Here is a 245,988-nt window from a genome sequence, read left to right on the forward strand (position 1 = left end):
AGAACAGGAAGTAAGTACTTTGGACTAAATCCTCTGTCCAGCCCTGCATCAACCACACCATATAACTATAGAGTCACAGCTTTGCCAAAGACAAGGAAGAAAGGAAAGAAGGAAGGTAAATGTGAAAGAAACAAATAGACAAACACAAAAATGTGAAGAAATAGCATAAGTTAGTGAAATAATAAAAAATCTGTTGTGAAAAAACAGAGTAGCAAAAAAAAGACATGAGGCAAGAGACAAATACATAAAATTACAACTGTGAGAAATGTAGAGTAAGGAAGAGACAGAGAGACGGAGAGAGAGAGAGACAGAGACAGGGAGGGGAGAAAAACAGGAGAGACAACGTGGCAGGAGGTTTCATCCGATGCAGAGCTTGGATGAGATGCTAGGATTTTGGGTTCATCTGAGGATGAGCACTGGTAGAAAGCTGTATGTAACCCGTCATAAGTGCACTCTAACTAAACAGTCATTAACTTTCAAACCCATTTAACTGCTGTTTGCACTTAAGCTGATGGGTCTTTTAGCAGCATCCTATTTAGTTTTCACTATCTATTTGATACCACAACCCACTGCAAGGAATAAAGTCTTTCTAGGGCTTTTTTCAAATAACAGTAATACAATGTAGGCTAATACATAAACATTATACTGTAGAATAGTTTAACTAATGTTTTTTACTAATGTTTAAGTACAATCTCCATCCAGTCCACAATCCCTTTTCTCCTCGCTGATAGACGTTTTTGTAGTTAGGCCATTTAATTAAAATGTAACTTGTAACTGTTTACCCCAAGAAAATTTAATTTTTACTGCTAAATAAATTAGGAGCCTCTATAAGAACACTTGGAACTAAAGAAGATTGTCCAATAATCAAATCCCAGCAAAACCATGAGAACACTGTCTGACTCAAGCAGTTTAATCATGCTACCCTTTCCCCAGTTTTTTATCCACGCAGACAAGAAATTTACACTGATTTGTCAAGAAGACGAATAAGAATTCATTCATTTGAAATTGAAGCCAGAAATTTTAAGTGCTTTGTGGGGGAAGACTTGATAGCTTATAACATTGTTTTAACATATGCACATGGCATTTTACTTGCAATTGAACATAATGTTTTTCAGTATTTCAAACGTTTAAGTCTGACCCCATGTGAAGGTTTTCTACACTGAGGGACTCTAGGTTTACTGCTGCACAGACTGCAGGTAATTGAGGGTTTTACCACCCCTTTGCCCACCTTCCAATTTTGCACTTTTACACTATTGCTGTTGAAATGAGGGTTATTCTCTCAACATGCAATCACAAACCATGTGCCTGTACAGACAAGGTATGGCTCATGCACTGTTCACACATTTCACAGAGCCAAACATGGGATTAACAGGTGTGAGTGTGTGTTTGTGTGTGTGTGTGTGTGTGTGTGTGTGTGTGTGTGTGTGTGTGTGTGTGTGTGTGTGTGTGTGAGCGTACCCACATCAACATCTTGTTTATACAATTACACAGAAAATTATTTTTTCCCCTTCACTTCTTAACTTCTGTCCTGTTCACCAGTGTGAGAGGCAGATCTCATCTTTGTGTTGTTTTTGAGTTATTGTTATCATCCATCCATCCGTACTCTGTAACCACTTATGCTAGACAGAGTCACGGAGGGGCTAGAGCCTGTCCCAGCTGTCACTAGATCAGATGGGGGGATACCTGGAGGAAACCCACACAAGCATGGGAAGAACATGCAAACTCCACACAAAAAGGCAGATTCGAACCCGGGACCTTCTACAATAGCTGTGTGATGGCAGCACTAACCAGGAGTTTACACGGAGGTTCTGCTTTATGGGTCATAATTTTCAGACTAGAGAATCTTAAGTTATGTCACATCTCTGTAACCATGTGGGGGGGCGAGTGAAGTAGTCAAAACATGAAAGTAGTTTTAATGTTGTAGTGGACCAATCAACATGGGAATATTGTTATGTTGGTCATGATCCACAGGAAGAAACAATGTATTGCAGCTTGCTAGGAATGGGGCTGCAGGGCCACAGACTGGTCAGATCGCCCCTGCTGACCCCTGTCCACCACAATATAACCCATCCAGCCGGGGGGAGCAGTGGGTAGTCACAGGCAGCACCTAGGGAGCTAGCATTGAGTTTACTGGCTGGCATTTGAACCATCTATCACTGCTCCCAACATAGAAATAGTATTGTGCATAAGCCCCTGTGAAATCACAAGGTGTTTTCAAGCTCTGGATTTTGTAGCAATTAAACATACAAGTTTGGTAGTAAACGACTATAACTGGTAGTTGGTGAGCACTGGAGGTGCTGGTCGTCAAATTTGGTTACCTTTAGACAAAGCCAGGCTAGATGTTTCCTGGTACCTGACTTTAAGCTGCTAAATGTTGAACATACAACCACCATCATGGTTTCTTACATAACTCACAGCAAGAAAGTTATTAAGGACATTTCCCAAAATCTCAAATTATTCCTTTTTGTGCTAATACACAGTCCATGAGTGCATAAACAAGCAGACTATTAGACAGGATTCCAGCCAAAGAAATCCTTCCACCAATCACAAGGAAGAATCATCCTCCTAGGAAAGTTGCAAGAATGATATAGCAAAGAGGGAAGTCAGGGGTTAGGAAGAATGGAGTGTGTCTGCGTGGGACAGGGAGGATTGCTGAAGGGTGGGAATGTGCAGGAGAAGTGGAGGGGGGTTAGGGAGTGTTTCTTTAAATGCAGGTTTCTCTCTCTTCTTTTTTCCCCTCCCCATCAGTGAAAGTTATGCAGCCCATAAGAAAAGCGTTCCACCTCCTTTATCACCTTCATTCTGGAAGTGTAATTACCTCCTTGAGGGTGTCATTCAGAGGATCCACCCACCACCACCCATGGCAACACCTGAGCAGGCTAGTCTAAAATTTCCCCTTCTGACCACCGCAGCAGGACAGAACGATGGAGAGAAGATCCACCACAAACACAGACCCCTTGGTTACAGAGATTTCTCATTAGTTCCATTCCTTTCCTCGCATGTCTCCTTGTTCCACTGTTACTGACAATCACTGCAGGCTGAGACAGTCCAGCAGTAGGAGCTTTAGCACAAAGAAAGAAAGTAGGGAAAATAGGCGTGGGGGAGGGGAGAGTTGGACCTTTTAAGATGTCTGTGGAAAATGAATCATGGGGGCCTGTGCAGGGAGAGATCCAGAGAAGAAACACATCTGGTTAGAAAGAAAGTAAAGAGTAGTATTGGGAAAAGTGTAGAAACATTTCCAATGAGTTTAGGATTTGTATGAAAAGTGTCTCGACTGTGAGAAACACTGCCCAAAGTGTTATGTGCTATATCTTGACAATGAGAAATAAGGAAAAGGGAAGAACAAAAAACAGGAAAAAAAAACATGAGGTAAAATGGGGAAAATTGAGAGTGTGAATTGTCAGGTTGAGTTGAAAGCCATGTTATTCAAAGCTGGAGACATCGCTCCAACACTGCCAGCTCTCAATTCATTCTGGCTGCAAGGGCTTGTCATTATGCTTTTTCTTTTTTTTTCTGCTCTGTTTTAGAAATTGATTTGAGCCACGAGCAGCAGAGCCTGTCTGAGAAGCCCAACCCAGCCACATCATCTACAATTCTCTGTGAAGGGAAATGATCACAGTTTGATTTCATTTGAAAAAACTGGATATTTTCTTATTTTATTTGTGATTAACTGATCAGTCCCACATTAACACAAGCTGGTGTTTTGAGCCTGGGGTGGACAGTGGTTATCATTAGCAGAGTGACTGGTGTGCAGATATGTAGCCCCATACACAGCAAACTGCAATGCGCTGTGTGCTCTGATATTTGCCGATCATAACATGTTTCCCATGCTGAACCCTGCAACAATACACTACAGCAGGTATGTTTAATGTTGTGGCTGCTCTGTGTGTTTCCACAATGGGAGTGGTCAACACATGTACAACAGGACAGATGGAGGAAAAAGAAGAACAAGTAGAAGAAGAAAGGGGATAGAATTCCAGATATGCTGGAAGAAGACAAGGTCTGGAACATATACTAGATCTCAGACTAGGTATCTCTTTTAATTTCTCTTTTAGCATTTTAACTACTGTTAAATTCTCACAGCAATTCAAACATTCTAAAAGTTCCAACAATAGGTCACTTATATTAATGCACCTTTTACTTGTAGTAACTACCAACATTTTGAAACTGAGTCTTAAAAAAATTAGAACATGCCCTTATGGCACATTCTCTCTGTCTCTCACTTGCACACACTGATGAAGTACAGTCAGTAAATAATAATAAATAACGAAAGTAAAGATTTTCTGGGTGAGCACTGCCTCTGCTGACAAGAGTCTTGGCCACAGTGCTACATGTGTGTGTGTGTGCAAAGGATAGTGTGTGTGTTGACACTGCAGACCCCTGGGAGCAGTCAGAGGAAAAGCCTTGATTCCTGCTCAGTGGGGCCATCCCGTCTGACACAGGCTAGGAAAACACTGCAACATGCTCCCCTCACCAGCAGACACATGACTGTGTGTTTTAATACACTGTGTAATACATGTGTGTTTAAAATTGGCTGATTGATCAATAAACATTGAATTTAAAATATTTTACTTAGCTTAACAGCTGACTGTTGAAACTTATCTAAATGCCATTGGGAATTTTATAGAAAATCAATATAATGAACATTATGGTGTCTGTCTGATTTCTTTCAGGGCTTCAGGTTCTTTTTTAGAGCATTGTACAGAGTGAATGATGGAAAAACACAGAAAAACACAAACAGAGATGGAAACTAAAATACAAAAAGGACCAAAAAGAGACAAAATGACCACAAACCATTAAAAACTATTTCTAAAGAAACCCACAAATACTGTGACAACCTAGTTTTCTCTCAGTATGGGGGTCTGATAAAACAATAAAAGGGGGTCCTGTTACCTGTCTGTGTCCACAGGCCCAGTTTTTCCTAATCCATCCATGCTACAGTACTTTTAAACTACATGGCTGAGTGTCATGGATGTTTCTGACACAAAAAATATGTATCCACTGATTCAGCAGCTGTATGAATCTTTTGAAGCTGGGAACATTGGTGTAACTGGTGTTTTTTTCAGGAAGATATTGTCCTAATGCATCCAGACAAAATACACAGTAATGGATTGTCATGATTGTCATTATCCACTAAGAAAAAGACATTTTTGAAAATAAAGGAAAAATAAGTTATGTCAGTCAGGTTTGTCATGCTGTTTTTGCCATTTTTGTCTGTTCCTGAGGGAGAAAGGGGAAGGTCAAAGTTCAAAACAAGTCTCAGCACATGTCTAATCTTTACCTGGTTAAAACTGAGCAGCTGAGTAGCCAGTGTCAAGCACAATGTTGACCATAAACATGGAAGCCTGAAAAAAAAAATTTACTTGAGAGATGGTGGCAAAAGAATTAGAGGTCTTTAAACTAATTAAAAGTTTTAGTAAATATTTTACTAATCCCTTTATTTATTTCTTTATTTATTTTTTACAAATGTCTCTCCTCATTTAAAACTAGAAACTATTGCTCAGCCAGAGTCTGAACAAATATTATCCATAATCAAAAGTTAGATGTATTTTTTAATGAAAATTTACTCTTTTGCTTTTTTGCCAGAACATTGGACAAGTATTGAGGATCAAAGCCCATTGTCAGTCACAATGTCCTTAGTTCCTTATTTTGATTATAACACGGCACCACATCCCATGAAAGACACTTTCTCAACCCCCCGTCTTCAAAGTCCTTTCGCCCATCTTTTGATACAATACAAAGATGAGTTGAATTAGAGTGCAGATGTAATTCATGTCTACAGACAGGTATAAATATGTTTTATTTCAAAGATTGTTTCACGTGTCCTGAATAAAAGTTCCTACATTGCAAAATAACCAAAAGCTGTCGTGTGGTATGATAAAATGTTTAGAAAATTACCGCAGATGTAAGTGTTTACCCACACACCCTGCATTGCCATTGCCATGTAGAACACTTATTAAAAATCAGCCTTTCAAACCATGGATGTGGTGTTTGAATGTGATAGATAGTGAGAGAGGCAGCATACACACCTCTCCCCTTTCCTGTCTAACACCAGTCTGGGCCTGTCCTCTTCAGCCCCCTCTGTCTCTCTGTTCTCAACCCCCCAACCCCAGGTAGACCTCCTCCACTCTCTTTTCCTCCAATAGTCTGTGTTAGTTAGGTCACAAAAACACTACATTGTTGAAATTAGCATCAAGCAACATTCTGATGTTAATTTCAGAAAGTGACAAGGAAATGAGAGAGAAACAGAGGCTTAATGGACTCACTAGCCAGTCTAACTGCAGGACTGCAGTGTGCTGATATATTTCGACTGGGCAAAAAACATAATTATTTGTTTCTTGCTGTCATACATTTTCTTGCATTTGCATTACATCACTATCTAATCTAAAATATTTAGCAATATGCTCCTATAACAAAGGAGAGGGGAAAAAGAAGAAAATGAAAAAAAAACATGTTCTTGTTCTCCCCTCCTCCATGAAAATCTAGCAGTGGACACGTGGAAGAAGGTTTTTGGTCATCATGAAGTTTTGAGTTTGGCTGGAAGAAAACAGAAAGAGTCAAAAAAGGACTGGGTGGGAGGAAAAGAAAAGATTTTTTTTTTTTCAAATTCCGACTCTGCCCCAGCATTATGACTGGCTGCAGGAAATCATCAAACTCAGTGAAGAGTGGGAATGGAGACACGCCCTCAAGCTATGAAGTGTTTGTGTGTGTGTGTGTGTGTGTGTGTGTGTGTTTGTGTGCGTGTGCGAGTGTGTTCATACCACAGAAAAAAAGAAAGAAAGTAGAAAGGACAAAGAGAAAAAGAGGTGACACCTGGTTTGCAACACGTAAAACCACCCAAAAAAGACTTTCTATGACATGAACAAATTAGGCTCATACGTGTTTCACTACTTTGAGAATAAACAGTTTGGCGCACCACACTGGTTTAACAGATTGGCTTTTCTATACAGCTTTACTCTCATTAGAAATCCCGTGCTCAACTGACTGGCTAAATACCTCAATCCTTTGGTATAGGTGCAGAGTCCCATAGCTGCAAAACAATCAAAGTGCAAAATAAGACAAACCTGCAGTGGTGAGAATCTGAATGTCAATATTTCACCATATGGAAGCAGAAAGTGTGGAAAAACTTTTCCTTGTTGCAAGTCATGGATACGTTCATATTTTTATAGTAGATTTACAGTATCCACTGATCCACTGATTCATTGCAAAACTGCAATCACAATGTATTTGGGTTTAATTAGTTATGATTAACTTTTCCCGGTCACACTGCAAACACAAGTAGATGTTATGTGTTATGTTTTTTCAAGTAGTTGTATGGAGAGCAAGATACAGAACAAGGAAAACTCTAATGGTGAATGAAATATCAAAGTAAAAAGTGAGACTGTCCTGTAAAAAAAAAAACACCTCCTGTCATTTGTTGCAAAAAAATAACAAACATACACAAATTACTGACACGTACCGCCAAATATTACACAGTCCATCCATCCAATATCTGTAACCGCCTATCCTGCGTAGTGTTGTAGAGGGGCTGGAGTCTATTTCAGCCTTCATACTGCAACAGGCAGAGTCCTCCCTGGACAGGTCACCAGTCTACCATTTACTGTACACCTATGGGCAATTTAGACTCACCAATTGACTTATCATGCACGTCTTTGGACTGTGGGAGGAAACGGGTGTACCTGGTAGAAACCCACCCAAGCACAGGGAGAATATGCAAACTCCACACAGAGAGGCCACAGCCGGCTAGGGGTGCAAACTCAGGAACCTTCTGGCTGTGAGGTGGCAGCGCTAACCACTCCACCACTACATAACACAATCCTGTAGCATGAAGTAGAGGAGTTTCCCACAGGACACCAGACATCACATATCATGGGGGCTGAAGCAAAGTGCCAACATTTTAACACCATAACTTGTTCATTTAGTACGTAATTTAGCTTAACCCTGATGACTTTGTGCATAACCCTAGCCAAACCAGTGTGTTTACACAGTTTTAATCCACCATTTTTGAGTATTTATGGTAAAAACAATAGTGTGAATCTAGCCATCATTTTGGTGCCACTGTTAAAGACAGTATCTGTCATTTGCCTGTTGCCACATAAGGTGTAATTTTAACATAAGCCTGCCTTCCAACATGGGGGCCCTATTAACAGTTCAGTGGGTCGGGTGGATAAAGAAAAACAGGACGTGGAAATTAAAAACTATTTAATGTCCTCCAACACATGCTTTAATGTTCCACAGAGGTTGAATCAATGACTTTGGAGATGCTTCTGCCTTTACCTTACTGTCACCATGGGGTTGACCTTGTTGGTTTTATACGTTTCAACCATTGTCAGATGTATTGCTATAATGTACATTCATTATGAAACTATCTTGAAGTGGCTGCAGATTCAGTTTTAAAGCCATTTAAATTGTACAGTGTCAGTTGTCTTAGAAGTTATCTGAACATTCTGGGTTTAGCAATTGGAGAAATGTGGGAGCAAAAATGCTGATTGAAAAGAAAATGGCAACACGGTAACGTCTTCCCTCCAAACAACCTCTAATCTACATCAAGAAGGAAAATGTTCAAATGTCTCCTCCTCTTTCTCATTCCTTCTGTCTGTGTTTGTCTTTGGGGACAGAGGCAAGGGGGGAAAAGCAATCAGGCAACATAAAGGAGATGGCGAGAATAGATTAAGAGGGAATAAGATAACATAAAAATGAACCAAGGAAGGGATGAGATTAAATCGAAAAGGAAAAGTAAAGAAGAAACAGGAAAGCAGAGGGAGGAAAGCAGAGGCAGTAGATGTTAACCAGATGCAGAACTTTTCACAGTGGACGTCAGCCAGCAGGCATGTACTCATGCTTTAGCTATGTCATGGGCTGCCTGCTCTATCCTTAAACCTCCTCCCCTTCCTTTACTCCCCCCACTTCTTCCTCTATTTCTTTGAACCTCTCACTCCCTCACTTACCCCCTTTCTCTTCAACTCTATGTATCCCCCCGGCTAACTCTCTGTCTCCCGTCCTTTCAGCTTGCAGCCTGTGACTCATCCACACAATATATAAACAGATGTCTGACAAAAGTATGAACACAAAGTCATTGTCATGATAAATACTTATATATATATTTCCTCAGGTCTTGGTAATAAGTAGGATGGGACAGGACATTTTTAAAGGACATGGTTTTCAAGCACAACCACTGGCTCCAAGTAAACGTGTCAGACGTTTGCCCATGTGAGTTGGGAGAGATGTGCAGGCTAGAATTTGCAATGATGGTGATTTTCCATCAGGCAGTCATCAAGTGAGAGAGAGAGAAAGAGACAGAGAGAAAGAGCGAGGGAGGGAGGGACTAGACAAAAGAACCAAGGAAAAATACATCTGTAATTCGCAAATGGAATTTCTCCCATCATCAGCCAAATCTCCAAATGTAACCAGCAGAGGAGGTCAATGCACATATACTGCGCACACTCAATAAGTTGCTGGCCTACATACACTGCAGATTCATTTCTTAACCTTGTAAACAGCCTCAGATGACACCTTTGCTCGTAATCAAGAGTAGAAAAGCAGTTGAGGATATAATATGGTCCTAAAAAGGCAACAAAAGGTCACCTCAGCCAGTATGTGGTGATGCCATTGGGTCAGTCCAAACAGCCGGACTAGTGGGGGGTACTCATTTTACTAATGAGATGTAATGTGGGAAAGACAGCCCCTGCCAATTTAAGACTCATGTGCCCACCACATGGCTTCATAAAGATGTAATGTGTTCCAGCTGAAAGCAGAAATGCTTTTCACTGAGTTTGTCCTCACAAACATGAATTTACTCTCTCTCCCAGACACTTACATGTACATATAAGTAAAGCACATATATGTATGCGTTCTCACATGTTATTTTGCATAAAGGAAACTTGCTGATGAGGGTAGTTTGGTGTCCTGCTCCAAAACAAAAGCTTTGCATTTTTGATGACCTACACGCATACAATACACACACAACTAGTGCAAATACAGGCAATACCTATGCAAAGCAACATATTCAGGGGTTATGCAAAAAATGTTTGACATTTCTGAGCTAAGTGCTCTGAGCAATTTAATTTTAATAAAGTTTATTTTAAGAAAGACTCCCTTGATATTTGTGGTTCTCTTGCGTTTACATTATCTGTAGTCAGGGCACTATTTCCTCTCTAGGCCAACCTGTCTAGCTTTACCAATAGCACTGTGCTAATAGGGCTGCGAAATAATACTCACCTGCAAACAAACCACAAGCCACCATGATGCCAGGCTGTCTGTGAGCACTGTAATAAACATACTTGGTCAGCCACTCACTTCCAGACAAACTACCTGAGCTTACAGTGGCTCTGCAGGAACTCACCTAGGAGTTTCCTGATGCAAGCCTCATTTTCACCAATTAGTTACTCCACTGTCCTAAATTAAGTCTCCCTAATGTTGTAGATTTGTTGTCATAAATGGACTGTAACCTAAGAATGCACAGCTGATTTTGATTACTTTTGCTGTTTTAAAGCTAATAAATGTATGTATAAATTAGATTTACATATATCAGATATAAATGTGCATGTATTATTTGCATTCTCTATTTTAGTGTTAAGTTTATGTGAGTTTAAAAGCTGCTACTTGCAATACATTACTTGCAATAAGAAACGTTTACAATTACCTTCCTCCATCTCAGGGCCTCAGTGTGAGAGTTTGCACAAATTACCAATAGTCAAGTCAACCATTTTATCTAGCAGTACAGGGAAGGGTTATGAGTGCAACATTTGTTTTCAGTCACAGGCTAGTTTAACATTTAGCACAGCAACAGTAGATTGGCCCCCTCTCATGTCATTTAGGAGAAACATTATCTTAGAAAAATGCATTTAGACTAAGTAAAAGCCAGTTAAACGTTCCTTTTTTCTAGATTTAAATTAGTGTGACTCCATGTCAAATGCAAACAGCAGAGGTTCAAATGTATCACAGGACACAGAAAACTATTGCCTGTAGTAACTTTAGTTTCCTTTTTTTTTCCTTTTGTTTGGCTCACTGCAGTGTTTTCTCTGGACAGCAAACCCTAACATTTGGACTAGGATTCCAAACCATGGATCCAGACGAGCTGTGCTACAGGGAGTGGAGAAAAGAGAAGAGAGGAAGACTGAGGGCAAGAGACAGGAGGAGGGGGAGGAGGAGAAGTGATGATGTGGAGCTTGTAGAAGTAGAGCAGATTCAGAGTAAGGTGGATTATAAAAAAAGAGGAAAAAAGATGATCTAGGGATTAAGTACTGTATATATGTGTGTGTGTGTGTGCGTGTGTGTTTGTGTGTGTGTGTGTTTATTCATAGACTAAATGAATAAACAACATAAACTAAAAATTACCCAATAACGATACTTTTTAAATACCAGAAAGGAGTCGAGAGAATAATTTATTTGGAAATTAGTTTTGTTAACACATTCATTTAATACAACTAAATCTTAAATCTTGGAAAAGGGTTAACATTTCATCATGAAATCGAAAGCTACTGATACACAGCTTAGCTAAGACAGTTTAATTCAATCAAATGAAGTAAGAGCCATACATTACATTACATTAAAAAGCTTTGTCAGAGATGTCTTTTGTCATTTGTTTCATTATTTCTCTACATTGTTTTCCTTTAAAAGATTTCCTATACTTTAAGCTCTTCCCCACAGGACAGCATGGATGTGCTAAAGCAGAAGAAAATCATTGAAAAAAAAATATGGGTGGATGAAATGTCAGAAGCGACTGGAGCATCATATAGTCTCAAATATACTTTTGTCTCTTTGAAAGAGAATAAATAAAAAGCATTCCAAAAACTATTTAAAATTGCACATGCAATTATATAATACACAATCAGGAATTTCTGCTCACCACCTATGAGGTCTTAAAAATGGTTTTCAACAGTAGTTGGTTTTCCTGTTGCCAATAGGAGGTGTCTTCCACTCATGGCTCTAGCTTTCTGCTGCAGTGGCCCTCCTCCCACTGACTTAGCGGGTGGAAAAAATGACACAGCAACAGACTAAAATGCAAGAGGTAATGCTGCTCCCAGACAGTGATCAAATGGAGACAAAGAAGATCTTACAGCATGACTAAGATTTGCAGGATTTATTTGAAATACAATTCAAGAACAGGAGAGAAAGGTACTTTGTTTAAGAGTGTGTAGTTGCAATAATTACAAACAATAAAATATGGAGACATTCCCACTCCCCACCACTTTCCTCATGTTAGACAAATTCCCACTCCACACAATGGCCTCATAAAACCTTCCATTTTAGGTTTCAGTTTTGCAGTTTTAAAGTTCCAGGGTCGTTGGCACCACTTGCACAAAATGTTTACTTGAGAAATCCATTGTAAGCTGTTCATTTCAACATTTATTTATGTTGTTTGACATGTTCTGTCCATTTAAGTCAAAGAAATAAAAAAAGCCTTTAAAAAGTTGTATCAGGAATACAAACACAGAAGTGGATGAAAATGGATCAATTAATGTCATGAAGGAAAATCTTGATGCAAGTAGTTCAGAAAGGTTTCAAAGATCAATAGTGGTTGGCTTTTCCATTCAGGGGCCTAGTGGAATGTGTTCTGCTCTTCCTGCTGCTGCAGCCCTCCCATTTTATCCCGGCTTGGGTGGGGCCACACCTGGTGGGGTGGGATTCGATCCCACAGCCTTTTGCATCCCAACCTGATGCTCTACCCATTGAGCCACCAGGCCCCCATAGTTAAACAAGGTGTCCTTGACGAAAAAGAATCAGAAAACATAACTTTCCCAATCAAAACGATGATTTAAATCTAAAAGCAGAAACCAGGGTTTGTACTGTGACAGTATACTCCTATCTTTTTTTTCAGGCTGCATCTTTTCACCACAAGCCCACAGAAATTTAACAGGCTGATTTCCCCCCCAGCAAGAATCCACCAAGTAAAAACCATCTGGTTTATGTGACAGGTGACGGTTTGATTGGTAGCAGGTGGCCAACAGTTCAAGGCCTCATTTAAGCCCATAACCCAGCAAGGCAGGGCACTATTTATTTAAGTGGTTGACAACACCAACACAACCCTGCTGAGATGAGCAAATCCCTGGTAGAGAGATAAACTGGTCTCAGTTCTGTCATGTTGAACTTTATCTTCATTTATCCTCAGGGTGTTGTTTAATGTCTGGGACAGGAAGATGAAACAGGTATCAAAGGAGAAGAGGAGTAGAGAAACATAAATGGGGACGTACCTAACCATGCTACAGGTATGTTAGCAAGTGTGTTTGGAGAGCCACTTATTTGAGGGAGTATGCCGCTGGTTTGTATTGTTGATTAGTAAAATTGCATACATTCAGTCATAGCTAAAGTAGTTTTGTGTCATCTGAAGGTAAATTAACTATGTGTTGTTGTTGTTGTTGTTGTTGTTGTTGTTGTTGTTGTTGTTGTTTTATGGTAATTATTTAGACACATGCAGGTAGTTTGAGGCAGGTGTTCTGTAGCCAGTGTATAACTGAGTGAAAAGACAACATGAAATAGCAGTGTTTTCCGTTAAATATGGAGTTTATGCTGAAAAAACAACTATTAAAACAGTTTTTATACTGGATGCCCTTCCTGCTGCAACCCTCCCATTTTTCTCCAGACTCAGGACTGGCACTAAGATGTGGCCATTGTTGGATGCCTGGGGCCACACCTAGAGGGGTGGGATTCTCCATCCCATTCCAAGGCTCTACCACTGAGACACCAGGCCCCCTGCCCTTCCCCCGGTAGATACATTTTCCAAATCAGGTGCATGCTCGTAGAGAGTAGCCTAAATTCTTTTTATATTTTCAAAATGCATCCATTTTCTTAATTTAGATTTACGCAGTGAAAATATTAGCTAGTCCACAAATAACCAAAATAAGAAAATGTTGCTGAACTTAAAGATTTTTCTAATAGTATAACGGCGATAATTGAGCAGTATGGCAAGTCATCGTACAAACCCACACAAAAAGTATTGGTCTCTTGGAATTGGTCTCCACAACCAAAGCAGATTTTTTTTTTTTCTTCAGGCTTGTCATGGTGTGTATGAATATGGTGAGAAGTCTGGCAGATTTCCTGCATATCAGGTATATCAGTACTTTGCCTCACAACAGATTATATAAACTTTTAAATGTATTTTTATCTAAACACAGATTAATGAGAAAAACAAACAGAGATTAAGACAGTTTTTGAGTTTTATTCAAATCTCTATTCTTTGGAATGTAAGTCTATCTGATGAAAATGACTCCTTTTCATCAGGTGGACTTTAGATAAATATCAATGAATCTGACATATTGGACCTTGAGAGAGGTTCAAGATGCCATTACAAGCACACAGTGAGGCAACAGGCATTTGATGAGTTGATTGTTCTCTTTTAACCTGGAAGTGTTTTGGCTTTGGCCCAAATTTCAATTCATTGATAAAATGGTTAAACTCTGGCCCTCAAATTGACAGTTGACAAATGACATCAGAAGCATGGTGTTGCCATTACGTTTTTTTCACTGTCTCCTTGTATGTTTAATGGATGTGTTCAATAAACAGAAAGATCATGGTTGTTTGTGTTTTATCACGTTACAAATATTGTCTTTGTTAATGTTTATTACTTTGAGGAAGATCAGATCACATTAATTGATCAAATGATGCAGTAAATCAGGAATTTGCAAACTGTGCCATTAGCTTTTCTTGCAACTGTGTTTTATACTCTACAGTATGTTTCAGTACATTATGTTAATATTGTGTGAATAATATGTGGCTGTTATCTTTTTACATGTTAAGATTCTAATTTTGTACAAATACACAGTTTAAAATAATACTGACAATACTGACAATACAACATTACCTCATCTAAACCAACAACCTGTCTGCTAGACCCTATTCCAACTAAGCTGCTCAAGGAAGCTTTACCCTTAATAGATACGTTCATATTAGATATCATCAATCTATCTTTAGAAACAGGCTATGTACCACAGGCCTATAAGGTAGCTGTAATTAAACCATTACTTAAAAAACCCTGTCTTGACCCAGGTGTTTTAGCCAATTACAGACCAATATCTAATCTCCCCTTTATTTCTAAAATAATTGAAAAAGTAGTCGCAAAACAATTATGTGATCACCTTCATAGGAATAATTTGTATGAAGAGTTTCAGTCAGGATTTAGAGTTCATCATAGTACAGAAACAGCACTGGTAAAAGTCACCAACGATCTTCTCATGGCCTCAGATAATGGACTCATCTCTATACTTGTTCTGTTAGATCTTAGTGCCGCATTTGATACCATTGATCATAACATTTTATTACAGAGACTGGAACATGAAATTGGAATTACAGGAACTGCACTAGGTTGGTTTAAATCCTATCTGTCTGATAGATTTCAATTTGTTCATGTTAATGATGAATCCTCCATGCACACAAAGGTTAGCTATGGAGTTCCACAAGGCTCTGTGTTAGGACCAATACTTTTTACTTTATATATGTCTCCTTTAGGCAACATTATTAGAAAACACTCCATAAATTTCCACTGTTATGCTGATGATACCCAGCTATATTTATCTATGGAACCAGATGAAAATAATCAGTTAATAAAGCTTCAAGCATGCCTACAAGACATCAAGGCCTGGATGTCCCACAATTTTTTACTTTTAAACTCAGACAAAACTGAAGTCATAGTATTTGGGCCCAAAAATATCAGAGATATGATGTCCAACCATATTGTTACCCTAGATGGCATAAGTCTGGCCTCCAGTACTACTGCAAGGAACCTTGGAGTTATTTTTGATCAGGATCTGTCCTTTAAGTCACATATAAAACAAATCTCTAGAACAGCCTTCTTCCACCTACGGAACATTGCCAAAATTAGGAGCATACTGTCTCAAAGTGATGCCGAAAAACTGGTCCATGCATTTGTTACTTCTAGGTTGGACTACTGTAATTCCCTACTTTCAGGATGCCCCAGTAACTCCCTAAAGAGCCTGCAATTAATCCAAAATGCTGCAGCAAGAGTGCTGACTGGAACTAGCAAGAGAGATCATATTTCACCTTCACTAGCTTCTCTCCATTGGCTTCCCATTAAATTTAGAATAGAATTTAAAACCCTGCTTCTTACATATAAAGCTCTGAATGGTCAGGCTCCATCATATATAGAAGACCTCATAGCACCATATCATCCCAGTAGACCACTTCGCTCTCAGAATGCAGGCCTACTTGTGGTTCCCAGAATTTCCAAAAGTAGAATGGGAGGTAGAGCCTTTAGCTATCAAGCTCCTCTCTTGTGGAACCAGCTCCCAGTTCAGATTCGGGAAGCAGACACCCTCTCTACTTTTAAGTCTAAGCTTAAAACCTTCCTCTTTAATAAAGCATATAGTTAGTTATAGTTATGCTGCCATAGGCTTAGACTGCTGGGGGACCCACCCCCCAATGCACTGAGCTCCTTTCCTCCTCTTGACCATCTCTCCTCTCCTCTCACCCCGCAATTCTCACCACTGTATGTCATTAACTCTGTGTGTTCTCTCCCGTAGTTGTCTTTGTCCTCCTCTGTCCCCCTCTCTCTGTCCCTTTCTGCAGGTGTCCCCCGGCTTTGAAGCTGTGTCTTCCAGCGTGCAGCTACTGGTCCTACCAATCTGCCCGATGTTTTGTTGTTGCTTTTTGTTGCTCTGTTCTTTTCTCTCTCCCCTTTCCACTCACCCCAACCGGTCGAGGCAGATGGCCGTCCACCCTGAGCCTGGTTCTGCTGGAGGTTTCTTCCGTTAAAGGGAGTTTTTCCTCTCCACTGTTGCCTATGGCTTGCTCCAGGGGGAATTGTTGGGTTCTCTTTATATATCTTTATAATCTTGACTTTATTCTGTAAAGTGCCCTGAGATGACTTTGTTGTGAATTGGCGCTATATAAATAAAGTTGAATTGAAAATAAAGTTGAATTGAACATACTAAATGTAGAGACTTAAAAGATTTTTTAAATTATATATGCATTTTAAATTTGGTGACAGCAGTGCATCTCAAAAAAGTTATGACAGGGAGTCCAAAGGATAAAGTAAAAAACTATTGGGGTAAGTTAACTATTATGTTTGGGGATAAAATAACATCCCAGAGAAGCTGAGCCTTTCAAATGAGAGGATGTTGCAAGGTTCAGCACTGTTCAGTAACTTTAGACTAACATTTCTAGACATATAATTAAGAAGAATTTGGGATTTACACTATCTATTGTAGATAATACCATTTAAAGATTATGAGTGCCGACCTAAATTGAAAGTTTTTTTTTTTACTCTTTTTTTATTTATTGTATTTTTAAACATTGAATCATGCTCAGTTTAATTTGGCTTCTTTGTTCACAAAATTACAAAACAACTTTGTCATAATTTCAGAACATTAAAACGTTATTCAAGTTAAACCCAACAAGAAATGAAAGAAACAGGGTACAGAAATAAATCTATCTGCCTGGAGCAGGCCATCCTCAAAAGCATGTTCTTCACTATTCATATGTCTGGCAAAGAAAGTGACAAAGAACAGGTAAAATTTAATTGTTAATTTAGAGTTTTTCCATTAGTATTTGTTACACATTAAAGTTATGTGGGAGAAGACTCTATGGTCTGAGGAGACCAAAATTGAGCCTTCTGACCATCAGACTAGACAGTCTTGATGGTCCATTGTCCATGTCCCAACATATTTGGAAATTATTTTAATTATCTTTGAATTGTAAATATTCAAATATTGTCAATTTCAAACAAGCATCTCAAATATCTTAAGGAGGTGCAGTGCCCTTTTTAATTTTAACCAGATTATACTAAGGTTAAATATGAAGGTTTTTCCTAAGCTTTCCAGCTCTGCAGTATATTACAATCTCCATAAGCCTCCATCACCTTTGTCGCGCTTCTCCTGCATCAGAAGATTTACAAGAACCAACTGTTTCGAAGATCAATTCCTTCCTTCCCATCTGTGAAAATAGTTAAGTGCAGAGCAAGTCTGGGGGAGTCATTTTACTTCCTTGTTGTCACACAGACTGCAGGCGTGAAGCCAACAAGGCCAGGCAGTGGAGTCCTCCTGGACAACCATCTCATAGGCTTGAGAAAAGCTAAGTAACAACATTTTATCAACATAAATGTACAACACAACTCAAAGTAACTCATGAGTACTTGGGAATGACATCTTCTACCTTTCATAGGATATGGACAGTCTGAGGTCAGTCATGAAAGGGGCTAGCAGATGTGGGCCTTGAAGTGACCCATAGATGGCGTTTCTTTCTCTTTAACTTTGACCTCCTCTCACTGCAGGGAAATTCTGTGTCTGCTAGAAAACAGAAACAATGAAAGATGGAGTGAAAGAACAAGAGCTTTTTCTTGTATTCTGCAGCCATTTAGTAAACACAGAGTTATTGGGGGGCAGTTGAAGTCATAGTATTGTAGACCTGGGACCAAAGGGAAACAACAGTTTCCATACTGGAAAAAAAGAACAGTAGAAATTCCTCCCTTCTGAAAACCTGGCCAGGCAACAGCCATCATACCAAAATAAACGTGCAAGCACCAAAGTCATTTTAAGGAGGTGGAGTTTTTTTAGGAGGAGCAATGGGAGGAGTTCAAACTTTTAAGGTGTCAGGTTTCAATTACTGTTAATATTATTGTCACTATTGGTCATGTTCTGGGCTTTGCTGTTTTTTTTTTTCTTTTACAATGTGAAGGTGTCACATACCACCCTTTATATTTATATAATGTAATAATAGTTTACATAAACCCAAACTAAGTAGTTCCGTGAAACATCATGCAGTAATTAATAGTTTTTGTTCATTGAAGCTTTTTCAGTAGTTTAGCATCTTTTCCTATTTTCAAACTGTCCGTGCTTTACCGCAAAGGTTGGTTTTTTTGGTGTGTCACCCGGGACTCTGAGTGTATTTTCCCAGATGTGTAATAATATAAGGCTGTGTTAAGCTCACCCCTAAGAATCCGAAGAGAGAGACTCCAGACAGCTAAACTCATTTAAACATGTTCCTCATGTGTGCTGTAATATGGAAAAGATTTCAGTGTTCTCCCCTCCACTCACTATAACTGCGCTCATGTTAACTCTTCAACAGCCAATACACACTGGCTTCTTCAAATAGGATTGAGGCTGCTTGGTGCAGCCTATAGACACATATGCCAACCAATGTCAACCGATTTTAAATACTTGTTCTGTTAAAGAGTTAATGATATAAGTGTAGTACAAAAAATATTTTGTCTGCAGTAACTGTAGGCTGCTCAAACCCCAAGAGGTTTGTTTATCTATGTAGGATTAATTACGTGGTGGAAAACCTTCAATCATACCATGGATTTGATTCTCTTTTGTTAATACTTGTGGAGAAAATTCTTTACATAATATTGAAAATACAAAAAAAACTATAATAATAATAATAATAATAATAATAATAATAATAATAATAATAATAATACTTGACAAACATGGGATTTTGTGACTTGTCTAGGATTAAATGTCTATGGTGCAGTCTTCAAGCCCTGTATCCTCAATAACTGTCCACCCCTACAGCTATGAGCTACAGCTCATGGTATCCATCAAGTATTTGCTTATCCAGGCAACTGCACAGATTCCAAGACAATCTGACAGGTTTTCAGTATCACATGCATGTCAGGCCTAAAATTGTATTTATTCAGAAAAAAGAAGAAGTTCACCAATATTCTATGTTAGTTAATCACAAAAAACTTAATAAAATATATGGTACATGACTCCCTCAGCTCAGAGAAAGGAGTTTTTGACAGAGGTTCACCTTCTAACAAATTATGCATTTGCTTGATTCAAACATTCTCTTAAGTGCTGGGCAGAGCATGGTGGAGAGTAGTACAGTGTAGCAGAGCAGAGAGAGGGGTGGCTGGTTGGAGTAGAGTGAATTGACGTCCAGACTCCAGGTTAAATTGCATATTGTATCTATAAAAGTTAGGCACTGCATGCAACTGAGAATTATGAACAGGAATCTGCAATAGCTGACATGTTGGATCTAAGGATACAAGCTCCAAACTTTATCTATCAGGAACATTAGTTAGCCTAGGAGTGTCATGTTTAGCCATAACAATTCTGCTTCACTTACAGATTTGTCCACCATCTTGATTGAACCCAGTGTTCTTTAACTCAAACTTCATTTGCATATTTATCCAGCCTTTTAAAAGAGAAGAAAAAAAATACACATTAAAAGAAAAATGCATATGAGGGCAGCCTCTTGCTCTACGTTAGTGAGTTTCTTCCCTCTCTAAAACCACGACCCAGCTCTATCTAGCAATTAGCTGCCTGCCATGGACTCTGGTGACATTGTGTGGGGATATTTCTGTCACGTTTATTATGCGTTTGCTGACCAGACTGTGAGTCATGTGGACACACAGGCAAATCTAACCATGTGTTAGTCCCAGCCAAGGGAGGTTCCCTACTTTGATATTTATTCGCTTGCCTCTCTACTGCTGTGTGATTCTCACGTTCTTTCTCGTCAATTTAGCTCTTTCATTGATAGAAAGGCTGACTACAATTTTCATATATGCTCTGAAAACCCCCAGCTTTAGAAAAACTATTTTATACTTTGTCTTGATTGTTAAATGTATATCCAGTGAGAAGATCCTTCCCCATACTTGCTTGTGTTTCCTGACATATATTTATACTCTCTCTTACCCCTATCCCGCACTCCCTCCCTGCACCCACTCCCAAGCTGACAGTAGACTTTCTTCAATAACCCCGCCCCTCTAAAGTCTAAACACTCAGAAATGTATTCCAGTGGAAACAGCCTGCAGATGTGGTGTATACACCGAGGAGGAAGAGGCACATAGACGAAGAGATGGTGAAATCTAAGGGAGACACTGAAATGAACTGAGAAACGTGGGGGGGAGGGACAACAGGGAAATCAAGATTCCATACACACAGACACATCACTAAGTAAGTTGGCTGAGGTGTAATTTGAAGCCCTTTGAATAAATGAGTGCTCCATGAAAAGCCTGTCTTCTACCAGTTCTCCCCCAGTTCCTTCTTTCCTGGGTGCTGCAGAATCAGTGAGCAGGGTGGATAGAGTCAGTGACCTTTGCATGCTGATATGCGCTCAGGCCTGTCGGGCCAACAAGAAAGCAGAATTCTTTGACGTAGCTTGCCTTTTTGATCGCGCTTTAAGACTCGTGCCAGCAGCTTCAGGTTGTCTTCTAAAATACATGAGAGAAGTCCGTTTGGGCTAAAGGAACATTTTAATGCTAAGTGGTTAGCTTTCATGGCCTCTTCTGTCTAAAGGAAAAGTGATTCAATTCTTATGCAATTTAATGAAATAAAGAATGATTTACTCCCTGTAGCTGCTTCTCAAACTGCACGAACCCTCCAGATTTGGTTATTTATAGAACTTGAAAGATCTCATACCACTCCAGAAATACCAGTTATGTCAAGCTAAATTAAATTGAAATTTGCATAAAATGATGCATAATCCATCTAATAGAATGTTCCAGATTAAAATGTGGATTCATGCTGTAAAGAAACAGCTTAATATGGGAAGAGACAAAATCATTATATTACAACTGTTATAGTCTAGCACATTCTCATGACTAGTAAGTTATACCATGAAAATAAAACAGTCAACAGACATGCAGAAGATGAGCGCTTTCCACAATTATTGCCTCAGGAGAACATGCCTGTAAAAATTCACATGAAGAACTGTGCAAGCAAACAAAGAGCCAGAGACTTGGAAATCAATGTCACATCTGATGGTGTGGACATGGCCTCAGAATTGAACGGGAACGTACCCAATACTGGCTTAAGATGGTATGAGAAAAAGGTTTGACATGGGGTGAGGCCCAGCTCGGTGCTCAAGACAGGTCCAAATGGGAGCAAGTTGTTGATGTCTTACACATCATTAGGGGTTAGGGTCTAGATATTTTCCCTGGTTTCCAGTATTTGCATTTACATTACATTTAAGTTTAATCATTTAGCAGTATTTGTCCTTATAGCCAGCTGCTGTCATGACATTTCATACTGAAGCAGACCAAATCCAGAGTATCTAACTGGGCCACAGCCAATCAATATTTGGCGGCCTACACCTCTTAGAACACACACTTGCAGCTAGTGGTTTTCATTTTAAAAAACCTACACTTGAGATAAACAAAAAACTTTAGATCAGAGATAAGCTGAGTTTTATAGTTTTTCCTACTGTATTTCTGTGTGGCAAGTTCATTCCAAATGTTAGAGCAGAGAACGAGAAAATCTGCCTGAGATAGAGGCTGTAATTTCAAAACCTCAACCGCCTCTGCAAATGTCTACTGCTGATGTGTGTGAGTGTGTGTGTGTGTGTGTGTGTGTGTGTGTGTGTGTGTGTGCCCAGTTTAATTAGTGCCTATCTCTGTGCATGAGTGTCACAGAGGACAGCGTCTCTGAACCTTTTTTGCTCCTTTTGATCCCCTCTGTCTTCTCTTTCTTTGCTTCAGTCAGTGGAAAGATTACAGGTGTGCATCTCTGTGCATGTGCATGAGTGTGTGCTTATCCGTGTCCTCGCCCTCTTTATTATTAAATCTCTTTTTCTCTATGCATCCATCACTTAACTTCCTACACGGATCGCTGCCAGTGTCTGAGCGTGTGGGCTACATATCCTATCACTTTATTTTGCTTTAGAAACAAATCAAAAAAACTTTGGGGGGTTCTGCGCCATTTGGCTACTAGATGAGCACCACTTTTGTTCTGAGGTTTACATACAGAAAATATGAACAGTATGGCTCTAATACTCTAGCTTGTTAAGCAGTATGTCCTCAGCAATCACAAAAGAGAAAACTTGAATAAATAACAACCAATATAATCATAAACATTGATAAATATTAAACTGAAATGAACCGAATGGTTTGACAAGCATGATGTAAGTGTGAAACATATGCTCTGGCCTTTTCAGTCACCCACCTAAATATAAACCTATGTATTTGTTAAACACTGCTCCCTGTCATCAATCAAAACATCTGGGTAATCAGGGAATATACAGAAAAAAAGCAAAAGTTGAAAAAAATTTAAACAAGCTTTTTAATGTGCAACAATCTTGATTCAAATACTATGTTTGTGTGTTATTTAATTTGTATCACCCTCTATTGTTTTTTGTCTGAACTGTGACACTATGGACATTGTGCAAAAGTACAGTTTCATGTTTTATTACCCAGAGTTTATGTTACACACATATTAACATTTTGTGACATTTATCATGTCTCACATCGTGTCAGTTGATGTTTTAGCGTTTCATTGTCTCTGTGATTCAGAGTGACAGTATGGTATGATAACACTGGATATAATCTGGTATTTTCTGTCAAGGACATAAACATTTTACATTTCCATCCAAGATAACAGCAGTTGACCAAATCTTGTGTCTTTTTTAGTGAGGTCTGTGTTCCTACCAGCTGAATGACAGGTGGACAGCTGCCGCTGAGGAGAGGATCTGCTACATAATCTCTTACAATCTGTAGAATTTTCATTTGCCTCAGACTGGAAATATGAGCCCCAGTGACTGAGGCCAGTGAGGAAACCAATCAGAGCACCGCACATCTGGAGGAATCTGTCTGCAGGCCCAGCTGGCAGCGCTGTTGGTGATAGCAGAGGAGACGAGCAACATGTTAGATTCAACATGGCTGAAGGAGCTTTTACAAATCGTCATGTCAAGGGATGAATAAAAACATAATATGGCTACAATACACATTGTTACCTTTTCTATCACTATTTGCTCCTGACAACACGTTATTTTTAGAATAAAATCACAAAGAGTAAAATCACAAAGATAAAATACAAAGAGGAAAAGATTTCATTCATCTCTACATTTGATGCTGACTAAATGTGAACCACGACTTGTTTAATTTTATTTTTGCCCATTCCATCTGCAAATGTTACCTAGAAGTTCAGTGTAATGTGTCTAAACAGCTGAAGAGTTACAGTAGTTTCTGAGTTGCAAAAAATTCCAATTACAATTGAAACATTTTCAAATATTTACTGAAAAAAGTTTTGGAAATAAATAACATTTGGTGCCTTTAACCATTTTGGTGTTTTTTTTGTTTTTTGTTTTTTTTATTCAGTTGCATCCGCATGGTCTGTTTAGTCCTTTTACTTTTATAGTGAAACTCGATTTTCAAACTATTATCTTCTAAAAACATTTTAAAAAGCAATCCTGTCTTTGAATGTCTACAGAGCGCAAAAGCATAATTAGCTGTTTTATGTGGAATGTGGTGGAATCAAAAAATAAAAGTCTGATGATGTGGAGCTTTGCAGCCATCTTTGATTTCCTACGCTGCCTGTCTGGTCTCTCCAGTTACATCAAGGCTCCTCAGCAAACATGAGAATGTAACTTCGCAGTGAGTGGGAGCTCTGCCATCTTTAAAACACATTTCATCTTACTCAGCCCCTCCTCTTTTTTTTCTTTCTGTCTCTCTAGTTTGACTCAGGGACGAGTTGAGGTGAAATTGTTAGCAGTGTCCAACGATGAGCAAGAAAAGAGGAGCAACTACTTGGGGCAGATCAGTGAACTGTAAGACAAAGGAGCCAGAACTGCACCTCATATGACGTTTTTGTACTCATTCTGAGTGGCTTAGGCAGCACTAATAAACACGCTTTTACTGCAGTATGCTGCAAACAGAGCTTGGAATAGAGTTAATAGAACACAAAGTTTTAATCATCATTATTATTTCCCTACAAAACAGTATATGTAGTTATAACAGACAATGCAACGTATAAAAATAATAAATTCTTCATCTAAGTTCCCCAAAGGGAAGTGGCATTAATTTTCCATTCCACTTGTACCACTTTGCTTGGTGGTGTCTGAAATTTGATTTGCAATGTTTAATCACAAACATTGCAGGAGACCCCACCTTTAGGGAGCAAAATAGAAATAAACCAACCATTAACTTGCTGCACTGCTTTACTTCAGAAACAGAATTTCTCTATTAACTTTTTATGTTTATGCCTTATACATTGGACTGAACATTCGGTGTGTAATATGAAGCGGTATGAGGGCCACGCTGAGTGTTAGTAAAGTAGATGACATGTCTGGTCATGTGGGCAGGCAGGAGCTGCAGAGAGACAGAGAGAGAGAGAGAGAGAGAGAGAGAGAGAGAGAGAGAGAAAGAGAGAGAGGGAGAGAGAGAGAGAGCTGGGGGGACATTGAAACTAAATCTTTCTCTCACACCTGTCTTTTGTCAGACCGTAGCTCCAGCAGTATTCGAGCACTGTATGTGAAGCACCACATTCCACTGACAGGTTTTTGCTTGAGTTAAGACTTCTGCACTTTTTTTGGTTCAAAATCCATAATCTCTTAACATGTTAATATGTTCTGAATAGGCGGAGGAACGTCATTTTATTTTGCCACTTTCTAAAGTGGGGAAAAGAATAGTATGCTTTCCAGATAACAAATAATGCTGAGGTTTCATATTTCTTCAATAAATCCGCGCGTAAAACCGGTACACAATAAATCCATCCCAATGAAAACTCCAAAAGATCAACAGATGATCCTAAACTGTCACTTGAATTTATCTTTCCTTTATATTAAATCCAAAGCAGGAGAAAAGCCCCAAACCCAAATGATGCCCACTGAGGCGCACAAAGACCGGGAACGTTTAACGCACAAACTTAAAGTGTACTTAGGTTGGACCTCGGGCGTCTGTGTGTCAGTACTGACTCTCCGGATGCAACCTTTAAAAGAAGGGAAAATTGTAGGCCTTCTTCTCCCTTTTAAACCTCGACGCTGTCCACGTCCTCAAAAAGAATGGACCTAATTAAAACGTTGCACTCGTCATCATCGCCAAAGCTTTGCCAAACGGTTTCTGGTGGAGAGGAGGCTGGGAGATACAGGACCACATGACTGAGTCTGAGCTGCAGAGGGATGGGAGTCAGATTGGGTTTCTCTACTCTCATTGGCTGGTGGGCTGACTTTTGACACGCAGACCAGGGACCCTCCTGCCATATAAATAAGTCTGATCGAACTTTATTATTCTAGCATCACGGCAGCAGGTTTCTGCTCAGTTTGGAGTTACTCTCGTCACCACAACTGTATGCCTGCTTGAAGGTGGTTTAAAAAGAGGGGCTCAGCAGCACAAGGAGTCTGCATGTCTGTTTAGACATGCTCAGCTTTGTGGATACCCGGATTCTGTTGCTGCTTGCAGTAACTTCATACCTAGCATCATGTCAATGTAAGTTTGAATATCTGCTTTTTTTCTGTGATGGATATTTTTCGGGTCCCACTACTTGAGGATCTTGCGCTTGGCTTTTATTTTGGACTTACCTCAAGGTCAACTTGAAGAGAAGCTCAAAGCACTCCTGAATAAAGCTCATCGGATTGAGCTCATGCAGAGGATTCTTCACTTTTTTTTTCCAAGGATACAATTATTATTTAATTAGTTTCCGAGAGCGAGAAGTTGCACTGCTGAAAATTGTTAGGTAGCTTTGAAAGAGGCGTTTAGGTAGTGTGTCTTTTTGCACGTTTTAATTATTGTACGGCTATTAAAAAAGGGTCAGTTTGGATTTTCATCCAGACATAGGGTAAAAAACTTAGCGGGGCGTTGTACACATTGTTCTATCCAGACGTCCAAGCTATGAATCATTGTGATAGGAAACTGCAATGTCTCCCCCTGGAGGCCATGGGTGCAAACATCTGTTTGGCATCACTTCCATTTTCCCCCTCTCAGAGTTAAATGTGGACACCAAAGTAGAAATAGAAACGAAAAGTTTTAAAATATTTTAAACTAAGTAACCTTATTTTTTATTCTATTTACGGTAAATTATAATACAATTAAATGTATTTTAAATCACAGGACAGTTCATATTAAACAGTCTTTTAATTTAAAGGTTCTTGACATAATTGTTCATACTAAAGTGCAGAAAATAGGGAACTAAACATCCTCACATAACTGTTGAGTATCCAGTTGCGCCACCTTGTGGTTCATATTGGACAAGACGTGTTAGAGTTCATGGGGAGGTCCCAGCTGTGCCAAACCCACCCACTGCCAGCTGGTCCAGATTTAGATAGGATTGCTAATGTCCACCCGCAACATGGTGTAGGGGGAAAATACAAAGATTAGGCGCTAATGAAGCATAGCTATCTATCTGATGAAAATTAAACCTATTGAACAATTGTGAATAGTACATGTAGCACAGCTGGGCCATGATCTATTGTCACAGTCCCATCACAAAATGCATCTTATAATACTGTTGTAGCCTAAATAACAGATATCATACATTCGCCATTACAAATCTGTAGGTCTGATCTTGTTTGCAGTGGCAGCCCAACTATTTCTATCCCAGGGGCATGAACTACCTGTTCAGACCTGCAAGCTGACAGACCATCAGTATCTGGAATGCCACTATTCTCTGAGATTATCATTCATTGCAATTAGACAGTGCAAAGACATTTGGCTCAGTCATTAGCACACACGCAATGCTTCTTTAAGATATGAGAGAATTATTTGTTTAACATTTGCAGATGCGGATTATACAGTAAGAGCAGTTATGTTTGGACACAGTTGTTCTGTCCTGGATGAAGGGCGAAGCTTGCAGAACCAGCTTATCTGTCAAGTTAACACTGAACATCCTCTAAATTGCAGTTTTTCCTAACATGGGAATATAAACTTTTAACATGCTGATCATGCATGTTTATTCTACTCAAGGGTCTTGTTTCTACCAGTGCACAGTTACACACTTATATCAGATGCAACGGAACAAACGTTTTAGACTGACAGTGTATTGATGGATGGAAATGACATTGCATCTTTTTCAGGTGATTGTTTTGTTCTAAAAATGTTTGTGATGTTCTAACGAAGTATCCCCTCTTCTCTCCCCACCCTCCACTCTCTTCCTCTTCCTCGTCTCTCCACTGCAACAGCCTCGGTTAGTACACATGCACACAGCTATCAAAGCAACATGTCTTAAAATTAGCTTTACCTTGTCACTTTGCCTTTTGAATGCTGCGAAATCTTCCACAAAAGGGGAGACCTCTTCTTCCTGTCTTATCCTTGACCATTTGAGCAATCTCAGCGATGGCAGATCGTCGCATTTAGGAATTTCAACTGCTGAACCAAAGTTATTTCTTGCAGTTTTCTTCCTTCCTGTCCACGAATAGGTGAGGGTCCTATTGGCTAAAGTTTGTGTCAGTGAAAGCTAAAACCTTCATGCTGAGGCACCCTTGAGGCCTGGCACAAAGGATCCTTTCTGAGGACAGCAGAGAGGGGGCAGAGGGAGGTTTACCCCTAATAGCATCTGTAGCATTAGATGAGTTTGATCAGTTTGGAGTCTGAGTCTGGTCCTTAATTTGGATTTAATGAATTAAGGATGTGAAAGCTGGTCTCAAATCAGATTTGAAAAGTCAGACTAAATTATGATATTGATGAACTGTTGATTAAGACTTAGGCCACTCCAATAAAAAGTTGAAATAACTGTGCCCATCACTGAGATTGCTGAAATTTGGACATTGAATTTGGTGGAATATGCACATGTTAGATCTTTATCTGTCCCATGGACTAATATGCTCATATGTCTTAGAGATTGTTGATTTAGGAGACTTCATATGCTGATCTATTAAGCATCTCGGTGCACATGTTGATTATTTATTTCATCTGCACATTAGTCTGATGAGTCTGATGTGTTTCAAATTCTGTATGTGCAGGATCATGTTTTATGTATACGTGTGATCGCATCCCATCATATTTTGCATGATCATCTATATTTGTGGCCACTTATCCTTATGCTTATGCATAAGATAAGGAACCTGAATTTTTGATATAGCCTACATCTGAGAAAATCTGAAAAGAATGAATAAATACATCTTACATTTATTTAGCTTCTTTTCGGTTTAGGGAAAAGTCAGAGTGAGCACATAATGTTGTTCATATGTATCGTTGATCAATTAGACTGTAGCATATACGACCATAAAGTATTGTTTCGGATTGGATAAGATGTGCTGCCACAAAATGGCTTTTAACACGCTTATCGTCACAGTTGGTCAAGTTTGTTGATATTAACATGTAATTCAAATCTGGTTTGAATTGCATTTAGTGATATTTAGAGACACTGGCATGCTTTGCTAGAGGAAATAGTTTAAAGCTGACATGTTGTTAAAGCAATAAACTGAGCCATCTGCTATGTGTTTTCATCTGACTGAGTAATTTCTCTGCCGCAGGGTCCCAGAGGAGTCAAAGGACCTCGAGGTGACAGGGTAAGCTGAAATGAAACTTTGCTGCCTTTGACAATAGATGGAACTTAAATATCTGATTTGTTACATTTGTAAAGTATCTTTGGTTAGTTTTAGTCTCAGTTTTAGTTAGTCTCAGTTTTAGTTTTTGTTGTTGACATCATTTGGCCTTCTAACCTCAATTGGCCACACCCCTGTGTTTACATCAGCCATAGACCTAGTGTTCAGAGAAGATTGATAGGTACTATCTAATACATTGACCTCAGTTGTTTTTATTGACAATTGATTTTTTTCTACTATTTCTGAAATTATGTGTCTTTATCATTATAATCTTATTATTTTGTTTTATCTTCTCACAATATCACAGTTTGCTTTAACACTGGCTAAGCTTTGTCTGTTTATTTATGTGTTTATGTTTCTGTTACGTTATTTAATTACAACTGGCATCTTAACAGATACAATTTAAAGATTCACAAAAGTCACTTTGCTGCACCACTCTCTTTCAGACATAAACAGCTGTTTGCTTACTGTATGATCTGTGCTTTACAGGGTCCCCCTGGACCAAACGGAAAAGATGGCAAACCCGGACTTCCCGGCCCCGCTGGCCCCCCTGGTCCCCCTGGACTCGGAGGAGTAAGTCCACTGTTTTAACTTAGAAAATAACTAGCTAAGATTGACAGTGGTTACTACAAATGTGGTCCAAAAACTTTGATAATGCAAAGTTGGCTGTAACTTCAAGCATTTCTTATGATGCAAACTGTATCATAAATGTATTCGTGTGATGCAAAATTGGAAAAACATTTGGCACATTGAAGGCTGCAGGTTGTGGCAACACTAAGCCAACACAGGTGGGAGTCCCCATGTTGTTGCATCACGGACATCTCCCTACCTTATTAATAGGGCCATAACCTTGTGACCTTTGACCCTTTATCTTGGACACATGTGACCACAAGGCCAGTGTTATCACATAGATTAGATAACAGACAAAACATTTGTAATATACAGCTAATGATATTATTTAAATCCTTCTATTTGAGTCCTCCCCAAAAAAGTTAAATCATGTTTACAACTGCAAATGTACTATAGAAGATACTAATAGTAGTATTCCAAAGTGGTATTTTTTAATGGCTGTTAATTGTGTCACTGCTTTGGACCACTGGAACTACAATAACCACTCCTATCAATGTATATAAATTGGATAAATGATGCTTTGCTTTTCCTTCAGTCTCGATATCTTTATAAGACTGTAAATATGAATTAATCAAGGATATTAATATTTGGTTTATTTTTATTTTTCAATAGAACTTTGCTGCTCAGTATGATGGTGCAAAAGCTCCTGATGCTGGCCCTGGACCCATGGTGAGGACAGTCAACACACACACACACAAAACAAAATACACACAAGCATAAACATTTCTAGACAGCCTCATGTTTATCATTACTGTTATTTCTGTACATGCAATAAGTTTTATGAACAAAACATTTTATGATAACTTCACTTAGTGTTTATGATTCTATATTAACCTTTAATCATTTTCAGGGAATGATGGGACCTAGAGGCCCTCCTGGACCTCCTGGACCCCCTGTAAGTTCAAACTTCCACAGCAAGTTTACCCTATATTGTTATTCTAAATGAAGATGACAAATTATTCATACCTATAACCGCAGTGACCCCCCTCCCCCCTCTCTTATACATCATGATTAACTGTTAGGCCTCTTCTCATTCAACAGGGAGCTCAAGGACACACCGGACATGCTGGTGAGCCTGGAGAGCCTGGACAGACTGTAAGATTATCAACTGAAATATTCACAATTTTTCGGTTTTGTATATTGCACTGGGGTGATTTGGGTTAATGCTACTTGTCAGACTTTCTCGGGTGATGCCATTTTGGTAGTAGACGGATGGTAGATTGATCTTAAACTTGTGCTTTTCTTTCTCAAGGGCCCCGTTGGACCTCGTGGCCCCCCTGGACCCCCTGGCAAAGCTGGTGATGATGTATGTACACATTTGGGATTATTTGGAGCTGTTACTGTAGCTATTTGAGTCATAAATGTCTAATGATAAAGTCTATTATGTTGACTTTCAGGGTAACAATGGCAGACCTGGCAAGCCTGGAGACAGAGGTGCCCCCGGCCCTCAGGTAAGAGACTTTCCACCACAACATGAAGAATGAAACACAGACCACTAACAGATAAAACCAGACATTGTCTAAATTTGGAAAACATTTTAGTAATATTTCCTTTGTTTTGAACTACAGGGTGCCCGTGGATTCCCTGGAACCCCTGGACTTCCAGGAATGAAGGGACACAGAGTGAGTGTTGATCCTATCCTAAACTTTGAACTGAAACATTACCTGCTCATTTCTGCTTACCTGAGTCCAAGTGGCTTGACAGAACCTGTTCCAAAGCAGAAAAAAATAAAAAAAGAGAAGAACACTTGTGCTGCATAAAATGTGGACTTAAGGATTTAAGAGCGTTATCATACATACTGCACCAATGAGAGAGATGATGGACCAATATTTCTGGTCTTGTGATGAGCAAACGAACAAGCCTAATTTGCTGAAGGTTTTTATTCCCTTTTTGCTTTATTATGTAAAGCAAAAACATGGCTGGATTGACAGAAAGGAACAAGCTTGGTTGTTGGCATCTTGGTACCACTTTCATAGTACTTTCCCTATAACCAACTAGCAAGAGCCCCCCAACCCCCAGCCCCATCTGCAAACACTTTTCAGTATAGATAAACTTTTTTTGTTTGGCTTTGGCTTTGGAAGCCTTCTGACCTTTTTGAAGTTATCATATTAAGTTGTACAGTTGTACTAATCACTAAAATTATCTTTACTCTCTTCATCACTGAAGTAATAAACCTACATTTTTACTCAGTGGTCCTGTATATCACACACCTCTATAAAAACCTAAAAAAAGGTCACTTTCTTTCTGTGCTTCAGGGTTACAATGGTCTGGATGGACGCAAGGGAGAGCCCGGTGCCGCTGGCTCTAAGGTAAGAAGGGCATCTTCCTTATGACTTCAGCAACAAATGTTCCTGTAGAATTTTTTTTTTACACCATGAACAGTGTACCTTTTCCCTTTGTCATTTTGTGGCTGGTAAGCTTAAGAAACCATGGGTATATATTTGATAACCCTGTGATGAATCCCCTAAGACAGAAGATTATCTTTTAGCTTCTGTAAAGAAACATGAACTTAGGGTATGAAAATTCAGTTTTGCATTACCAGTAGTTGTCCTCTGCTACTAAGGTAACCTTTACTATTTGATCTATTGACCTATAACCTTGACCAACCTCACACTACAGGTACATCCTTACCTTAACCCACCTCCTGCTTCCTTCTCCTATAGGGCGAGCCTGGTGCTCATGGAGCTGCTGGAACCCCTGGACTAGCTGTAAGTTTTCAATCAAGCTCAGGGTTCACCATTTATACACACAGTATTACTAATGGTACCTTATCTGACTTATATTGTTTCCACAATCCATCAACTTCAACATCTTAAGGATGTCAGGATTGCAGTACACTATATAATCCTGCACATGTTTTAATTCACCAATAGTTACCTTTTATTATGACTAAGTTGTCACAACCATGTACAAACAAAATGGACTAATTGCTACTTGTATCTTGCACCAATGATAGAGCTCTTCTTTCTCTTCAGGGAGCTCGTGGTCTGCCCGGTGAGAGAGGTCGTGCTGGCCCTGCTGGCCCTGCTGGTGCTCGTGGTGCTGATGGCAATGTTGGACCTGCTGGCCCCACTGTGAGTACTGCCTTTTCAAAATCCTATGATAGTTAAATTAACCATTAGTTGACCAATTGGTCTATACTCAAGACTTAGGTATCGTCAGTCTTGGTATCTGAAAGGATAAAATTATATTATTGTAATGTAGTAGTGTAATATAATATCAAGCAACTTGACAAAGGAGTAGTTGTCCCATTAACAATTTTGTTTTTGTTTTTTATCTTAATGTGAACTTCCACTTGTATGCCATGTATTTGGATGTCATGTGTCATATGTCTTCCGCTACTCAGGGTCCCATTGGTGCTGCTGGTCCCCCAGGTTTCCCCGGTGGCCCCGGCCCCAAGGTGAGTGTGATGTCATTCTCTAGTGCACTCCAAAACCTTCCGAAGAGGTTTATGTGTCCGAGACAAACCTCATTAACATACGGCATTAGCATCTTAGGAAAGACATGTTTTCTCCACATCAGTAAATTTGTGTGTTCACAGTATCCCCAAGGGAATTTCTCATGCACATGTAACAGCTTCAGTAACTGTGAACTGAACTCTCTCATTAAAGTTCTGAAATTTGAAACCACTAACATTTGAAGTATGATTTCACTACTTAGATACATACTAATACAACAACAGTATACTAATATATTTTTTTAAATCCCAATGTTGCTATGATTTAATTCTGGATATATTTTGCTTTTTGACAGGGAGAAGTTGGACCTGCTGGAGCTACTGGCCCAGCTGGACCTCAGGGAGCTAGAGGAGAGCCTGGTACCAATGGTGTTGTTGGCCCTGTTGGTCCCCCTGTAAGTATTCAAACATGTTTCTACCTAAACTTCCAAGTTGCATTCCTGTCATGGTTTGATAATTAGGAAAACATAACCTATACTGTTGCCATCCATACATATGGCAGTAAAATATTTAAATATTGTATAGTCAATCCTTGGTACATTGGTACAATCAGATGTGTAGTATTGTCATATATTCAATATTAGAATGCTTTGAAGTTTTAAAAAGCTTTAACTAATCTGTGATTTATAAAATACCAGATGAGAAATGTTTTTCCATTAGCTGTTTAGGTTTAGTCTTACAAAAAGTAAAATATCAATGGATTTTCATTTTTATAAGAATCTGTTATTTCTTGTTTTCTCTCTAGGGTAACCCTGGTACTAATGGCCTCAATGGAGCCAAGGGAGCTGCTGTAAGTATTTCAATTGCACCAGAAGTCATCTAGGGTCTTACAGATATTATAACATCAGGCCTTAAAAGTTATACATAATTTATTGGTTGTTCCAACTCCAAATCATAATTTATTTCGACTTACTTTTGTTTTCTAGTGCACTTTAGCAATCTCTATTAATAAAAGCATATGATGATAATATGATGTTTCAAGTTCAGCTTCTACGTGATGCTCACCTCTTTGTCATGTCTACAATTTAGGGCCTCCCTGGTGTAGCTGGAGCTCCTGGCTTCCCCGGACCAAGAGGAGGACCTGGACCTCAGGGCCCTCAGGGTGCTGCTGGACCTAGAGGCTTGTCTGTGAGTATTCATGACATAGTCCTCCACAAAAAAAAAAAAAAATCCATATCCACTTCAAACCGTTAAGATGTGGGTATGCTGGGTATGCTCTAAGATACAGATACACAGAGACCCTTATGTACACTAATGATGCATTTTTCTTTTTTATCTAATTGTTTATCTGCACTATTTTAGGGAGATCCTGGTGCTCAGGGTGTAAAAGGAGACAGTGGTCCCAAAGGAGAGCCTGTAAGTTTACATAATGTTAATTTTAATAAATGAAAATTATCTAATTTAAACCAGTGACTTTGGCAACTACTGTATGACTGTTGATCTTCATCTTCTCTGTTTCTTTTTTCAGGGCAACTCTGGACCTCAGGGAGCTCCCGGACCTCAAGGTGAGGAGGGCAAGAGAGGAGCTACTGGTGAGCTTGGTGCCACTGGCCCTGCTGGCCTCCGTGGAGCTAGAGTGAGTAACAGATTTTCCCCATGGGGACTGTACTGAACCCCCACAGATCCACATCCACAGCCATGCTGCTTGGATAACATATTAATACCTTTGTGTCCCCTGTAGGGTACTCCTGGCAGCCGTGGTTTGCCTGGTGCTGAGGGAAGAACTGGTCCCGTTGTAAGTAGTCAACAAATAATGAAATGCATATATGATTTTTCTTTACTTCTGGATATGATCAATAGTCAACCATGTGGTAAAATTGTATCCTTAAATTTCTTGAAACAATTTGTGTCCTTGTAGGGCATGCCTGGTGCCCGTGGTGCCACTGGTTCAGGTGGACCTCGTGGACCTCCTGGAGATGCTGGTCGTGCTGGTGAGCCTGGCGCAGCTGGTGCAAGGGTGAGTCTTTTGCTCAGCTTTAACACTAAAAGGAACATCTAATCACTGTCTGAGCTTTGAGCGAAGTTTGAGACTACTATCTGATAACTTTTCCTTGAATGGGCAATTATCTAAGCAACTGCACAACAGAATAAAAATGAATTAAAATACATCTTAATGACTGAGAAATGTTTATTCTCCATAGGGTCTCCCAGGTAGCCCTGGAAGCTCTGGACCCCCAGGAAAGGAGGGACCTGCTGTAAGTAAACTTGAATTTTACAAGAAAAGATAATGATAGCATACCATTGGTAATATTTTATAATGTTTATGATATTTCCTCAAATAAATACAGTTCAAATCACTTTCCGTTTCCTCCTCCAGGGACCCTCTGGACAAGATGGCCGCACTGGACCTCCTGGCCCAACCGGACCTAGAGGCCAGCCCGGAAACATTGGCTTCCCCGGACCCAAAGGACCTTCTGTTAGTAGATATAAAGCCAAGACTAGAAATTTATAAGTTCTAATTTTTTGTCACTTATGTTTATCCTGTGTTTAACCTCTCTCAGGGTGAGCCTGGCAAGCCTGGTGATAAGGGAGCCACTGGCCCCACTGGACTGAGAGTAAGTAAAAAACAAATATGCATTCCATTGAATTTGCTATTGAAGAACTCAATTATCAGTTTTGCAAACGTATTTTTATGTTTGTATCTATGTTTTTAGGGAGCCCCTGGACCTGATGGCAACAACGGAGCCACTGGCCCTGCTGGATCTGCTGTAAGTATCAATATATAATATATACAGCAGCCACACTGCCCTCGGTTAATAATAGTTACATTTCAACAATTAAATGTTGTTGTTTCTATCATATTCTCTCTATAGGGTGGTCCTGGTGAGAAGGGAGAGCAGGGACCTGCTGGAGCTCCTGGCTTCCAGGTTTGGATCCCTCATGTGTCTCAATATAAATCAGCAATTTAAAGCAGTTTTACTGAGGGAAACAGTACATCTTTATAAAACCGTTCAGTCCAGTATTGTGACATCTTGCTGTCATTTACTGTCAGAACCTGAAATATGACAACAAACACAAAAGTGTAGTTTATGCAATGATCCTCTTTTTAAGAATCAAGTGAGCAGTCGGTACACTTCCTAGCATTTAGATAAATTTGCTGGATTTATTGGCAACCTAGTCTCAGTAGATTTTTTTTATTCTGTTCCCAATGGTGATGATTTACTTGGTGCGGATGTGGCTGAATATTTTCAGGGTCTGCCTGGTCCTGCTGGACCTGCTGGAGAGGCTGGCAAACCCGGAGAAAGAGTAAGGAATACACAAAATCATATTGTTTAATACAACTATAAATATAGCCAAAAGGAATTGTAGAATTAGTGGTAAATCTCTAACAAATGATTACTGTATCTATAGGGTATCCCAGGAGACCAGGGAGCTGCTGGACCTGCTGGTGGCAAGGTAGGTTTAATTGGTTTGTAAGTCAGTATTAAGTTCGATATTCACTATTCAAGCTTAAATACCTTGAAATAAGTAATAACTTAATGGTTAATTTTATGCCCCTAAACAAAATTTTCTTGCAACTGTCTCTTTGTGTTCCTCCAGGGAGAACGTGGTAACCCTGGTGCTGCTGGAGCTGCTGGTCCTCAGGGACCAATGGGAGTCAGAGGACCTGCTGGTGCAGCTGGACCTGATGGTGGCAAGGTAAGATGATGTAAAGTGTATACTAAATAAATCATTAGGACTGTGTTTTTCTAAAATGGAAATGTCAATGGCAAAGAAAAACCCATAGTTTGTTTCCAGGGAGAGCCTGGCATTGCTGGAGCTGCTGGTAGCCCTGGACCTCAGGGATCTAGTGGCATGCCTGGTGAGCGTGGAACCGCTGGTGCCCCTGGTGGCAAGGGAGAAAAGGCATGCTCTTAAAATCTACTACCTGCAAATTTACCAATGGTTTATCCTTCAAAATCAGTCAAGTTTGTAATTCTTCATTTCGATTGTCCATATTCAACCCTGTTTCACTCTCACTATAGGGAGAGCCTGGACACAAAGGCCCTGATGGCAATGCTGGAAGAGATGGTGCCCGTGTAAGTAAAATTCTTTGTTAGTCACCTGATATTGAAAAATTTAACTTTCCATTCCAGTATTTTGAGTGCAGCTTTCAGAGCCTTGTTCTTAGTGTTCGCTTCCTTTCTAGGGTCTCCCTGGACCTGCTGGACCTCCTGGACCCACTGGAGCCAACGGAGATAAGGTAAGCAGGTGATGTGTAGATATAGTTTTCCACAAAACAAAAAATGTAAATTACAACAGAAACCCTCAGAATGAATGTATTTTATAATGTACATTGTATCACAGTTGAATTCATGTGACAGAGTGTTGGTTTGAACTACACATCCGTGCCACCAATGTTATTCAATATGGCAGACAGATCCTGTGCCAGTGACCTAGAAAATAAATATAAAAATAAAAACCTGTGTTGTTAAGATCAAAACACTCATAAGCTCTTGTCTGACCAAGCTGCTTCCAAAAATTTGGACTCCTCATTCCTTTGTAGCAGTAATTGTAATTAATCCTGCGTATCACAGTATCCAAAGGTAGAACCTCAACACTGCCACCCCATGGCTGTTTTATAACATTACATCAATAGCTCTTCTACTTACTCTATAAGGCCAGTGATCATAATATTCTAAAATACAGCTAGGATTTTAAAACTTTAATATAATTAAAATGTTTCCTTTGCAGTCTTATGCAGTTTGAAGCCATTAAATTTACACTTCACACCGCAGTGATTTTACAGGAATAGTTCCTGACTTTTTATTGCCAATAGACAGACTGGTGCAGAAGTAACATACAACAATAAAACAGAAAAATAAATACGGACAGGGATTTTATTCACCATTTATTTAAGCTAACCAGGTTTTCAAGTTGGTTAGATAAGTGGCTTGATTAATCAATAGATAGAACAATGCTAAGCTGATTAAACACTTACCTTTGGCTACTGCAGGGTGAGAGTGGTGCCTTTGGACCTGCTGGCCCCGCTGGAGCCCGTGGACCCTCTGTAAGTAGCTATGCTTCATTGCTTTCATAATAATAAAATATCATTCATAGTAGCATATTCACGCAGTCACTGTTATTAGTTGGGGTACAGATCATATTTGCAGTCTAAACTGTTTATCTAACCAACTGCTTGTTGTCCACAGGGAGAGCGTGGAGAGGTTGGACCTGCTGGAGCTCCCGGATTTGCTGGACCCCCTGTAAGCTAGCAGTCAATCAACCTATCATACAAGAGGATTCCATGCTCAGCGTGCAAATACATAAACAAACAACTGCCCAGATGTTGACCCAGCCTTGTGCTCTTTCCCTACAGGGTGCTGATGGTCAACCTGGAGCCAGAGGAGAGCGTGGACCTTCTGGAGCAAAGGGAGAAGTTGGCCCCGCTGGTGCTGCTGGACCAGCTGGACAGTCTGGACCTCCTGTTAGTACCATTTATGCTGGATATATTAGCTTTGCATTCACATGGCACCTGTGGGATAACATTTATGACTATATTTAATCACTCATAATGAGATATGACTTTGGCAGACATGTAAAAGCATTTAATTGTTGTTATGTGTCTGTAGGGTGCTGCTGGCCCTGCTGGAGCTGCTGGACCTCGTGGAGACACTGGCCCTAATGTGAGTATTGATATCATTCCCCCTGATTACACCTATTCATCAACAAGCATACAGGATTTGTAAAATACAGCAAAACGCATAAATGCATATTTACTCACATCCACTCTCAATGACTCTCAAAGGCCTCATTAGCCTCTATTACTATAATAATATCTGTGCTTCATGGCCAAAAAACATTTCCCTCCCCCCCTCCAAACATATATACAAATATATACACACATTGAGCTCTGTACAGCATTTAATTTTGTGTGTGTTTCTGATGTCAGGGTCTGACTGGTTTCCCTGGTGCTGCTGGCAGAGTTGGTGCTGCTGGTCCCTCTGTGAGTAGTGATTTTATATTTACACATTATTAGCAAATAAACAAATGTACAACCACTTCATATGACATGATGGAGCCACAACCATTCTTGTTTCTCTAATTCTCATACATCCTACTTTCGCACCACACTGTACCATTAACCCTTGCTCCTTTGTCTCCCCTCTTAGGGTATTGTTGGGCCACCTGGCCCTACTGGTCCCGCTGGTAAGGATGGTCCTCGTGGTCTCCGTGGAGATCCCGGTCCTGCTGGTCCTTCTGGAGATCAGGGTATGGTTGGACCACATGGTCCACCTGGAGAGAAGGGACCCTCTGGAGAGCCTGGTCCTGCTGTAAGTTATGACTTTTTATTCCACAGTGAAAATTGAAATGTTTTGAGACTAGAGCAAAACCACCCACCTATTGTAACCCTTTAGACCTATAGATATATTTATACATCATATGTATGTTTAGGGTCCTCCTGGTACTCCTGGAACCTCTGGAGCTATTGGACTTCAAGGATTTGTTGGCCTGCCTGGTGCTAGAGGAGATCGTGGTACACCTGGTGGTGCTGGTGCTTTGGTAAGTATCATTTAAATGCCTTTTAGGAAAATCAAAAGATGACACAAATTAATGGCTTCTTATTTTTTATAGTGACGGTACTCAAGGGCTGATTTTAATGAAGGCAAAGGATTTACTAGGTCAAATCTGTACTGAACGTATACTGTATCACATGCAGTATGCAAGACTTTGATATATTCTCTCTGCATCCTATCACAGGGAGAGCCTGGTAGAGTTGGACCTCCTGGCCCCGCTGGAGCCCGTGGTCCCCCTGGCAACATTGGCCTGCCTGGTATGACTGGACCTCAGGGAGAGGCTGGACGTGAGGTAAGGATTTAAAATGTAACAAGTAAAAAGTGGCCTGTGATCAGTGACCATTGATCAAAAAGAGTGTAAAAATGTCCCATTTATGTAGATGCACTGGTAGCTGAGTCAGTATTATATACTGAAATCTATTCAATAACAACAGAAAAGCTTGATACAAGGCTGATGGTCATTATTAAATCATTATGTAAACCATAATATTCTTCCACCTACAGGGTAGTCCTGGTAACGATGGACCTCCTGGCCGTCCTGGTGCTCCTGGATTCAAGGTAATCTCGTGAAACTCACCTTAAACCATGATTTTTACACAAAAGAATTGTGTATACTATGATCTGAACTTCATGCACCCTTTTACACCATGATTAGGGAGACCGTGGTGAGCCTGGACCCGCTGGTTCTATGGGACTTGCTGGTGCCCCTGGACCTGCAGGTCCTACTGGAGCTGCTGGCAGACCTGGAAACCGTGGAGAGACTGTAAGTACTAACAGAAATGTTTTTGAAAGAAACTGAAAGCAAAAGATTTATTTGATTATTAGAATAACCTAATGTGCAATCACCTGTTTTCTCACACATTCTTTTTGTCTTTTGATTCCACTAGGGCCCTGGAGGTCCCGCTGGATCTGTTGGCCCCGCTGGAGCTAGAGGAGCCCCTGTAAGTACACTATACAAGGATAAATCCATAGAGTCAACCATTGTTTTATGTATATCCTCCACATTTATAGCACAAAACACATGGCAATAAAAGTTGTATTTTTTTGAAGTAATACAACATGGCTGTGTCCATGTTTGTGTGTGTATGTGTTATAGGGACCTGCTGGACCCCGTGGTGAGAAGGGTGTTGCTGGAGACAGGGGAGAGAGAGGCATGAAGGGTCTTCGTGGACATCCTGGTCTCCAGGGAATGCCTGGACCTGCTGTGAGTGAAAGCACATCAAAAATAAGCAACATACCCTGATATTTAAAACAGCAAGAGGTGAACTAAAAATAATAGGTTGGCAGGATTTATACCACCGTAATGTAAACACTGCACACACGAGGTCCTATTAACACTGTTACTGCATTGCCATTCAATGATGTAACTTTTCTTGTCTTAGGGAGCCTCCGGTGACAGTGGACCTGCTGGACCATCTGGACCTTCTGGACCAAGAGTGAGTTGAACTCTTAATTACACACCTTAACCCCCAGCCCATCACTTACATATGAGTTAGAAATTAGCTACATTTCAGGTCAGTAAAGCAGCTAACATGGCAAAGAAGGTATTTTATGTACCTGACAACATTTCTGGAGTCGACAAATTATTTATGCATCGCTGTATTTTCTTTGTAGTATTTTGTTCTCTCCATAATTAAAAAAGAAAAGTCAGTAATTTATAGCCATCATGCAGGATTACTCAAACAAGACAAAAGTTTGAGTGTGATGATCTCCTTTTTCAGGGACCTGCTGGACCCCATGGACCCGCCGGTAAGGATGGCAGAGCTGGTTCCCATGGTACTATTGGTGCTCCTGGTGCTCGTGGACCCCCTGGATACGTTGGACCTGCTGTAAGCATTTTTCTCATCAACTTAATCACAAAATTTCTCCTTTTAAACTGGATTTTAATTTGTCTTTACTGTAAATTAGGTAATTCTCTGCCAAGTTTTCCAGTTCTAGCTATGATCTGCATACAAATACACTCTCTTGTCCATCTCAGGGTCCTCCCGGACCTCCTGGTCTGCCCGGACCTCCTGGTGCAGCTGGTGGTGGATATGATGTCTCCGGATACGATGAGTACAAAGCTGATCAGCCCGCCCTGAGAGCCAAGGACTACGAGGTTGATGCTACCATTAAGTCACTCAACACACAGATTGAGAACTTGCTCACTCCTGAGGGATCCAGAAAGAACCCTGCCCGCACCTGCCGTGACATCAAGCTCAGCCACCCTGAATGGAGCAGCGGTAAGCTCAACATTATAATACCATTGAGTTAATAACCTTATGCTTAGTAAGGCTTAGATTTATTATGACTCTTTTATCTTGCTTTCTATGTTTTTTTTATCTTGCCAAGCCTTCAACCAGGACCAAAAAAACATATATGCTCTCTTATTTTGGACTGTGTTTTCCTTTTTTTTTGCAGGCTTTTATTGGATTGACCCCAACCAGGGATGCATCAATGATGCCATCAAGGTCTTCTGCGACTTCACCACCAAAGAGACCTGCATCTATGCCCACCCTGAAAGCATTGCCCAAAAGAACTGGTACAGAAGCACAGAGGCCAAGAAGCACGTCTGGTACGGAGAGACCATCAACGGTGGTACCGAGGTGAGATTACAGAGTGAAGGAATATGAATTAACAAAAATACAAAGTAATGTAAAAAAGTGCTCATATAATTATTTTAAAAGTAGACAGGGCAGCATATTGATCATTGGTCTTTATTTCCTACAGTTTACCTACAACGATGAGACCCTCAGCCCCCAGAGCATGGCCACCCAGCTCGCCTTCATGCGCCTGCTTTCCAACTACGCCAGCCAGAACATCACCTACCATTGCAAGAACAGTGTTGCCTACATGGATGATGAGAGCGGCAGCCTGAACAAGGCAGTGGTGCTCCAGGGCTCCAATGATGTGGAGCTGAGGGCCGAGGGCAACAGCCGTTTCACCTTCTCCGTGCTCGAGGACGGTTGCACTGTAAGTAGTTCTTACTGGATCATTTCCTCATTACCTGCTTCAGTTAAATTTTTAATAAACCATGAAATTAAGTTTTAGATCTTGTGTGATTTACACGTTACCCTATTCTAAAATCCTCTCTGTTGTTTCCTCCACCACTGCAGAGACACACTGGTGACTGGAGCAAGACAGTGATTGAGTACAGAACAAATAAACCATCTCGCCTGCCCATCCTCGACATTGCACCTTTGGACATTGGTGGAGCTGATCAGGAGTTTGGTTTGGACATTGGCCCAGTCTGTTTCAAATAAATAGACTCATGATAAATTAACACCAAAAAGAGAGAAAGAACGAAAAAACAAAATCTCTGCCCTTCTTTCTGTGTTGTTTTTTTTTTTTATACTGAATGCTGATTTCTCTCTGCACATCCACTTGCTTAAGATGGGCAACTATCGGAAAGGACTGAACGGACTGAATGGAGCGTTTGTGCAATGCAAATTAATACAGCAACCCAAAGGGACGCGGGAAAACACCTTGTTGTGGGACATCATGTCATCCTTTTGTAAAAAATAAAAGAAGTGTAATAAAAACGCTGAAAGTACGCATCACTTTGTGGTCTTTGTATATCTTCCAAAGAGGAGGTTTAAAACCACAATTTCCACGAAAAAAGGTTTAAACTACCTCATGCCTGTACCTAAAGAAAATACTATTGACAAAACCTGGGTCCACAACCGAGATGTTAAGACTTCTAATGCTTCAAGCTTTGTCCCGTATCGGAAGGTGCTCAGTTACTTGAAGCAGAGATCTATGGTGCTAATATGCAGCTGTGGAGCAAACCACTTTTTTACTGTATTACTTTGTATTGACATTTGAGGAGTCTTGCATTCATTTTCTGATACTTCCTCACTTTAAGCAGGTGGAATGTTCTAAACCTGATGTCTGGTTTTTGTTTTGTTTTAGGTTTTTTTTTTTTTTTTTGGTTTTGTCCAGAAGGTTTTTTGTTCGTTTGTTTTTGTGTTTTGTTAAGGCTTTTTTAACACTTCAAATCCCACAGCCAGTGTTCATACTGGAAGCACATATTTCATCCAATTCTGAAAGTTTTTTAGGCGGCCTCTCTCTCTCTCTCTCAAAAAATGACACCACAAAGTCTATTGTACCTATTTTGTATATGTGAGATGTTTAAATAAATTGTGAAAAGTTCTGAAATAAAGCATGTCCAATGTTCCAAAACACACTACTCAGTGACTTTAGTGCTTTCATGTTTTAATGACACTATTGAAGGTGTGTCACTGTATTTTGGTTTAGACTAGTAAATGATGATGTACTTATCATCATTAAACATCTTCCTATTGTGGAAGCACTGACATCGTCATTTACATCCCCCCTTTGTTTTGCTTTTCATCAGTGCATCCAATTTTAATGTACAGTGAATTTGTGTTTACACTGTCCATGCCAATGTATGATTACTAACGTGCATTGTTTCTTGTAAATATCCTTTCATGTTGCTTTTTTTTTTGCATAATACAGCTTTTGCATCCAAATAAATTTCTGTGATTTGGATCAAGGCTTGAATTGCAGTGATGCATAAATCCAGATATTAGTAAGATTCAATATTGAAATATTGCATTTTGCAGAAATGACCTGCAATGTTGAATTGTCAGAAATTTGAGGATCCGTGTGAGTTTAGTGTGTTAATGGAAATGGGATATGCAGCCTTTGTGAAAATTGTGACTTAATTTCACTCTCAAATGTAGTACCCATTCTGTCCAGGTTGGCATCTACACCTAAAAGTTCACCTGCAGGAGTTTCACCTACCACTCGAGGCGAGTGCTGTGTGTTTTATCACCATCTCTGCGTCTTATACACACAATAACTTTAATCGGTGAGCAGCAACACTTTAGATATGAGATAAATGTCTAATCTAAGGGTGTACAGTGTCATTTATACACAAAACTAATAATATTAAAACCTATACATTTGGACGTGCACTGGTACCGACATCAGGATTCAAACGCGGTTGGGTTTTTTACGTCACATCGTTTAAGTTAAACTGAAATCACATTTTGTTGTTGGTGATGATGCATGAACTTTCAAAAAAGCAGTGGTGGCAAGTACATTTCCTCAATTAATGTACTTAAGAAGAGTTGTGAGATAATTGCCACATCTCATGTTGCCTGATACTCTTACTTACTTACACTCTTACTCCTATTCTACTGCATTTCTCTGACAGATACAGTTACAAGTGATGTTGAATATCAAGAGTACATTATTGTAAGACAAAACGCCCCACAACATCATGACCATGTTAAGTGTCACTGGAGCAAAAATGGCTTCTTGTGTGCTCCTTCAAAGCACAAACCCAGAGTCAAGACAGTAATGTTTACTGGTACTGCCCGACTTCAGAGTTTCTGCACTGTAGGAGCCTGTAGGAGTGCTTCTTTGCTACATTGTAATGATCATTCTAACGCAGGACACAAAGTAGTTTCTATGGCCTTTGTCAGCCTCTGTTGGTAGGCAGAAGAAACTGCATCTAATCTATATTATGTTGACATTTTCAGGTCAAAAAAGTATCTAATGAATATACAAAATATTTGATCGACTTGCAGATTGTTGTTGTTGTTGTTGGTCTTATTCTTTGTCTTCTTTTTCTTCTTCTTCTTCTTCTACTTCTTAGGGTTACTGCTGTTGTTCCTGATGTTAATATTCAGATTGTCCCCAGTTTGCAAGCAATATGAGGTGCATTGCGGTGGGCATTGTAGACGCTGTTTTGCAAAAGCAAGAAATATTATTGCGCTATAATAAGACACTCATTTAAAGACATTTAAAGTCATTATATATTCATACATAAAAAACAATTTGTCAACTTGACAGAGGTACTGTTTTTTTATCCACAATACAACTCTGGACTGCTTGAACTTGATACGATTACCAGCAGGTGAAATTATATCTTCATAGATTAAGTATGAAATACATGAATTAGAGTAACTGAAAATACAGCATTGGCCATAAATTCATGAATTTTGTTTTCAGACATATTCCACTTTTTTGCAAAGGATATGTTTGGAAGGGGTTGATCAATAAAGTTTTGAGAATATATACACTATCTATCAAGAATAAATCCCATTGTCACAATAATTCCATGAGATGTGTATTTGTGAATACTATAGCACTGTACCATGATAATGGAGCCAAGGTTGCCCCCAATATTACCATTACTATCTACAGACCCTGTCTTGATGAGGGGCCTTCTTGTGTCAAATTATCAAACTCAATCAAATCATCAAACGCAATCAAATATTTAGTTTAAGCAAAGAATGCCTGTATATGCATGAAAATGTTGGATATGGTCAAGTCCATCATCTCATCTGCTTACCTGCCCGTGGTCTCAAATGTGCCTTGCAAAACACCCAGTCCTCTCACCTGCTGTAAACCACTTCAATTCTGGAAGGATACACAGCTGTTCAGTGGAAGAATACCAGCAACTCTACAGTGAAGTGGTTGATAATATACTGACGTATGTCAGCAATCTGTCAAATCACTCAGCATAACTAACCAAAGACACCGTAATATTTCACAGCACTGACAATGTTGCTACTAATCTAATCTAAGTTCTTCAGTACATTTCTTTTACATGTGTGATTATTATTTAATATTGGTTTCTTTTACTCTTTGAGTGACATCAGTATACAGTTTGGATTCTCTGAAGTTTCATATTTTGCAACTGAAAGAGCTCATTAAAAAAAATATAAAAAACACAAAGAGGGCATAACACTACACTATCCAGAGAGACACAAAATGACCAAAAACCTCAGACAAAACAAACACAAATCAACATCTTGTCTGGCTGTGGGATCAAAACAAAAAGGTGAGCAGGGGCGAGTTTTCTCACTATTCATCCATGAGAGGACTTATTACACAGTATGCTACCTTGCTTTTCCTTAGAGAACTACAACAGAAACACATATACCAGTCATATCTGTTTAACAGAGACGAAAGCGCAAAATACTGGCAGTACAATGCAGCAGCATAAAATATTGCCCTGGTCCAGCTCGTGTTGGGGGGCTTTTCAGCACACTTGACATTACATTCTGCACGCATTGAATGCAAATCGACTGGCTAACAAATGTGTCTTTGTGTACAGTGCGTACATCAAATAACCATAATTTCACTCTGGTTAAAAAAAACTCTATGCTCAAGTTACTTGCAGAGAACCAGATCAGCTTTGACAGCTTACCTGTGCACACAGAGGGCTATTTTATGATTATCACAACAGTACCCCCACTAACAATGAGATCACCCTACTTTTTGGAAGGTACTGAATTCTGGAACTATAAATAATTCTAAGTAATCGTTCTACGAAAATAGTCCGATGATTCAATTTGAACGTGAGTCGTCACGAATCTTATTTCTCTCCACCTGCTTAACTTTTGCAACAGCCGCGCTGGAGGAGGCGGTGTCGCATGGTGCGGACCGGGCAGGTGGTGCATCGGGCGGAGCGTCACGGCCGCTCAACTGCTGCACAGCTCCTTGTTGTCATGGAGGAGCAAAGATGGCGGCGCTGGCCTATAGCCTGGGCAAACGCGAAATAAATCAACATTTTACCATTAAAAATGCCAAATTAATATCGCTGGTGCTCGTCATTTTACTCATCGTGTTCCACACAACTTCGCGATATTATGGAGGTAGGTAGTCTCCCGTTTTTTCAGCTAATGGTGCAGCCAGGGAAATAGTGGGCACAGGCGACTGCTAACAGTAGCTAACGTTAGCTAGCTCGCTGTTTGTGTCTGTGCGTACTGTACGCTAGCTAACGCTATTATTGAGAGTTGCTTTTAAACGGTGGGACGAACATACTGCAAGCCATACACGCTTAAAGCAAAGAGACAATTGCATAGAATAAAATGACTAACGTTATCATCAGGAGTTTAAAATGGCTTCGCCACACAGGCTTTCTGGCAAAAAAAAACAAAAACCCGTAAACTAGCTGTGTTTACATGCTCCTGTCAGCACATGCTTGATTAGTGCTGGGGAAACTGATGCTGTTATAGTTGAGAGATGGATTTTAATATCAGGGAACTTGTCATTACTGAGTTTCTAAACACTTTATCACACAGCTTGTTGGAAGCATGGTATAGTATCCCAAATATCCAGTTGTAGGTATCATAAATACTTTAGTGATTTAGATGGCTGCTTTCCGTCTCAGGTTTTTCACATTTTTTGCATGAATTCGTTGGGCAAAGGGTTAGTTAGCAGCGCACAGAACAATACTTGGTGTTTTTCAAGTAAAAAGGTCTGTGTCTAATTTTGGTTGTTCCAAGGCTGCACAATAAATGAAATGTCACTAAGGCCACAGTTTCACTACAAAGAAACCCTTAGCATGTCAAGTGTCCACCGTCCAGCGGGGTTTCGCGAATGGACTTTGTTTCTGATAAGGGATGTGAGTCAGAGACCTCTGTGTGCGCAGACAGAGCAGCTGCTTTGGCTGGCGGTGACACTTGTATCTATCCAGCTTTCAGACCCTTCCTGTTTGCCTATTTCTGGGAATTGATTGAGTTGCAGATGGCTCTATTCATTTTCCACACAAATGAATAGCTGGGGAGTTTTATGGTTGAGCTAAATTGCTGATGGCTTTATTTAGAGCTATTGCCCCCGGCAGAGCCCTGTATTGTATGCTATTCCTTTGACAGCCCTGAATGAAAAGCCAGAGTACTATTGAGACCAGCAGTCATAGTCACAGAGAAATTAATGAGTGAATGCAAGCGCAGTGTTTTTGTTTGGTCTTACCAGACGTTTCTCTGTGCCTTGACATTAGGAGAAGACTCATGTGAATGGCTGCTATCCAGAGGACGGTACCTGGGGGAGAACGTATGGCAGCCTTATGGCTGTATGATGCACAAATACAAAACCCTGTGAGTCACACTAACTCTGCAAAGTTTGAGAAAAAGTTTCAAAAGTGTGGTAGTATTGAATCAGGTGTGTTTGTGTTAATCTTTATCTAAGGGGGGAAAGGGTAATTTGTGAGTCACACAACATGTTGATGAGATAACAATGGACAGATGATAATCTTTGTGCTATAGAATGCAATGTCCTGCAATCACCTAGCAGAAGCCAGATTGTCTTCTGTGCTTGTTACATAGTTTTTAGATTGCTCGCTTTTGTCTTCCAGTGAAGCCAAAACCTGCCTTGCTGAAAAGCGGGTGGCCTTTGTTGGTGATTCCAGAATCAGGCAGCTATTTTACTCCTTCATCAAAATAATTGACACTGAACAAAGGGAAGATGGAAACAAGGTAATTATGAGATGCGGCTCCACATGATCTGAGGAGTTTATCGAGGTTGTTCAGCAGAAGTAGCCAAGTTGTGACTAAGTTAAGATATGTTTACTCTTTTTTTTTTTTTTCATTCATCCTGTGCAGCCAGTAAACTAACAGGGTCTGATCAAAATGAGAAGATTTTTTTACACTTATTTACTATGTCATATTTATCGTAACTTGTCATATTGTCAGCCACTATGTTCTGGCAGATCCATTCAAGATTCTAGCTAAAAACATGTTAGGATTGACAATTTGTTTCATGTAATTGCAATGCTCAAATTATTTACCAGCATGGCAGCCTATGAAAGTAGGCCTGGCTAATCAGTGACTGCCACTCACAAACCTGAAATGAATGGACTACTTGTGATCAATTAATTGCTCTTTGCTATTCTTCAGACACTAAATCTGGATCTATGGCCTTAATTTATGAAATACTTATTTATTCTCTACTAAATACCCACATAGATATGATTTCATTAAAATATGTAAATATCTTGTGGCTAACAGATACTGTAAAAAATGTCCTTTGAGAAAATCCGCCCCATCAAAGATGTAATATCTATAGGAACAAAAACTCAAAACAAAAATGCAGCTTAAGAATGTGTGGCAATTACTAAGTAGTCTCACTATTTTCATCTTAAACGGAGAAAAAAGGAACACTATCTGCCTAACAGACTTTCGTTCTGTCTGTCCCAATGCATCCCTGAAGCATGAGGACATTTCCTTTCAAGAAGAGAGTTCCTCTGTTCGTGTGGTGAGCTATTCCTGTATCTGTTTTTATCTCCGATTCACACTCTCTAAAAACATAAAAAACTCTGATGAGAACTAAAATCACATTATTATGTATTTGTGATCAGGACTTTCTGTGGTATCCAGAGGCAAATAATTCAATGAAGGAGCGATTGATATCATGGACACATGTGAGTATACATTAGATGATAATGTCTATCATTAACAAGTGGGAACATTGTTAATTGCGGGGCTTTCACACGTTTGAAATTATTACGGTGGTTTGCTTCTGTCATGTGATGCAGGAAGCCTCAAAGCCAGATGTGGTGATCCTCGGAGCCGCCACAGTAAGTTGTACAAATGAATGGTTAGCAGCGCTTACATATTTCATGTTACACAGAGACAAGATGTTGATTTGGTAATGTGATTTCAAATAATCCATTTACCTTTTTACCACAGTGGTCCATCAAGCTGCATGGCGGCAGCAGGGAGACGCTGCAGCAGTACAAAATCAACTTGACAGCCATTGCTGTGCATCTGGAGAGGCTGGCTGACTATGGAGAGGTCTACTGGGTGCTGCAAGGTAAACTCATGCTTCTAGTAGAAAGCACAGCATACAAAGTTTTTATGATTGGTTATCTCAGTTGGGTTGGCGCAGCATTTCTGCTCTTTCCCATTTAAAAATTTCTCCTGATTACTGCATCTCTGATCTGTGCGATTACAATTAGAAGGACCTGATGGTTCAAAACTAATTTTATGTATTTTTTGGTTGTTGATAATTATTTACAGTATGTTTGTATTTATGACTTAAATGTAGTTATGATCAGTAAGTTCACACGCAATTGCAGAATTTAGTAAAAACTAATTCTAATTTATTCACCTTCTAAACTAATCTCTTTGTTCACTGCAGACCCAGTAAATGAGGAAGTGTTGAGTGAGAATAGGAAGATGATCACCAACCAACAGCTGGAGCTGTACAACGAAGCAGCGACAGATGTGCTCAACAGCAACGGCAGGTCTCGGGTCAAGCTGTTAGCTGCTTCTCGTCAGGCTGCACTGGAAACTATCACCCAGTCAGACGATGGCTTGCATCTACCTGAGAGCACCAGGAATGTGGTAGGTTGGATATCTGTTTCTTTTAACGTTGTTTGTAGGAAGTTTGAATGTAATATTACTATTATGTACTACAAGCTCCAGCTGTTACAGCTTAATGTTTTGGTTTTGGTTTTTTATACTGAAATCCTCTTAACCACCTCTATAATCACCTTGCCAGGGCGCCATGGTCCTAATGAATTCTTTGTGCAACAAGTTACTGCGGCCCATTGACGGCTCCTGCTGCCAAATATTACCGCCTCCCAACCTCCTCCAGAAACTGTCAGCGTGTTTCTTCCTGGGCTCGGCCTTGGTCTTCCTGGCCCTCCACGTCCTTGGTAACAACCGCTACCGCAGACCTGTGCCCCCTGATGTGGAGAGCCTAGAAGAGATGAAGCCAGCGACGGCAGCTGTCCCCCTGGGTCCAAAGGCACCCTTCCAAGCTCTCTGCAGGATGGGCATGATTATGGGCTATTTTTACCTTTGTGATAGAGCAGATGTGTTCATGAAGGAGCAGAAGTTCTACACACACTCCACATTCTTCATCCCTCTCACCTACATATTTGTCCTTGGAGTGTTTTATAACGAGAACAGCAAGGAGGTAAGATGAGTTTGCTATTCAGTGAAGTTTGTTATTGCAAAATAAAGTTATGACCAAAAGTGAAATAATTTGTGTAAATATGGTTTTTAGGGTGTGGTGACGTAGATGAAGTTAGTTGATTTCTAAATGTCTAATGTCTAGACTTGAGTTTTGTGTGTGCATTTTTTTTTATATTCAGCTCTGTACAAAAAAAACAAGAGCAAAAAGCTGCTAAATTCTGCTGTTTCTAATCATGTAATAGATTGAATTGCACTTGGTGAAATGATATCTGGTTGACAATTTAACTTCACAACTTTTCGGCACAGACCAAATTACTCAACCGAGAGCAAACAGATGAGTGGAAAGGCTGGATGCAGCTAGTCATCCTCATTTATCACATATCTGGTGCCAGTGCTGTGAGTCCTAAATATTCACAATTATTTTTGGAGTGATCTGCAATGTTTGAGGGAGTGATACTAATAGTTGATTTAAGGCCATAAATAATTCTGTTCTTTTATTCAGTTTCTTCCCGTGTACATGCATGTGCGAGTGCTGGTGGCAGCGTACCTTTTTCAGACTGGCTACGGACACTTTTCGTTTTTCTGGCTCAAAGGAGACTTTGGACTGTATAGAGTGTGCCACGTAAGTGTTTAGTCAATTATACAGTAACCAGGATATTGTAATGACCCTTCGTCATAGTAGACACATTGAAAAGTTGAATTATACATGTGTCAAACATGTATAATGGGGTGTGACTACAGTCAACAGTATCTTTTCAGTTATTCTGAATTCCCATCACATTATTATTATTATTATTATTATTATTATTATTATTATTATTATTAATACAACAAACACTTGCTTTCATTCCAGGTGCTATTCCGTCTCAACTTCCTTGTGTTAGTACTTTGTGTAGTAATGGACAGACCTTACCAGTTCTATTACTTTGTCCCTTTGGTCACCTTCTGGTTTGTCATCATCTACACCTCACTGGCCATGTGGCCTCAGATCCTTCAAAAGAAGGCCAACAGTAGGTGTCAGATAACTCATTTAATAGTCCGTTCTTAACCATATGCAGTCAGTTTCATAAATATTTTGTGTGTGTGCTTTTTTTTTGGCATCTGGCCTCTGTACTCCACCACATTGAATTTGAAATGAAAAACTTAATATTTAAGTGAAGTGAAGACTTTCAGCTTCAATTCAAGCGTCTGACAAAACTTTGCATTAACTATTTAGGAATTAAACACATTTTCATAAACAGGAACCTGTTTTTGGTGGCTCATAAATAATAGAACAAACTAACATAATTACAAATATAAGGATTACCTTCAATACTTAAAAGTCTTTTGCAACTGCCTGAAGTCTGGAACCCATGGACATAACCAAATGCCAATTTTCTTTCCTTGAGATGCTTTGCCTGGCATTTACTAGACCTGCCTTCATCTGATGCTTGTTTGTAGGTCTTTCTGCCTGCAGTCTTGTCTTCAGTGAGTAAAAAGCGGCTGTATTAGGTTGAGATCAGGTGACTGACATGAGTAGTGAAGAAAATCCCATTCTATGCTTTGAGATGCTTTAAGGGTACCTTTTGCTGTATGTTTTAGTTCATTAGACATCAACCATGTGAAGCGGTGTCTTATCAGCATTGGGCTGAATCTGAGGTTAGAAAACACAGACTTAAGAATTCATCCTGCTACTGTTATCCAGAGTCAGGCTATGAATAAACACCAGTGACTCGGTTCCATTGGCAGATGTACATGCCCATGCATAACGCTGCCTCCACCATGTTTGACACATGATCACAATGCTTTGGAGCTGCTCTTTGCCTTCTACATACTTTTACCATCATTCTGGCCACTCCCATTGTGTTTTCTATCTCTCTGGTAGGTTTATTTTGTTTTTTTCAGCCTAATGGTAACCTCCTTCACTTGCATAGACAGCTCTTGGAAACTCATGTTGATAGTTCCAGTACTTAACCACCAAATGCAAATAATACTCAGAACCACCTCCAGGCCTTTTATCTACATGGTAAATCATGCAGTAATGATGGAACAGATCACACCTGGCCATGCAACTGCTTGTCAGCCATTTGTTCCATTATTTATGAGCCACCAAAAGTGTGTATGTGTGTGTGTGTGAGAGAGAGAGGCTGTAATTCCTGAATCAAGCCTATTGAATTAATAGTGTTAATACAGTGTTTAATTTCAAATTCGATGTGATGGTGTACAGAATCCAAATGCCAAAAACATATGTTCCAGTATTTTTGGTTCTGATTGTAAATACGTAATACGTATATTATATACATGCTCTAATTGTAATGTTATAAATGTCAGCTGAAAAACTATTTCTTAACACGTTTTCTAAACAGGTAGTGCCATTTGGCATCTTGTGGTCCTTGTAAAGTTACTCGGCCTCCTGCTCTTCATTTGCTTCTTTGCTTTTTCACAGGTAAGTGCATTTGAAAATGAATCCTAATTAAATGAGTGTAACCTTACTTTAGTTTTCAGAGTTTAAAACATTGTTATATTACAAGTTTTAAATAGATTTCATATACTGTGAATAACTTCGCATAAGTGGCCATATGTTTATGTCATTAGTTATGGTTTTACACAGCACATTTGTTTTACAAGAAAATGTTCAAATCCAAACCTATATACTGAATGAATGTGTAGTCAGTTAAATAAAATGACAGTCCCATCATTAAAAACAAGTTTTCTGTGCTATCATTTTTTTTTCCTGAAATTGTATGGATTGCTCCTTGTTTTACAACCTGCTTATATAATACTCTTTCTTCATACTCCAGGGCTTCTTTGAGAGTATATTCTCTGTGTGGCCCATCTCCAAGCTTTTTGAGCTAAATGGAAGCATCCATGAGTGGTGGTTCAGATGGAAGTTGGATCGATTTGTAAGTCAAATGGGTTTTGCTCCACATACACGTACATTTATTAGTCAGTCTTTTCATTAAGACATTCTTCTTCAGGAGCTTTTTTTTTCTTAATCAGAAAGAACCAAACTTTTCAAATTTAAAATTGTGGTAATGTTCTTTTGCAGGCGGTGATACATGGCATGCTATTTGCTTTCATCTATCTGGTGCTTCAGAAGTGCCAGGTGCTGTCTGAAGCCAAAGGAGAAGCTCTTTTCTCTGCAAAGATTTCCAGCCTGCTCCTGTTTCTCTCGGTTGTCTTCTTTATTGTAAGACTTTATACTTATCTGTCAGATAGACAATTTTTGCTCACACCAGTACTCAGATATAAGAATAGTTGTACGGGGAGTGGCCTGTACTTTCTTAATACCACACCTGATACTGTAGCTGCCATAACAGCCACAAGCTTCTGCTCTTTATGTTCTCAGGTATGCATTTTTTTTTTTTTGTTTTAGGGAAGGTGTGCAGAAAAGTAATACGAGCTCAGTATCGTGACTGTCTATTCATCTTGCATGATAATGCCTGCCAGGTGGTTTATAGGTAGTACACAGACCACTCTCTGTTCTTTGTAGACTCCATCTAAACAGATGGAGACCACAGTAACTGCTTGGTCAGGGGAGAATCAAACTAAGTCAGCCATTTCCTTGTCTTTGTTGCATCTGAAGATTGAAAGCAGTTAGCTAACTTCTCATTTTTCCCACCATTCTAGACTTACTCAATATGGGCCAGCAGCTGCAAAACCAAAACAGAGTGCAATGAGATGCACCCTTACATCTCTGTGGTGCAGGTACAATGTTTATTTTCCTTTCCTTTGTTCTTCTGTTTCCTTGTGGGTGCTCCCTCTATTTTATGTTATCAAACTGATGGTTCAAAGAAATATGTTCTCAGGCTTTGTTTAGCATAACCGTTGATCCAGCTACTGTCACTATTGTTAAAATAGTGACAGCTGAAATTTATTTGGATTTTGTTTGAGACATAAGTATCCTAGTTGATGACAATAATAATATTATTTTGTTTTTGACAACCTCATTAGATAACTAAAACAGGCAATTTCTGCGGAAATTACGTGGGAGAGCTGTGAAGTAGCCCGGTAGCCGCCGACCGCTCAGAAGCTGCAGAGAGCAGTGAAGAGAGATAAATACAAAAGTTGAATTCAGAAAAGAAAAAGAAAAAAGAAGAAAGTAACAATGGAGGAAGTAAATAAGTAAAAAGTTGATATTTAAAGTGAAAAGAAACAAAGCAAGAAGCAAAGTAAAAAGTTGAAATTAACAGTGTAAAGAAAGAAGTAAAAAGTAACAAGTTGAAATTACAAAAGTTAAAAGAAGTAGAAAGAACAAAGGAAAAGGGAAATATTTAAAATAAAAAGGAAAAAAGATGCAAAGTAAAAAGTTCCCGTTACAAGTGTAAAGAAAAAAGGAAGTAGTAAATATTTAGAAATGAAGGGACCATTTTAATACTGAAAAACTGAAAAATGTTGAAAAGAGCTTTTAATATGAAAGTGTGTGAGTGTGTGTCTCCACTGTGTATGCTGAGGAAGAAAAACTCAGGTAAAATGTGTGGACAGAGCTCTGAGGCTGATCAAGTGATCTGTGGCAGCTCTGTCCGTTATCATGACAATGGCTGCTGCCTGCCTGCTGAGTCATGGCCAAATGCAGAAGACAGATTGTGAAAGTGCTGAGAAATTGCCTGCAAAATGTTGAAAATATGAAAAAAGTATTAGTCCTATCGAAAAAATTCAAAAACTGTAAGCGGCAAAAGGCTTCAACGAACACGGTGATGTACTTTATTTGAAGATACTCCATAAAATGAAGGCGTTGTGGCGATTTTAAAACAGCCCCCCGTTTGTGATTTGAAGAGAATTTCAGAAACTCTTTTATAATGGGCTCCAATGGGAGTTTCAGACGGCACTCTCTCTGCTTCTGGACACTTAGAGAAAGACTATGAGAGTTACATTTACTGAAAGAACAAAAAAAATACCTACGTTGTGATGTATAGTTTGTTTATTTAAGATTAAAGTTGACTGAAGGAAAGAAGAGAAAAAGTTGCTTAAAGTGGAAGCTGAAAAGTTAGAGTGCGTGTGATGTCACCCACTCTAGCTGCTCCAACATTCCACAATACACACTAATGGAAAAGTTGAAAAAGCTTCAAAAGGTGCCTAAAACTAAAACTGTGATTATTCAAAAAGTATAAAAGATACAAAGTAGCTGATCAACACAGAAAAAGCTGAAAGGGTCTAGACTCGTATAAACTGTGTTACAGCTCTCCCACTAATAATAAAGATAAAGGATCTCATAAGTAATAATCGTATGTGTTTTCGTGCATGGACTCTACGTGTCTCTCTTGTCCACAGATTTTGGCCTTTATTCTTATCCGAAACGTTCCTGGCTATGCCCGCTCTATGTATAGCTCATTCTTCGCCTGGTTTGGGAAGATCTCCTTAGAGGTATGATTGATGTGGCAGTACAGTAACAATAACATAATAAAAAGTTTATTTATACAGGGTTTATAAAAATCTTTGATTATAGGTTACTTTAGGTGCCAGTTAAACTAAAGATGCGGCTGCAGTGAAAAATAGTTTTAGCAAGAACATTTTAAAAAAAACGATACTTATTCATATTTTACAGATACAGAAGCCTGAATACAGACATCCTAAACACATAGACATAGACACACCCAAGTTTGTGAGTCAGGGGGTACAGACGAAACAATTAATGACATGTATAAGATAATATATAATCTGCAGAACTTGAAAATTCATTTAAAAGTTTCAGTTCCTTGTTTCAGTTGCATGTTTTTTGTTTCTTGTCCTGCACGGCGCTGATCACCTCAAACATTTTAATTAATTAACCTCTTTATGTGATGGTCTTTAGCTCCTGAGAGGCAAGTAAACATGGAGTTAGCACACACCACTGTGTACTACTTAAAATGCTCTGTTTGTCTCCCCCAGCTGTTCATATGTCAGTACCACATCTGGCTAGCAGCAGACACCAAGGGAATTTTGGTCCTAATTCCAGGAAACCCTTCACTCAACATTATGATCAGCACATTTATTTTTGTGTGTGTAGCTCATGAGATTTCCCTCATCACCAATGACCTGGCTCAAGTAGTCATCCCTAAAGACACTGTGGCCCTGTTGAAGAGATTGGGAGCCTTGGGACTCTTGAGTCTTGTTGTACTGCTGCTGACCGTGGACAGCCAGCCCATACCTGGTGCCTGACGGAAACCTTTTGATGAGATGAGCACAGCAGACTCACAAAGTTATGCTAAAATTGAAGTTAGATACACATCCAAGGCAGTAGCAGGCCCTGTGTTTGAGGCTACTGGTGGCAATAGGAGATGATAACAATGGTATCATTTCTAGAGTGAGAACAACAAAGCCATTGATGAAAAGTGTCATCTCTGGCCATGTTTGAGCAGAGCCTGAGTGTTTTTTCACTGTTGTGATAGTCACACACTGAAGAAAAGAAAAATGCCCAAAAAGGGGGCAACTCCTCCTTTTGATGCTCAGAAAGTTCAAATTGCAAAAAAACAAAGAAAAAACAAAACAAAAACGCTTTACATGTTTACATTAAATTGATAGAACAGAAGAGTTGAGAAGAAATTTGAAAATGCAAATGAACTTTATTTAAAAAAAAAACAAAAAACGACTAAAACAAATAGGTCCTCTCATTTCAAAACCTCATGCTTGCTTTGTAAATTTTTGCAGCTTTGCTTCTATTTAGCCAAACACACAAATAACAAATGTTTGTCAAATACAATACTTTAGGTCATGACATCAGTCCGTCCAGATGGCAGTAGCAACTGAAGGTATTTTCACTCAGGTGGATGCATAACCCACATATTAAAATATCTACCCTTTTCCGATAATATGTCCAGTTGTGCTGTTTATTTACATTACTTTGTACGATATTTCTGGTTTTCTTCAACTATTGTTGGGCATATAAATATGCAAAATATGGACCAACAACTGGTTTGGGTGATCAAAACACACAAGTAAAAATTTGGAGTGCAATTATAAAAATGTTGGACTATACTGCAACATATTTTGGCAGATGTAGTTGTGACTAATTTTAGACATGTTGCCTTGTGCTGAAAGGTACCGTGGTCACCTGCTGTAGCTCTTCAATTCTATGTGATATGTACAGTATTTAATGATTTAAATTAAGTTTATATTTTATACTGTTTTTCTGCTTTGATTAATTTTGTACTTTGCACCTGTGACTGCTGTTTGTGAGGTATTACATAGATTATTTTGTACCCATCCCTGCCTCTCGTAGATGATTACCTGCCTCAGACACATATGGCAGAGGTTGAGCCTTTACAGTTGATCTGTCCTGTTAGAAGCTCATTTCATAGTCTGTGCATATTTATATGATTGACTTATTTTATTCAGCAGTGCTTTTAGACCTCAGTCCTTTCGTTGCTGTCTAAAACATGCCTGCCACAGCTAGTGAACATTTTAGGCAGTTTGATTGAAAATGTGATTTAATTTTTTTTGACTGAATGCCTTTGAAGTCTTTCTCAGTGGCTTATAATTTTACAATATCCCTTCAGATGTACTACACATCTATGATGTAGCCTGTGATCACAATCTTCCGTCTTTAGGCACTTTGCATCAAGGCCACAGCAGAACTTTTAAAAGAACCACTTGGTAATGCACTGACTGAGCTGAGAAGACATGTTACTGTTGCGTCAAGGAAAAGTTATATATTTTGTCATTAGACAAATGGTTGATGTCCCTTTCCCTGTTTATCTTCACAGACATTGAAGAGAGATAAGCACTTTTAAGACCTGTATTTTCATCTTTAGATGAACTATGTTTAATTTGCTACTAGTGTGGATACTTTCTATACTTTAGGTAAAACAAATGTTTTGTCAGGATCACATTCAAAATAATAATGTCAAATCTAAACCGCATTATATCTAAATTTTAGGGTCCTCTACTATGTGGTAGTAAAAGATTGCAATGTCATTTTTCTATACATTTTATAAAGCTTCCTTTAGGGAAAAGCCTGGGTCCAGAGTTATTTTTTTGTTTGCTTCTTTTTTTTAATGACAGTGGTACAATGAGTCTACAGCTTGTCCTGACATTTATCTATAAATGTACAGTTTGGTTTGCATTCTCACAAGAGCCAAGTAAATTTGTAATTTATATAAGCAGTCATCACCTCATTGTATAAAGAACTGCAGTTTTGTGTAGTTTTTTTTTCCTTTTTTTTAGTCTGTTATTGGTTAAACAGCTATAGATTTATTTGTTTAAGGCCTTAATAGATCCCTTTGGTCATATAAAAGCAACAATTATTTATACCTCTGTACAGGGCCCCTCTGAAAGATGTTACATGTAATTTTTTTGTGATGTCTTAAAAAATGTGAAATGTATTCATATTATTTATAAATGCCTTTATTCTGTTGTACATTGTTAGTAAAACCTTCATAAAATGTGCTGTTTTGGCTTCTTTTTCTATACAAGAAATATCCCAAATGTAATTCAGATACTACAAGTGCCTTGTTTGTAATTGGGACAAAGGTGATAATAGTAAAAACTACTTATTTTGAAAGAATTTATTATTATCATGTGACACAGTACATAAAATAACATATTTCCATGTAAAAATCCCTTTTCCTCTAAGAGGTCCATTGTGCAAAGCAAGTAGAAATGCAAACATCATAGTTTAAACATTTACAGACATATCCAAAAATAATGTGTCTTTATAATTAGCTTGTTCTTTTGTCATGCTCAGACTTTCTTCTATGTGTAAGTGCATACAGTATGGATGAAAATACTTTTTAAAGTCACTTCTGATGCATGCAGATTGGCACAAATGTTAGAGAAAGCAAGTATAAATATATTTATGGAAACAAGGTCCACTTAAACACTAGTGTTTCTGGTCACAAATTCAGTGCTTCGGCCACCTTTCTCTCCTCAGGAATACCATTTACCTAGAATAAATAACAAATATATAATATGTAACTTTGTCATCAAAGAATTTGCTGAAAAAAATATACATTTAAAACGCTTAAATTACCATCAGCATCTCTGCATTAACGTGTGAACAGACCACAGTACCCACCTCCAGCCTTCGAAATGTTGACATGACATAATTATCTCCTTTGTTAGCAGTAGACAGAGAAGGTAGCAGGTTAGTGCATTATGCAGCTGATCATCAGACATGCAGGAGGGGGCTTACACACCAGCATGAGAATTAGTTTTTCATTGCAGAAGTTGATATCATTAGAGAAGTAAAGCTTTTATGCCTGATTACTTGTGGAGGCTTACCAAAGTCATTTGCTCACAATAATCTGTGTTTAACTGAATAAAGACTGAAAGTTTGTATTGTTACAGTCATGCAGAAATGAGGCAGTCTAAAGACAAAAAAAGTATGATTTTTTTTTTCAAAGCAGCTGTATATGCCATTTATGTTATAAAACACTTTTTTAATTATTTTACTGTGAAGCTAGTGTCCTTAAACCTGCACCTAGAAGCCCTGATAAACACTAAGCAGAAAACAATTATTTTTTATTTTAAGCAGGGGCACTTTATAATGACAGATTGTCAGCTAACATCTGTGATTTTTTTAAAGTGCTCATGGACTATTTAAATGATGTTCTGACATGCACTCAAATGCATGTTTTTTAGTTAATAAAAAAAATAGTCACATCACATTGTATGCATGCAAACAGAGATAACACAAACCTGATGGCCGTTGCTGCGGTATTGTAATCTGGTTTTGCAGGTTCCTGAAAGGATATACAATTATTTTATGGTGAACAGAGTAAAGAGCCTTTACTATCATGTGAAAGGATGTTGTACTTATGTTAGAAAATATTTCAGTTTCAAGCCCATTAATAAAAATCATGGGATAGCTTAAGCAGTAGTTGCATTTTCCAAAAGCCAGAGTTGCTTGCTGCAGCTTTAGCTGAAAACATGGCATGGTTAGTTTCAAAACAAGATTAGACAATAAAGGTATTGTTTAAACTTATATTGCCCTAAAATGGCACCAATATGCCAGACATCAGCCTGCCTGCTAATAAGCTTGAGTGTATGTGTGCATGGCATGTGATTGTGTAGGTACACTTCCTCTACCAAATGCATAAACTCACGTCTGCGTCTGCATGAGAGGCATGCTGGTGGTCTCATAGTTGTCAGGGTGGATGGGTGGCACCACCTCGCCGCTTAATGGGTTAAAGACAGGCAAAGTGGAAAGGGGCCAGGAGATCTCCCGGTTCTTAGACATACTACGCAGTTCCTTTGTGGACTTCTGGATGGAGCTATGGTGAACCAGCTGAATGCTGAAGAAGGGAGAGGGAATGAAATGAACATGGTGATGTGTTTTCACCTCCAATGCTGTCAGTTTGTCTCGTCATGTGTGCAATGCCCTATTTACTAAATGATTGCATTTGACTATGCCAGCAATGTGTATCTGCGCTCCACACTGTACATGCATACACAACAGAAAAATATCAGCCACCCTCACCTATTGCTGTGATTCCTGTAGTCTGGCTTATAGCAAAAGATGCGTTATTAATCTTCATGATTTGGATACAATATAAGCAATGTGGTACTGCTAAAAGCAATAGTTTCCTTCATCTGGTAATTACTTTTTTGAGCAGCCCATTGGATGAATGGATGTCAACACACAGATGAACATGTGTATGGTTATGAGAAAGCTGTCATTGACAACATAGATGGCAAAACTGCAAACCAAAGAGAGGAAGTAGAGGGCACAGAAACAAACCCCCAAAAAGTAAAACACAGGAGAGATAAAACACTTACTCTGGTGTTTGCATGTTTCTTTTTTCCCTAGAAACAAAACAAAATGGATGAATTAAATACTAATAGTTAAATAGACATCTACACACAAGTGAATGGATTGTTGGGTATAGACAGTGTGAATGGGCTGTGGAACATTGAGTGAACGAGGGTGGCACATCTCTCCCAGCCTGGAAATTATGGAGATGGATGAAAGGATCAATCATGGATGAATGATTATCAATGTCATGGCTTTAAAATATCATGACACACATGGCAACAATAAAAAAAAAACCTGTGACAGAAATGTATTGGTAACTTAATATACGTGTACTGAATGACTGGATGGGATGACAAGCTGCAATTTTAATTCAGAATTTTGCTAACTGCCCTGCACTACCCTCTCTGCCTCAGTAACACTTTTGTCCAATGTTTGTTGGGGTGTCTGGTGCAACACTTGCATAAAAATATAAACCAAGCACACTTACACCCCTTCCCGTCGGCAGCACATTGTGTAGCCAAGGATGAAGAAAAGGACTAATGCCACAGCCGAGGGAACAGCCAGTGTAATAAGGAAGTCGGAAAAGTAGTCACGGCTCTTCAGAGATTCAGACGGGGGGTTGTATTCCCCAAATTCGGGCAGGATCCCTGTGCCTGGGTCAGGACGGGTTATGTATACAGGAACTACTTTATTGATGTCAACCTAAAAAAACAAGCAAATATTAATTCAGCATTTGGGAATGAGATAGCACAAGCAAAAGTTGTGTAGCAATAAATAACCTGCTCGTATAAATTCAGGCGAATACGTGCAAGACAATTCTCACCAGAGAAATTTTACACCAGTCGATGTGAAACTGGGCTCTGAACTTCTTGTCACAGCTGATGACAGGCTCCATCTCCTGGCTGCATCTAAGCTGGTTATGTGGGCTTTCTACCTCCCGCAGGCATGACGAGAATGGAACGTCAGCACCGACCATCACATATACTCTGGAAGAAGAGAAAAACAAAATAACGTAAATACTGAGAAAAGAAAGCAAATATGTAGAGAGATACCAAAAAGAAAAAGCAAAAAACAATCAATTATTTTGTCAAAAGTTTACAATCAACTCTTCATTTTCGTCCACTACAGTACACAGGACATCCCCTAATGCCCATCTGTGACTGAAAGCCTCCATATGGTCTGTCAATTAACGGTAGGCATATTCCAGCCTAAGACTGGGCTTGAGCAGCTCCTTTAGAACTGGAATCAGCTCCACACTACCAGTACCCTGAGTTTGGTTTCTCCGTGTCAGCCAGAGGGCCAGTTTAGCAGATACAGACAACAAATTCAGAAGGGTCTGTACATTCGTTGTCCTCACACAATATTTGGCCCCAAAATAAATAGGCTAAAAGAGAAAACCTCCCCAAGACCCTGAAAGCACATGTGTTAAAGTTCGAATATTGCTGAAAGCCTGTGGAATTCGATAAATATGTGTTCTAATGCCTCCATCTGGGAACAGAAGACACACTGGTCCACTAAGCTAGGGTCCAGTTGTCCTTTGTATCCGTTCGTGGCTATTGCTGGAGGTCTGCTGTCCACTTTTCAATGGGCAACTTGTACAGGCACTGCCAGCTGCCTTTCGGGGAAACGTCTTGGCCAAAAAACTCAGTCCACCTCGACTATCTCACTCCTCAAAAAGGAGAGTACTGCCCGCAGACATAATTGTTCTCCAAAACCTCCTAAAAAAAATCATCAGTCCGGGGTGCTCATCCAACTGCCATTTGACAGCATCTGTTAACTCTTCTAAAGTCAACTGACTGTCCAAAGCAGCGCTCTCTTCCTGGGTGAGCTCCTCTCAACACTATGTTATTTATACTGTTGGCAAAAAATATGTATTTGTGCCTTTCCCACTGCCCATCACTGCCTAAGAGAACTAAAGTTTATTTTTAAGTCTCTAATGTTCCCAGAATCTCTTAAAGTCTTGGCAGAAAATGTCTTGTAAAAGGTTATTATTGTAAAGGTTAAAGGTTATAGATTATTAAAGTGCCAGTATGACTTTACCCTTTCACCGGGTGAAATTATTAGTTATGCTCATGAGATGGTGATCCGTGAAACCAACTGGGCTTAAGGTACTGCTAAATAATCTAGAATTGAAACTTTGAGAAATGTAAATTCTGTCTAATTTGGCTGAGCTCACCCTATTGCTGTTGACTCTCACCCATGTGTACTGTCTAGCTTGTGGATGTTTGACCCTTCTTGGGTCTAATGGATCCAGACCATTATGGTGCAATGGAGACTCTTAGGAAGATTAAGGGTGAGGTTCTTCACTCGTCCTGACCACAGTAAAATTGATTGTGCAGTTGAAATCCCCACCAATGATAAGGCATCGTGCTGGTAGTTGACAATACATAGCACAGAGGTTTCCAGTTCTACTGTAAGAAGGCAGCCTTTCACCACCTCTAATGGCAGATAAAAGAACTACATTTGCGTTTTTCCGAAATAAAACAACTACCCCTAATCTAAAGTTCCTGGCATGACTAAAGAAACGTGAACCCTCCCACGATAAACCCTATTCTACTTCATCTGCTGAAACAGTATGGGTCTCTTGCAAAAAGAGAATATCTAGGATTTTCTGTGAAAATATCTCAGCAATTAAAGCTTTTTTATGTCTGTCTCTCCCTCCATTAATGTTTAAGGAGCCTATTTTTAGGTCCAGCATTGGAAATTCAGAAAAGAAAGACAGACAAGACAAGGTGAGCAGAAAGCAGTGGATTGGAGTTTTATCTTTAGGTGTATTATTTCAAGTTATTGTACATTTCTTAAGGCAAAACTGTTTCCTCTTATCCAAAAGGTCAAAACCAACTAGTTCCATTAGTATTTCAGCAAATCTATGTTTTGCCGCTATGTTCCCAGACCTAGCTACAAAACAAGCTATGCGACCAATTGCCACGTCTATCATCGGACCGGAAGCCATATCAACCTTAACCACTGAGGCCTTATAAGGCCTCAATAGGCCACAGCGGCCTTTGCGATGTCAGCAGCCGCACCGGCGGAGTGCCGATCTGCACCAGCCACCGTCTGCTGTTTATGTGGACACGAAAAACGTTTGTGTACAACATCTCCACATTCAGAAACTTTCATGGGTCCCGAACTAGCAACACCATGTATGACCCATCACCATGTTTAACTCTGAAGGAAACCTCCAGTGTTTGTGTAAGCAAGTCCAGGAACATAAACACTTGTCGCCTCAGAAATGCACATGCTTCAGTTTGGGAATCTTACATCCCAGACTGATGGTTTTAAATCCACTGGCAAATTTGCTGAACCTACAGAGTTCATTCTCCACCAGCTCATTTGGAATAAACAGCGGTACACTCGACACAATGATCCACGTAGAAGCAGCCAATGAGGAGATACTTGCATAAAAATAAGTCTTAAATAACCACGCCACTCTCTATGAGTGACGCTACTATCCGGCGGGACAATCCTAATTTGTCTCGGAGGACGCTATCCCTCCCAATACACAGGCAAAAACTCACTCACAATCAGAAAAAACTATTAACAAGATTTACCTGATCATGCAAAAAAAAGTAAAGAGAGAAAACCCCCCAAAAGGACTGAGAAACCAGAGCCTCCTTTTATATGTTTATGCTAAGACATGAACTAAGTCTTCTCCTAGATGCTTCCATTTTCCAACATGTCAGCATGAATCTTTGATGCACAACTTACTGCAGTTTATGTAGGCTATTTCCCTATGAACTGAACAAACTGACAGTGTCTGTCAGTGCTGACGGCCAAATGCACTCATCTAATTCACAGCTAACTCCCCAAGGACCCAATTACATAAAATGTCAGCTTGGTGTGAGTGGGCTGAAAATACACGCTATTTGTTTGATTTAGAGACATGAAGTGGTCACTCCTAGAAAAAAAATCTTTAAGAATGTTAAATCTCTTCAATCATTTTTTCTGTAAATCACAAAATACAAACTTTTACGCTTAGTGCAAAAACAGGGACGTTACATCCAAATCTTATGCCTGCAAAAAAGGGATTTCGCTGGGACTAAACCATCCTTCCTTCAGGTATAAAAAGTACAACCCCAATTCGAAATTCTCCCGATTCTCTGAATCTTTTGATGATACTATATATGCTGAGTCTTTTTTTGAAATTGTTCCCCAATTCTTTGGCGCAGTTCGTCACAGATTGGTGGACCTCTGAACGTCTTTAGATTCGAGATTCATGTTACTGACCTGTTGCCAGTTAGTTCTCAAAAACACCTCCAATTGTTTTTGGTTTGCTGCAATTACTCATCCAGCCTTTTGTTGCCCCTCTTCTAACTTTTTGAGATGTGTTGCTGCCATCACATATATTAAATTTAAAAATTTATTGTTTATGTTCTACTACTCTCCTTTCAGCTTATCCCTTAAGTTCAGGGTCGCCACAGCGGATCATTGTCCGCATGTTGATTTGGCACAGATTTTATGCCGGATGCCCTTCCTGACGCAACCCTCCCCAATTTCTACCAGGCTTGGAATGGGCTGTTAGGGGTTCAGTGTCTTGCCCAGGGACACTTTGACATATAGCCAGGGCCGGGGATCGAACCACTCACCCTGTGGTCCGTAAGCAACTGCCTTTATAGAATATGGCTGTACTCTAAGTATTTTGTAATTGTAAAATTAAAGCCAGGTCTTGTCTAACATCCACAATGCTCACCCTTCTTTCAGATTATTGATGGGCAGAGGTACGCGGCCTCCGCGGTCCAGTGCCGAGGTGATATTGATAGCATTGAGGCGTTCAGGCTGCCATACATTCTTCACTGCTCCCAGGAAGTCCCCCAGCACCTCGCTGGCCAACATCTCCTCCACATTCATGTTTTTGATGTAAAACTCCGCCTGGTATGGCAAAGGGAACTCTGTGCATAGGGTTGAATAAAAGAAAAGTAAAAAGCAGAAAGGTGGGGTGGGAAAGAAGCCAGGAGGGAGCTAAAAAGGTAGAGCATTACAATCCATAAAGATGAGAATAGAGGGTTGATGTAGTGGTACCCTGCTGACTAAGATATCATTATTACTTAATTGCTGCTGCATAGTGAGCACTGATTTCACCAGTCTGTCCAGCAGACGCTGCTGTGTCTGCTCCTCTATGTTATGACTTGGCCTCCTTCTGGAGCCAGATGGCAGATGACATCACAGCATAGGGTGAGTGATGTCATGTTAGTACTGCGAACATCTGCTGAGTGTTCATTCAATAGGTGTTCATATTAGTAAAACAAGCTAGTACATAAACACTCACATGCACAAATGGACATGCAGTCATAGAGATGAAAAGGAATGACTGTTTTCTTTTTTTCTTTTTGTCCTTTCGGCTTATCCCGTGAGTTCAGGGTCGCCACAGCGGATCATTGTCCGCATGTTGATTTGGCACAGTTTTTACACTGGATGCCCTTCCTGATGCAACCCTCCCCAATTTCTGCCGGGCTTGGACCGGCACTGCACAGCTGGGGTGGGGAATGGGCTGTTAGGGGTTCAGTGTCTTGCCCAGAGACACTTCGACATATAGCCAGGGCCGGGGATCGAACCACTGACCCTTGCACCATTACATACTAGTGTTGACTATAGAAGCCAAAATCACTTCACTTCATGAAAGACCAGTACCTGTGACTATGTCAAATAAGACACACCTTAACTACCACTGACAGATTGTGAAAAAGTAATGTTTCCACAAGTACCCTTTCAAGTCAGCTTTCAATCTTAGAAATTGATCTTTATAGTGGACCCAGATTAGCAAGTTAATTTATAGAATTGCAAATCCTTTTACAAGATATCTTATGACTCCCTGATCCCGTCAACATGAACAGGTTCTATGGCAAATAGATGAAGGTCATGTGATATGATTAAAAGTACCAGGACAGCTACTAAATGTACACTGTGGTCAGATTATTTGACTAAATCCTCTTTACAAGGTCAAGAATGCACTTCTACCTAAGGACTGATAAAACTAGGACAAAACCAATACCAATAATCTGGAAAATAACCTTTTTTCTTCAGGGAGGTCAGTTACATCATTCACATACTGAATGTACAGTATGAAGGTAACGCAGTCTGATTTCTGTTTCTACATACTATTTCCTCTTACCTTCTGTGGCCATGATGTTTATGACCAAGTTGTGCCGCGCTGTCTCAAAAGTTCGTCTGTTATAAGCAGTAATCTGCAACAACACAGAGGTGAAAGTTTAAGCCCAGATTAGTGTTGCTTATATGGCAGTAGTTCTTAGGAGAAGGCTGAGCTAGCTACACTACACTCTGTGTCCAACTAAGGCAATGTATAGGGGAACATGTGTGCTGCTGGGAATGTTTAGCTTTTTGAGAAAAGGCTTTCTACAGTAGCTTATGAAACACAAAGAAAGCATATTATGCCTTAAGACTTAATGCGTAACACTGCACCAAGCCAATATTCCCTGTACACAAATCAGCTGAGCTCAGTAAAATCACTTCCAGTATATACAACTCTACAAACTTTATGAGTGCTTTGTCAAAGACTTCAAACTGTGATACTGTCTTACTGAAAATACCTCCTAAAATAGTAACTTTATTTATTCCAAACTTGTAGCATAAAAAATAGCTTGACATGATAAACAGTATTAACATTGACTCTACTCTACTCTATAGGGCCCACCTCTATGACAGTGGGTTTGCCAACATGCTCTGCGGTGGGGGAACCATAGAGCACACCATCACTGTGTGGTGTCCTCTGGATGTAGCGCAGCCAGCCTGGCCTGTCAGGGTAGCCCATCAGGTTGGTGTTGAAAGTGATTGGGTCATTGCTGGCATCACCTGCAGGCATAAGCATTTTAATGAGGAGTGCCCAAGTGTTCTGTACCTGAACCAATTCTGTAATGTACATTTAGACCCTTAGCTAAATTGCGGATGTCCTGCCAACAGAAACTAAGCATTTTCTATTATCATCTTCTATTAGGTAATCAAATATTAAAAGCTACGGTATGCAACATTAACATTTTTTGAGGGGGGTAAAACATGCTCTATAATTTATCTTAATGTGAAGTTTTGCTGTCAATGCCTCCACTGACACAAACCCACAGAACCGCTCTGGCTGCAATGCACAGGTTCTTGAGTAAGACTCACCCTTCTGGCCAATCAGAAAAAGCCAAACCCTGCCCATCACACGCCTATGTAAAAGGATATCTTATCTGTACTTATCTATGAGATGCTACAGGCTTAGACACAGCCTCAGTATTTGATGTCACCACAGGTCTTAAATCTCAGGCTATAGGTAGCTTGATTCCAAATATGGCATTTGTAATTTTAACACAAAATAATATCTTTATAAATGACTACAACAAAGGGGGACAAATTGGGCAGTAATGCTTTTAACCTGATTTTGGGTAGGGAGGAAACTCTCCTTTGAAGTACTCTCTTTCCAGAACGTGGACGAACAGTACCCCTGCAGATGGGTAGACGTTGCGGTCTCCATGTGACCTTGACAAGATGGTGACCACTGAAATACAGGTTTCAGATAAACAAGAGAAAATTATCTCCTGAGAGCAGAACATTTCCTATTGTGTGATATTCACCATTGAAGTCCTGTCAGCAACACTAATTAAAAAAGAACAAAAGGCATTAATTGTAATTGAGGTTTAAACCAATAAAGCAAATGTCTGAGCTGCTTGTATGAACTAACTTGCTTCACATTTTGAGAATCGATAGTCCTCACAATGATGGATCTGACCACCCTCCTGCATTCAAGATAAAAGCAGTTGCTGTTGCACAAGAATGCGGTCCAGAAACACTGAGGGCAAGAACTCTAATTATTAGCTGCTGAAAACACTGTGATCTAGTAAATACAAACCAATGAAATACAGAGGCAAGGACGTGACGTACTGTGAGTAAAAGCAGCAGTAATGAGAGTCATTCAGACAGCACTGTTGTTTTCATGCCACCCACCCACTCTGTCTCCATTATGCTCTCTATTTAGCCTCACTCCATTTCAAACACAAGCATTTACTATTTATTTGTGAAGGGAAAATGGCAGCCCCTAAACAAATGTTTTATGCGGTGTAAGACTTAAGGTGATTTGGCAGGCTCTCTCCCTCTTTTGCCCTTTCTTGTTGACTTCTTCTTTTTTCAAGCACTCAGCATTTTTGTATGCCATTTTTTTTGCTCACTTTTTTCTCCTTCTCCCTCCCTCGGTGGGTGGGTACTCAATTTTAAATCACTATGGGAGACTGAGTGTCCAAGGGAGAAGAGGAAGAGGAGGGGGACTAAGAGAGACAGTCTGAGGTACTCTTGCCTGCGGACACACAACTCCAGACATTTAAAGCAGCTAGAAAGCTGCCCATTAAAGACCTGTGTGTGTTTCTGACTTTCTACTGACAAAATGTTGCTTATTTTACAATTATTTAATTGTTCTCCAATCAGCATCAAACCAACATATTCATCATGTAATGCACCATGCATCACCATCGTAAAATAAAAAATCTCTTATACCTGTTATGTTGTGTCCTTAAACAGATGTTGATAATCTAAAGAGACTAATAGAGCAGGTGTAGAGGCAGTCTCGTGTCCGGAGGTCCAAAAAGTATCCACTTATGACAAACAGGGAGGGAAGCACCTGAGCGTTACTAATTTGCACAATAGCTCTCCTTGCTGCTACTACTGCACCCATGACATTAGGATCTAGGTTATTCAGAAACCAAGAATAAAACCTCATTCATTTTTCAGCACACTGGTGGCAGGCTTTGTGATTACTTCAGTCGATCCACAAATCAGATCTGCTCAGATTCTATTACCCGACCTGGTGGGACCACACAAAGCACCAAAGTCAAGGTCAAGAACTGACTCTCTGGAGGAGGTGAAAACATCTGTGACAAGTCAACAGACGACACACGCAGGACGTTATGCCCAGATGGCCTGGATTCACCTAATGGTCAGAGAAATTGGTCATGAACTTTGGGATTTGAAATGTGCTGTAGCCTACAGTGTCAAAATTTAACAAACATTTAAGGCTAATACAAACTCTTGGCAACCTTATGTTAGTTGGTCTACTGTAGCTTGCATTACCTTTGATCACAGTCACTTCCATTTAGAGAGCAGCCAGTGTAAGTAAAGATCATTGACTAAGCTACTTTGAGGCCGTGCTAATAACATTAGATCTGCTTATTTGTAGCTGACCTTCTGCCAGGCCTTCTCGAGATGATGAACTGCAATGCATCTACTAATACATCACCAATTAAATGTTATTACTAAACTGTCCGCTGCAGACTAACCAGGTTGCTAATACACAATAAACTACACTTTCCTGGTTATTGGGCTCACATACACACCAACATCTAAGTGTCTCCCTAAGGTGCACATAGTCATTAACACAGCACTTTTTAACATGGCATGTTAATAAATGCTACAATAGCTTACTAACAAGCCTTAGGGGTGATCGGAATGGCTAACCAGATTTTATACTTTACTGGGCTGACCTTTGACTGGAGGAAATCTCACTTGTGATGCCCTAGTTTAAAATGGCATTGGCAATGCAGAGAGATTAAACCACCCATTTCTCTTTAACAGCTCTAGCTAACTGAGGCCTCTAGGTGGCTGCAACAGAAACACTTGGGAGGGATGTTCTGTAGTTCTGTTGAATCAGCTTCATATGTGTAGTCTGGATCAGGAGGAATGCATGTGCTTCTTTCGTGTTTAGCAGGGAGGCACAGACAACAAGGATTGCTACTGTTTGGACTGAAACTTTGTTATTCTGCCTGTGCTGAGTTTGAGTCTTGCTGTTCTAAACACAGACCTGGAAGTGAAACTAGCTGGTGACACAACGAGCAGAAAACAATGGCTAAGGACAAGTGTGGACACCAAACAGCCTGTTTGTTTTAACTTTCTGTTCAAAGGTAAGCTAAATCTCTTATTTGCCTGAAAGAATTGGAGTAGAAAATTTTGTTATCCAAAGCATTGAATCATTACCGTAAAGTAACATGCTCGTGTTAAACTGAGGAAACAGACTTTTGTTCCACTGATAATGTTTTAAGGTAAATTCTATTTATATCAAGGACAAGGTTTAGTCAAAATTTTGTTGAAACAAAAGTAAGTGGGCCAAGTCTGTGAGACAGCAGACAGCTCAAAACAATAATGCCAGTATTAGTGGGGAACCAGTTAAGCGTGTTACTGTGTTATGACAAGGGGGAGGGAACAGCGGGTCAACACATGAATTGCACCACTGCACACACACCCACTCACCATCTCTGTACAAGGCTGTTCTCTGCATCAAGCCAATGGATCGCTTCATGTGGACATTTCTCTCATGCAAAGTGTTGTGTTTGGCGTCATAGGCATGCACAATGTAAACTAGTAGATCAATAAATAAAAGCATGAATGGTACAAATATGTATTTCAACTGCATTCTGGACTACAGACTGAATTGCCATTTTTTATGTAGTCTAATAACAGCCCAGACCTAAAGCCTTAACAAAAGAACAACAAAATAGAGCATATAATTTGACTAAAACATGTATTTAGAGTTGAGTGAAAAGGTTTGCATCCCCATATGTTGAAATGGCAGAGAGCATATCAATACTAACTGTAAAGACCATTATTTAGAATAGACAAAAGGCGGACACACTACGATTCTTCCAAGAAGTGGAAGACCAATAAAAAATAACTGACAAAGGCTCTAGAAAATTAGCTTGAAAGCTAAAATAAACAGCAGAGGATGTGACAAAGTTCTTAGAGGCAAATGGAATAAAAGTCTATACAGTCATGCGTAGTCTGGATTGTTTGGGAGAAAAGTACCCAGGAACCCATTACTTATGTCTAGACATAAGGCAGCAAGCTTGGAGTATCCTAAGGACAAACCCAATGAGTTTTGGTCTATGTACTCTGATAAAAGAAAATGCTAAAATATGTGGTCGTATTTTTAACAAGTATGTGTGGTGAGAAAAAAAAAACTCTGCTGATGAGGTGAGGAACATCACACAGTGAAACATGGTGAAGTTTTACTGATGGTTTGGGGCGCATTCCTGCATCAGGCACTGGATCTGTATAAAGTCAAAGTAAAAATGAATGCAGCCCAGAAGATTTTAAAGCAAAGCCTCCTACCATCAGTGAAAAAGCTAAAAATAAGGAAATAGTGGATCCTTAAACAATACAGTGATTAAACCAAAGCACAAACCAAAGTCAACTCATCATGATTTAAAAAGAATAGGGTGAATGTTTTAACATGGTCTTCATGATCTCCCATTTCATAAAAGGGACATGCAAATGTTTGCAATGATATAATTTTCATAATTTACATTATCTTTTTTTGGTACACTCTTTGAACATTTTTGTTAAAGGAAATTATAATCAAGACAATACAGCATCTCTTGGGATGTGTGTGAAATTATACAGAACAGGTACTGTATCTCCATGTTTTTATAACTGACAGGCCAAATGAATAATTTACTTTTAAAGTTTTGACTTCAAAATAATTAGGTGCTCAGGTAAACAAGACCATAAACGTTTTGTAATTTATTTTGTAAATATCTTGTGGGTGTCAAATAGTAGTCCATACAGCTACAACAGCATTTCAGATTCGGTTTATGATCTGCAACATTTGTCTCGAGGTGAACACTGACACTGTTTCAGATATGTGTAACTAATAAACTGACAGCTGAGGCTACAGTTTTACTAGAAACAATGTGCGTACCAGTGATAAAAGCCTGTAGCCTCACAAATAGGATGATGTTACTCAGTGCATACTTAACAGCAGAGCGCTGAGATGGTCGCATCTATTACCTGCATGTAACTGTAATTATGCAATAATGGCTAGCATTACTTAACATGACAGCCATAACATACCTGGTCTACTTATAAAAACAGGCCTGATAATTAATGTAAAGATAACGCGACACGCTGTAAGAAACATATTTGAGGCCGTGTAACGGCACAGCGTTAGCTGTCTATTGTTAGCCATTTTTCCACGTCTCCTCCTCCTCCTCCTCTCTTCTCTTGGAAAAAATGAGCAGAGCAGCTACACAGCACCCGGCTAACTAGCTTGCTAGCTAACCAGGATAAATGCCGCTTAACAAGCCAACGCGTGAAAAATGCGCGGATATTTCCGAGTTACATCGACACCTACCTGTACCAAGCCATACCGCGACACCTGCAGTGAACATGGCGCACTTCATCCTCGTCAATCTTACATGAAAACGGATGTTTCGCCTATTCAGCCCTGGGTTTGACAGCCATAATAATGAGCATCCTGCAGCATTCCTCTCTCCGCCTCCTTCACTGGAAAACAGGAGCACTTCTCATTGGCTGAACATCTGGATGGAAAAAGATGGTTGTCTCTCAGAAAGGACAAGAACACGATGTGAATCAGTGTACAAGGACCATGCTATCTGCAACTGATGCATAGTGGTGAAATCTGAAATTTACCACTATGCATTTTAAATGGGGCTTGACTCAGTATCTCTGTTTAACTACATTACCAGTCTCCTTGTCTTCTAGGACCCCAGAGTATTTTCTATAAATCTTTTTAATGTCCGTTTATTTTAAATGTCTTGTCTAACATCACCCTAATTCCCTGGTGGGGCGAGTTCTATCAGGACTTGTGAAAACAGACTCACACTAAGGCGCATCACACACACACACACACACACACACAAACACACACACACACACACACACACTGCACTAGGGCTTTACCTCCTGAGCCCAGCTGCAGGATGGCACAGTCATGTTTGAGAAGTCTGCTCCAATCTGTCCAGACTCCCCACAGAGTTAGTTGGAGCAGACAGATGGTCATGTTTTGACCCCGTGGCTCCAATTCAGGCCTGTTAAAAGGCTGCAGGACCCTTACTATAATCCACATGGTCCCTTGCTTTTGGTACTAAGAAGCACTTTGAAAATTACTTTGAAACCTCAGAAAAGCATTCTAATTTTGGCATACATACAGACAGTGGTCAGGGCATGGTTCTTGTTTGATAATTTCATGTTTGCAATGTAATTTTCTTCCTCTGTGGTGATAAGCATGATGGCATCAGTCCTCTGTGATCTGCAGTGTGTGGCTGTTCGGTTCTGTCACCCTCCCTTTTATCCCCTTAAGATTATTTTTAGGTTGCTTAGCAACATCTTCACACAGACAGTGTTTGGACGGGGTATAAAGGTACTGTATCACAACAAACACTATATGGAGCTGGGGAAAAAAGTGTTTGGCAAGTGGATGAAATATAGTAGTCAAATGTGTCTAAATTGATGCTGTTTTGGACTGATATTTGTCCAATTCTGTTTTAGCTTAGTCTGCAGTAAGTTTCACTTTACACCATCATTGCCCTGGATTTGCTTATGTGTTTCTGGAGCCATTCCCAGCACTGAAGCCTGTTAGTAAATGTATGTATGGGACAAACTGTATGTTTCTTGTTGTACCATAAAGTAGATCCCATGGAAAAGAACCCTCTACCAACTAGATTTTATTTTTAATTCAATATTTAATTTAATAAAAAAAATGTGGCCTGGTACTGAACATTTTAATGGCCATAAACAAACAATTAAAATCCTTATAAACAAAAGCATAATAAATAATTGTGATTAAATTGTGATTAAAACATGTTTTTCTCACCTTTACCTTTTCCAGACTCATTCAAGCTGTGTTTTGCTAAATGTGCATTCAAGCGAACACTGACATATATAGTATCAAATCAAAAAGTATAAAGCCCGCTGCAGTTTGTTAAAATAATAACACATTTGGATGCTAACAAGGCTTCATGTCTATGCTTTATCACATGAACTTAGTCCTGTGCTTTAAGCTGCATTTTCTGTATGATCTCTACATGATCGAGGCAATTAGACTTTACACTTCACCTTTATTAAGTCAACATAATAATGACCTTATTGGCAAATAAAAAAAGTTAAGAGATATTTTTATATTATTAACGTGCATTTAGTCCTGTTCAGTTAGGGATATGGTTTGCTTTGTTTTAATCTGCCAACTTTAATTTATTTCACTTCATTATATTTGGCTATATTAAGTCTGACTGGTGATCCTAATAATGTGGAAGGAGTAAAAGTTGCAATCATCTTTTAATTTTGCTTATTTAATAAACTTTTAATGAGTGAATAGACAGTGAAATTCAACTTCACCTATTTTTATGGCGCTACTCCGATATAAACTCCCCAAGCCCCCCTGGTGGTCCGCACGCACCATTTTGAGCAACCCTAATTTAAATACCCATCACACATCCAGAGTAGTCCTTGACCCTCTCGACCCCACCCAAATCCCATTGATGAACAAGAAGCAGTGAAGTTACAGTTGCTGTGTGCTGGTATTTATGCCAGACTGCAGCTCATCGAAACCCTCTCCGTGCAGCGGATTATTGGGCCAAACCATTGCCGCAGTTCAGGTTTCAACACCTGCCACATGAGGCTTTTATTTGCAAACCAACGACTCTCATTACAGCTTGGTGCGTTTACTGTACTGTACTGCGGGCGTATAGCGGACGGTGCCGCACTGCAAACGCCGCCACAGCGCAGCTCTCAGTGCGAGGAGCTGCCAAACAGCACCTACACCCCTATTGTGCGCCTGGCAGCATCACCCGCCGCCTGCAATGGCGTTGTAGCGGCTCTAGTGTGTCCACACGTCTCAACAGCGGCGATTCCGTCCTGGGCTCTTTACAAGAGTGGGATAGCGATGTTATTTTCTAAAGGTTTTCAGCTACAGCGTCCATATTCTCCATCAGTCCGGCGTGCGGATCGCAGTGTATTTGTTTACTCGCGCGTCAAACGAAGCCGGAGCCATGAATGTAAGTGAGACTCTTTTGTTTTTTTTGTTAACATTGAAGCAACATCGTATGTGGTTTCTGGTTAACAGTTAACTTCATCTTTTTTTGGAATCTTTAAGAAATGTCGGCGCGTCGTGCTCATGCTCCCGGTGAAATGTGTAAATAACTACATGTGAAGCAGTGTCAGACGGGGTGAACCTGAGCTGTCATGTTGTGCACGGTGTGGCTGATGTTGTGCTCGGCTCTGCCTGTTTCTCTGATCCCACTGACACAACGCTAAAGCCTCAAAATCATCGTCCACCTCTAACTTTTATTTTCCTCGTATGCACCATCCCACGAAGCAGCACAGGATGTTCCCGAAGTTAATAAGGATGAAAGGTTTTTGCACAAGGATTTTACAGGGGTGTTATCGTGGACCAGCATGGTGAATAATAATTTGGAACCAGGACATTTCGGTTTGAGCCGCTGCTGCTGCTGCGGTTGCAGACAGATCCATACGGTCCAGTCTGTGGGTTTCAACACAACTCAGATGAATGGATTTCTTGGTCCCAGATGATTTTCTTTAATTTTTTTAAATCTCAGCTTAATTGTGTTATCTATCATCGCACACTTAGTTGGCTTTTTATGCTTTTGAACATTCTATCTGCAGGACTTTCGGTTCATATAATGTTGCATCGTTTGGTGCATTCAGCGACATTTTGCTTCTGTGCAGTATGTGATATATTTTGCTTGAAATGACCACTGGCATTTAATACTAACCACATAATTGGTTTAGTGGGCCCCTGGATCTGGTAGAGTACAGGGGTCAAAGAGTACTATAGAAAACAGAGGGAAGGGAAGGCTACAAAAAAAACTTTGTTTCTCACAGCATAACACCAGTTAAAACATAAGGTGCTCAAACTGATGTGTGCAGTTAGAATCGATTTAAATACTGTAGGTAAATAGTGCATATAGTATAATAGACAGTATCGTCTGAGTTACACAGTGGGCTTTTGAAAAGAGCACATTAGCATCTGTAAATCATTTGCCCCTGAGCTTTCTAAATGTTGTCACTTTCCGTTTATACAATGTAATTATGTGCATGGTTAAAAATTGAGTCTTACAAAATGCTTCTATCTTAACAGTTTCTCGTATGTCTGCAGGAGTGAATGGGCTTAAAGGAACTCTAACATCAGCGGGATCAGATTAGCAGAGCTGCCGTATGTTAAACTAGACTCCTCACTCCTAGTTCTAATGAGGCCACTGCGATGCTGACATCCCTTCTCAATCCAAAGTCATCATCATGCTGAAGATGGAGGCCTCAGGGGAGAGGACCAGCCTCCGCAGTGCCTCTCCCCACCGTAATGCCTACCGTGCTGAGTTTCAGGCACTTAAGAAAGCCTTTGACCAGCCGCGGATTGAGGGAGACTCTAAGCCCAAAAATCTCGAACGGGTCAAACAACCAAGGGGCCGCCAGTATGGCACCCATGTCAGCCGAATTAAGGACATGTTCATGCAGATGGGCTCAGAAAATGCAACCACTAAGACCAGGGGTCGGGATGATTCCTCACCACAAAAACTGGTTAAGCCCACCAACTTCATTAACAAGGCTGATGGATCAGTAATAAAACTCCAGCATTCCTCGTCAGCTGAAAGAGTTGGGGGTGCTGGTGCAAAGTTCTCAGAAACCAGAAAACTATTTGAGCAGCAGTCACGTGACCAGTCCCAATCACCGGTCTGTCCCTATGGACGTGACAAAAGGGGTTCCCATGAGCACCTCGATGACTGGCGTGGGGCAAGGTCCAATCGAGGAAGTACAGACTCCTTGGATTCTCTTTGCTCTAGAACAGAAGCATCCTCGCCGACTGTTAGCCAACTCAGCGCTGTTTTTGAAAATGCTGACCACCACAACCAGGGTGTGCCCTATAGGGGTGTCAGCAGACGAGCCCTCTACTCACCAGATGGATTCCATCGCCATGGAGGCGATATCAGTGAGGATGATTCACGACAATCTCCAGTTCGTGGAATGTACCGGAACAGGATAGGGGGAAAGCTTCCTACATCCTTGTCTTCTGAAGATTTTCTTAGTCCCAGTCCTGTGGCAGAGACGTCAGAACTCAAAACAGTCCCACAGGAGGAGGAAGCCCAAGACAAAGCTGACAAAACAGATAGATGTTGCCTTTCTGGGGCCCTCACTAATGGAAGAAATGCCATTGGTGAAGAAGAGGAGAAATCTTCAGAAACAAGAAAACATCTTGAGGATCTAGGGGTATCCGAAGCACCAAAACCTACAGATGATGTCATAATTTCAGGTAATGCTTTCAAAGCTGACCCTCCAGAGCCCCTACCGACCCCAACTACAACACCTGGGGAAAGCCAGGAGGATGGCAAAGGTTCAAAGGAAGACAAGCCCTCTGAATCTCTTAAGGACCAGGTGGAAGAACTGGATGGGGAATACACTGGGAATGAGTGTGTAACTTTTAATGCAGACGGGGATGCCTGTTACCAGGGTTGGGGTGAAAGCTGCACAGATCCTGAAGATGATCTGTACGGCGACGATGAGGATATTGTCTATGATCCAGGCTCCGATCTGACACAGATTCCTGGTCTGCCAGAAGAAAACAAAGAGGACATCCCTCCAAAGAGGAAGATTCACTTCAGCACTGCTCCAATTACAGTAAGTCGGGTGCTGCAGAAAAATGTTGTGGAAGCCTAAATTGTGTAAGCACACTGAACACAGTCCAACATAAAACCCCTTGTGCAGCTATTTTTAACAATAGGCTTATGCTGTATTTAGAGACGCTTTTATGGGTTTGTATTTATACTAAATGTTGAACTACTCCCGGTTAGTTGTGTCATATTATTGTGATAAAATGATTTGATCCGATTTCCAGGCTTTCATTTCACATTTTCTTCCTTTTAATATGTTGTCCTATGCCATTTCACATTTTAGTTGTTGCTTTCTGATGGGAGGGGTTGCAGCTACTCTGTGATGCACAGCTTGAGGGTCAAACCATCACCCTCTGGGAAACTGACATGTTCATGAGCTGAACATCTGTGCATGTGTTAGTCATACTGGTTCTGCACCCACACGGTTTTCACTCAGGATATCATGCTTGTTTTTCTCAAACGGTTTTGTCGCTATATAAATGATCAGAAATCCATTTATGTAATTGTTTTCCATAAGGATATTACAGTGGAGGAGTCGACACTAGTCAGTCAGATGTACTGTACATATAATATACTGTATAGTGGACGCTGCACGTCTCCAGTGAATAACCTTGCTGTCACTGCCATTCTCAGTGATAACAGCAGATGTACAGTATAGCCAGAGATTACATGCATTTATACTGTCTGTTTCTCTGGGTTTTCACAGGTCAGAGAGAGGTGGTAATTACACTACATGAAAGATTATTGAAAAAAGTTAAATGTTTCCGGTGATAGCGGCCAGATCCCACAGAATATAATTTCACCTGCCAACATGCCTAGTGGCTGGAGTAATTTGCTTTTTCTTAGTGCTGTTCTGGACACAATACAGCCAGGTGTACCTGATTTAAGTTTCTTAATTCCATTTTGTGTTATTTGTTAATTTACCAGCAACCTGTGATAATCCCAACTCAATAATTGGCACACACTCACAATGGAACAATATGATTTATGTACAAAGGTGTTGGAGCTAACACAAACATACCACAGGTTGAAGATAAATCCTATTAACCTGCTATAAGAAACCAGAACAATTAACCCAGTTATTATGAGGAGAAAATGTAATGTTGGCTCACAAATGTTCTGTACTGTCTTTGCTTCTTTCTTTTTTCTCCCCACTCAGGACTACTTCATGTGCATATGAAGTTCACAGAAATGCAAGTACACATTTCCACAAAGCTGAAAATTAAATGTTATCACCATTTTCAGTATTTTCTTAGGAGTGAAAGTTGATGATTCAAGTCCAGTTGCTACATTGCGTAGCCTGAGCAGAGCATCAAATGTAACACAATTACGCTTTTTGATAATATGTCAAACTACTTTCATATTATATGTGAATGAAACATAAGCACAAAGCCTGTTTTTTTATTATTATTGAAAAATAGATTTTCTTAAGTTCAATTAAATAATTTTACTTCCACTAATGTGATCACTAAAACGCATGTTGTCCTATGTGAGTCAGAAGATGGGCAATATGCTGCTCTGGTGTCTGGTGGCTGTTGTTCCTTCTGTTTTCTATGAAAAGGTCTGACGCTCATTCATCATATGGAATATTCAAGAGAGGCACTGCCCCCTTCTTTACACAGACACACGCACAATTGGACACACACCCCTCCCACTTCTCCATCATACGCCCCTCTTTCACCACACGAGGAACAAACAGCATCTTTTGTTCCTCTATATAGTGAAAGAGACAAAGCTATTTTCTCAGGCTTTCTCCCCGCACGAGCCCAGCTTGACCCCTGTGGGAGGAGACTGAAAAAAACAAACTCCTGTCTTATAATTTAATACTGAATGTCTCCTTCTCTTCATGTATTTTTTCCCAGTCTTGCCCTGTAAAGCGGACAAATCATTTTAACATCCCAGCTTTTGAAATTCAGTTAATTTAGGATACAACATGGTAGGCAGAGGGAGAAGATGGCACACAGCCAGCTTTTGACAACATTTTTTAAACATGCACATCGACTTCTTTTTTAGAAGAATAACAGAAGAATTGTGTATTAAGATGTTGGTGGGGTTTTGTCAATGGCAAAGTTGGTTGGTCTACTTGTACTTTGGTTCAGAATGAAAGATTTTAAATTGTACTAGATGGACTGGCACAATGGCATTTCCCAACACCCTCAGCTGTACTTGCTTAGTGCTAAATAACAAATGTTAGCATACCAATCCACTAGAATCAGGGGTCGCTGATTTGGCATGTGTTTTTATGCTGGATGCCTTTTCTTGCCACAACCACAACCCTCTTTTAAATGGGCTTGGCACTGGCACCAAGGTGGCCCTTGGTGGCTTGGCGGGGCTGCATCTGGTGGGGTGGGATTTGAATCCACGGCCTTCTGTATCCCAACCCAATGCTCTACCACTGACACACCAGGCCTCCGAATTACTGTAAGATGGTGAACATGGTAAATAGACTAGCTAAACAGCAGCATGTTAGTATTGTAATTGCAAGCATATTCTGATGTCAGTATTTAATTCAAAGCACTGCTGTGCAAAGAGCAAAAGTCCTACAAGTGTGGTTAATATGAAACATATAAGTTTTGTTGTTTTTCTTTATCAAGGATTACTTACACATCCTTTCATCCTACTATAACATCCTGACTGACACAGTTAGAAGTGACTGCTTTCAGCTACCCAAGGCGAAGACAGCCTACTTTCTTGAAGGCATTGACCTACAGAAAATAGTCTGATCTGGTGGTCATTCAAGTAACTGGTTTTATTCTTGACATCAGCAACTCTACTTTGGCTGCGCAGTTTGTGGCATACAAATGAATGTCGTAATACGATAAACTCGGTTTTAGACAGGCCCTGAAGTGCCTCTCTAATCAGGCCCTCCACTCTGTACGCTGTCTGTTACTGGATCAAGGAGGCTGGCGTTTTGTCCATTAGATTCTGCTATTGCACCATTATTGAAATCCTGAGTAGCATGACTATAATGAATCAGCTTACAGCTTCAACTAGTGCATATTCCAAGACATTTCTGTAAAAGTCCTTAACTAGATGTTTTGACTACTGTTTGGTTCTGTGGAGTAGACAGAAGTGTTGTGTTAATTCTTATACTATGGTGAACAAATCTCTGTCTTGTTAATATTTCTTAGTGAATGTAGTGACTTTGGAGATAGAGTTCCTTTTTTAAAAAAATGCACAGTGTGATAAAAGGCCACTGGCTCACTTGACTGACAATTTGATTGGATCCTACTGCAAAGATTTGATTGCACTAACAACACATTTTCTCTCTGTACTTTTGCGGCTTAGCATCTCAAGCAGCAGTACATAAAACCAATTCAGAGACTCATCTTGTACTTTACTGGAGTGTGCAGGAATGTAAAGACAGTGTTGCTGATGCCTGCAAACAGGGAAAATGCCGACTTACGCCATCATCACAGTGCCATTCTCAGACTTGCTAGGCATTATGGTTATTTCTCTTGAGCATTTGGAAGTTTATTTGACTACCGTAAATACATGACAGCTTCCAGCTTTTTGTCAGATTATAATTTCTGACCTTTCCTCCGTGTGTACATGTTGTTTAAATCAGTTTAGACAGTGTTGCTATCCACATGCATCAGAAGTAATAATCTATGTGAATCCCACATATTTCTTATAAGAAGCATCACTTAATACAGTCTTCTGGTGCACAAGCTGAAATTAGATGGCTTCCAGCCAGAAACTTTGCTTTTTGACCGTATTTTCTGATTGAATGGATTAGTCTACTTGAGGGTAGTCTGTCTTTCTGATGATATAATGTATGTGTAACAGCATTTCTTGAATTTTGGAACCAACACAGACATGGCTTTTGGCAATGTCATTTGTAAAGAGTATTTAGGTCTGCAACAGCACTGCAACAGCTTAGCCCCCTTAGAGAAGTGTTGCAGTGGAAGCCTTTCCAGATAGAAATCTGTCTTGCAGACACACACCCTCTCTTTTTTCCAGTCATTCTCAACAATTTAGTAATTCTACAAAAACACAACTCATAAATGGCATTCTGTCATATCATTTGCATTACTAATACATTTCTCTATCAGGACATATCTCAGTTGCTATGTTAATCACTACATCCTCCTCTTTGCCCTAAATTCTTTTGTGTTCCCTCTGTGAGCTGGGAACTAGCTGTCAGCTTCCTAATTATGCAGCCCAATAAGGCTGGGAGAGACCCACGTTTTGTTGGGATAGAGTTTGAACACTTTGCAGTAGAAGTCATTAAACACATGACATTTTAGTTAGACCATCGAAATACTGGCTGAGTTTTGAATGATTGGTGAAAATCAGTTCGCCAGTTTATGCAGAAAACTAATTCTACAGTCTCACTCATTTTTCTTGCAACCATAAATCCGTACCCCTATAGAGCATAAATAAACCAGCATTATCCTTTGCTTTCATTAATGAATTTTCAAATTGCTCAATAGAATTGTGTATTTTTATACACTAGCAAAACTGTGAACCGAAAATGAAAATGTCATGGCAAGAGATTTTGCTTCCCTTCTTATTAGGTACAGATACTTCAGACTCGAGTGTTGGGTACTGTTAGTGCGTATTTGTGCGTGCATGGTCCTTAGTCTCTCCATTATTAATGCAGGGGTGTTTTTGTTTGCTTGTTTCTGTGCCACCTGATCCTCCCTGGGGAATGCATTTTTAATGATCCAGGAAAGGCGAGATGTGCCTTGCGGTTTTTTGAGGCTGGTCCTTTTCCAGACAGTTGACTGTGGCAAGAACCACCATCCAACACCCTCAACGACCCAATCTGGTCCCCTGCTAATGATATTATGAGCATGATGCCATTTTTTTTATTGCTGTAAAAAAAGCTGCATAGAACTATGTCTCAGTGACACAATGTTCTCCGTGTTTGCTAAGTTGGTGTTGATGAAGGCTGCTGCACTGTCGCTATGTCCTTATTTATAGGGAGTCAGGACCATGAATAAAAGGAACTGTTGGAATTCAAACATCTAGCAATAAAATATCAACCCCTAAACTGATTTATGTTGTATAGCAGATCTGTAATCTGTCTGTAATCTGTGCAACATTCACCATAGTCCAGACCACACAGAGTGGTTTTTATGCTGTGTAGTCTCACACTCTTCCCTACAAATTATATAACATAGTAAGATGGTTTTAAAATGTCAGTGCTGTTCAAAGCAACATTGTAGGTGTGTTTATTCTGATCTATGTCTTCTACTGACTGTATATGTGAACAACACATGACAGAGTAGCACACTGTCTCCAGTCATTCAACTAAATTCTGCTCCCCTGTGACCCTTTCCGTCCCTTACTTTTTGTGTCTCTTGTCCTGTAGTTGGCCCATGGCTTGGTTTGTTGGTGGGAGTCATGGCACCCGGTGGTATTGTGCCATAAACAGTGGACTGAAGTGCATTCTTGAGTGGTGGTGGTGGGGGAAATGCTGACTTCTTAGTTTGTGGCATTCATCCCATGTCAGTGTCACTTCCTCAGACTAGGAATGATGTACTGCATGTCAAGATGATGGAAGGGTTGGCCTTGAATTGACTGTAAAATGCGGTACATTCTCTGTATACAGAGCAATGTACTGAATAGGTCTTTCCCTTTTTTTTCTTACACAGTCCTCTCTCCATCTCCACTTCTTTATGTCAGTTAGTCTGAGCCTTTTATGGCAAGATATAAATCCATTCCCATCATCAGCAACTGTCTTGTCCCCTCAATATCTAGACACTTTACTTCTGTGTGTGTGTGTGTGTCAAAGTATCATACTCGTTATTCCACTGCAGGGTTTGTTGGGCTTGTGCCACAGCAGTAGGAGCATTTCTTCTGGGTTTTTCCAGCGTCTTATTGCCCTGGGCAGCATCCACTGGCACAGACACAACAAAGGACCAGTTTAATACCATCAGAGGCGACTGGCCGCAGATTGAAAGACATGCTGTGATATCTTAGGCAGGGACTAAAAGTACCCAGGGGCATATTACCCCTAACTTAACCCACTCCTCAGCTTTGTCTTTTTTTTTTTTATTTCTATCTGCTGTTGTTCTAACTTGAATCAAATGAGTCTGTTTCTACACATGTATATTGCCTACGATCCTCTGCTGAATTCTAGCTGATCTATTTTCTCAGCATCTTTAAGCCTCCTGCATCTATATTTCTGCATGTGTCACCTTGTTCCATTCCACTTTTTTCCTGCTTTTTTTTACCATCTCCCCAGCATCATAATTTATCTTTTTTTTTTAAACTCTTGTTTCTTCTCCAAGCTTGTGTCCATGTTCTGCCACTCTCTTTTCCTCCCTCCTCCCTTGTGGCTTAGCAGGTCCTTGGCTAATCCCTGCTTCTCTGTCCCAGAGGGGAGCCACTGGGCTAACCCTACAGTTATCTGGGGAAGCATGATGTGGCTGAGGGTGTTGATTCAGCACACCATGTGTGCATGCTTGCATCTGTACACATACCTGCAAAGGCCCTTCAACTGGCCTTCACATTCACCTACAAATTCAAAGCCTACATCTGTACATACACACTTGTATTGTTAGCACTCATATGCACTGTGTGCATATTTAGCATAAAACTTACTGTAGGCACCCATATGCAAACACTAGGACTGAGAGGGTATGAGAGGCCCCTAGTATGATTTATGGCTCAGGGGGCCTCTCATCAGAGGGATCAGCTTTACTGGTGAGCTGTCTTTTTTGGAGCATCTATAAATGTCAGTAAAACTACATTTCAGAAGAGTGTGTGTGTGTGTGTGTGTGTGTGTGTGTGTGTGTGCTTTCTGAAGCATCAATCAGCGTGCTGTATGAATGAAGGATGAAAATAACCCAGGTGAGATATTTATTGTTACAGTCAGCAATGATAAAATGAAAGAGGATCATCATTATCAGAATTCAGCTTTTGCCTCATGCAGTGTGTGGCAGCTTGATGGCTCCCTTCATATATATATTGCTGTAATTTGTATGCAATATTAATTTTAAAACCTTGTAAAGAACATTTAAATGTGTTGGTATTAGAATTTTGTAACAAGATCTTCATAGACTAACTCCTAAGAGTTCAGAAAATTATTACCATCCCTCCAAGATATGTTTTGTGTGTGACCAGCTATATGAAAATAAGGGAGCTTTATTTAAATCTAAAAAAGTGGACTTTCTGTGGGCCCTTTTTTTTTTTAGTGCAGAGTAGGGTGTTAAGCCTGAAAGAGTAGAAACAGCGAAGAGAATATATTTACATCTTAATGGTTTCCAGTTCAATTCCAGAGAGAGGCACCAAGTGCTCCTTTTGTAGAGGCCAGGCTTGTGTGCAGCCTCTTCAGAACAAACTGAATTACAGTTGAGGACAGTGACTTGCCTCTGTAGACAATAACTGTACCTAACATTTGTATGTTTGCCATTATGATGTCACGGGGATATGGATTTTACAGAGGTATACTAAAGCAGATGTAGTTTGAACAGCCTGAGTTTGGTGTTTCCAGAGGAACAGACAGTTTTCGCCTTAGTATTTGTTTGTCTTCAGTGTACAATGAGGACAGACACTAACAGTATACATCAATCAGTTACATGGTTAAAATGTAATGCTAGCTATGACAGACAGTTGTCTGAACACACCATGTGTCACATTTTGCTGCATAGAGGGCTAAGCAGCCACAAAGCAGTCAGAGTGTCAGTGCTGACCCCACAACATTAAAACCATCACGATTTAATGCTGGTGCTGATTGATTGATTGATTTACAGTATCTTTATGTAAATTGTGGTAGTTTAAATGTCTATGCTTTTGAGTATAGCCACTATATAGACAGTATATGATTAGCAGTAGCTCTAAATGTCTGCTTCACAGCTGTCAGAGTAGAGTTTGACAGCTGCATTTTTGGCCTTGTGCATTTTTCATTATAATAGCACAAGCAGGAAGCAGCCACATCTTACCACACTGCAAATGTTAAACTACCGTCACAATTGATGCAGAACCAAATATTATTCTCACTTTCTGTTTCTTTCATTAGAGAATAGGTCAGCACAAAAATATAATAAATCCCATATATGAAGAGAAATTCAACCGTATTAAAGTACTTACAGTAAACCTAAAAAAAGCCACTTGAATGAGTTACCTATGTGCACTGGAAGACCTTTCCATTTCCACATAGACCTGTGCCTCTTACAGTATTGTTCAAAATAATAGCAGTACAATGTGACTAACCAGAATAATCCAGGTTTTTAGTATATTTTTTATTGCTACATGGCAAGCAAGTTACCAGTAGGTGCAGTAGATTCTCAGAAAAACAAACAAGACCCAGCATTCATGATATGCACGCTCGGGCAATTATTTGAAATGGGTGTGTTCAAAAAAATAGCAGTGTGGCATTCAATCACTGAGGTCATCAATTTTGTGAAAAAATAGGTGTGAATCAGGTGGCCCCTATTTAAGGATGAAGCCAGCACTTGTTGAACATGCATTTGAAAGCCTGAGGTAAATGGGTCGTTCAAGACATTGTTCAGAAGAACAGCGTACTTTGATTAAAAAGTTGATTGGAGAGGGAAAAACCTATAAAGAGGAGCAAAAAATTATAGGCTGTTCAGTTAAAATGATCTCCAATGCCTTAAAATGGAGAGCAAAACCAGAGAGACGTGAAAGAAAACGGAAGACAACCATCAAAATGGATCGAAGAATAACCAGAATGGCAAAGGCCCAGCCAATGATCAGCTCCAGGATGATCAAAGACAGTCTGGAGTTACCTGTTATTACTGTGACAGTTAGAAGACGTCTGTGTGAAGCTAATCTATTTTCAAGAATCCCCCGCAAAGTCCCTCTGTTTAAAAGAAAAAAGCATGTCCAGAAGAGGTTACAATCTGCCAAAGAACACATCAACTGACCTAAAGAGAAATGGAGGAACATTTTGTGGACTGATGAGAGTAAAATTGTTCTTTTTGGGTCCAAGGGCCACATACAGTTTGTGAGACGACCCCCAAACTCTGAATTCAAGCCACAGCACACAGTGAGGACAGTGAATCATGGTGGTGCAAGCATCATGATATGGGCATGTTTCTCCTACTATGGTATTGGGCCTATTTATCGCATACCAGGGATCATGGATCAGTTTGCATATGTCAAAATACTTGAAAAGGTCATGTTGCCTTATGCTGAAGAGGACATGCCCTTGAGATGGTTGTTTCAACAAGACAATGACCCCAAACACACTAGTAAACGAGCAAAGTCTTGGTTCCAAACCAACAAAACGAATGTTATGGAGTAGGCAGCCCAATCCCCGGACCTTAATCCAACCGAGAACTTGTGGGGTGATATCAAAAATGCTGTTTCTGAAGCAAAACCAAGAAATGTAAATTAATTGTGGAATGTTGTTAAAGAATCATGGAGTGGAATAACAGCTGAGAGGTGCCACAAGTTGGTTGACTCCATGCCACACAGATGTGAAGCAGTTTTAAAAAACTGTGGTCATAAAACTAAATATTAATTTAGTGATTCACAGGATAAATCCTAGAAGCAAAAACGTTTGTACAAAATAGTTTTGAGTTTGTACAGTCAACCGCAGACACTATATATTTTTTTTATTTTTTAACACACCCCTTTCAACTAATTGCCCAATTGCACAGCCTTACGAGCGTGCATATCATGAATGCTGGGTCTTGTTTGTTTTCTGAGAATCTACTGCACCTACTGGTAACTTGTTTGCCACGTAGCAATAAAAAATATACTAAAAACCTGGATTATTATGGTTAGTCACATTGTACTGCTATTATTTTGAACAATACTGTATATCCTGCTCAAGTAAGGGTAACTTTTGTCCTATGTCCTTTTTTTTTGTCAACTTAATATTGACCAAATGGACTGAACATTGCCTTTTCTTACTGGAAAAGCTAATTGGTGGTCAGACAGTGTGGAGATTTATGCAAGTAGTTTCAGCCTAATGTTGTGGGTAAATGCTTTCTGTTTGATGGTGTAGTCTGTCTCTCTGTTTGTCTGTCCCCTGTGCATGTGCTTTTCTTTATCTTGTCACTTGTCCATCCCTTGCCTTTTGCAGTTCATCTGTCTGTCAGATATTTTTAAGTCCTTCCCCTGGCCTTTTCTTATCTTTCTCCATCACCGCACCTCCGTCAAGTCTTTTTCACTTGCCTTCTCTCACAGATCCACCCTCATCTGTCTTCATCTTCTCTCTCTCATTCTCTTATACTCTCCCAAGTGACTCCCCACATGCTAATGTGTTTGTAGATAGCACATAGTGATGGAGAGAGGCTATTAGAGAGTGTACAGACTGCCAATGGTGGCATCACACACAAGATGTTCACAAGAGTGTAAATCCTTGAGTTAGAATTTGTCAGCAGTATGTTGTCAGCAGCACGTTTTCCACGTTTTGTTATTTTACAGCCTTATTCGTAAATTGATTATGTTCAATATTTTCCTCAAAAACGAAAAAAATCACATGTACATAAGTATTCACTGTATGTGTGTGTTTCACTGTGTTTTTGTTTATGTACTGTATGTGTGCTTGTAGATTTCTGAAATGCAGTGCACAACTTTTATGCTTTTGTGTATGTCCGTGCTTTTATGCACGTGAGCATTAATAATGCAGAGCTGTTGATTACAATGAATGACTGATGACACGGAAGTCAAGGATAGATCTCACGCAGGCCCACAAAAAGGAAAAAACAAAAAGAACAACTGTATCAGGGTGCCCAAGCTGTGTGTACAACCAGCACACTAGCCTTTCAGTGTTTAGTTTGAGTTTAATTATTTACTGTAATTCCGTCACAGATATCATGACGAGGACGTTTTCATGCATTATTTCTCCTCCTTTTATTGTTATCTATCAATTGTACCAAACACTTCTGATAACAGACACCATAATTTCTTACTGTATTTGTTATAAGGCTACACAGCTGGAATCTTGTTTCATTTCTGCACACACATGCAGAGTGACTAACATAAAATCTGGCTTCAGGCTCATGTCAATACATGTGATGGGCCACTGTGGCTTATTGATCTCCACTGAGACTTTATTTCCTCTCTCACGCAATTCAAAGAGGTCATGGCACTGAGGAGCAGTGACTGACTGGCTCTGTAACACTACAGCAGAGTTAGGTTTGAAAATGCCATCTGTGTCCTCAGTGCAGTGTGTACAGTTTATTTCTGACATCTAATGTACATCCAATTTGTGTGATCACTGATGAGTAGCATGCAGTGTTGTGAATAATGTTTGACGTCAACAAAACGAATGTGCAATTTTGTTCCCTTGAAATCGTTGCTTGAAGAAGGTCACTAGTTTCTTAGGTTTTAATAAGAGCAGCTGCAATCTGTGTGGGAGTGCAGGTGTCTGACAGAGACAAACACAAATGCTTATGTCATCATCTAAGTATACCTATGCAGTTGGCATATACGCTTGAACACTTTGCATTTGCATGCATCCCTTTATTCAGCACCAGCAACCCAACGTTCTGCAGAACACCTCACTACATATGTGACAACCTCATGAATGTTTGAGTCAGCTTGTGCACAGCTCTCTCACCTCCTTCCCTCCCTCCTCAGTGCAGAGAGCGCTCTGCTGGGATGAGATGTGAAGTGACGGCTGACTCTGCACGGGAGGAGAGGTTTCTACGAGGACCACGCAGCTTAGAGTAGGAGAAAGACGTCCCTATCTTCCTTCACAACATTGTGTTTTTCTGTTAGCTTGTTGCTGGTTAATAGGTCAATTTGTGGCTTAGTTGTAAGGGCCTTTGTTTCCCACTGCATTGTTAGCTTTGTTGTGTAAGTAATGTATTGGTTGGATAGGAAACATAAAAGGCATCCATATTCATAAACTACAGTAGCCACATTACTCCCTCACGTGCAGAGCAAAAACTGCAATTAGCAAAACATTATAGTTGACATATTTGTTTGAGATAAAATTGTTGATGAGTGTATTTGCAGTGTAGTATCTCCTCTGTAAAACTCAAGTAAATATCCATCACCTTGTTGTTGTGGTGGTTCATTTGTTTGCTCTTTAGTTTTTTTAATCTCTGTAAAGTAAACCACCTTGTGCTGCTTTTCCAGGTGTTCAACACCTACTCCAATGAGGACTATGACCGACGTAATGAGGAGGTGGATCCTGTGGCCTCCTCCGCAGAGTACGAGCTGGAGAAGAGGGTGGAGAAACTGGAGCTCTTCCCTGTGGAGCTGGAGAAAGGTGGGAAAGAAAATCTAAGAATATTGTCACATACCCAGTAGACAGAAACACCCACGGATGGTATGTCACTTTTTTTAAATAAATGTGTGATTTTTCTATTTCCTCTTTCTATATAGATTGTTTCTTCATTATATGTTGTTCCTACAAAATTTCTTTTTAATTGTTTGCCTTGTAATGTAACATTTTCCAGCCCTGCTTTTCATTTTACAATCATGTTTGAATTTATTACAAATCAAGAAGAAGATTTTATTGTTATGATTGAGCACCTCTACATGTAGAATGAAATTCTTCCTCTACATTTAACCCACCCTCCCCCGGTTGCAGCATTGAGCGGCCAAAGGGAGCACCCCGGGAGCTAGCACCAAGTGTCTCACTCGGGGAAAACACTGGGTGCGTGGGCTGGGATCCTGCAGACTTCTGCATGCCATCCTAACCCTCTACCCATTGAGCCCCCAGGCACCAAGTAGTACAGTTTGTTCTGAATTCCTAGCATAACCTACAAAGACACTATATTTCCCCTTCCTGATGGATTTCGCTCTTAATATAGAGTGACACTGTAAGATTTCACTACCTGCTCTGTGTTATGTTAGAAGATGAGGGAATTCCTCATCCAGCACCCATTTCTGTGAAAGCCTCTTTTCCTTTTCAGCATTAATAGATCAGTTGTTCTTGCCTTTGCATTTTACTAATTGGATATTATTTCACTGGAAAATTGGGAAATTAGCCCCCTTAGAACTAATCTATTCAATCACACCTGTACAAACGTACACTGTCTTCCATATGTTTCCAGATGAAGACGGTTTGGGGATCAGTATAATTGGGATGGGCGTTGGTGCTGATGCAGGTCTTGAGAAACTGGGCATCTTCGTCAAGACCGTTATTGAGGGTGGAGCTGCGGAGAGAGATGGCAGGTGAGAGCTGCTACTTATTGGATGGGTGAGGCAGGAACATAAAATGTGACACTGTGGGTTTGTGTGTAGTGGGGGGATGTATGCGCTATGTGATAAACACATTGCATGAGAGTGTATTATGTCTCTTGAATTCTATGTCAGTTAGTGTGTACCAAATGTGAGACCATTTTGCCAACACTTCTATATTCGGAGAGTGTGCCTCTTTGCCCCTGGATGGTTTATCTGAGAGAGAAACAATGTGTGTGTTGTGTGCCTGCATTGCAAAGCATGAATAGTGCAGAGTAAGCACACAGACAGGGGTAGAGGAATAGATGACAGCCTCCCCAGCTGAGTGGTGGTTTTCTGCTGCCATACCAAACCAGCTTCTACCTGTTACTGTTCCCATAAACAGTTTAAAAAAAAAAAAAAAAGCCACCTACATTTGGTGCAATATGAAAGCAGTACATAATGTAAGCTCTGCATACACATCGAAACTCTTTTGCTGTGGAGTTGTTTGCAGTAGGTGTTATTTTTTTAGGGATATTTTTTTTTCTTTTATGTGGCAGCCAGGACTGCCCTTTTCAGAAACACATGAGACTGAGATTAGTTCAATTGTATTGAGCAGAGGAACGGGGGAGATGAGAAGCAGAAGAGGGAAAGAAGCGGCTTGTTCAAACGTGGGAAAGGTTGATCCTGCTCTAAGATGACAGTTGACTCCAAAAAGGCCCATATCTGTCAGAAAGTAAGAGAAGAAAGTATAAAAAGTTGAAAAGATCAGAGGAAGGCTGTGCTAAAGCTTAAGTTAACTGTATTTCTGAGCCTGTAGATTTGATTCCTTTTCTCTCCTACTTTAACTGAACAGTTTGAAACATTGCTGCTTGTCAGTTCTGCATAGTCCATCCTAGAGGTAGTTGTTATTTTAATTATTAATGAATGCATGATCCAAAAGACTGCACCTGTGTTGTTGAAATATAAAAAAAACGTTTGGGCGCTTTTAGGCAGAGCAAGGAGTAGGGATTTTTAAAAGTCTTCATTTTGGGCATATTGGTTAAATGCCGATTGCCTTTGACCTCACCTGGTCTTCGTCAGGATGGAAACAGTAAAACAGATTGATTCTCTGACTGTTCTTGAGAGACTGTTCTTACTTACATTTGCAGCCAAGCTAGAGGCGTGGTTTTAGACATGGCAATCTCAGTCAGCTACTCCAGGAAATACTTTATAGTGCCATTTTTCTTAAACGTTTTGAGAGTGAAGTTAAGTTTAATGCAGTGTTCAAACATTATTTTGCATAAAGAAAACAGAACTATTCCGCATTGTAAATCTGCAGCTCTGCCTGTGTTCCCACAATTGATTTCACAATAAAGCTTTATCACAATAAGAGTGAAATAAACAGAGGACTCAAGATATTAGTGTCTGGAGCGTAATAAATACTTGATAACTTGTGCACATTAATTTATCATCCAAGTACTGAGTTCCTCATGCACACACACTCACACATAGGGGAAGAGTCACTAGCTAAAATCTGATTTCCTTCTGTTATTACTTTTCTCTTTATAGAGCTTTCTCTCTTGCTGAGTCAGACTCAATTGCATACCACTGTTACTCATAAACAGACAGACAGATGGGCTCTGCCATAGTTACTAGTGTGCATGCATGCCTATGTGTTTTAATTTAAATTAAGTTAACTTTTATCTTCCCGTTCTTATCAGTTGTTTTTTCCCACCATCCTTGTTCTGCAGCTGTAGCCAGTTGGCCAGTCATAGCCACATTAAGCCAGATGAAGATGTTGGAAGCTGTGAAGGTCAGAAAAGAGTCTGAGCTGCTGACAGACAGACAACCAGCTCGCTTTCTGTGTACAGACTGACGCATCTCTATGCATCCGTATGACACCTCTGGTTGATGTGTTGGTTGTCACGGTCACATTAAATCCTGCCCTGCTGCTGTTACATGTTGTGACAGACTGAGAAAGGAGCTCAAGGACACCGGTTATTGCATCAGAGAACATTGTTTGATTTGTGTTTTAAATTTGTGGGATTTTCTCTTCATTCAAATACAATTTGGAGGAATTTTGTAATGAGGAGAGTCTGTTTAGTTTGGAGTTCTACTGTAGACGTCTAGTGTTTTTGGAGTGTGACCAATTTAGGGACTAACGAAAGTATATCTCAGCCTTCGCTGTGTTGACTTTGACAACTCCTTAATTAACCTGTTTCCTGAGTGTAATTTTAGACCGATTGAGTGTTCTTTTAGTATTTAACCTCCCTAAAAAATGTTGAAACGTGTTCTTATTTTACAGTTTGTTTTGTTTTTTTCAATAAATTGCCTATGGTCCTTGCAATTGTAATTTCACGATGAACATCAAGAAAAAATGAGCCAAGAGGCTTGCTCTAGTCATTGGTGCTCATTCATAAACATTTGAACTTAATACAGTATAAGCAAGAATGAATGAATATATTGCATTATACTTTTTAGAAATTGTAAATTAGCAAATCTAAGTTATAATGATACATTTTAAGTGAATGATAACTCATGTTTTTATTTTTGTGTCACTGATTAAAGCTCTTATGAAACAGTAACTCATCATCCTCTCAATTATCCTGAGTGTCATCACTCTCGAGAGTACTTGTGCTCATTTGATTGAACCATTTTATGCAAATTTAAATGTGCTAATTTTACAAGATTAAAGTGTTATTAAATTGTCTTTGTTAATAGATATTAGAAGGGGTTGGCACTATAGAAGTCTTTTTCCAGGCTTCTTGTAGTTATTACTTTGGCCAAATTACTTGGACGATTAAAGTGGAGAAGAAGGAGGTTATGTTATAGCATTGTTTCCTATGGTGGCTTGTTGTAAATGGATGTTTTTGGGTTTTTGTTTTCGTATGTAGAAGAAATAATTAATAACAAGAATTTTGTCTGTATTTTATGCAGATTTCAAAGCTGATTCAAATTGCATTCTGTCATGAACAGTGCATCATCAGGAGTTTCAGTTCAGGTCAAAAACTTATATGGCCTCTCACGAAGTCCAGAGCAAAGCAGAAATTCTAGCTGTTTTGTGCCCAGGGGTAAAAGGCTGCCTGGCCTCCAAGTCCTCATTATCCCCTCTAGTCTGTTTTGAGACTCATCTCGTTTGTCTCTTGGTAAGGCAATAGTCTGGAGCTATTGCAGTGGAAATTTGTGACCTCAAAGTCTGCCACTGCTGTAATTTTGAAAATAATATGACTGTGCATGTAATTCCAGTTTGTCCATTTTGCCTTTTTCTGAATCTGACAAATATTATTTTGATGTTTATTTTTGTAGACTGTGGTCATTTTCAAGAAGGACATTGTTTGTGAGCCCTATAAGCTTCAGTCACTCTCAGCTCTCATGAACACACACATCACCAGAAATACAGCGAAACTCGCCCAAAGGACTTTTTCCACAAAATGTTAAAAGACGCTTTTATTTGTGTGTGCAACAGGATCAAGGTGAATGACCAGATTGTAGAGGTTGATGGAACCAGTCTGGTGGGTGTCACTCAAAGCTTTGCTGCGTCTGTCCTCAGGAACACATCAGGAGTGGTCAGGTAAGACACACACATAAGACAGAACAAAAAAAGTCTCATATTAGGTTTTTTCTGGTATGGTGAGGTTATTGTAGCAGGGACTTTCTAGAAAAAGCTCAAATTGATGCCAATGATCACATTTCTTTTTAAATATTAAGATTTCAATTGAGAAAATGACTGGACCAGAATTACATTGCAATTCATGTAAACTTATGGCACCCCATTGCCAGATGAACTTTAATTTTAAAATGAATAAAAAATAATTATTCAAACTCTAATACTAGATATAATTCCCCAAGCTACTGTAGATTAAAATAAATGTTCACTGCATATATTTTAACACTTACCACTTTTTTCTTCCGCTGATGACGGTCTGGGGATTACCTTAAGAATTACAGAAACACAAGCCTGTCAAGCAGCTATCAGCCCTGAGAACCAAATTAACATTGTTCAGTTTCGGAGATAATTACTAACAATCTAAAAGCTCTTTAAATTTCCCCTCAAATTCCACATTGATCAGTGACGTCTGAACAGACACAAAATAATTTTTATTTCAGCCACACACTGAAATTATAAATGCTGGCCAACTTTTATGCTGCATAAGCAGTAAAACAGTTGCTTAGGTGACCAAGCTGCTGAAATGTTGCTTGGCAGTCCTCTTACTGTAGCCTCATTATCATTTTTTAGATAGGTAAAGATGTGGTATGTGTGACAAAAGACCTGTGTGTTTGACAGTCAATCAGTTTTTGGCGGGGACCTGCAGAGCAGTGCACACAGCATGGCAGGAAGACTTTGATTTGGAAAGCCAGTGCTGTCCTTGGCAGGTCTATGATCCTGCCATCTCAGATTTTATTTGTTTCTGGCTCTTGTTGTTATTCTTTTTTGGTAGGATTTTGCGTTTTCTGCTGCATTGTCTGCTATTTCTATCTTCTCTCCATTCCAATTCATCCTTTTACTCTTCACCTCTGTGAGTGTTCTACTTTGTTGTTCTTCCTACACTCTGTGTTTTGGTTTTAAATCTCACAATTCCTGTAAAGAGTTTAAATCTTTGTTGTGCATCTACTCTGCATAATTGTGCTACATCAGTCCATCCATAGCCACACTATGCATTGGGAGACACTCATTTTATTGATGTCAAAAAATCCAAACTCCTTCGTGTGGTTTTCACCATCAATGCTACTCCAGTCGACACATTCACTGAGGGACCCAGAAGAGTACAGTAAAAGCTGGTGCATGAACAAAGACATGTCCAACAGTATCAGCAAAACTAAACAAACACCGTTTGCTGAACTAATATTGACAATGGGGGCTGTCCACATACCAGGATGTGGCTGTATAGGTGAGATTGCCTTGAAAAGGTCCCACCTAATAGCTGTGTATCTAACCCACAGGTGTAAATACATTAATATTAGAAAAACAGAAAAAAAAATTATAATTACAAGAAAAGAAAATAATTTACACGTCATAACTATCTTAATATTTTTGCAAGTTTTGTTGATAACTGTTGCTGCCCACTGATATTTCTTTTAAAATCCTCTTGGATCATGTCTCACCCACTAAGTCCACCACAACCCCCCTCATCCCCCCTCATCCAAATCCTTCTTGATGTTTTATGGGCAGTTGTTCTACATTTATTATTTTAACTATATTTAACCCTAAATATCTAGCAGCAACACATCCTGGTTTGAGTCACAAGTCACACCTCAGGCTATGAAAACAAACAGTATTTTTGAGACTTTGTCATGCTTATCACCTTGAGGGAAACACAAGAGAAAGATTTAATTGGTAACACAAAATAAAACACAGCATGCATTGCTTTTTCACTTACAAAAGACAGTTTCGGATTTTAGACTAAATTTTAGCATGAATTTATTTACGTTTATTCTGCTATATCTAGGTGATTAATATACATTTTTTAAATAAAAAAAAAAAAGCCAAGCTGACATGTTTTCTCTTGGCTAAATCCATTTTCCACACATCTCTCTTTCATCTCTCTCAAAAACTGATAAAACACATAAATGAGTCACTCTGCACTGTGTTCTTTCATTATAATAAACATAGACACTGAACTTTATTTTTTTTCTTGTCACACATGCACACATACACACACTGTGCTGCTTCCATGAATACTCACTAGAACACTAAATGTGCAAACTAATCCTCTTCTGGAAATTGTCCCTTGCATATCCACTAATTACTCTTGTTTGAGAAACGTTTACCAAAGACTACAAATTCCAGCTGTTTTAAGAAATTGGTTATCCATTTTATTAAAAGCTGTATATTTGTGGCCTTCTCTTAAAGCTTGTGTGTTGCATTGAGCATAGAGCCTTAGGAGTGGAATACAACAGAAATGGAAGTATGAAAGTATAAACACGTTGTTGGTTTTGGACCTTTGACAGGATCTGCCAAAAATAATACATTTAGAATTTGGAACAGGATTTTGATCCTTTAAGTCTATTATGAGCCACCAAATGTTTACAATTTACAAAGAAAAAGATATTCCTGGACAACCTTGAATAAAATAGGTTATATTGATAGTCATATCTGCCATGTGTTAACCTGTGCTGACATCCTCAAATGCCTGGTTAACTCATTACCACATAAAGAATTATTCCTCATGCCTTGTTCCTTATTTGCTCCACAAGCAAATACAAACATGGAAACTCCTGCACCATACTGTATATTTAACGCCACCCTCTATTAATCGGAATAAATGAGATCAGTGGCAGTTCCATAACAGTGGGATGCAGGAAGGAACAAAGACAGGCTCTCCATGTGTGAGGAGAAGGGCTGTTTCCAGGTCAGCTGCTCCTCAGACCTCCTTGCTGGTTATCTTAGCCAAGGCCTCTCTACTACTTTCTTTTTTTTCTTTCTCTCTCTGCCCTGCCCTTCAGTTGTTCCCTCACATGTAGATCAAATACCCCTCTCTGCTGGAGCGTAAGGCTTTTTCTACATTGCCTTTAGAAATATTGGAAAGAGCTCTCAGGGACTGAATTCACTTGATTAGGCCCTTTCTCGAATCCACTGCTCCACTTGTTCTGTCTGTCTCTCTCTCTAACTCAAACACACTTGCTTACACACATACAGTAGATAGATGCTCACACATTCACATATTAGTTGAGCCCCTGCTAGTTTGGAGGTTTTCTGGAATAGGTCAGAAAAATTCCCATCTTTGGTTGCTTAGTTGATATTATGAATATATTGATGTTAAAGAGGTATTATTATTATTATTTGCCGTAAAGTTACATTAGAGGGAGGACATTCCGCTGTGCCTGTTTTTCTTTTAGATTAACGATCAAGTAAAACTTCCTCTTATTCTACAGTGCTGTCACACTGACAGACGCAAACATATGAACACATATTGTTCATAAACCGAACATTTACGGACTTTTGTAAGATTTCACCTGGAGTTCTTTCTTTTTGAAATTAATTTTAATATGCTGTAGCTACAGCCCATGTGTAACTGCAGTACTTAGTATTCAGTAGCTTGGAGGCACAGTCTGTGGCTTTCTCCATTTAGTTTCATGCAGAGCTAATAACAGGCTGCCTAGCCAAGCCGACTGTCTTCTCACATTATTATGTGTGTCACCGTATCCCAGCCCTGCCCCGATACGTCAGCAGATATTGTTGTCATTGCTATGTGGCTGTGGGCTTTGGCTGCTCTCACACAGTGACTGCTGTGGTCATTTCCCTGCACAAAAACCCACCAATAACCAAGAAAGACAAGTAATTTGTAAAGAAATGTAGCAAATACATCATGGTTTCAACTCTTCTGTTCTTCTGTGTCTAGTAACTCTGACAGAATAATATATTTATAGGCACACTGTACTCTTTTAAAAAATGTTGTGAAATGAATACTACACAATAGTACAAAATGGTTTGTGATAATCTATATCAAAAACAATGGTTTATGTTATGATTTTGTTTTTCTCAAATACAAAAATAAGTCAGGTAAATTATGCAGTAATGTATAATTACCAGCTAGTTGAGTGTGTGTTTGTCTGGTAGTGTGTTGTAAGGACTGTCTGTAACAGTGTGTGTTGTTGTAGGTTTGTGATTGGCCGAGAGCGTCCAGGTCAGCAGAGTGAGGTGGCCACTCTGATCCAGCAGACCCTGGAGCAGGAGCGGAGGCAAAGAGAGCTACTGGAGCAGCAGTATGCCCACTATGACGCAGATGATGATGAGGTAATGACCACTCACTGCCCAGGCCACTGTGCAAGATCATATACCTTAAAGACCAAAGTGGATGCTAGAAGGGTACAATATCAATAATTTAAATTAAGGAAGAGATTGTCTTACCTCACAGCAGCTCATTATTTCTGAATTTATATGGAGCTTGTCTGCCATCATTGCGCACACTTCTTGCACATTGGCTAAATGAGACTACTAGTTTTCCCTTAATGTAAATTTGGCTCCTTCCTATGACAGTTGACTGGAACTTTTAGCCTAATCATGCCATAAACCTGGCTGACAGTAGGCTCTGATGCTCACACACGACACTCTCACACAGACACACTCACTCTAAGAGAATACCATGTGAGCATCAGTCTTAGAAAACATCACTCAGCATTTCCCTTTCTGATTCTGCTGCTTACTCACAGCTTATTTAATCCACCAGACACTGAGCTCATTGCCCTGCAACTCATGCTACTGTATGTGCACCTTGGAGACACATGTGCATGCACACACACACATTGTGAATATACATGTGATGTTAAACTAAATCAATGCAAATCCCACATTCACTCGCACACACACAGGAACAGCTGCACTGATGCGTAGCTTATCTTGCAGACACGCTCACTCAGGCATCTCTTTTTGTTCTGTATTCATATTTGCAGACTGTGGTTAAAACACACAACAAAAACTCTCCCTTAGTTTTCTTCCTTCCTTCTGTCATAATGTCAGATCTTGGGTGTATAACAAGAATCAAACTTAGAATAACTACTTAACATTTTTATCTGAATGTTCACTTTGTTCCAGAGATCTGCATAGGTATAAACACAAGAACGTTGGTTGTGTTAAAACTGGTAATCCATACATTGATTGTAAACTGCCATTAAAACACTTGAAATCCCCCCTCACGGAGCACCAGGGTATTCATAACTCACTAGGTAAGTGCACATGGGGTAAATAGTTACAAAACCATTACAAAGATCTATGGGGCAATAAAAGGGGCTCATCAATATTAAAATCTCTATAAATATTAGAACGGGTTCTCACCGGGTAGGCAGGAAAGGAGGTTATTTCTCCCTCTGAGGGCTGCCTGGCTAAATGTGACAGACCGCTCTTTATTGGTGCTGGGGTTTGGATCCCTGGAGAAAGCTCCTTCAGATAGCAATACTCATCACACACACATTTGCCCGTTCAGTGTGATAATTGGTGTGATCTAACACACATGCATGCCCATCTGTCAGCAGTTAAATGCAAACACACACATGGGAAAAGCATAGACATGTACACACAAAGGCTACAAAATTCCCATATGCAACCTTTAAACAATTAAGACGTCATTAAATCTAAATAGTGCTGAAGTAATTAGATAAGTCAATAATTTTGATTAAAATTTTAAACATGAAAGCATAACAACAACTCACTTGGGTTCAGTTTGTAAAATGTGAGAATCTTGGACCTTTAAGGTTAATGTTGACAAAACAATTACAGTAATTGGAAGATGCCATTCGGGTTCTCAGAAATTTATATGTGTGCAGGTTTTGTGGAAAGATTGTTCTAGCAAACTCAACAAACAAAGAAATGTGCATTACACACACTGAGTTTACTGATCATTTTGAAGTAGAGGTTTTAAATTGCATGTGTATTTAATTACATTATACAACAGACTTTGGCTTTGCCTTATTTAAGAATGTCTGTAATGTTTAGCACCAAATTTAAGATACTATTAACAAATCCATCCGATTAACAAAAGAAATGTTTACATCAAGAAGGAGATTGTAGCATTTATCAGGTATATATAATGTATATAATACATGAAACAAATAGAAATGCCATATCTCCATTGTGATTTGTACATTTTTTTCAGAGCTTGAGATGCCACCAGTTGTTTATCTATGCAAACTAACTTAAAAGGTTAAAAGTTGACCTACATTGAATACAAACCCAATTTTTGAGAGAAAAAGGGTCAAGAAGGTAAAGTGTGTGTGTGTAACACCCTATAGACCAAGACAAAAAATAAGTACAGAAAGATGGATTGTTGTTAGGCCAAGTGCACACTAAGTATTTTTCACATTCATTCTCTATGCTGTATAAGTATTTGTTTAATGTAATATGTACATTTACGGGGATAAAATGTATTGTATCTATTCATGAATTATCTTTAACACTTAACCTGTGTAAGGTCACAGGGAGGCTGGAGGCTATACCAGCTCTCACAGGGTGAGAGGCGGGATACACCCTGTCTTAGGGCCAACACAGAGGAACACACAGACACACAACCATTCACACTGACATTCACCAATATAGGCAGTTTAGAGTCGCTAGTTAACCTGACACGCATGTCTTTGGACTGTGGCAGGAAACCGGAGAAACCAGAGAAAACCCACACAGGCACGGGGAGAACATGCAAACTTACCACAGAAGGGCCAAGACCAGATAAAATGTATTTATGAAAACAGAAAAAAACAGCATATGATTACATTGTGTTAAACGTGAGACAGATACACACAGTTGCTCCACTGGAAATATCAGGCTCTGTTGGTCATCAGCCAAGTAGTGAATCAACTCATCCATTTAGATCCAATGCCTGATGGCCAGTGCCAGCATTCATTATGCAGTGTTTTGTGGTCTGAGAAAAGGAAAAACTACCTTGAATAACCTGTACGCAGCATAAAGGCTCAAAGTTATGTCGAGCTACAAAACATTGTTTTGCCAGCTTAGCTTTTATAGTCTTTTATAGCTGTGACAATGAGTTGTTTCTGGTGACTTTTAAGAGTCAAATGGGTTCTTTTTTATAAAACCTAGATTGCTACATCTAGAAGTTTCATTAGAGACACGGGAACAAACAAGTTTTGACCTGTAATCTTCGTGCACTTGAGGAGAGATGGTGACTAATGTTTATTAATAATAAGTGACATTCGGAACTTACCAGCACATTTTATCTTGTGGCCTTTTAGATAGAAATGACACTTGTGGCTCACTAGTCTGTCAAACCAATTCATTTTTTATAAAGTCTTAGGCTGCTAAGTGTGTCACTCAAATGTTATATAACCGGTAGCATTAAAATACCATTAGTTATGTAAAATAGAAAGTGAAAAGAGGATGAAATGAGAAATTCTGGTAGTGCTTGACACGCATTGTGCAGCAGGTAGAGGAGCGTCTCTCTAAGTTGGCAACCATAATATTTTGCTTTTATCAGCCGTATCTTGATGTTGAAGCTGACATTAGCTTCCTGAAGTCGTTGTACAAAACAAATATAAATGAATTAGAAAACACAAATCTTCAGTTTGTATGCGGGATTAAAGGGCAGCTCATCTGTACACTGCACTGTAAATAAAAATGTGTAAATTCATGTGCTGAAAACTATATTACTGACTTTGCATCTCCTCTTGAAGCAAACAGGAGAGTACGCCACAGATGATGAGGAGACGGGGACAACGGTGCCTGGCAGAGAAAAGAACATCGAGGTGTTTGACTTGCCAGAGACAGAAGACATCTTGTCTCCCTCTGAGCTAGATGCCACTAAACTCTACCAGAAGTTCAGAGAGGTAAAAAACATTATTTCTAGCTCAGTCCTTATTGAAGATTTCTGTGTTGGTTTTTTTGAAGAATAAATTGATTATACACCCACACACTCTCTAGAATAACAGAGAAAATAAGGTCATTAAATTAAACAACAAAAGATGCCAACACAATAGAGCATTCCTGCTCTGCTTTACTTGGCAGAACTGTGTTCTTTTGTCAAGATCTAAGATCCGCTTATCCTCCCTAAATCCTAATCTGAATGATTAGAGAAGTGATTACTAAAGCAATGGAAGGCCTGTGCTCATTACATCTCTTAATTACCCATGTTTGGTTAAAACCCACAGAGGATTTTAAATGTGGATTTGAGTCTATTTGTATTCTAATCTTGGACACACTTCATACATTCCCCTTCCGGAAGTAGAAAATTATTTTGTTAAACTTTACTCCCTTGGCTAAAAATGGTCTTACCTACAGCTATAAAATGGGAAATTAAATTAGCTAGCTAGTGTATGTTTTTAGGTGGCTGAACAGCTGTTAATATTGATTAAACACTGTTTTTGGCACCATAACACCTCAGTCTCTCTGCCACAGTAGCTGTATGACACATTTAACAAATGGCTTCAGCTGCACTGCAGGCGCCGCAGGGGATACTGAGTGAAACTATAATATCATTCCCGGCATCGGGATGTATGCTTTTGTTCCATTTTCCCATTTTCTCCATATCTTGACCTCTCTCTCCCCATGGTATAGCTTTTACCTTGTTTTTAAAGGGCTCTTTTCATTCCTGTCTTTTACACACTTAAGGAGAAAAGAGTTTGAAGTGTTGCACAAGTGAAGCTTTAAAGCATGTTTCTTTGTTATTGGAGCCAAGGGCAATTGTTAGTCCCTTAATCAACACAGATGTATCATTGAGACGATGGCGGAGTCAGCATCATGACGTGCACTGTATGGTACATTTGTTAGTTTAGTTTTACAGTTTTTTTTTTAAACAAAATCCCCAAATTCTAATTTGCATTTAATAATAATGCAAATGTGTAAAAACTAGAGCATTGCATTTAATTGTGTAATAATGTACATGGCTCACAGCTTAATCCCCATCAAGCTTTAGGTAGTTGCAACTAGCAACTTTAGGAAGTATGTTGTCATAATATAATACTTTCTTAAGTGATAATTAAACGATAGGTTCACATTTTTTCAGTATGTCTAAAAATAGAATACTTTTGGAATCTGCCATGATAATTCATGTTATCAATTTGATCACACCAATAACTCAAATCTGTCTGTCTCAAAACATTCTATTGTTTTTATCCATTTTAAATAATTGTCTAGGTTAGAAACTTTTGTTTAGAAACCAACAAAAGATAGTTGTCATTAGGAGTTCAGTATACTGTAAGTTTACCAAAGAGTACCTAGACAATGTGGACTGATGAAACTATGGTTGAATTGGTTAGAAAGAACATGGTATAAAAAGCACATTATCCCAAAGGTGAATAGAGCTGCTCCCACAAGACATCCTAAAAATATGGCTGAGCAAAAGCAATTCTGTATGGAAGAATAAGCCAAAGTTCCTCCTGAACACTGTGCAGCTCTGATTCGTAGCTGAGGTTTCTGCTGCCAATAGAGGTTTGACAGGTTTTAAAATGTAAAGGTTCGCTTAATTTTTCACTCAGCACTGAGACTGTTTAATGTGTTTAATGAACATATGAACGATTATAAATGTTTGCGTTGTTGGCTTTAGAACGTTGGATTTGTCAATGCAATATTCATGACAAATTGATGCAGAAGAGCAGGCAACTCCAAAGGGATTACATACATTTACTTGGCACTGTATTTCCAAGTGCCACTTCTTCTCTTTTTTATCTATTTCTGCTCCACAAACATGTTCACATTTGCTCCCATGTCTTCATCTATTTTTTTTCATATACATTTCTTTTTCTCTGTCTCTGCCTCTAAATGGCTGCTCATCTCATTTTCCTAAATTACTTTGCCCATCTCTGTGTCCATTTAATATGTTACAGTATTCAAACTTATTTGTTTCTACTGTAGTAGTTCAATTTTATTTACCTGTTATAGACATTATTTTGAAAAATTTTATTGGAAAGTGAAAATTTATTGTGATATTCTTGACGTTTTTGGTTTAATGTTACATTGAATTATAAAAATTTAAAACGATGTCAATCCATCCATATTGGTTGCTTTTCCTCGTCTCTCCTCGGAGTGCATGTGTCATTACTAGAGCTGGGATGCTGTCAGGGCTGGACGGGGTTGGTCTCTCACACTGTATCATCAGCAAAGAGAGCCTGCGCAGCCATGCATCTGATTATCTGACTGCCTTCTCTTTTCGCTCTCTATCTTCTCTTTTCTCCTACTCTGCTCTAACAGCTTCAGATCAAACACACAGTGACTGAGGCTGAGATCCAGAAGCTTAAAAACAAGGTAAGAGATTAAAGCTGTTAGGACATGGGCTGGTTGTGGATGTTTTGTCAGAGTTTACAGAGGACTATGTTAGAAAAACAATCCAGTTATGATTTCTGGTCACAAAGGTTTCTAAAATTAAGATTTTTTTTCCCCAAAAGAATCAAACTTTCTGCTATAGTATGCAGTAGTTGCCTTGCTAATTGTGACAAGACAAAAAGTCTACAAATACATGTAATACTAGGGACTGCACTATTAGAGACTCCTTTGTATTAATTAATTCACAGTTTGTTTTTGTTTTTGTTTCAACCAGTTGAATATTGTTTCAGATGTTTACATATAAAAGTTCTAATGTTTTGTTGTGAGGGTAAATTCAAAATTAATTCTATCCTGTTAAAATCCCATGTAAGTTGTTGTAAGCAATACTTGTCCCCAATAAGTTGGCATCAGTGGAGAGGGAGAAGCAGCGCTGGGAGAAGGAAAAGAGCCAGCTGAAGGCCAGCATCGAGGAAAACAAGGAGAGGATGCTGAAACTGGAAAGCTATTGGATCGAGGCACAGACCCTCTGCCACACTGTCAACGAGCACCTGAAAGAGGCCCAGGCCCAATACCAGGCGCTAGAAAAGAAGTACAACAAAGCCAAGAAACTCATCAAAGACTTTCAGCAGAAGTGAGTGAAGCCCAAGTTAAACTGTCCATGCTACACCGTGATCAGATAATAAGAGATGAATATATTCACATAACCTTTAAGACAGAGAATGGCATCACAAATTTTTCCTGTCAAGAAATCACAGTGAGGTTAGGACTTGGACAATAATATTGTGACCTTTGATTAGGCACATTCTTGTTCCTGATACAGTTTTTGTATCGACTGTAAATGTTTATTTAGGTAATTTATCTGTTAAGGTTCCACACATCAAATAATTTTAATGTTTGCATATATTTACATAATTTCAATGGTACATTGAGCTAAATGTGAAGGTCTGGATGATAATAGTAGATAATAGTGGCTAAAAAAGTTTACAGTAACCAACTTGAAATTGGTGGAGTCAGTATGTTGTTTTTTTAGCCTTGATCATGATTTGTGAGTTGGTATTTCATGTTGTTACAGTTTCTCCTGATTCTGTCAGTGAGTGGCAAAGGTTGATAAAGCTATACATGCTGGAACAAATATTCTGTTAAGTTCTGTTTCTTTTTTTAAAATTATTTTAAATTTTCCAGTTCAGGCCAGAACAGTCTGTTTCTAAAACTGAACGTAACATAATTCTGTCAGAAATGGCTGCTTACTAAAATTATTCTTAACCAACTCTGTCTGATTGACTTTCTAAGACTAAGTCGACACCTTGGAAAGAAAGAAACATCATTCACATTTATATTGTAACTCCTACATTTAAATGAGACCATTGCTTCAATCTTGCCATTAAATGTACAGGTTAATTACTAATGAATATATTATTCCTTTTACAGATGCTCTCACATGCTCTGTGAAAAGAAATGAACATATAGTACCTTGTAATTTTATCTGTGAGGAAGGCAGTCTGATAACATATCAATGTTAGAGAAGTCTTATGCAGCACAGCTCTTCTGCTTTTTCCGAGCATTGATCTCTTTGGTCAGTCCCATCACAACCTCTTCTGGTCAGCTCCAGTCTGACTGCCTGTAATTGGCTCTGGCCCTGCAGGCCAAATGGAAGAAAACTTGTGAAACAAATGATACTTGCTGATCTTTAGTAGAGAACTGAGCTGTAAGGGAGTCACGGCAAGTTCCAATACGAAAGTAAGCATAGGAAATGACTGCATTTAGTCTTTTTAGGGATGCATGGTTTTGGGTGGAGATATATTAAATGTAGGTGGCTATACAAAGCCCGGGTGGTAGAGTGGGATGGCAGGTGTCTACTACAGTTTCCCCATGGAATCACTAAAGTGTTTCAGAAGCACTCCCACCCACTCCCTTTACTGCTCTTTTCCCTCCAGAGAGGTAGAGTTCATCCAGAAGGAGGATGCAGAGAGGAGGAGGCTGGAGGAAGCTGAAAAAGCTCACCTGGCTGAGATCCAGGGACTTCAAGTCAGGGTAAAGTAAATCCATCTGTCTTATTCCGTAACTTTATACCTCTCTGCTGCTTAGTGATTTATTATGTGTCTGCAAAATTCAGCATATTGCCTTCCACACCACACAGAAACACCTGATCCAAATAAACACTGAAATTCAGCAATCAAAATGATCAAAAAGATTTGTAGCAGTACTTCGTCATGCTGTTTTTCCCCTAGAAGGTTTTCTGTTCTTTTTGTGCCACATATAAAAAGGTTTTCTACTCCCTGGACAGTGACAGTGGATGGACTTGGTGTCCAGGGGCCTCAGGTTGGTTGTGTTGTCAAACTCTGTTTTGATTTCCTGCTTTTCTAGTCTTAAAACATGACAGTTGTATTGTTTTCCACCCAAGTGTCATGCTATGCCCCTCTCCTGAATAGGCAGGCAGTCCAAATGTCCCTTACTATTATTCTGCACACTGAGCACTCATTCTCTTAGTGTACTGCATTGTAAAGAGTGACTGGTGAAGTGTGGCACGGTCAAGAGTGGTGAAAAAGCTGGGCACCAAGACACAATAGTTATGCTAACTAAACTGACACATGCAGTGTATAGTAAATGTAGTGTACACACTGTGCACTTGGTCATCCACTACGAGAGACTTTAGTATTTTTGAAATGGAATCAAAAGAGGAAGTATGTGCTCGTCATTATGTAGGCCATTTATTTCAGTGTTTTAGAGCAGCGATTTTGACAGGTAAATGCCTGTGGTGACTAACATTGACTGGTTCCTATCCCCCTACAGATTGCAGCATTGGAGTCTGAGCTAATGCAGCTGATGAAGCAGAATGGCATCCAGGTCAACAACAACAACAGCAACAGTGCTGAGAGGCTCAGCACTCAGCAACACAGTCCCAACAGGGCTGCAGCACCAGCCAGAGGTCTGTTTGTGAGAGGAAAAGTCCACATAAGGCCCATTGTGATATTTCTGATATAGTGGATATAGTTCCTCACTTTGGGAAGTTCACTAATTCATTGCCTTCCCAGGAGTTAGATGAGAAAATTAGTGCCATTCTTATGTCTGTCTCTTTAATAAGAACCGAATGGAAGGTGTTTGGCTCAGCTGAGCCCCCATCCAGCTGAATCAAAGTCTGTAGCACCTCTAAAGCCAATCAGCCAATCAACATGTGTATCTTGTTTGTTTATTTTCTGCAACAACAAAAGTATATAAGCAAGTTGAGTTTTATACAGGAGGTTATTTGTGTGGTTAATTCTTGGCTAAACTTCCTGGTCGCCTGGTTTACACATTTTATGAGGATCAATCAAATAAAATATAAGCTGTTAATAAGTGAGCTTTAGAGGTGCTACTGTAGTAGGTGGACTTTTTTTAGTTGAGTCAGACTGGCGGTTTCCCCATTTCCAGTCTTTGTGCTAAGCCAGCTAACTGTCTCATGGCACAGGCTATTGAGACAGACGATATTGATTTTGTTATCGATCTTTTAGTAACCATATTTTCCAATACAGAATGTTGAGCTCATGCATTCAATACAGTGACACCTCAAATAGGAGACTAAGCAGGGTCATTATTAAGGGTAAAACAACAGTGTCATAGCCATAGTTTTTAGTACCTGCCTTTAATTTAGTATCTGTGCTTTGTGAATACCAATGAAAAGACTGAACTGTCTGATTCTCTGCTGTAAACATAACCAGATTTGCATATACTATACATTCATATACACATAAAGTATAAACATAGTGGAAGTCCTAATCTCCTCTCGTCTTAAACCTTCACACACAATTTCACCTCTGACCCTAAATTCACTTTGGACCTTCACAAACAAAAACAGGCAAGTAATCTCTTTTGAGGACATCTGTTTGTCTTTGTTCTCCTCGAGTCTTTTCAAGCTCCGCTGGCTTTATCTCAGTGTTTGCATCTGTGAGAACAGAGTGTGCACAGAGAAGTGCCATGTCTGATTCTGCAAAGTGCAGATGGGATAACTGATTGGATCTGCACTGATCTGAGGGATGCAGCCAATTATGTAACATTAAAATGTGGGGGATTGATCGAGTCAGCTAGAACAGGATATAAAGGAGGGAGAATATGCGGGAGGAGAAGACAGGATCTGCTGAAACGATCTCTTTACAAATTTAAGTGACTCAGTCTGTTTCATCTCAGGGAATCAGCAGAAAAATAATACTTGCCTATGTAATTAATAATGGTAGTTGTGGGAGAAGACTTAAAATTTGAACTGAGGTAATGTTTTTTTATTAGGCTTATTTAATGAGTGTGTCAACACTGGAACCAGGTAAAATAAAGTGCTACAAAAAAAAAGGGAAATAACTAAAAACATGCACGTACAGTCACTCCCAGAGGTCTTTGCTGTGTGCGCATTTTACAGCGTGGTAAATTTCTTTTTAAATTGAATGAATTGCCATTTGTTTCCCATCAGTCTACACAAAATAATCCCTAATGACAAATTGAAAACATATTTTTAGACACTTAATGCATTTTATTAAATGTCTACTCTCTTACAAAAGTATTCAAACCCCATTAATTCCGTACTTTTAGTAGAAGCGTCTTTGTTGGAAATTACAGATTCGAGTATATTTAAATTTTTCCATTTTAAATGGGTCAAGGGGAAATCTTCTCTAAAAGAAACCTCACAAAGAACAACAGAATAGGGATTCTTCTTCCAGGGAACATGTCCAGGCTTCTCACACCTATATTTGAGTAGTTTATCTTATTCTTTCTGTCAGATCTTTTAAAGTTCTCAATCAGATTAGAAGGTAGGGACTGTAAACACCCATCTTCATGTCCCTAGACAGATGTTCTCTCAGCTTTAAATTTGGGGGCTCTTGCTAGGCCTCTTAAGGACAGACTTGTCCTAAAGCCACGCCAGCCTTGGCGGTGCTGAACAGATAACCACTGCTCCAATCCCACATTCTGGAGGAGACCTCTCTTATTTGGCTGTAGTCATCCCTCAACTCTGACCAATTTCACTGTCACTACACCCCCACCACCCCTAAACTAGAGCAATGCTGCCACCAACACCATACCCCACTGGTGCAGTTTTAGCCTTTTGTTTGTTTTTTTTACATTTTAAAAATACTATATTTTCAGAGTTGTTTTTTTCCTCTCTCTGTGTGGTTGACAGGGGAGTCTGGCTACAGGGGAGTCACTCAACACAGCATCAACTCCACAGAGCATGAGGTTTGATGTGATTCAACAAAGCTTACTGTAAAATTACTTCTTTGAAACCACACACTTCTTATTTACCAACATCTTTTGAAATGCCAACCAGATGTTATCTGTGCAGATGTAAAGTTTTAATCAAGAACTCATTATTCTCATTAGACTTCTTACATTTAATATGCCTTTAATTTCATCACTGGATCTCTAATTAGTGTAGCTGTCTGTCTATAATATAGGTTGTGTGTCTTTAACCCCTGTCCATTCCACTTTATTCTTTTAATGGATTAATTGCTGTGTGTTGCTCCAAGCAATTAATTGAGTCTGTGATGCTGCCATAACTTATTGTCTCTCTCAGTGTGATAATAACAGCCACAGTCCTTTGATCAAAGGCTCTCATCAGGCTAATGCTGTCACTTAACTAAAGCTAAAGCCAGAATAAACTCAGATTAGATAAACAACTTGTGGACTGGCTCGGAATTTGCAGGAACACAGAAATCTGCCAGTGTAGAGATTCTTGGGGGGGTGAGGAATTAGAAATCATGAAAGTATGTCAAGTGACTTCTATTAGATTGGTCACTTTTTTCTCTCTCACTTCTGAGCCACTCCTTTCAACTATTTTATTTTTTCATTCATTAAACCATGCTATTTTTCTGTTAAATATCCCTATTCACTTTCCTAATCGTCTGGTGTTATTTTACTTTAATGTCTATTATGTTTCCTTTTTTTTTTTGTCCACATCAATTGTCTTCAGATACACAAGGAGCACGGCAGTCCAACCCACAGTCGCTCTGGTTCAGTTCGTAGCATGTCCTCTTCTGATGAAGGAGCAGTGGTCCTCAAGGCACCATGTAGTGAACAAAGTTCCCTTAGACAAACCCTGTACCCACTGTCCACCACAGGAGCCCTTGAGGATGGTAGTGTTTTTGCTTATTATAATAAGGAATGAAGTGGTCATGAAGTACTTCTAACTATACCTACCCATACATTTCCAGTAACTAAAGTAACTAACTATGAGGTATCTCTGTATGTGATGTTCTTGGTCGCAGGTTCTCAGTCTCCTGTAATGTCGAGCCCCTCTCACAGTCTGGAGGAGCACATCCAGTCTCTGGATGCTGGGTAAGACAAGAAATAATGGAATGACTTCTGAGCGCATCAATCCATCGTATATTGTGGAGAGAACTGTAGTGGGAAGAACTTCCTAGATGATCAACAGGCCCAGGGTTTTGGGATTTCCAAATTATTTTAAGTATTTTCTTTATATGTATTGTGAAAAACTGCCTGACAAAAGATTACAGCCATATAATCAAACCAGATGCTTTAAATTTACAAAAACCTTGAACAGTGAACAACGTCTCCTCAACTACTGTATGATTTCTTACTCCTTTCATTCAGGTCCCTCAGGAAAATCAGTGTGAAGGAGAAAGATGCCAGAGCGTCACCTGGAAACAGGTAAATATTCATTGCTGTTACGGTGCTGTTTTCTTTTATAAATAAAACAATAATATAATAAAATGTAGGACAGTAAAGGGCAGTAAAATTTGTTGCGCCCAGTCCAAAACCATCGCAACTAACCTGTGTTTTATTCCGCCATCCATTCGTTCTTCTTTTTCTTTTCTTTTTTCTCAGCTCCACAGAGCCATCAGCAGATGACAGTCCAGAGAAACTCAAGTCCAAGGTACATGTTGTTTGGCAACTGGTACACTAAGCAAAAAAGAATTTACGTGACAGATACAGATAGTGAGGACATTAAAGGACCATGTGCTCTGTCCTCTGTAATGCAATTACCGGTCTAATTACAGCAAGCCTTTTGCCAGACCTTTATACTCACTGTATACTTAGTGTATGTTTAATGACAAGTTTTCTTATGGAGTACCCTGTAGCTTTGTCTTCTTGTGTCATTTCTGTTGAACAGACCACCCTTACATGGCCAAACTTCTTCTCCTATTCATATTACTTGGTATGGTATTCTTTTATGCTTGGTTCAGTTACACCTCAATCCATTCAAATGGTAAGAGGTAAATGTGTTTAGTAGCATAAGGGCTGACACAATGATAGAAACGCATTATTGCATTATTAACTATATGAAAATCAATAAGTAGACATAATTTTAAACATCAATTTAATCCTAATGCTGGAAGCAGAAATAACTACTCTTTTGTGATTGTTTAGAAGGGCTAGCTTGTCTTAGAAGGGTAAAAAAGTCTCTTACCTTAGCTGTAACTGTATCTTCAGTGACCCTGCAGAAAGTGTCCAATTTATTAATTTTATGACCTGTTTTAAACTTATTACATTCTAAATTTGGTGGAAAATATCTCTACCAAAACAAATCCCCCATATGAAATATCATAGGGATACTGTAAGATTAAAGCTGTTAACATGGGCATTTGTTGCAGCGTGGGAACTTGCATGGAACCTGCTTCTAATCCTGTGTATAATATCAGATGTGGTTACTGCAGGATTAACAAGAAGATTATTTTTGATCCTGCACCAATCTAGTTCCCTCGACTAGGACATGTTCTTATCTTAAGACGAGTGCCCATCAGAAGATACATCAATGCAGAATTTATGTGCATTAACAGTTATGTGGAGCTTTTAAGTAGGGATTCAGTCCTGAAAGCTGAAAGTCTGAACCTGTAAGATTAGTCGTGCATTTATCTCAGACTACGACCTACTTAGAACCAAGAGCTCCTTTGAGAAATAATATATATTGAAGTGTAATAAAAAATAGATTTATACGTTAGTTGAATATCTTATATGAATAAATATATCTTTGACGCAATTGGCAAGACATGAAATTGGTATGTTAATCACTTCTTTGGTTTTAGAGAACCAGCAGAAAAGGAGGTCTGTTTTTTAAAAGACAGCATTTTGACCTTTGTGTGATGAAGCCATATTTTTCTGCAGAGCAAGAACACCCACTTTTCTCCTCCTGATAATCTGTATTTCTTGGCAGCGTCTTGTCTCTCACTGTTGAGCACAGATGAGGCACGTTAATGTAATTCCCTCAGTGTTCGCATTCTCTTACACTCACAAGGACATGCGGTGTGAGAGATTTTTGGAGTTGGACAGCACCCAGCTACATCATTTCTAACCATTAATCACATTCATAGCTTATGCTGTAATGGGACTTCTTGCAAAATGGGATCTGAACAGGCCTGCCTTCTTGCAGTCTATCTAACTGTTTAAAAATATTAGTTTTATGTATTTTTTATTGACTTTCAAATACAAGATGGAAGCACATCATTCATTCTGTTATATGGGTACGTGGTTAAAGGGAAATGTCCTTATTGGTTAGAGTCATTCTCTTTGTTTAAGAAATAGATTTAACTAATTGTCCTTGAATATATTTACAATATCACTGTAATAATGCAACAAGATGTAACTTCAACTAATCAAATACATCCAGCCTGAAAACCAGTCGGCTGAGGCCACAAGTCTTAAAACTGTGCTGATGTTTCTAAGGGACCCACTTCGAATGATGATCTGAGTGCCAGCAGCAGCAGCTCAGTGGAGATCAGCGGCCTGCTGAGTGAGACAAAGACGATGGGACACTCACACAACCTGGTGCTTTCCTCAGATGAGGTACATTTCACTTTTTTTTGTTAAACAAAAGTTTATTAATTTTCAGGTTATAGTTTATAAGATGAAATCTTAAAGTAAACATTAAGGATAAGTATTTCAACAGCTTTTTTAAATGTAGGTATCTGTCATCAATGCAAACAACTGACACAAAAATACATTTTTGTCCCAAAGTGACTCTTTGTATTATCATTGTTAATTTATTTGTGTCAGTGCTCCCATTTATCATCTTAATATCTTTGACAAAAAACATTATTCTTATGGTGAGTGACTTCTCTAATATTCTTCTTTTCCAGAAAAATAAGTCAAAATCAATGCACCAGTTTAAGCTCGTTGTAATCAAATGATTGTTTTAGGCTGCTGTAACTGAAGCCATTTTGTTTCTGCTCTGTCAAAAACTCTTCTGTTGTTTTCTGTGCTGCCACATTCAGAGCCTGGATATGATAGACGATGAGGTGAGAGTGAAGCTGCAAGCCTATGGAAGATGTTTTCCCGCATGTTTCTCTTTGTGTCCTTTTAGTGTTTCTGTTTTATTCCCACACAAATCATAGCGAAGCAAGATTTTTTTGTATGTATATTTTGTGTATTCCTCCCAAATTTTGCATACTGAACATATTTTATCTGTTAGTGTCTAGATTTAATTTTTCATTTCATCTCCTCTAAACTCATTCATGTTGTATACAAATAACGTATATTGATGAAACTTGTGAATCTGACCCACATCTTTTTTTTTTGCTTCTTGTTGTATTTTTTCAGATCCTAGAAGAAGGGCGGCTTCCGAAACAGTATAAAGGGCAGAGCTTTAGTATTACAGAGTGGACCTCCCAGCAAGTGGCCCGCTGGCTTATGGACCTCAACTTAGAACAACATATCCTAGAATTCACTGCCAAAAATATAGATGGAGAACAGCTACTACGGCTGGATAGCGCTGAGCTTAAGGTGGAAGAAAACTTGATATTTATACTTTATAATGCTAAATATTATTTTAACAAGTAGTATAGCAATGCAATTGATTTAAAAACTGGGGGTATTTTGAGCTGCTGTCAAGTTTTATATTTTGTTCATCAGGGCAAATAAGTAATGTGAATATATCCAGTGTTCCAGAAAGTATTCACAGAGCTTAACTTTTTCCACATTTCCTTATGTTACAGCCTTATTCCAAAATGGATCAAAAAAATTATTTTTCTCAATGTTTTACAAACAATACCCCATAATGACAACATGAAAAAACTAAAAATAAAATCACGTGTACATAAGTATTCACCGCCTTTGCTTAATACTTTGTTGAAGCACCTTTAGCACCAATTACAGCCTCAAGTCTTTTTGAGTATGATGCTACAAAGCTTGGCACGCTGATTTTTGGCCAGTTCCTCCCATTCTTCTTTGCAGTACCTCAGTCGGTGCTCAGTCATTTTCAGATCTCTCCAGAGATGTTCAGTCGGGTTCAAGTCTGGGCTCTGGCTGAGCCACTCTATGACATTCACAGAGTTGTCCTGTAGCCACTCCTTTGTTATCTTGGCTGTGTGCTTACCGTCATTGTCCTGTTGAAAGGTGAGCCGTCGCCCCAGTCTGAGATCCAGAGCGCACTGGAACAGGAATTCATCAAGGATGTCTCTGTACATTGCTCCATTCATCTTACCTTCGATCCTGACTAGTCTCCCAGTTTCTGCCACTGAAAAACATCCCCACAGCATGATGCTGCCACCACCCTGTTTTCTGTAGGGATGGTATTGGACAGGTGGTGAGTGGTGCCTAGTTTCCTCTAGACATGACACTTGGCATTCAGGCCAAAGACTTCAATCTTTGTTTCATCAGACCAGAGAATTTTGTTTCTCATGGCCTGAGGGTCCTTCAGGTGGGCTGTGATGTGCCTTTTACTGAGGAGGGGTTTGTGTCTGGCCACGTTACCATACAGGCTCATTGATTGGTGGATTGCTTCAGAGATGGTTGTTCTTGGTTGGACAGTTCTCCTCTCTCCACTGAGAAATGCTGGAGCTCTTTCTTGGGTTCATGGTCCCCTCCATGACTAAGGTCCTTGTCTCTTAATTGCTCAGTTTGGCCCGGCCGGCCCGCTCTAGGAAGAGTCCTGGTGGTTCCAAACTTGTTTATTTATTTATTTTTATAAATTTGCAAAGATTTCAAGTAAACTTCTTTCACATTGTCATTATGGGGTACTGTTTGTATAATTTTGATGAAAATAATGAATTTAATCAATTTTGGAATAAGGCTGTAACAAACAAATAACAAAATGTGGAAAAAGTTAAGTGCTGTGGATACTTAATGGATGCACCGTGTGTGTATTTATATAATATCCTATAAAATGTTATGTTTATGCAAAAAAAAGTCTTATTCTGCAGATCTGTAATTCTTACATGACATTTTGGTACAAAAATGTATAAATCTGATACTTATGAAGTTCTTTTGTTTTAGGCCCTTGGAGTCACTTGTTCGCAGGACCGTGCCTTGATCAAGAAGAAGATCAAAGACCTTAAAGTTCTGATGGAGAAGGCCAAGCGGAACCGTGAGAAGGTGGAGAAGCAGCGTGAGAAGCTACGGAAGAGAGAGATGGAGCAGCAGCAGAAAGAGGCGTGGAAAGAAAGTGCAGCAGAGTGAATTGTTAAATCACCTCCCTCTTTACTGTAGCACTACACCAAGTAGCATCTCAAGGAACAGAAATTAGTAGGCCCCACAGTTGAAGCTCGAGGGACCTACTCACAAGTTCAGTAGTTCACAGAGGTGAAGCTCCACCCCAGACTGTCAAGTGACTAAGAGTAAATTAAACCAAAATGAGCAACTGGATAATAGGATGTTTACCTTTTTATTTGCCTCATTTTACTCCATTCCTGTGGTTTTAATTCTTTACAAATTTACTCCTTTGTATTTATTTTGTTGTTTATAGCTTGTAAATTGGGTTTATTTATTCATTTCTACGATAAGTCTGTGAAAGGCTCATCTCATCCTCATACGTTAGCATCCTCAGAGCCATCTATAGTACCACCACAGCACCTTTAGAGACACAGAACGTGTACATATGCAATGACAAAAATATGTCTCATGTGCCATTTTGATAGAATTATGTATATCCTGTTCAAATACCTAATAATAGGTCAGTGAAATCTCTACTGCTATAAAGTCAGGTCTATGTGGTGGAATATAGGACCCAGTTCTCATCTCCCACCACTAGGTGTCCCCATGCTGCTTAGTTTCACTACTGAAGATGGCAACAGTGGAACGGTCTAAAAGGAACTGAACCAGAGAGAGAAACCAGCTCTCTGCATTTGCAAGAACACTGGAAGTGCAGACACTGTAAATTGAAACTCTGCATTGGCTTGTACAGAGCTCCTCACATGTATCAAACTAAAGAATTTCTCAAAATATGACTTACAAGGACATACTGTGCTAAGTGGACTGGTTGTTATGGAGACTTCAGGTAAAATGTACTCATAAAATTTCTAACTTAACAACCCATACCATAAAAACAAAAATGATGCTGAAATGAAACTTCCTGCTTATTTCCATTATGATGCTTTGGCTCCGCTTGTAACCTGCTTTTGACCTCATTTTATATTTCCCCAACCACAAAGTAAAACCCCACCGCTGCCTATAGAATTTTTAGAGTAGGAGAATTATTCTGAACTTTACCCGCTTTTGTGTGAGTGTTGAAACACAAACAGTAGACTAAACTGAGTCAACCATTTCTGATGTTGTCATATATGTAGATGAAGTATTTCTGTGATCAGTGACATGCAAGGGGGCAGAAATTCTCTTAAAGATTATATGATACTGCTGAAGTTACACTGGAAAGTGCACCCCATAGCGGCAATGTAGTTAAAATGTTCTTATTAAACAGGTTCTTAAAGACCGAATAGGTTTTGATTTAGATACATCTTTATGTACGTGCTTTATGCAGTTATTATTTTAGGAATACCAAGCTCAATGAGACACATGTTCCCTGTGTTACTTCTTTATCATTCCCAACAATTGTTCCATAGGTTTACGATATATATAGAGACATAAGAGTCAGCGTGATAGAAATGAAGGCAGCTTTAGTTTTGACTCCCTTCTGCCTTAAGGGCCCTGCCTGGTGTGCTGTTAACACATTAAGAAGAAGATGATGAGTTGGGGTTATAAATACCTCCATGTAATGCCACAGTAACACAGGTATCACTGATGTTATTGATTGTTTATTTATTTTTAACAACCCAACTGATTATTGTTTATGAAAACTAATGTTAAATATGAGTATTATTAACACCAAGTAAATCATCCAGAATTGTATGATTAGCTGTTTTTGCAAAACATAAATAAAACTGATTGACATTATGGTTGTTATCAAATTAAGGAGAAAGGATTTAAAGCTGGTTAAAATAAAAGTGATCATGCTTGTGGTTTTCCTCTAAAGCAACTATAGTGCTACTCCAGTGCTACTCCAATAAACTGTTCATTGTGTATTCTTTTGAAATATTTTGTAACACTTGAACCTTTCTGTGAATACCCCCATCCTGTAAAGTCAGTCGCCAGACTGCAGTCTTGATTCTTTTGTATGTATAGTAAAGCCATTGAGAGCAATATGCTGTAAGAATCCTAAAGAAGCCTTGTTTTCTGTTGTGTCTGTGTGTGCACAGTTTGTTGGAGGACTAAGTAGGCGAAAAGGTCACATCTGATCATTTCTGTTTGCTTGACTAAACATTTTGTACCTGGAATGATGAAGCCCATGGTGCTCCTTGCATACAAAAAAAACCCCGAACACATTCTAAGTCAAGTCTTGGAAGGCTTTTTCTTTCATGTATGTAGAAAGCAAAACATATTCATCACAAACTGCCAGCCATGCTTTCACTCTTTTTATAAGCTCTGCTTATTCTCCTCCTTTTTTGTCATTACTTTCACTTTTTTCACTTTCTAAAGTTAAAATGGCAGCTACCTGTCACACTGAATAAAATGTGCAGTCACTGTCCATAGTTTGTTTTTGTTTTTCTACTTTTGTGTGACTTCCTCTACAGAGTCAAATGCTAGACAGAGACTGGCCCTATGTCCCGTAAAGATCAGCGGCTTTCGGCTTTTCCCTTCCAGGGTTGCCACAGCGGAAGGTGCGCCGCATGGTGATTTGACATGAGTTTTTAGGCCACAACCCTCCCATTTTTGTCTGGGCTGGTGACTGGCACCAGGGTCACCCTTAATGGCTGGGCGAGGCCACTCCCGGTGGGGTAGGAGTTGAACCCGCCCTTCTGTATCCCAATCCAATGCTCTACCACTGAGCCACCCACTCCCTATTAATATTGACCCTATGTCCCATGCAGCTGTATATTATTTTTGATTCTTCATCCAGAATTGGTAAATTGAGTACTACATATGGATTTAGTTCAGTCATTTTAAGAGAAGAGAACAAATCTTTTTGTTTTCTTTTGTGAAAACCCCTGTACCACTGCCATGTTCACATGATGTTGTTATTAATACCATGCAACCATCCACTTCACTGGCTGGCCTTGAGTCAAACACCAGCAGCTGCAGCTCTCCTCCCCCTCTCCTTTCTATTTATATTCAACCTAATTTCTCTCTTGAACTGTTTACTCCCTCTGACGACTCTCTCCTATCACTTGTTGTTCCTCTTCTTCTACCTAATTTCTGTCTTTCTTCCTCATATGTACACCTCCCATGGCTTATGGAAGTCTTCTGGAGGTGTGCGTATGCTTAATTCTTTTATACTTACCATTTATGCATTTATTTCCAGTCTCCTTCATGCTTTGTGGGGAACATTAGCGTTTGGGCCAAGTGGTTTGGTAGCGCATGACCAGAGAATGGAGGAACTGAGTCCCAGGCAACATGCACTCAAGCAGCTGAAGAATCGTTTTTTGAAAGCACTGCAAGACAACAATGCCGAGGAGGTCCTGCAAATTTTGCACACTGGCAAACTAGACATTGATACTGTGCTGGAGGTGGAGGACCCTAGCATGGTCCTGGCCTCATATAAACAAGGTAAGAGAGGAAGTTAGATAACCTTCAATAATTATGTGGCCCAGTTCCTGTGTTTGTTATATTATACAAACTATTTAAGCACAAGTAGTCAAGAAAAAACAAATTAGTAGCCCCCCCCCACAGTTCATTAGAAAAAGCACTGCTTAAACATCAATGCAGTAAAATGTCAACACTTGTCGTGGGAGTGATTCTGTAGTTTTCCTCTAGGTGGTGCTAAACTTACATAGATGCTGAGGCCACATTTAAAAGAAAAACACAGTCGACATAATAACATACATCTTCAGGATACTGTAGAACATTTATAATGAGTAATTTATTATTTATTTTTCAAAGTAAATAATATCAAATAATATTAGCACCATTGTCCACCATGGCTCATTTTAGTCTGATTTGCCTCAGGTTATTGGCTACCAGGCTACAAACTGGAGAATTCCTGGGCTATGGGTATTCACGTGTGTGTAATGTACAACGCTGTGGAAACTGCATTGGTGCTCCTTCAAAAAGGTGCAGCCATCAACCGGATGCCAAATGGAAAGACGCCACTGCATGTGGCCTGCGAGGTCTCCAACAGTGAATGTGTGGCCTTGCTTTTGGCTCACGGGGCTAAGATCAACAGCCTGTCACTGAGTGGACACTCACCTTTGCACTACTGCACCACGCAGGAGTCTGTGGACTGTGCCAAGCAGCTCATCCTCAAAGGTCAGAAGGCAAAGATGTATACATTGATATATGGATAAAATGTACAAATATAGAAGCTGTAAAAGCCACGGAAACGTGTTTTTCTTACTTACTGTAGGTGCAAAAGTCAGCATGCCCAGCAACAACAATGAAGAGGAGACACCCTTACACACAGCAGCCAGATTTGGTGTTCCAGATTTGGTGGCTCTCTATTTGGTCCACGGTGCTTCTGTGGATGCCGTTAACTCTTTCCAGGAGACACCTCTGATGGCTGCAGTCTTCTGGGCTTTTGACACCAAAGAGCAAATCTACAGCGAACCTCACCATTTTGTCTGCCGCATTCTGCTGGACCACCAGGCAGGTGAGAGATTGTAGGACTGTCATGGCTGTGTATGTCATGACGGCTCTGAGCTCTCTTTGCTACAGCATCCTTTCTGTTACAGATCCTAATCTTCAAGAAGAAGACAATAAAACAGCTCTGCACAAGGCAGCCTGGAACTGTGATCACATTTTAATGCAGATGCTACTGGAGGCTGGAGCCGATGCACGAGCCATGGACATCAATGGCTGTGCCCCTATTCAGTACCTCATCAAAGTGACTGATGTCAGGCCTATGGCCATACCTGATCTCTGCTATCAGCTGCTGCTCAACTATAATGCAGCCCGAATCTACCCACCGCAGTTCCACAAGGTACAGAGATGTAAGCTGGTGATGATTTACCTATTAACTGGGGTGTCTTCAACAAATTACACTACACAATTACACATTGGTGATAGCAGGAGGTCGTTGAATTAGTCTTCATGATGCCAGGCATTGTATTGTTTTGTCCAGGTGTTGCAGTCCTGCCATGATTACCCCAAGGTGGTGGAAATCATGGTCAACTCTTATGAACATTTAAAGCCCACAAAGAAGTGGAGAGCTGCCATCCCTGATGACTGCTACATGGTAGGAAATGACTCACTGCATGTGGATGGAATCAAATGACATATGTTCTTGATAAAAGTTGATTTTTTTTTTCAACCTTTACATTTAGGCACTGTAAATCACAGCTCAATACACTGCATAGAGAACCAACACGCGAGCCACACAGCATTTCTGTAAAAATATACAGTGTGTGAGTGGTTAAAAAAAACATGCTTTTCTGCATTTAATTTTGGTTATAATCTAAAGTAGTCATAAAAAATTTGTTTTCTCAGCGACATAAAGATCTCTACGACTCTTTGTTTGCCGTTTGCTCCAACACCCCACGCAGCCTGCTTCACCTGACCAGATGTGGCATCAGAGCCAGCCTGGGTAAGCGCTGTCACACAGGTGTAGCACAGCTGCCTCTGCCATCTTCTATGAAGAAATATTTATTGCTGGAACCTGAGGGGATACTGTACTAATGGAAATAAAAAGAATGATTCCCTGTCTTCTGATCAAAACTGGTAATGCATCAATACAATTCCAAATTTTATCTGCCTGCTGACTATGGAAAGTGAAACTGCTGCTAAGTGGAGCACAGTGTGGTGTGACCTTGATAAACCATGTATACCATTCCCAGAGTCTTTTGTCTAGAACATACATTGAGAGAATCCACCTCTTGTGTTTGACACGGCAGTGGTGCAAGCTGAAGTGGAATCCCAGTCAATTGACCAACTACAAAACATTTAAATTTGACAATTTGAATGTTGAATTTGAATCAGTAGAATGTTTAGCCACGTTTGTCTGCTGGCCCACATCGAGGCACAATCCTATTCACAACCTTGGATTATAATGTATTTACGATTTTTCCCTTTTTTTCCAGCTGATTTCCCCCCAGTGCCATACAGTTCAGCCTCATACTTGAGAGCATCCACATTAACCTGTCTAAATGATTACACTCAGTCATGCTCTTGATACTCAGAACAAACACTTGACAAATCACTCAACAAGTGCTTGTTTTTCCAAATGACTGCACATGTAGCCACACAGATGGACAAATGCTATTTCTGATCACTTTATTGTTCTGTATTTTCATACAAAAGAATAAAAATATCCTTAGATCAGTACTTCCAGTCTCCTACATCAGTTGTTTGTAACTGTAATGTACAGTTTGTGTAATCAATATGAACTACATGCAATGGGGGTTTGTACTGAATTATGTTTGAACTTACCTTTGCTCCGATACATTCATTTTACAGCTTTAGCTACATTTTGCAGATGTGGATTCCTAATACAAAGTCTAATAAGCTAATAAATTATAACGTGTTGTGTTGACCACCTATCCGTACAAACATTTGTTAAAACCTGTTTAAAACCTTACAAGCTGTGTCAGGGGAAGTTTCTAGGTCACTTTGACATTTATTTTTTAACTACTACTATACATTTTAATTTCCATAATTTTACCTTTTATAGTTGTCAAAATCTGGACAAGATATTGTACATTCATATTTTCAACAGCGGTCAATTCACCAGTATTTTAAATACCAGTGCTTGTACTTGTACTTATGACTGAAGTAAAATTTAAAACATGTACCTATTTACTTCAAGTTGAGTAGTTCTTTACCTTTGTTTTTAGGCAGATACTTGCACAGGATTCGGTTTGGGTACTTGTCCATACTCTGACCACATGGCAGTCTGTAGATAATACATGTAGTTAACAGATTTTTTACATGTAGTTTACATGATTTTAGTTGGATTGGACTTGCTGCAGGAGAATCCCACCTTTCAAATCCCACCTTTAAAGATAATAATCTCCATGCTGTACTTGAAAGCAAACATATCCTGTGGCTGCTCAGTCTTGAAATGACCTCAGTCTAATAAGTAAACATACAATGTCAACAGTAATATTGACTTTGCAACCGTCTATACTCTGCAGGTTTCCTATGTAACATGACTTCATCCACAGTATGTTACCAAGTAACAGCATGTGCACATTTGTACAAGAAAAGACATTGTCCGTTTCAAGGCAGGTGGCCTTAAAGTAATGCTGTCCCATCCAGCAGGTGCAAAATATTGCAGTACTACCCACAAACTCAGAGAACAAAGTCCTGCAAACGAACAGGGTGTGAGCCGTAGCTACAATATTTCATCTTACTTTTTGTGAGAGCAGGTAATTAATGGTTTAGCCTTGAACAAAGTCAAGAGATCAAACTTAAACCCCTGTTCAAAGCAAATTGTCTGGATGACTTAGACTCGTAAAATAAACCATTGAGACACATGAAGACGCTATATTAATGGGAAGGGGGGGAAAAGTTTCCACATTTAATCAAAATCAGCTGTTGTGGTGAGTCTAACACTGCAGCAAACTTGGCTTTTTATGGTTTTGGCTTTCAGAATGAGCTAACATAATGCTGAGTTTGTAGTGATGTCGTGCCTATGAATTCCCAATAAACTGGAAAATAGCATTGAGAGAGTCAAACAGAGAAAGTAACAATGCAAGAATAGAATGTGACATGTGGCCGCACTAATGAAGAGATAAATAAAGCAAGGACAGCCAGTTCTCAGCCCCTTTTGGAAGCTGGCCACCAGCAGCCAATGGGCTGTGTCTGCAAAAGTGACAAACACAGAAAAGTTTCCTAAAACAAGCTGTGGAGAGAAAGGGGAGATTAAGAGGACAACTTCCAGAAATTCTACAGAAACCAGTTTCTTTTCTCACTAGAAAATGTAATGTTCTACTATAAGCCTTTTCTTTGCTTTAATGAAACCTGAGCTATTTCATATTAGATAAATTAACTCTAGTCAGTGCTTGCTGTTAGCTGGTATTTTGTGACAAAGAGAATCCTTCAACATGCAATAGGCTGAAAAAGGCAAAGAATTGATGAACAGTAATGACAAGTGAAAGGAATTTTATTTTCTACATTCACAAGTCCTTGTAGTGGTGGACCATAACTTCCATACACTGACACCTGGCCTTTGAGAGTACTGTTTGCACAGCATAAAAAGCAAGTAAAACATGTATGAGTACACAGATCACCAACTTCAAATTAGATAATGAAGCATTTGAAATTGTAAAACACAAATTCCAAAGCAAAACTTAAAACAAGACAGCAGCTGAACAGTGTACAGTGTATGAAATTATTACTGGTAATTAATTGGGGCGTAGAGTTTGTGAAACAGTTACAGATAGGGTCATATCTAGTGAATCAATAAAGCTTGTGGAGTGTTGTCTATGTTGTTTTGTGTGTCCCTTATCAAACACTGATAACACAAAACTGCACTGCATCTGACATTTCACACAGGCCTCTAAAACCTCTAAAATCCATTAAACATAAAACACATGCATCATTACAATCCACCAAGTGTAAACACACATAACATATACTATATTCAAACATACAAGTACCTTTTAAATGTTTATTGTTTCTTCAATTTCTAAATTTTCACAATAATTTGACTTTAAAAAGGATCAAATTTAGTTTAAACTGCTACTGTAATAATAAAAAAAAAAGACTAAAAATGGTACAACTGAGTTAACACTGCAGCAAGATTACTTCAGGCCTTATAATTTTACACCATACAAAAGTGATTCTGAAACTTATTCCTACAGCATTTATGAAATGTCCCACTGGTATGAATGACAACATGTCGACAGGAGGAATGGACTTTGCTCCCTTTATGTTCATGCAGGATTCAGTGAACATGTTCCCTATCAGTTCACTAGAGTGACTTGAGGTGGTTGTGGTTTTCCAAGGCACTGGACTATACCCAGAAGCTTAATTAATTAAAAACTGTTGGCCAGTCTACATGAAATTATACACTTTGGAAAAAAATATACTTCTCATTTAAACAAACAGCTACTTTTCCTTTTTTTACATGGTAACCATGTTACTATAAAAACAAGTTACAGTAACTTAACTTGTTCCATGAGCATTAGCAGCATGTAATTGTCAGATAATGAAATAAAAATTGGGAAGATATCTGCAGAGTTAAATCGGAGGCTGGCAGTAATAGTTCAGCTCAGTTACTGTAATCCACTGCATTTTTCTGATTCTTGAAACAAACAACGAGCACATTTCTTGTAGGTTCCTCTCTTGCGCGAGAGGAAAATCCAGATGCCATTTACACAACTCTAGATGCAGCAACATGCTGCAAGCATTTAGTGCCTCTTTCAGTACAAGCATATGCAGTTCTTCCAACATGAAGCCTCCTCGTCTTAATTCTATTCAACTTCCGTTTAAAGTGACCTTGTCCTTCACTGTACTATCACTGAGTCCTCTCCTGCTTGCCCAGTTTCTTTGGATCCCTGCTGGGCATACACCAGTCATCGGCCTCTGTGCTGGATTGGTAATGCCGTAAGGCCGACTTGTTGAAAACAGGAAGTCTCTCCACTGACTCAGAGGACAAAGCCTGGGGATCCAGTCCAGAAAGGCAATTATTAATCTGTATACTATTTTCACAGACACGTAGACTTGAAAAATAATCATATTCAGGTTGTTAATTGTTCGGTTCTATCTGTCTCTAATTAAAACTCTTTACACTGTTTTCTAACATGAAACATGGGGTGAGTTACAATTTACACAACACAAATCCGATGCACATTGCCTGAATTACATTATTAATCTGCATCTGCCACTACTCAGTCAAACCAAAGTGTGCAGTTGACGGTAATTTGTATGTAAACTTGTATTCATCTGCATGACTTTAGACAGTTGCTTTTGACATTACGTGTGGAAGAAGTGCCCCTCTCACCTTCAAGTATATGACAGCTGAGGTGCCATAACCCTCCATAGAGTACAGCTGCAGGTCCCCCTGGAAATACTTGGCATAGAGACGAGAGATCGGCAGCCCATAACCAAAACCCGCCTGTAGGAAGAAGAGAAGCAAAAATAACAGTGTTATGCATCTATACATACACAAGTATAAAAAAAAACTATAAAACAACTACAAAGAAAATACCAGATACTGCAGAAAGTTTGCTGGCACAGGCAAACTGTTGTGGTTAATCCAGTGAATTGTTGCTGCTCACTGCATTCCGCTTTGTATCAAGCTAATCAACAAGCATGTGCAATTGTGTGTCAAGTTTATTTTACTTTTAATTCGAGTGACATTTTTGTAAACCACATCTCATGTCTAACACCTAAAAGTAGTCTTGAACAGATGCAAAATGAAATAGCCAACCTAATGTGCTGATGAATGCAGAGCTGGCAGCAGGCCCAAGTTTTACAGAGTTAATGTGAATAGGCCATAAAGCAATCATATATATTTATGACTTATATATCATGAGATGTAAAGAGAGATAAGATGTGAAAGTCTCACCAGAGGGGCATTACGAGAGTTGTCCACATGAACTGGACTCGGAGCAGTGGAGTACATGTAGCTGAAGAGACGTTCAATCTTCCTCAGAGGGACTCCACCTCCTCTGTCAGACATCTAAAATGAAAAGAAAGGTATACTGATTTACAAGGGTCTTCTTACTCTTCTTCCAACAAGGCCTGCAAAGTCATCATTAATAATTTTTCATCCGAAAAGACTCTGAACAGTGTGATATTTTCAGTATCAAATCATCAGGGTTAGTTTAGTTTATATATATATATAATAGCACAGGTTAGCATCTATAGATTAAAAGTGCTAGTATTTCAGTATAAAAAAAAGCCTTCGCTCTGTGTCTCATTTACCTTGATAGTGAGGTCCTCAGAGGCCAGGGAAACTCGCACTTTGATCGGGGGCAACGTTGGAATCATCTCATGGGTCTCTACTGTAGCTCTCATTGCGTTCTGACAGAGAACATACAATGTGCATTAAACAATGAGGGAACAGACACATGGTGGAAAACAGTCCAAGTGTGGTTTTCAGGTTTGTGTGGTACTGCACCTTGAAGAGCTCAAACAGCATGTGGTAGAGATGGGATGGCACATAAACAATGTGGAGGGGCTGGCCAGGGTTTTTGGCTGTGGGAAAAAAAAAAACACTTACATGTGGAAATGTATTAACAAATGTATAATCGATTGTAGCATATCGACCGGTGTGCTACAACAGAAATAATTGATATGAAAATAGATTAAATAAATATTAGTTTCCTCTATCCTTTATTCATCTGCAAGATGCTTTTTTAAAACCATGACTATAAACACAAAAAAATAAAAAGCAGTCTATTTCATTGACACTGTCAATTTGTCTGAAGTACTGTAGTACTGCAGCATAACCTATATACAGTACTTTAGTTCAAATAGAGGAGTATTTAATGCTGATGCATGGCAGAACTAGGTGATAAAAAGAGATACAGGAGGTGATGGTTTGGAATAAGACAGCTTAAAAAAAAGATGTGTGTGTGTCTCCATTGTAACATTTACATGTGTGTATACTAATGAAAATGTATTTGCAGATACAAACTTCATGGTTGTTTTGTAAGATTTACCATTGACTTCTGTGATCTCCATATCAGGAGAGGTTAGGTAATACTGCTCACACAGCATCTTTGAAGCCTCATAGGCATCTAAAAAAAATGAACAAAAACATGTAAGTTTCACTATCTGCCCACAATCAATGACAGCTTATGGCATAAAAAATCTTTTAGGTAAGCAGTTTACACATCCCTTATTAGAGCCACACATAGACATGGTGACACGTTTATTAACCACTACAGAAATATGTGATAGTGAAAGAAAAAATGATCATGAATCTCTGGCATTGAAACACAAACATGGATATATAGCACACCCTCTTTGTTTGTGTGTGTGTGTGAGTATGTATCTGTAGACGGCAGAACTGAAGCCGAGGAAGACCATTTGTTACCTTTTACTACCTCCACAACATCACAGCTGGGGTCAATGCTGCCAATATGTTTGGGGTGGGCTGGATTCACGCTGCCATCGAAAATTAATGCTGCAGGACAGGATAACAAATACTATATAAAACATAAAAGTGACACTTTTGTTCTGTTGGCTATAATGACCCCTGCTGTAAAGCTATCAGCAGGCTGGATGTTGGCTGTATGCCTTGAATAATGTTAAATCAGGGCTAAGTAGTTTTTTTTATGCATTAAGTGTTGTGACAGGGCCACTGCATATTAAATGTATTTCACTGACCTAAGCTGTGAGTGTTAGCAACTGTGTTCATTAACTCACAGTCGATCACCAAGTGCTATACTGACTGTGCTGGTTCATGAGCATGCGTGTGGAGATGCGGCTCATGTAGAAGCGGTCCAGGAAGTACTGAACATTCTGATTGGTTACGGGGTCCACACCGAAGGCCTCCTTGTACTCCACCACACCCTGAGCCATGGTGGGCACGACGTTGTTGTGTCGGTTACGAATGTTTACCAGAATCTTTGTAAAGCTGAAGGGGGGGAAAAAAAAAGGAAAGTGGACATGAAAGATGTGACCACCACAGCTGTTTCCATAATGCACACAGGAGTAATGAAAAGTGAGTAGTTGAAAATGTTGTTTATTATTACAGACCGGCTGGATTATTATTGGTAGTTCCTGAATCATTAACACATTCGGCTGATAAGAGAGAAGCCAAACCTGATGGTGTATTTAAACAAAAAAGTGCTGCACGGAAAGTGTTCCTTACTTTGTCAGGACATTCTTATCATCTGGATCTTTTTCCAAAAACTCTACGAGCTCCATCAAACTCTGTGAATACCTGACAGACAAAAACATTTTTGATGAAAATACCAAACGATATTTAGCTCTTGTTCATGTACTTTATGTCAAAATGACAAAAAGCACCAACATTATGAAAAAAAGGTTAAGTAAACCTCCTGTGATCACAATTCATCTGGTTTTATACTAGACTTTTGTAAAAAAATATGGAACATTTCCACATGACAGTCCTCTCTTTATTTAGTAGGTAGTTTGTTTAAATGCTATTTATCTAGGTCAGCAGATGAAAAAGCCTCCAGTGCTGAGCTCACTCTCTCCCTCTTTATTTAACTGTAGAAAAAGTAGGTCAAAGGTGAACAGCAGTGTGGTTACAGTTTCTAACTGACTGACCTTCAACGCTTAATTTTATATCAAGTCTGTCGATACAAACACATGTAAATTGTGAAATTGGACTTATATTTGGAAAGGCTTGCCAGGAACCATCAAGCTGTTTCCCCTCTCCCCTCAACGGCAAATTATAGGACAGATCTATCGGTGCCACAGTGCAGGAGATACACTTAAAATCAGACTCTACTGTGGCTTTTAGTCATGGTGGCAGCGAGCTTAAACATAACCTTGAACATAATCAATATGTTAGGGTGAGGTCTGTGGTTGAACTTTGTTTTAACAGTATCCTGGGGGGAAAAATAGTAAACTTCACTGAAACAGGTCTGCTGTTTTTGCATCAGAAAAGCTGTTGATCTGTTAAGTCGTGCAAATAACAACATTTTACTCTCCAACTAGCCTGCATCTTTAGCATTTACTCATTGCTATCTATAGCAACACCTTGAGGTAAAAGAAAGTTATCTATTCTACTAACATTGGGGACTCAAGAATGGGTGTAATAAACAATTGTCCTAAATACACACACAGCCATACTTGGATGCACCGTCAATGTTTATATGTATGTAGTGGTGCTTGAAATTGGTGTATGTAAACACAGGTTCAGACAAGCTGGCGTAGCTTTTCCTTTCTGAGAGTTGTAACCAAAAACAAAAAAGAGGAGGCACTGGTTTAATGCTGGCATGCAAATCTGTGCAACATATTCACAGAGTAACATAACACTGTCAAAGCTTAGCCTTTAAAAATAATAAATCGACACGAAGCATGTGTATCATCTGCCTTATCTAGTTCAAACAAAGACCATAAAAAGTTGTTCCCAGGTCAGTGGCATCTATCCAGTGAGTTCACAGAGGACAGTTAGGTGGCGGAGGTGGAAATTTGATGCATATTTACAAACAACCTGAGACACAAATCAAGAGCAATGCTTTCATCCAATCAGATAAACTAAGCATGTGGCAACCTGAGATGGAGTTCATTAACAATAAGGGGCATATGCCTATAGAACAAATCTATTGTATATTTCAAGGCAAATGTTTTTGCATCTAACACTGTTGCAAAGACGTGCAGGAAAAATAAGATTGATTTACTCCCAGAGTTTGGTAACAGTAATTGTGTTAGAGAAGCTTCCTTTGAAAAATACATAGTGCAGTTCAGTTTAGAGGTCCTACCAGCTGGTGAGGAGCTTTAAAGATGGGGTGCTAAGGAGCTTGTCAGGGAGGAAATCAATTTCCTTCATGATGTTGGCCAGTCTGACCGGAAGCTCTTGACGCAGGAACACAAAGGAGGTCTTCTCACATGCATTAGCTGAGCCTGCACTCACATGAAGGGCAAAGTCAGTACAAAAACTTACTGAGCAAGCAGATTTGACCCTGTCAGAAAGAAAACAACAGTGGAACCTTTGCTGAGCATTAACGTTTTATAGAAATCAGCCACGTTTTTTGTACAAAAAAAAAATCTTTCTTTATATTAATCCGTGTAAATAAAATATAAATATTAGCATTGGCATCAAATATCTAAACCCTGTCTAGCCTTAAGTTTTGTGTTCTCGTTGCAGGATAAAATCAAAGCAAAAGTTTATGTTAGATGGTATGTACAATGAGAACCATTAATAAAAGATTTTGGAAACATCTCCACAAACGACTTTCTCTGTGCATGTTTGCGGCACTTGCCGCTGCTGTCTGGCAGTGATCTGCGTACTGCAAAGTCAGCTGTCAGCACACGCATAGACAGTAACAAGAGCTGTTGTGCAACCTCCATGTAAGTGTGGGACAAACATTAAGTAACATGCATTGTCCAGTAAAACCAACACTAGGCGCAGCGCTTACCAAAGTCGAGGAACTGCTTCATAGACAAGGGAGAAGGGGAAAACTTGGAAAACCTCTCCACTTGCTTCGGGATCCCGGCTACGGAGCCATTTTTAAGCAGAAACTGAGCGAACCTCATTTTCCCTTTTCTTCACAGACCCCGAACCGTCCTTGAATCAGAGACAAGCTGTCCTTTGTTTTTTCTGCACCACGCTCCACTTTACCGACTTTACTTTTGATCAGGGCTAAAGCTCGGAGTCCCACAAGAACCAATTTAAAACAGTTAACATGTTAAAGGAGGCTGCTTCCGAGATCTCCATCCTTGTTTTTGTCGATGTTTTCTTGCACGTTAAACCGCTGCTCGCCCTTCACATGCAATTTTCGAAGTAGACTGACTCCGAAGTTGGCTTCCGTTTCGTCGCTTCCGATTCGACAATTAGGTCGAAGGTTAAGAAAAACTTAACATGCAACTGTGTTTGATTTGATATTTTGTGCAGCACTTATTGTTCTGCATTGGAATTGATGTGGTTATGTGTGTCATGGCTGACGTAAAAAATCTTAATCTTAATCTTAATTTTTTTATAAAATTTTTTCCAATAGAATACAAATGTAAGAAATGCTAATGGGGTTCAAACAGCGTCTGTCGATGTGACGATCAACACACAGTGTGTGGTTGCCCCATTACAATAGGGGTAGGCTCAGTGGTCTAGCATTGGGTTGGGATACAGAAGACCGCGGGTTCGAATCCGACCCCACCAGGTGGGGCCCCGCCCATCCGCCCATCCGCCCATCCGCCAAGCCTCCAAGGGCCAAACCTGGACAAAATGGGAGGGTTGCGGTAGTCGTAAAAAACCAATGCCAAATCCCCCTGAAGCGACAAGAAAGACGTTGGTTGCGCCATTACCGTTAAGTTATCCTTAACTCTTCCCTTAACATCTGACTCGGACGTGACGAGTCAAAGGCCAACTTCACCAAAAGAAAAGCGACGTGCTCAACGTGCGGCGTTGGGAGGAAGATTGACAGTAAAATAAGCCAATGAGCACCAAGAGTTTCCTGAGTTGGGTGGGTCGTGTCCTCTTCCCAGTATTGGAATAAATCTTGTTTTAAATACATGTGTTTTTTCAGCTGCACGTTTGAGCTCCTAAACTTCTAACCTTTCTAGAAGCTTAGACATAGACAACCTGACACCAGTGGAAGTACTATGGATATATCACGTTTTAGTTAAATGAGCATTTAGCATAAACTCAAAATCTCAAGTTTCTAATGACAAATCTCAGCCAGGGAAAGAGAATCCACATGATTTGGTTTTGTCTGGCCCCATCGCACTTCTCCTGTACGGCCAGAAGATGGCGGCGGTGTAAAACCGGTGAGACGGCGACACGGGCAGGAGGTGGGATTTCCTCTCCTCCTCAACATCATCCTTCTCCTCCTCGGCATGTGTCGGGGTGCTGTGCACCTGTTTCGCGCTGTATTTGGGCCATCGGCCGCTGAAATGCTGTGTTTCCATCAGTGTCATCAATAGCCACACGAAAAGGTTGAAAGAACATCTTCGTAGGTGCCCGACGGGGCCTCGATTCATCCCTTTTTTAGGTGGAGAATTTTTTTTTAAATCGGGGTGCAGCAGTGAGACAGCATCTTTGCCGGGTGACACATTATTATCTGAACGAGTGGACAAGGTACGAGGGAGACAATTGCTCTCTTTACATTAAACCGAGTTTTGCGATTAAAACGTCCCTTATTTGTGAGCTGGCTCAGTAACCTCTAAGTTAGCTACTATTTATTTCCAGGCCTTTCTCTCACTGACGTCGTTAAATACAAATGCTTTCATACTGATCTAGTAGCTAACTTAGCTGCAAATGTTTTGTTTGGGTCTCTAACGTATCATGGTTTGTCTTATTCCTGTTTGTTTATTGTATAAATGTGACTTGCATTTTCTATTATGGCTCTAATCTCTGACTCTATGACTCAGATCCTTTATTATTTTAATGTTAGAAAATGGACTGACCTACACATCTTTGCTTTATTTCCACGTATGGGTTCCATGTAGATTTGACAGAGTTCTCCAAACCTCCAGGTCTAAGTGCTTCTTAAAATATGCTGTATCTGAAGGATATGACAGTGGCATAACATCACTTATCAGGTTAAAGACTCCTATAAATAGGTAGCCTACCTTTCTGTAGCAACCCACATGCAATGCCAGGGAGCCTGAATCAAGATCATAACACCTATTTATGGACACATTAAGTTTGTTTCCCAGAATATCAGCTTTAATATTTCAAATGTGTTGTCATCAAGCTATGGTATCGTAATGCACATTACAATCTAAACGCTGATCAGTCTATCTTTTGATAATCCTTGTGATTTGAAAAAGGAATCAAAAAGAAGAGGTGGCTGCCCAAATATAGCCTTAAATGTATTACAGGAAAATGCCACACCAGAGTGAGTGAGTCTCTGCACACTATGGGCTAGTAATAACATCAGGTTTGCCAGTGCCAAGTCCACATTGGTTACTGCTGCTGCTACTGCAAGGTAAAGATCTACTCTAAATAAATGTAAAATTGCCACACCCATTGAGTTTTCTGAAGCATCACTAGAGGCTCTCTGGGTGAAGCAGTACTCTATTAGAGTGTATCATGTTAAAATGAAACCAGAGCACATTGTGACTGAGGCGTACATTGCTCATTCTTGTTCGATCTTCTTACTTGAAGCCCCATAGGAGAACATGTCGGACAAAAGCGACCTAAAAGCGGAGCTTGAGCGCAAGAAGCAGCGCCTCGCCCAAATCAGGGAGGAAAAAAAGAGAAAGGAGGAGGAGAGGAAGAAGAAAGAGGTAAGGAAAAAAGTGAGTAAATTCAGAAAACTGACATTCATATTATATCACACTCTGGTGTGCATTGTTTGTGTATTTGATTGCTTTTTGTCAGGCCGTGACAGATATGAGGCTGAGGTTTTGTGTTTCCATGCGTGCATACAAACATCTTTGTGTGTGCAAAAGGTTGGTGTTGGAATTTCTGATCAAGATGTGCACGTGCATGTGCTTGCATTTCTTTTTTTATTCGCTATGTAGACTGTGAAGCTGTACTTTCAGTCAAAATGGATGACATGACATGACATTCTCCTGTGTTGTGTATGCTGTGCAGACAGAGAGCCAGCAGAAGACAGAGGCCACACCAGAGGATTCAGACTTAGATCGGAAGAGGAGGGAGACTGAGGCCCTTCTTCAGAGTATTGGCATTTCACCAGAACCTCCACTAGGTACATAACACTCCTCACTAATACCCTAACAATAAATTAATTCTTCTCTGTGGTTATGATGTAAAAGATTTAGTAAATTCTTACAACACCATTAGTAAAACTAATCCAGATTATAAGTAGGTTACTTGGTTCCAAAAATGATATAAAATATCAATAATTAGTTAAGTCATGGATATTCATCATTGGGAACATTTACCAAACAGTGTAACCTGCCTTACTGACCCTAACGTGAGCAGAGAACTAGTGTGTTTTTATCTGTGTTGCTATGACTTTGTGTAGTGTAGTACTTCTGTTTTTATTTTAGTCCTAAATAGTAATAGGTCAGAACAAATGTTTCCTTACAAATAAAATTGTCTTCATTTTCACTTTTGCAAGTTGAAACCATTATTTGTTATGCCTATTGTTATCAGACAGTGCTAAAGGTTTTTCCTAATTATTCTGATGTGTAATTTTATAAACACTTTCTTTTATCTTCTTTTTCTGTTCCCCTGTGTAACTTGAGAGTATCCCTTTACACTAAACTTTCTTCCTTTGATTAAATTCAAAAAAACATTTTTAAAAACATTTTAGAAAAGTTTTCGGCTGAAAAATGTCTTCCCATGTGCACATCCCATCACACCCAGCAAGTATTTGACACCAGTGGTCTCTAGTGGTTTGTAATTGTAACAACATGCTCAACATGTCAGGTCAAGTCAGGTCCTTGCAATGCCTGTCATTAGCTGTTTTCTGTTTTTCTTACTGGTTTTACTTTGTTGCCTGTCCTCCCAGTTTTTTGAGCGCTTCATTCTTTGCAGCTTTTAATGTTAGATTCGTTTTTTTTTTATTATTATTATTTAGTCCCGACCCCTGTGTCCCCCTCCAAATCTGTGAGCACACCCAGTGAGACGGGGAGCCAGGACTCAGCTGATGGTGGAGTAGCAGGAAGGTAGGCCAAAAACATGGCTTAATGACTTAATGACAAAGTTTATTCTAAGTATTCTAGTTGCATGTGTCTGCCCCTTTTCTTGGGTTTAGAAAAAGAAAGAAATACTCCGAAATTACTGACATGCTTATATAAACAAAAAGAAATGCTAGATGCTCATATAAACAAGAAAAGAAAAGAAACTTGGAAACTGTACTAGAAGGCTTTGCTCTTGCATTCTCTTTGTGTAAAACCAAAGTTTTTCCTTCAAACAGCCTTTGGATGTGTATATTTTGACACTGTTCATTTTGACATATATTCTGTCTCCCTAAATGTGACTTGTACAACAGGTTTAGGTAAGGATGGGTATCATTGTTGGTGATCTTATTGTGTCTTGTTAGAGTTTGGCTTGTGACATCTATCATTTGTCATGGCATCTTGTGTTTTGATGACCACTGTACTGCTTCTTGCTACTCTAAGCTATTCCTGGGAAATGTATTTTAATCTTGAGCTACTATACTTCAGCTGTAGTATTTCGTGCAAGGTAGGTTTTTAGTTCGAAAATGCAGAGATGCCAATTGCATTTCCAGATATGCTCTTTTTAAATAAGCCTTATAGTGGTAAGCATGTATAAAGCAGCCTTACTGAGCCAGTTACTGGAATAAGTTTGAAATACAGAGCCTTATGGCCCTTTGAACCAAAGCTAAACTTAGTTGAGCTAAGTAAATGTGCACTTTTCCTCTTTTGTCACTTTTGTGTAGGCACATTCTCCACTGCCACTCCAGCAATTATTTATCTGCCTATACAGCCATGAAACCAGAGCAGTGCAGCTGTTATTTACCTTTAACGTTGGCTCATGGCTACTCTGGTGAATCAAACTCATGGGCGAGATAAGGGTGGTCATCAAGCACTTTCCATTTGCTTTCTAATTGCAGCTGACTGTAAACTGTCAATGTGTGAGGGAGGCCCTCAGGGTTCATTAGTGATATGTTGTTTTGGTATGGCCATGGGTGGAATTGGGGATGAGGAATGTGTGGGAACTCAAATCAGTTTCCTGCAGAAATAAATTCACTTCACATAAGACATTTAATGTCATTGTAGCTTTTACCAATTGGATTTTACTAATTGGTGAGTTAATTTCAATGCCTGATGTGGATGATTCTGCCCCCACCCCCCCAAATTCACCCTGGATGATGGCATGCCATTTTCAGCTTTTCCATTTGTGGCTGTGTATGTGTGTGTCCCTTCTTAGGTCAGGTTTCTCTAAAAACAAGTCCCAAGCACAGAGCTCAAGGTAAGCATTTTCATGTCAACCCCAGGAATCCCCCATATTTTTCTTTTGGTGAGTTTATGTGAACACAGAAGCACCCGCAGATTTGTCTGGGGTCTTACGATGTGTTCCCATCAAGATTTATACGATTGAAACAGTGCAGTGCTCTTTCCCTAGTTCCTCTGCTTTCTTCCAGTGACCTCTTGTCCAAATCCTTGCTGTTTGCCTTAATACCAGCTTGGAAGATTGCTGCTTGCATGAGTTGAGCCACAGAAGTCATTTCAGCCTTCCCAGAGTTGACAATCTGCTGCTTAAAATGTCATCGCTGTTACTGTAAAACAGCCGGTGTATCAGGCTAAGGAAATGCCTTGCCACTCTCACCTGGCACTGTGTGGCGCAAGCTGAAGGTCTAATGGGCATGTTCACTGGCCCTAAAAGGTATCATCAAATAGTGCAGTCAGGTTGGAAGGGTTATCCTTTGCCAGCTGGTAGATTTCATCCAACTTCCCATAATACTCTTTAGGTTTCTGTTGCCTTTTCTTGTTCCTAGAAACAATTGATTCCTACCTCCTCAGTGTACAAAAAAGCTAGTTCTGCTGAAGAAGCAAGTGTACTGAATGAGCTCATGGTTTGTTAGGCTCATTGATTATGCATGGCAAGCATATTGTTATGTATGTTGAGCAAGCTAAATCTCTATATAATAATAATAATAATAATAATTCATTATGGTTATCTTCAGTATTTACTTTTTGTTATGCTGTCAGTGTGAAATTTAAATCATTTTTTTGCACACATTGTTCATAGCTTTTATATATTATTTGGTATAAATTGTATGTGAAGTATCGAGACACAACGTCATACACAACATCTAGAATGCGTGAGTAACATGCTTTTAATACCACATATATTAAAAGCATGTTACTGAAATTACAGGAAGTTTCAAGAAATGAGCAGTACTAGATATAATGTCTTCCTAATGCATAGCTCTTCAACGCTGTAGGTACTTACTGTACTTATGTAAACATTTTTTTATTAGCAGAGCCATCTTTGCATGAAATTTGATGTTGTCCAGATAAGTGGTCTGTGGGTCAGTGTGTGTTTGTGTGATAAATGTGTACAATTGTTTGTGTGTTGGTTATTATGTCTTTTTATACAGTAAACATGCATGTCCTCTTTATCCCCCCCCCAACACTTCCCCCTGGTTGGTGACATCAGGACGCTGCAGTGGGACACAGACCCCTCTGTGCTGCAGCTGCAGGCCGATTCTGAGCTTGGGTAGATGTTTCTCCTCTCCTCTTGTTCACCGTCTGACTAAAAACAGGACACTAAAAATACCTTATTTGACATTGCATGGTATATTCAAATGACGGTGATTTTAATGTGGTAGTGCAATTTAAAGGTTAACGTAACTGTCAATAGATAACCTTCCTGTAAATGTTTCTGTGTATGTTTTATAGAATTATTTGGTTTCATGCACAATATAGCCATACTAATGATAATAGCATGTCTCTATTACCAAGGCGGAAGATGCAGCGGCTGGGGGCCTCTAAGATCACACAAGTAGATTTCCTTCCCAAAGAGGTGGTCTCTTACTGCAAAGAGACACAGACACCGCTGACAGCCCACCTATCTGAAGGTGAATATTTGTGTTATGGTTGTGTGTGAGTGATTGTATACATGACTGGACATTCTATAACCTAATATCCATAGTCTTTAGTCTTTAAGTCTTTTTAAGATTCCGACTGTCTTAAGAGAGTATGGTGCCCCAAAGGTCACAGTAGGCAACAGATGGTTTCATGTTGCAATGATTGACATTGTTGTGTGGTTAAATCTGATACTGTTATGGTTCACAGCCTGTAAACCTGGAATGATTTAAATATCTTACAAAAAGAGAGAGAGAGCAGGACTGAGAGAAGCTGACAAGCATCTGCCTGTCAATTATTGTCTTCAATCGTAGAACATCATGCTTTTGACTCATAGGGTATAAGTAGGAACAGGTGACAGAAGTCACCCAAAATGGTTTTTAATGCATAATTGAGAATCACTGTATGTGATATATTCACACATTTGTTTCCACGCAAGCTTTCAAGCTTCAATTTTGCATTCACACACACACACGCACACACACACACAACTGTGTGTATCCAATGAACCTTCAGGTTATAGTTTTACTGAATAGAAATTTAAAAAAAGTTAAAGTATTTGAATCAAAAGAGCCTTAGCTGTGTGCGTGTTCTTTTGGGCATGCTAGGATACGTGGGCATGCATATTTGTGTCTCTGCAAGTGGGCATGTACATGTGTGCTGAGCTGCAGCTACTAAACACATCCATATGGTCAAAACTGAGGTTAGTCCTGCACTGGATTTGGAAATAATGTTTGTGGTTGTAAATCAAGACATACAAATTTGAGTATTTTTCTAGTGGAAGAGAAAGGCAGTGGAGATTCGGATGGATGGCAGCGGCAGTTGTTCTTGTAAAGTGAAGCCTTTGCTCTTATTGTGGATGCGGGTATGATATTCAGAAATGAATATACATGCAAACAAACACTGGCTTTGTGAGTACTTTTATTGACGTAATGCTTTCCCAAGCCCATTATCCTAACCTTAACCATCTGAACTATATGCCTAATCCTAGCCCTTACATAAAACCTAATTCTAACCTGAACCATAGATCTGAACAGCCTCTTAAACATGTTGATAATTGAGTACTGGACAAAATAGCCCCACTTTCCCAAAATGTTTGCACTCCCATGGTCTAAATCTCAAACTGGTCCTCACAATTTACAGTCATACAAGTACACACGAATGCACGTACGCTCCCTATCATCTTCTCCATCGTCCTTCTTCTAGTTGCCAAGACAGCTGGCAGCCATGTGACATCGAAGGGGTTGTACTTCCTGCTTCCTGTCATTATAATAGATGGTCTGGTGTGGATTCCACTGCCCTCCTCCACCAGCAACCACCATGCACATACACACACGTCTGTCCTGATCAGCATCCAAACCGCCCGCCCCAGCTCCCCCCATTTCCTTGACAGACCCAGGAATAGATTCTTTATTCAACAAGTGCACAGGCACTGACTCACATATGTGTGGTAGAAGACATACACATGCCATACCTACATATATACATACAAGGATAAAGTTTGCTCAAACATAGACTTTGGTTGTCAGTGGTTGCATCCTAACAGCACACACAAGCTTACCAATATAGAGATAAAGAGTAATAACTAAAGAACCAAACATGTAGTTACAGTATACAGGTCAAGTAGTGGGTCTACACATACACTGACAAATACTCACAGACCAAATAGAGCAGTTAGTGCCTGTAGCACAGCTATATGTCGCTCCATTTATTTGGTTTGTTTGTTTTCAGCCTCCCACAGCATGTTCAGAAGCACTGTGTGTGTGTGTGTGTGTGTGTGTGTGTGTGTGTGTGTGTGTGTGTGTGTGTGTGTGTGTGAAAACATCTGTGCGCCAGAGCTGTGGTGGTCTACAGGGAGGTGACCCTGGCCTTAGGAGACCCTTCCTTTGCAGACTACCACAAGGCTTGTGTGTCTGGAGAAAGAAGAAAAGAGGCTGAGGTTAGCACCTGCCTGCTTTTCTGGCCATGTGTTTGTTCAGGCTAGTTCCTTTTGTTGATTACTGAAACCCAACATGCACGCAACATACATCTCACAACTGTCAGGTTGCAGCTGCAGGTTTTCCAGATACCGTGCATAGTTGTGATTATAGTTAAAGGTTCAAGTTGAAGTTGCTAAATTTGTGTTTTAAGGTTCAGATATTTGTAATGTGCTTTAAATTTTAAAGCTAAGCAGCTTTGCAAAGTGTTTGTGAAGCAATTAACCTAATGTAAGGTGGACGTGTCAGTATCCTCATAACTAAATGTAAATGTCTGTTTAAGCTTCAAAAACATACATGGTATGTGTGTGTGCGTGTGTGTGTTAAACCTGAATACAGCTTAGCTCACAAGTCCTGGTGGGTGTTAAGCAACGACACAGGCAGATGCCATTTGTATTGTCCGGAAGATTTGCTCTAATGAAGATTGGCACAAATGGGGCCATGCTGTAGCAACTGACCAAAGATATCCTTTTTTTTTTTGGTGGGGGGGGCATTAATTCCTTTCCAGCCTTCATTTTTAGTCCTCAGAGTCTAACTGGTGTGTAGTTTGTTACTAATGCTGCCATTGTGTCATGCTAAACATGTATTCTACAGAGAGGGAGGAAAGAGTTGGAGAAAGTATAGGAAAAACCAGCTGGCTACTCTGAACAGAAGCGTAAATCAGTTGTCTTAATGATGGTGGTGTGTCCTAGGGGTGTGTAAAGATCTATAAAGAGACCTCTAGTTCTTTGGATGTGTATATGTTTGTAAAACTCTGGCAGTGTGTTAAATACTCAGCTCTTGGGCAGCAGATGGAGGCCGGCCTGCTGGCCTGTCACACAGATTTTCCGGACAAGAATTAGTAAAGCCATGTTAGACTAACCACATTATAAAATATTGTACTCTCCTGAGCAAAAATGTCATATTTAATTGTTATAGCAAACACAGTTTAAGGGTCAAATGGAACAAAGGTGACAGCTACAGTACAACTATGTTTCTCTATGACTAGAATGAGTTTTATGTCTATCAAATGTTATTAGGGCCTGTATTTATTACGTGATTCCTAATGTGGAAAATTGTTTCCTACTGTAATACTGAAATTGTGGCATGAGTGTGTGTGAAATGAAGGATAAGTGTAGTCTCAGCGTAATTTCTTTAACTCATTCACGTATGACTCAGGGATTCTCTCATAGGTTCTTCCCTTTGTGAACTTCTGACCTCGGTTTTCATATTTGTGCCTATGTTCATGGTGGCTGTCTGCATTTGTGTGTGATGTGAATAAGCTTTGCAGTGTGTGTGTATGTGTATGTGCGTGTGCATGTGTTTAAACCTGAATGCAGCCTTATCAAATCGGTTTGATTTTGTCTGGCTTTGTGTCTTCATGAATGCATTTGTTTTCTTCTCTGTGAGAGTTTGTGCGTGTGACTCTCATTTAAACAAGTTAATGATATGACTTTTCATTTCCGTGACCAATTTGTTTCAATGTAGTCATGATGTGTAGCCAGCTATGTATGTTCTTTTTCCCACTGGCTGTTTACTGATCTCAGTGTCTTGAGTGTCCATTGTTTCAGGCAATCAGATTAGCTCCAGTCACGGTTGGCTCCATCTATTAGCTGCTAACCTAATGGGTATGAATAGAGGGGCTTGTCATGAGGGATGTAAGCTTTGTCTAAGGACATAGCAGGGAAATAGTGAGGTCTAATGTGGTGTGTGATAGTATCCTAACCCGCAGAGGTCAAACAAAGTGTTTGAGGGGTTATTGGTTTTTCACACCTCAACCTGTGTTCTTGAGTAATAATTGTTCTTTAGCTGTAATAATTGTTCGTACTCTAAACATCCACTGTAGTTCCTCTGTATACTATTCTATACAAACAGTGGACCAAATGAAAGCCAACCAGTGGTTGTCCACAAGATGGACCCACACACTGTAACCTGGGTCTATTAAGTGTTTTAGCATCATTGATGTCATTGTTTTGGTTCAACAACCCACAACGTTACGGTTAGTTTTTTTTTTTTGTGAATCTCTGACCACATTACAACTTCAGATGAATGGTAGTATGTCTTTACATGTGCTCCATATCTAGTAAGGCAACAGTTTGCTAATATGATTGCAAAACAGTTTAATATGGTGATTGTATCTTATTGTTGTGTTGTATACACTCATCTCAAGTGGTCAGAAAAATTAATGATGATAAATTATTTGAAACTGTATTTGATTAAGAACAAAAACAGACTATTTATTATAGAATACATGTTCACATTTGTTTTAGTTTTTTAAAGCCCCAAAACAACGATTATGCCACCAATAAGCCAGTTCATATTTCATGGTTGTGATGCCATCAGTGTAGCAAATGTAGCTTTTTGCTCATAAATCTAAAGTTAAGTCAGACCTTTGTTTTTTATCTTAACCAAAACTTTACTGTTGTACCAGTACCAGTGAATTACATGAAAAATTTTCCCTTTGCTTAATGGAAATTGTACTATTTCTTTTTCCCTATGTTCTAAAATAAAAACGCATAATCATCACTGTTGAAGACAGAAAATTGTCTCATGAGTTTCAGTGAGACCATGAACCGTTTCTCGTGTCTAGTACTTTACCACAGCCGTTGAAATGTTCCACCTCTATTCTTCTCAACTCTAACAAAAGATTGCAGTTTCTCAAACCCTCTTCACTTGGGAGGTGATTTTGCAAAGTGTCAGTAAAATGTGGACAACCTTTCTGTCTCCCTGTTTACTTCACTCTGGATCAGCCAATCCTACTTTCCCATGATCATTGGAATGAATGTCAATACTGTGACAAACCCACTCTTTTACTTGCTGGGTCCAACCTGAAGATAACTATCTGTGTCTGTCTGTCTGTCTGTCTGTCTTAGTTTAGATGATGGCAAGGATGTAAAAGGTCAAAGGGATTGCAGGTACTTTGTGACTGTGTGGTGTGTGGTTTGTAGTTTGAGTTGGCTGTACTAAATTGGTTTCTCTCTCTGAAGCCTTAAAAGACTCATAACAAGCTCCAGTGGAAAGGTAGCCGAAGAAATAGAGAGTTATGAAGGGAAGGGAAACAGAGAATGTACCGTACAAGGTGAAGTGAAATCTGTGGTTACTGGAAAATAAACAGAGGAATGACAGAGCAAAAGACACAGAAATGGAGGAGAACCAGTGGAGACCACCAAGAGATGTTATAGGAGTTATGATATTGCAATAATTGTTTGCAGTGAACCACAAGTAGGCGTTCAGAAATACAACTCTCTGTGTGTTTGTATATAATTTGATCTTGCAACTTTGGAAAACCCCTTTCTTAGGGTTAAAAGTTCATAGCTTCAGGAGTGTTAATGTTTCTACGTACGATGTCAAAAGTATGTGCACATGCACTTTTTTTTTCTCTCACTGTGGGATTTTCTTTAGTTAGTTCCAAATGTATTTGCTACAATAATAGGCAATTGTTTCAAATGTAGTGGTCTGGTTTCGGCTTTGCAATTGCAAGAGAAAACTCACCATGCTAATCTAAAAAGACACTTATATTTTTGTTATGATTTTATTTGTGTGATAATCACACATAAGCATAGAGATTTATAAATATTAACATATATGCAAAAACAAATATAGATTAAAATAACATATGTACAACAACTATACACACCTGCAAAACTGTACACAAATGAATACAGGCAAAGTGGCCCCACACGTCGACACGTGTCACCTGAACTCTACATAATCCCATAAAGAAACAGTTAAAAAGCCAAACTGCTAATTTATGAAATGATCCTGACCATTGGCAGCACATTGGTTCAATTACAGCATTTACCTAAATATATCAAACATGGTATTATTATTTAATTATACTGGCTAAGTATTTAAGAGCAGCTGTTAAAATATATTTTAAAAAAAAGTTCCTTATGGATTAAATGCAATATGGCTGAATTCTAAAGTGGTACAAAAGTCCTTTAATAGTTTATTGAAGTTTGTGTATTTCATATTTTTCTGATATAATACAAAACAAGCACTATAAAAAACAAACAATATATAATCCTATTAGGTTTTATTAGGTTTCAATCATTACATTTGAGCTCAAGTAGCTGTACAAAAAATAAGCTGATGTGTAATAAACACTGAAGTTACTATTGTTATTGCTTGATAATGGGATTTCTGGTGTGTAACCTTTTTGTGGTTTTTGTTAAGGAAACACAAGGTTTTATAGAAAAATGTGTCATTTATTCATTTTTTAAAAATATGTAGTTTTCACATTGATGACAAATAAAACACTAGTTTAATTATTAGATTAGTCAAAGAACATTTATTGTAGATTATCAAAGAATGTAAAGAAGTGTGTTGAAGTTGTGAAAGTCCAGTGGGTGACAGCTTAATGATGCGATTTTCTTATTGGCATTTGTCACATACGGTAGCTGTTCCTGTGCAGAGTGATGCTTATTTACTACAAAACTTGAAAGTAGTTATTTTATGTCCAGTTTTTCCTACAGGAGAGCTTCAAGAGGAAAAGTATTACTATGTTTGGCAGCGGCCTGAGGCTTATACCAAGCATTCACAACTCATGAGGTTGAGGTTCTTTAGATTCCTTCAGTCAATTTATCCTCTGTCTGTCTTTGGCATTTTATACAATTCACTGAGGCAACGATGCATTCAAATAAAAACAGTTAATGTGACACACTCCAAGTCTATACTAAACCGACATGTCTGAGAGGTTTGTGGGCAGTCTTCAAGGTCCCAAGTTAAGGAATGTAGTGGCATGAGTGTGTGTTTTGGTTACATACTTACTGTACATGTTTCTGTACGTGCATAATTGTGTGTGTAGCCACATATGGAAGTGCTTGGCTCATACATTGTTGTTGTTCCAGCCAGGCAGTTACAACAAGCTGAGCAGACGTGTGTGTGTGTGAGTGAGTGCGTGTTTGTGTGTTAAAGGCAAAATCCATGCAAAGGAACTACAATGAGGGTACCCACAGGACCTTGAACAAAATATACTACTGAATGCACATTTTAGAATTGCTTTTTTGTGTTTGGTGACTTGTGGACTTGAAAGGAGTGATTGTTTTGAGGCAGCAGCTTCCAGTGATACTATTTAACAATGTGTGCATGTGCTGTATGTGCACATTCATGCTTCAGGTCATACTCAAGGTTTTGCTATTATGATCTTCCCTCATCTTCTCTCTGCAGACATGCATAATCGGTACGCACTTCTCACTTTCTCTCTTTGTAAAACAACTGTGAGGTTGGTCTTTCATCCTCCAAACCCTCAAAATGGTACAGCCTTCTCTCCTGTTACACTCCCAGAATTGATGTGGGGTCCCAAATGGTCTCTGTGAAAATGGCAGTGTCAGTCAAATCTCAGACAAGTTCCTGATATTAGAAAACCAAATCATGTCTTTCACAGTGGATAAGGTATTCCAAGTGAGTCACAGATGATTGCAATTTTCCCCTATGACCACTATATAATACGGTACATGAACCCTTTCTTCATCTTCCTCCCTCTGGGTTTTTCTCTCTTCTTGGCAATACGGTCATCATCCAAAATAATATTTGCCATCAGATGAGTGCTTGACGATGAGTGTGAATACAGTTTCACATTTCACTTTTTTCCCTTTTTCAGCTGTTTTCTGTTTTCTACTTCTCGCTTCGATTTAGTTGAACTTGATTTTTTTTTTTTTTACATTTGCCCTCCAGCCCCTCTTGTTGCATTTTTGAAAAATATGCGTGTATAACATCAGTGGGTGTTGAACGTTTCCCTGGGTGGTCTCCCTTGTACTGGGTGATCCCTTCAACTCTCCAAGGGTTTTCATTTGTGAGGGTAGCAGTTCACTGCCACAGTTGGCCTACAGATTCTAACCCCGCTTTGGCTTAGTTGTTTCGAGTCTGACAAGTTTGGCCTCCCAGTTTGAGAAATTACTTCAGGTTGAATTGAACCAAATTTTCTGGACTGATAACTAATAAAGAGAACCCACTGGATTATTTGTCATTTAAAACTATATACTGTGCTACTAAAAAGGAAACACAGCATACGTTTGTTTTCAGTTGTGTTTTGGCCAACCATGGGTCATTAAAAGGTGGGTTTTAAAATCAACTTTTCAGTTGCAAATGTGTCAGACCTAAAAAATAAAAAAGATCATTATCACAGTTTATACCTTGCCAGTTGATTCAAGTGAAATTTGACCATGCTGATTTTTCTGTTTGTCTGCGGTGTGGCATGCTATTGTACAACTCTCCAGCAGGGAGCACTCTTGGCACATATACTTGACACTTAGCTCCTGAGCTCCCCAACCAGAAGTGTCAAGAGATTTTTTTATTAGAAATGAGCATCAGATTAAATAAATTATTTTAATGATTTAAAATAACTGTTTTATAAATAATCACTTACGTGTTTTGGAATTTATGGTTTTAATTCAATTGACAAGACTGAAAGCCAAAATTTCTTTGACTCCAAAGTATAGTTTGTTGTTGCGTTATTTTCCCAGGACTAGGCTTTATTTATTTATTCATTAAATCTGTGTCGCAAAGGTGCTCTGAATTGGATTGTCTATTTTAGCAAAATCAACATCTAGCAGACTATAAAAACAGTTTGTTGGTTCCTCGTCAAAATAAAACGAAACACCATTGCCATCCAAGTAGAAGGACCACCAATCACCATCTGAGCAATGCGCACAAAGATACAAATAGCGCTGTGTTTGAGTGACACAAATCCATGCGCTGCGTTGAAAAGTGAGTTTATGCTACTGTGATTTTATGTAAGACTTTTTTTCTTGTTTTTTTCTCTCCCTTGCTTTCTGACTGGGTTTTTGACAGTTTGGAAAGTTTGAAGTCATGGGTTTTAATCAGGGCCTTGCGGCCAGGCTCAGAGCATGGCGTGGCACAGCATGATGGCTCAGTTTAAAGATGTGGGTCTGGGTTTGGGCCAAGCCTGGGTGGCACTGCTAGAAGGGAGAGGGGGTGAGACAGAGAAAGAGACTGAAAGACAGGAAAGATATGAGGAGAGAATCTACTCTTACTACACCCACAGCAGACAGCAGAGTTGGCCGCAGACCCCCAAAGGCCTGAATGGGCTGCATTAATGAAAGCTGATTATGTGTGGGCATGTGCGTGTACTGTGTAGACTCCGATGTACACAGACTAGAACACACACAGATACACAATGTTTGATCAGTGTGGGGAAGTGTGGTGAAGAGATGAATTAATCTAAATCATCCTGTGGGTTTTAACCTCACCAGTCTTGCATCAGGTCCTGCTGCTAGTGTGTGTGTGTGTGTGTGTGTGTGTGTGTGTGTGTAGGAATACTTTTACCCCTACTGTGGCAATCATGACTTGATGAACCATGATGAATTTTAAATATTATTTTCTATTAAAACAAATGGAAATATTAAAAAAAGAATAAAATTAACAAACGGAAGAGAAATGTTTTGGAGAATTATCAGTGCCTGATGTTTATGCACTTTGTTCTCTACCTTTAAAAAACCCTGGGCCACTCTGAGAGGAAAAACAATTACAAGCATTTTCTTAATGTTTGTCTTACTTTGTGGGAGACAGAGGTGATGTTGTGTTCTCTTGCCTTTTACAAAAGGATCTATTTGGCTTCACTGCAATTTGCTGTCCACCCTGACTAACAGTAGTCTGTAAAAGGTAGACATTGTTTCTCTGCATTACGAAAGAGAGTTTTATGAGTCTATAGCTTTACAAAACTCCTGTTCTGCCTTAAGTTGCCATGACCATTCACAGAGACACTTGTCGGTGGGTACAAGGCTCGCAAAAACCTGACCAGTCTTGTTGGTGTTTATTAAGTTATCTGGTTCTAAATGGCTGAAAATATGAAGTTCCTGTTGTAAATTTTTTTTGCTTTCTAGATTTTACATTATCAGTAAATTAATTGCTGAAATGTTAATGGTTGATGTCAAAAATACTATTTACAGTGTATCTCGTTCACTTAGGATTGCAACATTTTCTTTGTGACTTGTTTTACATAATAAATGTAGTTGTAAAAAAACATTGTGGTTATAAAAATCTTTTTTGACACTGAGATAAGAAGGATTATGTTGCTGGAGGTGGGACGGATAAAGCGAGAAAATTCCCCTGATCCCTCAGGTCATTTGTAATATACACAAAAGTGAAGTGGATCTACTGTGTGTATATGTGCGTTTCTCCAACAATTAAAATTGTTCTCACTGAAGTTAATGCGTGTGTGTGTGTGTGTGTCGTGCCAGGGCCACATTAGAGGAGCCTTTCAAGTCTTGTCGATCTCCTCCTCTGCATAGTGCTTGTGTTGTGGTCTGCTCAACAGTCAACCTCCCAGAACCCCTGTGAATTCTGCTGTTCGTGTGTGTGTGTGTGTGTGTGTGTGTGTATGTGTGTGTGTGTGTTTGTGTGTGTGTACCCATTTGACTGTGTAAATGGTGTTGTAAGTTTATTCCCAGTGCGTGGGATCCCCGAAAATCTTGATTTCTTTTTTGTGTCCCTCTGTCTTTTTCAAACATATCTCCTCTTTCATATCAATGTCTCTGTCTTTGTGACCAATACAATAGAGATCTATAAAAATTATGAGTACTGTCAACGTTGATTACATGTGACTCAGTTTAGTAGTCACCTACATAGTGCTATGATAAGTCTGCAGCTCTGCCCCCATAATGTAGTCGATGACAAACTTGGGGCTTGGTCTCATCCTCCCCTACACACACACACACACACACACACAGCCACAGCCCTTTGAAAACTATGCCAATTGCTCCAAGCATGCGCTAACACATTTGAGCACACTAGCACTTATTGTGAATTGGGTCAGAATAAAAGGTTAGCTAATGCTTTGATCCTTCTCAAACAGAGCACATGCTAACAGGGTATTGCCACAACACACCATGCCATTGTGCTTGATGTGCCAGCCGGAGGTGAGCAGAAGACAACGTGTACATTTTTTATAAGAGCTGTCAGTGTCTTTAAAACCCTTTGGTCCACATGCCTACTGTGAAATAATACAAGATGTTTCGGCTAAGGAAAATCAGCGGTATGTCAGCCGTCATTAGGGTTATGTTTTCTTTATTCCACAAAACAGATCAGCCTGTTTCTTTCACATGACCTATTTCACACTTTAGTCCGCTGTTAGTTCGTAAAAGCAATAATAATGCTTAAACCGGCTAAATGTTTAAGCATTCTCCTTATGCACAGAAAATATGATAATGAAGTGTAAATTACACTCAGTATACTGGCTAGTTGGTTGGTCTTGTCTGACAGTATGGACTGAGCCATTGTTGGAGGAGTTCTGTGTTGGTGCAGGTAAAGGTGAAAAAAAGTACAATTTTAGTCTATTCTCTCAAACTATATGTAGATACAGTATAAAGTTCCTTTTTAATATTTTGTATTTGATATACTAGCAAGTGGGTTCCTGTACATCAACAGATATTTTTAGTTTATTGCAAAAAGGATGTAAGAACAGAGAGATCAAAAATTACAATTTTAACAATGTAGAAGAATTGCTTACAGTGTAATAATCATCTTTATATTTAATAGACCAATGGTATGCATTCTATTGTATAGCAGATAATTAATCATTAACAGAAAACCAGCAAATATTTGTAATAATTTTTAATATTTTTAATAATTGTTACTTACATACCTGTTTGCAGAGAGTAAGATTTCTGTTTCTCCAAAGAGTTTAATGCATTCAGGTGTGTGTGTGTGTGTATGTTTGTGTGTCTGTGTTGCAGTCCTCTGTTAGTGTGTATGTGTTTGTGTGCATTTACAACCACCTTTAGACATTTGTGTGTGCTTGTGTTTGTATCTCCACACTGCAAAACTGTGTGGCTACATACCTGCTGGGCTGTGCTGAATTGACTGAGATTGGTCAGCATGAGTAAGCAGCCAAGGAAAGATTGATGCAGCCAGATGCGGCGGCCCTGGGCTACTGAGGATATCATTACTCTGGGTGTGTTGCCAGCCAAAACGGGAGCCCCAAGCAGAGTTTCATCAAGGTGGACCCCCATCTGTGGCGAGGGGGAGGATACAAGTTAACCTGTTGTCCTGCGGTGCGGAGCGGTATTAAGCGGCAGGTGGAAAGAGAAAGCATCCCGTGACTGGAATGAGGCAGAAACAAAAAGTGTGCAGATACTTACAGGGTAACGGGCAGATACAGTCTGTGGAAGACTTTCTCTTTTGAATTCCCTCCCCTGCATTTTTTGCAACCAAGAACCCAGCAGTGCCTTATTGTGTCTGTACATTTTACATAAAGTCCCATATGCTCATTTTTTACCTGTGGGTCCTTCTTTCTCCTATTTCCACAATTTAGTTATTTTTTTCTAGTTTGAGCAAACACAGAATTGTATCACAGGAACTTTCCATTCAAAGGAAATAACCGGGATATTTTTGGTGCAGGACTGTGACAGAACAACTTGATGCATGGGTTCTGGCAACAACATCAGCAGTATCTTCATACGGGAATTGGACCATCTCTCCTCAGTGAGGTAACCCATAGGCAATGAATCATGCTGCCTTGCTCCAGAGTCCTGTGGTCCTGGATGTTGACAGTTTGACCGCTCCTCAATGTGGTCTCTTTCCTTTCCTCATGCTCCTCCCACCTCCATCACCACACATTCCAACCACTGGACCGGTCACATAAGGTCAAGAAAACAGAAAAGAAGTTGTGTGTGTAGTGTATCGTCCCAGTGCTGGTTAGTAGGATTCCATTTTCTTTTTCACATCCTGAAGCATTTGGAGTTTAATGAGTACAGTTTGTGGAGTGGAAGAATGACTGACTGATGGATGACAAAAAAACAACATCTGAGAGAAATAAAGCTGAGGCAAGGAGGGAGAGACAAAAGGGCCTGTAAGAAGGGTATTCCTTCATACAGGCTCCCATCCTTGGGAGTTCAGACATGGAGCTAATCTGGCAGTCTGCCTGTCTGCTTCTCTCTGCTCTCTGCTCCATATTGGTGGGTCACTGGTGTTTGGATCACTACACCACCGACTTGGACTGAGTTTCACCACTGTGTGTTTGATTTAGCTTAGTCATTTATTATATACACACAGTATGAAAATTAAAGTCATATATCAAAAACGTTTACTTGGAAATAAAAAAAGAAAGAAAATACAAAGATCAGATGCCTAAAACAGTGTAGAAAAACAGGGCCAGAAATGACTGTTATCATAATGATAATAAAGTCACTGAAGTGTTTCACCAATTACAATCATATTTGTTGCTTTTAAAGAGCAGCAGTGAGTTCATCAAGAGCTTAGGCGAGTCCAGGTGATAAATGGACAGTTCATCCTGTGCAAGAGTGGTCCTTGAGCAAGTGGTTTTAACAGTGCCCCAGGCCATACTCCAGCTGAGTTAAACACACCCTGACGTGTGTGTGTGTGTGAGTGTGTGAGAGAGAGTCATGTCACGTCTGAGGGTGTGATGTAGTCACTTCCTCCCACTGGACTGAGCAACTGTTGTCAGCTTGACCCTGCGCCAGTTAACCCCTCGCCACCCTTGGCACTGTGGGTGAGGGCCCCGGGTGTGTGTGTTAGAGAGGGAAAGAAAGACAGATTGTCTGTGTGTACAGCGTGTGTGCTGGCAGACCACAGGTGTCTGTTCGCAGTGTCAGGGTGTTAAGAGGTCTTCAGAGAGGCCCCCATCTCTCAGCATCTGTTTCAGAGGGAGGGAGCGGTAGAAAAGAGGAGGGGAGGTTGGCGAGGGTTACCAACACATACCCTGAGGGGTGTGGGAGGTTGTTGGGGGTCGGTAGCTGACAAGCAGGTGCCTATGTTGACAGTAACCCTTCATACTTGAACCCCAAACACACACGCCGCACACACTTACAAAAAATCCCAGTGATTCAAGCATAATTGCAGAGCCTGATTGGAGGGAATGCAGAGGGAATCCCCTTTTACACAGACACACACATCATCATGGGGTCAAAGAGAGAGATCGGAGAGTGCACACAACTTTTACATTTCCTGCTGACTCTGTGTGTCTGTGTGTGCATCTTATTTGCGTGCTTGATGAGCAGTATCTCCACATATGCGGACCATGTGAACACATGCTGTAGCTACAACATATAAGTAGGCGCATGGTTTGTTTCCTGCTATGTTTCTTTTCCTGAGATAATGTGTAAAAAAAAAAAAAGAATAGTAATAGTACTGGATATCCTCCAGCATTTGTGCAATACATTGTCATGATTTCTTAAAACAAAAACCAAAAAAAACCCAATACAACTGAATGTTACTTAGTCAGGTGTATCCAGGCATGCCTGGGAATGATTATTTTGGTAAGAGGGGGGGGAAAGGCGGCACGCAGTGGGAGGTTGAGGAAAATTGGAACAGCTGTTTATTAACACGAGTGCTCTCTATTTTTTTTTATTTATTTATATTTTGACTTTCTCAGTAGAGGAGGAAGAGGAAGATGAAGAGATGATGGAGGCGAAGCCAGGCCCTGAGTCGGAGCAGCAGGATGAGGACGACAACAGGGAAACCAAGGAAGGTAGTCACCTACAGTATTTTATTGATCCTGAAAAATACTTTATTCATTTAGGTATATTCATCATTCATAAATAATAGTAATTTTTAACTGGTACTCCCAGTTACTGCAAATGTCCCATCTTTATCCTTCAACCTTCGTCCTCTCTTAACTTTCCTTATGTTACTATTACAAACACATGACAACCTCTGCCAGTCAGTGGCTGTATCAGATGGGAGGGTGGAACTGGGGTACTGTTGGGGTTAAAGTGGGTCCAGCATATCATCTCCATGGTATGTCTAGGTCAGCACTGATTAAAAACCTGTCACTTGACCCGCTGACCATACTTCAAAGTCGAGAGGAATGAGGAAGTGTGCGCCTGTGTGCGCGCGCGCGTGTGTGTGTGTGTGTGTGTGTGTGTGTGTGTGCTCGCATGTAGTAAATAATAGAGGAAAGACACTGGGCTTTTGATCGATGGACTTGGATGGATAGAAATATTCATGCGAGCCACACAAATACATCAGTGGCTTTGCTAAATGTGAGACAAACGCACACATACAGACAGATGCATGCACACATGCACGCTCATAAACACACAGTCATCCCGTCTCTACTCCATTCTGGCCTATTAGAAGGTCTGGCCTTTGATCTCTTCCACGCGATTCACTGGGTCTTTTCTGACAACTCATAAGAAATAAAAAGGGATGGGGGGGATCAAAGTCAAGAGGCAGGGTAAAGGTCGATATGTGTGTGTCTGTGCATGCTTGTGTGTGTGTGTAAAATGCACGTGTGCTTGGGGACAGTGACTTCAAAAACCGGACACCGTGCTGTGCAGCCATTACGTTCAAAGGGAGGCTGGTAGCTCAGAGGGCTTTGTTTTTCTCTTGTTGAAAAAGTTCCTACTGTAGGGTTTTATTAGAATAGATGCATTAGAGATCTGTTTGTAGTTTATTAGATGTGATTCTGGTTTTGATAGAGATGAAGTGAATGTAAATTTGACATTGAAAGCGTATGATGTACAGTACCCTAACCGCTTTTTGTAGCAACATGTAGCAGCAATCACAATGCATGTGCAATTGTAAATCATTAAAGAGGGCTGATCTGTACTATTGCCAGTATTTGAGAGTACAGTGTTACATTTTCGCTAGAATTAACTAATATGCTTGTGGTTCCTAAAGAGTCATTTAAAGAAAGCAATGTTTAAAAAGCTATGTTAAATCAAAACCTAAACTTATACATACTTGACTAAAATTGTTGGTTGACTTTATCTTTTCTGAAATAAACTAAAACAGGCACATTTTCGATGCTGAGGGAGCTGACGGAGGAGGAGAGGCAGCAGATTCTCCACTCTTCGGAGTTTCAAAGTTTCTTTGACTGCAGCATCCGAGTGATGGAGCGAGCTCTGGCTGAAGACGGTGACATTTTTTTCGACTACAGTGGCAGAGACCTGGAGGACAAAGAGGGGTAAGCAGGGGGGAGGATGTTTTTGGATGTGAGAGCACATGTGAGTGTTTACTTGCTTGCCTCAAACTAAGAAATATGGTGAGACTGACTCATGCCCACTGTATCACTTCAGGGGCCTGGGAGCTTCTTTGTTCTTCAAAATGCCTTCTTAAATACTTTCCTGCTGATGTCACACACTGTGTTGTCTCTAACTGGAGGTTATCAAAGTGTTAGTTGAATGAAGAGTTAGAAATGCAAGGCCTGCTTTAGTATGTTCATCTGCTGCTATGCAAGCATGCTGGTTTAACTCTGCAGCAACAAATGAACATCAAACTCTCGGTCAAATAATGTTTAACATAAGTCACGGCCCGGTGCCTAATGTCAGTCCTCTTCTTTTTCCATGGGTTTCTGTATGAATCTAGTAACATAATGTATGCTTTGTTTGGCTTTATACCCCTTGGTTCATTACTGGTAATTCTCACATACAGTAATAAAGCAATTAGGGTTCCAGCATATTAATGTACAGAAGTTGTTGTGATAAATTCAAAAAGCATCTGTCTGTAATCCTACAAATGAAGATTTGGTCATTTTTACTGTAATGAGATTACACAAAAACTGTGGTGGTACAAGGTGGGTCGTTGTTTACACTGATTTACTGCAAATCTAAATTTAGTTTCTGAAAAACATGTTTTCTGGTGGCTTTAGGTTACTGATGCAGTAGGGCCAACGACCACTCTGACCAACTATTTTTTGAACGTTTCTAGAACTGTGAGATACTGTACATATCAAAATGGTGCAGTAAAAGCCTCCAGGAATTCTGGATACTACAATTCCCATAATACAATTTGTTGTCATTTCACAGAGAGAAGCATTTAAAAGAACTACTTTTAAGTAAACAGAACTTTGAAATAATCATTATTTTAACACTCTGAAATCAAACTTTTGTAAAAAATGTTATTGATAGAATTTTGTAATCTTAAATAAAATTTACTTTGCCATAGTTACTTTGTCTTTGAGACCCTGGAAACGCCGAGATTTAAGTTATCTTAGCAATGATTGCAAATGACCCCTTCTGAGTTCTTGGCAGGTACCTCTTTGTTTTGGCAAGTGTCTGTTGTCTGATTTTTTTTTGCACAGTTTAGTTGTCTTTAGGTTTAATCAAGAAGTGACCTTTGACCCTTACCTCTGCTGTCTGCTTCCAGAGACCTTGGTAGCGGCTCCAGCCTGTCCTTCAGTAGATTATTCTATGATGAGCACTGGTCAAAACATCGTGTTATCACCTGTCTCGACTGGTCCCCTCAGGTAAGGCCTGCAGCTTTGTATATGAATGCAAAACTGTATTTAAAACCTCACTGAAATGTGTGTGTGTGTGTGTGTGTGTGTGTGTGTGTGTGTAAGCATAAGAAAGAATAAGCTTTCTGTGTTTTCCCGTTTTGTATTGATTTCCTGTCTCTCGCTCCCAGTATCCTGAGTTGCTGGTCGCCTCCTATAACAACAATGAAGATGCTCCTCATGAACCGGATGGTGTTGCCCTTGTGTGGAACATCAAGTTTAAGAAGGCCACACCAGAGTACATCTTTCATTGTCAGGTACTTGTTATTTACTGCATACTTATCGAAATACACGCATATTTTCAGCACTATAGAATAATATGGTGGCCTTGATGTCATTTTACTAAAGGGAATAAGCTAGATTGATCTTTTTCTCTGTATTTTTTCCATGTTTACCTTGTGGAATTTTATACTCAGGACTCTTTGTTTTATTTCTCATATCTTTTCTGGTTACCTAAAAGTGGGTCCATCCAGAATGTACAGCTTGTTCTGCTTCATGCATCATAATGGAAGCACCTTTGCGATTGAAAAAATAAGAGATGGAAAAGAAACAGCCTCATGCGGCTTCTGGAGGCCAGTTTTAAAAGAATAAACTGTATTTATGGGAAGGAAACTCATGGAGTGGTGTGATGCTAATAAGAAATGACAGAGAGAAAAAATAGTAGTAGTGAGGGAGGACTGAAGCGATGGAAGGATTGGGTGTGAGGGCTTCACGGCTCCCAGGAGACAGGCGAGGCCATATAGAGATGTCTTGGGAGTAAAATGCTGTGGCCTACCACTTCCTAATCCAGCATTGCCACATGTGTGTGTGTTGGCCCACCCACATTGATGCTGCATCTAATGTCAGCATTGCTGTTTCCCAATAATTGACTCATCTACTTCATGCAAATCACTGAGAATGTGAAAATACACCTGTTGCAGTATTAATGTCATAAGCAGTCGCCTCACCGCCTCCTTAAAATGTTGTAAAAGTACCCACATGCTCTCAAATTCAAGCTCCATTCAAACAGAGGAGATAGATTTTCTCTTTTTTTTCCAAACAAACGACCAGATTTTTCTGCACACCGCATGCTGCATGCAAATATTGTGATGTGAAGCTTTGCCATATTCAAGCCATAAGCCTAGCTTTAAAATGGATTTTTAAATCACTTCTTTCTTTCATTGCACCATAATTTATGTTGCTGCTGAAATCCATGTGGTCTTGCAAATAGATTACAGCTATGCATCTCCTAGATGTAGGATTCAGTAGTTTTTCCATGTTGATCTCTTACAGTTCATCTGACTTATTAACAGTGTGGTTTCAGAGCAAGCTGATCTGTGAATTGTCGATGTTTAATAATAGACTGTGGAAAAAGAGGAAATTTGTTTAAGCAGCTCATAAAAATTGTAAATACAATAACAAGAACACAGTGGCAAAGAGAAGCCACTGTGAATGGAACAGAATGAAGCATCATTAGTTTGTCTTGATTTTCTAACACTTACAAACCACTTCTAGGAACACAGTCGGTTTGTTTTAAGTGAGTGTTTACTGGAAAGATATGCACGAGACGAAGTGATATCAGATGGAGAAAAGAAAGAAGAAAGACAGAGAAAGAACACACTTTTCTACCCGTCCTCTGCACCATGTTAGTCACTGAGTTATTGTGGCCTGGGGCTGTGCCATGCTCTTTTTATGAGCGGAAAAAGAAAAGTGAATGACAGAAAAACAGAGAAACATACTGTAGAAAGGAAGACAGCATAACCAGCCAATGAGCATCATTGGACGGTAAAGAGTAAAACTGAGATTAATTAACTGAATCCTCCTGTCGCTGCTGGATTTGGATGAAAGGAACACCGGAGTGGTTAGAAGAAAGGATGAGAAGAATGCATGGATTGCATTTCTTCCTTGCACTCTTTCTCTCTGCGGGGCCTTTTGCAAACACAGTCGCGACTCTAGTTAGCTGCGGATCAGATGGCTCGTAATGTGTGAGCATGTTGTGCCATTTAACCCCTCAAAACCACAAGGATGGGTGCCTCCTCCTCTCCCTTCCTCTGCTGGTTTCTATTTTCCTTTTCACCTTCCAGTCTCTTTAAAAACGGGGAGTCTGGCCATGTGCTTTCCTGTTGTACTGTACCTGTAATAATTTGCTGTTTACTGTACACGTGGTACTTGCATACACAGCTTACATGATTTTGGTTTGCAGGCTTCAGGGGATGGTTTAGTGGCCTTTTAAGGCACCGTTGTTTTTCCAGACTTGTCACACAAAAGCAGTGTTCATCTGGTCAATGTATAAGTTGATGGCTGTCTACTAAATCTGTGTGTGGATATTTTTTCGTGTGTGTCTTACACATGGGTAAAGACTGGTGTGTGTGTCTGTGTGTGTGTGCGCGTGTGTGTGAGTGTGGGGTGGGGGGTAGGAGGGAGTACAGATGCAAAAGAATGACAGTGCTGGGTCGACATTGGTAGGTTGGGGTTTGTGGTTGAGGTCTGGTTCAGCGGGGGCTTTATTGTATAAGGCTGTGGCTTATAGAAGGCTTCATATTTCAGATGGGGTTCTGTTCAGGTCAAGCTTCTACAGTATATTTCTTGTCTGGCTGTGTGCAGTTTGGTAAACGAGCTTAGCATTATAGAACTGTCCTTTTAAACACAATTCAAATTTATTGTCAAGGTTTAAATGTTTTGCTGTTTTTTTTTAATTGGTTTCCCATGTATTAAACAGCATTATCTGTTTTGGGGGCTTAATAGAGCTGTTTGCTTTCTATTAATTTTTACAAAGATCTTGTTGATTTGAAGTGGACACTAAACTGGGATGTGATGCTGGTGTAGTAAAAAGTGAATCATTTTAAAGCTGCTATTTGCAGGTGCCGGTGATTTCACCAGAATTCACAATGTAACTTTGGGCAAGTGCAGTCTGGAATTTGTGCACACATACTGTAGCTTTGGCAATGTGCAGCTGTGTTGTAATATTGTTTTCTAATGCAATAGTTTGGGAGACAGGTCAAGGTTTGACAAATGGTGTTCCCACATGGAATTAACAGATGTCATAGAAATCTCACAGCCGTGCAATCTTGCTTTGCTGGTGCCTTCCCTCTTTTTTAAAATTTTTTTTTAACTCATATTGTTTTAATTTACATTTTGTATTAGAACCATTCCCAGGACTACTGTGGCCAGAAAGTTGTATACCTTACTACTGTATGTTAAAGCTGATAATGACATTTGTGTGCTTTTTTTACATTTTTCACTCCAGTTTTACGGTTTATTTTTGCAAACTCTGCCTACTTCAAGATTATAATTAAATAGTGTCTGAAAGTGAACAATATCTCAGTAGACTGGCAAAGCCTTTACTATCCTCTTATGGACCAGTGGCAGTTATTCATTACCCCACTTCTGGAACCACTGATCTATTATATAGTAAAGGAAGTGTGTGATCCATCAGTGTGTGGGTTGGGTTTGTACTTCACGAAGGGGCGGACACTGCTGTGGATTCTGGTACCACTTGAGCATGCCTCCCCTCATCACGGCTGTCCTAGCCTTTAGACCCATCATCGCCCCATCCCAGTTGGGTCCAATCTTGTAACTTCACACCAGCCTCTCAAGTGGGCAAAGTCACACCACATTAAAGTGCCAGTTTGACTTAAAACCTCCTGCCGACCCCCCAAACCACAACCCTCACTGTAACAACCCCCACCGCTACTGTCACATCCCATTGGGCTCAGTCATATTTTTATTAATATCTCGCTGCCTTGTGTTGCTCCAAAGGCACTTGCGAAAGTAAGTTGAGCAAGAGAACAGGAGCAGAGCAGGAGAGTGGGAGGGAAGGTGATGGTAGAGTGTGTTGGAAAGAGAGAACAATGCAGTAGCTTTATTCACAGGACTTGTCTGAGTTGGAACCTATGTGAAATTACATTAGAGAATGAAGCAGCATTGTGTTCAAAGGCTTAGCAGAGAAATGCTCTAAGTGCTTGCTGAGCAGATGGGTGAAGACTGTGATTATGTTTGATTTGTAGCACACTTGTGTGCAGAATTTTGATTGTGTTGAACTTTGTGGTAAATTGTATTCTGGGGTTGTTTACATTGGTAATACATGGAGAAACTGAAAAAATGGTAAGGGGCAGTCAGCTTATACAAGGTGCTTTATGTATAAATTGAGATTTAATGAAGAATAAGTAGAAAACAAACATAGTGGTTAAAATATTTGTGCTGTCTGCTTGTGATGCAGCACAAGCAGACAGCACAAAGTTATCACGGGCAGTCAGTCTTCAAGTATCACTTACTCACTGTGTTAGTCAGAAGAGCTAAAAAAAACTTGAGGATCTGGGTATCAAAACTAAATATTTTGAGTAAAAAAAGAAATCCCATGTACTGTACCAGTGAATGTGTAAGTTATTGTAGTTTGGCAATGATTTTTTGTCAACCTCTGATCCTAATTGGACAACTGTAACTCTATTTTATTTAAGTTTTTTTAAGTGTTAAGTTTTTACCTTAAATAATACTCTAATTAAGTTGTTTGAGGCATTTTGTTAAATTAAAAAAACACAATAAAAGAAAAATTTAAGTAACAAATTCACGAGAATTGGATGAGAACATTAATACCACTTCCATGTCTTTCTGTTTAATCCAAAGTTACAGACAGGAGACATTTAGCTAGGTTATACATTAGGCTGCAAACAACTAACCCAGTTCTGTCTAAAGATAACTTTCTCACAGCAGATCACAGCTTTCAAAAATGTCTTTTTGTTCTTACACTTTAGTTCAATTAAAAAAACAAGTGTGGGTTTTATTAGGCTGCATTATCCACTAGTTGTTTTCCTCCTGGTGTCTTTTTTTGGTGCTGTCATTGTGAGGCTTCCAGGCAACACCACATAAAAAGCAAATTTGCTTATTCCACAAAAACGTGAATTTATTTTAAAGGGGTCAGCTGAAACTCTAACGTAGACATAAAACAGGGAGATAAAGATCCTTTAAGAGCCATGTGACAGTAAGTTTGTTCTATTCTGTTATTGCTTAGGTTTGTTAAATAATAAGTGAACATTATCCTGTAAAATGTGATTGATACCATTTTCTTTTGAAAAGAGATTAGAGAAGAAAACTGTAGCCTCTATCTCCTACCCAAAGCTTCAGTATCAGAATAGAAAGAACAGAATACTGTAGCTGCATTATATTTACAACACAAATCTAATAACAAAGCCACGAGCCAGCAAAAGTGAAAATATGAGCCAAGCAAACAAACAAGATATGGAAAATAAATGGAAAGCAGTCAGGAGGGGGAGTGAAAGGCCCATTTGTGTTCTCAGGCCATGTTCCTCATGCTTTTTTTGGTGAAATGGAGACTCGACTTGGTATTTCTCTCTCATTGCCAGGAACCACAGAGTGACAAAATCCGTGGGGTGTCATAAACGAGTGAAGCCAGGGGGAGAAAGGTGGTTGGAAGGGGGGGAGTCAAGAAGCGAGGATGCAAGAGAAGACAGTCTGATCCATCTGGTCCTGATAATGCAGTGGAAAACAGATGAGTGCAGTGTGTGAGGGTTAGGGAGGTGGGGCAGGAGGAGAGGAGGGATGGAGCGTGGATTTGCTTGGGAGGATATAGTGTCTGGCATGTCCTATCAGCTCCCCCGCCTCCCCCCTTCTCTTCTCACTATGGCATTGCTCCATTTCTGCCTTCCTAAGCTGACTTTAGCAACAGTTTGTTGCCTGAGGAAAGAAAGGAAGAAAGAAAGAGAGGAGGAGGCAACAAAGGAGGGAGTGTTCTCCTCTTTCCAGCTTTCTTTCTATCTCTGTCATTCCTTCAAACCTCCCTAATCCGTTGCTGGGTGCCATCTTTCATCACAGCCTACCATCTGTGTATTATCCACTACAGAACACTTCCCATTAATATAATAAGGGCTGCCAGAAGCACTTAGCCTTGTGAGCCTGTGTGAGATATGGTAGATGATACTTTCTTATGCCTACACACACACACACACACACACACACAAACACACACAGACTAGGCCTGGCCTTAAGAAAGAAATTAAACCCACTTTTCTGACTGCCAGAGTGTCAACTTCCACAATTTATCTCAGGCCCAGTGTACCAAAGTGACTCTCGCTGTTGCTTTCTCTTCCGGGAGCTGTCGCCCCTCACATCCTGTCTGTCAGGGCTGGCAGGAGATAACTTGGCAGGTGTCTCACCTGCACTGCATGTGAGATGCAAACCATTCACAGAGGCACTCTGACTTTAGAAATGAAATGTCAGGCTCGGTAACAATTCAGCCGTGATCTGGAGATGCAATCATAGAGTCAAAGAGTTGTTGAGGTCTTCTTTAGACAGATGTGATGCTTGTATGACTGGTATGTCCAGGCTTATGAATCTAAAGTCAAGAGGTGCTGTAGGGGAAGAAAAAAGTATAGTTCTAATCCATTTATAGGAAAAGTTTAACTTTTTGAGAAATAGACTTATTCACATATATGCCTAGAATTAGATGAGCAGGTTGAAATGACTTAAAGGTTACTGTCAGCAACTGGCTCATTTAGCTTACAGTATGTGTGTTTGTTTGATATATTCAAGGTGTAAAAATTGCACCTTTATGAAGGGTTATAGGGCGCCATAGTGATGACGTATTATTTTGTTGGCCAACGTGAACATTAGCATCTCTGATTTGCTCAATAGCAACTCATTGTAATTTTTCCATTTGCTTTTGGATTATTGCAGAAATAAAAACCATGGCTAACATTAGATTATGATACTTGCATGTTTTGTATAGCAAGATAAGATTAAAATGAACTTAAAAACAATTGCCAGAAGCAAAAACCTATTCACAGGCTATAAATGAATGAATGAATGTAGTTTCATTTAGCCACTTGTTAGTACTTCCCTTTTAAGGATGCAAAAAGGGTAAAAAAAAATATCAGTGCGATATCTACGTACAATTGTTAAATGTGAAAATCTATTGACCTTGTGCTATTTACAGACCTTATTTAAGGCATTTAACAAAAAGTTAATTTAAAAAAATAACTCATAGACTACTTTAGGACTAGAGAACTAGAAGTGTAAAAACACGTAACATTTTTTTTGAACCTTCCTATTTATTTTTGGGGGGAATGCTCTAAACACACTGACCTAGTTACTTGACCTCACACATGGAAAATGCCCAGTACAACCACAGTCAGACCTGTACCCACTACAGTAGGTAAGGGCCTTGTTTAGAGGCTCCACAGTGGTGATGATGATGATGAGAGAGGGGACAAGAGCTGCTTTTTCACTTTCACCCAGATTTATCCTGCCACTCAAAGAGTTGTACTGGTGAGCTCCTGACCAAATGGCCACCGCTCAGTTGTTTCTGGCTTTTAGGGCTCATTCCTACAGCCTTCTATATACCAGACCTTATCTGGGCAAAAACTTTAAACCAAGAAATCGATCAGGTTTCCCCATTGTCCTTCTGTGCTAAGCTAATTTAGCCAGTTACTACCAGTGCAGTAGCTTCATGGTTGTTATAAAGGCATATTTCTGAAAATGTCAAACTTTTCTTTTAATTCAAAATGTTAGCTTTACATGCATACTGTACAATGTTTTATATAGTCACTGGGAAATGTATTTTTAGATGCAAAGGCAGCATTTGAGTCAATGATGGCAAAAGCTCATGAATGAATAAAAAAGAAGAAAAGACCCTCTAAATGTAAACCAGCTACCCATAATTCAGCTCTAAACTCAGTCATTAATTTTGTACATGACATCCAAATAGAGAATCCATCAACCAATTCCGCTTGATCCTAAATTATAAACATCCTTATAATGCAGGACAAATTGATCTTATTTCAGTGCCTAATAACCTGCAATGCCTTTGAAAGACATAAACTCCAAAATATATGATGTGACATTTGATTAGAAGTATTTATGGCATTTATGTTAAGTCCAAGTTGCCGCTGGCAGGCGCCGCAAAGTGCACTATCAGAACAAAGTCAGGCTAATTTTCAGTAGCTCTTTCACTAAGCCTGACAGTACATGAGGGAAATGATGGCATAACCTGTGGTTTCTTAAGGAGGGGATTCAGAGTTTAGTCAGGATTTTTCCTCTTAAGATGGGGCACCGATAGGGGTTAGTAGTTGCTTCAGAGTTAAACTAACATGTGGAGCAAATAGCGGGGCTCTTGATTTAATTTGGCTTCTCTTTACCATTACTCATGTGGGGTAGAGATGTTTATTTAGGGTGATAACTGGTGGAGGAATGAAGAGATGGTAGGGATGTTTTATATTTGTGCCTGTATGTGGATTTGTATGTTTGTCTTGATTATTTTTTGTTGTTAATAGAACGAGTTGTGTCATCTTAGTTTATACTGCATAGTTCAAAGAGATGATTCTCCAGTGAGTTAAAAGATAAGAGCATTAATACATTTTAGCTAAAGTTCTTCAGATTGTTCCACTTAAAGTTAAATGAGAAATGACATTTTTATAGCAGTCTTATGGTTACAATCACTTTAGGCAAATGCATATAGGCCTTAACAGAGTCAGCAACGAGGGAGGAAAAAGAAAGTGCTAAATAGGACAAAAAACTAGGCACAATTCAGGAATAATTTCGATTTTAGGTGTTGTTTGTTTATGATACTTTCGTACATCGTTTTGGTGGTGGGGTAAACTTATTTAGCAATTGTATGGATGTATGCTTTTATGTACAGAAATGACAGGGAAGACAGGACATGGGTTTAATTAGCCCGCTGATGGAAAATGATGGGAATGGATCTCAGCAACCAGCAAGCAGCCAGTCAACCACAGAGGGTAGAGGTCAAAAACTCTGGGATATTAAAAGTCATCAAGTTCGTGCAAGAATCATCTGTGTGTATATGAGTGGCAGTGCTTGTTTCAGCATAGGCTACTTGCAAGGTAATTCACACAGTTAAATGTGGTTTGAGCTTTAAACATTTTTAGTCAGAGGCAGGTGCCTTTAGTGTACAGATTCCATATGGACTCGAACTGCTTTGACTTTCACATGCTGTCCTGTGGATTAAACAATTGTAGATATTCCTGGTCAGATCATCAAATTGCACACACTAATACGTGCTAATAAACCAAAACTCTCGACTGCTTCTTATCCAACTGTGTAAATAAACGTTTCAGAGTGCCTCCCTGCTTGCTGATGAGCGACTTTATTCTTACCACTGAAGTTTAGTTTATTTTCAATCCTGACATCTGAAGCGACACCGCAGCCATTCATCTGGAAGCTGTGACTCCTCAGAAAAAACAAAAAAGAGAGAGAAAGAGTGCACAGTGTTTTTGTTCCTTCTGGGTTGTTTTCCAGTCTGCTTTCAAAAATGAACTGGGTTTTTTTGAGTTGGCTGCGTCGCACGGCGTGGTGGGGACGGAGAGAGCAAGACAGAGAGAAATGCAAAACCAATGGAAAAATAAATAAAAGCTATGCTACTCTACATTTTTAGATTGCTTCACTCTCAGTAAGATCTATTGATATCAACGAGGATAAATATTAAAACGATTTTTGATCGACTGTGATAATATGTTGGTGTGCATATGTCGCTGACCTTTGTAACTTGTATGTATGTACATTCAACTCCTGTTAAGAAAGAGAGTATATGAGTATATGAATTTACATGACAATGAATTTCTGAAAAGTTAGTAATTTAAAAAAAATAATCAATTATTTGTTACTCCTTTAGTTTGGATTCCTAAAATATTTTTTGTATCCACATAGTTTGTACCAGCCTAATAAAAATAATACTATCAAGAATTTCGGGCCATTTTTAAAGCATATATAATGTATAGTTAAGGGTGAGCTTTGCCTCCAAAGACAAGGCATGTGTCATGGAGTACCAAAATGTCATACTGACATACTGTCATACTGTCTTCAGGAACACTAAAACTGTCAACAATGGTTCTTCCATCAGAATCTATGACCGTATTAGGCAACAGTCATTTGCGAAATACACCCTGCTTGTTGTTATAGTTTGCTGTTTTTAATTGTGATTTGTGTCTGTGAGCTTCTTGTTTAACGCTCTCTTGGCCCTTTCTTGCCTGTAAATTAACTCAACATGATCATGCAGCTCTACTGGATGGATGGATGAATTTGTCAGTGCATACCACCACATGCCCTCCTGTATTACTATGATGCAGAAACATTTTCTCATAATTCCTCAGCACAGAGTGGCTCTAGTTGAGTGACTCTAAGTCGGGAGAGCCTGTTGCACCCAGAAGCCCATATGGGACGAGCACTGAAAAGGAACCAAAACTCAATAAACACAGCAGTGGGGAGGGTGGGGAAGGGGGGTCAAGGGTGCGCTTGTCATGATGGAGGCTACAGTAAGCGCTCCAGTGGCTTCTGGGGTTTTGATGCTGTAATGTGAAACGGCTGGGGAATAGGGGGACTACAATTCTTTTCTTTGTCTGGTCTCCGCCGCAGCGCCACCCCTCTCTCCTCGCTGGACCCTCACCGTAGCCAGACTCATCATTCCCCTTGCCGTCTCGCTCCCCTATGTCTGCCACCCATCACGAAGCCTTGATCACTCATTTTCACTCATGCTTGGTCTAGCGTTACCATTTTCAGTTCATATCTTTCTTTCTTTTATTTCTCACCGTCTGTTTTTTATCTCCACATTTCATCTAACCTGTCGTTTTATCGTCATCGTCTTCCTCTTTCTCCTCAGTTCATGGTAGCATTTGTGTTTCAGAACCTTTCCAATTAATGAAGCTCACACAGAATAACATGCAGGGATTCTGCTCTTTTTCTCTCTCTGTTCAGTCTCCAGTGGTGTCCGTGGGCTTTGCAAGGTTTCATCCCAACCTGGTGGTGGGGGGTACTTACTCAGGGCAGATTGTGCTGTGGGACAACCGCAGTCACCGTCGGACTCCTGTTCAGAGGACCCCCCTCTCTGCTGCTGCACACACTGTAAGGCTGGCTCCTTCAGCACAGTAAGATACACAGTAAGATATTTAGTGGGAGAGTTGCAGTATTTTTAGTGTTGATATATATTTCATCTAATATATAATTAGATCTGTGCTTAAGAGTTGGAGCAACGTTTTAGTGCTTAAATTGATTGATGAATCGACAGAAAATAATTTATAGGCATTATAAATTAATTAATTAATTTTTTTAACAAGCCAAACTGTTGCCAGTTCTAGTTTCAAAATTGTACAGATTTGCTGCTTTATCCTTTGTTTAGAACTGCAAGTTGAATGTGTGTTATTTCAACATATGTAGTTAATTAGACAGAACAAACAATTTGAAAATGGCATCTTCCATACTGACATTTTCCAGTCAAAGTAAAGTAAATGATCAGTTTGGTTTTAGGTGCTAAAATATTCTCTGAACTACAGAGAAAACACATCCTTCTCTGCTTTAATTTAGCTGCATAAAAACACACACTACATACACACAGTGATTTAGTAGCAATTTCACCAAAAAAGAGTAAAAACTTACTTTCTTCCTTTGTTTTGTTTCATCTTTGGTTTTTCACTTCAACAGACATTGACAACTAACACTCAAAAAAAAAGTATATCTGCAGACTAGATATTAAGAGTTTTATGCACAAAACTTGAATAATCTGTTTCATTAAGACAGTGTGGGTGTAAATTCATCAGATGTGATTACACAGACAATATATCTCTGATCACACAACCTAAACTTCAACAGAACTGCCAATAAATTGTTTTCAAGTAGAATACCTTGGTTTACAGAAGGAGATGGTGATGGGGAAAACAGTTTTACAGCCTTTTAAAATGTTGAAAATTGTTATATATATATATTAAATTATAATTTATAAGAGTTCCATCATGACTGTGTGTTCTCTGAAAGATGTAAGCGCATGTATACACACACACACACACACACACGCACAGTCATACTCTTGACACAACTAACAGGACAGTTCAGTGCAGATGCTCCAGTTAACTCACTGATACCAATTACTGACCAGCATACACTCAATATCTTACGACCTGAGGTCATTTATAATCACAGTTATCCCATCCATGCTGCAGGTTTAAAGTGGCTTCAGACTCCTATAATGAGGCCGTGGTGCTCGTCCTCTCCAGTCAGTGAGTCCAGACAGCCAAGACAGTGCTGATTGTTGAATGGGTTCTTTGTGCAGCCCAGTACACAAATGAATTACTACCCAGTAATGACATAATGGTTTCACACACTCCTGTGGATTTGCACAGCAATGCATGTCCCCAACTTAGAGTCATTAACAGGACCAGTGAACACAGCCACTTGTACAGTGAACTTATGTCATGTGATTAAAGGTTAAACAACATGATAATTTTTTGTCATGGTTAAAATCAAAATGAGGTAATATTAGCTTGTGAAATTGTTGGACTCTTAGATGTCCCTGAAAGCCCACAACACTTAAGAATTATCCAGATATTTAACACACAAGATGCAAGATGTGCAGAGAGAATTTCTAATAAATATGACTAATAACTATATGCTTTGCAATGTATCTGTGCAGCACCCAGTGTACTGCGTTAACGTGGTCGGCACACAGAATGCCAACAACCTGATCACAGTGTCTACAGATGGCAGGATGTGTTCTTGGAGTCTGGACATGCTCTCCCAGCCACAGGTACACAACACACAATACACACATCAGCCATCATACAGACCACATTCTGGCAAGTTAAAAAGTGTCTTTTTAGGGGATTTATTGACTTATTAAGATGGAGCATTTTGGTGCTCATGCAACTGTCTAGTACTTTGAATAAATAGCTTCTGTGTTTGTGCAAACTGGCTTTGTGTGTGTGTATGTGTGTGTGATGTGGGCTTGTAGGAGACCATGGAACTGGTGTACAATAAGTCCAAACCAGTGGCAGTGACGGGCATGGCCTTCCCTATGGGAGACGTTAACAACTATGTGGTGGGAAGCGAGGAGGGCACTGTGTACACTGCATCCAGACATGGCAGGTTAGCGGACATGCTGGCAGGCACACGCACAAGATGATAAAGGAGATTTTTACATGGTGACAGTGTTGACGCATGATTTAAGTCTAATTCAGAAACATTGTTTTAGTTTTCTTTTATAGAGTTACAGTATGAATACATTTAGGACTCTGGACAGTGTTTTTGTTTTTGTTCCTAAATTGGGAAGTTTTATTCTGCATAGCTACTTTAAAATGATCAAATAAGTAAAATATCTTTGAAATTTTTACAAACATTTTATATGAAAGAAAAACCATGCAGTGCTGAATGTCAAGGTTAGTAATGTTACATTTGTGCCATCTCCTACTGTAGTAAGGCTGGAATCTGTGAGATGTTTGAGGGCCACCAGGGGCCAGTGACAGGCATCAGCTGTCACAGTGCTGTGGGAACCGTTGACTTTTCCCACCTCTTCATCACGTCCTCCTTTGACTGGACTGTTAAACTATGGAGCACCAAGGTATGGTGTGTATGTGTGTATTTGTGTGTTTGCAAGAGAGGTGAGAGGGAGAGGGAGGATGTGTGGGGGGTTGATTGTGGACTCTGAGAGGCTGCAGAGAGAGGGAGAAAATTGCATGTGTGTGGGGAGAGAGAGAGCAGAATGGTGGGGGGTAGCTGAATACTGTAGGTGAGCCAAGTTTTTGGAAAATCACCCTCTCTCTTACTACTTGTGTTTCTGTGTATGTGAGTGACTTCTTTTACTGTGTTACTGTGTATATTGTACTGTTAGGGTTTACAGTGAAATCATTCAAAGGCAAGTCTCTTTCTCATATAAAGAGAAGCAGCTCCAGGCATGTCGTTTCACACATGTAACACACAGCAGGAGATTGTCAGAGTCACAAGTGTTCTCACGTAAGAAACTTGATTTCAGTGAGGGATCAGCACGTATATGAGGGACAACATGATAGAGAATGTATGCTGTTGGAAACAGAAATGTCAATGGATTCACTCTTTTTAAGTCCTCTCAGAACTTTGAGACAGGGCAGCGTGCTCCATGCAGAACCTAACAAACATAATCCAGATTTTGTACTTGTAGGATAATCTCTGGGTAATCTGCAGAACGTAAACATCTCACTTGGATGTTTGCGTTCTCATATACACATCCTCCCGGTAAATTCTAGAAAAGATCGGATTGCAGCACGCGGAAAGAGGCTGTAGAGTTAGTTACCTCCTGCTCTGATCAATAGACAAAATTTACACACTGCAGTTTTTGTGGAAGAAATTATTTGTATTGTGCCTGTGCCTGTCAGGCACTGCCTTAGAGACAGAGACTGCTCCACTTACAATCTGCCAACGCTGCAGTTTTGATAAAGAATAGGTGTGTGACCAGTGTCACAAATGTAGGCTGGTGACACAGCGTCAGAGGAAGGAATGTCTCTGAGGTTCAACTCAAGGCAAAAAGTCCTCTGCAGGGGATTCTTCATTTACAGGAACAATATAAAAGTTGTCATTGGCTCATATTTTAAAATTGCTTTCTCACTTCTCAAACTATGTTGGGCCTCATCCAACAAATAACCAGAAATGATGTCTGATGTTTTCTGCATTGCCAGTTGTGCTCATGAGAATCCTCATCCACTCAGGGCACAGTTCTCCTTTTAGATAGATGCAATTGTTTCCCTTTGAATTTCAGCTCTTGGGGCGTTTTAGTGCCAGGAAAAAGGCTAATGAAACATAGTTTCTGTCAGAGTGAGAGAATATAAAGGTTGCTAATAAACTTACTGTAAATGGTGCTTTTAGTGGCAGTGGTAAAACACAAAGGAGAAACAGGAGTTTTTTCTCAGTTGCTGTAATATGTTTCTCGGATCAGAAATTATTGAAGAAATAAAGTTGTCATAATCTGTCAAGCATAATTCTATAGATTTCTATTAGACTTTTTGCAAATATATCATCAATTGAGTAATTGCTTTCCCGTTACGGTGTCTTTAATGAACGGGAACTTGTGAAGAGTTAGATCAACCAACAATTAACCTGTTTGAGTTGCATCTCATAAACTTTCATTTAATGAAAGTATATAGACAGGGCACAACACAGTGTTGCAATTTGAATTTGAATTTGGTATTGATTGTTGCGGCCGAAACTTTCACAACAGCTTTTCGAAAAGGTTTTGATGCATGTTGTAATATTTTAATGATGTTTTAGTTTTGCAAAGTCACAAATTCCTGGAGGGATTGATTGTTGTACTGAAAACATGACTAAGCATATTGACTGTCTTTTTGGTAAACAGGGACGCAAGGACTAGTGACTCTGATGCCACTGACACTGTTAGTGCATAAATGACTCAATCTGTAGGTAGGAAGGATTGCAGTCATACAGTAGAAGATTTAATGGGGGAGAGAGTGATGGGAAAAGGACCGGGAGGGATTCCAAAGACAAAAGAAAAAATATCCTCTTTATAGTGGAAAGTAATGGTAATGTTAAAAGACAGACATCAACATGAACAGAGGTTCAAACAGCAAAAACAGGTAACAAAAAACTATTCAGCATGATGAGAATATAAAATAGATTTTCTGTAATATTTTCAGTTTTATCCAGGATTAGGTTGCGTTTTTCATACTTGGCTGTGACATGCAGTAAAGATGAAATTTTTTTGCAACCAGTGAATAAGTAGCGCAAAGGCTAACGTTACACAGATTTCTGTAGATTTTCATCAGAAAAGTGTGTTATTTTTCAAAATTTGGGAATTCCCTTTCCTTTGAGGGGCACCACAGGAATGCATGTCTGTCTCTTATCCCACATAACTCATATTTGTGTGTGGGCAGGAATACCTGAGTGTGAGTGTGTGTGTATGTGTGTGTGTGTGTGTGTGTGTGTAAACAAAGACACACCACACATGCCTCACATACACCTTAAGCAAGTTGCCTTTGCTTACCTAAAATTCCCTCGAGGTTTGCCTTCAGCCCACCAATCACAGCTGTCATAAGCTGTTGTAACACACACGCATACTCTCACAGCAAATTTTCATTGCATTCACACACACGTTTGCCCTCACAGTTCAAAAAGGCCGTGGTACAGAAGTCTGCTGATGTTTTTACACTCCGCGGTGCCTCACGGTGCCAATACTGTGGTTAGTGAAAACATTTCGAGTCGGCCAAAGCAAGAAGACGTCGCGACAGCTGGGAGTGGGTTTGTGATTTTGCATAACTTGAACAGTCATGCTCTCTTGACCCCAAAACCAGCATCTACTAAGTGATTGGATGGAGTGTAATCATTCCACTTTTGCACCCTTAAGCAGTTAATTAAAGGCCTGCAACACTGTCAGCTCAGGTGATAATGTGTGTTGATAGTCTTTCAGATGAGTGTCTGTAGTCAGATGAGAGAAAATCCAATGAGGGTTTCATCCTGGTGAGCTCTTACAGCCCCGCTCGGGGAACATTTCATAACAGTTTCTAATTTGAGCAGCTCAGTCCCTGCCGTGTTTGCTTATTAAATCTGGTGTGAAGCCCATCAAGCTAGCATGGTGTTACTGACACGCCAAGTATGAACCCGCCAAATTATTTGACTGTGACTGCTGCAGAGATGAGATGGTTTGGACCCTTGTCCCATGAAAGCTTTTCTGCTAGATTTGCGGCCCCTCTAACATTTTATATTTTAAGACTACAACCAAACCTTATGTCAGTAAGCTGGCATTGCATTGTGACATCAATAATGTGTATCTAGTGTTTCAGTGATGGTTTTCTAGTTCAAACGTGCTAGAAACTCCTCAGTGCCTCAGTACAGGAAAGATAATGACAAGCAGTTACTTCACATGCGGCGCCACATGGATTAAGCTTCATTTTCAGATTAGTTCTGAGACTTGCTGCTGCTGATTATTTACCCAAGTCACCTTATTTAAAATGGGTAGATTATGGACAGACAAAGTAAAACAATAGTTAACATTTTGAGAAGTCTGTATGATACATGAAAGACTTCACCCACTTCTTATGTCCTCTCCTAAATTAGGTATTACTTTGAATTATGGTGGAAAAATGCAAAGGGTTTAATTTACAAAGGCAGATTATCAAAATGAAATGAGATTTGAAATACACCCGGATGACAGCAAGTACTGTAGAGCGAGTAAAACAGTTACCTGTAAATGGGGCATGGAGTATAACAAGGACAGATACCATACTGTAAATGAGAACAGCACAGCTGATCGAACACTACACTGTGAGATGGAGAGAAATGACCTCTGCTGTCACTGTGCCGACTGGAAAACAGGTTCAATTGAGGCTTGAAATTGTCTCGGCTGTGTTTGTTTATGTGAGCGCACGCTAGTATCTGTGGAGTGAGAGAGCAAAGGTGATGGAGAAAGAGAATCAATGAGACCGAGAGAGAGAAAGAGAGACATTCTTCTCTTGTAGCCAACCTGTCTCCCCTCTTTCACCCCTCCCACCCTACCTGTCAGGAATGCAGTTTGTAAGCCTCAATAATCCTAACAGTCGGTCTGAGAGATGGGGACACAGGCACGCGCACACACGGTGTATGAACTATATTTCCATTATAGCATCTTGTCTGTAGTGGGGCAGTGTACTGTATGGGTATTCGCTTATTTGCCAGTAAAGACAGTTAGCTTGTAAATATAACCACCTACAATATGAGCACAGCAAACGATACCTAGATTATATTATGATATAGAAACGTGCATAAACACAAATTTGAACTTGGAGTCTGTTTTTCTGAGTAGCTCAGTCTGCATATTGTAATCAACAAAAACAAACACCACATCCAGAGTCCATTATTATGTGCCAAATTTGTATTTCTACAATAATGCATAGCAAGATTTTTGCTGACCATATTTGTTCCTTGAGCTCTAATTGTTACCTAAAAAAAACTTAATTTGTATAATAGTTTATCCTTCTCTAAAGATTTCTTGTCATTCTCTTATGGTGTTCAGGGAATTTGGTAGAATCACAGAATTATATAGGCTGATAACTTGGCAAGACAGATATTATTGGCCAGTATTAGCTAATTGTCCACCATGAAGAAAGAAAATTGCAATAAAGAAAAGACTGTCCATCGGAGAGAACTGACAAGTTTTTTTTTCAATTGTAAATCATTGTTTATTTTCTCTTAAAGGCCTAAAACCTTAAGCAGCCATCGAGCTACACCCACACACACCCTTGTTCCAGATCCCCTTTCTCTCTGACCATTGTCCGCCCCTCCTTTTCCTCCCATTTCCCATCTCTTCCCATCTCTCTCAGACAGCTGTTGTGTTGAGGTTACTGTACACCTTGTGGAGGGGCCCTCCCTTTCATCTCTCCCAGAGGTTTTATGGCGCTGTGTGAATGTGCTAGGCTTTTTAATTAGGCTCTGCAACCAGACAGGCCCCAAGGCTGAGGCAGCGCCACTCTGTCTGAAACTCACTCACTCCCTCTCGCCATTCCTCCTCTCTCTGGCTATGGTTCTTTTCTTTCTATTTCTAGTTTGTCTTCTACTGTAATCCATAACTGTCTTTTTATCTGCCGTGTTTAATTTTTAAAATTTTGCACCATGTCAGCCATACACTCTCACATAGATGACCTCTTTTTCTCTTCTCAGCACAACAAGCCTCTGTACTCTTTTGAAGATAACGCTGACTATGTTTATGATGTCATGTGGTCGCCTGTGCACCCTGCTATGTTTGCTGCTGTGGATGGCATGGGCCGATTAGACCTGTGGAATCTCAACAACGATACTGAGGTGCGTGACTTGCCCATTGGTAGGTGAATACAGGTCATTATGGGTGTATTGTTTGTGTCATTGCTTTGTGTGTGTGTTTGGTGTCCTCAGGGCCTGTTGCTGGGTCTCAGCCCCGAACCGCACAACCAAACACCCAAGCCTTTTCCCTCTCATCACTCCCCACCTCCACCACCAACCCCTCCGCATCCCGCCTTACACACACGATTCAAGATTCTCTTGTGGGCGTTTCCCACAGCCATTGCTTTAAATCAAACTGGTTGACATCTCCTCATCCCTGCTCCCACCCAGCCGCCCTGCTAACATTCCTGCAACCTCTGTCCAATGTTCCGTGAATCAGAAAAGTACACAGATGTGCAGGAGACCAAGAAACATGAGCCCCAGCCTTCAGTCCGCAGTCCCATGCTGGAAATGAAAAATCAGGCCAGAGGTTGAGATTCTCAGTGCCGTGAGGAAAACTTTGTTTTACGATTAGTGCATGAAATAATCATTGTAAGTCTAACTATGCTGTTTTGTGATTGGTTTTAGGGATTAAGGAGTAAGATTAGAAGACACAAATACTTTTTAAGTATTGACTAAAGGGTGTGCTGAGTTTTTATTTTTTTAACAAAGCTTTTTATTTAATACTCTCCCATTAAGAACTGTCATATTTTGTTGTTTGAAAAGTGGTTTTAAAAGAGCAGCTGGACATGTTGAATGTTTATTAATTCACCTTTTTTTAAAATCAGATATATAGTTTTGTATCATTTAGGTCCATCTGATAAACATGAGAGGCAGGAGACGGTTTAGTTTAGCATCAAGACTAGAAACAGGGGTAACAGGTGGCCTGGCTCAGTTTAATTCCTCTAAAGCCCACTTTACCACTGCTTGTTTGATGTGAAAAAAAGTCTCTTCAAATGGCCAATGGATTGTACATTTATGATAAAACATGTTTATCTGTGAGCATCAAAGTGTTACCTTTGGACAGAACCAGGCTAACCTGTCCATGTTTTCTACCTGCCACCTAACTTCTTTAACTTTATCTTTAACTGGAGGGTATGAGAGCCATACCAATTGTTTCATTAACTTTCCCCCAAAAGAAAGAAACATATTTCATTGTTTAAATTTTAAACTATACCTAGGAATAATAGAAAAGCATTATAATGAAAACATCACTTCAGCTCAGGCTGGAAAGCACACTTTGCTACGTCTCTGATAGGAAAGTGGCTACCAAACCTTTGATCACTCAGGTAAAAGTGGGGGTAAAAGGATTCTTCATTCACCTTCGCTCTTGGTTTCCATGGAGACAACACCCACAATGCCTTCAAACTTAACACAAGTCTGCATCTCCTGCTCCCCTCCCTCTCTCGTTTCTTGCAACCCCCTTTGTATGATACACATAAAATTCATATCTCATTACCCATGAGTTTCGTGGGTGAAATCACTTCCATTGTCTCATCTAATTTCAGTCACTGAAGACAACACTCGCAATCACTGATCCTATCTAAGCGTCTCGGGTCTTCTCTCTGCCGTCCAGATGACAAGTTTCCCATGGTCTCAACAACAGTGGCCTTTTCACTGACAGAGGAAGAGTTCATTATCAACGGCCTAACTCTGCTAACAATGTGCTTTATGAGAAACATTTGCTCAGATTCACTCACTCACACAGACACACACACACACACACACACGGATGTACTAAACACATGAACACACAGTCAACTAATGGCAACAGACTTCCATTGTTACTGTCATATTAAAAACGCACATTAACAGAGCAGTGCTGCGCGCCTGGTTCTCATTTCCACCACACACACACACCAAACCATGCAGCCAATTTAATGTGCTCAGTACAGATCCACTCGGGCGGAGCGGAGGAAGCTAGCAGGCTGATGGGAGTCAGTCTGTGGTTAGTGCTGCTTTAAATACGCAGAAGCTCGGCGACATGATGCCAAGGCCTCTGTCTCCATTGGTGACATGTGTCAGACTCGCCTCACACATTTCAGGAACAGTTTATGGAAACACTGCAGATGGTTTTAGGTTTTCAAAGGTGTAACACAAGCAGTGCGTCCACTCACCCACAACAGCAACAATCATGAACATAGTTATTATACAGTAAATAGCCTTGTGTGTGTCCACATTTGAATAAGGAGTTGTGAGTTTGACAGCTAGGCCTATCTAGCCTCCAGAGTGCATGCATAAAATTTCCATTTGTATATAGTAAATTTGTTCTGTAAATTAGCCTGAAATGGCATAATGCTTCAATTTTCCAATGAAAATTTAAGTAGAATGGCTTAACAGCAGCAGTCAAAGGAAATAACGAGGACTCAAGAGGCATGCTGTAAGTGTAAAACTTTATCCCAGTGCATTTTGTTTGTGGAAGTGTTTTAATAAAACAGGAAACTGCTAGGAATTCCCTTTGCAACTAGCTTACACATTCACTTTTAGCAAGCTGCAGTATAAATACAAAAAAAAAATGTCATGCACATTGTACCACAGTTATACATTTTCTACAGTTGTACCAGTCTTTGCATTTTTGCTTTTATTAATTTAAAAAATTAAGAATGGGAAGATTTTATAAGGCCTACTAAAATGCTCACACAGTATTTTTTTAGTGAGTTGTGCAATGTGGAATAGGTTGTAAAGGCAAAAAAAGGCAAGTTTGAAGCTGTTCGTGTAATTTAATACCACTGATTATATGACATAGAAATATTTTACTTTGAAATCAGACTGTCTGATTGTGGTGCTTTTAAAATGGAAAATATTGAATTGTAAGTTAATTATTTTTTTAATTATGGTATTAATTGTGGACATTGTGGAGTTTCTTGAAATTATAAAATATTTGAAACGTTACAGCCTTTCTTCGCCTACATATGGGCTGTCTGGTCACTCTAACCATTTAAAACACCCAGTTTAAAAAAAAAAAGATCAAAATATAATTTACAGTAATGTGCTCTATGTGTGAAAGAATCAAAAAACCAACCAAAAAAAAAAACTTCTCAAACTTTTGTTGTGTTTGATCATCCATCAGGTGCCAACTGCTAGTGTGACCATTGAGGGAGCGTCGGCCCTCAACAGGGTTCGCTGGTCATCAGGAGGGAAGGAAGTGGCTGTGGGTGACTCAGAGGGCCGAGTCTGGATCTACGATACTGGAGAGGTACAAATAATAATTGTGTACTTCCAAACTAATGAATTTCATAATAGTTTGTTAAATTAGAATATTTATATTATTTGTATTATTTGTATATTTTATATATATATATATATATATATATATATATATATATATATATATATATATATATATATATATATATATATATATATATATATATATATATATATATAATATTTTTTTGGTATCCAGAAATGAGCAGTGATTGCTCTATATTTAGGATTAGAATAATCATTAGAGAATAATTACTGACATTTTAAATATTGTTGAAATATTAAATAAAAATAGTGTTTCTAATATTATGTCATTGACAAGCCTTCTCTGGTACATAAAAATTCAGTCTACCAGCTGACTGCGGCCTTTCTGCATGATGTACTCCAGTTTCCTTCTCCGATCCAAAGACATGTAGTTAGGGTAATAGTTGATTCGAAATTGCCTGTAGGTGTAAATGTGAGTGTGAAGGGTCATCTGTTCTGTCGAGGATGCACCCCACCTCGTGCCCAATGACAGCTTGGATAGGCTCCAGCAAACCTGCGGCCCCTAAATGGATAAGAAGGTTTGTTAATGGATAGATGTTTCAGTTTTATCTGAATGAGATTTTTTGGTCCTTTCTGCTTATCCCGTCCAGTGAACCGAGTTCAGGGTGGCCCCAGCAATCATTGTCCGCATGTTGATTTGGCACAGTTTTTACGCCGGATGCCCTTCCTGACGCAACCCTCCCCAGTTAAGTTATACTGCATTAGATTGAGAAACAGTAGGGACTACAGTGTTGCAGGTCTGGTTTAATGGAACATCAATTGCAACTAGGAGTGTATTGGTTCTAAACCAAAAGGTTGTTGTGTGCGTTGTCATGTGTTGTGAGGTGTTCATGGACAGTACTGCGTATAGGTCTGTTCTTTGAAAAATATAAAACAAGTTTGACTTGAACAGTGGCTTTAAAATTAAAAGCTTAAAACTCTGAAATTCTACAAAATAATTTGCATTTTACATACTGTACTATAGTGTTTGATGTATATTTGGTCCACTGACTTTGTTGAAAGACATGTACTTTAAGAGCTGAAATAAGTTTTTTTTTTTTTTTTTTTACTGGAAAACCTCCACATGTACCACAACTGTCCATTTTAGGTCTCTTAGCCCTGTATGTTTATCCATCTGTTAGCTTTACCATGAATGTATGTGTTTGATTCTCTGCTCCCCTCCCTCCTCATTGATGTCTCTGTAAAATGGCCTGCACATGACTTTATCATCACCACAAAGCAACCACCCTGCCCTGCATGTTCTCATGTTTTTGCAGGGCAATGGTTAGGATCCTCATGTGAGGATGTTTTGGCCTAGCCGCTCAACTAATTTTAGAATCTTTTAGGGTTGTGTGGTCACATGGAGAGACGCTCGACTGAGCTGGTGGCCTCCACACAGAAGAGTCATCAATAAAAGTGAGCGTGGTTGAAAGGTTTTATGACTCCAAAGAGAAGGAGTGTGTTGGAGGTATTCACTTCATTAGAAACACCCCCCATATAACTAAAACTAAGAACAGCATGTGGGAAAAAAAGAGATGCCAGTAATTTCATTAAGAGGTAAGTTGTCCTGGGACCAACAGCGACCCCTAAAATTGTTCCAGGAATTTAAAAGAACGCTTTTACTTAAGTATTATCTCACTCAGTACAAATTCACTTTATATTGTTTATCGGCAAGGATTAGTCTTTTATTGGTGTTGCCCCGTATGGAAAGTCCATAAAACAACAGTCATTCAGATTTGGTTTCAGTGATATAATGCTGTTCCACACCATGAAAATGTTTTGGACCCAAGTGTCTTGCAGTCTGGTAAAACCTTGCTAATGTTGAAATCAGTCAGTCACCATATAGAGGATGTTCTGCCAGACCCCCTGCTGTGGCCAGCTCAGCTCTATTGGGAGTGTGAGGGTTCAAAATGGCTACCTCCCTCCTCCTTTCTGTTTAATTACAGCCTGGCCATGCAAAGTGGTTGCAGACAGCTTGGGTGGTGGCCACGGCTTCTGTTCCACTCACTCTGACTCCCACAGTGCAACAATATTCAGTTTGACATCCTGTACGAGCCCTTTGGTCAGTACAGTTCATATAAACTTTTAGTCAGGCTAGTGATGACTGTGTCGGTCACTTTGATCCGGATTGAATTTGCCATAGAGCACCATTGTCAGGCCAGTACTTTGGATTATGATTCAATACAACTAATGACATCTCAGTCAGCCTCATCTGTACTTTCTGTTAAGTGCTAATAAGCAAATGTCAGCATGCTAAAAAGCTAAACCATGACTATTGTACCTGTATTGTAGCAGCATGTTAGTCATTATGAGGATATTTAACTCAAAGCACTGGTGCAACAAAGCGCAGCCTCACAAAGCTGCTAGCATGTCTTTAGTCATTCTGAACAATACAGCCCTGTGTTGAAACAATGTACCAGAGATTTTAATTTCAGGTCTTCTCAGATGAGCCTGGCTCTTCTGCCCTTTGGATCAGGGCTTTTTTCAAATGAATTTCAGAACTTCCATGGGTTTGTTTCAGACCAGGCCCAAAATAATGGACCCATGAAGAGTTCTATTAGATGCACCCTCAGACATCAGCTTGGTTTCATGGAAATCTGCAAAAGTAATTCTGTTGCCAAGCCAGTGTGCAGATGTGATGCCATCCAGACAGTGCGAATGTGTACATTTGGTGCATAATGTCTTATACTTGTATTTCTGTGATGTTTTCTCCAGCTGTCGGTGGCCCATACAGACGATTGGGCACGTTTTGCTCGTACGCTGATGGAGATTCGCGCTAATCGGGCCGATGGCGAGGAGGAGGGGCCTATGGAGCTGGCTTCATAGAAAAGGACTCCAAAATCAAAATGGAGTGACTCAAGGCCTGGTGTGCTTTTATTGGTGTCACCATAGCATGTGCTTCTCAGTCAGTTTTGTTTTGTTTCCCCACCATGATCCATTTACATATTCCTGTCTGTTCCAAACAAGGCAACGCTTTGACTGTATTTTTGAATTTACTCCCTTACTAATGGTTAAACTGTTGAATTCTACTGATTTGTTCTCCCTTATTTATTAGTTTAATAACTCAAGGTGATGTGTTGCTTGCAACTCGTGAGCCTACGGTATATACAAAGTGGCAGTCTTATAGCCTTATAAATGTGTACTGTAACGATGCTTTGCACTACTGTGAAAATAAAGCAGGGTCCACAGAATATTGATATTAAGTTTACAAAATGTTATGTTCACTTTATGTTGTGCTTCCTTTGTGTGTATTATGCCTGCATGCAACACATTCCTGAAGTATTCCAGATGCATAAACATGGAGTTAATATGGTGATGTTTTCACACATTGGGCTTTGTGGCTGTCAGTGTTTCAGGGTGTCAAATTAAATCAAGTGTGGTTTTGGCACTTTGGCTTTATTTCCAAAGGATGGCTACAACTGTACATTCATCAAAAATTAATAAGAAGTATACTGTACTGCTGAGTACTTGCTGTCGAACCTGCTATGTTTGCCATTAAAAGCATAGCTAATAAACCGATGTCTTGCTTTCTCCTGTTCATTCACATAATTGGAATGAAAACATATGTATTCACTTTTCTAATAACAGTTTATGTTTACTGCATGGTTCCTGCATGCCATATGAAACACCTACATTCTTTGTGTTGCACAAATTTATGCTGGAACGCTTGCAAACATTTAGACCTTACACTAGTCAACAGTAAACACTGTTCTAAATGCTAGTACTTTTTAATCATAATCTTGTGGATATATTTCATCACATAAGCACACAATACAAAGATTCAGGACTCAACCCTGGAACAAAACTTCCATATGGATGTAACAATTAATCTCTGGATTTCACACACAGTTTAATCCAACTCATTACATTAATATATTACGATTAATATGGTTGCATTTATGCCATCAAATGATTTGAGAAAAAACATACCTTATTTACAACGTATTTACACCTTGGTGCCTCACAGTGCTTGTGCTGCTTGTGCTGTAAGCCATTCCAGCACTCTTTTGTACTTACCCTACTCTCACCCGTGACTGACAAAGTGAACAGTTCAGGGGGGGTTTGCAGGGGCTGCTGCTGTCGTCAGCACCGTGTAGCGTGGGAGATGGAGTCCAAACATGCTCTCAATGCCAGCAAACGTGGCCACGGCCAACCTGAAGCCTCCGATGTGGTTGGCGTTGGGCGCCGGCAGGCTGATCCGAGACTTGGGGTGGGCTCCGAGCCAGCCAGCTTTCTGTGGTGTGGAGAGAGGGAGAAAGACAGAGGAGGAAGCCAGAGGCACAGTGTAAGAGTTGAATAAAAGGGGGGAGGCAGGAGAGAAAGGTGAGTCGTAGTATAGCAAAAGTGAAACCGTTAAAAAACAAACACAATGGAAAATATTATTTTAACCAAATAGAGGAAAAAGCACTGCTTTTACAATTTTGTCATCATCTTTATTAAATCTTAAATTAATATTATCATATTAAACACTGTTCACCACAGAAATAAAGACCATAGCAGAAAATCAAATTGGGAACAGTTACACATTTCTTCCTTAAAGTTGAATTAAATCAAATCCCTCATTGATTTCACACCAAGCCCTGTGATTTGCTGCCAACATGGACAGTAAAGAAGAACATATCAGCCCGCTCCAAACCACACTGAATATTTACTGGATCTGCGGTTGATTTTGTCCGACTGTGAGCCCTTGGGAGAGAGGGAGCTACAGAGAGGGCTACATGCAAAAGTAATGAGTCATCCAGTAAATACGTGCATGTGCAACAAGCATTTTCTTAGTCATTTTAAGAGGTTCACCACCTCTGTTCCCCCCTGTCCCTTTTTAACTTTAAAGAACTGAGTGCCCTATTTTGAGGAGGAAAATGAGCTTGTTTCAATCCCAGAAGTGGGAAGAGTACAAGTCAAATGGGTGCTGTCTGCCCTGATCACAGCGCAGTAAAACTCTCAAGTTTGCGCAAATGGTCACATCCAGAGAGTTGAGTGAGGGCTTCAGTCTGTCAGCTTATGTGCATGGAAATTATTTTGTTCTTGGGGCATTTTTTTTCTCCTACAGAGGAGGGAAAACATGCACTAAGAGCATCCACTACTGTACATTGAGCAGGTAGTGTATGTTGAAATAACACTGTTGTTTAAGGAGGTTTTGTGATAAACCAGCTGTAATATTCTGTAAGTATTTGTGCCCCCTTTTGTCTTTTTTACAGTTTTACTGGGAGATTAATGGCAGAAAGAATATTATGCTACAAAATTTACACAGAACCTGCACTTAGGTCATGCCAAATTGTCCCACTTCATCATCAGTCATAAAGACGACATGATACAACATTTTCCAAGTACGTCCAAAAAATGAAAAAATTATTAAAAACTATAAATATACTGGAAAATTGTGTTTCCTCATAAACTTGATTTTTTTTTTCTAATATAGCCCAGACTCAGCAATAAAAGGTTAAATGAAAGGTTTAGTCTATAAACTCCCAACTCTTTGTTTTGTTTTCACCAAATACTTTAATGCTTGAATATGACAAAAAAAAGGAAAAAAATGCAAAGTAAAATGAAACTAATATTCAGACAGTACAGACTGATAATGTCCAGTGTGTAGTAATTAATTGTCAAATATTTTGTTCAGACAACTTAAAATAATATTCATTCTGATGGACATTAGAAGGGTCTGCAAAGGATTTGGGCAGCTGAACAGAAAACTGCCAATGTTGTCTTTAAAGCTTTAACCAGTATAAATTAGCCGTGAGATATCTCACCCATGTGACTGTATCACCAGTTCCCCGTCCAGAAAGTGCTGGGCCTCTCTTCTCAGACGATGTTCCAGAAGCAGTCCACTACGCAACTCTTAGATGGTCTGACTGGCATGCGCCACCACCCGCAGCCTGGTCTCCATCACATCTGCGAGGGTCACCAGAAAGGCTGCTGGCATGCCTGGAGAGAAGAAAGTGAGAGCTGTTTAGTCACATGACACTTCTTTTTTTAAACAGTTGGATGTTTGATTCTAAATAGAGCATAAATATTAAATCAGCTCCAAACAAATGAGATGATTTGTAGAAAGCCGCTATCAGTGATAAACTGAAATCTGGCATATCATGGTAAGTGCATCTGATAGAGTGGTTTTAGCATTCTTTGTTCCTTCTTTTAAAACACGTGATCTTGGATGTTGACCATCCTGCAACAAGCCTGCCGCATGCATACACTATGCACAAGTAGGGGCCAGTTCCTATCACTCCACTATCAAACAATCCATACCACCAGCGAGGCCATTATTTAATCTGTACCTTTTTTCTTCCTTTCCCCTCTCTCCCACTTTTCTTACAGCAGTTTGAAAGGGGCCAGACAATGGACGGTAATGAGAGCAATGCACACTGTGCCCCGTGTGCTGCTGAAAGTGACTGGCTGACTAAAGGGAGTGACTGCAAAGCCTCCACTCCAGCCACTTCAGCCATGAATGGGCTCAATCATTGATGGCTCGGTCATTACCATCAACTGCTCTCTTGGCGATTTACTCTGACTTCTTGGTTTTTGTAACGGCCAAACGAGCTATTCAGCGAGCCTGATCAACTCAGCATTAGGTAGCAGACTGGCACCCAGCGGAGAATGACCACCTGCACTGAACTGAGGAGAGGAAAGGAAAGGAAATGGAAAGGAAAGGAAAGGAGGCTTCCAGTGGGGTTCTGAGATGTGGAGGACAATAGTTAATGGAGGGAAGAAAAGAAAGGAAAAAACGAAGAACACTAACCATGCAAAATACAACCCCGAATCCCAAAAAGTTGGGAGGTTGTGTAAACGTAAGTAAAAACAAAATGCAATGATTTGCAAATCTCATCAACCCACATTTTATATAAAAACTGAGATTATTTTACAAAACTGAGACATTTTAAAATTTCATGGACAATATCAGCTTATTTTGAATTAAATGGCAGCAACACATCTCAAAAAAGTTAGAAGAGGGTGATGTGAGGAGACAAGTTGCAGCGCAGCAATTGTCAATTATTTAACATTTCTTACAAATCTTCCAAATATTATCCTAGCTGAATTAATTCAGTACGACCGTAGGGATAAAACGACTCACTCTTTGTCTTTTGAGTATTGACACAGAGTCAGACTGAATAACATGGATATTCCCTACACTCCACAGCTTTCTCACACGAAGCGCTAATGTGAGTTAGAGATGGCCAATGCCATGATCTTCACAGACTATAATAATGCCTGGTTAAATAATGCTGTACAAACTGAGCATGTAATTCAATTTCCTGTACTGACTGTAAAACACTAATTGCCAGAATGCTGCAACCGCTGATAAATATTGTATATGTGAAAGAGGGATGATAAATGTGTTGAAAAAAGAAATTAAGAAATCACGAGGCTCCTTGCAGCTTGGAGTCTATGGACCATGGCTGCCAGTCTTGTGGTTAGAAAAATGAGTAAAAAAATGGAGGAATGAGACCGGATTTATTAATTTTTCCATGTTGTCCTGCTTTTGTGCTTTTATTATTTTCTTTCTTCAGACTAACTGTAATATTAAATTAGAAGAATAAAGCTGTTAAGTCATCAATAGATTTAGATTTACCTTTGTTCAAACAAATACATTTGTTCAAATGTATTAACTATTACCAAACAGATTTATGTACTTACTTACATACATGTATGTGGGCATGTACAATATATTTAAGATTGGAAAGCTTCCCTGTTGGCCTGGTTGGCAGGCATGAGAGACGCTTCCCTGCAGCAGAGCTCCAAAACCCCAGGCCCCAATCACTAAGCAGCACTCTAATTAACAGCTACCGCCATGGAGCCTGCGGTCGGAGGCTGCATGGCTTCCAGGGTCTGAGCTCTGCTACTGTTACTGCAGATCTGTGGAGGTCTGAGGCGAGAGAAGAGTGAGACCTGCTCCTACACTTGATTCAAACCTGGACTTGGACCAAAGATTTTATTTCATAAACTTCAAGACTCTGCACATTGCATCAGAGACCACTGACTTGTCTGGCTCACTGTGCGCGGTCTGATATTTTAATAAACACTGTATTTTCAAAAGAGAATTATAGGTATGATCGGTCTTGCTGAACTAATAAAATGCAACATGGGTTATATCATTTGAACAAATAAGATGTAGAGAATAGAAGAGTCCAATTGAAAAATTATTACATCATGGGATGGCCGGCTATAGCACAGTTGGTAAGGCAGTCATCCACGGACCAAAGGGTCAGTGGTTCGATCCCTGGTCCTGACTACATGTCAAAGTGTCCTTAGATGAGATACTGAACCCTAGGTTGCTCCCAAGGGGAGCAACATTTTAAAGTGCCATACCATTTACCGCTGGAGATAGATTAATACAATTAGTTTCATAGCAATTAGTATCTATTTAATAAAAATTCTAAACATTTTGGATTTAGGATCAGTTCAAAACAGTACAGTCCAGACAGGTGCTATTGGTGGCCTCACTCTGGTCAACATCTTGGACAAAGTCTGACCCCATGCTCACATCAGTAAACCCTGTGGGCAAAGCAGGGGAAGTAAATATTTTTTTAGGTCATAAAGTTCGGTAAAGAGTTAAACTTTCAGACAGGACTAATCAGAAAGGGCAGCCTAGACAATGTGATGGAGCTTACTGGATTCAAACCGTGACTTCTGATTGTTTTTTCAAGCCCCAATATGAAATTTCAACTGTCTGTTCACAAACCCGAAGTTCAAGCATCAACTGAAGCTACCACCAAAGAAACTACATCCAAAAGACTTTTGGAACTTCTATGGCTGAGTTTCACCATATGCCATCAATTTGTTACCTCAGCAGCAGGTGGAGGAGACAAATCCAAAACTATAGCTGACACAAAACAACAGTGGGAAAATAGAGAAAAAGTCAGTCTTGCTGACAAAAATGGCTCCTTGTCTGTCACTGTAAACAACAGTGTATCATCAAGCTTATTGAGTTTTCTGCTGTATTTCAAGACTGTTGGCCTGCTGCCACCTTCTTGATACAACAACTACAGTCAACAGAAGGCATTTATAGAGATTTGCAGGGCCTCTCTGTTTTGGATAAGCTTCATTTAACTCCGATGGGATAATCCTTTTACACACACACACACACACACACACACAGAAAGAATTGGCAGATACCTGGGCTGTCTCTTTCCCTCTTTATCCTGTGGCACTGTGGTCTGCCTGTCCCTTCTGCTTACTGGCTGGGGCCCAGGCAGCTGCTGAAAGCTGGGAGATTCTATCTATCGAGGCAGGACAGACAAGCAGCATCACAGGGACTGGGAGTAGCAGCCCTTAACATCACGGTAATGATGTTTGGTTAAATAATGTACTTGAGCTGCAGCTGAGTGACAGTGGGTGTAAAGAATCCTTTAAACACCAAGGTGAAAATCAATTCTTTGATTTTGTTTAGCAAGAACAGACCTTAGATGGACTTCAGCACTCAGGTAAAACAAAATGACATCATATACTGTAGGTGAAACATTATCTATAACCCTACAATGACAACTTTCCCCCAGTGATGAATGGTGGCGCTAGAGCGTCAGCCACCCTACCAACCGGTAGCTGCACGAGCGGAGGGTGAGCGTCAGGATAATTACACTGACAAAGGCAGCTCTGTGCTTGGGTGCAGCCCCTCCGGAGCCAGCCCGTCTGGGGCTTGCAGGCTGCAGCTCGTCTCCTCCCCTCCTCCTCTCCAACACTAACACTGCTACTGCTTTCTCAATGCACTTTACCTCCTCTCTGTGCATAGACCAGGTGATGGACAGCAACATGCAAGCAGGAGCATGCACGCATTCACACAGACACACACACTTATTGGCTAATGCACCATTCTCACAGATAGTAGCTGTATGGACACACATACACGCGCACACACACACACTTCCAGCGGTTGTAATTTACTAGGAGTGAGCATCCAACCACAGGTAGACATGAATACAGGAAGAAAAAAAGAAAAAGAAAAAAAAAGAAAAAGTCGGTTCCATACAATTTTACAGCCTTGTAACCGGAACCTAAAGGTTTACACGGAAGTTGTGTGTGCTGACAGGTGGTCACTTCAACAGACAGGGACAAATCAGGGTCTAGTGAAGTACATAGTAAGCAATCTATCAAAATGTAAGTCCTGTCCAAGAAAAGCTAGATATTCATTGAAAATTGTTCACCGCTTGGAATTTGACAACATTAAAGCCATCATCTTACTTAAGTAAAATGAGGCAAATTAATACAACCACAGGTATGAGACTGACATTTTCACAGTTGATTGTGTTTACAGTCAAAGCAGACTCTCTCCTGCCAAGCTCCATTAGGACTTATTTGTGTAATTTAATTAGACATGCTCTGTTACACCCTGAGGACTAATGTCCCCGTCTAGCCTGTTAAACTGCTAATGTTAGCAGAGGCCTCAGCTCATTCACTGATCCTGCAGCTCTTCTATCCAAAGGGCAGCACCCAGCGCAGTGTTGTTGTGCCAAACTGATTGATATTGGAAGTCATAATTTCTTAGTATGACTTATTAAGAAAGATATAAAAATACTAATACAAAATTCCTAATAATATTCCTAAATTAAGGCCAAACAGGACACTGTAATCTTTTATGGCTGCTTTACAATGTGTTGTTGCATAATATCACACAAACCTAATATGTTCAATCAGTGCACTGTAATGTTTAGCCCTGTACCATTGAAAAATACCAATTATGGATATTAAGGTTAAATATAGCTTTTTGCAAAATCTGTGCCTTTCCTTGTTTCTGAACAGGAGACCATATGGAATTGTCATATGAAATGCTGTATAATTGTAGAACAGTTAATAGAAAAATCACATATGATTTAGTAATGACAATGATGACAAATAATGGATTGTTGTGAAATTGTGAGGCAGGTAAAAATACAACGGAATGAATACTCGACAAGAGGCACTCATTTGACATTTCGCTATGGTAGGGCAATTACATATATGTACACACACACACACACACACACACACATATATATATATATATATATATATATATATATATATATATATATATATATATATATATATATATATATATATATATATATATATATATATATATATATATATATATATATATATATATATATATATATATATATATATATATATATATATATGCGCACACACACACACCATCTACAATCAAAGTAGATATTGTCTTGTCTCAATTTTCTTTTCTTTGCCTTTTCAGGACCATGGTTCTAATTGTTAAAAAGTAAACATCCTAAACACTCCTATCATAATTTCTGGGACAGAATTAAAAGACTGATGACAAATTAGTTGAGATGAAACAGAAAAAACGTTGTCTGGCTGGGTTCAGGCAGAAGGACAGATTGACATAAAACAAAAATGTTGTTACAGGTTTCATATGAATTTAAAACATATTTTAATCATCTTGATATAATCCTTCAGAGCACTTTATGATATAGATACAAAATATCAACCCAACACACCTCATCAATGTTAGCGTCACTGTGATATTTTGCAATCTCTCAGAAAAAGGAAGAGCCATAAAGCCATAAGTTTAAATAGCACAGAACAAGGACGTTCATTTCAGTGTTCAAACTAAAGAGCTCAACTAAACAAAATTGTGTCTGAAAGTGGTGTCAGTCCTAATATTGCTAAACAATATTTCTTAAAATTGACACCAAGAATCACATCAGAAGTAGTTAAATAAAGAAGTACAGTGAACTAGTTGTTTTGTTTTTTTTTTCAAATACATGCATATAAAGAAGCTGAATGATTATTCGGGAAACTACACTTTTCTAATTACCTTTACAATATGTGTCATTCTATAAACATTGCAGATATATTAAACAAACTGTCAAGTAAAATTCATGATAATGTGTTGCTCAGGCATGAATTTATACAGCTCTACAGGAGCTCGTCCCCAGTGTCCGCTTACATTGTGTGTGAGGACCCACAGATGCACCTCTAAACCTAAAGAAGCCTAAAATCGTGATGACGAACAGGACACTGACCCCCAGTGCCTGGGTGACCTCTTCTGCCACCTGCAGATGGATCTTTATTACCCCCAAGGTTCGGTGAAGATCCCTTGGGAGCCAGCAGCCTAGAGGAAAGACAAAACAATACAACAATACAATCAACTTCAAGAACAGAAAAAATGCTTATTGATTGCAGCAAATAACAAACTTTCTGTGTTAATGTTGTCTGTGTTTCATGAGATTTTGTATAATGCACAAAATGCACAAGACAAGTGATGTAACTAAACAATAGTACAACCTCAGCAGCCAGCGGCAAAATAAACATATGGAAAGGAGGAGGGTACAGGAGAGTACCGGGAAATCCAGCTGATGCAGAGTCTGTCAGCTGTTTCTCTTCATCACACGGACCCTGCGGGGATGCTCTTTTTCCTCGCTAACTTCTCACTTCACAACATTCTGTAAGCCTGTACTTGTGAGGGGAGGGCAACAATATGGCAGCATGTTCAAACTGGTCCCTTTGCCATTCAGGTCGGTTGGGCTTTTAAGCAGCTGCTGTGGTGGAGTTGTGGCAAGACAAATGGTCAGCAGTGTCTAGTCGGGAAACATAATGGCATTTCCAGAACGCTTCTAGTGCTGAGAAATGTTTAGGCCATTTAAAGGTTTTTATTTGGAAACTGGGCTTTTTCTGACTTCTGTGTTGCATTTTTCCTTTTTGTTTCATTGTTTGTCTCACTCTCTTGCTCTAACCATCTTTTAAGGATTGACTCGGTTTCTTTCTTTGAACTCCTCTCAAACAATCTCCCTCATGTTCTCTAATACTGTCTCTCTTGCTACGGTTGCCAGTGGTTACTGTAGCTACACGCAAAGGGCAGCACATCGCAATTAGATAGCAATCGGTTGCCATGGCACCATTTCTGTCTTAAATCGGCCTGGTCTGTTTGTTGTTGTTTCTGTCATTTTCTCCCCCTCCTTCATTAGCTTCATATGAATGATCGATTGTGCTTGTTGCCTCTTGTTTTACGGGAAGACATCAAGCTCCGATCTGAAACATGAGCAAAAAGTCCCAGAGCTTTAAGTGTTGCCTTATATTGCCCAAAGAGAGGGAGGAGGGAAAGACACAGCTCATAATCATCTCATTGAAGGTGTGTGCACTCGCTTTTTAAATAACACAGAATGTAGTCAGCTACAGCTTCTATTCCAGTCCCAACACACGGCTGTCTATAGCAGGAAGGCTGCTGCTCCAAAGCTGCTACATGCTCACAGCTAAGTCTTTATAACTTGTTTTATGGAAATAATCTAGTTGATTACATGCTGGCTAATAGTGCAAGCATTAAGAGAGTATTAGCTCCAGACCCTAGCAGTGCTGGCTGCTTCAATTAGATTCTGAGGAGACTGGCGATGGAGGAGATGAAGATACTGTTTACTCAATGAGAGTAAACAACAACATTGTTCAGAGAGATGGGCTGACAATTAGATCTGACAACACAAGATAAAAAGAATGACAGTGCAGGGCTTGTTTGGGCACTTGACCAACCCACATTCCTTCTTAAATGTGCAAAATAACTCTGGAGAAACTTTGAACAACCAGCAAATACTGGGAGGCGAAGAGAAAATAAAAAAACAGACAAATAAACAGAAAACTAATGAGCTCAAGAAAGATAGTGAGACAGAAACAGAGAAAGAAGTAGTCAAAACAAGGGAAGTAAAGGAAGGCTGAGGTTGAGGGTTGTGATTATGGAGTGACAGCGTTGGCAGCTCTCTGATGATTCCAAAGTAATTACAAGGCAAGGTGATCCTTAGAAACCTGGGACATCAGCGCCTTATGCACGCATCACAGCTCCTGACAGTGTGTGCGCCTGTGTACTGCAAAGAGAGCTTAGTAAACTTTAGGGATCCCCTCTAAACACAAACACACAAAAAACAAACACTCACGTAGGTCATTGAAGAGATTAGCAGGAGCTAAAAACATTACCCACTAGCCATAAATAATAACCACACTTTCATTTGCACTTAATAGCCTTCATGCTACATATGCAACAAGTATGAGTGTGTGCATGTGTTAGATCGACCGATAATGTTTTCATAATTCCCATCAGACCTGAAAAAGAAACCCATTACAAAGACTTAAACTAACCATGCAAACTATGTTACACTTGCAATCAAAACGAACAAAGTGTTAGTGTATTTCAACTCTGGACCACTCCCCCGGTCAGCAATGACCCAGTAAGTATATTGTGTAACTTAAGGCCTAAAATGCAGGCCAGTAACTGCCAGATAAGCATCCAGCCAGCTCAGTCAGTCAACAGAGCATGCCGTTCTTCCCAGAAAAATCATTAGAAACTGGCACCATGCACTAAAGCTTAATGTTGTGCTGAGCCATAGGTTTAGGGAGGGAAAGAGGTGGGCGTGAGAGGAGACAGAGATGGTGAATAGAGGTGAGGGTAGGTGGAAGGAGATGAGGAGCATATTTAGAGGGCAGATGAGCACCAGGAGACAATAAGGCAGAGAGGCAGAAGGCAAGCAAGAAACGAAAAAAATAAGAGCAGCAGGGAAAGCATGAGGCAAAAACGGGAGAAGATAAAGATGTTGCACAGGGACATGTTACGTTTACTACACTGAAAGTGAACATGTACAGTAACATTACTAATCTACTGTTCTCTGTTTCTTGTTCTTTTATAGACTGTGGAACTGACGCTGACACTGTGGTGCAAACCAACACTTTCACAGCTACCAAATGATATAAACAGATTTCATGTGCTGTGGCTGGAGCCTCACTAAAACAGGGTTCAGGAGGGTTCGACTTCTTTGTGTGTGCGTGTGTGTGTGTGTGTTTGTGTGTGTGTTTGTGTGTGTGTGTGTGTGTGTGTGTGTAAGATAAAGTGGCAGGCAGAGTGCAGTGCCAGCACTAACACCGGGGCCTCAGCCAGGATGAAAGGAGCTGTCACGACAGCTCACGCAGGAAGAGAGAAAAATCCATCCATCCACACTCTTCTCTACATTTATCCTCTGCCTCTTTTATGGTTCTGCTTCTCAATCCATATGGGTTGTATAAAAAAGGGACAACCCCTACTTTTCACACACAGTACGGTGCAACATTTTTTGGTACATTTAACATTTTTGGGGTTAGTGTATTTATTCACTTCTGTCTCTTAAACAAAGCAAAACCCTATTCAAAAGTTGAAGTTACAGCAAATGTACTGTGCTAAAACATTTCTTAAAAATATTCGCAGAAAAAAATAAGGTCAACTGAATGTGCCTGAACGGTGCTAAACCCATAACGACTTGTGTATCCTGAAATACTTTGCTTTAGTGATCAGCATCAAAAGAGGCTTGAGTGAAAGACTTCTTTCTTTTGCTCAGGCTAAAGCTGCTGGCTTTGGAGGACTCACTGTGAGTGTGAGTGTGTGTGTGTGTGTGTGTGTGTGTGTGTGTGTGCGCATACATGTATTTAAGGTAGACTGTGACAGCTCAATGATCAAAAACTATGCTGGTAGGAAAAGGAAGCAGGTAACAGGCTGTTTGAGGTGGGGTCTCAGGTAGCAGCTGCTGTCAATCTTCATCTCCTCTGTTTGTGTGTGCATTCACGCACCTGTATGATCTTCTGTTTGTCATACATGCACACACTCCTGCAAGCATGTACAGTGGGTGTGTTTACTTTTTTGTATGTGATCTCTACAGGTTCCATCAACAAACAGCGACTTCTGGCCTCTAAACAGCTCCATGTCTGTCAGAGGGGCGGCAGTGAGTAAACAAGTAAACATAGTTAAAGATGTATGCTGCTTTAAAACACACTGTACACACTTTAGTACACTTCTGTACACTGCACAGCATCATTTCTTCACAGTGCACTTTGAGCAGCCCGGAGGTGAAGAGGGGGAAAGGGAGGCTCCATGTTTGGGATTTTTATGGGGAAAAAAGGATGAATATTAAAAAAATTGACCATCTGTAGTTTCATACATCTATTCATAAATAACCATCTGTAGCTTCATACACACTTGCACATCTATTACTTCAATGTATGAATGAATACATTCATAGTAGTAGTATTATAGAATCCATCCATGGAGCTCTGTCTGTAGGAACCTACATGCATGTGTCTGTGAATTTTCTAATGCAGTGACTTACTGAGCTTTATGGCTTTCTCGGGCACCACACCCAGTAGCTGTGGTACGAGACCTATCGTTTGGAAACGACAAGATGATTAGGGGAGGAAAAAAGTAGTACCCTCATACCCCTACTCACAAACACTCAAGCACACACACACATCACTTCTACATGCTCCACATGAAGTGTGGCTGCTCCATGTGTCAGACCATGTGAGATGTCCCATTACATTATGAAATCCATTGATGTGGAGTGTGGGGACATCAGAGTGGCAACAAAAGAGAGAGAGAGAGAGAGAGAGAGAGAGAGAGAGAGAGAGAGAGAGAGAGAGAGAGAGAGAGAGAGAGAGAGATGAAGTAGGGGTAAAGAGAGGATGAAGAGAAACTGCTTCCCAGAATAGGAAAAAAGGGCAGGGTATAAAATAAACCAAGCAAAAGTTTATGCAGACCTCAATTACAACCTAGAGTTGGATAAAAATAAACAAAATAATCACAACAGAGTACAATGAAACTTGGCCCCCTACCCGGTCCCCTACGCATGCACATGCACGAACACACACACACACACCTCCTTAAAGTTACAAACCCAGTTAATAATCTACAATAGTGTGTGAATAGCAAGGCCTCACACACACGCACGCAAACAATCATATACTTGACTTGAAACTTGTGTTAAAGACCAGCCTTCATTTCATAACAGAAAGTTAACAAAAGTAATATTTTTATGGCTAAATATTTCCTTCAACATAGAATATTAGGGACTACGTGCAAAAGCCAATTTTTGTCCTGCTAATTTAAAATGTTTCGCTCAGACAGTGCAGGCATTTTGAACTTATATTACATAACTATAGTTTAGCTGTCAGGATACCTGTCTAGGCATCTATCTGGAGCCAGACCTGTCAGTTTGTGTGTCTGTGAAGCCATTCTACTCTTTATGGCTTTTGTGTTTCCCACAGAAATTCAAGCATTCAAGTTTTCTCTTAGGAGCACAGGGATGTCAATCAAACTGAGGGGGATTTTAAAAAGGACCCATCACCGTTCTAGGGGAACATTTCTCATCCTTCTTCAATCCGACCCCAACAGTACACACATACACACTAACACCTGTCACTGAAGACAGGGCAGGTATTCATTAGGGATGTTGTGCCCTGATATGTGTGTACCTGTATGCATGTCATTGTGTGCTTGCCTACATTATTGTGCATCTGTTCAATGTCTATGTATGTGTTTAGATGAGTGAATAGGTCTAGACGTGCGACATAACCCCATCGTGACACAGGCCTAAAGGTATGCGGCCTTACGTGTGACGGTCATTGTCCTTCTCTGAAAGTCCCCTGCCTGCCGGTAAACACTTCAAAGAAGGCAGGTCAAGAGAGGGGAACTCGCACCGCCCTCCTGTCCAACCTACACTTTTCTTCTCCTCTTGGTTCCCTTCTCTTTTATTGCCTCTGCTACTGGCTTATTCTTTCATGTCAGCTTTTTTTATTTCAAAATCTGTTTTGTGAATTTTATTACCTGTGCACTACTACTCCTGAAATCTGACCTTAGTAGCCACTATCAATAATATAATCAATTCCATGAAGCAAAAGCAACAGTAGTAGCTTCACTATGAAATGAATGCAGTATGGAGCATATGGAGCAAACTGTAATGTTTGCAGTCATTTCTAGGCAGAACTAAATGTGCGTGGATTTTAGACACTCCTGCACAAAAAGTAAGTGTAACAATATAATACCTTGGAAAAGGCTAAATACGCTTTCATAGCGCACCCCTTTCTTCAAGCAGTCAACGCTGTTTTTGTACATGAGCTCACACTCCAGGAAGCCGCTTCTGCTCTGGTTCTGTATGCGCGTCATCACCCGATCAATGGGGTAGACTGCTGTGGCACCCACAGCTACAAAACACAGCTTATTTAGATTCTGCTCACTTGTTATAAGGGTATTCTTTGTTCAATTTAACACATATTTTCACTTTACTGGTATAAAGCATACCACCATTTCAAAGAACTTTCAAAGAACAGTTTTACATTTTCAGAAAAATACTCAATGTTTTTGTGTTTTTTGCCTGAGAGTTACAGAAAAATATCAATACTGTCACAAACTGGATACAGGAGGCAACATCATAAACTCACAGCTTAAAAGTGTTAGAGTTGTATAAATCTAATAATCAATATGCTGGCAACTAATTGAAGGGAGAGTATTTAACAAAATGTCAACTATTCGCCATATCCAATATTTACATCTTCAACAGAGATGAACAACAGAAAACTATGCTAATGTATTATAATAATGATAAAATTATTCCACGCATTAGAATCTATATATTTGTAATGTATTAAACTGACCCATAAAACTCAGTGGAAGTACTTTTTTGTTTTGTACTACATGTTATTAACTTTGAGGCAAATGGTAAAGCATTTAAACTAGGTGAGTGGTAAACACATTTGTCTTTGCAAAATCCCATTGACATACATGAGAAGATACAATGAGAGGTTTGTAAAATACAATGCTAATCACTCACTACTTTTTCTTTATAACCTAAATAAAGGGCAAGTAACGATGTTGATTAAGTGTTCTAATTTGGTCAGGTCTGTCATCTGCGTGACTAGATAACACTTTAGATAAAAAACAAAAATGTTTCTATAATTTTGGTGACGTGACCCTTTTAAAGGAAGAGGCAGAGGAGAAGGAAGGAGAAATCTGTGGGAGTAATGTTAAGAAAAACGTCAAAGTGTTTTGAGTCCCAGTGTCTTTGGCCCGTCAGACGGACACAAACAGAAAGAACCGACCCAGGGCGACAGACTTAATTAGAGAGAGAAGAAGGGATGGCAGACCCATACCTCCTTATTAAGCTGTCTCCTTTGAGATAGAAGGAGGAGGAGAAGGGAAGAATGAAGCAAGGGAGGAGGAAGAGCAGAAAAACAGTGGGGAGTCTAGAGCCAAACACAAGGCCTTGGCACCACCCTTCACCCCCACCTTTATCTTCCCTTTTCTGATCAGTCACACAGGTACAAAAGAATCACCACAAGAGAATTTTCCCAAGGCACGCAGAGGCGAGAGACAGGACAGAGTGAGACAGAAGGTTAGTGGAGAGTGGTAGAAAGAAGGAGATAGAAGGGAGAGAGAGTGAGCAAAAAAGAAAGGAGAGGGAGTACTTCTTTTTAAGCAGTGGACTGTCCTATTGCTTGTAAGCATGGGAAAGAGCAATAGAGGGGCCATTGTCCTCTCTCTCACCCTTTCCTTATGTGGACAGCAGAGGTAGGTACGCAAGCAGGTGGGTGGGTGGAGCGGTAAAGGTATGAAGGAAGCCAGTGGGCCATGACTCTTACCCCCTGCCACTGAGCTGAGGGTGAACCTGTAGTGGGACTCCTGGATGAAGACAGGGTGGGAGCTGTCTCTGCCTGGATGCTGCTTATATAGAGGATCAGAAACAATAAAGATGTTAGTGCAAAAGCAGAACACAATGAATTAAAACAGAGCAGACATGGCACTACAGGCTGGTGATTTCAGACATCGATGGCTGTATAACAGTGTCCATATACTTCAATACTGTGTTTCATCAAACACTGCATGTCAATCATCAAATTCTACAACCTTGCAAGCTAAATTACAGGCTATTAAATAAAACATTTGTCAAACCTGCTGGATAATGTTTGACAGCAAGTCCCAGTTTCATGGTGGACTTTGGTATACTGTATAATGGTCATTTAATAAAATGATGTTGATGAGACAGAATAGGAAACTACTGTAAATGAGTTGTTTTTGATTTAAACAAAGCCCCTCCCCAAAATGCTTTATTGTCTGTCAGATTCACACAGTTTATAAAAAGCTGCTGGTATTATCTTTTGACATATTAACATTACCTGATTTGTAATGGTCGCTTAAGATATAAAAACAAAAATTGAAGAGATATTGGTATTCCTGTGTGGTCCGTCACACTGTGCAAAGACCAAAGTGGGTTGTCCACCTGAGGTACCTGTTATGTTGTCTGGTCTACCCAATCCTGGCCTTTTGACCCTGTAAAAACAGTGGGTGAAGTGTGGAAAGTATATACTGTATGTGTATGTGGGTGTGGTTGAGGGGGAGGGGAGTCTTTACCTGTCAGGATGAAGGCCTACCCCACTCCACAATTCCTCCTCAGAGGTTGCTTCCTGTCGAAACAACGCCCATACAAAACCCTTCTCCACCTCTGCCATCCTCCTCAGATCTGTCTGAGGGTCAAACGATGTGTGATGCAGATAATTTACATAGACAAGCCTGTACTGTTTAACAATTCTAGTCTCTCAAAAAAGCATCCAGGAGCACGGGTTAAAGTCATAGACAAGAGTAAAGACTATTTCTTTAGAGGGCCAAGAAAAACAAGTTATGCTAAGTTATCTTTTTTTTTACACATTTGCAGTGTTTTGACTGCCAATTTAAATTGTATTTTGTACAACTGTATTTTGACCTGCATCCAAAAAATGTGTCCATTCTTACCACTGTTACATCACCTCTCCTATCACTTAAACTTTAGTAGCTTTGCAATTGGAATATTTTCCTCATTCTTGCTGGAGGTAAGGCTTCAGCTGTCAACAGTTAATGGTCACTATTGTTAACATTGTCTTCACCGGCAGGCAAGGGACGTTCAGAGAAGGACAATGACCATTACATGCAATGCCGCGTACCTTTAAGCCTGTGTCATGGTGGGATTATGTTACACGTCTAGACCTATCCACTCATAAACACATACACATACATAGTGGTTGAACAAATGCACAAGTATGTAGGCATGCTCATACTGACATGCATACAGATACACACATAGCAGGGCACAATATCCCTATGCCATCTCTTTATGATGCACCATACATTTTTAATAGGGAACAGATTTGGACTGCCAGCCGGCCACTCCAGCACAGCTGCACTGCTGTGTCGTTGCATTATTCCGCTATACCCACTGACTACAGGAAAAGACCTTGCCTTGATGGCCGCGTATGTCCTTCTAAAGTCTCAATATGCCTCCACATCAATGGTACATTTACATCTCGGTTCATCCGACATGAGCTTGGGCCCGTGAGATCTGACCTGCATTTCTGCAAAGAAAACATTGGAATAATCCAGAATGGCGTTACTTGAATATTTTACTAACGTTACATTTTTATTTTACATTTTTTATTTTTAACTTTTTTTAAAATATGTTGTATTGTAAAACTATGCTTATATTTCAAAAATACAATCTAGTTCGTCAGTGAAAAAACTTCCTTGTATTTTTATTAGATTAATAGAGTCTCAAGTGAACTTACAAATCACGGACAGTTTAAATTGGGTAGGCAGGTAGCCATTTGGTACACCTGTTGATGGTGAGTTGATTGGTAGGTAAAAGTATCCAACCATGAAACTCAAGGATCACTGCACAGTCTATGCACATGACATAGACAAAACATCTGTTTTCCCCCGGGTGTGCTTTGTTATGTGGGCTTTGGCCTTGATTATACAATATACCCCCCCCCCCCCCCCCCAACCCCACCCCCTTTTTTTGTTCTTTGTTTGAGACTACATATTTTTTACTTATACTGCATCAACACCAAAGACAACTGGCAAAACTAACTTCTGAGATGTTTCAGGGAGAAAGGAGAACAATTTAACAGGACGTAAAGAGAGAGAAGGAAAATCAGTAAACATGCAGAGAAATCAGAAAGAAGGAAAGAGAAGCGGATCAAAAAAGGAAATGGAGAGAACAAGCAAAAGATGAGGAGAAAGAGCTCCAGCTAGCTGGCGGCCAGCCCCTGAGGCCAAACCACAAGGGCCTAAAGTGGCTCATTGTGGTGGGACTGGCGTCTGTGTAGTGCTGGGCCCCTTTGCTTGCTCCCCTTTGGCCCAAGCTTGCTCCAATATGGCCTGGCCAAGCATTCACTGTAGTGCTGGAACCCACCAGGCAACACAACTCTGACCAGAAATCTCAAGGAAGGAAACTCACTCTGCTCATTTGTCTGGCTGTCCATATATCTTTATATCACTTCATGCCATTATTTACAAATTGTTGGTGCATTGATGCAAGTTGGAACATTCTTGAGGATGGTATTGTTTGCCTTTATTTCCCCGAATTTGTGAGTTTTGTGTGTGTGGTGTGTATAAGACATCAACCGCATGTCAGTGAAAGTTCTAGTATTTTCTCATACAAAGTTTTTACGTCCTACCTTTTCTAGGAAGTTACTTGGACTAAAATGCAAACATTAGTATGAACATCCCAAATCAAACTGATGTCTTGGTTTCAGGGATACATGTATACATGTAAACAGGAGACATGATTATGTTTAATTATGAATCTTAGTTATCCACATAGTGACATCTAACCCAAGAGAATGTTTCTAGATAGATAAGAGCTGTCAGTGGGGAGGAGGAAACCAAACACATCAACAAGTCTTCATATTCTGTACCTGTCTCTGGACCTCGGCCAAGTTTTAGTGCAGGGCTCCTTCCTCCAAAAGAGCGCTTTCTCAATATCCACTAAAACAACATGCCTGGTGAAGAGCAGAATGAGACGAGTGAAAGATTTCTTTGGATTGTTGTTAAAACTCTCAGGATTGTAATAATATTTTAGCCGAGCATCACCAATGACTGACCTTTGCTGGCACAATCTGTCAGTTTAAAGTTACCTAAAGATCACGGACACTTTGCCATCATTCCACGTAAAAATATTGTGGTACTTTACTAATCCACACATGTGCATGGTATGACTGCAATATACAACTGATGTATAGGAGCTGACAACTTCCACTTCTTTATACCATCATCCAAGTATAACAAAGATATTTGACCTTTGAAAAGAAAACTACTGCCTTTCCAGTGGATCTCTATGATTGTCCTAGATTTCCCAGGCTGAGGGAACAGGGAACACCAAATCCCCCCCTACCCCTCTCCCCTGAATATTGGGGCTATTATCTTTTGCGTCTCCAATCAAGGGGAGTGGAGAGGGCTATTAAAGTATCCCATTGCTCAGAAATAATAATCAGGTGGTGTCTCAGGCCGGGGTTAGAAATTATGAGTGCAATGGTCAGGCCATGAAGCAGACGCATAGGAAGTAGGGGAATGTGAAACATATACAGTTGTTTTGTGTCACAGATCATAGTGACTGGAAATGCCCCTTTTTAAGATAAATAGGAATATGGATTGGGTTTAGACTGGAAGAGAACCTCTGGCACTGGTAATAATAATTCTTGTGATTCTCAGCAGAGAAGTTTGACAAAGAAGGAAGAAAGTGCTTGTCTCGGAGTCATGAACCCTGGGGCCAAAGGTGTGCTTGTAGGGGAAAGTGTGGGATAGATTTACACTACTCAACTCCCTGACTAGCTGAGGAAAAGTAAAAAAAAGTATTGTAAATTCACATTTGATATAATACTTTCATTACCACTGTAACTTAGTCGCAATCTTCTGAACTTTTAAATTTGCTTGTTGTCAGTGAAATACACATCGGGTGTCCACCTACTTGGCAATCATATTAAAATTGATTCTTTTCTTATGATTATTTCCTCAAAGATCACATTATCCACCACTAGACCAGACCTATTAAGCAAGTAATACCTTAAACATTAGTGACATTATCAAAATACAGGTATTAAATCAAAACACGTACATGTATATACATATATATTTTTTAGATTTTGAGGTTTTTGAGAGGTTTGCCTGTGTGTGCATATATAATTGTCTTTGTGTGTTACCCACACAAAGTCAGCCAGCTAACTGGTGTCACCTGGCGAAACTAGCTCCCCGAAATACCTTTACAAAAAGAAAAGCAAACTTGATGAGATGCAAACCAACATTTACAGATATGCATATGGTTTTAAAATGGGAGAAATACAACAATACATAACATTTCTATACAATGAAAACATAACTTACCACTGCCTCTCTGTGTCTGACCAAGCAGCTGAGACAGCCCCTTCCTCTAGCATAACCAGGGGAACACTGAGGTATTACTAGGCCAGATAAGATGTACATAATTTCTCCAGTGTTCTGGGTCACAGGGACCTCCTCAGCGAGGTGCAGACAGTGCTGTATTATCACCTGAATCACCTGAACTGATATATTTTATTGCAAAGGAAAAACCAACTCAAACCTCATGACTATGAGTGGGTGTGGGACCGTAAACTGACAGGCAAATAAAGAAACTGGCTTTGTGGCTCAGTTGCCTTGTAAACATAGAAGCACAGTACAACATCCAAATGGATGTGTATAATATTATTCAGTATTCACTAGTCCCATAGAGAATTTGCTACTAATCCTCTACTTTAATCCCAACTGCTGGCTGCAAACTGCTTCAGTAAAATTTGCAAGTTATGCCATGATAAAGAAATACATCCTCAGCATACAGTATCGATACTACAACATTACCAATCTGGATGCTACTACTAACTACTTGGTCATGCCACACAAAAAAAGAGCTATTAAAGAACAGCCCCTATGAAATAAAAAGGCCATGATGAACATGCTTGACTCAATGGAGAGCTGGTTGCTGGTACAAGGCCTGGATGACCTGGAATAATATCTCAGGCAACCAGTATAGAAACTGCATATTGAATTCAAGTAGGTGGATAAAGATTATTTTACTGTGCCAGGCAGAACCTATTGTCAGTAGCTGGTTGAATATTAGTGTTTTATTGAGTTATCTGTGATTTGGTTGCATATTTCAAGTGAGGAGTCATCTGAAAAAAAAAAAAACAATAGAAAATATGGCAATAGAGTTATGAACTTTTAGAGATCTTTGAGGCAGTTTTAGTATGCTGTAACTTAAGACCTGGTCTATTGTTGGTGAAATAAAGAACAGGTTGACCGTAGGCTGGCTTACAGTGGAGGAGTCAGCATTGTTTGACCTGCTTTATTCAAAGATCAGCAAGCGGGGGTTGTGACAAAGTCGTCCTACACTGGAGCCATTCACCCTGATGAGGCTCAGCTTACCCTTGAGGCATGCTATCTTTCTTTCTCTCTTTCTCTTACACACACACACCCACACACACAATGTTCTGTCTAGGGAGATGACAGATCATGATGCTGATAACTTGTATACCTGTAACCTGTAGTCACCATTCACACATGCATGGAAAAATCCTGCTGATGTTTCCAGACACCTAACAACTTAAAATACATTTCTGTTCCTATCATGCTTTGTCAAGAAATGTAGTGATCTGCTGTTATTAAGTGCAGACCAATAAAGGTCTGTTCAAAGTAATAATAACTATTATTTATACAGCACAATTACAAAGCACATTATAAATGTGTTATGAAAGCAATGGTGAAAGCAAGGGCCTATAAGGTGTAAGCATTTAGGCCTATTTAGGCGAATTTTAAAATGTTACCCAATAATGACAAACTATTAAAATTAATATTATAGCAAAATATTATATTAATCCATTCAATGGTTACTGAGACATTCCAGTCTGGACTTGATTGGTAGTCAACACAGATATGGTCAACAGACATTCTCGTTGTAACACACACACACCCCTGATTTTAACTTGCTCACAAAGATGCACAGTCATGATTTGCCTTTTGCAGATGCCAGCTCAATAAAAAGGTGTGTTCTGCAAAGGTCTCCTGTGCATGTACACACACAATCACTTACACACGTGTGCACCAACTTTTGTGTAGGCGTTAAGCACTGTAATGATGTCCCCAAGGCAAAAACAGTGGCCTTGTTGCACATACGGAACCAATCTGGATTATTACGCATTTGTGCACACATAGCTGTGTTAATGCATTTGAATGTTTTGTTTACGTGAGAAATGTTAGAGAAGAGTCTGTTGCAAAATTTGCACACACTTGATACATGCGGGTGTGTATGCGGTATGTGTTTGTGGTCCAATGAATAGTACATGGAGTTAAGCACTCACAGTCCCCAAGGAGGTCTTAATGACTCAGGGAGTGGAGGGTGGTTGGGTGGTGGCTGTGGAGGTCTGGCTGGCTATGGGCCACTGTGGGTCGAGCCAAGGCCAGCCTCATTGTACCCATGGTGGAAACTGCCTTTGGAGCGTATGGGCTATTGGTCTGAGTCAAATATGGTCCACACCCTTGATAAGGTTTCAGATAGCATCACAAGTCTCAGGGCCTGGGTTATGTGGAGAGAGGTCAGAACGGTTTCTTAAAGACAATCAGCTAGAGACAGGGAGAAACAGGGAAAAAACACAGAGAAAAAGAGAGAAAGGAAGAAAGGCAGAGAACTAGCCAACTAGCTCCTTGCCAAGGGTTGAGCAGAATGAGAGACAACAAGTGTGGCAAACTAACCATGAGGATAAAAGGTAAAGGAAAAAGGAAACTCCTGACAAAACAAATTTTACTCCCCAATAGCTTTACAACTTTGCTCTGCAATAATGATTCATTTGAACTCCACACCACAGCCTAAGAAATGGGCACATACTGTTTATAGAATGGTCACTTCATTAGGTACACTGGAGCGCTGTGTATTAACAGGCTCCACAGTATAGCTCCACTATGAGCTTAGCAAAAAACACATAACTATTTTTCAACTATTTAAGTTGAAAACTGAGAAATGACATCCTTGTAAAAGACAAATCCATGGCATAGCTGATTTATTAGATTGCACCTGATGAAGTATCCAGTGAGTGTTGTTCTGAATAATCACGTAATCCAAATATTTTGTCTGTATTAGACAACATATATATATATATATATATATATATATATATATGTAAGTTGTACATATGTTAAAAAAAAGCATCCAAGGCAAAATAAAACAATGCTCAGATCACTGCCACAATATCTAATAGACACCAAAGGCACCATCAGGGATTGTCAGTACACAGTACAAGTGCTGGGTCGGATCCAGCATGCACATTTAAAAGCCGCGGGGAAGGAAGAAAACCAAACAAAGACAAGTTTCCACCCTCCTTTCCACGCACACAGAGATAACTACGTTATTTAGAAAACAGATTCAATATTGCCTGTAGGCCAGGAATGCATTACATTTTGCAAGTGAGCAAATAAACACATTTTAAACAAGTTTTGAATGTGTGTCCTACAAGGAACAACCCATAAATGTGTTCAAAAACTGCTGACTGTGTTAATACAGTTTACATTTGCGTAAGACTATTGTTCCTGTTTCCCTTTGTTGACTTTAGCTTCTCGATGAAGGCTGTAGATCTTTCTAAGGAACAGCATGTTGTTCAACAGCTGTTGAAGTAGGTAAAACTAATATAATGAGACATGCACGCCCCCACAACCTGGACAAGGAAGAACAAGCAACTCAATAACCTACAAATACCGAACACGGTCTTAGCCTTATCCTTTGGGATTCATCTAGATATTGTAACGAGAAAATCTTGACAAACTTTTTGTTAATCACTGTGATTATTATATTTTTACATCATAGCAAAATACTCAAGCAAAATAATTAACTTTCTTTAAAAGGTGGAGGAATTACAAAAATACAGAAAGTAAAAAATGTTAAGGAATTAAAAATAGACGTTATACTCTTGAGGAAAATCCAGGAAGCCTACAAACTCTTATGTGACCCGTGATTCCATCTTTTCATCAAATGTGGCTCTCACACTCTAAAAGGTGCAGCTCTAAATGCTGTCTGTTTAGAAATGAGTGTGTTGAACTTGCAATTCCTTTATTTTGTTGTCTGTTTTAGGTAGTTATGGCAAGAGTTATAAGATGAGCCTTGAGGCTCTGCTGTTAAAAAGAAAACGTAGATCTTCCTTTCACTAGATGGCACTGTTTGCTTTACAGACACATGCAGAATGGTTGCCTGCAGCCTTCTCTGTTTTTAACAAGGGAGGGAAGCTCTGGCTTGGATAAAACTTCCTTAACAGAGAGACACTTTTGTATGTGTTCATCGCTATAAGTTTATAGGTTTGGAGAGTGTGCCGCTGATCATTTACCATGTTTGGTGAGTGAATTAAAGGTTGTTGTTTCACTTTTTGTGTTTCACCATAATACCTCCTTTAATGCATCTGCAGTTTTTGTGAGGTTTTTAATATACTCTGGGTGTGGGTGTGTGAGTGTGTGTGAGAAAGAATGAGACAGAGAGAGAGAGAGAGAGAGAGAGAGAGAGAGAGAGAGAGAGAGAGAGAGAGAGAGAGTGAGTGAGTGAGTGAGTTTACTAACAGCAGACCAATATGTCTGGTCGGGAAGGTAAACACAGCGAGAAAATGACAGAGTCTACAAGGTGTTTATGAAATGGGGCAAGACATGGACACAGACATAAGACTTGCACACGCGCAACAAAAACACTAACACACGAAAAGAAAGGACAAGACACAAAAAAAGACAAACATCTCAGAGTTCAAAACAAATAGTTTGTCCACACACAGCTGCTCACACACAAACATACAGGCAAAGATGATGGACTGTAAAGCTCCAGTCACCATCTATCTCTGTCTCTCTCCCCATTCAGCTGGCCTGCTTGGCTTTGACACTGCCAGAGAGGTTAGACTTAATGACATGTTGGGAGAAAGACAGAGACACAGGGAAGAGAGGGACAGAAAAAGTGGTGGCCAAGAGAAAGAGAGATAGGAAAAAATGAAGGGAGGGAAGAAAGAAGAGGATACATGAGAGGTGATGGTAAAGAGGAAGAAGAAGAAGAAATGAAAGACAGACAGCTGGAGGGAAAGGGAAAGCCACAGTTGTGGGATTGTGAGAGAAAGACGCACACTCAGGGAAGAAAAAAAGACATTAGTGAGCTGTGAGAAAACAGTTCAGCTTTTAGCTCTTAACATTATTGTAAAGTTGCTAGGCTTGCTAGTTGGTTTCAGCATCCAGGTCTGTACCAAACAGTGCCTATAAAAGCACTCTTTAGAAATCACTGTTTGTGTTTGATGTTCCAGTGTACATCATCTTACATTTGATGTGCATACTAATGTATACATATTTAATTGTATCACAGAATCGCTAAGAAGTCATGAATATAAATTTAAATACATTTTTGTCATGTCTTAGACAAACTGCTGCTAACATGTAAAATGTAAATATTACAATAAGCTAACATTTCAATTTGGTGCTGCTAAATATCATCTAACTGTAAAACATTTTCTTGTCAAAATATCTCCTAGGTGCGAAGCAGCAGACAAACTCACTATTTTCAAATATTCTGTCTTTGGCTCTGTGGACAAGAGTTAAACAAATAGATGAGAAAACCGCAGAACCAAACAAACAAAACAAAAAAAAAACAAAAAAATCACCGCCACGAGGCATTCCTCCACAAAGGGCGTGAGCATGTGTGGCCGGATGGTGACCACGATATCCCTGAAGTCCAGGGCTGAGATGGAGCCGTTGTGGGCTTGGTCCTGTTGGATAACTGCCTGCTGTGCATGTTCTTGTCCTGTGCACTGGAGAGGATATTGGAGAGGGATATACAGGTGTTGGATACATCAGTGCATAATATTGCAGACATATTCGAGTTATACGACTATTCAAGTTGCCTACATAAATTCAAATTCACATAAACTCGGACACACAAAACACAGCATTTGCTTTGATGAGCCCCCTGGTGCTGTCTTGCCCTCTCCGTTACAGGCCAGGCTTCAGCCTTGTCTCTTCTCCCAACAGCCGCTTGCCTCCTGTGAGGCGTCGCTTGGGCTTTTCACACCCTCCCCAAATCCTTGTTAAACCCACTTGAGAGAGAGACACACACACACACACACCCACACACACACACACACACAAACACACACACACGCTAATCACCCAACTGCTCACTTTGTCTCTCTTCTTGCACACACATACACACACACACAAAGGTCTACAGGGACAACAGAAGGCTGTGGTAGGGACAGATCCCGCAAGGTCTTTGAAATTAGCAGCCATTATCGGTACCTGCAACCACAAGTCTACAGAGAGAGGCTGTAAACAAACCGCTATCGATGCTTCCTCTGTCTTACAACACACATTTGGTTACAGCAAAAGGCAGAGATATTACAACAATAATAACCCACAAAGATTAATTTTGTAATACAGTCATAATTCTGAGGACAGCACGCTAAAGCTAGTTGGTTTGGCTGTTGACTCACCAGCATAGTGTTAGTGGAAGTACATATTTATATAGCAACAAAAAAATACAATATATGTAGATCTGAAACGATTCATTTATCTATTAGTAACTTGACAGAAAATGAATCAACACAAATTCAGAAGATTGTTATTTTCATTAATTATTCAAGAAAAGTCTCTAAAAAACCTTTTCCCTTCTCCACATGCACATTTCTCAGCTATTCTTTTGTTCTAAGTTCGTAAACTGTATATGTTAGGAGTTTGTGTAGACAAAGAATCAATTTAAAAGGTCCGTGTGTGTGAAAAGACAGTACAGTGCTAAGCTACATTGCTTCACTGGGAAATAATAAGCATATTAAGAATTAAATAATAATAAATAATTAAGTTTCAGCATGTCATAGAACACAGAGAAATCTATCTATGTAGTTGAATAAAGTTTCAATAGTACAGACCCATACCCATAAATAAAATAAAAGAGCACACTAAACATTTAGTGTAAATGATGAATCGTGTAAAGATAAATGTTAAAATTCAGTTTCTTTAAGAAATTGCTGGCTAGTACTTTCAGTTCAGTTGATTTTTCAGTTGAAAATAAAAGGGAAAACTATTTATCAAAGAAGAATGGACGTTCTTTATTCAAACCACACTTTAGATAAAAAAGCTACTACAAGGAGACTAATTAAATCTTGAACATGCGTGGCATTAGTCAATTGTTTGATTCAGATGTTATTGTTATAAAGAGAACTCAGAAAAGTGGTATTACCACCCCACCAAACCCCATGAAACTATGATTTATTGTTGTGATGAATTTGAGTGATACTTCGCTGACAGCGAAACTGATCGAACTCTAAATTCACAGCACCCAAGAGAAACGACTGGGAAAGAGTGACATTTACACAAAGCTGAGTGGAGACCAGAGGGGAGTAAGAATAGACATTACAACAAAAGAGCCACATTTGCAAAAACAGCAACTGTAGCAGCCATGTGTCTGTATCACCTATGAGCCCAGCAGGGGCTCCGGAGAGTGTATAAGTGAGTAGAAGGCAGGGAAATGAGGAGCCATTGACACACATAAACACTTCCAAAGTAAATAAGGTGAGATATTTTGGTGTCAGCATCCTTAGTGTCGCGAATCACTTCTCTTGTCAGTTGTGAGTAGGTCAAACCAATTTGGTAAAAAATAACCTGGGAAGAGGTATGTCACATGAATGTACTGTATACAGTTGGGTACATTTGGGTGTCCCACAATAAATGAATTAAAAAAGATTTCATTTCTGACAAAGGAACATTTGTACTATCTGAATGTGCATTGAGTAATATGTTATACATTTAATATTATAAAAAACTAAATTGCAGTGATGCAAACTTTTGCACCTAAATCTTTGCGTGCAAAAATTAGGGTTAACATTTTTCTGCTTCTTTGTGTCCAAGAAAAAAAAAAATCCACCTTCTCTGGACAAGGGAGAAGTCTGAAAAGCCACACACAGCAACAAAACAACTGTGTTCCAGGGGATGGAGCAGTTTATAGTCTCAGACTCTTAACTTGCTGTAACTGCACAAAGGTTCAGGGACATGGTTTTTATTTGGAAGTGGAGGCAGGAGACATAAAACTCGGGACTTAAGCCACCAAGAGACCGCCAAAGCATTTGCACTCACTATAATTGTCTTTGAATGAGAATAAAAACACATTACAAGCCACCTCTGTTTGGTTTCAATAGCTGTGAAAGTTCTGCCTTTAGCTCTTACAGTAGACCCCCAAAGTGTAAAGAAATGAAATGAGTGGCTCCCCTTTTCCCCAATCTTTGCTTCTCATCAGCACCAGGCTAAAACCATTACAAGGACAAGCTTAAGCACAACTGGCCATTTACATCTGTGCCAGCAAGTCCTCTATACAATGATGTTAAGGGCTGCCCACTGATTCTTGAGTCAAACACATGATTGGGACTTTTCAAATTTGAGCAATGCCAACAAATCACTTTGAGTGATTAGGGAAGAAGTAGGACATGTGGTGTCCCCTCCATGTAATTCAAGCACTTTACCTGCCAGCATTTATAATATGGGCTACCATGTGCCACTATGCGCCACTTCTCTGGACATCAGTAATACCATTGCCAGAGACAGCACCACGCTGACAGTGTGAACTGAGCCTTGGCCAGCATCCACACGTGAGACGGGAAAAATGCATGTAATTGGTGAGAATCTCTGGCTTCCATCAAGACAGTAATTGGCCAGAGAAAGCCCTTGTGAGAAATATGCGGTGCAAACGTTTTCCTCGATAATCCCATCTTGTGAGCATCTGGCAGTGGCATGGTTACAATGGCAGAACAACACAACAAACACATGCATGTATGGCAGGAAGAGGAGGAAGTAAAGGATGGGAACATTTTCGGGGGAGAAGCTGGGAGTTAAAAAATATTGTATGTGTATATATATATATATATATATATATATATATATATATATATATATATATATATATATATATATATATATATATATGTGTGTGTGTGTGTGTGTGTGTGTGTGTGTGTGTGTGTGTGTGTGATGTTGTATATATATATATATATATATATATATATATATATATATATATATATATGTAGTTAGTATATATATTTAGTTTTCTCTCTCTTTTTTAAAGCCTGTGTTGAACAATCTCCACAGAGAGGGATGCTACATTAACGCTTCTTCTTTTATTAAGGCATGAATCAAATGCTATGAGAAATGATCAAATACAGAGAGCATAAGCAGGAAATGTAGATTTCATAGTTGAGCAATGAGTGTGGCTGGCTGCTGGCCTGCTTCTGTGAGGAGCTAGAAACCACTCAGTGACTGACTGGGAGAGAACTGGGCATGCTGTCAACGCAAAGTACAGCATCTTCTGACCACAATGCCACACAGTTGCACTGATGCACACACACACACACACAGGCACAAGTACAAGCACACACAAGTATACAACGGCTGACATAAACATGGACAAAGGTTGCATGCCATTGCTCACAAATATAGTAAAATAGGTAAACTTCATACATAGAACGACAGATATAGGTACACACTATGTATTGAAACACATGGACACAGAATGACACATGGGCTCATGTAACAATGTCCCAATATCCATGTGCTGCTGCACACTGTGTAAAAGCCATCTGGTCTAAGTTAAATGTAATATAAAAAGCTCATTCAAATACATGTTAAGTGCAGATGCAAACTTGGAACAGCTCAGACCCCCCTTTCCCACCCCCACCACCCCCTCTCCTTGTTTAGGCCTGATTTAAGTCTAGACATCATATTGGAAAAATGGCTCACATGCCACAAACACACAAGGAATATTACAGCTATACTATTTATGGAGGTAGAGCTACTTCTCTACCTGCTTCAGAAAAGGTGGAGTGGAGTAATGCTAGGTGTACGTGAGCTAATGGAAAACAAATGCAGAAAAACGCTCAAAATATATAACCTCAGTGTTTCATTAATGTCTAATCTGGTCAATATGGAGAGTTGTGCTTGAGAAAGATGTGTATTTATATAACTCTGTCTAGGTAAGTATATAACAATGCTGTTACATGACAGGGTTATATGAACAAGGCCATGAGTAAAGGCACATAAATCAGTTGATGCAGATTTAATGAAAATTACCAATGGTCAATGGATAAGGGAAACAGATTGACTGACAAAAGAAATCAAAGACCAAAACACAGAAAGATACAGAAGAAAGACAAAAAGAAAATAATGTGAAAAACAAATTGCATGTGAGAGGCAAGAAGAGGTTAAAACACAAACTGAGTGAACTCTGTATCGCTGACTGCTTGTCCCTCTGTGCAGCTGTATGAACTCACAGTCCCACTTGAAGGGGATGTGCTGGTGAATGGTGGTCTGGCTGAAGACCTGCTTTGCATCCTCTGTAGAGGAGAAAGCAAGACAAGCTGCCACCACTTTAACACTGCGGAATGATAAAATTTTGCATTTGACAATCTGATAACATGATCAAGTGATGAAGTGTGGCACTATAGCAATAAAACTTTGGAACAATATTTCATTACAAATAAAACTCTTGCATTCTGATCTTACGTAGATGTACAGAAGTTTCTCTTCAACTGTGTAGACAAACAGAAAAATGCCTCTCTGAGATTATTATACGTTAATATATCACTGAATTCATGTGGAAATAGGATTTTCTGTTGGTCAAATAAGGGCAGAGGTCATTTAATTTGATTAGGTATTGTTGGAATAGTTTCAAATTTAACAGTATCTCGTTATTTAAAGCTGAACAAATGTTAAATGAAATGTTGTAAATGTAATGTTAAAAAAAAGTAACTCAAAGCTATAGTACCAATAACAATAAAAGCACTCAGGTACTACTAAGTTGTAATAAAGTATTGTAAATCAACTTGATAACAATTATCCACCGATTTCATCTGTTGGTGTATAAAACATACTGACAATTAAAACAAAATTCAAATGAGCAATCAGGCTAAAGCAAAACAGCCTTTCTCCAATTCCTTTACTATTTTAACGTAACAGTTCTGTTTAGCTTGTACAGATTACACGTTACATTTAAGCGTAATGACCCTACATTAACCATGTATAATACCTTTACCTCTATTAAAAATCTCTTCATATTCTCCTGCCCTTACATTCATGTTTTCATAACAAACAATTATGAAATAATTCCTTCTTCTTAAGTTTTCACTTTGCTCTAATTAAGACCTAAAAATCTGTCGGTACAAAGCCTTGTGAGTCATGTCTTAATAAATAGCATGTGTTTCCTATCTTGTGGTTAACATTAGTAATTATTTGATTTTGGGGAAAAAAAGTCTGTGATTGTTTCTGACAAAATGTCAACGTCAATCTCCAGAACATAATTTCGCTCTGATTGAGACTTAAGTTTTCTCAACTCTAAATCAGTCTTGAATGACACATGGCAGAACTTGTTTGAGCTGTGTAGGCCCTGTATTCAGAAGGAAAGCCTTTTCTTCTCGCTTATGTTCCTCTGCTTGAACCCTCTAAGCCTCCACAGCCAGAGGAGAGAAGAGACACTGAACATGAGTCCTAAATTACAGCCTTACTAAAGAAACAAAAACAAACCAATAGAGCGACCTGTTTCTTATTACCAAACAAGCTGTGCCGAATGAGTAGAGAAAGGAAAGAAACTATTTTTTATAAAGACCGACAGGGAGTGAAAGGCAGACAGAAAGAAAAGTGATATTTACTTCAGCTTAGCCTTACCTTCAGAAGGAAGACAGCTTGTGCATTGTTTTTTTTTTTACTCTTTAATGAGGCAATAAATATACAGCCTTTAACTCTAAAGGAGAGGCCGCTCCAGTGCCTGGTGTTTATATTATCAGCTTTTATAGACCTGTCAACACTCAGTCCTCTTTTAGCTTTTTTTTTTTTTTTTGGGTCTTGCTGGCTGAGGCACAACTCCATTTCATATGCTGCATTATGTTGCAATTTTTATGAACTCGACATTACAGCAAATTATGCATTTAATTTTTAACTGCTAAAAATTCAGAGCACTGTGCCGCCTGTGCTTAACCGAAATTACTCAGGTTATTATCAAATAAAAATGGCTTTACAGAAAAATAAAATAAAAAGAAATCAGAGTATAGACATTTATTGAATGGGAAAACAAAGTGTCCTTTGATGCAATGTAAGCTGAAGTTATTAATGTTTTCAAATTGGTAATAAAGAAGGGACTTCTTTATTTGGTGCCATGGAAAGGTTCTTTAATCATATGAGAATCAAAGAGAAAGGAGAGCGGCAGAAATTCTGTAATGCATCACAATAAAGCAACTTTGACAAGTCTATAATCTCAGTCACAAGTTATTTGCTTTTGGTGAAATGGTAGCCCAATGTGCATGGCATGATGTGTGTTATGTTTTTCATGCAATTTTCCACTTGTACGAGAGTCTCATAACTTACAGGCATTGGGATATTCATTAACCTTTAGGAGACGCAGAAAAACAGCAGACCTTTTAATTGCCACCAAGACAACGTCACTCTAATTGATCCTTTTAAATATGAAAATTTACATATGTGCATATATAATCATCTGCAATGATCTTGCACCCTGTCGACAGCAACAATTAAAATGAAATTCACTTACTCTTCCCTGTTTGTGAGCTTGATGTGTGCGCTGCATTTCAAATCAAGCCTAATGTGCTAACGCCTCGCACACCTACAGAAGGCTGGCATTAGACTTGTTTAAATCAATTAGGCAAATGTGAAATAAGCAACGAGTACAAATGTCTTCCCTTTTCACCTCAGAGCTTCTAGGCATCAGAGTAATGGTGCCAATCATGCACACACACACGCACATAGAGCTACCCACACCCTCCACCATCTTCATCTCCATCCTTCAGTTGCCACTAGCCCTCTCCACCTCCAAACCTAACCTTATCTTTTATACAGACAAAATACAGGACCAAGTACAATATTTTTGTTTGTGGACGCCACTATGACAGACTAGACGGGCAGAGTTCAGATCCCCACATAAATAAAAGGAGACTTTTATGCAAACTTATTTAGAAGCACATTCAAAAGGAGCTTTCCGGGATTGGTTGAAAAAGTCTTAAATGTCAAATGCAAAGAAAAAAGTTAAGACTTGAAGTTCATGTTTACATAATACCATTAGTTACACTAATCATCAAGTTGTTAACTGAGTTACCCAGTCCTTCCAGGAATTTGCACACAATCGCAACAATTAATTCAACCAGTCTCCTATGTATTCTGCAGGACTTTGCAATATAAAAGATCATATGCAACATGAGTTTTTTCAGAAAAGCTGTTGCAAAATCAGGCTTTTTAGGCCTGCTAGAAAAACGGGAGTAAAATCTTGAAGGCACTGGTTAATACTGCAACCACATTCGTACTAATTAATTAGTATCATCTTAGGTGATCAGCAATTTATACTACTGTGGGAAAGACATGGCAGACAACCTTTACTTTTTCCATAATTTGTTTAGTAAAACAAACATATTCAAAAGAGTATTTTAACTGAAAAAGTGAAGATGCTTTTATTCAAAGCAACTAACAAGTTAATATGCAAGCGAATTGCTGAGTGAAAGACAGTACATTAAAAACAAAATTCCATGAGAAGAAGTGTTTCACTTTTGTGACATCAGTGTCAGACGATAATCACCATAACAGCAAATATAAAAAAAAAAAATGTTAAGATATTTGTTTATGTAACTTAAGTCATGATGACGTTCTAGTTTGTATTGCTCAATGATTAGCAAATTATTGGTGCAAGGTGCAGCAAAGGTCTGTGCAAACCTGACCACAGTATTCTTTTTGTCCACTCCTGTAAATCTGAGGCAGAGTTACTTACCAGAAGTGGTGACTCCACTGTTCCCTTTATTAAACAGCAGGAAGGTTATCATGAAGAGGCAGTCTGGGGTGTGCACCACTGAGTCAAATGCGAGAAACTTCTGAAAGGAGATCAATCTGAGGGAAGAATAGAGAAAGCCCATAAAATGCTGTCATTTGAGTAGATTCATTACTGTGATACTTGTGTTTTAGGTTTTCTATTGAAATACTTCATCAGACACAAGACACTGATATTCTTTAAGTCGAATAATACTTGAAATGAAATATTAAATTAATACTAAACAAAAAAAAATATTTTAACACTATGTTAAACTACAAACTCCATTCTAATTACTGCCACAGAGAAGCAAACCATCACACTTAGACAACCTATCAATCAGTAATTTAAGCAGCCCTTTATCCAGTAGTCTCTTACTCCATATGTAATGTCACAAACCCATGGAGTGTGACAGCAAGAAAATAAAACATTTTAAAAAGCTTAGTGTGAGCTGGCAGCTGGTATATTGAGGGCTAGCTTTACACCAGCACAGGAAATAAATAATTAAGTATGAAGTTTTGTATTTTAGTCTGCCATTTTTAACAATTAGGCAGCAGAGAAGGGACTTGGAAGCCAGTTAAGAAAATATAATTCAATTTAATACAAACGTTAGACTATATGAGGTTAATATGAGTTTACATGTACAAAGTGTATATATATATATATATATATATATATATATATATATATATATATATATATATATATATATATATATATATATATATATATATATATATATATATATATATATATATATATATATATATATATATATATATATATATATATATATATATATATATACACTGAACCGACTACACTGAACCACAAGTTCTGAGTTGAGAGTTAACATGATTAATTTTATCATTATATCTCTTACTGTCCTTTCAAGTTTGTTTTAATAAATACTATTGTATCACCTACCACTCCATAGTAACACGAATGCCCACATGCATTATCAACAGGAAAAAATAAACATAAACAGTGCTACTGTGTGAACCCACTGAGAGCACCCTTGGGAGAGTCCTGCTGTGTGGAACTCGACCACAGAGTCTACCCTTTATTTAGGCCCTGGTTCACAGTTGCCACAAGTCCATTATGAATTTCACAAATGGATCTGATAATTACAGGAGGGGTCAGAGCTAATGAGCGATCCCCGAGCATCCATCTATTAAACCTATTTCAATTTTCAAGGGGGAGTGTGGAGACTAGGGGTGGGGTACAATGATTACATTTTCCTGAATGCTTTAATTAATTATGTTACTGATGAAATTTGTTTGTTTGGGTTTGGGGTATTTTGAGTTAGCATGTGGGTGCTTATATGTGTCCTTATGTGGACTTATATCCAGAGAAAATCCTCTCTAGATGAAACTGAGAGGGACAGCATCAGTGTGCTGTCACAAGTATTGGTTCCTAAACTAATATAATGTAAGTGACACATTCCTCTTAAAGAATAAAAAGCAATGCCTAAATTGGTCTGCATAATATTTCTCTATTCATGCATTCACTAAAAAAAGACGCTTAAACAGTGAATGCATACTCATTAATACCCAATTTCATTAAAAACTCAGAAATTCATATATATGTATGATGGCATTAGTAAACAAGAAGTAGTGATTGCTGGAAAGGGAGTAACAGAAGAGCTATAAGATATATGGAGAGGAATTGGAAGTGAGCATACAGTTCTTCTCTGTAGCAAATGAAATCAGCTGGCGTTGTTTAAAAGGCAAGACTAATTGTTTTATTAACTAAGCGGGTAGTTCTTAAGAGCAGGACCCTGCTGATGGCAAGTACTGTAGGTGGAAGGGGGCACAAAAGCACACTGCTGCTACCGTGGATCCACTGTTAAAAACAAAGCCAATACCATCGTCGCTCACGCTGCTGGAATATTATCAAACTCTCCGATAATGATCATTCCTTTGTGACAGTTGTATAGTACACTCTGAAATTATAGCTCGGAGAGGTTAATAAAGGAGTTTAAGCAGGTTTGAGCTGCAGTGCAAAGACTCACAGAGCACTAGTTTCCAAGACAGAACCAAGAGAAAATATCACAATTTCTTTTTTCACACGCATCATTTTACATGAGTGCTGGTTGTCCTGTCTGTGTTTTCCCAGACTTGGATAATCAGCATATTTAGTGTAACTGAGAAGCTTGTTGATCATGAAGGGATTGGACCATGGTTTAGACCGGGGAGTCCAGACAAGATCCAGGGGGCATCTCCATAACAAACATTCCACATACTCGTAAGCATTTACACACAGCTCTGTAGCCAGGGATGAAGCTTATGATGGTTGATTAGCAGCGCCATGACGGCTGCAAAATGATTACCGTGAGAGGGGGAAGCCATCATTTTCACTATTTGGACCCGACCCTTACAAGACTCTCAATAATCAAATCAACTGACAGCATCTCCCAACCATCAACTGCTATGGCATGTGTCCAGGGCTGCTCGATCCATGTATGTAGCATGGGCTAAGCTTCAGAGACAGGGCTAATGTGATACTATATTATGGCATCTCTTCAGTATACTGTTTACTTACTCATTTACTTTGCAGGATTCTGCTAATCTTTAAACAGGCACAGACATATCTGTGACAGGACGTGTAGCACACAAGATATAAAGAATTGATTCTAGCATTTGCTTCCATGGATGACAGCTGAACAACGCTTATGTTATGATGACAATAAAATGCCATTTAAACTGTCTCTGATACATCTGTCGAGCATAAAAAGTCCATATAGTTTTGTTTGTTTTTACCTCATCTTCGTCACCCAGCTTTTACTGCTGTCTCCTCTCAGCAGGCATCCAAATACACTCCCATGGACTGAAAACCAGGCTTGGAAAGATTGTTTACAGGTAACATAAATGGATGGTGTTGGTTAGGCCTAGCTGATAAAAGACAGCTCCTTCGTTGATAGTAGTGGTAGAGAGGGGCCTAGAGGGGTTTCAATAATCACCTGTCCCTGGCATCTTGGCACTGTTACTGACAGCCTTACACCCACCTAGAGTGTGTCTGCACTAAGACATACACACAGACACACCTCAAAACCACTAAGACGCACGCACCCAGGTGAGTGCTCGCTGCCAGTTGTCTGTTTGGTTTGTAAGAGAGGACACCCACCAGTCTAAGTCCAGAATGCCCACAGCCGCTGGCAGACTGCTATTTTCCCAGCACGCTTCCTTAACAAAGTTTTTTTCTCCTTTTTTTTTTTTTTTAATCCTCCATGAGTCTATGGGGGAAGTGTTTTTTTCACACTTGAACAGATGCTTCTATCAAAATATCAGAGGGTAGCAGGAATAGCAAAGCAGAAAGGTACGGAGTAATAAAGAGCCCAAATGAAATAAGAGGGAGCTCAGAGTGCATTATGGTACGTGAGAGTGTAAAAAAAGTGATGATGAGAGACAAGGCTTGTAGAGAAAGCCAAAACCGAAAAAGAGAGGGTATAAATAAGTTGAGTAAAAGAGAAAATCTTTAAACCATCTTGGTTCTGAACATCAGTGTAGACATAAACAAAATGTTTGATACCTAGAAATTGATATATATCTAGCCTACAGAGCCCTGGCTCGCTCTCGCTCTCTCTATATAACTAGAAGCAGGAAGGATAAGAGAGAGAAAAGTGATTTTCACATAACAGTATGTTACTGTCACTATATTCCCTGATTTCGCAGAGGGGGAGGCAGGCAAATGCATTTTCACTGTTAACTCCCCCTCTCTATCACACACACACACACACACACACACAAACACACACACACGCACACACACAAACACACACACACACACACACACACACACACACACAGTGGCATCTTAGTAAAATGTCTCTACACAGAAACACCCAACAGAAAAGTAAGTGAGAATGCTGCCTGCCATCCAGCCCCCTGCTAAATCTATTACCCCTGACTCATCTTGTTGAAATGGAGTTGTACCTGGTAAAAAACAGCAGCAGGCGCACTAGTTTCAAATATACTACACTTATATCAACAAAAAAACGTATTTGTCACAAAAATATTAGCACAAAATCAAGCAAGCTGGATGGAAAATACAACCACTAAATTGGTTTGTTTTGTCTAGGTGCACATTCTTTTCATAAGGTCTGAGCGTTTGAAACAACAATGCATTTGTGTTTTGAACTAGCAATGACAGACTGATGTTGCTGCATCCCTACTTCCATATCCAATTGTGTTCATGAGACATGGGATCTTTACAATTGTCATCTAGTCTCTTTGTCCCTTCAAACCATTTATCTATCAAAGTTCAGGAGGAAATCACATCACAAACTATAAGCATCATGACACCTTTGCAGTGGCAGCTGTTAAAAAAAAAAAAAAATGAAAGAAAACCTAAACCAAGGTCTAAATATTATTTGGGAGAACACAGATAGAAAAAAACACACTTTTTTCCCCCTGTTTTGCCCCCATATCATTTCTATTCTCCTCCACAAAACCAAAATGAGGTTTAGATACAAAGCCTGGGCCATGGGTTCCTAATAGATTTACCCTGATGCCACGGCCACCATTTATCCTGCTCCAAAGCCACACAATGCAACGGAGTGCTCCTGAATAGCATGGGCAATTACAGTGCATGTGTGCCATTTCAATGTGTGTGTGCGTGTGTGCATGTCTGGGTGCCTTGCTCTCTCTTTTCCAATTCCAAAAGCCTCACTACCCTATCTCACCATCCTCTGTGCACACAGGCACACACACAGGCATACACACACACACCTTAAAGCAGATGTAATAACATGAAAATACACAGCCATGTGCACTTTGCTCTTTGTAGAAGCCCAGGTGGTTACCATGGCAAAGCTTTTTTTTGACTTACCCTAACATTTTATTACCCATCATTATGTATCATTAAATACATACATATTAATGCAAAAAAACTGGGGTGATGAGAGTGGAGGAGGAGTAAGAGCAAAATTGGGGGTGTATCTACAAAGAAGGAAGCACCTGAAATGGGATTTGGGGGGTTTGATGTTTTTTTTCTATAAAATTCAAGCTATATAATTCAGATCCGTCTGTGTATTTTTTTTACCATTGGATTCGGTAATAGGTTTGTTCATAAAATGCAAAATATCACAAGAACAGTAGTCTGTGATCAAAGAAATATATAATGTATGTATGTATGTATGTATGTATGTGTGTATATATTTCTTTCGAAAAGATTCAGTTTCAAATGTTATCATCTTAATTTATGTGAAACACCAGATGACCAATTACTAGCAGTTAAATGTTTGTGGCATTGTCCAACAGCCAGGAGTCTGTGTGGAGATTACAACAACTGCTAACCAAGTCCTGTGGTGATGAAGTACTCATCATTCTTCCTGGTACTGGTATACTGTAAAGAGAAAAACATATAACAGACACAAAGGTGCACGCTGAGCTTTAGAATTAAAAAAAAAACAAAACACAAATTGAATGATGTGTGAAAAGATTCTTAAATAAGAGGCATGCAAAACACAAAGTACAATATCTATATAAGTAAAATCATATCTTTTCAAAAATGACTCGCAACTCAGTGGGGTTGGCCCTCCCAGGTAGAAATGCCTGCAAAACAATAAGTGAATGTTTTGCGAGCAGAACTTTCATACATAGCAAGTGAGCACAATGGGCCACTTTGTAATGATACTACACTTATATTTTTATCCTGTTGCATTGTTTTTTGGCTTTTGACCTGTAAAACTGTTTTGTCTGCTTGTTAAAGACGAAAGCGGTTGCCAATTCAAGCAAGGGTTTTTTTTCCTTCTCATTATTTTTTTCTTTGAATTGAAAAGATGAAGATGAAACGGAATTCAATAAGCTACAAGCAAAAACAACAACAACAGCAACAAACAAACTTGTAGCACATACCAGCGTATACAGTAGTTTACATGCTAAACCCAGGGTTCACTTACTAGCTTCGTATAGAGTTTTCTGGTTACCATTTGTAAAAATTGTCAAATGAATCAAATGAAGCTCTGTCCTTCAGTGATGTGATGACACCTGAGCAAGTTCCAATTAGTGACAAAGTCAGTGGACATTGGAAAAGGTTAGTACATGAAGTTTAAGCTAGTTTTCATGTGTTATCACATGAGAGTAACTTTAAATTAATACAGTTTCTGCTGGTTGTATTCACTGACAGTAACTTTTATGACTGGGGTGAGGTAATAGTTAACGGTGACAACAGCATCCCTGTACTTACCTGTGCATCACTGTTTAAAAAAAAAGCCGCTCTAGCCAAATGTAAATAATAATAATAAGTAAATGCAACTAGCTAACCGGCTACAGTAACGCTAGTTAAGTTAGCCAGTAGCAGTTGATCTTAGTTACAATAGATGTTGAGGGCAGGAACCTGTCAATGCACCTTTTTGCGCTTTCTTTTTTGAGTAAATGTAAACTGTTTTGCAACAACTGTCCTAACTACGCGGAAAACAGTCATCAAAAAACTAAGGAACTAGTGAATTTGAACCACCGGCAGGCAGTGAGCCGCCTGGGCAGCAGACCCCCTAGGCGGTGCAGAGCTTCGGAGGACTTGGTAAAACGATGTATTCTTTTCGCAACAAGGAGAAAATGGTAAAGCAAACTCACCTGTTGCTTAATATTACCTTTGCAATGGCCCTGACTCAAGTCTCGATCACTTCCTCCTGCGTTCCCACAGAGATCACGCAGCCGCCCTGTGCAGTGAAAGAAAGCTGAAAACGTCTGGGTTGCACGTGGAGCTTTGCAGGTCAGCAGGTCAGCGGCCTGTACCTGTCGATCCACTGATCCATGTATTTGTGTGTGAACAAGAGAGAGTTTCTCTATCTAACTCTGTCTTGTATTACATTTGACCTGCTAATGAAAAGGTCATATGCGTCCTACTGTGAGTAAGATGGTGGCAAGACCATAAACAGCTCCTAACCCACATGCAGTCTTTATGGATTCATTAACAAATTAGTCTACAGATTACTGAGTGAGTCTACAGGACAGAGGTTCAAAGCCTCACAGCAGCCCCTAAAAACAGCCTTTCTTTGAAATGATTGGAAAGCTACATGGTTAAATGAACATTAGGGATATCCTGATAACTTTTTAATAGAACAGAGATTTACTAATATTGATACAACCTTTCTCTAGAATTGATTTTTATTCAGATTTTTCAACTTATACAGGTGTTTAATGCAAGACAACAATCATACATTAAACACATAAAGCAAGGTTTCAAGTTTGTCTGCTCTGACTGGAAAAGCTGAACCAGCATCACGGCTTTCTTTCCTATTTAGGTATTTTGTACAAGTGACAAACATGTCAGCATGTGTCTACAGTGACAGAAAGGTTTGGGATGGATTTTCTTTCCCTACATTTATTCTGTTTGGTTTCACTTAAAGGCTGTCTCTCGGTGAAACTACTCTGATCCTACTCATGCACTTACTCAGATTAACACCTCGAGTGGTTGGGATTAAGGACCTTGCTTTAGGACATACATGCCTACCAACATTAGAGCAATTGCTCTTGTAATAACAGAACATGGGCACAAATTGTCACAACTGACCATGTTGATAATGTAAAGAAGTGGATATTTTTTCCCGAAAATTATTTCTCGACAATTTTATATATTCAAAATAGTCACTTTTCTGGGTTTATTCTTTTGCACACTGAGTCTCCTATGTACAAAGGAACATTGGTCTGTAGACGTCAGTATAAAAGCCTTAGTTCCTTCATCACGCCTCTTCTTTCCTCACAGTAAATGGTTCCTGTACTTTTTTCCAGCTTTTCCAGCCCATCTGTGCTTTATGCCAGGAGGGAAAAAGGTGCAGAGAGAATTTCATGACTACAAAAGCAAAGGTTAACATTACTCACAGCATAAAAACAATTTAAAAGGGAGCAAAAGGGCTCTAATGGCCCGACAGTCTTCAAAGAAAATGTATTTTGCGCTCAAAATAATTCATAGCTTTTTGCCGGTGGCTTTTCAGCTTCCCGGAGACCCAGCATGAACCACTGTATTTTTCCCAGCAGGCTCTCTGCTCCTCACAAAATGGCCTTCGCCAGGGCATACCTCGCATCCCCTCCAAATATTGACAGCACTGAGTCCATCGCTTATTGGAAAAATGGCTGTAAGTAATGTTTTATCAGCCGATGCAATCTCCACACCTGTATTTTCTCCTGTCATATGACAATATTTGACGAGATTAATGATTTGATCCAATGACATTTTATTTCCCATCACTGTCAATCTGCCAGCAAACAACTCACTTACTTGTGGCATTTAGTGTAGGAAGCATGTAGCAGCATTTGCTTTACTCTTGTATTATTCATGAACTGCAAAATTTACTTGAGGCATGTAAACTACAGGGCCTAGCAGTCCTGACTAGAAACTCTAAACTGTTTGCATTGAGTTTTTTAAAGAATGACAGTCTGTGAAATTACTTTTCTTGTCACATCTTGAACAGCTTCTATTTTTAGCAATCAAACCAACCATGATTCTGTCAGCCGCCACAGAGCAATTGGGTAATAATGATAAACCTTGTGACCTTTGAACTTCCATGCCTTCAGGGGTCTCCTGCCCACGTCCCCAAGGGCCCACGCGTCCTGACAGCTTGAGCAATGAGTGGCGGACGGCTGTCTCAATCCGCCGCTCCTATTTTTAACCCACACTAAACACAGAGCTTCCAAAATAGGCCTGAGTTCTAAACAAATGATTAATAAGCATTCAGGGTCTCCCCGCTGACCAGCACATCCTATTAACAGCCACTAACAGAAGCCCTCTAGGGTCAAAAGGTTTAAGGACTTTCTAATAAAAGTAACAGAGACATGGGGATGTGTTTTGGAGGAGAAAAAGTTGTTTCTCAGTTTGAAATGCTGACAAGTTAATAATCCCTTCTCAAATGGCCCTACCGCAGTAAAATGGCCAGTTTGTTCTTACTTTTATTGCTATCATACGTCAGTCACTCTCATCTTTCTTTTTTCTGCCTTTTCTTAAGTGGACTGAAAGAGCTAAAACAGCTTTACAATAATGTTCTTGCAGGGGCTTTATTCTCATTCCCCACTCTTTCTTTTCTTTTTTGGTTGAATGTGAATTCTTATTGTATTTTTAGGCAGGAAATGCCTAATGGATTCCCAAAGACGTATTCATGACATGGTAATGAGATTCAAATTTGTAAGACATTTTTGACCTGAAAAAGAGGCAATGGCTTTGTCCTGTTTTCCACTTTTAAAGAATACTGTTTTTCAGTTACTCTCTCTATTCCCAATGTCATTTTAAAATATAAGCAACAGAGACAAAGCTAAAAAAAATAGTTAAAATGTGGAAATAACTGAACATTATATTGATCTGTCAACTACTGTCAAAACACAGGTTAGAGTCAAGCTGCACTGAAATATATTGCTTTACTGCAACGTCCTTAAATTAGTTGTTTTTAAGTGTAAAATTGTATTTGTTTTTTAAATCAGTGTATTACCATTGCGTCAGTGCAATGTTAATACAACTCATGCATGCTAACCGATGGGTGAAGCTTTGCAAAGTTAAGGGGAGAGTTTTACAAAGCATGCTTTCTCATAATGATTCCAATTAATAATGCATTTAATCTGCTTCATGTAAGGCTTGACATGAAGAAATCAACCGAAACTATAACAACTATATTTCTGTGAGCCACCCTTGAACATTTTGTATTGTTTTATATTAAATATTGTAACACAATACAAAGATTTTTGGTCGACAAAAAAATCCCAGGATGCAGAGGAGCTTCAAACCAACCAAGAGGCAAAAGGAAAAATGGGTTTTTATGAGCACATTAGGCACAAAATATGCTGGAAAGACAGAATCATAACCCCTTGTTAAAGTCACACAAAACAGAATTAATCTTTTAAAGATTTTTTTTTTCATTTGATACTTTTAATCGAGACATAGGTGAGAAGTTTAATTTCTCGTTGAGGGACACATCAGGAAGACAGCAGACTGCTGATGGACATATTGGCTACAAACCTGAAACCAGTCGATTATAACTTAAATTACCCAATAATTAACTATGTTTCATGTGAGAATCACAACTGGGGCCAAAGTGATTCCAGTTTTCCTCAGCATTGCAAAAAAAAAAATAAATAAAAAAGGCCATTGTGCAATGATAAACCATTGCAAACTTCACACTTGCCAAAGGGGGAATTTTAAATAACTTAGCAGTGTCACCAAAACCACATGGTAGACAGACTGCCCAGAGAGTGTGGGACGACTCAGACAGAGCCGTTTTTGCATAAAAAAACAAAAAGGTGGATGCAAAGAGAAAACAGCATGGTGAAGCCTTTCTCGTGAAATCAGCCTTCAGTACATCTAATACGCAGCACTCAGAAGGCTCTTAAATCTATTTTCATATTTTGATCTAGATTCATATTCCCTTCTTTCATGCTTTTTTTTTCTGGTGCACTATCTCTTCCATAAGAAGAGCATTATTTATGCTAATACATGAAAGCTATTACATCCTTTGTTTATCAGTCATATAGGGAGCCTATTAGTCAAATAATAGAGTTCTCTCTAAGCAAAGTCTGCCTGTCTAACAATAAGACAATCCCTCTTATATGCTACCTCCATTTGTCCAATCAGTTGGTTGTCAAAAACTATCGCTAATCATCATACATAACATGCACTGCATTAAACTGGCATTCTTGTAAACACCATATCTGTAATAGCGAGTGACAAGCTGCCTTTGTTTACAGCATAATAACTGGGTGTTTGAATAACTTCTCAGTGACTTTAAGTAACCAGCCAGACTCACTCTGCTTCCATTCATCTCCGTAGACTGATAACCCGGACTGACGTTTGGCTTAGAGTGGACTGTGGATTATACGGAACAGTCACGCTGAATAGTAGTCTTGCTCACTTCACCTGTGGTCCTGAGACATGAGAGAGCATTTCCTGCGCACCACTTTTCTGAATGCAGTCTGCATATGCTTGTCTTGTTATACAAATGTTGTCATGTGCATCGATCAACATGTGAGGCACACATAATATCGGCCCCACCTACTCACACACACTTATGAGATGCAGCAGTTTTCTCCCTCTTTTCCATTTGCCACGAAGCTCCCCTCAATGTCATGGCAGGCTGTCTTCACTGACGGGCGGGGGCCTGGTGAAGCAGAAGAATGGGTGGATGGGAGCTTTGAGATGGTCCAGACAGGCTAGTGGGCAGGCTTGAGCTCTTCTTTTCCACAACAACAAGGACCCACACTGAAGCACCCTCAGACCCTGCAACCTGAGAGGGCACAGGGGTCCTCCAGCCTGCCTCAGTTGGGATAAATGAAACCAGATGCTTCCCGCAAATGCAGAGCCACTAGACTGGGTGAATAAAGGAGGGGGAATAGGTGGTAGAAAGAGAAAAAGAGGAGTCTTTCCTTTTCTTTTTCTCTGCCTTGGTTAAGGCAGTTTTCTGCAAGATTCCTGTGCTTTCTCATAACCACTCATCACAGAGGCCTCTGTGCAAGCAACATTGTGGGAAATGATCACAGGGGCATTTGTCTTTGAAGAAGAACGAGAGTACTAGGCAAATCTTTAAGCCTTTTCCTGTTCCTCTTCCTGTCAAGCTGCCACCTGGACTGAAAGAGAAGGAGGGAGAGAGAAAATGATGGTCACATTTGTCTAAATTACTGAACTGAAGTTCAAGTTGGCACAGGAAGTTTTAGAAAAGAACATGAATAGTGTGATCAATTGATTTTGGAGCATTTGTTTTTTAGATGTGGTTTAGCTCTTCACCTCAGCAGTACACTTGATCAAAGATGCTAAGCTGTCAGTGAATGGTCTCCACTTATTGTATATCGCACTTTTCTACATTTCTTTACGCTGCTTCTCTTTCATCCATTCACACACATAGACACCTACATGTCGATGGGAAAGCCGCCATGCAGTTGACCCCCACACTGAGAGCAACTTGAGGTTCTGCCTGCTTATGGTTGCAGTTTACAGAATATTGACATGTCTCAGCCTTCCTTTAATAGACCTTTGGGTTAATAAAGAGTGTAACAAGATTAACTTTGGGCCAGTTTTGGTGAGCTTAACCTAATATAAACAGGCAGCATGCTGCTTACCAGTACAAATTAGGCGCTTGTTCAAACTGTACAAAACTGAAGTGTAAACGCTTTACCCAAGTTTGACATGAGTGTTTAACATTAGCTTACCAGATGGCTGCTAGATGCTTTTTTTTGTAATAGTCTGGTCATGGTCTGCTTATAAATACATGAGGTCCATCTTCTACACTAACTCTACGGTAACGCAAGTAAATACAAAAGCTTATTTTCCAAACTTCCAATCAATCCCTTTAAGACAACTATGTTTATCTGGTATCACTCATGGACTCAAAGGGTGGATATTTCTGTCTTCTGTCAGCACTACATTATGCATAAAATAAAAATCCTTCAAATGGTGTATTAAAAATAGGATTTAATGTCATGATTGAGACTGTTAGTATTTCTGTATCAATTTCTTTACTGATTAGCACTTATTTGTCAATTACCTCCTACCAGTGGTCTAATTCAAAGTACAACTTTATCCCCAGCCAGATATGTGTGGTGTAATAAAAAAATAGCTGCATAAAAACACTGGAAAGCCAATGCTTTAATTTTCCATTTTTGCAGTAGCTCTTCAAAGCTTTTTTTCCACTTCAGTCTGTGGCAATGTGTTTTTCACCGGGGACCTGCAGGAGTAACCTGTGTCACTACCAATCTGCCAGGCTCCGCTGATGCCATCCAGATGCCCCATCCTGGAACACACACCGGCCTCTTTGTTTGCTCCACTTGAGGTGTAGACACATATACAGATGCACACACACTTAAACCAATTCGCAAGCTGAGATATGCACGCACAAATCACCCACTGTCTGATCCAGATGCAGCAATGAGAAATAAACAACAAATTTCCTATTTCATTTCACTACGTTTTGCCTGTTTTAGCTCACTCCTAACGTGCCTTGCCACATCGGAAGACCAAGAGTTAAACTAGAGAGGACAAAATTTCCTGAAATGAAATGACTGTCAACTCAACTTTGCTCCATCATCTCAGAAGAGTGTTAACAAAATAACCCAGTCGTTCAATTCTGTTTTGCGAAATGAACAGCAAACAGAGTTTGAAATATCAAAGGCAACAGTGGTAAAAGACATTGCTCTCAAATGAATTATGAAAGAAAATTGAGTTTTCTTAGACTGTCTTTGATCTTGAAGATTTGCAGTAAGCCAGCAACATGTAGCTGCTGCATATGTCAACGTGACCATTAAGGAAGTGCTGACATCTATGTGTTTAGGATGACAAAACAGCAAGCACCTGTGTTTGAGCATGTTTGCATACTAGGTTTGCCAAATGTCATTCACATCTATTCAAAGTGACCATGTGCTTAGAATATTTTGTTTTCTGCACATGTGAATTTACAGTTTGTATGTGTGCATTTTGTTCTTCCACATATGTGGGTGTGTATGAGGATGAGAGAGTGCATGCTTGTGTGGTGTGCTGGCTGGTTGTCCTGCCTTGAGGGAGATAAATGGCTGAGTGTTGTTGTTGTCCAGAGAGCAGACACCCAGACAGCCGCTCACACATGATTAATTGTTTCCTTGTTGGGACTGGGACCAGTTGACTGTGGCTGGACCAGGGCCTCCCACCCAGCCTTTTCCAGCCATGTGTGTGTATGTGGTGTGTGTGTGTGAGAGAGAGAGAGAGAGTCAGAGCGTGATGAAAGGCAAAGACAGTAAAAGAGCGAGAGAGATTTTTATGTTCCATTTTATGAGTTCGTCTGTCATTGTACTGTCTTTTAAGACATGTGCTATTGTTTTGGAGCTGGCCACACAGTGAATTGGTGAGGTTTTTGGTTGGATGTGGTGAAAATGATTGATGCGATTTAAGGGGATGAATTTGTCCTGCAACCTTTTTATGTTCACTTGCACTGGGTTGAGCATTGTTAAAGGTCCCTAATGGACTTTTTCTTGCTATTGATTCCGTCGCTCCTGTAGTTATGATGCAGATACTGTGACGTTATTAACCATGATCCTATTACTTGAACCAAGTAAAAGAGGCTCTAGCTGTTGCCTTAAATCATGCCTGCACATTGATTTCTCTTAGGTCAACACTGCTCAGGTTGATCTACAGTGATGCTGGGTTTCATGGGAGTGCATGAGTGAGCCCGATGATTGATTAATTACAATTATCAGAGGCCTGATAATTCACCAGAGATGATAATAACATCAAGTGTGCTTTATTGCTCTGGCGGAAAAAGCCTCTCCTGTGTCTAAATTGTCCCCCCTGTTAATTTCTCTTCTTTCACTGTCCAATGCTTTTAAGTGCAGCAGGACAGGTGGATGGCTGATCTAGTGTGTTCAGATATTGGAGGTCTGGGAGTGGATGAGGGGTAAAAATTGGGAGTAAAATTAGAAAACAAACTCCCTAATTGCCAGGTATCATGGGCATACGGGAAAGAGACGCAGCAGGGGGTGTTGTTGCCACAGACGTCACAGTTAAAAACACGCTGCCATCCTCGCAGGGCCATTCGGCTCGGTTGCACATTGTGGTTTAATGATGGCATGAGGATGAGTCACATGCAACACTGATTCACTTTACATTAGACCCTTAATCACAGCAGCTATTATCCCCACTTTGTTTTGATACAAGTACTGGACTCCACCAAGATCTGTTAAATAGATGCAAAACATTTACTTAGTGAGTGTTTCTACTTCAGTTAGGTTATTTCACAGTGGAACCTGCTATCAGCCAGATATGTAACTGAGTTGGGTTGTTGACTATTGAATAAAGCTGTATTGGTTTTGTTAGTTAGCGATTACCAAGGCTCATACACACACAGGCGATTTATTTTAACCTATGTCAACCTTTGTTGCTTTTCAAAGGCAAAGTTGTGAATGCAGAAACACTAAAGTTTAAAAAAGGGAACTTTAAAGCAATTATACAATGTGTTTAACAGATATATGTGCCAAAACATTCATTTAATAACTCTGGCTGATTATTTACCATTGCAAAACCCATCCAAGAAAATATGTTCCTTCCCAACTTTTGTATTTCATTTCAACTAATAACCTGAAAGCTAGCTTAACTGTGTCAGAAGATGCAAGGTGGCAGTTTATGTGGGGAAGGCTCAGCAGGACTAGTTTACCTGGTGTTACTTTGTAGTGGGGCTGTGATTACACCTACTTTATTTATATGGTATATCAAACTCTATTACTGAAATGTTGGACCATCGGCAAGTAATTTTTCCAGTTAGTGAGAAATGGAAATAATAATGTCAATTAGCTTTAACTAACTATCCCACCCGCTAGGCCAACATTAGTGCAGTAAGCGGCCTTGTTAGATGACACTGTTTATGATCTTGATTATGATTTAATCAAACTATGGCTTTATTAACAGTAACTTGAACCATTAGGGAACCATCCAAGTTGATTTTTCTACTCTGAAACTGAATAAGTAGATAGTTTTTCTTTCTCTCTAGCTATTGCATCTGCTAGTTGTATCTAGCTGTGTTACTACAGTGTTTGGATTATTGGTTTGGTTTGAAATGCGGTTAAAACTACTGCATACATTCTCGCCCTCCATTTTTGTACCAAATTATACATGTGTGTCAAAAGACCTGTGAGATGGATGGATAATGCCATAAACTGCATGGCTGAAAAGGCAGTCATAATCTGACTCGACATCAAACTCTGTTTTGTGTTTTCATAGTGACTTAAGTACCGATAAACTGAAGAGCGTTAAACTGAAACATATCTATCTGTTTCTATTCTGTCTGCCAAGATGTCAGACTACTTTAAAATGCAGAGAGGTTTAAGTGACAGTGAGACCATGTTGTGATCCCATACTGTCTGAAATATCCAGTGTCACGTTCGCATGTTCCAATGAATTTATTCTCATTTTCAGCTGAGCTGTGATGACACTCATGACAGCGCAGCGTAAAGGATGAAATGCAATACTTGATATGAGAAAGAGGACATTAAATGATGCCTGTAGTTGAAGAAAAGGTTTAACATTGTGGGAAATATGCGTATTCATATTCTGGCTGAGACTTTATCAATTGTGTTTAATCTTTCCAGTGAAAATTAAACTGTAGCCAGAAGTTGAGGAGCTACGTTAACCACAACAAAAATTGTCAATTAACACACTTAATCAGTGTGTTTAACTGATACAAAAACTGGAGTGGAAAAAATGACAATTAGTATGACAGTTAGTACCTGGAGTTGCCTGGCAACTACTCAGTGCAACAAATAGTCAAACACACAGCTCACAGCTTTTCAAAATAGTAAATGGTTAATTTTACCCTTAGTTTTTTCTACAGATTAAACAAATTTGATCTAGTGTTATTAGAAAATAAAGATATGTATTTGCCAAAATGTTTTAACTTTTGCTTTAACATGAGACCTTTTGTACTTGATGCAAACAAAGCAATAAAGGAAATATCCAGCTGACTGCATACTGTACACATCACTATATGTTGTGAGTTATCTGAGTTACCCAGATATACATTATAATTCTATTTGTAAAAAATCTGCAAAGTATATTACCAAGTTATTTGTTATATAGATCTTTATTTTACTTTGCCAATCACATATTTGGCACCATTTTTAGAAGGTACATGGTTTGGCTTGATCTGAGTTTCTTCTGATCTCATAAAAAGGGGAAAACCCATTCAAGAGAACATGGGATCATTTTGATGAGAATGAATGGGGCTGAAAAAGTAGCCTGTGGTCAATCCATACTGGTTAATTGAGGCAGTTAGGGTAGAAGAGACTTGAAAGCCACAGTCCTCCTTGACACTGATGGCTGTCCTATAAGGGACCCTCAGGTCTTTTGATAGGGCACTCGCCAGCGTCCTTTGGGGCTGTTTCACCCCCCACAATAAACAGGCAGCCCTTTGTCACTGAGAGTAGGGGGGTCTGGAGGGTTGCTCCTCGTTATTATTTTCTGAAGTAATTATACCTTATTATCTGTGTTTACTTTAGCGGGGGTGCAAGCGTGCAGGTGTGGGCCATTCGGCAGTGGGTTGGCAGTCTCTCTAGTGAGCGCACCCCTGAGTGTCTTTTTTTTTAAACTCTCTCCCCTCTATCGGTACTTTATGGTTTTGGGGGGGGTTAGTAGTAGTATTGTAGCCCAGCCACTAATTTCAGCGCAACAAAAGAAACATGCAATTAGGGCTATTATAGTATAGCAGCTGCATGCTTCCTAGCTGTGCGGCAACAGCTTTATCTTCTCCCTAGTTCTGTGGTGAAGGGATCGGAGAAGGGGAGATGTGGAGAGAACAGGGTCTGCAGCAGTGGAGAAAGAGTTGGAATGGTCACAGTAGTCTCCAGTGTCTACAGAAAAGAGAGGAAAATATAGCCTGGGAGGCTGGTGTGTTTCTTCAGTGTAGCCACAGCAGGGACTCTCGCCCACAGGCTCATGGGCCTTGAGAACAATGGATCTGCCATCTCCCAACATGAAGTGTTATGAAATAGTCCTCGCCACTGTTCCATTGGCTGCTCTCTTGCATGAAGTCATGTGGTCTCAGAACTGCGTGGGCCGACAGTGAACAATTTGCAAAAAAAAAAAAAGCTTTCTGAAGAATCAGGGCTTTCAGCAACAAAAGGATAAGTTTACAGAATTTACAGTAGATTTCCAATTACACTAAGAATGTAATTTGAACTATTACACATCTTGAATTTTGTGTGAAGAAACTTTTCATTACTTAGAGACACTGAACTGTTCTTTAAAAACAAAACCACTGTTAAAAATATTTAAAAATGCAACCTTCCAAACTCTAAATATTCAACCAGCTAACTGCTATTCATGTCTCTCTATAGCGGTCAATATCATCCACAAAAATATATGGGTCAAAGAAGAACAAAAACTCTAGGACAAATTAGAGTCATGATTAAATGAGATCAAAGAACTTTTGTAGACACAAAAAAAAAACAGCCTAGTGATCAGGTTGAATATTGAGGGCCCATTGAGGCCCTCACAGCGTCAAACACAAGGGACCAATCTTACGCTCTCAGCACAAACAAAATGGTCACAGGTCCTCCTCTGTTGCTCTCACTTACCGATTTTCTCACTTCACTGATTTCCCAACCTTTCGAATAATGACGTGGACCAGAGCCCTTAGAGTTAAGGGTACAAACAGATTTGAGAATCCCGTATGTGTCACAGCTTTGATTTCATCAGAAGATTTTCATTGCTGTATTTCATGCAGTAAGTACCAATGTACATGTACTGTATATTAGCAGCTAGTATATTTTCTTTCAATTACAATATGGGCTGTGCTCTCATGAGAGCTGTTGGGTGTGTGATATGCAGCTGATTGGGATAATAACTCAAAGTAAACAGGGATTTTCTATTTTCCCAGAAGAGAAGGAAAAATTGTCAGATGCTTGTCCCTCTGCTTTTCAGCTGCCAACATTTAAACACTTGACCTAAGAAAACAGAATTCCACCTCCACCTTTTCCTGAGTCTAATGTAAAATCTGTGCATTAGACTTTGTACAATTGTTATTTCCAAATATAAACTGATGCAATACAGCAAAGAATGCTGACAAATATTCACTATAAGGAGAGAACAAAAACTACAGAATGTATACCCACAGCATTTAAGATATTCTGCACTGGCAGAATATCCTAAATGCTGTAGGAATTATTAATGATCAATTAAAATATATGCACAAAATCCCTGCTAAATTCAATAAATCCCAGTCTCAACATAAGTGAACATTGTCATCTACAGACTGCCATTTCTGGAAATTCATAGCCATATTGAGTCTGTTGTGTCTTGCGTACTAACAGATGTTTGCATTAGTTTTAAGAAAATATAACTTGTATGTACTAATTATATACAGAAACATTTTCATTTTAAATAAGTCATGAAGCACAAAATGAAGGTACTCAAGTACAAAAATTGTACATAAATACAGTACTTGAGTAAATGTGTTTAGGTTACTTTCCACTTCTAGAGAGGGTAGATGTTGTTTCAGGATGAAAGCTGCTCTTGCAGCCTTGGTCTTACTGGCATCCATTTCGCCTCATTAGGACCCTGAGACTGAGAGTCGACAAAACACTGAGAGAAATCATTTTGCTGGGGGAGTGTGGCGGGGATAAATTGGCCTCTGGTTCAGTACAAGATTTCCCGCTGTGCCAAGCGGAAGAGAAGGGCTTGGCTGGCAGAGGGGGCAGGCCCAGGCAAGGCAGGCTGGGAGACCCCATGCTGAGAAGCCCCCCTTAACTGCCTCTGACAAACACGCCAGTGGATAATCTCTCCTTCAGGGACCCAGTACAGAACTGTGGGGCTGAGTACAGAGAAACTGCCTCAGTATGTGTGTAGCATGCAACACAAACACAAACACGTTTGCATTGTGTACCTGCACTGTGCACAGCTCAGGTACATGCCTATTTCCTCTTGTGTACAGTTCTTCCTCACTCATGTAGACATCCGTTTGACAGTTTCAATAAACAGACCCATACATAATCTATAGCTGCTACAAAATGATCAAGAATATCTCAAATAAATCCCATTGGACCCTTGAACTTGTGTAATATCAAGCAAAACTCGTGCAGTCCAAAATAAATGCAAATGTCAGAGGGCAACAACAAGCCATCCATTACAGGTACTGTGTTGACGTATTTAGTGTGCTTCTGAGGAGATCAAAAGCTCTTACAGAGACTGTAATTTGTAGATATTTTAGTCAAATGATGAGTCATCTCCCATACAAAAACTAGTAACTGCAAAGATGGATTTAGTTTATATATGAAAAAATAAGACTAGCCCAAAGACTAACTATAAAGAAATGACATATGCTAGATATGTTAAATTTAGCTAGGGGTTGTGCTGCATGAACTAGAGGTGCCAAGCCAATCAAGATGTATTCATAAAAGTTCCTATGATTACTAAAGAAATGCAATCCACTTTCTTTAAGTTAGTTTCTTCAATTCATTATATCTAAATGATCTTGTCTGGATCTTTGCAACAGTTGTTTAGTAAATACACTCAAAGGAAATTTATTTCTCTAAACAATTTACTTCCATAATATTGAAAAAACAAAAACAAATCAATATCTTCACATCTCTTCCAATAGTGTGTGGTAAACCAGTAATATTCAAATATAAATGTCCATATCCAATGCTTAAAGGTCTTGTCAGCTGCTATGATGTCTCCATCTTGTAACCATGTTTTTCCAGCTCTGCTCTGCAGGGAGGAAAAGGAAAAGAGAAAGATCAAGTCAGTAGAGATGATTACAGGTGGGTGGTTGGGGCATAAGTACCCTCTGCTATTGATTGTAAGAACCATTAAGAGATGAAAGTGAAATAATATATAAATATTGCATTATGTGTGCAGCTATGGATTTAATGATTACATATATAGGCAGCAGTGCCCTTTAACAATAATGATATCTTTAAGAAACACCTTAATACCATGGCTATCATAATTGACCTAAATAAAGCAGTCCCATTTTACTGTCTAAAGTGTAAAAACAGAACAGCCACTTATCCAGCAAAAATTATTGCTTATTCAGTATGTGTGACTATAAGCTTATAAAGCAAGAGAGATCCTACAATTATAACTTTAGTGTGTAGAGCACTATTATAAAATTAACCCTGTTAATGTAAAATATGCCTATTGTACGTACCAATTTTGACAAGATACTATCCTTGTCATTATGATTCATTGTGCTCATTGTGCCCTGTGTTTATGATAAATTTTCAAATAAGAAAAATAAAGTCAACAACTCAAGGTAACAGTTTAAGCTCTTAAACAAAAGTCATAGGCAATATTGATCAGACACACACACATTATAGGGATGTCCTGTGAACAATAACTTGATTGGAAAAATAATCGTATTGGGGACCATAATTGTAGCAGCTGAGACACAGTTGTGCAAAACAAACAAATAAATAAATGAAATGCATGGTCATGCGCACACAGTTCTCAGACATGTCCCAGTATTTATTATTTAACCCATAAAGAGTCCCTGATCATGCTGGCATGATCAATTGGCAGGACTGATTCAATGGCATCTTTGAATGCATCAGATTATATTAGGTAAAATCTAAGTTTTCAAAAACAGCTCAAGGTAATACCTAACTGTATTGTTAAATTGGGAAAATCTTACAGAGACATGTTTACTAATCATTTCCAAACACACAGCTGGAGGTAATGGGAGTTTGTTTATCACTACGGGATAAAAATATGATTTAATAAACTGTGGTAGTTTATGTCACAGAATTCATCAGTCTCACTCTGTTTGGCTTGATATTGCTTTTATCAACAGCATGTTAGATGAGGACAGTTATAATGTTTACTTTTGTTGACCATTGGCATGTGACAACTACCCTTAGAAAGATAGTCAGGAAATCTGTATATGCAACTGACACAAGCAGGTCCCATCACACACAGTTCTGTATAAATAAAGGATTCACAAGCTCGAATGGCAAAACAACCTTACTAAAAATATTTAATCTAACAGTCTACCGGATACAAATGCAGGCTACACACGCTGTTTCTAAACATAGGTTAGTTTATTCTGACATTACCGATTACCTCAACTGATTTGAGAAATCGTCCTCTACGTTGTCATCATCCCAGTTGTCTTCCCAAACATGAGCGTCCTCATCTTCATCTAGGCCCGTCCAGTCTGTGATTAACATCAAAAACCATTAGAAGACTAAACACACAAACGCTTTAACAACAGTTTTGTACAGTAGACGGGTTAAATATCTGTCGATGACTAAAAATCACAATATGAAAATGGGGTTTACGTTACACTTTAGCATATCAGCTTACAATTACATTAACTAACGCTAACGTTTGGCTAAGTAACGTTAGCTCCGTTACCAGCGTTAAACTAGAGCTCAAGTGCAAAATGGCCCCGAGGTAAATTAAAAGCATAATTACATGAATGTTAAAAGACAACAAGCCTAATGATTAAAGTAATTTCTGACCTAAATCAACGGAGAGTGTCTTTATCAGCAAGTATGGTAGCGTTAGCTAGTACAGACGTTAATGTAGCTAGGCTAGCTGAGTCACTGTTGGAGGGCCCAGCACCGACAACCCGAAAACATTTAACGATTAAAAAAGAAAACTTGTGGAAAGTAACTTTAAATAATATATATGTTATTTACCCTCTGCTGGGAATTCTTCAAACTCATCATCCTCCTCCAATAAGCCAAGGTCCACGGGTTGTTTCTTGTCTGACATGTTAGACGAATCGCTGCAGTGTTACTGTTTGCAAATGAATGGCTCCTCAGCGCAGGAAGTGTGGGACGTTGCACAGGTTCGAGCGCGGAGCGACTGCGCTGTAACTGCGCAGTACAAACGCAGCAGCAAGCGGCCCTTGCAGCATGGCTAGGTAAGGTCAACTTCTTCATGTTCCACATTTCACAACAAGTAAAGTCAGCACGCTTTGGGTAAATACCTTCATTGCTCTAACCCATGCAGAAAAGAACCCAGCTTACTGCTCAGAAAAAACCCAAAGACATGGACGTTAAAACAGACATAGAATCAGACCAGCATATATACTAGTTGAATTTTATTTGGTTACTAAAATCTAATGTGTGAATACATGCCCTGTCTTTAACTTTACATCCTTATATAACTAGCCTATCAACAATAGATTCACCAGCTTGTCACGTGTCACAATGACACAGTAGATATGCAAAAAGAAGCATAAAACCAAAAAGGAGACTATCTGAGTCCACGTTGTTGTGGTCACATATCTAAATATTTAGTAAAAACACATTAGTCATTTTTCTTTGTTCACACTGTTAGAACACCATGCTGCAGATTTTATCAAGAAAGTTTTACTAATGTACTAATGTGCAGATTGATTTGGTTAATGTTGTTTCTGATGATTCTGTGTACATCCCACCTAGATAAGTGTAAACACACTAGCTCTAAACCTTAGTTTTACCATTTTACTACAAAAAGTGAGGCACCTTACACATAAAGCATCTGTTTGCTTGTTTTCCTAATGGCATTCAAAAGTTAGACAAAGAGAAAATACTTTCTATTAAATATTCTCTGCCTCTTTGAATTTGTTTCGAATTCCCTGCGCTTTCTCTCCCATGCCACAGAAGCCTCACGCAAACCCCTCTTCCTCATAACATATGCACTCAAATCAATAAAATTGTATCAAATATTTTTCATTTAGGAACAAATGCATTGTAACCCGTGGGGACGACTCACATAATGAAACAGCAGCTCCAGCTTAGTATGTATTTTATATAAATGAGAGCACATATTTACCACAAAACCACTCTTACCACAATGAAAATTGCTCTCCAGCTGTCATTTGTTGACAGATTGAATAAACCTCAACTTAGGCACTGAGTACTTATTCTATTTTCAAATTATTTTATGACCATGCTAAGCACTTACACATGACAATGCCACAATATTTGAAGGAGGAGGAACAAGACCCAGAGAGCACAGGAAGTTATTGCCACTGTGTTTAAATGTGCTTATTCCATTTAGATGTATGCAGGTGTACAATTAGAGCTTTGAACTAAAACTAAAGTAGAAAACGATGCACCCAAAGAATTTGAATTTTTACATTGTTGGGAGATAATTTAACAATTAAAGTATAATTTTTACATTTTGACGCTGTTCAAACAGTGGAGATGTCCATTTAAATATTTCTGGATGATCAAGAAAACTGAAATTCCAGTTTTCTGTTCACTTTAATGTAGACACTGTATCCACAACTTCTGCATCAGTATGTCTTTGCTGAATTTTGTAAACCACCCTAAAATATGGATTTGAAACATGCACTCACCCCTGGGGTTTTGTTTGACCTATTTCAGCTTTAGTAATAACACATTTTTCAACAAGACATCACAATTTTAAATGTGTTCTAACTTTTGATAGAGATCATTAAAGAGACACTAAAGTGTTGGGTAAAATCATTGTAAAATGACGGCAGGAGAAACACTTTCCTTCACGTCTTTGGTTATGTGAAACTTGATTTATAAATGAATGACTGGTTTGCTTTGAGCTGTCCTCCCTGAGGTACAGTGGGTTTTGGTGCCCACGTCACTCAGTGTCAGGTGCAGGTGGAACCCTGAGAAGTTTCAGCAATGTCCGCTCCACATACCTGAGACTGCAGTTACATTGCGCCTGGCGCCTAGAGTCTCTCTGCTCAAAAAAAATAAGTGGAGATGGAGGGTTGGGGGGGGGCTTCACAAAAGAGAGATACAACATGGCCACCACAGACAGACTCCACCACAACTTGTTTCTGAGTAGCAGCATCACATTTCTGTCCTTTCACAAGACCCTCTGGGAAAGGACAGGTCGGCAGCCGCTTTAAGTACACAGAAAGAGACAGTAAGGGGAGACACAGGAAGACTCCAGCTGAAGCCTGCCTGGCCAGTCTGACGGTCTGCCCCCTCAACCCCCACCACCACCACTGCCTGGCTCTTTATCACAGGTCCAGTTCATGATCTGGCCTTCAGGCAGTGCACAGTGAGAGGCAGATGGATGGAAATGGGTGGAGATTTGACAGAGAAGATAGAAGTGTGTGTGAATGTGTGTGTGTGGGTGTTTGTGTGTTTGTGTGTGTTCGTGTGTCACCAAATAATTGAGATCTCTTCCCAAAGATAACAAAGAGACCTCTTCTTCCACTTATCCGAGAAAGTGAAGGTGCATATGAAGACAGCTGGTTGTCTGCAGCTTCGTCTAGCCATATACTTGCTATAACAGTGGACATTTAGTCTAGACACCCCCTCACTGCAATTATACTTGCATTGTCATTTTTCTCTGCCTTACAATGGGGCCTTCCTATTGTGCCACTCAAAACTGAGATTTGGTTTGGATTGGAGTTTTAATTATGTTGTTGAAGGTGTGAAGTATTATGACAGAAAGGTAACAGGATATATGAGATTAAAGAGAAGCCATAAGACACACAAGGATGTGATCAACTTGGATTAGGGGGATTTAACTATCCAATTAATGAGACAAATCCAAGAAAAACATGTAAGCTTTGCTCCTCGGAAATCTACAGAGAGCGATATGCTTCCAGGATATGTCTGTCAAGATCCTGTATTAAATTTAATCCCAGCCAGTCAGTAAGTCTACTCCATTGTGTGTTATGCGTAAACGCAGTCTCTCTTTTTTTCCCATATAAATACTTGGAGCAATACAGAACAGTGGATATGGATTATTTTATGAATCCTGTTTGCATGAAACTATTTGAAAAATCAAATGGAAAGGATCTTTTTGTGTTTGTTTTGTTGTACAGACCCATTTTTTTCTGGAGGTCTCATTCATTGAGACATCTTTCATGATGAATTTAAGTTTCATATTATCCCCCTGTCTGTCTTGAAAAGCTCTGTCAACTTAGGCTTGAGGTACAGTTTGCCAAGAGGCTAATGGCCCTTTATGACAGTACAATCTGATGCCTGTCCAGGTTTGCCTCCAGGTAATCCTGTCCACCTCGGCGGCTTAGCCCTGCTCAGGCTTAAGTTGCATATTTTGTTTTTATCAGGACACTGCTGATAAATGCTATCAGCGATGGAGAAATGAAATATGGGGGGTCTAGCTCTGTTTTGCCCGAGCCCCTAGTTGAAATCTAGAGTTGAGGAACAATGAAACTTCTGTTGGTGGATCTAGACTCTGTTGAAAAACACAGAATATTATTCGCAATAATCATTTTGTTGAATATTTGTAAGAACTAATGATGTGGTACAGATTCTACTCCCAGGCTGTGCACAGCATTTTATATTTTAAATTTAGTTGCATAATGCATGATAATCTCACCACTCAAAATACTTGCAATCACAATTACAGCAGCCGTACTATTAGACCCACAAAATATCATTTAATAAAATCATAAAATTACATGCTAATTTATTTCCAGTAAAGTGCCCTAATAGTGTACTACCTCTGTGTCCATGGTCCAGTGCTGTGGACCTATACTGTACATGAAAAGCACTCACACACTCTTACCATAGGTGATAACCCCCTCTGTGAAAAGCACTCTTATTGGAAGTACCCATTATCTGCAAAGTCTATCCTCATGCTGACACTAAGTCATTAGTTTAAGCTGTCCTCTGTTTAAAACCATAGTTAATTTCTTTGGCAATGGAGCATGGTGAATTAAAGCTCCTTTTCATTTGCTGCTGCAAATAATGACAGATTGATTAAGAAAAATCCACAGATATACATTACAACCACTTTTTAAACAGACATAGTGAAATTCTACAAGTTTATAATTGTTCCGGATTTTTTTTTTATTTAAGTGTTAAAAAATAATCAAAGAATTGAATTGTCATTCAGTCTAGGCTAAGCATGGAAGTAAAATGATACATGTTCACTTTCTTTCAAGCGTACTGAACCTTTGCTGATTTAGGCCTGAAATGCATCTATTGTGCTGTGACATGTCCCAAGATCAGTCCCACAAATGGGCTTTGTGAGAGATGACAGATGTCACATATCCACTGAAAATGCTGGTTACATGGATTTCTAACATCATTACTTTTGAAAAGTCTTTAGTTTGCCAAATGAAGTATATGTTTCTATCTCAAGACTTTCTCTAACTCCTTCTTCAGTATTTTCATCTGATTTATATTTTAAGAGGATCATTATTTATTGTTTGTTGCATCCATATCTATCAACATCATGTCTCTATTTTTCTCCAATTTGTCTCCCCTTTTCTTCTCGACAGCCATTTTGTATTTCTCTGTCTATCACACACAGAAACAGATACACCTACCTTTTTCTAGTTATAGCCATGCTATGTCAAAGTGTTCGTGTCCCACACAGTGGGGGATTCAATCAATGAGTGACAAGACCTGCTCTGCTCTTCTTTGACACCTGTCAGAGCCTCCCATGTCATCTGTGTGCAGAGATGGAAATGAGCGGGAGTGACACAACATGCCAGAGGTGATGGTGACGGCTCACCTCTCTGTGTCTGCTTCTAAATTAGTTGCGCAGCTCGTGTGCTGGCTGAGTAACATTAACCATCTATTTGGAGATTTCAAACTTTTTGTAACGCAGTAATGTCACTCTAGTTAGACATTTGAGCTGGGGTTCTGTGCACATGGCATGGGTCCACTGGCATTTTGTTTTATCATTTTACACTGCAAATACATTTGCAGGTAAAGCTGTCAAATATACCATTGTACATACCATGAGTATACATAATTAAAGTGGTAACTTTTAACAAATAATACATTCTTCATTGTACAAATGACAAAAAAATAAATAAACACACATTCAGTGTTTGCTATTACAGCCTATAGTCTAATCACTGATAGGCTAGGGTTTATAAATTAAAGTATATGATTATGTAAAAGATCTAAAGATTCCTGTACATTATAAGTTCATGACTCTTATCTACTGCTGTGTGCTACTGCTACAATAGCTTGCCATTTTAGCAGGGTTGTTTGGCATTAACCATGAGCCTACATATATTGCCTATATGGTCCAGCACAGCGAATTCCATTTAGTTAAACTTACGTACCCTAAAATGCCTGTCTGTGATACCTACAGCGCATCTATCCAGCTGCGGCTGTAATGTAATCCAACTTTTTTCATTGTTGATTTGATATAATCTCTTACTAATTCTCCGCAATTTGATTATACTAAATTCCATGCGCCTAATCCTCAACATGTGGCTGGGGCCGCTAGCCCCGGAAAAGTCTGTGATTGGTCTGATTGATAAATGAAGCCCTCCTTATGCTTTTGGGGGTCCATTCGAAGGGGGGCTCTGTGGATCTGGACTATGTCCAGGAGACCTGGGACAGCCACTTATTAAGTAGTTAGACCCTCAAGATGAGGCTGCACATAGGGACTGCTGGTGGTCACCTGGGCTTGGATTTAGCTCAACCATCAGTCACGTCTAAAAGTCTTACTGCTATTTCATGTTGTAAATGAGAGACAATCCTCTTTTCAGCACTTAGGTCAAGGTCCACATGCTTGTTCAACCTGGTCAGCTAAAAAGATCTGATTAAATTGCACTTCCAAAATAAGCCAGACAGTCATCAACTAATTTTCAAATTTACATGTTAATAATCCTACTTTGTGCACAGATATGACAGTGTGAAGTCTACATTTTTAATTAAACTTTTTCAGTACTACTGTTACCCCCTTGGTACCAATTTAGATTCTATTCGCAGGTATTGTTTTTGTATTGGCAAACTTAATGATAAAAAAGACAGAAATGTATGCAAGACTAGGCATTGAACTCCCCCCTGTGTTACAGTTATTACCGTTTCTTAATTGTTTCTTCTCCTTCAGTGAACTGGTTCACAAGATTCAGTGTGTCTGTTAATCAACAATTTCACACATTTTGGGGGGAAGGAGCAGGGCTACAATGTATGCCACATGCATATACAGTAGTGTTTTCTTTGTTTGCTTTGTAGCCGTAAACTCTGCATTTGCAAATGGGAGAATATGCTATCATTTAGGCCAGGTAGTATACATGGGCATTAATGGTACAAAAATCAGCCTTTCCATGACAACAATGCATGACTATTCCCACATACCTTGCTGTTTACAGCCTCTGCTAACAATAAACAGTCAGTTCAGGACAGAAGTGCAGGAAGGCAAAAAACTAAGATTTTTGCTTGAGAATATAGTCAGGGGCGAGGCTGAAGTTGCTCAGCCAACGATCTGGTGTTGCAGTATTGGAGCAGAGCATCGCGAGTAGAGCTCATATGAAACACTAGAAGGTGAAAGTGGTAATTTGTCATTAAGACTTTCTAAGAAAGGTCTATGCCAAGGGTCCAATTCATGCTTGTTATAATTTCATCCCAATCTCTTCCCTATGCCCCTAGACACATTCTTCTCCCAGGTATCCAAGTACACCACACAAGTTGCAGATGGAAATCCATAATTAAATGCAGAAATATTGCACAGTTTACAATGCCAGAATTTTTTTTTTATAAAGCTGCTATAAATTTTCTACATGCAATTTTAATGAATCATATTGACAGAAATATTAAAACATTCATTGTTTCAACCAGTCTCTGTTTAACATGATGGAATTCAGTATCCTATTAGCAGTATTTACATTAATGTTTGTGCGCAATGTGTTTGGCAGCTGCCTCACATTGTCTGTAATCTATTTTGGTTTAGAATGTGAGCTGTTTCTGGGCTCATTAATACTGAGAGAAGGTGAGGAAAGCCTTACTTAGTGTCACTGCCATGTACAGTTTCTCTTGGCCCTTGCAGCATTTGTAAAACATGCTCTCATAAAACTGAAATCAAACACTCCATTTCTTGAATGGGATGTTGGAAAATTATTTACAGGCAAATAAAGTTGCGTGCGACCATGTAAGAAGCCGCCCAGTTTTTGGTGTATGGTTCTATTTAGCAGAAATCATTTTCACTCCGAAATTTGGATGTGTTGACTGTGATTTGCTGCAGACTCTTGTTAATCCTTTGCACACACTTGAAAGTCGATCATCTAAATGTAACACAGGTCTCTCCTAATGCAGACTGCAACAAAACGTTCTGTGTGTGTGTCTGGGTGGGTGGGTGTGTGTGTGCGCGCACATAGGGTTGCTTGTTTGTGTGTAAAAATTAGTGTGTATCATTGGAGATACATTAAAGAATTCAGAGAGGGCATACCTCTCAATACCTTACTGCGTGCAAACACAGACACACAGATGTGCATCATTACTGGTTGATTGTTGGTGACCTTGGCTGATTGAACTTGTAATGTGCAGTTGTGCAGCTGGGGTTGGCTTTCTGGATGTCCAGGGCAGCGGAGTGCTTAGGAAAGAAATGGTAGCGTGACTGCAAGGGACCACCGAGCAGCCGTAGCATGACCCTAGCAGACACACTCCAAAGTATGAGCACTGTGCTGCACTTGTTCCTCTGGCGAGAGAAGGCAGGGACAAAAGAGCAAGGAACTTCCCCAGACCTTCATTTGGGGTGTTTGGACAACTCTAAGGCCCCCACAGTGCCCTCGGGGGCCCTTCAGCTGGCCTGGAGAGTGAGAACGACTGAGAAATAAGGCAAAGAAGTGAACACTGAGCAATTAAGAGGGGAAGTGTATATATGTGTCTGCAAGTGTGTGTGTACTGTGAGCTATGGGGTAACAAGGAATTCATGACATCATTGTTACAGGGATTTTATGGAAGCCATTTGTCACATGTATGCCACTAGTAATTCAAATAGAATTATTGAATTATGAACATTGATTTAACTTGGAAAAGCAGCAGTGTCTTGCTTTTTTGCATATTAGTTTATGAATTTTGTCATGAATTTGGAAATGTTCTGTTTTATTAGTCTGGGAAAAGACTTCCTTTTAATTGACCACGTCTATGGCTTTATGGACATATAAAGTCTGTTTTACACTACTATTATTGTTCAAGTGTACAAGAAGCAAAAATCAAATCTTTGTGTAGTTTATGTGAACAGGTTAGCCTTATGCACAGTTTTATAGAACTATGACTCATAGTTTCTCGATGGCATGTTTATTTGTTTGTTTATTTGTTGCCCATATATTTTGTGA

General features: G+C 39.5%; 8 protein-coding genes and 2 long non-coding RNA genes across 37 annotated transcripts; 5 read left to right on the plus strand and 5 right to left on the minus strand.

Annotated features, from left to right (window-relative positions):
• Nucleotides 1-25,883: 25,883 nt before the first annotated feature.
• Nucleotides 25,884-43,897, plus strand: col1a2 (collagen, type I, alpha 2). The gene is made up of 50 exons (XM_067503601.1): nt 25,884-26,095; nt 26,888-26,889; nt 29,077-29,112; nt 29,638-29,721; nt 30,391-30,447; nt 30,629-30,673; nt 30,820-30,873; nt 31,031-31,084; nt 31,176-31,229; nt 31,347-31,400; nt 32,034-32,087; nt 32,442-32,486; nt 32,754-32,852; nt 33,125-33,178; nt 33,532-33,630; nt 33,981-34,025; nt 34,265-34,363; nt 34,538-34,591; nt 34,704-34,811; nt 34,917-34,970; nt 35,094-35,192; nt 35,377-35,430; nt 35,553-35,651; nt 35,737-35,790; nt 35,890-35,943; nt 36,049-36,102; nt 36,428-36,481; nt 36,587-36,631; nt 36,776-36,874; nt 36,974-37,081; nt 37,201-37,254; nt 37,365-37,418; nt 38,172-38,225; nt 38,368-38,421; nt 38,535-38,642; nt 38,788-38,841; nt 39,108-39,161; nt 39,328-39,489; nt 39,611-39,718; nt 39,917-40,024; nt 40,237-40,290; nt 40,388-40,495; nt 40,620-40,673; nt 40,829-40,936; nt 41,115-41,168; nt 41,454-41,561; nt 41,711-41,954; nt 42,133-42,317; nt 42,442-42,684; nt 42,828-43,897. The coding sequence occupies exons 1-50, from the start codon at nt 26,026-26,028 to the stop codon at nt 42,972-42,974; spliced, it is 4,056 nt and encodes a 1,351-aa protein (XP_067359702.1). The 5' UTR covers nt 25,884-26,025; the 3' UTR covers nt 42,975-43,897.
• A 3,236-nt stretch (nt 43,898-47,133) lies between these two features.
• casd1 (CAS1 domain containing 1) lies at nt 47,134-59,449 on the plus strand. Of its 3 annotated transcripts, XM_067503680.1 has the most exons (18): nt 47,136-47,345; nt 48,473-48,569; nt 48,827-48,947; nt 49,681-49,725; nt 49,829-49,891; nt 50,006-50,047; nt 50,160-50,283; nt 50,611-50,816; nt 50,974-51,393; nt 51,699-51,788; nt 51,895-52,014; nt 52,246-52,402; nt 53,738-53,817; nt 54,173-54,274; nt 54,421-54,561; nt 55,002-55,079; nt 56,643-56,735; nt 57,240-59,449. In XM_067503680.1, exons 1-18 carry the CDS (start codon nt 47,213-47,215, stop codon nt 57,507-57,509), a joined length of 2,382 nt encoding a protein of 793 aa, XP_067359781.1. In that variant the 5' UTR covers nt 47,136-47,212; the 3' UTR covers nt 57,510-59,449. The 3 variants fall into 3 exon arrangements, with proteins under 3 accessions (XP_067359791.1, XP_067359781.1, XP_067359801.1); XM_067503690.1 differs by lacking the exon at nt 56,643-56,735 and having other exon boundaries at nt 47,134-47,345; XM_067503700.1 differs by lacking the exons at nt 48,473-48,569; nt 48,827-48,947 and having other exon boundaries at nt 47,204-47,345.
• A 390-nt stretch (nt 59,450-59,839) lies between these two features.
• sgce (sarcoglycan, epsilon) lies at nt 59,840-74,406 on the minus strand. Of its 6 annotated transcripts, none has more exons than XM_067503734.1 (13): nt 74,147-74,406; nt 72,268-72,375; nt 69,410-69,532; nt 68,693-68,850; nt 68,153-68,225; nt 66,734-66,932; nt 62,867-63,029; nt 62,531-62,745; nt 62,067-62,093; nt 61,394-61,582; nt 60,987-61,030; nt 60,364-60,401; nt 59,840-60,232 (listed from the first exon to the last, which is right to left on the minus strand). In XM_067503734.1, exons 1-13 carry the CDS (start codon nt 74,193-74,195, stop codon nt 60,182-60,184), a joined length of 1,437 nt encoding a protein of 478 aa, XP_067359835.1. In that variant the 5' UTR covers nt 74,196-74,406; the 3' UTR covers nt 59,840-60,181. The 6 variants fall into 6 exon arrangements, with proteins under 6 accessions (XP_067359835.1, XP_067359812.1, XP_067359855.1 ...); XM_067503711.1 differs by having other exon boundaries at nt 60,319-60,401; nt 74,147-74,403; XM_067503754.1 differs by lacking the exon at nt 72,268-72,375 and having other exon boundaries at nt 60,319-60,401; nt 74,147-74,403.
• On the plus strand, nt 71,188-119,846 carry ppp1r9a (protein phosphatase 1, regulatory subunit 9A). Of its 7 annotated transcripts, none has more exons than XM_067503634.1 (20): nt 71,188-71,921; nt 77,912-79,443; nt 91,449-91,581; nt 92,372-92,492; nt 95,926-96,030; nt 100,059-100,194; nt 103,578-103,730; nt 106,090-106,143; nt 106,563-106,792; nt 108,096-108,192; nt 108,952-109,087; nt 111,302-111,357; nt 112,091-112,253; nt 112,386-112,455; nt 112,732-112,788; nt 112,966-113,014; nt 114,802-114,921; nt 115,350-115,373; nt 115,675-115,857; nt 117,349-119,846. In XM_067503634.1, the coding sequence occupies exons 2-20, from the start codon at nt 78,070-78,072 to the stop codon at nt 117,529-117,531; spliced, it is 3,444 nt and encodes a 1,147-aa protein (XP_067359735.1). In that variant the 5' UTR covers nt 71,188-71,921; nt 77,912-78,069; the 3' UTR covers nt 117,532-119,846. The 7 variants fall into 7 exon arrangements, 6 of the variants coding, with proteins under 6 accessions (XP_067359735.1, XP_067359726.1, XP_067359755.1 ...); XM_067503625.1 differs by having other exon boundaries at nt 77,930-79,443; XM_067503654.1 differs by lacking the exon at nt 71,188-71,921 and adding an exon at nt 76,302-76,808 and having other exon boundaries at nt 77,930-79,443; nt 112,966-113,005; nt 114,799-114,921.
• A 616-nt stretch (nt 119,847-120,462) lies between these two features.
• On the plus strand, nt 120,463-124,792 carry asb4 (ankyrin repeat and SOCS box containing 4). Of its 4 annotated transcripts, none has more exons than XR_010914393.1 (7): nt 120,463-120,891; nt 121,291-121,590; nt 121,688-121,930; nt 122,013-122,270; nt 122,402-122,515; nt 122,604-122,684; nt 122,767-122,899. XR_010914393.1 is itself a non-coding variant. In XM_067503884.1 (7 exons), the coding sequence occupies exons 1-7, from the start codon at nt 120,558-120,560 to the stop codon at nt 123,446-123,448; spliced, it is 1,428 nt and encodes a 475-aa protein (XP_067359985.1). In that variant the 5' UTR covers nt 120,465-120,557; the 3' UTR covers nt 123,449-124,792. The 4 variants fall into 4 exon arrangements, 1 of the variants encoding a protein (XP_067359985.1); XR_010914390.1 differs by having other exon boundaries at nt 120,465-120,891; nt 122,013-122,260; nt 122,767-122,892; XM_067503884.1 differs by lacking the exon at nt 122,604-122,684 and adding an exon at nt 123,357-124,792 and having other exon boundaries at nt 120,465-120,891; nt 122,013-122,260; nt 122,767-122,863.
• Nucleotides 124,793-125,362: 570 nt separating this feature from the next.
• pdk4 (pyruvate dehydrogenase kinase, isozyme 4) lies at nt 125,363-132,649 on the minus strand. 2 transcript variants are annotated; one of them, XM_067503907.1, is made up of 11 exons: nt 132,285-132,643; nt 131,628-131,769; nt 130,046-130,117; nt 129,624-129,808; nt 129,266-129,355; nt 128,889-128,966; nt 128,345-128,421; nt 128,149-128,247; nt 127,790-127,903; nt 127,223-127,336; nt 125,363-126,880 (listed from the first exon to the last, which is right to left on the minus strand). In XM_067503907.1, exons 1-11 carry the CDS (start codon nt 132,400-132,402, stop codon nt 126,737-126,739), a joined length of 1,233 nt encoding a protein of 410 aa, XP_067360008.1. In that variant the 5' UTR covers nt 132,403-132,643; the 3' UTR covers nt 125,363-126,736. The 2 variants fall into 2 exon arrangements, 1 of the variants encoding a protein (XP_067360008.1); XR_010914396.1 differs by lacking the exons at nt 125,363-126,880; nt 127,223-127,336; nt 127,790-127,903; nt 128,149-128,247; nt 128,345-128,421 and having other exon boundaries at nt 128,935-128,966; nt 129,598-129,808; nt 132,285-132,649.
• Nucleotides 132,650-132,931: 282 nt separating this feature from the next.
• On the plus strand, nt 132,932-181,704 carry dync1i1a (dynein cytoplasmic 1 intermediate chain 1a). 11 transcript variants are annotated; one of them, XM_067503776.1, is made up of 18 exons: nt 132,932-133,939; nt 134,972-135,105; nt 135,404-135,518; nt 136,356-136,445; nt 137,668-137,713; nt 138,905-138,964; nt 139,210-139,325; nt 153,640-153,735; nt 155,004-155,175; nt 156,357-156,456; nt 156,618-156,743; nt 167,188-167,334; nt 168,896-169,009; nt 169,214-169,347; nt 169,675-169,819; nt 174,877-175,017; nt 178,025-178,150; nt 180,901-181,704. In XM_067503776.1, exons 2-18 carry the CDS (start codon nt 134,986-134,988, stop codon nt 181,009-181,011), a joined length of 1,959 nt encoding a protein of 652 aa, XP_067359877.1. In that variant the 5' UTR covers nt 132,932-133,939; nt 134,972-134,985; the 3' UTR covers nt 181,012-181,704. The 11 variants fall into 11 exon arrangements, with proteins under 11 accessions (XP_067359877.1, XP_067359899.1, XP_067359909.1 ...); XM_067503798.1 differs by having other exon boundaries at nt 153,643-153,735; XM_067503808.1 differs by having other exon boundaries at nt 136,356-136,443; nt 137,672-137,713.
• A 7,948-nt stretch (nt 181,705-189,652) lies between these two features.
• Nucleotides 189,653-199,661, minus strand: LOC137127241 (uncharacterized). Its single transcript, XR_010914399.1, has 3 exons — nt 198,323-199,661; nt 197,554-198,241; nt 189,653-190,249 (listed from the first exon to the last, which is right to left on the minus strand). It is a non-coding gene; the product is annotated as an uncharacterized lncRNA (long non-coding RNA).
• Nucleotides 199,662-199,805: 144 nt separating this feature from the next.
• On the minus strand, nt 199,806-202,258 carry LOC137127235 (uncharacterized). Its single transcript, XR_010914397.1, has 3 exons — nt 202,103-202,258; nt 201,926-201,979; nt 199,806-200,724 (listed from the first exon to the last, which is right to left on the minus strand). It is a non-coding gene; the product is annotated as an uncharacterized lncRNA (long non-coding RNA).
• Nucleotides 202,259-235,515: 33,257 nt separating this feature from the next.
• sem1 (SEM1 26S proteasome subunit) lies at nt 235,516-237,814 on the minus strand. The gene is made up of 3 exons (XM_067503942.1): nt 237,653-237,814; nt 237,072-237,165; nt 235,516-235,718 (listed from the first exon to the last, which is right to left on the minus strand). Exons 1-3 carry the CDS (start codon nt 237,726-237,728, stop codon nt 235,676-235,678), a joined length of 213 nt encoding a protein of 70 aa, XP_067360043.1. The 5' UTR covers nt 237,729-237,814; the 3' UTR covers nt 235,516-235,675.
• Between the last annotated feature and the right edge of the window lie 8,174 nt (nt 237,815-245,988).

Source organism: Channa argus, chromosome 1, assembly GCF_033026475.1.
Source record: "Channa argus isolate prfri chromosome 1, Channa argus male v1.0, whole genome shotgun sequence".
In the NCBI taxonomy this organism is placed as follows: Eukaryota; Metazoa; Chordata; class Actinopteri; order Anabantiformes; family Channidae; genus Channa; species Channa argus.

Excerpts from the sequence above, each read along its gene's own strand:
- col1a2 (XM_067503601.1), top strand. The coding sequence starts at position 26,026 with ATGCTCAGCTTTGTGGATACCCGGATTCTGTTGCTGCTTGCAGTAACT. Across the intron at positions 34,026-34,264 it reads ATGGAGCCAAGGGAGCTGCT|GGCCTCCCTGGTGTAGCTGG; the intron begins GTAAGTATTTCA and ends TCTACAATTTAG. Across the intron at positions 41,169-41,453 it reads CTGGACCTTCTGGACCAAGA|GGACCTGCTGGACCCCATGG; the intron begins GTGAGTTGAACT and ends CTCCTTTTTCAG.
- casd1 (XM_067503680.1), top strand. The coding sequence starts at position 47,213 with ATGGCGGCGCTGGCCTATAGCCTGGGCAAACGCGAAATAAATCAACAT. Across the intron at positions 48,570-48,826 it reads ATGCACAAATACAAAACCCT|TGAAGCCAAAACCTGCCTTG; the intron begins GTGAGTCACACT and ends TTTGTCTTCCAG. Across the intron at positions 51,394-51,698 it reads ATAACGAGAACAGCAAGGAG|ACCAAATTACTCAACCGAGA; the intron begins GTAAGATGAGTT and ends TTTTCGGCACAG.
- sgce (XM_067503711.1), bottom strand. The coding sequence starts at position 74,195 with ATGAAGTGCGCCATGTTCACTGCAGGTGTCGCGGTATGGCTTGGTACA. Across the intron at positions 68,226-68,692 it reads GCAAACCCACTGTCATAGAG|ATTACTGCTTATAACAGACG; the intron begins GTGGGCCCTATA and ends GTGTTGTTGCAG. Across the intron at positions 66,933-68,152 it reads AAACATCATGGCCACAGAAG|AGTTCCCTTTGCCATACCAG; the intron begins GTAAGAGGAAAT and ends CCCTATGCACAG.
- ppp1r9a (XM_067503634.1), top strand. The coding sequence starts at position 78,070 with ATGCTGAAGATGGAGGCCTCAGGGGAGAGGACCAGCCTCCGCAGTGCC. Across the intron at positions 91,582-92,371 it reads CCCTGTGGAGCTGGAGAAAG|ATGAAGACGGTTTGGGGATC; the intron begins GTGGGAAAGAAA and ends ATATGTTTCCAG. Across the intron at positions 112,254-112,385 it reads CACAGGAGCCCTTGAGGATG|GTTCTCAGTCTCCTGTAATG; the intron begins GTAGTGTTTTTG and ends TCTTGGTCGCAG.
- asb4 (XM_067503884.1), top strand. The coding sequence starts at position 120,558 with ATGTACACCTCCCATGGCTTATGGAAGTCTTCTGGAGGTGTGCGTATG. Across the intron at positions 120,892-121,290 it reads CCTGGCCTCATATAAACAAG|GTTATTGGCTACCAGGCTAC; the intron begins GTAAGAGAGGAA and ends GATTTGCCTCAG. Across the intron at positions 121,931-122,012 it reads TCTGCTGGACCACCAGGCAG|ATCCTAATCTTCAAGAAGAA; the intron begins GTGAGAGATTGT and ends TTTCTGTTACAG.
- pdk4 (XM_067503907.1), bottom strand. The coding sequence starts at position 132,402 with ATGAGGTTCGCTCAGTTTCTGCTTAAAAATGGCTCCGTAGCCGGGATC. Across the intron at positions 127,904-128,148 it reads CTGAGGACCTCACTATCAAG|ATGTCTGACAGAGGAGGTGG; the intron begins GTAAATGAGACA and ends TTTTCATTTTAG. Across the intron at positions 126,881-127,222 it reads CAGCTGTCATATACTTGAAG|GCTTTGTCCTCTGAGTCAGT; the intron begins GTGAGAGGGGCA and ends CTGGATCCCCAG.
- dync1i1a (XM_067503776.1), top strand. The coding sequence starts at position 134,986 with ATGTCGGACAAAAGCGACCTAAAAGCGGAGCTTGAGCGCAAGAAGCAG. Across the intron at positions 156,457-156,617 it reads GTCTCGACTGGTCCCCTCAG|TATCCTGAGTTGCTGGTCGC; the intron begins GTAAGGCCTGCA and ends TCTCGCTCCCAG. Across the intron at positions 169,348-169,674 it reads ACTGCATCCAGACATGGCAG|TAAGGCTGGAATCTGTGAGA; the intron begins GTTAGCGGACAT and ends CTCCTACTGTAG.
- sem1 (XM_067503942.1), bottom strand. The coding sequence starts at position 237,728 with ATGTCAGACAAGAAACAACCCGTGGACCTTGGCTTATTGGAGGAGGAT. Across the intron at positions 237,166-237,652 it reads TGAAGAATTCCCAGCAGAGG|ACTGGACGGGCCTAGATGAA; the intron begins GTAAATAACATA and ends TGTTAATCACAG. Across the intron at positions 235,719-237,071 it reads GATTTCTCAAATCAGTTGAG|AGCAGAGCTGGAAAAACATG; the intron begins GTAATCGGTAAT and ends TCCTCCCTGCAG.